Genomic DNA, 282,757 nt, shown 5'->3' with positions numbered 1-282,757 from the left:
GCATTTTAGTTGGCCTCAACATCCCTCCACTGGGGAGGGGAAACATTTAGGCTGTTCCTGTAGAGGACATTTCAGTGGTTACTGCATGTTGCAGGGTGTGACGAATCATTAAGTTCAGGATTGGATGTAGCTACGATAGCAATAGAGAAATAGGTGATGGAGGTGAGGCATTAACACCCGAGTAGTTGGGCCTAGCACATTACTGCGAGCTCAAACCTGTACTGAACCAGGAGATGATATATGTCAGGTCAGTGTGTTGAATGGGGGAAAAATACATTTATATAACACTTCCTCAGTTCTTTACAACCAATGAAGTATTTCCAAAACTGGTCGATGTTGAAGGCAGGGAATGTCTTGTAACTTAGGCACAGCAAGATCCCACAGAGTAATGAAATGAACACCAGATAGCCTCTTTTAGTGAGACATGAGAATGCAGATGCTGTATTCGAGAGCAAAAGAAATATTCCTGGAAGAACTCAGTTGGTCGAGCAGCATCTCTGGAGGCAAAGGATCATTGACATTTCAGGTTGAGACCCATCGAGTACTGATGCAGGGTTTCAACCCGAAATGTGGACTGTCCCCTTACCTTCACAGGCGCTGCTTGACCTGCTGAGTTCCTCCAGCAGTTTGTTTTTTGCAACCTGTTTTGTTTAGGGTAAAATTGCTCCCGACACCAGGAATATTTTCTCCAGATAATTAGGTTTGAGAACATAGATGAGCCCTGCTTTAATATCCCATCCAAAAGTCAGCACTTCTGCTCATGTGGCCTGCTGACTGTACTGCACTGGGTTGTCAGCCTACATTGCAAATGGACATCCAAAATTAGCAATACATTCTAAGAGACGTATTTCTATTTTGAATTTCCTTCATAGGCTTTATTTGGGATAAAGTGTGATTATATACAGGTGAAATATCAATGAGTTCCATTGTCTTCTGTCTACTTTGAATAAAGGGTCTCTGAGGTTATAATATTTACACAAATCAAATATCTTAGTCCTCACACCCTCATTTGTCAAAAATGAGCCAAATTTGGATCAATAGATAATTGTATGATAAGGGGATTGTGACGCATGACTTGCTGGATTCCTGTCAGATGAGGGCAGCAGAATGCTGCAGATAATAGACCTGCTGCTCAAAGCACCAGCGAACTGGGTTCAATCCTGATTTCGGGCGCTCTCTGTGTGGAGTTTGCATGTTCTCCCTGTGATGACAGTTCTCCAGTTTCCTCCCACATCCCAAAGACGTGGGTTGATAGTTTAATTGGTTGCTGTAAGTTGCCCCTGGTGAGTGGTAGAATCTGGGGGGAGTTGCTGAGAATGTGGGGAGCGCAGGTTACAGGGAAAATAGGGGGAGAGGGGGATAAGAATGCCCTGAGAGCTGGTGTGTTCTCGAGGCCATTCAGCCCATCGTTCTATGTCATATGGAATGTGGATCGGGTGGGGTGGGGGTGAGTCAGCTCATTGAGCTGCACACATCCAGAAAAGTGTGTGTGTGTCTGGGGGGGGGGGGGGGGGGGGGAGGGGAAGGAGTGGGAGGTGCTGGTGGTGGGGGGTGGGTGGAGGTTTGCATGCAGTGAATCCAGCCTGTAGGATCCAGGCAAATGAAACATTGAGTTCTTAAGGAGTGATAAAATTCTGATCATCAACCTGAAACATTACTTTTGCTGGAAAAAAAAATCAAATAAAAATCCTGCAGATCCTGGAAACCTAAAATAAAACAGACCACAGGAAAAACTCAGCACGTCTGGTTGCGTAGGTGGGAAGAGAAAGAGAATTAACATTTCAGGTCGGAGAACCTGATCCTTCCCAGTTGTGATGACGGCTGGTGGAATGGGCTCAAGGGTTAAATGGCCCATCCCTTCATTCCTTTGCCACTGGAACGATCTGTATATTTCAATTTTTATGTATAACATAGTGCATTTCAAATATTGCAACACCATGGCTGAATTACACATACCCACTTAAGCAAAATAACAACAGAAGTTGACTTCTCTCTTTTGAAGTGTTCGGAGTCTATTCTGGGTGTCATTTGTGAGCAAAACATTTGTGAGTAAGAGACCCTGACACTTCATCCACCAGAGGGCAGCAATTGCTCAGTTTTGGAGTTGGCTTTCCGATGTACCAGCAGATGTGACTTTCAGTTCCTCATCTTGTCAAACCAAGAACAAATATAGTTTACTTTAAAATGCAATCTACCAACTGTAGGTAGGTGCACTGGATTCCCAGATTTGCTGTCCAGTATATCATGTTCATGTGTGTCCTAATAATCTTCAGGAAGAGATAGAATGCTCTATATGTATATCCTGTACCTTCAGAGACTTATCAACTACTGGCACAGGTATAGTATTGATCAGATGCAAAATAAAGCAATTATCCCAATTATTTCAAGCTTCTGACAACCCTATTCTGCCATCATCTTCCTCCTTGCTAAGTTCCAAAATGTCAACATTTCCAGAAGTATTTCTCCTCAGCCCCATGCCAGATTTCACTTTCTTTCATGGGTGAGGTGAGTAGAACCTACCAGCTGCATTGGCCCCTGTATTAGCCCTCTAGCTTGATCTGATAATGGAAATGCTATGTTTTTAATCATTTTTAAAATGGCAGGTATTGGAATGGGAAAGCAGCTAACTGCAGATCCTGAGAATCTGAAACAAAAACACAATGTGTTCGAAATATTCAGCAGGTCAGGCAGCATCTGTGAGAGAGAAACAGCAGAGATGACCTCTCAACAGGATAAGGGAAAGTTAGAAGTTGGACATGTTCTAAGTTGTAGAGAGGTGGAGGGCACACAGAATGTCTGATAGTGTAGAGGCTGAAAGAAACTGAATGACTCATGGTGGTGCTGGCTGAGAGAGAGAGGTGAAAGCTTCCTAATCCCAGCTGATCTGGAGGAGGTGTAAAGAGAAGTAAATGAATGAGAACATAGGAGCACGAAAACAGAACAATACTATGGGTATGATATTCAAAATGCTTTAGTTGCTGGAAGTAAAAAAAAGGAATGGTAGCTCATATATTACCTGCAGAGAGGGAGAGACATTAATGTTACAGGCTGATGACCTTTCATCAGTGCTGGCAGGTTCTGATACAAACTGGAAAGAATGGCGATCTGAAATTGTTGCATTCAGTGTTGTATTCTGTAATTGGAAGATGAGCTGGTGGTTCTTGATTTAATTCTAGGTTTCATTGGAAGAATATGGGAAGCCGAGGGGATGGAGTGCCAGGGAACTGGAAGCTCAGGGTCACTTGTCGACCGAAGGGAGATGATCTGCGAAACAGTCACCTGATCTGTGTTTGGTTACTCCATTCTAGAGGAAGTCGCTGAATGCAGTACATTAAATTAAAAGAAAGCCAAGTGAATGACTGCGTGTTGGAATGGAGATACTTTGTTGCACTGAAGTTAAAATGCATGGCAGTTGTTTCAAAGGGATGGTGCTTTATTCAGCAATCCACAAAGACCATTTGATTTGAAATTTTGAACCTACCACTGTAACCAAGTTTGCCCACCTGTCCTGATATCCCCTCTATAAGGCTTCCTGACAATTTTTGTTTGATGACACTCCATTGAAGCACATCACAAACACTTTACTGTGTTAAAAGCATAATGAGTTTTTTTGAGATGTTATTGGCTGGCCAGATGAATTGTGTATTCAAGTGTCGCAAAGGTCAAAAACATAAAAATGCCATCACTTCTAACGAACTTTGAATTGTTAAGAAATCGTCATTGATAAGACAACACCTCGCCTTCCATAGAAATGACATAATATAACCTTCAGACCATTTCACGGTCTTCAATTAACTCTCTGCCCAGATGTGGCAGGAGGGACTGTGTAGGGATTCCCTTCCAATGTAATTTCACAGCACAGACTGATTTGAAGAACTTTGAAGTAAAAGTACCAGGAGTTTAGATCTTTTAACCTTTATCTAGAGATTGGGGTGGTGCTCCTGCTACAGCTGCTGCTTCAGTGCTAGAGACCCGGTTCAATTCTGACCTTGGGTGCTCCCTACGTGAAGTTTGCACAATCCCCATGTGACAGTGTAGGATTCCTCTGAGTGTTCTGCTTTCCTCCCACATCGCAAAGTTACCTGTTTTGTTAGGTTAACTGGTTGTTGTAAAATTTCCTCTGCTGTGTAGGTAAGTGGTAGAATCTGGGGCGAGTTGATAAAAACACGGGAAGAATAAGAAATGGAATAAGAAATGGTTGTTGGTCAGTGCGCTGACGGGCCTGTTTCCTGCTGTATATTTCTATGACTATGAGATGAGATTATTTATAACATTATTATTACAAATATTATTTTGCTTACATACTTTATTTTGAGAAATAACCATTTCTGCCCATTTGCAATTTTTGGATTATTTATCGGAAACTTCCGGATAGTTGTATTCCTCTGCACCCCTGCATCAAATTCAGAGAAATTAGGGAGAAACGTTGCACCTTTGACTTGAAGCTGAAGTACTTAAGTTGCTAACAGAGCAAGGCTATTTTGTTGACATCTTAACTTGCTCTCAGTGAATGGTTTCCGCTTTACACCACCTATAACACGTAGTAAGATGTGGGCAGGAAGAGAATCAGACCCGCATGGGGTTTATTTCTAATTATATACTAAGGATGTCCAGCAAAGGTAAAGAACATACTTCTAAGCCATGATAATATATTGGGAACAATTTTTTCCTGATCTCTGTATTCTCAGTTCCAATAGAATCCAACGGCGCCAATGGAAATAAATGTGATATGATCACAATAGAAACAGAGTTGCAAAGTGACCAAGACGGCAAACTGAATATTCTGCAAATCTGACATTTCTGAAGGACAGGCAAAAGGGAAAAGGAGATGTGATGAGATCAGAACAGGAATGAGAAATGGTTTTGGCTGGGATGATCAAGAAATGGAATCAGTTTGATTGGAGATAAGCAACAAGTTAAAAAAAGTCACGAGTGGGCTTGTCTAATGGTAGCTCCAGTGGAGGGCAGTATAAAGCAAGAAATCACGGGGTCTTGAATGAAAGGGATATGAATAATTTTGTGTGCTTTTAATGTTCCAGGACAGACAAATCAAATTGGTAAAGCTGGTTTGGAGATTATTGTCTAGCTGATCTGGTGGTGGGGGGAATATGAAAGGTGACTGGTCTCAACGTCCCTCTTCAACCTTTGTCATTATCATCAACCTCTGAACCTCTGATACCTCTTTTTCTTCCAATGCCTTGAATGGCTATCAACCCTTTTCACCAAAGCTTCGTTCTCTTTAACTACTTTGTCATCTCCAAGCTCTCTCTTCAAAACCTGGACTTGGAAAAACCTGGACTGGAACAAACTTCACCTCAGTTTGTTCACTACTCACTTCAGATAGTTAAGCTGTGTACAATTCAAAGAATCAGAGTGACTTTCCAAAAAGTGGTGATGAGAAGATGGAAGAACTGGCCAAATAATTTAAACTCGGGAGGGATGAGTGAGGACATAACTTGTCAATTCAAGTTTGACACACATGAGAGGACAATGTTTAAAACAAAAGGTTCATTAGTGGCAACGTGGAATTAGGCATTGTCCAACCAAGTACAATATAGGTCTTACAAATCTATTGTACCTGAAATAAAATTACCAACTGTGCAAATAATAAATAAATAATTAGTGCATATTCTCTATCAAGAGGGTAAAAAATAGAAGTTTCTGGATACTTAGATGATCCCAGATATGGAGAAAATGCCTTCTTCCAGAGAAACTCCAGGTAAATCCCAGAAGCACAGTGAGTTAGAGATAGGGAAAGGGAGGACGTTTCGGATGATTTTGCACTGATACAGACTTGCCTCAGAAGGTTTAACGAGCGTGGGAAGAGCAGGGTTGGGATAACCAAAGACAACGGGAGAGGAGCTCCTGCACATATGGTCTGGTCCGTAGTTACGATAGTACTTGTGAGGACAAGGTATGAGACTGGAGAGCTGAATCACTATAATTACCTACACTGTAAAGCAAGAGGCTGTATAAAGGGGATGGTAGTGGTAGATGATAGGAGCAGAAGGGAATTTATTAGTTGCAGAAATATCAATATTATGGATGATCGATTACATCCTTTGCAACCTCAAATAAAGAGATAAGAACAAAGTTCAGATTGAAATAATCCATAAACCATGTGGATGAATTGGTAAAAAAGTTGCAGCAGGAGCGACAAATAAAAGTTTGTTAATGCTGCAAGGTAGGCCGTGTCAGGGAAGAAACTCTGACTTTATTTCCTAAAGAGCACAGAGCATAATAAAGAGATTGAGTGGATTAGAAGTTCAAATACAGCTTAAATGGTGTAATATAGAAGCCATTATAGAAATACAGAGATAAATTAGTCATGTTTGGAAATTAATATTCCAGCGTATCAGATAGAAGGGGTTGGGAAAATCCGCCAGGAGGAAGGTGGCTTTGTATTGATGAGTGTTAGTCAGGAGCACGTACATAATCAAAAGCATGAGAGCCATATGATTAGAATTGAGGATAAGACATAATGCTGCACAGGGGAATGTCTATCGGCCTCCTGATGGTAGTGAGGTGGCAGAATTTATGAATTCAGAAATTAGCAAAGGGATGTAGCAAATATAAAGTAGCTTTAATGAGAGATTTAAAATTTTATGTACACTGGGAAAGCAGAGTAGCTCAAGTCAGGAAAGCAATGAATATGTGCACATTCAAGGCAGTTTTCTGCAGCAACATATCCTGGACATAATTAAAGGACAGACCATGAATAATTAGTGAGAATTTGGTAAGTGTTAATTAACAATGATCAATCATATCATAAAATTTAAATGTTGGGGTTAAGAAGAAGAAACGTCATTGTCTATAAGACATTAGATTTTGTTAAGGATACATTTAACTGGATAAGTCATAGATCAAAGTATATAAAAATGGTTAAAGTACATATTGGGTATATCTACAGATTAACAGTGAAACATATTTATAGAAGAGATATTATCAATGTTTATTTTTATGAAAGATATCATCAATATATATCTCTGGTGTGAAGGAGACAGACCTTTCAAATAAACACCCACAATGACATAAAGTTTAGGTGGTAACATAGTACAAAAGGATGGAGCATAGAAGAGACTAAGGAATACTCTTAATCCTGGAGACTGGGAGAGATGTAACCATGAGAAGAAAACAACAAAGGAAACCTTAATACCTAGAAGGAGCTGCAGAAAGAGAATATAAACACTTGTGAAGGAAATAACTGAAATTAGCTTTGCAATTATATTCAAAAGTGATCAGTAAAGGTTAATGTAATTCCTTTACAAAATACATGGTGGTAGATAGCAAATGAAATATGGAAATGTCATATATTGGAAAATAACTTTGTACCAGTCTTTACAACAGAGAAAGATAAAATAAGAACACAACAGGAGCAGGAGGGGGCCACCTGGCCACTCAAACCTGCCCTGCCATTCAATATGATCATGACTGATCTATGGTGGGATCAATTCCTCTTCTGTGGCAGTTCCCCATAGTTGTCAATACTCTGATCTTTGAAAAAATTATCTTCCTCCACCTTAACTATTTATAATGATCTAGCCCTCTGGAGTAGAGAAATCCAGAGATTCACCACCCACTGCAAAAAGAAATTTCTATGCACCTCTGTTTTAAATGACTGACCCCTTAGCTTGTCACATTGAGTTTATTGTCACATGCACAAGTACACGTATGCACAGGCGCAAAGAAAAACTTAATTGCAGCAGCATCACAGGCACATAGCATTAGAAATATAACATTCAGAAGGAAAACATAAATTAAACATAAATTATACAAAATTATACAGGAAAGAACACAATTAGCACAAGAAAAGTCCATTGTGGTGTAAAGTGATTATAGTGTTGCTATATTGAGGTAGTGATTAGAGGGGTTGTGCAGGTTGGTTCGAGAGCAGAATGGTTGAAGGGAAGTAGCTGTTCTTGAACCTGGTGGTGTGGAACTTCAGGCTTTTGTACCTCCTGCCTGATGGCACCTGTGAGAAGACGGCATGGCCCAGATGGTGGGGATCTTTGGTGATAGATGTTGCCTTCTTGAGACAGCACCTCATAAAGACCATATCCCCTCATTCAACACTCTCCCACTAATAGAAACATCTCAACATTGACTCTGTCCCCTCATTGTCCCCTCAAGATCTTATATTTCTCAATAAGGTCACCCCTCATTCTCCTAAACTCCAAGGAATAGAGTCCCAATCTATTTAGCTCCTCTTGTTGGGAAAATCCTCTCATCCCACGAATTGGCTTGGTAAATCTGTTTTGGACTGCCTGCAATGCTACAATATCCATTTCCTTTAAGTAAAGGGATCACAACTTTGTGCAGTTCTCCGGGTATGTCCTCACCAACACTTCCCACAATTGTAGAAAAGTTCCTTTTTTTAAAAACTGCAAGCCCCTTGTAATAATGTACCTGCTATACCACAGAAGTTAATAAGAACGGAAAGTCACCAAAATTGACATAAGCAAGAAGAGAGTATTGAAAATGGCAGGGAGGACTGAAAAATCGAAAGTATTGATTGTTTCCACACCAGGATGTCAAAGGTTGGTAACTGGAAGAGTATCTCTCTTGATTCAGGAATTGTCCCCTTTTAGATTATAAGATTGTAAATGCATTTCCATTATTTAGGAAAGGTGATATAGAAACCCTAAGATTATAGTCCTATCAGTTCATTAATAGTTGTGGGGAAGTTATTGGAATTTGTAAGTAAAGGCAAAGTAAGCATCTTGATTGGAGAGAGCCAACATGTCTATTGGCTATGTCTATTGAGCATATTCAAAAGTTTTTAGGGTGTACGTAAAGCAGTCGACATAAAATACCCATGGATGTAATTTACATGGATTTTCAGAAAACACTTCAAAGTAGGCTATCAACTAAAACTAAAGTCCATGAAATTGAAGGGAAGTTATTGACCCAGTTGAGAGCGTTGGCGGTCGAAGTGAAGAGGATCAGTTGAGCTTAGACAGGGCTTTGGTGTACTGTTTGAAGTTTTGGTCTCTGTACCAGATGGTTTTGGAATAGATGCAGTTTAGACTCAGTTTCTGGGATAAGAAGGTTTTCATATGACGAACAATTGAAACTGGATCCGTACTCACTGGGTTTAGTAGGATGAAAAGTGCTCTCATTGACACAGGAGAATCTGAGAGGAATTGACAGAGAAAATACTGGGAGGCCATTTCCTCTTAGTGGAGAGAGTAGGTCTAAGGGGCATGGTCTCAGCATAAGGAGTTGGCTGTTTAGGACCATGTGACAAATCATCCAGAGGTCTGTAGATCTTTTGGAATTCTCTGCCTCAGAGGGTTGTGGATATTAAAGGCTGAGACTTTTGAAAACTACGGGGATCAGTGTTGTGCTAAATGGGTGGGAAAGTGGGCAAGGCGTGTAACCTTGAAGGCAGTTAAGACTCAGGGCATATCGCTTCAAGCCAGGTCGAGTTTATTGTCATGTGCACAGGACTGCGAGATACAGGTACAAAGAAAAAACTTGCTTGTACGTAGGAACAGACAACACACAGAATAGAAATTATTCATAAATTATACAAAAATTATACAATATAGCGAAAAAAACTGTGCGAACACGGGACTTTGGTGCAAACAAAAAGCAAATACACAATAGAGGACAAGTCCACGGTAGTGCAAGAGGTGGTCCGGAGTGTTCTACTGCTCAGGTAAGGGTTAGTGTTCTGTAGGTAGGTTCAAGAACCTGATGGTTGCAGAAAAGTAGCTGTTCCTGAACCTAGTGGTGGGGGACTTCAGGCCTTACCTCCTGCCTTACTCCTGCGTCGAGATTTTATGTTCTAATGAGATTAGTTAGGCAGTGAAAAGCGGAGATAATGGTGATGGCCTCAAATTGGAAAGGTGTCCCAGAAGGATCTGGGCTGGGTTTCAATTAATCATCAATATTAATAATTCAGTTAACTCAATAGGGAGGAGTATGGATGAATTGATTGATAGCACAAAACACCGATGATGTAGTAAGTAATGCGAAATTCTGGCAGACAGGGCGAGGCAAACTATTTTTGATTAAAAGTTTTGATCCATTGAAACCTCGGAGCTTTGAGGATCAAACAAGATTTAGGGGTTGCTGATTAAAATGTTGCACGTTGTCGAAAAAAAAACCAGAAGGCCCGTGTCTGTTATCCTTATGCCGAGAGGGCTATCAAACAATGGGGAGGGAGATTTTCTGCAGTTAGTTAATTATTGTATATTGGATTGGGAAATTTGTCCTGCTTATCTGTCTTGAGTTACCGTAGTGCCGAGTTACCAACAGGGGGAGTAGGGGGGTGGGGGGTGGGCGGCAGGTGTGAAGAAAGATCACTGCATGCAAATGAACAGCTCACGTTTCCCTCTATTATTATTACAAAGGTCACAGCAGAGGCAATGAAGTAAAATTGAACTGGTACTTCAAACATCCTAAACTATGGTTTGGATTGCATGAATCCTTTATGCGTTTCTTTCCACAGTATAAAAAATACCCGCGGGAGAATAAAATGCCAAGTGGGCAGGTGCTACAATTCAGGGATCAAAAGAAGATTTTAACTCTTATTTGGAATATTTTGAAAAGTGGTTATATGCAAACGAATTGCAGACGGGAAAAAGCATAGTCCTCGATATTTTGGGCCTTACACACTTTTGACCTCAAAAGTCTGGTAGCACCAAAGAAATTGATGGATTTGTATTACACAGAACAAAGCCTTTCAACCCAATCGAATTCTCATTGCAGAACGTTTCAGATCTCATCGCAGGCAACAAGAGGAAGGAGGAGCTCTTGCTAATGACACCATTGCATTGAGTGTCTGTCACGCTCATGTGATCTTGTTGTGTTCCCAGATGTTACCCACCAAAATCAGTTAGTCCGTGGACACCAAGGGGAAGTTTATCACAAACAACTGGTTCTCGAAACAAGTTGACTTTAAAGTCAGCCTGTGAAATCGCGATGCAAGCAATCATGATGCTACTGACTAATTTCCTGTAGATTTCATCAGGAAAAACGCCGCATGAGTGGGAAAAATTGGTCAATTACAGAATGTATACGGAAGTGCAAAATGCACATGGTGCATAGTATGTGTTTGACACTAAAGAGGACACTGAACCAGAGAAAGAGCCATGTGTGCCGTTACCTGTCTGCTCAACTCCAGGGAACAGAGTTGGAATTTGGACTCATGTTCCAAATAATCGTAGACTTCAAAGTGACTTAACGGAAGATTTCAAATTTACAGAATTTTGTTTGCTTATAAGCTAATTTGTAACCATATTGAAATCCATTTGTAAGCCAACAATAATTTGGTATAATAGGAAAGAGGAGACTTTTTAAAAATGACATAAATTTGATAGTAAGAGAGACTTTTTATTTCTTTCAGCAATAAAAAATCAGCAATTGAAATTATCCTCAGAAAAATGATAAACGCGGGAGCTCAAATTGTGAAAGTTTCTGACATAACGGATAAGCAGAAACCATTTTTTCTTGGGGAAGGACATTGGTTAACCCGAATGTTGTAATAATTGCGAAAAGAATTATGAGGGAGATGAGGATAATATTTATATGCAACGAGTTGTGAATTTGGAATCCACTGCTCAGAAGAATGGTGGACAGAGAATCAGTCGTAAAATTGAAGAGTAAATTGGTAAAATAATAAATTCGTTCATTATTGTCACATGTACCGACATACAGTGAGAAACTTTGTTTTGCGTGCCACCCGTACTGATCATTTCATTACAACAGTGCATTAAGGTACTGCAAGGGAAAACAATAGGAGAATGCAGAGTAAAGTGTTACAGTTACAGAGAAAGTGCAGTGCAGTGAGGGAGTCGGATAGATACTTCGAAAACGTTTCTGGAACATGGGAGAAAGAGCAGGTGTGTCGGACTCCTCGAAAGGTACGCTAGTATAATCATGATTCTGCCAGGGCAGGGGAAATAGAAGCTTAACTTTGCAATACCACAAAAACAGTTTGCGCCGGCACATCAGAGTCAAAATGCTTCATTTTGTGTTGTAAAGTGTCACACTCAATGCTACGAAGTGAATCGGAAGGAAGCAGTGTGCTCACGGGCACTGACCAGAAGGGGTCACTGGAAACTGGAAACCTGACTAAGGTATGAGCTTTGAGAGAGAGGGGGAGAGAGAGAGGGTGGGGGGGGGGAGGGAGGGAGGGAGGGAGGGAGTGGGAGAGAGAGAGAGAGAGAGAGAGAGAGAGAGAGAGAGAGAGAAGGATTTCTTCTTATCCAGTACTGGATCGGACAAACCATCTAAAAGTGCATGGAAGAGATGAGGAGAAGAAAAGCTGTGGTAAATCTGTTATCCGCAGTGTACAAGAGGCAACTAAGGCTATGTTTTTGGATACTGTTGCTGAGAGGCAGCATGCAGATGAGAAATGAGAGGTGCGAGACGGGAACTAAAAGAATGCGAAGAATGAATGTGATCAAGGGAAGACAAGTGATTGTGGTGACTCCTATGCCGTGACTGGACACAGAAAAATGAAACGCGCTGAGTCCAGTTGTGTCCTGAATGATGATGGAGAGACATGAGGCGACGATCATGTTAAATTCTACCAACAGGCTAAGAAAGACAAGAAGGCATAGAGTGCATTTCTCACAAGCACATGGTGACTGAGCAGAGCTATACTGGAGCTGTTGTGTGGACTTGCAAGTGGGCCGATCGGAGCTTGACGGATTCAAAGAAGGATTTCTAGCTGAGGTGGCATGGACTTGTGGGGTTACGTGATTGTGGAGAGGAAAGGGATTTTGATATATGGCATTGCTGGAGGCTGTTCGGCCCATTATGCCTCTCTGAAAGAACTATCCCGTAAATCTCACTCCCATTCATCTTCCCTGTGTAATTACAAATCTCACCATATGTATTTATCCTGCTTCCCCGTTGAAGACTATTATATAATCCGAATTCATCAGTAATTCAGACAGTGGATTTTAGATCATAACAACTTATCGCGTAAAAATAAATACACATTGTCTCTGTTTTTATTTGTTATTTATTCCAAACAAATGCCCTCTGTTCTTGATTTCTGCTACTAGAAATCCAGCTTTTCTTTGCTAGCCCTATCAAAGCCTATCATTTATTAGAAAAGAGGAGGCCCCGGGCAGTCTTAAAGCGCATTAAGGTGGACAGATCCTCGGTGCTTAAACGCGTAACGCTGGACATTGTAGGACAGAGCGTTTGATGGCTCTGGGCTTGTACTCGCTGGAGCTCAGAAGGATGGGTTGGGGGGGGGGGGTGGAATCTCATTGAAACCTACCGAATATTGGAAGGCCTGGATAGAGTGGATGTTTCCAGTAGTGGGAGAGCCTAGGATCTGCGTGCACAGCCTCGAAATATGACGTCCCTTCAGAACAGAGATGAGGAGGAATTTCCTTAGCCAGAGGGTGGTAAATCTGTGGAATTCGTTGCCACAGACGGCTGTGGAGGCCAAGTCATTGGGTATATTTAAAGCGGAGGTTGATAGGTTCATGATTAGTAAGGGCGTCAAACGTTACGGGGAGAAAACGGGCGAATGGGGTTGAGAGGGAAAAATAAATCAGCCATGATAGAATGACGGAGCAGACTCAATGGGCCGAATGGCCTAATTCTGCTCCTATATCTTATGCTCTTATTTTGGGAAGAAATTGCAGGGGCCTTGGCAGAGATATTTTTATCTTCAGTAGCCACGGGTGGAGGGACTGGAAGACTGGAAGGCGGCTAATTTTGTGCCTTTATTCAAGAATGGCTACAAGAACAAGCCAGGGATTTACAGGCCAGTGAGCCTAACATCAAGAGTGGGAAAGGTACTGGAAGGGATTCTAAGAGACAGGATCTACCAGCATTTGGAAGGGCGAGGACAGATTAGGGATAGTCAACATGGCTTTGTAAGTGGGAAATCGTGTTTCACGAATTTGATTGAGTTTGTTTGAAGAGGTGACCGAGGACTGACGAGGTCAGGGCGGTAGGATGGTCTACATGGGCTTTAGCAAGGTTTTTGACAAGGTCCGGATGGTAGGCTGGTCTGGAAGTGCAGATCACATGGAATCCAGGGTGATCTAGTTAATTCGATACAAAATTTGCCTGGTGGAAGGAGGTAAAGTGTTGTAGTGGAGGGTTGTGTTTCAGATTGGAGGTCTGTAACCACTGGTGTGCCACAGGGATCGGTGCTGGGCCCACTGCTGTTTGTCATCTGTATTAATGATTTAAATGACAATGTTGTTAACATGGTTAGTAAGCTTGCAGACGACACCAAAATTGGTGGTGTAGTGGACAGTGACGAGGGTAATCTAAGTTTATTCAGTTGGGTCTCGACTAAATTGTGAAGTAGGCCAGAGAATGGCAAATAGAATTTAACTTGGACAAGCGTGAGGTGCTACACTTTGGTAACTTAAACCAAGGTAAGACACACGGTAATGGTGGGCCCTAGAAAAATGTTGTAGAATAGAGGGACTTAGGGGTACAGGTGCATAGTTCCTTGGAAGTAGAGACAGAGATAGACGGTGGTGAAGAAGACGTTTGGCACACTTGCCTTCATTGGTCGGGCCCTTGAGTACAAAAGTAGGGATGTTATGTTACAGCTGTACAGACATTGGTGAGACGCACTTGGAGTATTTTGTGAAGTTCTGGTTTCCTGGGTATAAGAAGGACGTCATTAAGCTGGAAAGGTGCAGAAAAGATTCTCAAGTAACCTCATTGAAACATTAAAAAACCTGTTGGGCTTTAGAGGGAGATTGAGGAATTGATGTTTACTCTGGTTAATGATTCTAGAACCAAGGTTCAGGGACTCGAAACGTGAGGCCTGCAATTTGGGACAGAAAAAGTTCTTCATTCTGAGTGTGGTAATCTTCAGAATTCTCTACTCGGGACAGCTGTGAGGGCCTCAGTTGTTGAGCATATTCAAAACAGAGATCGATGCGTTCAAGGGTCTTGGAGTTAGTGCAGGAAAATAGCACTGAGTTTAAAGATCTGTCGTGGTCTGAGTGAATGACGGAGCTGCGCGAGGGGCCAATTCCCGCTTCTTATTTTTATAACTTACGCTCTCATGTACTTATGTCAAGTTTCTGCATCCCCATTATAATTCTACCAAACAGTTTACATTGCCTCTCCTCATTCTTCTCACTAAATACTTGACATCACTGGTTTCTGCATCAAACTTCAGCTGCCTCATGTTTGCCCATTTCACCAGCTCTATTATATCCACTGGGAGTCCATTGCCATGCTCCTCCTACATTTCTAATACCCATGTTAACTAAAAATGTTCAAATTATGCCATGTAAAACTGAATCCTTTATATAATGCATGTCAAGAAGAGCAATGGTACTAATATTGCCCTGGGAAACACCGATGAATCTTTATTGTACATCTCAATCTTTTCATTTTATATTTAATATTACTAGTACTCAGTTAGGAACTTACTCTTTGCTACAAAGCTCTCTGAGAAGATACATACAAGTTGCTACTTATACAGGACAGAAACAGATTGCAATTCAACTTTCACACTTACCGGATACAGTCAGTAAGTCTCCAAGAGAGATCATTACTTTAACTCCCTCAGATCAGTAACTAAAAGTGGTTGCAAAACCATGGCAGTTAGAGTACAGGATGGAAGATGTGTGGTTATCTACTTTGATAGTAAAGCAACAGATATGGTGAGTATTGTTTAAATTTGGAGATTGGGAATAATGATGTTCAAATGGACCTGAGTGTCCTTGTACACGTCATTTCTGAATATGCAGGCAGTCTCTGGGTAACGAACAGCTTCATTTCCTACCGACGTCCATAGGTCGATTTTGCCGGTAAGTCGGAAAATGGACAAAAATCACGATATGGTAACCATATCTCTAAAGTCTTGTGATGAATGGCATCATAAAACACTGATAAGAAAGAACAATTACTGAAAGTAGAGAGAGAGAGAGAGAGAGAGGAAACTAGTACTGCCGTTTGTAAGAACGAACGTTTCTACGCACATTGGACCTTCGAATTTAATAATATTATGGGAGTTCGTTCGTATCCATGGGTGTCCAAAAATAGAATATTCGTAACCCGGGGACGGCCTATGAAGGTTACAGCAAGCAATTTGGAAGGCAGATAATATGTTGGTCATTCTGTCTTGAGCATTTGAGTACAGGAGTAAAGATGCCTTAGTATAACCTTATAGGACATTGATGAACCACGGTTGGAGTATTGTGTACATTTTTGGTCTCCTCATCTAACTAAAGGGTATATTTCTGGGGGGGGGGGGAGAGAGAGAGAGAGAGAGAGAGAGAGAGGAGAGAGAGAGAGAGAGAGAGAGAGTGCAGAGAAGATTTTTCAGACTGGCCCCTGCAATGGTGATCTATAATATGAGGAAATATTAAGCAGAGTAGGCCTTTATTCTCTGGAGGTTAGAGGAATGAGCGATGACCTCATGGAGATAGAGACAATTCTGAAATGACTCTGCAGGACGGGTGCAAGGAGTGTGTTTTATCGGCTAAGGAGTCTAAACCTAGGAGTCACTGTTTCAAAATGGGTCATTTAATACTTAAATCGGAAGAAATTTGTTAACTCAGAAGGTGGTGAGCCTTTGGGTGAGACCACAGTGATATTTTAACACAACCCCACTCTCCCGCGCTCATCACAGAGCCTCTTAATGTCTAAAAACTATCGATCTGTGTTTTGAATACACCCAGAAAACGAGCATTCTCGGTCCAAAAAAAACTCCAAGTATCCGCTACCTTCTGGGTGAAGCTAAATTTTCTTAGTCCTGAATTATTTGCCCATTCTTTGGAAGTTGAAAGGGAAAGGAATGATATGAACAGCTCATGGATTCTACGGACATTGATATTGACTATAACTCTATACTTTTAAAAATGGTTATTGAAAAAGATAAGTTTGGGCCAGTAATAAAGGTCTTAAATTGGGGGAAGGTCAATTTCACGACAGTAAGACACGACCTGGCAAATTCAGAATGGAAGCATCTACTTGCCAGCGAGTTTACATGTGCATCATGGGAAGCATTCAAAGGAGAAACAGAGAGAGTTCAGGGCCAATATGTTCCTGTAAGTGTGAAAGCCAAGCGTAACAAATACAGGGAGCCCTGGATGTAGAGAGATATAGAGAGTTGAATAAAGAGAAAAATAAAGAAACACATGGCAGGCATAGGACTGGGGAAGCTTGGCAGGAGTAAAAAGAAGTGTAGGGAGGCGCTTAAAGAGGAAATTAGGAAAGCAAAGATGAATCACGGAATATAACTGGCAGGCAGGATTAAGGTAAACCTGAAGTCATTTTATAAGTAAATTAAGAACAAAAGAACAACCAGAGTCGTGCCTTTAGGTACATTAAGGGTAATCTGTGTGTGGGGCCAGAAGGTATATGTGAGGTCTAAAATTAATACTTGTCATTGGTACTTACAAAACTAACGGACGTTGCAGATGGAGACGTCAGTGAAGGGTAGGTGAAAGTCTAGTGCAGGTCTCCATAATTAAAGAGGAGGTATTTGAAGCCTTAGCGGGCTTAAAGGTGGATAAATCACAGGGACCAGATGAGATTTAGCCCAGGCAGCTATGTGTGTGTGTATGTGGGGGGGGGGGGGGGAGGGTGGGGGTGGGTGCGGGGTGAGGGCAATGATAAGAGGATGCTGGGAACCTGGCTGAGATTTTTAAACATTAGTTGGTCGCAAGTGATGTACCAGAGGAATGGAGGACAGCAAATGTGGTCCCCATTGTCAGGAATGGCAGCAGGGAAACCGTTGGTAATTACAGACTGGTGAGCCTGTCATCAGTAGTAGGGAAGTTATTGGAAAACATTCTGAGGGACAGGATTGATAATCACTTGGAAAGGCAGGGACTAATCAGAGATATTCAGCATGGCTTTGTCAAGGGCAGATCTTATCTGACCAATCTGATTTTTTTTGAAGAGGTAACATAGTGTATTGACGAGGGCAGGGCAGTAGATGTGGTTTCATGGACAACGATACGCCTTTGGCAAGGCCATATATGGGAGACTGGTCGAAAAGATAAGGTCTTAGGGAAAGCTGGCAAATTGAATCTAAAATTGGCTTGGCAATAGGAGACAGAGGGTGATGGTAGTGGGTTGTTTTAGTGATTGGATTCCTGTGAATAGTGGTGTTCCACAGGGATCGGTGCTGGGACCCTTGGTAATATACGTGAATGATTTGGATGTGGTTGTAGAAGGCATGATAGGTATGTTTGCATGTGACGCGAAGATTTATGGAGTTGTTGATAGTGTGTGTGTTTGGTTGGGGATAAATCTTAGGCTGCCGGGTTATATTGATGTGTTGGTGAAATGGGCTGTGAAATGGCAGATGGAGTTTAATGTTGATAAGTGTGAGGCGATGCATTTTGGGAGAACTAATGAGCCTCAGATGTACATCATGTCTCTAGGGAGTACTGAGGAATAGAGGGATTTGGTGCTCAAGTCCAAAGGTCCTTGAATGTGTTAGCGCAGGTAGGTAACTATAAGAAGGATGTGACGGTGCTGGAGAAGGTACAGAGGGGATTCACCAGGATGTTTCCTGGGATGGAACGTTTCAGTTATGAGGAGAGAGTGAAGAGGCTAGGTCCATTTTCCTCGGAGCGGAGGAGATTATCAGGGATATAACATGATGAGAGGTGTAGATATGGTAAATTGCGGGAATACTACTCCCCCCATATCCGAGGATATTGATTTAGGATACGGGGTAGAGGGGATATGAGGGGGACCTTTTAAATCCAGAGAATGATGAGTACCTGGAATGTACTACTTGAGGGAGCAGTGGAAGTAGAATAGCTGACATTTTAGCAGTGTCTGGACCAGCACTTGAATCCTCGAGGCACGGATGGCTACGGACCAAATGCTGGAAGATGAGATTAATATGTATGGGTGTCCAATGGTCCGAATGGACGTGGTGGGTCGAATGGCTTGTTTCCCTGCTGTATTACTCAATCGCTCTATGAATAAATGAGACATGTTGTATCACGTTTATGGGGAATTTTCGCTTGCAGAAAAAATGGGCGAAACGCGGATACATGGAGCCAGAACTGTGCAGTTTTCATCAAACTTCCTAAATTAAACTGGGGTGAGAAATAGGCTGGCTCCCCTGGATTTTCTATCCGAACTTCTGAAGAGTCGGTTGAACGATTTTTATTTCCAATTCATATGAAAGGTAGGTCTGGAAAATCGATCAATGTTGAAGGAAATAATTTGAAAGCAAAATAAAAGCAAGACACTGGAGAAACTCAGGGGGTCAGGCAGCTTTGGTGGAGGGAAATGGACAGTCGACGTTTCGGGTCGAGACCCTTCATCTGGACGGCTACCATTTCCCTTCACAGATGCTGCGTGACTAGCTGAGTTCACCAAGCAGTTTTTTTTGTTCCAGATTCCAGTTTCAGCAGTTTCTTGTGTCTCCGAAGTAATAAAAGTTTTAAGCGATAACGAAAATGTTGTCAGTGTAAACTAGACTGGCAACCGGTGATTTGATTAAAGGACGCCAACAAAATCTCCACCATTGCGCATGAAATGTGATTGTATTCAACAACGTGAAAGTCTAGTACGTTTACGATATCAGATATGTGTACAACGAAAGAAAGAAAAACTAAATTGTTTTAATTGTCCCGACGTTTGCAAGATAGCAGCGGAAAGGAATCCATTGTGAATAATGTATCGCCCTCCCCGATCGAAAATAATAGCGCGCACGGCTGCCTCTGCTTTACACGCAACCTGATCGCTGGATGCTCCGCTTCAGCTGAGACCCGAGAGACTCGTGTGTAACCCCGCAAGTGTACTCTTCATGGGAATTCCACTCGGAGGCGGTCAGGGTGAGGTAGCTGCTCAGGCTGTAGGTGTGGTCGCTGTCGCGGACGGCTCGGGTTGTCTGGACTCCAGTCTCCACCACCTTGCCGTCCGTTCTCCAGGAAACCTCCACCGATCCAGGGAAAAAATTATTCACCAGACAGACCAGAGTCGCCATCTTTCCTTCAGTGATCTGTTTGGACGCCGGCGGGAGAAGGGAGACAGAGGGGCTGGACAATTCTCCGGCTGTAAAGGAATAGAGTTTAAAGTTTGGCGAAGAACTACATAATGCGGGCGTTCGATTAAAACGGAAAGAAATGTGTCAGAGGAAATCCATGGAATTTAACATTAACCCAATGCCCCGGGACCGAGAGTAGAATTTCCTCTAAATCATTTTGGCTGGCATTGTAGCGCGGGATAAGTGGCTGTCTTCCGTCATTTCGTTTAAAATTCCAATTGCAACATAAATAAAAAAATAAAAATCGCATCTCTAACATTCAATTTACGCACAGTATGTTTGATTTGCTCCCATAAAACGGTCGCATGCACTATCTTGGCGTTCCTGTGACAAACGATAAGTAACTAACAGTCTATTGATGAAGATTACGCACTTTGTGAAGCTGACTCTGACATTTCCTTTGGGTATTTTCACAATTACGGCAAATTTTCAACCCTATTTGCAAATTCAGAGATTGACAAGCGGAGCTCTTAATCCAAGCCATCTTTCATCGTCTTCAAAATACGGTATTTTATTCCAATCTCTTTCTGCTTTTCAAATACACCCTTGTCCACCCAACAAATTCAAGTTTTTTGGGAGTATGTCTCTCATTGATTTCAGAGCGCGTTGATCTTGGCTTTGTACCCGTTTTACACCGCTCAGCATTGAGTTAAAAGTAATTTTAAAAAGAATTACCGGTAAAACGTGCTGGTGACTCGTTTGCACCTATTAACATCATTGCATTAACTCCCCGGCGTAAGTTGTGGTACAATGGTAGTCCTCTCACTTATGAACTGGAAATGTATTCGATGAAGCCCCATTCCATGGATGTGAGTACATTATAGACCAATAACTCAACGCAGGATTGCCAGAGTGCCGCAGGGCCAGTGAAGCAAGGACCGGTTTGTACTCTTATGTAAACTAAAGCTGGACATTTACCTTCATATTTCCTGCATCGTGTAACTCTATGCTACACCGCAGGTTGTAGTTACCCAAGTCCTTTAAAAAAAGTGTAACTGGCTGTACGGGGAAAATGTGGGTGAACCATGCAAGCAGTGAAGCTGCGACTTCTTGTAAGATCTGATACAAGAAAATAAAGCATTAACGTTCAAGGAAGAAGGAGGGTGATATTTAATCTTTGCATCTCAGATGGAGTCTCGAAGAGAAAGCTCTAAAATTAACTATTTGCATTGAATATTTCGAATGAAGACCTAGCACATTGAGATCGGAACCGTCGAGTACTTCATCTAAACAGCAATATTTAGGTACAAGGACTATCTTTTAAAACATCAACATAAGCTGTCTGTATATGACAAAACATCAATCCGTCGTACCGGACTTTCAAAACCTGCGTCTACCCAGACGGATTAAAGTTATTTACACAACACCATCAGCTTCGTCCCGGTCCCGAAGATATAGTTGTTGATGGAGCCTACCCACACACCGCAATAGTAGTTCGCCCCATCCTCTGCTTGGACCTGATTGATGGTTAAATATCTGGTGTTGACTGACGAGTTACTTTTACCGGAGAATCGATCTGGAGTACTGAATCCCTTGACTACAGTTTGTGAATCGTGGTGCAGGATATACCGAGGAGGAGCATTCTCAGCCTTTTGCTGATACCAGGATATAGCAGCGTTTCCCAAGTTGACGCCTCTCACAATACAGTCTATTTCGACATTTCCTCCCGAGGCAGTAGAAAGAGAGGGTGGTTGACTTACGGCAACTTGCGCCTTTGATTCTAAGAGGGAAGAGGGGCAACCTTGAAATACTTCAGTCACTATTTAACACAGTACTCTAAATATTAGTCACAGCGCGCTCAACAAGTAGCGTTGACAACTTACTTACCCGAGACTAGGAGCATCACGAGAGTGACAACACAGAGACTCTTACACATTGTGAAGAATGAAATAAATCCAGAATTGCCCTTGGTAAACTAATGAAATGGGTTGACCATCTGTGCCCCAGTCCCCTTATATCATCCCTGTGAACAAGGATTCAAATTTATGCAAATCATTAACCACAGGGCAGAATGCAATTGGAACATCTGAACTGACATGTCACACGCAACCCTCCGTAAGGAATGGTGTTGGTGTTCCAGATATGGGAAGCTATACAATTCAGAGCACGGAGTTCTGAGATACTCTCGACAGGGGTTGTTCTACATTATAAATTAATTGTTCGGGGTTGGCTTTTAATTCATCTGAAAACTAATATAGTACACAGCTAATGGATAAAACAGACGCCCATTCAAAGAGAATCGCATAACGCGAAGTTCAAATAAAGCAATCTTAGATATGGGGTCTCTACTTTGATTTCAACCTCATACTATTAATAACGCTTTATTCTATTTTCGATTGCGATTACGAATATTGTGATCAATCTGAGGGGCTGTGACTAATAATGTAGAACAAGGTGGATTGCCTCGGTGGAATTTAAACCATATTAGATTTGCCTTTTTGTTTTGCGGGATCATTCACACTAACAGAGCAGTTGGGGATTACACTGCCCAATTCCAGTCCATCCTAACCTGTGGATGTCCTAAACAGGTTTTGATTTTATTGCTTACGCTTTTTTTTGGGAAAATGGAACCAATGCTGTTCTAGCGCGCTTATTTAATGCCGAGGTTGAGGCATGGAAACGTAAACGCCGCACTTTCTACGCAATATTATTGAAAATCTGACAATTATTATTCGTGTAATTTAACCCAGGCAAAATATTCTCATGGGGATGGACAGGGTTCGTCGAGGAATTATATTTCACAGTCTCAAAGTTAGTGTTTGGCCTTTCAGGATAGCGATGACGAGAAATATCTCCACTCAGAAGCTAGACAATCTTTGTTATTCTCTGCCTAAGAGGGCTGTGGAGGCTCATCCTCTGAATATATTCAAGACAAGGGTAAATGGACATTTAAGGGGATCAAAGGATATGTGGTTATTGCAGGTAAGTGGCGTTGAAGTCATGGTATTATTGAATGGTCGAGCATGAATGAGGAGCCAAAGATACTACTTTTTCCCCCGCGGTTAAAACGCATATCTCAAATGATGTCGTGGTGTTTACGCTGCTACTCGTTTGAAAGTAGCAGAAGTCAGTGGAGATTTTCGACGAGTACACAGTACTTAAGACAGTCCTGGGCTTGTTTGTTCAAGGACTGACCGACTGACTGCATCTTTCAGAGGCTGGGCGGGAGATGCAGGCAAATGTGAATTGCATGGAAATAAAATCGGGAGAAAAGGAAAACCGGCTGATGATTCCCTCTCACCCTGTAATACTGGAGAGGTGAAAATTCTCCTCAATTAGAACCCATGATTTGACACATCACCTTTGTTTCTCTCTTCACAGATGCTGCCTAACCTGGGAGCATTCACTCCATTTTGTGCTTTTTTCACACCAGATGGAATCAGTCGAAAATCTGGAGACACTCGAATTCTGCAATAAAAAGCAGGAAATTGCTGGAAATACTCAGCAGCTCAGGTAGCATCTGCGGAAAGAGAAACGGCGTTGAAGTTTCAGGTCGAAGACCCTTCGTCCTCCTTTCTGCGGGAGCTACTTTACTGGACAGTAGGGTTCAAACCCTTGACGTTGCATAGCAACCATGAAAACAGCTTTTCGTGGTGATTGACACACTTGATAGTTTTGGCCTTGCATGAATTGCATCCACCTCCATCGGGAAACCAGGACGCGTCTTTCGAACGCCCTTCATCACTTCTTTTGAAAATTCGACTTCTTCCGCCCCCCGAACTCCTACAACGTGACTAAACATAACGTCACTCTTTATAAAAGCAGTTATCAAGTAGGTGGCCTTTGCTGCAGATTATTCCCACGGCAATACTGGTCTCATCCTATCAGAGATATTCCCTCTGTCCTATCAGTCTCTTACCATCCTCTCTGCAACTCAAAACGTTTCTTTGCTCTTTCCCAGTTCTAACAAAGAGTCTTCGGCCTGCAACATTAAACATTAACTCATTTCTCCCGCACAGATGTGGCCTGACCCGCTGAATATTTGCATTTTTACCTGATTTTATTATACAAGCTCCCTCTTCGCCCTTGAACTGTAGTATTATTTCGCCATTTGACATCTTTGGTGAATCTTAACTGGAAGAGGCTTTCTAAATATGTTTTGTTGAACACTTTGCTCAGTGTCGTACCCATACTTATCTTCATGAAACCCTCCAGCCTTTACATTTCGACATAGTTCATTTTCTCCCAAGTCGAAAGTAAAGAACTGGTTGAAAGCTCGTGAGAAAGAAGCAGTTAAACTGAAGGGCAGATGACAATGTGTATAAGATGTGAACAGGAATTATTTCAGGTTCTGGCTTTGCAATTGAGCCGCATGGCAGTATCTTCTCAGTGTTGGGGCGCAGGTTCTTTCAGTGTTTCGTTCATGAGTTGGGATGGCACATTTTACGTTCGGCTTAACCAGCGGGGCGCCCGCTGCACCGCAGCCATGCTCGAATTATGCAGTACGGCAGCTGGTGACGTCCGTCCATGTAAAACTTGTTATGTCAAATTCAGCTGCTCCGGCCTATCCCGCCTCTTGGTCCAGCAAACGAGCGAGTGAACGACACACAGGAAGCCCCAGTTTTTATCAGCGGAAACATCACCGCCTCCGAATAACTTACCGTTCCTTACCAAACCTAATTGTTTTATTTCCTGGCCCATAGCAAAATTGAAAGAGTGTCTGATCGCAAAGCTGATCCGGATCGTTCAAAGGGACAATCGCCCACCAATTAACCAAAACCTATTTGTTTGGAGGGAACGCAAGGGCAAGTGGCCCAGACGGAAGTAGTTCTGGCAGATGCATTCCTGAAATATGCCATCAGCCATGATATTACTCAATGACAGAACATATTCGAGTGGAAAAGACACCCAATTACTTTTTTGTCAGCTTGTCCTATCTCAGCAAGTGTGGCATCAGGACTATCAGAGCGGCGGAAACTAGCAACCGGACCAGGTAGACGTAAAGTTCTGGACCACAGCATCTGATGTTCAGGTTATTAACAGCCAAGGAGTACTATCGTTACAATTAATCGTAGACCATAGAGCCGCATGCGAAAACTGCCATGGTCACAACATAAGTAGGAGGGGGTACCACCGGTTACAGAGACCTTATCGTTATCAGTCTGAGATCGGGACCTCCAGCAAAGTCTTGTCTTTTAAATATTTGTAAATTCAAAAGAAAACGATGATCGGCCGATAAATCCTGACAAAAAACTGACGGGGATTGTTGGTTCATATTGAAAATTCGTTTCAGCGTCACTTGGCTGGGAACCGCTGTTCCGCAGAGTCGGTAATTATGCGTTAGAGCAGACGTGTGGCCCCGCAGAGAGAGAACCAGACAAGAATAATCGAAATAGGAGAGTGCAGCGGTGTTTCCTCGGCACTAACCACTTGTGCGGGTAACATGATCGTGGTCTCTCGCCAGTCAGCTCCGCCGTAACCAAAGAATCGATGTCGTTGCCCGGTGGGGACACTAGGAGGCACAATAGGGCCGAGAACAAGCAGGACAAACATGGTCACTCAATTCAGGCCATCGGCACCCATGATGTTAGTGGGCGTCACCGCGTCAATGAAGGCATAGTTCAGGGATTCTAAATTGCTAACTGCAGAACCAGAAGGGATTGCATGGCTCACGGACAGGACAATGAGGAAGAAAAATACTATTAGTCTTCAGCCTGAACTATTAAATCTGGAAAACGGAGTTCAGAGACTGAGACTTTTCAGATGTCAGCACTGAGATCGGCATACACAGATGTAGCTTCACCCACGCAGACGTGTTTAGACGGTGTTTCCTGTGGTGGTAGAGGTCACAGATGACTTCAGAGCTTTGACATTCCAGGGAACTGCGACTGACGTACCAATTGTCTCCTGGTTTACAGCTCAACTATGCATTCAGGGGACGATGGAGGCTCCCTTGTCACGGAGTATGGAAATCAGCTCCTGCTGTTGTCTTTGCAAATTGCTTCCGTCTGACTGAACCCATGTGACATGAAGGACTTCATTAAGTATCACAACCGGCTGGTAACTAACCTGGATCACAGACCATTACTATGGCTACGTATTAGAGGCTGTGTGTTCTTCAGTGAACAACTAACTTCCCTTTTCTCCAAATTACTTCAACTTACTTGCCACAGTTGGTGAGGCGAAAATCCTTTTGATTGGTTTCTGCACTGCCACTGGCTGGCCCAGCTGATCTAAACATTGTCGATCTCACGTTGGTCTCAGCAGCCACCCCAGAACACACAGAAGTGGACTGGAGAAAGCCATGCTCAAAACCAAGGGCCCACCCTAGACGAAGAAGGGTCCTGAAGACCTCTTAGTGAATCTGGTTTTTCGATACTGATTCAGTGTTGGTCTGAGGTTGGTGCCAACTGTGCTCCACCTTGTCCTGAAAGTAAGACGTATTGTGTTGGTAAATGGCTGCCAAGATTGATTAGTTAGGGGAATGTAGAAGCTGTTAGATGTTGTGGTGAGTGTTGGAGTAGTGGCCGAAGTGATGGTGTGTAACAACGTGAAATAGAAGTCATGGTTGACGAGGATTATTTTTATGCCAGTGATGAACACTGGACATAGCACGGACCGTCAAGGATACCTGTTGTGTGTTTTTTAGAAGGTGGGATCTAGCCCTAAATTTATATCTGCGATTAAAATGATTTATTATACACCTATGGCTTCAATACTTACTAATAATCAAAGATCTCCTTTGTTTAGGCTTTTTCGAGGTACTAGACAAGGTTGCCCGTTAAGCCCTTTATTATTTGATATTGCTTTAGAACCCTTGGCTATTGCACTTCGGGACTCTTCAAATGTATGTGGCATTACTCGCGGACAGATGATTCATAAGATATCTCTCTACGCCGATGACCTGTTACTTTATATTTCTAATCCGGGCGAATCTATCCCCACAGTACTACCACTACGAGATCAGTTTAGTGTTTTTTTCTGGCTATAGATTAAATCTTAATAAGAGCGAACTTTTTCCATTGAATATGCAAACCCCAATTTATAGCCAATTACCTTTTATATTGGTAACTGACTATTTTATGTATTTAGGTGTTAAAATTACCAAGAAAAATAAGGACTTATTTAAAGCTAATCTATTGCCTTTAATTGACCATGTTAAACAATTATTTACTAAGTGGGCTCCACTGTCTTTATCATTGGTAGGCCAAATTGATGCGATTAAGATGAATATTTTACCAAAATTTTTATATTTATTTCAAGCGATTCCAACTTTTGTCCTGAAATCTTTTTTTGACACTATTGATTCTAAAATTCTTTCATATATTTGGCAGAATAAAAGCCCAAAATTAAGTAAGAAATATTTACAAAAATTTAAAAAGGATGGTGGTTTGGCCTTGCCTAACTTTAGATTATACTATTGGGCAATTAATATCAGATATTTAATATTTTGGATGCAAGATTCTGATGTAATTCAATGCCCCAAATGGGTATGCCTTGAGCACCAATCAGTTCTTGAATTTTCATTAGTTTCTATTTTAGGTGCTTCACTCCCTTTTGCACTTACCAAGGTAAGTAAACATACGACTAACCCAATTGTTAAACGTACAATACGAATATGGTTTCAATTTTGTATATTTTTTGGATTGAATAAATTTAATTTGTCAAGTCCCATTCAATCTAATTTTTTCTTTCATCTATCCAGAGCTGACTTAGCTTTTTCCATATGGAAAAGTAAGGGAATAGTATGTTTTCGGGATCTATTCATTGATAACTGTTTTTCATCTTTTGAACAATTGTCTAATAAATATAATTTGCCTAGGTCACACTTTTTTCGATATCTGCAGATTAGAAATTTTTTAAAAACTACTATACCCTCTTTTTCGACACTTTACAAAATTGAAACTATGGAAAAATTTTTAGGTCTTAATCCTTATCAGAAGGGCTTGATAGCAATAATTTATGATTTAATTATGAAAATACGTCTAGAATCATTAGACAAAATTAAGAATGAATGGGAAAGAGAACTCCAGACATCTATACCTATAGAGACTTGGAAGAAAATTCTTCATTTAGTCAATACATCTTCAATGTGTGCCAGACACTCGTTGATACAGCTTAAGGTAGTCCACAGGACCCATATGTACAAATATAAGTTAGCTCGGTTTTAGAACCATATAAATCCTATATGTGATAGATGTAAATCGAATGTGGCTTCTTTGACACATATGTTTTGGTCCTGTTCTCTTCTGGAAAAATATTGGAAAGACATTTTTAACATTATTTCAAACGTATTGAAGATTGATTTACAACCTCACCCTATCACTGCAATTTTTGGATTACCAAGGATAGAGTCTGGCCATTTACCTCCTTCCGCTATCCGTACGATGGCTTTTGTTACATTAATAGCCAAACGATCCATTTTGCTTCAATTGAAGGATCCAATACCCCCTACTACTTTTCAATGGTTTTCTCAAACTATATCATGTTTAAACTTGGAAAAAATTAGGAGTGGTACTGTCGATCCTTCGCTTAAATTTGAAGATATTTGGAGTCCATTTATTCAATATGTTCACATGATGTAGATCTCCTTTCAATAACTTTCCAACTTGGAGGAACGGACTTGACGACATAATATTGCTCTGTTTCTACTGAGAAAGTTTAGCCCAGTTTTTTTTTCTTTTTTTTGTTGTTTGTTTTTTTTTAAGAAGATTTTTTTGTTTAGTTTATATTGTTTATAACTTTTTTATTGATTTGGGTTTTTAAAAAAATTATATAATAAATATTTTTCTTTCCTTTCTTTTATATTATATTCATTTACTAAGCGATCGTTGGATCTACAGATTTTTTAAATAATTTATTGTTCTTCATGATTATCTATGCTATGATTGTTATCCTGATCTCTTTGTATTACATGTATAAATATTGATGCTATATATCAGTCTGTATTAATTTGAAAACTAATAAAAAGATTGAAAAAGAAAAGAAAGAAGATGGGATTTGTTCATGTGCTTATTGAGCATTAGCATGTACGTAATATCAGTAAATGTTTCCCAGGTATGGATCTAAGTAGTGGATGTTTCATCCCTAGCATTGATATCATTAAACCTCTCTTGAGACTGATGCTTCATGAGTGATGTGGATGGATTCCTAAGCCTTTCAGCACAGAGGATCTATTTCCCTTCTCCATTTCATTACATAGGGTACCATGAGGCTCATGAAGAAATCAGGGATCACATTTTATGCTCTGCTTAAACATGGATTGCAACTACCCTAAGAAAGCATTAAAACCTATCCACAGCTGAAACCAATGAACATTCCCCCTATGAAATGCAGCGATGTCTCTAATCACTACCTTCAGATGGTGCGAGCTGCTCTCAAAACTGCACCCTGAGAATATGCCCAAAAATGACAAATCGCATCGTCAGGATCACAGTAATGAGGCGCAGGATGCATACTGGACAAAATCTACACTGCAGAAAATAGTCATGGGTTAATCACTGATTGAGATTCTGGCATATACTTTCTGCCTCAATCCTTTTCCTACATTTTATCTATTAGATGAAGGCAGCTGGGAGCGAGGGACAATCCCCAGCTGCTCTGGAATAAACAGAACTAGTTGATAGTTTTTTTGAGTTAAGAAACTTAAAGGCAACAATAACATAACAAAAAAGGTGGCATGATTATTAAGTTTGCGGATGACACCAAAATTGGCGGTATAGCGGACAGTGAAGAAGGTTGTCCAAGGTTACAACATGATGTAGATTAACTGCGAAAGTAGGCAGATGGAGTTTAATTCAGACAAGTGCGAAGTGATGCACTTTAGGATGTTAAACCAGGTCAAGACTTGCATAGTGAATGGCAGAGCCCAGTGGAGTGCTCTTGAACAGGGAGACCAAGGAGTGCAAGCAAATGGACCCATGATAGTGATGACAGAGTTAGACTGGGGTGGGGTGAAGAAATTGTAAGCCATGCTTGCCTTCATCGGACGGTGCACTGAGCACAAGAGTTGGGACGTCATGTTACAGCCGTAGAGGACGTTGGTGAGACCACACCTAGAATATTTTGTGCACTTCTGTTCGCCTTACTGTAAGAATGATATGATTGAGGAGGAGACGATGCAGAAAGGATTCACAAGTAAGTTGCCAGGACTGGAGCGCTTGAGTAATGAGGAGAAACTGGATAGGCTGGGACTGCCTTCCTTCGTACGAAGGAGGCTGCGGGGTGAACGTAGAGGTTTATAAAATCATGAGGTGCATAAATAAGGTGGATAGTCAGTCTTATTCCCAGGGTAGTGGTGGGGGTGGGGGTGGGGAGGCTAAAACTAGAGGGAATAGGTTTGTGAGAGGGAAAAAGGGGTCTGAAGGGCAAGTCCTTCACACGGAGGGTGGTTGGTATAAGGAACGAGTTGCCTGAGGAATTGGTAGAGGCAGGTTCAATTACAATACTTAAGAGACATTTGGACAGGTTCATGGAAGGGGAAGGTTTAGAGGGATATGTGCCAAATGCAGGCACTTGGAATTAGATCAAGTTGGGTCTAAGGACCTTCTTCCGTGCTCTATAAGTTTATGAATCTACACTGCTGAATCGTGAATCACGCTGCTTAAATAGGATTACTTCTAAAAAGCCATCGGTTTATGAGGACAGTCTGAGCATATTGGTGCTATTTTAATTGGAGATTAGTAGAATAAAAGACGATCCTCTTGAAATGTATTCGGTTCTAAGAGAGATTGACAGTGAAGTTGCCTGGAGGATGTCTTTCCCCCTTGGTGGAATTTCGAACAAAGGGACATCTTCGAATGGGGCTCCTTCATTACAATGAGATGAGGATGAATGCCTTCCCTCTGGGCGTCGTGAATTTCGAATTCTCTGGCCTAGAGAGTTGTTGAGACAGAATCAATGAGTCTGTTCAAGGCCAAGATATACCTCTAGATTATGGCGAGGCAATGTTTAAGCGAAGTGGCTGAAACGTGGAGGTGAAGCAAAGATCAATCATCCATGATCTTATTGGATAGTGGAAAAGGCTCAAAGGACGAGATCCTACTCCTACTGCTGCTTGTGTTATGTTCTTATATTGGCATATTTTCAGTGATTTGGAAAGTCATGTTTGAAATAAAAAGGTAATCTGACACATTTTAGCGTTTCTGTAAGCACGTCAAATGTAATCATTTTGTCCGTTCCTTATTGCACCACAATAAAATGTTGTTCTCACCTAACAACATTCGAACATAAGAAAGAGGCTGGAGTACCGCCATAGGTCCATTCCAGCCCAACCCACTGCATATTCCTGCCTCCAATAAGATCGCGGCTTATTGTGCCTTTTGCTTATTTTCCTGCTGATCCTATATTGATGATCCCCATGGTGTTCTAAAACATACCAGTCTCACCACTGAGTACACTAAGTGACTGGTTATTCTCAGTTCTGTGAGGGAGGAATTTTGAAATTCTCGATACAAAGAGAATCTCCACTTTTCAGTGCTAAATCAGCCGATCTTATCCTGAGACTGTTCTCCCAAATTCTGGATTTAACAGCAAGAGGAAAGGTCTTCCAAAATCCATCTTGTCAAACAAATTGATAATCTTGCATGCTGAAATGAGATCGTCTCTCGTTCTGCTTAACTCCAGTAACGTTACACCAGCCTTCGTAAATGCATGGTAATAGGATTTCACTCCAGGGCGTACTCCAGTAAAATTATCCTGTATTCATTACAAGGCATGCATTTACTTTCTTAGGTAAAGGGAAGCAAACTGCATTCAGTGCACCAAATGTGTTCTCATGAACACCCAATGCAATTTTGGCACGACATTTAATAAAGGCCACTATATTACAATTGGACATTTGTAATTGGATTACAATTACATTCAATTCGGACATGAAATTACATGAGCGAAATTAATATTAAATATTTCCATCTGAGAAATTAAGGAGGGAAGTGCAAAAATTTAGCTCTGGGAGAAGATGTCAAAATATCGACCTATTGACTGTTCAGATAATTATAAATTTCAACATATGACATGATTCAACCCTCTGCAACATTACAATACAGATCCGATCTGCTCTGCAATGTCATCTACTCTAGATTTGGAAGTCTGGAGGCATGGGGGTCTGAACATAATTGTGAATCGTCAACTGATTCGTAAAATCACCAACCTGAATTGATAACTCTGATTTTCTCTCCTCGGAGGCTGTCCGTCACGCAGAGCATTTCCGGTTGCAGGATCCATAGTATTTTGATCCAGAATTTTCAAAACGAGTTATGTCTTATTCAGAAGCGAATGTATGGCAAGAATGTACGGGAAGAATGGGTGAATGGGATTTGGTCCGAGTTAGGGCACAGGCAGCAAAGATTTATATGACCTCAAGTTTGGAAGTGTAGCAGGAGAAAGGGCAGCTTGTGTTGCATTGGGAACGAGTGGGAAAGATCAGAAGTGTGAAACGGGGTCATACCTGCCATGTCGCCCATTTCATTAGTTCCATTATATCCTCTGGGAATCTGTTAAGATAATCCTACTGTGTTTTCAATATCTATGTTAACTAACAATGGTGTGTCAATCAAATAAGGAGAGGCTCAGAACTGGAACCCTTTCATTTCCAGAATTTTGAGGAATCTAACGTACTTCATTGAGATGTACAAAATACAAAATGATGTAAAGAGTGGGTGAAGTAGCGTGCTTCCTCTGGCTAAGGCCACAGTTTCGAACTAAGTGGTGGGACATTTACAACTTAAATGCGGAGGAAATTCTTCGCTCAAGGGGTAGTGAGGTAGACAGCCCGACATTCGTGCGCCGATCCCATATACCGTGATCCTATTAAAATCCAAACATCTATCGATTGGCCTTGAATATACTCAGCAAATGAACCTGCACGAGCCACTTTGCTAAAAAAATCCACATATTGGGTGGCAATATTTCTCTTTATGGTCTCGAATCGTCTGCCTTTAACTTGAGAAGTCTGTTCCTGGACGCCTCAGCAGGGAGCAAAATCATCCCTGCTTCTATCCTCTCAAGAATTTTGAATGATTCAGTGAAATGTTCTCTCACTCTTCTGAACTTCAGAGAGTTTAGATTTCGCCTGCATAATCTCTGCTGATAGTTTGAACCCCTTATCCCAGATGGCAATCAGATGAACCTTATCTGCACTCCTTCTCTAGCAGGTACATCTTTTCTTTGATACGGTTTTAAGACCGTCATATAACATGCCAGATATGTTACCATTACTGTCCTGTATAATTACAGAAGGGCATCTTTACTCTTATGATCATATCCTCTTCTTCATTTCTTCATCCACACGCTTTTGTTACTTTTTTTTTGTAATTTGGGTTCACCGACATCCAGGTCCCCCTGAACACCGACATCGTTCAAGCTCTCATCCTTTGAAACGTGCTCCACCTCTTTATTTTCTTTTGCCAAAATACATGGCCTCGCGTTTACCGCGTAATATTCTAATTCCCACACGCTTTTATTCACAACATTGTATATTCACACGGCACCTCACTGCATCCTCCTCAGAATGAACACAACCAAACAGTTTTATTTTGTCATCACCAACTTGGACATGTTGCACTTGGTCTCCTTTTCCAAATCATTGATATAGATTGTGAACAGTTGGTGTGGTAGCTCCAATCCTATCTGAATAGCCACTAAGTGCCAAACAAAACGATCCCTTAATTCCTATTCCCATGACTGATCCTTAGTCCGTGTTAGTGTATTGTCTCCAATACAGTGTTTTATTTAGTCTTGACGAATCGTCTGTTGTTAGTCTTCTATTTGAAGGCCTTCTGAAAGTCCAAATACAGCACTTCCATTGATTCTACTTTCTGCGTTCTGCTAAAACAGCTTCCAATAAACTCCAACAGAGTTGTGAACGTCAATTCCCATCTACAAATCCACGCCGATTCTGTCCAACCCTATTATTATTTTCCAAGTGCCCTCTTATCGGTTCCTTAATTATAGATTGCTATTTTATTCTCCTGCTGATGTGAAGTTGAATAGCCTGTAGTTCCCAGTGTACTCCCTGCCTCATTTGTTTAAATGGTGAGGATGTAGTCGCTACCTCAGAAACAATAGCAAGCGCTTTAGAATCTAGGGAAGTTTGGAAGATGACATCAACAGCATCCGCCATCTCTATCGACACCTCCTTTAAAATCTTGAGGTGCAAGTCATCAGATCTCTGGGGTTGATTAGCTTTTAATTCTCTTAATTTCTCCAATACAATTTCCCCATCAATGCTAATTTGTTTCAGCTCCTCGTTCACTCCATACCTGCTCTTCACTGGTTCTAGGATTTCGGCGCTTTCTTCTGTGAGGAAGAACAAAACATATGATATAAATTTCCCTGTAATTTCCTTATTCCTAGTATTCTTTCTCCTATGTTACTCTGGAAGGAACCCAGAAAAACTTTGGTTTTTATTCTCCTTCTTACACAATTAAGAAGACTTCAGAAATGTATCCTTTTCCATTGATTACTCTTATATTCTACTTTGCTATTCTTTATAAGTGTTATGCTCCTCCTTATCCGAGTTCTAGTCCTTTTTAAATCACCTTTGGAAACGTTGTAAACGATTGTTTTGACGTGAAGCCATGGGATTAGTATACTTAGGTATTTGATGCTCTGCATGGACATAGTTGGCTGAAGGACTTGCTTTTGAGCTGTATGACGTCATACTTCTCTGACTATTTTTTGTTCGACCACTTCGACTGTTGGACTTCTATGCCTTAAAGGCATGTATATCTGTTTTAAGTATCTATTAATTATTTAAGTTTTAGCCGTACTTGTCACACGATTTAATGTGGTTTCTCAACTACAATTATCAACGCACATTTGAAATTTTAGTTCATTTCACTGATTTAAGATCAAGTAAGTCACTTTAAATCTTTTTATGACATTTTATTGTATTGTGATCACTCTTCCCAAAATGTTGCCTTCATCGCTCGGGGCATTGAGTATTACAGTTCTGGTGGCTCCATTAAAGAATGGATATGGAGGCACTGGAGGGGGGGGGGGCGGGGTGGGGCGGAGGTTGCAGACGAGGTTCTCCAGGTTGCTATGTGGATTAGAGAGTATTGACTTTAAACAGAGGGTGGACAGAATTGGATTGTTTTCTCTGGAGCGGCGAAGGCTGAGGGGAGACCTGATAAACGTTTACAAAATTATCAGAGGCATAGATAGGGTAGATAGTGAGAGTCCTCTTCCCAGGGTAAAATTATCAAATACTACAGGGCTCAGCTTTAAGGTGAGGGGGGGGGGGAATTTAAAGGAGAGTTTTTTTTACACAAAGAGTGGTGGATGCCTGGAACGCGCTGCCAGGGGTAGTGGTAGAAGCAGACACGATAGTGGCGTTTAATAGACAGTTATATTTATTCATGAACATGAAGGAATGAATGGATATGGATCATATACGGGTAAACGGGATTCGTTTCATTCCGCAACATGGTTGGCACAGATATCGTGAGCCGAAAGGCCTGTTCCTGCGATGTGCTGTACTGTTCTATGATTTACGTAACTTTCTAGGTAACTAATAAGTCATTTCTCATTGCACATTACGAAAATGATTATAGATGGCTCCCTCATTGCTCACAAGATGGCGATTTAGTAATACCTTGCTTACGTGACATTTTATTCTGCACCATTGTGAAATTTGTCCGCACAACATAAATGCAGTTTGAAGTCCAGCACGATTATTGTATTACCCTTGTGAAATGCACCTTCAAACCTGTTGATTTTCTGAATTATCATGCTTTCTTTTTATTGAGTTATCCCATCCCTTATAATCAGGCTTACACTATTCCTTGTCCAGTTTGCCTATCGTTCTGAAAGCTAAATATTCTGCAATATTTAAATCTCAAATTGTATTACTTCGGAACCGCGCTTCTGTCACCGTTATTACGTCAGAACTATTATTTCTTATTTTGCCTTGGAATAGGTAATGCATTCATTCACCTGGAGAACCTTCAACAACGTCTTTTATCATATTCTCCTGCTCTGGCTCCCAGTGGATATGATTCTATCCCTTTCCGATAGACTTATTACCCATCTTCACACCATGGCTGTTAGGTTGTACTAATTGTTTACATTTTTGCTCTTAATTAATCGATCTTGTTAGAAATGTTGCATGCATTCAAATAAAGGATCTTGCCCTTTAACCATTTCCCCTCTCCTGACTCTAATTGTCGATATATTCCGATGTTTCTATGCTCTCTCCATTCCTGACTGACTCTGGTTATCGATACTAATTTTGCAACCCTGCAGTGCGACCTTCTCCTTGTTCCTAAACTTCCGCACCAGAACAATAGCAGCAACCCTTTCCATTTTCCAGCCCCACTGTAACTACTTAGGTTACGGCGTTATCCGGAGTCATGGTTGTTTAATCCATCAGGGCAGTGATCACCACTTGATTCAATAAAGCCCAGCCTAATGGAAGAACTTCCTGCGTTGAAACCCATTTCCTCCACATCAATATTTGAGACACAATTCAACTATCTGATCTAACGGGTCCTATATCAATTTGTATATGGCTCAGTTAGTAATGTAGAGATTATTACCTTTGCGGTTCTGTTTCTTTTTAAAGATGGACCTTGCGATCACATCCCCTTAACAGAATTTATCACTCTGTCCTGTCTATGTTGTCGATTCCCACATGGAACAGAACAGCTGAACATTAACCTCCCACTACAAGATCCCCTGCCGAACAAATAGACGCCCTTAATCAACATCACGTTTGGGACTAACGCCCATGGCTGCAGACGACATCTCTTCCCCTAACCCTACTGTTCCTCATGCCTGTAGCTCAGCACTCCTCCAACTTGAATGGCCCCTGTACCATGGTAATGCAGTCAGTTTGCTCATCACTGCTGCAGCCTCTGCTCCCATCCACACACTGCAAAGAACTCATACCTTAGATAATCGCAAGTGTTGGGCCTATTCAGCACAATCTTCTCACCCCTGCACCTACCTCACATGTGGCGACACCTTCCCATCGCTCTTCCCTGCCCATTTGTTCAGTACATAGTCTAATGGTTGTGACCAACATTTGGTACAAAGTACACTCTAACTTTTCTCTTCCTGTATATATCTCAGCATTCGAATCCTCGACTCCAACTCCTCAACTCTGAGCCCACCTTACTTGAGCTAAAATACTTACTGCAGATGTAGTTGCCATGTCAGACAATGGTTTGCATCCGCTCGCACATATTGCAGCCAAAATACCTAACCCGCAGTGCCTGTCTGAAACGTATTCATTTATTTAACGAACTGAATTGGTTTAATTAAATTAAATTATTTAAGTGTAACCTTACAGCGTTGCCAACGTCCATAACTCATTACTGTGCGGAGTCTGTAGACATTGCACTCAGTGGTCACTACACATTGGGCTAAACGAGTCCTTTGGTCAGCAGAATCCACAGACTTAATTTCCCAAGTACATAAGTTCACCACTCTTATATGTTTCGTGAAACGCTTCACATAAAAATAATTAAAGTAATGTTTCTTCTGATTTTTTTTCTGTTATAAGTATGTTCCCAAAACCATTATGATCCTTTTGTGGCACTCGCCAGTCTCCCAGTCACAGTCAAAAATGGCGACGTTACTTCTCATTCCTTCCTCTGGACCTAACCTCGCCTATCGCTTGGTGAACTATTCAACCTTTTAGCATCATCTCTTTCCAATAATCCACGTTGATGGGGCTGCTGAGGACTTGCTCAGATTGCAATGATTTATCTCACCATACAACTACATTGGAAGAGACTGTTCGGCCCATTAAGGTCCACTGGTCTCCAGGCAGCAGTCCCTTTAATCACATCCCCCGTCCCCTTATTTCCCTGCATCCCTGCTACTTATTCTCTCACACACATCCGTTTAGGTTCTGCTTGCCATTAAGAGAAAAATTACAGTAGACAAGTAACCTACCCACAGATGTTTGGGATGTGGGAGGAAAACGATGCGCCCGGAGGAATACGATACAGTGACAAGGAGAACATGAAAACTCCACATAGGCTGCACTGGGGGTCAGGACAGTGCTCCATAACCCCGTAGTTGTGAGGCAGGGCTTAGCTGGAATTGTTTTTAATTGTATGCCGGTACCGTAGAGTTTATTAGCAGCAATGGTTCACACCCGAGGTTCACTCAGTGCCTACCGAGTGAAGTCCCTGTAACGTGTGCACTTTTGTATAAAATGGAAATCGTGGAATATATTTTTTGGGCATATTTTGTACCATGGTTCGGCAAGGAAGGATCGTCCAAACCCGGAGAAACCGGTTCTGGCGCCAGAACAATTCCGTTTCCATCGAATCTCCAAAATAAAACTGGCGTGGAAAATCGAAACCACCGCCAAGGAGTTCGATCCGAACGTATGAACAGTAACTTTCATCAGCGATTTCCATTTAATTTGATACCTATGTCTGGGAAAACGATTGATGTTGAAGTAAATAATTTTAAAGTAGCTTTGGCATTGAAAAAACGAGCAAGGTAAACTAAAAAGTAAAATGGCAATCATTTAGATAAAACACACCCAACTTTGATTAAAGAATATCGACAATTTTACCGCCGTTGTGAATGAAATGTGATTGTATTAATCAATGTGGAAGCCATTTCTATTACATTTAAGATACGAGATACAGTGAAAGGAACAAAAACGAAATCGTTTTAATTGTCCCGACATTTGCAAGATAGCAGTGGAAAGGAATGCATTGTGAATAACGTATTGTCCTCCCCGATCTTAAATAACAGCGCCCACCGGGAAGGCGGCCTCTCCTTTACTCGCAGCCTGATCGCTGGATGCTTCGCTTCAACTGAGACCCGAGAGACTCGTGTGTAACTCCGCAAGTGTACTCTTCATGTGAATTCCACTCGGAGGCGGTCAGGGTGAGGTAACTGCTCAGGCTGTAGGTGTTGCCGCTGTCGCGGACGGTTCGGGTTGTCTGGATTCCAGTCTCCACCACCTTGCCGTCTGTACTCCAGGAAACCTCCACCGATCCAGGGAAAAAATTATTCACCAGACAGACCAGAGTCGCCATCTTTCCTTCAGTGATCTGCTTGGACGCCGGCGGGAGAAGGGAGACCGAGGGGCTGGACAATTCTTGGGCTGTAAAGGAAAAACATTTAAAGGTTGGCGAAGAACTAAATAAAGGTAAATGAAGTATATCAGGCCTCAAACTACAGTTTTGTTGCTGGTTTACCTGTCTTCATTTAGTCACCACAAAACTTGAAAAGTGGCCTACATCAAACGAACAAAGGTAACCAGTACATAAACGATACGTTATGGCAGTCACTGATCTTGGCTGGCATTGTAGCGCGGGATAAGTGGTGCGCGTCCGACGTTTCATTTACAATCCCAATGGCAATGGAAATAAAAATCTATTCTCATACTCAATTTTCTCAGGTTCTGTTTCATTTGCTCCCATAAAATGGTCTCATCTACTATCATGGCAGTTCTGTGGCAAGCCATGAATGTTGATGAAGATTACACACTTTGTGGAGCTGACTCTGACATTTATATGGATATTCACAGAGTTCCGGCCAATTTTCAAACCTCTTGGCAAATTCAGAGAGAACGAAATCTATAATTAAGTTGTATTTCACTATCTTCATAACAAGACATTACTTCACCCCAGTCACATTCTGTTCTCATTCCACAAACAGTGTCTCCCCAACTGATGGTAGTTTTTGTAAGTCATTTTATCGTGGACCTTAGAAAGATGTTGCCTTTGTACCTGTTCTGCTCAGTGTTGACTTAAACGTGATTTCGGAACGAGATGGGTGAACCTGTTGCTGACTCACTTTCGCTAATTTAACAACATCGCAAAAGCCTCCCGATGTAAGTCATGCGTATGCGATGAAACCCCACCACATAGATGTGAGCGCGTTATAGACCAACAACTCAGGGCAGGGTTGAGAGAATGCAGCAGGGTCAATGAACCAAGGACCGGTTTGCACTCTCACGTGGGACCAGCAGTAGGAAGGTTGGTCATTTACCTTCATAGTTGGTGCACCTTGTATCTTTATCCAAGATATGAGGTTTAAATTATCTGGCTCTTTTAAAAAGAGTGTAATTGCCTGCAAAATGCGGGCAAACCTGGAAGCTGCGCCTTTTTGTAAACTCCGATACAAGAATTAAATTACAATTCAAAGGGGAAAGGAAGGAGGAGAATATTTAGTCTTTGCATCTCAGATCGAGGCTCCGTCTAAAAACGAACTATTTGCAATGAGTATTTCAATTGATAAAGACCTAACACAATGAAGTCGGAACCCACCGAGTTCTCCGTCAGAACAGCAGAAGTTAGATACGACTGCCCCATAAAACGTCAAAATGTGTTGTGAAGTTCAACAATCTGGGATACCGGATTTTCAATGTTCATGAATGCGCTGATTGTGGATGTAAGCATAAGAACCTCGCTTTTACCGGCATGAAATAAAGTACTTACTTAATATCGTCAGTTTCGTCCCGGTCCCGAAAACATAGGTAGAGATGGAGCCTACCCACACGGCGCAGTGGTAGTTCGCTTCATCCTCTGCTTGGACCTGGCTGATGGTCAAACATCTGGTGTTGGTTGAAGAGTCACTTTTGCCCGAGAATCGACCTGGAGTACTGGATCCTCTGCTTACAGTTTGAGAATTGTGGTGCAGAATATACCGAGGGGGAGCATCCTCAGACTTCTGCTGGTACCAGTCTATATCAGCATTTCCTAAACTGACGCCTCTCACAGTACAATATATTTCGACATTTCCTCCCGGGGCAGTAGAAACAGACGGCGGTTGGCTTACGGTAACTTGCGCTTTTGTATCTGTGGGGGAAAGGGGAAACTTAAGACACTTCAGCCACTGTCTAATGCTGTGCTCCAAACGTTACTCACAATGCGCCCAACAAGGAAACGTTAACATACTTACCCGAGACTAGAAACACCACCAGAGTGACAACGCCAAGACTATTAAACATTGTGAAGAATGGAATAAACCCAGAATTGCCCATGGTACCCTAAAGAAATGGTCAATTATCTGCGTCCCAGTCCCCTTTTATCAGCCCTGTGAACAAAGGTCCAAATTTATGCAAATCGTTAACCGTTTCGCAGAATGCAATTGGAGCATCTGAACTGATGACACGTGATACTCAACCCTCTGTAAGGAATGACGTCAGTCTTCCAGACACAAGGAACAAAACAATTCAGAGCACGGAGTTCTGAGATACTGTTGACAGGGTTTGTTCTATATTATAGATTTATTATTCATGTTGGCTTTTATTTGCCCTTTGTAAAATAAAACGTCACGTTGCTAATGCATAAAACAGACGGGTACTTGATGAGAATCAAATAAGGTGGAGTTCAGATAAAGCATTCTTAGATGTCGGGTTGCTAATTTTGCATTTGATTTTAACTGTATAATATTAACAACGTTCTGTTCTTTTCCATTTTGAATTGCGATTAAGAATATTGTGATCAAACTGAAATGCTGAGACCAATAGTACGGAACAAGGTGGATTACCTTGCTGGAACCTAAGTGATATTTGATTTGCCTTGTTGTTTTGCGGGATCATTCACACTAACAGAGCATTTGGGGACTGCACTTTCCACTTCCAGTAATTCTTAACTCATGTGCCCAAAGGATACTTCTGATTTAATTTTGATGTTACACCATAAGTTTTGGGAACACCAAACGAATGCTATTCCAGCGCATTAATTTAATGCCGAGGTTGAGGCAATTGATTAAAACCCCTGCCGTTTATATGCAATGTTATTGAAAATGGGATGATTATTATCTATGCAAGTTAACCCAGGCAAAATGCAGATGATTCTCACGGGGACGTACGGGATACGTGTGGGAATTATATTTCACAGTTTCAACATTAGGGCTTAGCCTTTCAGGACAGCGATAAGGAGAAATATCTTCAATTAGAAACTAGACTATCTTTGTAATTATCTACGCAAGGGGGCTGTGGAGGTTCTGTCCCTGAAGATATTCAAGAAAAGGTTAAACGGATGTTCAGGGAATCAAGAGATGTGTGATTATTGCAGAAAAGAGGCGCTGAAGAGAACGACACATCATGATCTTATTGAATGATCGAGCAGGCATGAGAGGTTGAATAGTCTACTTTTTCTTCCGTAGTTAGAACGCTTACCTCAAATGATGTTGCGTGGTTGACGTGTGAAATCAGAGTTTAACACAGATCTGGGCACGATTGTTCGAGGACTGATGGACCGACTGCTACTTTCAAGGACTGGACGGAAGTGGCAGGCATTTATGAAGTGAATGGCATTAAAACCGGGAGAAAAGGAAAACCGGCTTAGGAGTCCCACTCACCCTTTGACACTGGAGCGATTATTTGACTCATCGCCTTTGTTACTCCCTCCACAGATCTGCCTAACCTGCTGAGCATTCATTCAATTGTCTACTTTTTTACACTAGAGAGAATCAATTGAAAATTTTAAATAATCTGGAGCCACTCGAAGTCGAAAATCAAAACAGGAAAATACTGGGAACACTCAGCAGCTCGGGTAGCAGCTGCGGAAGGATAAACGACGTTGAGGTTCCAGGTCGAAGATCCTTCGTCCTCTCTTGCTGGCGCTACTTTACTGTACAGTAGGGCTCACATGTTTGACTTTGCATAGCAATAATAAAACAGCCTCTTGTGGCAATTGACACGCTTGATAGTTCTGCCTTTCCATGTCTTGTATCCTCCTCCTTCGGGAAACCAATGTCCTCCATCTCTTCTTTTGCGGCCTCGACTTCTTTCTCCTCCTGGACTTCTACAATTTGATTAAACGTTTTGTAACGCTTTATGAAAGTAATGATTAAGCAGCTGAATTCCTCTGCAGATGATCTCCTCGGTAATATTGGTCTTATCTTACCTTTGTCCTATCCAACCCCCACCCCCACCCCCTGCAGCTTAAAACTAACTAGTTTGATCTCTTCCCTGTTCCAACAAAGAGTCTTCGACGTGAAACATTAACCCATTTCGCTCTGCAGAGACGCGGCCTGGCCTGCTGAATATTTACATCTTTTCCTGTTTTTATTATAAAAGCTCCTTCTTCGCTTTTGACCTGCAGTATTAATTCGCCATTTGAAACCTTTGATGAATTTTATTTAAGTAGACTTTCCTCATATGTTTTGCTGAACACATTTGGCAGTGTTGCACCCCACAATTATCTTCATTGACCTCTCCAGCATTTCCATTTTGATATAGTTCCTTTTCTCATACGTCGCAAATGAAAAGCTCTTTGAAAGCCCTTTGGACAGAAGCAGTTTACTGAAAGCCAGATGTCAGTAAGTAGAAGATGTGAACGGAAATAATTCCAGGTTTTATTTTTTCAATTAGGCCGCACGTTTCATTCATCTATTGGGATGACACATTTGTCATTCAGCAAGACAGAAATGAATATCACAGCTCCCGCTCCACTGCACGCAGGCTCGAAGTATGAAGTGTGGCAGCTGGTGACGTCAATCCTTGTAAAAGTTGCCATGTCAAATTCAGCTGCTCCAACCAATCCTGCCCTTGGCTCAGCAAATACCGAGGTAACGTCTCTCTGGAAGCCCCAGTTTTTATAAGCGGGAACATTACCGCCTCCCAACGACCAACTGTCACTTACCCAAACCAAGGTTGTTAATATTCTTGATCCATTGGACAAATTGAAAAAGTGTATGTTCGCAAAGCTGACCTGGATCGTTCCAAGGGATAATAGTCCACCAATTAATCAAAACCATGACGGGTTGTTTGTTTAGAAGGAAGGAACGCAAGAGCTGGCGTCTCAGCTGGAATTAGTTCTGACAGGTGCAATCCGGAAATATTATAGATCTATACTGTATATATCTCTTTTATATATATCTATACTACATATAAACTGAATGACTGAACAGGCAGGAGTGGAAAGGACACCCAATAACGATCTCAACAAGAGTGGCATCACGACCACTAGAGCGGCAGAAAGTAGCAACCGTACTAGGTAGGTACAACACCCTTGTGCTCATCACCTGATATTACGGTTATTAACAGGCAAGGAGAACTATCGTTGCAACGATATACAAACGACGAAGCGCATGTAAGATTGCCATGGTCACAAAATAAGTTGGAGAAGGTGCCATCGTTACAGAGCTTACGTCTGTAGCGGTCTCAGAACGTAGGTCTTAAGGAAAGTCCCTCTCCAAAATAAATGTCATTTCAACAGAAAACGATGCTAACATTGTCGATAGATCCTGAAACAAAACCCGCGGTGAGGACGTGCTGGCCCTCTTTCAAAACTCATGTTGGGAGTCAACTGGCCAATCAGAAATGAAAGGACAAAAAAAAAATGCTCAGCGAATACGACAAAATGTGGGCACTTCTTTACTGTTAATTAATTACAAAGTCAAGGCATCACTTTTTATTTATTCCTCTGCAACGTCACAATATATGGCTCAATATTTTATGAAATATCACCTACTCCAGGTTTCCACGTTTCTCTTTGATTTGCCAGATATAGCAGGAAACTATTTCAATATTACTTTCACATATCTGCCTGGTCAAGTCTTGTAAGGATTTTGATTATTTCAATGAGATCACACCTCTTTCTTCTAAGCTCCAGAGAGTTTAGGTACAGCTTACTTAACCTCTCTTCATGGGATGAACTCCTAATCTCAGATGCCAAACGGACGAATCCCCTTTTCATTTCATCGCATGCGTATCCTTCATTGGAGAGGGATTTAAAACCCGTTTACATTATTCCAGGTGCCGTCTTGTTAAGATGCGATATGATTCATTTATTTACCACCATAACCTCTTGCCTTCCCAGCTGCTTGGTGTTCATTCACATTGACTCTCCGTGATTCCTACAGAGATCCTCAATTGCCTTCTGATACTGACATCATAATCTATTGCTTTAAATTTCAATTCGTATGGATGGTTACTTCATGGTCAGCAAGGAAATAGGGGAACGAAGGGCCTGCTTCTGCGTGCAATGAGTCTAAGGCTTTCTTACTATCTTTTACTGGACCACTTCTCCTGTTGGACTTCTGTGCCTTAAGTTGATATTTGTTGTTTGTATCAGTTTTTTTTAAAGCAGACCAACTTGTTTAATGTTATACCTTTTAGTGTGGATTCCTAAACTTCCATTGTCAATTCACACCTCACAATTTCTTCGTACACCGATGTGAAATTGAATAAAGTACCTTAATCGCTTTACCACATTTTATCGTACTTTGAGCATTCTTCCCTTAAGGTCTCTTAATTTCTAAATCATTAATTAATTATTTCTGATTGCACAGTGCTAAGTCTAGTAAAGTCTGTTCTCTCATTGCTCTATTTATATTCTGAGCTAACAGCATCTCACATACAATCAAATAACTTGTACTCTACAGAATTGCTAATTTCATTTGCCCATCCTAAATGTAGATTGAGATCTTGAGTGATTTTTCTTTTACCCTTGTTAAATGTACCCCCGCGACTATTACTACGACTATGGCATTCGTTAGCGACCCAAACGCATTGATTTTCTGAGCTATGATCCTTTCTTTCTGCGTAATCCCATCCTGTATAATCAGGGTTACATCTTAATTTTCCATTTTTCGTATTTCGTCTAAAAATTAAGTATTCTGGAAGATCTCATGCCTAACCTTGGTTATTGTGCAATCACAGGTCTGCCATGGCTGTTAGATCAGACCCATTTTTATGAAGTTATGTCTTGTTATGGATGCTGCATGCAGAAATATCTAATTCCCAGTCTTTGTTACTTTGCAACCAGGTCTCTCTCAGGGCTATTAAATCATAGCAATTTATTTATATTGGTGTCTTAATATGCGCGCTGTATGCATTCACATAACACGTTTTTTAAAACCGGGGTTCCTTGCTCTGGCTCTAATTGGAGATATACTCTTTTAAGTATATGTTTCAATTTCTGATAATTTTAATAACAATCTTACGACCAGGGCAGTTAGATTATACCAATTTATGTACATGCTGCCCTTCATTCATCTGTCTTGTTACAGATGTTGCATGCATTCAGGTAAAGAGTTTTGGCCTTTTACCATTTCTCCTTTTCTGGCTATGTTTCTGTGGTCTGTCCCTGCCTGGTTATCATTACGAATTTTACTACCCTGAACCAGTGCCTAGTTTTCTCTTAACACTTCCGTCAGAATAACACTCATCTTCAACAACCTACCCCCAGCCCCCACCATCACGCCAACTATTTAGTTTATAGCATTATCTAAAGTCCTTGTTACTTAATTCACTGGGACAATGATCGCAACCTGATTCAAGCCCATTCCAATGGAAAGACTCTCTCCTTTCCCAGCATTGATACCAGTGCCCCACGAGATGAAAGTCATTGCTGCCTGTGTGGATTTTGCACGTTCTTCCTGTGAACGCGTGAGTTTCCTTCGGGTATTTCGGTTTCCGACCACACGCCAAAGACACGCTTCACTTGCAGTTTACTTGGGCACCATAAATTGCCCCGAGTGTTCAGGTAAATGGTAGTACCTAGCGAAGCTGATAATAATGTGCGAAGACTGACAATAGGATCAATGTAGGATTAGTGTAAATGGGTGGTGGTTTGTCTCCGTGGACTCGTTGCGCCGAAAGTTTATTTCCGTGCTATACGTATGTCTCTATGACTCCTAAATCCTTTTCAAACAGAGCAGATGCCCTTAACCTTGGCAACAATCATCTGGGGACTTACACTTGCGACCGAAAACAACCGGATCTCCTTACCAAATCCTACTATACCCAACCACATGCCGAACCTGAATGATCCCTGTCCAACGGTTTTGGGGCCAGTTTGCTCATCCTTTCTGCAGACTCATTCACAGAGACTGCAACGACATCATACTCGTTTGACAAATTTAAGTTCTGAGACTCTCCAACGCAGCTTGCTGGACCCCTGTACCTACCTTACAGGTAGGCAAACCTTCCTCTTCCTCTTGCCAGTCCATTTCTGCAGTGCTGTGAGCAACTCTTGGTACAAAATGTCCACGTAACGTTCCGCATGCATCTCTGCATTCGAATGCCCGACTCCAACTCCTCAACCCTGAGGCCACGCTACTTGAACTGAAGATCCTACTGCCCATGTAGCTGCCATGGATCACGGCGGTTTTCGTCAGCTCTCATATGAGGTAGCAACGGTATATTCCCTATCCTACACTGCCTACAATTCCAAAAAAGAGTAAAATACTAGAAAGTAATTAAATAGAACAATGTTCAAGTTAAGATTAGTAGGTCGGTAACCTTGTGAACTGGACTTTAGCTATATAAAATTCATATCGATCTATTCTGTTATCGATTGCCATTGGGAGTATTATGGGTCAAATCGAAGGGCTGGGACGAAGAGTACAGAACCAGATCGATTGTCTAGGTGCAACATAAACTATATTCACATTATCCACTCTAACAGAGCAGATGAGGATCGTATTGTCTGGTTCAATATCTATTCCGAACCGTTTACATGTCAAAACGGTACCAACTCAAAATATATCTTTTGGCTTGCTTTTGATATAACACGATTCTAAAGGAATGCTGGACAAATGCAACTCCAGTCCACCATTTTAGTGCAGGAGTTGAGGCAGTAGACTGAAAACTCGATATTTATTACGCAATATTAATTAAAATATACAGTAAGTACCTGTAGAAATTAAAAGGCAGAACACTTACTTGAAATCACTTCAAATTACGTCAAAAACCGTCCTGCTCATGTGGAATTTGTTGCATTCAGTGGGATTGTAAGTAAGCATTTTAAGGCTGAATCAATTAATTTCAGGCAGGCAAGATGTATCGTTAATGGAAATAATATCAAGAGAAATGTAAAAGCGTCTGCCAATGCGCCGTTGTCCTCATGTGCTGCAGCTGTATAACTAGACGCCCTTTAGTCTGCATGTGAGGGCCACCATTTTTTGTATAATTGCCTGGAAGTGTCGGGATCGGCCATTCAGTACTGAAGTGAGCAGCGTTTCCTTCACCCAGAAGATAGCGAATCTTTGGAATTCTTTACCCAAGAGAACTACAGAGGCCCAGTCGTTGAGAATGTTCCAAATAGATCAACAGACCTTCTTGGACAGTGTGAATTGTTGCTATTAAGCCCAGGGAAGGGGTCAGCTTGCGGTGAGTTTTACGTTGAAATCACGGTCTAAATGTGTTTTGATATGTCAGAAAAGAGAACAACATTTTCAAAGCTACTGTAACGACAACCACGTCTCAAACTCTACAACGTGAGTTGGGGGATATTTACCGGTATTGGTTGTGTAACCGTGTCACATGGCATTGTTTTCCTTTGTGCTAATAGCGACGATTCCATCAGCGTTAAGGCCAAGAGTTGTCAATAGGCATTTATAGTTTGGGGACAAGAGCTGCCGGCAATCCTGATTTCAACTTTACTGTCAAGGTAAAGTGCGCGCGCCCAGTTAATGGCTCAGCGAACAATGCACGAAATGCTTGGTCTCATCAACATTTTCTAGTGATCGCCACACCAAACTTCTCTCCCCGCCACAAACCTGGCTTATTTGAATGCACACATGGATTTGAGACATTAAAGTAGTGGAAATTAAAAACAAATGCAGACGTTGCAAGTCGGAGATAAAACAGAAAATGCGAGACGCGCTCAGCAGATCAGGCAGTATGTGAGAAAAAGAAACAGATTTAATTTTTGAGATCAATTTCTCCTCATCGGACAGGAAAAATTATAAAAAAGATAAAAGGACAAGTGTATATTATGTTAGGGAGAGGGATTGAGGCGATTAAAGCAAAGGGAAGGTCTATGATTGGATGGAGGCCAAGACCTTCCTGGTGAAACAATATTTTAGGAATCATCTGTTTACCGATGAACGAGGGAAATTATAAAGAAAGACAGAGGAAGTAAAAGAACACACTGGATCTGTGAAATGCACAACGCAGCAGTTGCTGGAAAATTAAAGCAAAACAAATTTCTGGAAATACTCAGCACATTAGGCAGCATCTGTGGGGAAAGAAGAATTTAGTTACGGTGGATGACTGGCTAGTTCTAACACAAAGAGGTAAAGCTGGACATCTGAAAGTTTGAGTTCAATATCGTCTCCTGAGAGCTACAACACGCGTAGACAGAAAAGGAGGGACTTTTCCTCGAAATTAGACAGGGCGTTGTATTAAAGTTCCGAGATAAAAGACAAGAGAGGTCAGAGTGAAAGTCGATTGGATAATTAAAGTGAAAAGCAGCAAGAGGTCGTGATGGAAAGGAAAGAGGTCTTCTGCAAGCTGCCAACCAATCTGCGTTGGCAAATGGTCAGCACCAAATGCAAGATATCAAATGCTCGAGAAACGGCACCTCAATCTTCCGCCTGGTTACGTTGCATCTCTTGAGACTCAAAACATACATTTAAAAAAATCAGATAACCAGCCTTTCCAGTTTTATGATGACTGCAATTACTGCAGTGGCATCGTATCATCCGGGCGGCCTAGGCTTTCTCACCATTACAGATATTCTTTTTGTTCTGTCCATCCGCCCTGCCCCTCTCTACAACTCAAAACCACTTTCTCACTTCTCTAGTTCTGACGAAGGACCATTGACATGAAATATTAACTCTTTTTCTCGCTCCACAGAATTCTGTCAGATCAGCTGGACGTTCCCATTAAATGAGTGCCTGTTCCAAGTTTTTACATGTTCGTGCATGAGGTCATCAAATCTGGCAATTAAACCACGACCTTGGTGGTCTTTAAGTTCAAAGGATAATGGTTAAGGGTCAAATGGTTAAAGGCCTAGATGTTGTTGGGCCTCGTGCTTGTGGTAAGAACTCCAATTATTGGGTGGTCGAAATGTTCTTACCTGGAGAAATGTTGCATTTCACCATTTTTAGTATCAAGGAACTGAGGCAACTATGCGAGTAGGTTTTGCAAAGGCGACTGTCAAATTTCGCAAAGATCATTGAACTACGCAATATGAGCAGTCAGCTACCAGATTGCAAGGGTGCCAGGAATCATGGTTTCCCTGGGAAAAAAAAAACAGGTCTGGTACAGAATGAGAGATCGTCAGTTACCAACCCCATCGTTGACCAGACAACTGGAATCTTCAAGCAGAAGTTTAGATGCTGCACCTGTTCGGAGGTCACCTGGTGTAACGGAGTGAGAGGGCGAACACATTTGCAATGACTTACTGCACGTTCCACTATTTGGCAGCCATAAAAAGCTAGATAGTGGTTCAAGGTCAAGCTTAGGAGAAAATAGAGAGGAAAGGTGGAGAGGAAGAGGAAAAAGAACAAGTAGAAGATGGTTCCAGGGTGTGCATGAAAGGCTTACAGATAGGCAGCCTCACTTGGCAGTACAGCTTATTGACATTGAACTGAACAACCATTTATTCCGTAGGTTCGGATTCATGCGGCAGTCCATCATCTGTACTCAACTGCTCCTGCATGAAAACATTGTAAAAGCAGAAAGGGTTTCAAGCACTACTCCACTACTATTCCTTCTATATATCAAAAACAAAACAATGAAACACGGCAAAGCTAATTGTAACAACAAAAAAGCACTTTAAGCGATCTTTCATAATCCAGTGCATCCATGAAGTGAAACTATAAAGACAGCAGTGGACAGACTGGACGGTGGCCAAGAACCAGAAGTTAAGTTGTCCTCCCGGGTACACTGAATAGTCAGTGGGCTGTTTTGGTCTTAAATCAGACTGTAATTTCTCAGCTTCTGCAACCTGATGCCAGCGATATTGATAACCATTGACACGGTACATTTGCCCTCGTTCTCGTAATCATCTACTAGTGTAGACCTGGCTGATTTCACAATGAACCTAGGCCGAGGAAACTTTTCCTACTGACCGAGGATGCCAGGACAGCGAATAAATATGATATCGACAATTTTTTTTAAAGCTGATCTGTTAAACAACATAGAGCACAGGCAAGTAATTTGATACCAATCAACAGTGAACGGCGGAACGGGGTTGATGAGTTGAATGGGCTATTCCTGAGTTATTCTGCTGAGCGAAATTTGCAAGTGAATTGACTCTTTCTTCTCTTTTTACCTTCATTGCGAATTGTTCTGATGTGATCGAAGCATAAATCGGGGCATGGCAAACTCACAACCTCCCCAATAGACCATGCGGTTCAGATTGAGAATATCGTGCTCCATAATTAAGGGAATTGTCTCACAGTTCGATAGAACAACAGACTGACATCGACCCAGGGACGTCCATCAGCAACCACTTCTTACCTGCGAAACAGAATCAATAAGGATGAGGATATACAACTGGCTGACTATGGCCCTCGGAGCTTCCAACATTGACTACATAGTCCATGAGCTGCCAAGGCTTCACGTCAGGCACGAGCAGCAAGGAAATCTGCACATTACACATTCTCTACTAATTTCCTAGCCTCCAGTACTCCATAATTGTGAAGACCACGTGAAGAACTGTGCCCGTATGATGATGAATCAGGGGCTGTTTGAGTGAATTTTCTTTTTATGCCAAAATGAAGATGGATAATATTAGAAATACTCAACAGTCAGGCAGAGTCATTGGAGAGAAACAGACTTCAGAATCAAATCTCTCCCCACTCATTTCGACGTAAGTGGATGAGGTTAATGACAAATTAAACTTGACAATGGAAAATAAGTGTGTCCGAGAATTGAAGGGAAGATCTTTGAAAGGGTGGAAGGCAGAAGACATTAAGTGTCAAAAGATGACTGCATTGAAACAACAGGACAAACAATGAAACGCAAGATGTAACATAAATTACATGATAATTGCCTAAAATTATAGAAGAAAATGCCGTCTAGAAGCAGAATCCTAGCCCCAGTTATCAATTTCACATTAGTAATGTCAGCAACTGAGTGGTTTTGACTGATGACTACACAGTGATCAGTTCCAAAACGCAACAACTCATGCTCTTTCTTACAAAATGGCTCGATGTGGGTAGAGTTTATTAGATGATGCACAACCAGAATACCGTGGGCCCAGAACTGATAAATATTCATGGAAAAATATTCATTACTACAATTTTTTCCAATCCTTATGGTTTTCTTATATCTCAGATAAACCAACTAACTGTGAAGTTATGTCCCATAAATTTGATATGAACATCTAACAAACTGTAATGATGTGAATAAGAGGAATAAAAAGGAAACCGTCGGGTGAACTGCATGTCACTTTTGTGTTCGATCGATTGATTGGCATGCGCCATTCCAACTTAAGGTGAACCAATAAAGTCTAAGTTACTTTAACGAGGGGAATAGACTGAGATGAGTGAAGCCGTTATGCAGAAGATTGCGTAGTTTGGACGCTCGTTGAAGGCTTGTAGTTATACCGGTTTCAAACATTTTTTATTATTTAAAAAAAACCTTGCTTCCAACACCATCTCCGACAAAACATTCCAGAACAAAGTGCCGCGGGAGTTTTCTTTCATTCTGCCCTTTTTTGTCAATTACCTTCAGTCAGTGTCTTCTGGGTGCTAATACTTAGGCCAGAGGGAACATTTCCTTCTAAATAATTCCGTAATAAAACACAACTTCAAGATGTTCAATGTATTTGTCAAATTTACTCTCAAGCGCCCCTCTCTGAGCAAATCAATCCGCTTTTATCTAGTCTCTCCCAGCTAATATGCGTATTTGTTTCTTGATGATATTCTAATTCTGTACATATTCTGTATGCTTGGCAGCCTAGCTAAAGTGTTACGCACAGAAATAACCACAATATTCCAGACACGGCTCAAACAGTACTCCTATTAATGGTTAGCATTCTTTTTGCTTTAGAACTGAATCCCCTACCTCGCAAATCAACTTCTTCAACTGATCAAGCTACCTTCAAAATGTGTAAATATTTCCCCAGCCGTAATTATGTCGCTAGGCTGACGTCGTGTCTCCACATTTTTGTTACACAAATGAAACACTTGCCTTTCATTTGCGTGAAACTTTAATCTTCCATATACGCATCTATTCTCCATTTTAATGCGAATCCTTTCAATTCCATGTACGTTCAAATCGCAAGTGGTGTAAAAAAGTCAAAGCTGAGTAAGTGCTTTGCAATATTGAAAACGGTAATAACTTCAGGATCAATATATTTGATTTCTCACGTTGAACATGTCAGTATTGAAGAAAATATTTTCAGCAAGTCGTATACTTTAGATCTAGCCTCCTACTTTCTCGCCTACGTGTGCCGCGTGGAGACATCTCAAACCAACTGCAACCTTCAAACATATTTGAGTTCTTCATTAAAAGCCAGCTGATTGTAACGTTGCACGTTAGAGATAGCTGAATCTAGTGGATGGGTCCCTACAGTGAAGAATGTCGAAGAGGTTGCAAAGTTAATAGGCTGATTGATTTGCTGATTGAGGCTTACCACATCTGACATGTATAAAAGGAAATATAAAACATTTAGGCAATGAATTGATTAGTACAGTGACATTGTCTATGCTACTATAGATGCCATTTTAAGTTACTTCTCAATAATTCCACGTGTAGCGTGCAACATCTTTGTCGATTTATTATTCAGTGTTGCCATCTCCAGTTGGGAAGTCATGTGAACACAGCTGCTCAATTAGGGGTCGTATCATCAGCGTTAATTTGCATAGATCTGGAGAACATGATCACATGCCCCCATTCGTAGCATTGATAAGGCAGGGAGAGCTGGTCAACAGTATCTTCTGGCTGCAAACCGTGCCCTTTCTGATCCCATCCGAATTCACGATGTTCGGGTGGGTGGGTGTCATCGCAACGCTGATAATTTGCGCAGTCTGTAAGTCTCTAATAAATGCTGTTTGAATATTAGAGCATTTTGTGATGCAGATAATTAATCACATGAAGCCCACCATCTAATACTGGTTTATATTTCTAGGTTCAAACGCGGAGATCACATTAACGCAACAGCGATCCCTGTCCGTTCAGCCAGGAGGAACAATTAAGATCAGCTGCAGCGTGTCTGGCGCTAGTTTGGGAAACACTGACATAGGATGGTATCAGCAGAAACCCGACAGTGCTCCCCGATTTCTCCTCTATCATGATCTAAATCGTGATAGAAAGGGTACTGGGATTCCCGATAGATTCTCTGGAAGGTCGTCAAGCAACGCTGCGTATTTAACAATCAGTAATGTTCAATCCGAGGATGACGCCGATTACTACTGTGGTTGGGAGCAGTCCTCCGAGTTTCACTTCGGCGGAGGCACCAAGCTGACTGTAACTGGTAAGTAGCATTTACTTTATTTTGTGCAGTTGAATTTCTTTATTATTTTATGCATCTAAAATTCATGGAGTCAATTCGGTTATTGGTACAACAATGGCGTACCTGATACGCGAAGTTTATACTCAAAATTCAAACTGTGGTTTATATGAATCACGCAGGCATTCTAGAAATAAGATTTATTTAATGATTAGTTTCAACCTTGAAGCAGAGGTAGTGAACAGCGAGAATAAGTCTCACGTCTCAATAATAGTCAAAACATATAAGTTAGGGATATGTGGAGCTATTAGCAGGGATAGGAATTTTAGAGCAAATATTTAAATTGTGAGTGCTGTTGTCCCATTTTTTGGGGTTTCCTTTATTCCTCAAGGGAAATTAGACCAAACTGTTTAAAGTTGCATCATTTTCGGGGGCATAAAGAGAGAGGATGATTGACACAACGAAATAGAAAGGGACAGTTCGAACAGGGGAGCGATACTGGGATATCGGAGTCTGTATCAATTCCTGTAGGGCGAGGAATTGCAATCCGATAATCAGAAACTTCCCAAATATTCCTAAATAACTCAATATTCAAAACATTAGTTTGGAAACGGTTCCGTTTCGCGCTAGAACTTTGTCTCCTCCTTGCAACAGATTGTAATGTAAGAAAAAACATCAATGAACTTATTACATGGATGGGAAAGAAGCAGAACACTTTCCGAATAATCTCTCGCCGGCACTTGTTCGTTGTTTGCAAACATAAGACTCTGCTAAGATTTATTGTTTGTAGCTTATGTCCAGATATATTTACATTAACATGAGACCAGATGAAATTAGTTTGAAAGCAGTACATACATTTTATCCTTGAGCGCTGATAGAAAAACTGTCACAAAATGGGTTTTAACCAAAACTCGCAAGTCTTCGAACATGTATTTGGATGATAAATACTAAACTGATTCAGTTTCCGCGGAGTTTTCCCTCCCCTCACCATAGATTTCTGCGGGATGGTTGTCACAAACCCTGCAAACTCTGAATAACTTATATGATTCGAATTCTATTTGTACATACAGTAACATTTATCAGAATAGCATGCAAGATAATTTAATCATTTACTTTAAACCAATTTATGTTTGTAACAATCATCCTCCAGTTATCTTGAAACGGCAAGTTAGTTGGTATCGGCTATTATTATTTGGAGACATGGCCGTTGCATGGGGGTTATATTGTTGGCACTTCCTCGCTATGCTTCATATAATCTCAATGTGTTTCTAAAGAGTTGGATGCCGCAATTTTGAGGTTTTTTTCCCCCGTATCTAAACCGTGCTGTTTCTGACCTGAGAGTATATGACAGAGCTGTGTGGAGGGAGATTTATTTTGTATTTGATCCTTGAGGTACTTTTCTGTGAATGTTTCATGGGAAAGGGAAGAAGTTGGTGCACGAGCAAGATACAGAGTGAAGTTCCTTTTACTTTCTTCCATTAAACGCTTGCAGCAGATATCTCACAGATTCGCAAAATGAACCTTTATAATCTCCTTTCAAACGCTCCAAGGATAAGGGCATGATGAGTTAAAAATGGAGCTAATTTCCTTTAGACTATCGCGATAAACACTGACAGGACCGGGACAGCACGGGTTAGCCGCAGAGAAAAGCTTCTTGTTAACTGTCCCGTCAGTGGGTATCAGTCCTCAACAAGTGATAGAAATTCTGCAGTTTGACTACACTAGTAGTTTGGCACTGTACCCTAAACCTAAATATAGAACTTAAGAAAAGTGCTCCCATGATTATTCTCCAGCATCAGAATTGATCCCCTCCTGGGAAATGAGGCTGGGTAAACGGCGGAAGGAGCACTTTGGGGCCAGTCACCATAATTCTAATAGTTTTAAAAAAGGTTATGAAAAGCCATAGGACTGGTCCACAAGTTGAAGTCCTAAATTTGGGCAAGACTAATTTTGATGGCATTTGATAGGAACTCTCTCAGGTTGATTGGAAGAAGCTGTTAACAGGTAAAATGAAGTTTGGCCAGTAGGAAGCTTTTGAACGTGAGCGACAGACAGTTCAGGGCAAACATAGTCCTGCTGGAATGAAGAGAAAGGCATGTAGGATAGGGAAAACTAGATGACGGAGGGATATTGAGCCTCTGGTCCGGTAAAAGGAGGTATATGTCAGCTAGAGACAGCTAGAATCAAACGAAACCATTTAGGAGTATAATGAATGTTGGAGTCCATTTAGTAAAGAAATCAGTAGGGAAAGAGGGGGCATGAGATGTCCTTGGCAAATAAAGTAAAAGAGAATCTTAAGAGATTCTCTAAGTACAGTTATGCGCAAAAGGGCAATTAGGGAGAGAATAGGTCCCCTTAGGGATGTGTGGTCGTCCACGTGTGGAGTCATGGGAGATGGACGAGGACTTAAACAAATACTTGGCGTCTGTATTACGGTGGAGAAGTCACTGAAGGTAGGGGAATCCGGGACGAGAACAGTGATGTCCCGAAACATATTGATATTATGAAAAATGACATGTTAGTGGTTTTGAGGGGCATAAAGGTGTATAAATCCCTGGGGCGTCACCCACTATATCCCAGGACGTGTGGTAACATGGGAAGAAATTGCTGGGGCCCTGGCAGAGACTTTTGTACCTTTGTCAGCCGCAGATGAGGTATTGGAAGACTGGAGAATGGCTGATGGTGTGCCTTTATTTAATAAGAGCTGCAAGAACATGTGAGGGAACTACAGGCCGGTGAGCGTAACGTTACTGCAGGGGAATCTGCGAGAAAGGATCTATCTACATTTGGAAAAGCATAAACGGATTAGGAAAAGTCGTACTTATGTGTGGGAAATCACGTCTCACGAATTTAAATGAGGTTCTTTTGAAGAGGTGACCGAAAGGATTGACGAGGGCACGGCGGTGGTTGACCACATGGAATGGACAGCTTGAGTTATAAAGAAGGACTGGATAGGCTGGGCTTGTTTTTCCTGGAAGCAAGGAGGCTGAGAGGTGACTTTATAGAAGTTTATAAATCCTGACGGGTATAGATACTGATAGATAATGTGAATGGTCAAAGTCTATTTCCCGTGTTCGCGGTGCCTAAAACTAGTGGTCATAGGTTTACGGTGAGAGGGTAAAATAAAGGGGTCCTGAGTGCAGGTTTTTCACGTAGAGGTGGTGGATATATGGAAGGAGTTGTCAAAAGAAGTGGGTAGACGTGGATACAACTATGACGTTTCAGAGATATTTGGACATGTGCAGTACATGGATAGGAAAGGTTCAAAGGGATATGGACCAAGTGCAGGTAAATGGGTCAAACTCAGGAAGACACCTTAGTCGGCAATTGCGAATTGAGCCGAAGAGTTTGTTTCCGTACTGTATAATTCTATAACTTCAATGAATGGCCCGGGCTTATCACGGGGAACTTATTGCCATGGACTGATAAATGCATTTACATATCATTTGCTACATTGGTGGCTCTGAACTCAGGAATGCACAGCAGAGGGCGATTGAGAGCCACACCTGTCCTGCCTTCATCGTATCTCCACTTAAGTTGTTGGGGTAGGGAGGGAACTGAAGGAGGGAGAATGAAGAAGAGTGAATGCGCGTGTATGTGCGCGCGCAAGCGGGTGGGTGTGCGAGTACGCGCACCGAGTTTTCTCAGGTAGCCTGGTCTGTGCGTTGAAACCTATGCAGTACGGCGGTCTCCAGACCTCTTATACATTCATGCATTTGGATCAAGACATCTCTTTGTCATGACCGCGTTGGAGCTGCTGTGCAACGGGTAACCCACGTGAAAACAAATCACGCTCAGACATCTGGGCTTGAAGCGAGTCATCCTCTGCACAGAGAGACGACATAAGAAGCAACAGAAATAGAAGCAATGGACTGCGTGTGAAAATAAGAAACAGGGATCCATCGAGATATCTCCAATTGACAGGGAAATGTTTGGTTATTTGATTCAAAAATGGTATTAATTTCACGTTACGTCACGATGATGTGCTGAAGATAATGGAAGACCGTTTAGGGACGCAGAAGTATTGGAGTTGTACTTGGAATTGCCCAGTCATTTCTGGTACCGCAAAGTCTCAGTAATTGCAATGTACCTACATAATTGATTTTGTGATGTTTTCGAGTTATAAATATTGTCCAGAACACCAAGGTAAGCTCCCCTGCTCCTCTTGAAAATAACGCCCACGGGTCGTTTCCAGTCACTGGACCTGCCTAATGCCAACAAGCATCTCAGGGACCGCATCTCTAACAGCTCAGGACGCATTCAGTACAGTAGTACAGTGTTAGTCCACATTCTTCACTCAAGTCTTCGGTGTGGGACTTGAACCCACGACTTGCCATTTGAGAGGCCGCGGGTCAAGTTACTGAGCATTACATTATTAACATACGATTGATTCACTGATCGGATGTTAGTATGTACATTTCTTTTAATATGTGCAATTATTTTTCATTCCAGTTGGAAATTTGTCCATTCCTTCGGTTTCCCTTCTTGCACCCGCGTCCAAGCAGATTACTGAAGGAAAGATGGCGACTTTGGTGTGTTTAGTCAATAATTTTTCCCCGAGCTCGGTGGAGGTTTCCTGGAGCATGGACGGCAATGTCGTGAAGACTGGTGTCCAGACAACTCGAGCCGTCCTTGACAGCGACCAGACCTACAGCCTGAGCAGTTACCTGACCCTGACCTCCCCCGAGTGGAACTCCCACGAAGCGTACACTTGCGGGGTTACACACGAGTCTCTCGGGTCTCAGCTGAAGCGAAGCATCCAGAGATCAGGCTGCGCGTAAAAGGGAGCCGGCTGGCTATGTGTGCGCTGTTATTTATGAGTTATTCACGATTGCTTTATTTGTATTTGCAAGTGGCTTTCCGAGAGTAGAGCTTTAAATATATTTACATTATGGCAAAAGAATCTTTCACTTTGTGACGCACAATTATTTGTTTAAATGAAATAAAACAATATTCATTTGCCAACCGCTGAATATTTCCTGTGTGAGCAGTTGAGCATAGCCAGAGAGAGAGAGGTCATGTGCAGATTCCTAAATGCATTGGGATTATGATCCCTACCTTTTACGGTCAATCTTTATTCTATTCACTAAGACCGCCAGTCATTCGAGAAGCAGACACGCAGTTAGAAGTTATAAAATTAGATAGAATATGTTGGGTGGTGTTGGAGATGCCGCAGTACAAGAAACTGCAGCTACAGGCGTTCGAGTTTAAAGGCGATTTCTACTGTCACTATTAACAGAACAAACCTGACACGGATGTGTGATTAAATTGTAGGGATATAGAAATAGGGACAATTCGAGCCTGTTCGGCTCCCTGTGATAATGGCTACTCTGTGCTCTACATTCCTATCGCTGCTTTTGCTGACATAAAGCACGGGTGCATTAAAGGTACAAGGCTTTGCTTACACCTGCATTCAGCTTCCCGTGACACTGCCCAGGGAGAGTCAGAAGTGAATGGGAGTACGTTAATGGGAGTAGAAAAATACAGTTAGAATTTATACTCATTGCACATCAGAGAAAGACGTCAAAAATCCAGAGGTGAGATATCTGCTGCTATTTCCATGCGCTTATTACCGGGAATCGGAAGTCAACATAATCCCCGCTGGCAGCCTATAGTTTCCAACAAGTTCTTAAAATTGGATGGGTTAGCAACACGGGCCAGTTTGTGCTGTCCTGGATTCCCCTCCCAGAACTGCTCCCTTTCTACCCGATTCCCGCACTTGCTCAGATTAGATGTGAAGGACCTAGTTTTATGTCCTCGCAACCCAGAGTCCAGCAGCATTGTCTGGATGTCAAGACCTCAGGCGGCGCAGTAGGGAAGCTTCATCCTGAAATGGTCTTGACATCCTTTGACAGCTGGTTACATGACTCTGCTTTTATCATTTTTTAACCATGAAAATGGGAAGAGGTAAAGGGCATTTGGCCCTTCTAACTTCTTCAGCCATTCATCAAGATGTGACTGATATCCTACCTCAACGTCATGTTCCTGCCTTCTGCTTGAATATTCAGAAATCCATCGTTTTCTGCATTGCATGAATTCAATGTCTGAGCCTCCAAAGGGTAGAGAATAACACCAACAACTGGACATTTAGTATATTTGTTTGACAGAGGAGCCAGTAGTGCGGAGCTACCTTCTGTTGGATTATGACTGAACGACGCTGTGTGAGAATCCCACCTAAACGCCCTGATTTCTTCTCACGTCAGTCCTCAACGGCTACCCCTTAATCTTACACTGGAGCCATGGTTGTGGACTACTCAGCTTGGAAAGTATCCTCCCTCCATTCAGCCTGTTAAAATCTGTTAGAATTTTAAATGTCAATGAGATCGCCCCTCATCCTTGTGAATTCTGGAAAAAATCGGGGCCAGGCTATTCAGTCTCTTCTCATTTGGCGAATACACTGTCGCTGGAACCAGTCTAGTAAATATCTGTTGAATCCCCTCTATTGCAAGTGCACCTTCTTAAAGCACATTTCACCAAGGCTTTTAATGTGGCAAGAAGTCACCATTCTTGGATACAAATCCCCTTGTCACAAAGGCCAAAATACCATTTGCATTCATAGTGGCCTGATGCTATAGGATACCCAATTACCTTTAAACGACAACATTACCCATTCTCTCACCATTTAAAGAACTACTCAGATATTGGGATATCGTTAAAATATATTGAAATTAGAGTATATTATCAAAAAATTAAAATAAACGTTTGAAAATAAAATTGTCACTGAAACAGGTAAACACATAAACAATTAAATAAGAAATCAAAATAAACTATAGAACATAGAACGCAGAAAATTACAGCACAGTACAGGCCCTTCGGCCCACGATGTTGTGCCGACATTTTATTCTATTCTATTATCTTTCTAACTCTTCTCTCCGACATAGCCCTCCACTTTTCTATCATTCATGTGGCTATCTAAGAGTCTCTTAAATGTCCCTAACGTATCTGCCGCCAGAACCTCTGCCGGCAGTGCGTTCCACGCACCCGTCACACTTTGTGTAGAAAACTTACCTCTGACATCCCCTAATACCTTTCTCTAATCACCTAAAAATTATGCCCCCTCATGTTAGCCATTTTCACCCTGGGGAAAAAAAGTCTCTGACTGTCCACTCGATCTATGTCTCTTATCATCTTGTACACCTCTGTCATGTCACCTCTCATCCACCTTCTCCCCAAAGAGAAAAGGCCTAAATACAACCTATCCTCATACGGCATGCTCGATAATCCAGGCAGCATCCTGGTAAATCTCCTCTGCACCCTCTCTAAAGCTTCCTTCCATCCTTCCTATAATGAGGCGACCAGAACTGAATACAATACTCCAACTGTGGTCTAACCAGAGTTCTATTGAGCTGCAACATTACCTCACGGCTCTTGAAATCATTACCCCATCTAATGAAGGCCAACACACCATACGCCTTCCTAACAATCCTTTTGACCTGCGCAACAACCTTGAGGGATCTATGGACATGGACCCCAAGGTCCCTCTGTTCCTCCACACCGCTGAGAGTCCTACCACTAACCTTGTATTCTGCCTTCACATTCGATCTTCCGAAATGTACCACTTAACACTTCTCTGGGTTGAACTCCATCTGCCATAATGATCTAGAAAACCATCTTTTATACACACCGTGTTCATGCCCTACAATACTGCTGCTCATTTGGTTTGCCTGGTCTCCATGAAGATTAAAGACCCCTGTGATTGCTGTATTACCCTTGTTAAATGCACTTCTAATTTCCTTCTTTTATTGAGCCCTTCACTACCTCTACCCTTTAGGGGGTCTATTTACAACTCTCAATGTTTTCTGTCCTTTACTTGTTTTTTGTTAGCTCGTCCCACACTTCTTGACTTTCTATACCAATATCCTTCCTCTCCTCTGCCTGTAACTCATTCTTTATTATCAAGGGTGACCCACTTCCTTTCCCATTTTGCCTATCTTTTCTGATCATTAAGTGTCTGGGAATATTTAATTGCCAACCTTGGTTAGTTCCTTGTAATGGCAATTAAATTGTACAAACTTATTTCTGTGTGTGTCACATGTTTAAACAACTTACTGTATCTTTCACTTTCTACAATCATCTTTTCCCTTCACCCTGCAATCAATGGTGTCCCGAATGCTATGGAAGGTTGAACCTGGCCCAAGATACGAGAGGCATTCCCCCGTGTAATGCTGAGTGATGTCCCTTTGGATTCTGCTCCAGGTTCATCGGGCGCAGCACTTCCTGCTTCAGATTAATGACGGGGAACTAGTTCAAGACTGAGCTTCGTGAATGGCGTTTCAAATATGTCTCTGTTGAATGTCCACCTTTCACAACACACGCCCGACCCGGGACTCTCGCTTCTTCAACGTTAGTACTTCTGCAAAGGGCATAACAATCTGCCAACAGGTATAAGTTTAGGCAGCTGTCTGATGATCTGCGGAGACCTCAAAGCAAAATGCTCAATTATTCTGCCCAGCAATTAAAGTAAAATCAGTGGGGAAACACATAAACTAAAATGGCATCCAGATATTTTTGAAGGATCCTTTTTCAAAATTTTAAGAGCCGCAGTCTCCAAAGAATTACAAATTTCATGTTGCTGATAAAGATTTAATCACGACAGAAAATGCTGAGCAGTTCTGACGGCTTTCCGAATAACTGTTAATATTTTATTTCAATGCACCTTCATCAGAAAATGTAGATGTTTTCAATTACAGAGAATAGGGGGGATGGAGAGAAAAAAAAGAAATGCCTGCAATAGGGTGGAGACCGAGAGAGAACAAATAGAACACTACACCAAGAGAAATGTGGTCAATCACAACTTTTCTGTCTGCAGGAGACACTGAGAGAGAGAGGGGACTGTGGCAGCGAGTACTGGCCAGCACAAGAGCTTAGATTAAACAAGGTAAAAGAGACAAATGGAAATTCCGTTGCGGAATTTCCTCAAGGTGACCATATCCCTCATTCTACAAATACAGTCAAGCCAGAAGATCAACCCCGGTTCCTTGTGGAGTGCAGAAGGGCTTGCCCGGAGATGTAAAGGTGCACCTAAGCATAAACACGGAAAATTCTGGAAACACCCAGCAGGTCAGGCAGCATCTGTGGAAGAGGAAGGAGCATTGCTGATACTTGAATTCCGAGATCATTCATCAGAACATTCTGATGGATGTTGTTGGACCTGAAACGTAAACTCTGTTTCTCCTTCCACAGATGCTCCTTGAGTTGTGGTGTCTACAACACTTTCTGTTTTTACTTTGGATTTCTAGTATCTGACGTTTAATTTTAATTTTCGTACAGCCAAATATGACGGGCTAACCTAGCGAAACTGGAACACAAGACTCCATGTGTGAAATAAAGCAAAAAACACCATGCGGAAGAAAAAAAACGTATTGTTTGTTGTCTTTACTAATTTAATTTCTTGTCTTTTGTGAATATTGGATATCTGTAGTCGTGGGTGTACGTGGGATTGTGGGGTTAGCGAGGGTAGTTAGGGGACATAATAATTTTTTATCCATGATGATGTGAGGAGGCCCTCTGGAACAGTTGATCTGTTCCTGACTGTGATTTTCCTGTGCTCTGATGCAACCATTCCGCCGGTTTGCTGAAGGTCAATAGTCCACCTTGATCTGTGACGAAGCAGAGAGGAGTTCTTGTGCCACCCTCTTCCACCCAGCTGATCGCTGACCATGGGACTGTGCTGGTGGACTCATGGACTTTGAACTGAAAACAGAAAACAGAGAAGAAAATGCCGCCAAACAAGAACTTTCACGCCATCTGTCAGTAATAATAAATATGATTCTAATAATCACCAGCAACCCAGACAGCGTTTATGGAGAAAACTACCGTGTTGATATTTCAGATCATTGACCCTTCATCTGAATTAACCCCAGCTTAGAAACAGCGAGGTCCAGTGCACAGATGACCGTAGAACCTGGCGTAGCATAGATACCGTGTTGAAACCCTTGAATTTCTTTTTATCAGCCGCATGGTGCTTCATCATATCGATAAGGTCGCTGAGTGTACAGTGCAATATTATCAAAAGGATGGAGACGAATTAGGTTCTTCCATTTTCTCAGAGCCTTTCTGGTTTATTCTCCTCCATTGTAATAATTTCGGCTTGAAAATTCAATTCATTTATTCTATATGTTCCCTGGTTAGTTATAAAAGATGGATTTCTTTTCATTTTCTGATAGTCTCATTGAGATTTTCGTAGCCAAAAATTGGATCGTTTTCTCACACACTCTGTTTTGGATCTGCATTCACGTTCTTGCTCCAACGTTTCTATCATAAACCCTGTTCTATGTGCTTGTGGTCAGACATTGATCATGAACTTCCGACTTACTGTCTGTTTCGACCCCCTCTCATGGAATGTGCTTTTCTGGTTGATCGTTCGCTTCTGGGAAATATTTGTTTCACAACTATTTAGTAGCTATGATTTATATTTGAATTTAAATTTTCGAAATCAACATTGCAAGAATAGAAACAGCACACACCATCATCCTGGTAATCGCACGATCCATAAGAATGGAGTTGAATAATTAGGGCATTCAATCACCAGCAGTTACACGATTTACGTAAATCTGATTCATTTTGGTTTCGTGAAGAATTTAAAATTCATCTGTCAGGTGTTTGCTTAATTCACAGTTATATTCAAATACTGCTAATCAACAACGAGGTACATCATTTTACTTGTGTTGTGGCATTGTGACAGTCACTCCACTGGTGACATTATTGTAAGCCGGAAATTACAGGCACTCCAGTTCTCATAAACCCAAACTTTACTGCCCGCCCTTGCAAAGCGCCACGCACTTTAAGCTCCGTCTCAAACTAGTCATCGTGAATTTACTGTCTCTTTCTAAACCCATCCCCGTGTTTTTGGAGACTGCATTTGAATCTTTGCAGAGAATTTTCAACTCTAGCTGCAGCACTGAAATAACCATTATTAGCGTCTGAAATGACATTATATGTGGTCATGACCGTGGATCATAATTACTTGCTGTCAATAAATTTTATCAATGGACAAGTCCTCTCCTCTACTGCTCAAATGCATGGAAGGTCTTCGTCTGACTACTTTTTGACATATATGATAATAGTAATAACATCTCAGCAATATCTACCACCACATTTCTTTGGAAGCTCTCAAGGAACTGAGTCCTTCCATTCCTTGCCCAAGTGCTGCACTTTACATTATAATCGAAAGACATAAATTTGTGTACAAAAGAGCAGTACTGATGTTGAATTAGCTCTGCATTGTTCCACACCTTTCCGGATCAAGGAATGGATGAGCCAACACTTTCTCCTTTAGGACTCAGAAGACCAGTTAGTGCACTTCAAAATCTATACACCACAAAATGATTCCATATCTCTCCGTCTTCAAGTTGAACTGAGAGCCTGCAGTTTCAGCCATCTCTCTGAACTGTAACAGAGTGTCCATTCAGACCTTTCTACATCACAATGACCACTACATATACATTCATAAACTCACCTTTCATCTCCCTCACAAGTCCGAGAAATGCTCATCTCTGTTTTTGTTACTTACAGGCCTCAATTATGAATGTTCTTGTTGACTGCAAATCCGTCACCACCAGAAACCTCAGCTAGATTAGAAATTCATCATCAAATGCCTCATTTAAATCCACATACATGTGCTGAAATCCCTTTCGGAATGGCTGTATCTCCAAATATGCTCAAAATGTCATGAACAATTCCCTATAGACTGTGCGTTGTGGCATCAAATCTTATGTCTGCAATTCATAAGTCAAACCTCTTCATTCAGTTCTTTTTTTATTGACAATCTTCAAAACCAGTGTCTGACGAAGAATGTAATTATCCTTCCCAATAATATGCAATTTTCTGACCATTACATCAGCATCACGCATACTAATTTAAGAGTTAAAGTCTACACCCACACTGTGTGGGATTATGTAAGCTTTATTCATTTGCTTTCCACAATTTTAACACGTATTAAAGCCGATAGCTTGACATTGACAGAACCACTAATATTTTAATCAAGATGAATGAAGAAAGTATTTGTCATACTCAACTCCTGTATCGTCATGAGCTACAGCGCCATGCGATTGATAGAACCATAGAACCGTAACAGCACAAAACAGGCCCTTCGGCCCACCATGTTGTGCCGTCCATCAAACCACCCTCACACTATCTAACCCTTTCCTCCCGCATATCCCTCTATCTCACATTCCTCCATATGCCTATTCAACAAACTCTTGAACCTGTCCAATGTATCTGCCTCCACCACCACCCCAGGCAGGGAATTCCATGCACCTACCACTCTCTGGGTGAAAAACCTCCCCCTGACATCTCCCCTGAACCTACCACCCATAACCTTAAAGCCATGCCCTCTTGTCTTGAGCATGGGTGCCCTGGGAAGGAGGCGCTGACTGTCTACTCTATCTATTCCTCTCAATATTTTATATACCTCTATCATGTCTCCTCTCATCCTCCTCCTTTCCAGTGAATAAAGCCCTAGCACCTTAAGCCTCTCCTCATATTCCACACGCTCTAATCCAGGCAGCATCCTGGTAAATCTCCTCTGCACCCTCTCCAAAGCCTCCACATCCTTCCTATAATGCGGAGACCAGAACTGAACACAATACTCTAAGTGCGGTCTAACTAGAGTTTTGTAAAGCTACATCATCACTTCGCGGCTCTTCAACTGAATCCCACGACTTGTGAAGGCTAACATCCCATAGGCCTTCTTAACTGCTCTATCCACCTGTGAAGCAACTTTCAGTGAACTGTGACTATGAACCCCCAGATCCCTCTGCTCCTCTACACTGCCAAGTACCTTGCCATTTACCTTGTACTCTGCCCTGGAGTTTGTCCTTCCAAAGTGTACCACCTTACACTTCTCTGGATTGAACTCCATCTGCCACTTGTCAGCCCAGTTCTGCATCCTATCAATAACCCTCTGCAAGCTTCGACAGCCCTCCACACTATCCACAACACCGCCGATCTTAGTGTCATCCGCAAACTTACTAACCCAGCCTTCCACCCCCTCATCTAAGTCATCTATAAATATCACAAAAAGTAGAGGTCCCAGAACAGATCCCTGCGGGACACCACTAGTCACTGCCCTCCAATCCGAGGGCACTCCCTCCACCACAACCCTCTGCTTTCTACAGGCAAGCCAATTCCTAATCCACACAGCCAAGCTTCCCTGGATCCCTTGGACTCTGACCTTCTGAAGAAGCCTACCATGAGCAACCTTATCAAACGCCTTGCTAAAATCCATATAGACCACATCCATCGCACTACCCTCGTCAATCTTCCTCGTCACCTCCTCAAAGAACTCTATCAGGTTTGTGAGGCAAGATCTTCCCTTCACAAAGCAATGCTGGCTGTCCCTAATCAGTCCATGATTCTCTAGGTGTTCATAGAGCCTATCCCTTAGAATCCTTTTCTAACAGCTTATCCACCACAGACGTGGGACTCACCTGTCTGTAATTCCCTGGACTATCCCTACTACCTTTTTTGAACAAGGGTACAACATTCGCCACCCTCCAATCCTCTGGCACCATCCTCGTGGACAACGAGGACTCAAAGATCCTTACCAGCTGTTCAACAATCTCCTCCCTCGCCTCTCTAAGCAGCCTGGGGAATATCCCGTCAGGCCCCGGAGATTTATCTGTCTTGATATTATTTAACAACTTCAACATATCCTCTCTCTTGATGTCTACAACCTAGAGAACATTACCCTTACCAGCACTCCTTTCCGCATCATCAAGACCCCTCTCCTTGGTGAATACCGAAGAGAAGACTTCATTGAGAACTTCTCCCACTTCCGCCGCCTCCAGGCACGTTCTCACACCTTTTTTAATCGGACCTACCTTTACCCTAGCCATCCTCCTACCCTTCACATACGTACGTAAAGGAGGCCTTGGGATTTTCCTTAACCCTACTAGCCAACGCCTTTTGATTTCCCCTTCCAGCTCTCCTCAGTCCTTTCTTAAATTCCTTCCTCGCTACTCTATATTACTCACAGGCCCTGTCTGAACCTTGCTGCTTATACCTTATGTATGCTGCCTTCTTCTCCCTAACTAGTCGTTCAACTTCTCTCGTCACCCACGGTTCCTTCACACTGCCATTCCTTGTCTGCCTCACCGGGACATATTTATCCCTAACATCCTGCATAAGATCCCTGAACATCGACTACATCTCCATAGTACTTTTCCCTTCAAAAAGAGCATCCCAATCTACACTCCCAAGTTCTCTCCTTATAGCCTCATAGTTCACCCTTGCCCAATTAAATATCTTCTTGTCCTCTCTGCACCTGTCCCTGTCCATGACAATTTTAAAGGTTATGGAGCAATGGTCACTGTCCCCCAAATGCTCACCCTCCAATAGATCCTTCACCTGTCCCGGTTCATTTCCTAAAACTAGATCTAACATGGCATTCCCTCTAGTCGGCCTGTCGACATACTGCATCAGGAATCCCTCCTGGACACATTTAACAAATTCCGTCCCATCTAAACCCTTGGCACTAAGCAGGTTCCAGTCTATATTTGGGAAGTTGAAGTCTCCCATGATAACAACCCTGTTATTTTTGCTTGTCTCCAAACACTGCCTGCCAATCTGCTCCTCTATATCTCTACTGCTACCAGGGGGCCTATAGAATACTGCTAGTAGAGTAACTGCTCCTTTCTTGTTCCTTACTCCCACCCATATGGACTCTAGAGATGATCCTTCTGCAACATCCATCCTTTCCGCAGCCGTAACAGTGTCCCTGACCAGTATCGCCACCCTCCTCCTCTTCTCCCCCCTTCCCTATCCCTCTTAAAACACTGAAAATCACGAATATTCGATATCCACTCCTGCCCTGACGTCAGCCACGGTAGATGGACTGAAGTGTGTAATGTAGATGGACTGAAGTGTGTTTACTTAAATGCAAGAAAGGTCAGGAATAAGGGGGATGAACTGAGGGCTTGGATAAGTATGGGGGACTATGATATTGTGGCTATTACCGAGACTTGGCTGATGTCAGGGCAGCAGTGGATATTGAATATTCGTGGTTTTCGGTGTCTTAAGAGGGATAGGGAAGGGGAGCAAAGAGGAGGAGGGGTGGCGATACTTTTACAGCCTGTATTCTGCTTCTCCTTCCCCAAAGACCCTCTACCTGTTTGATCTAACTTTTACCCATCCCCTTCTTCCTCTGACTTACTCCTCCGGTTCCCTTCCCCCTCACAAACTAGTTTAAACCCTCCCGAACCACCCTAGCAAAGCTAGCCGCAAGGATATTGGTCCCCTTCTGGTTCGGGTGTAACCCGTCCTCTCTGTACAGGTCCCACCTTCCCGAGAAGAGATCCCAATGATCCAGAAATCTAAAACCCTCACTCCTGCACCAACTTCTCAGCCACGCATTTATCTGCCACCTCCTCCTGTTCCTGCCTTCACTATCGCGTGGCACCGGCCGCAATCCCGAGATTGCTACCCTTGAGGTCCTGTTCCTCAGTCTTCTGCCTAGCTCCCTGAACTCGCTCTTCAGGACCTCATCCCCTTCCTACCTATGTCGTTGATGCCAACATGGACCACAACTTCTGGCTGATCTCCCTCACGATCAAGAATCCTGTGGACGCGATCAGTGACATCCCGGACCCTGGCACCTGGGAGGCAACATACCATCCGGGATTCGTGCTCACTGCCACAGAACCTCCTATATGTTTCCCTGACCATCGAGTCCCCTATCAATAACGCATGTCTTTTTCCCACCCTTCCTTTCTGAGCAGCAGTACCAGTCCCAGTGCAAGAGACCTGGTTACTGCAGCTAGGCCCCTGCCGGTCATCCCCCTCGACATCCTCCAAGGCGGAAAACCTGTTACTGAGAGGAGCAGCCTCCGGGGTTCCCTGCTCCGTCTGCCTGCCTACCTTCTTCCTCCTCTTCCCTCCCCTGACAGTCACCATTCTATCTGCATCCTGAACCTCAGATGTACCTGCTCTAAGGGTGGTGACTGCCTCCTGATGGACTGTGTCTACATGATTGTCTCCCTCCCTTCTGCTGCGCAGTGTTTGTAGCTGCGACTCCAGCTCATCAACTCTGAGCCGAAGTTCCTCTAGCCTCAAGCACTTACTGCAGATGTGGCCCTCTTGGGTGTTAAATTATAAGTAAAAAATCATATGGAACCGGGTTTATCGTAGCTAAAGTATTGTTGAATGTATACGTGGTGGGCCACGAATTGCAGGGCTGCAGACATAATGTTGGCAACTGTCATGAGGCTGGGTAGTTCTTTCTTGACAGGCACAGTCATGATGGATTAAGACGATAAGGCCATAAGATATAGGAGCAGAATTAGGCCATTCGACCCACCGAGTCTGCTCCGCCATTGAATCATGGCTGACTTTTTTCCAACCCTATTCTCCCGCTTTCTCTCCATACCCCTTAACCCCTTTACCAATCAAGAACCTATCAATCTCTGCCTTAAATATACGCGATGAGTTGGCATCCACAGCCCTCTGTGGCAATTATTTCCAAAGATTCACCACCCTCTTGCTGAAGAAAGTCGTTATTATCTCAGCTTTAAAGAGATATCCCTTTATTTTGAGGCTGTGTCCTTGGATCCTGGACTCTTCCACTATTGAAAACAATCCTCTCCAATGTCCAGTCCGGCCAGGAATTTCAGTATTCAGTAGGTTTCAATGAGATCTCCCGTCATCCTTCTGAACTCCATCGAGTATTGGCCCAGAAATATCAAACGCTCCTCATAGGTTAAGCACTTCATTCCTGGGATTGAATGGCCCTTCATTTTGTGTGCTAATTTTTCTATGATTCAATGGAACATCAATTCTTTCTCTGAATCTATAATTCTGGTGATCACAACTTAGCCATTTTTGGCCAATTTAAACACCTCTAAGGTCATGTGCAAGAAATGTCCCACTGGCTATTTATACATTAAGGGAAATTAGATGGAGCAAAAAAAACAACCAAACTGTTGGAGCAACTCAGCGGGTCGCCACAATTACTAGAAGCAGAAAAGAAATGACACAAATTAATTGGTACTCCGTTGTTCCATTGTTTTACTTTATGATTCCCGTGTGCCACCTAGATTCTGTTTATAACTGTACAACCATTCATGTTGTAGATAACTATACACATTTTTGGACGCTTGTAAACGCTAGCAGCTAGAGTTCCAATTTGTCCTCAGGTGGTTATGAACAGCTGATGTATTTCACTGGAACTGAAAATGATATGGCTTCGTAACCACAGTTAATTTTTCACTCTTCTGGGGCAGAAAATATCAATGTCCCTTCAGTTTAAACTCTGGAGATGAAATTGAGATTAATTAAAATGACTATTACCATGTTATACTTTTGACCAAGTTTAGGTTGGGAACACAAGAAGGAATAAGAATAAGAGTAGGTTGACCAGGTCTACACGAGGACTCCGGTCTCCCGCCACCTTCCCAAATCCCTTGAATCACTTAAAGGTCTTTCAATCGCAATCTACTTGAGCATCGACAAAGTAAAGAGACCAAAGATTAAAGTTGCATCGACAGAAGAACATTCTCGTTTTCAGTCCTAAATACCCAAACCCTTTGTCTGAACACCGCAACCTTCAGCTCTCCACACACAAACCAGGGGAAACAGTCTCGGCATCTATGCTGCCAAGCGCACAAAGAATTTTATATACATCAGTGATATCCCCTCCCATTATTCGAAACGCCATAGACTATAGGCCCGATATGTTCATTGATATGAGTGTAGATTTATTCTGAAAAAAAATTAAACCATCTAAGGTGTGCAGGCCTCCCCCGCCCCCTCCCCCCATTAGGCGAGGAAACCAAACCTAATTGTGGTATCGCCCTATATAACGGCAACAAGACTTCAACAGATCGCCCGCACCCATCAGTCAACCATCCTCCAATGAATGTTTCCACATGAGCGCGCCATTGTGTGTCTGTGTGTGCCCTTGTGCGCGCGTACATGTGGGTGCGTGAACGATCTCATCGGAACACCAGTTTTTAAATAACAACACGCACACTTTCTTGCTGTTTTTTTCCCCATAAAGTCAAAAGACATAAAGGCAGATTTAAATTATACATTTGATTTATTGTGCTTTAGAAATAAAAGTCATGTAAATGTATTGCACTTCAGATTGGATCATTAATTTTATTCGATAGTTGTATTCGAAATCATTAGCAGTAAGCAAGAATCAAGAATGCAATCTTCAGACCAGTGTCTTTTGATGAACATTTGGCGATGCATTTAACAGAGACTAATTAACATTGGAGTTTCAATCAATAATGATACGGTTTAATGGAATTAAGTTTGAAACTGGCAAAACATAAATGACTAATTTTGACTGCAAATGCCAATCTTCAAAAAAGAATAATTTTTAATCAAATTTTTCAAAATGAAGAAAAAGACGGAAAATAACTTTCTCATATTGATTAAGTAGACTTTCAGTATTTTAGTTACAGCTGGATCTCGCGATGTTCGTCTGAAACGGGTTTGCCTGAGTCTCGTGTTTCACCACACAGGAGTAAAGCTCGTGTGAGTTCCAGACTGAGGCTGGCAGAGTCAGGTAGCTGCTCGCACTGAACGTGTTGTCCGTCTCCTGCTGGATCCGGCTGGTCTCAACTCCATTCTTCCTCGCACTGCCGTCCACAGTCCACTCAATGTCCACAGCGCCCGGATTAAACCCGCTGACCAAACACACCAGGGTGGCAGTACCCTTTCCCGTGATTTCTTCCGCTGAAGGACGGAGGACGGAGACAGCAGGTGGCCGAGGATCTGTTTAAAATAAGGCCACAGTTTAGTAGGGGTTGAGGATATTTGTTTTGGCCTTGCGTTTTGGTTTTGGTTAAAACGTATTCTTTGTTCAAAATGCATTTGGTATCACATGGATCCATTCATTTTAATGAATAAATATTTATTTTCCCTCTACCTGTTTCAATCTGTTAAATTGGGCACATGAAATATTTTCCAACTGAAATACACGATGAATAATTGGTGGTTATGACATTGGGGCACAAAATGTGCAGTGGCGTAAAACGAATTATTTCAGCAGCGTTTTTCACCGATCTCCAAAGTATTGTATCCATTGGCTTCAGTTTAAGTAACATTCCTGAGTATTACCTAATTGTCAATTATGGTTTTCATTGGCGCCTAAACCTCCCTTGCCCTTTCTTCAACCTTCGATACCTTCCCATAATTCAACTGTCAGCTATCAAGACCAGAGACCTCAATGTAATTAATACTTTGCTTAAAAAGGATACGTGTATTTGATGCGTCTTAGCCATTTGCTTACAGAGCTTGTTTAGTGGCGAAATTAAATTTAAAGATTGTCTGCATTTTAAATCGTTTTTGGAAAGTTTAACATTGATATTGAGAGGTTTCCGCTTTGTTTTCAAAATCTTATTCTGCCTCTTGAAGCAAACAGTTCAGATCAGATCTATGGAGTGGGACAGTGAATATTTCTCCTTTCACTCCCTGCCGAGAAAACCAGTTTCTTACAATGTTTACGACCTTAGTGGCAAATATATTGTAGTTGGAGGGAATAAAACTATTTATCTGATATGGTTCAGACAATGGTTCAACGCATAGTTTACTTGCACAATTCATGTCATTCGTCGTGGAAAGTTGAAATATTCGCTGCCTTGCGATTCCATTTTCCCTACGCTGCAAAATGCAACGAAGCTTTAATTTTGCAGGTAACCCACAGGCATCACAATTTAAAATTACAAAAGAATTTCAATGTCACAATTAGCAGAAAAAGACAGTGCGTAATGTTTGCGCACATTGACGTTCAGAAGTAGGAGAGAAATAATTAAGCAAACAGTTGAAAACATAAAAACTGAAGCATTTGCTCATAATAATTGGGGGCGACTCTTCCAAGCGCGTTATGGTTTGCAACTGGCGAAAGTTTGCTTCAGAATATATTCAGGTTCAAATTTGATTCTGATACAGCAAAGCTCTCAAGGAATCCTATGACACCCTTTCGCGGTTCTTTAAAAACATTAAACTGTTCAAAATGGTATTTAAACTTTTTAAAACTATAAATACGGCAATGTTAAAGCTCGCAGTTGTTCTTCTGAGGGACATCTCAAGAGGTTCACTATAATTGATCGGCTAATTGATCCTTTCGTTTTGTCATTCTTTCTGTTTCTCCAGGTACCTACAGAAATTCCCATTAACTACCATGTGTATCACCATCCACGACACAGGCGGCAAATATTGTAAGAAGCTCTGCTATGCCGTTATTTTAGGGAAAATGTGAGGACACACAAAATATCTTAATATCAAACATCACGTCAGGGAAAATGAAATGAAATCTCATGAATTGTTACGGAAGTTCCAATTTTGTGCTCATGATTAATAAAGGTTTTTTAAAATTCATATAAAACAGCTCAGCGCGACGGACAATAACCAGTTAATTTTGCAGCTTTAGATAGCTTACAGGTTATTGGATTGCAACCTATAGTATTGAAGAATTTGCTTTTTTCATATATACATGTTCATGATTTTAAGAAAACTACCCAGAATCCAGTGACTGATGGCTGTCAGCTATCTTCTGGTTTGCGATGGGCATTAACACAAAGTGGTGTTATCATCGCAGATGCATCTACCAACAGAATCATGGATGCAATCAAAAGCGGGAATTCAAGTTATACTCATCGCATACAGATCGGACTAATTCTTATTCTGGTATGGGAAAAGTTAATTCATCGTCTGAAAAGTCAGGACAAATAAAGAAAAACACATGTTGGACAAGCATTTTGCGCTTCGGTGACGTTATGTCAACTAATTTGTCAAAGGAGGCTCGATGGTGGTTGGGCGTTTGGAAAATATCAGTTTTAAAAAACATTTGTTTAGAACCAACCATTAAACGACACAAAACTAATTATTGTGCACGGAAGTAACAAGGAGCCACAGCGCATTGGATTGAAGGTATTTTACTTACTGCCAATACCCAGTTTCGTTCCTTTGCCGAATATGTAAACGTTACTGCTCCACATGGCACAGTAATAGTCCGCAGCGTCCTCCGACTGGACGTTCGATATTGTGAATGTTGCAGTGTTGCCTGACACTGAGCCGGAGAAACGGTCTGGAACTCCAGTGCCTCTGGAAGGGGTACTGCCGGAATAATGGTAGAATAGATACCGAGGCGCTTTTCCGGAAATCTGCTGGTACCAGTAAACATTGCTACTTCCTAAACTGCCACCAGACATGGTGCAGGGTATTTGTACGTTCTGTCCCGGAGACGTGGACTTCGAAGGCGGCTGATTCAGTGTAACTTCCGCGTTTATATCTGGAAACATTCAGGGGGAAGAAACAAAGCACAGAGATTAATGTTAGAGTACTCATAGAAGTGCGAGAAAAACATTGAAGAGTATTCGAGATTAAATCTAATATCGGTGGAAAATACTCACAAATTGCAAAAAGCACCAATGCACTGACAATACGGACCCAGTAAGACATTGTGGTTAATTGAGTGGAACTCACACAGGGCGCCAGGTGAAGTGGCTGCTCAACGTTCTCTCTTGCTTGCTTATGAATCGTGTGACGACGAGTCACTGCGTCTTCCTTATTTATGCAAATCAGTCAAATCAGAATGCACCTTGACACCAATCAGAAGTTGCCAAATTCTACCTGTGTCAAATTATTTCCAAGCCCTTCGGCAGATATGGATTTAGTTTCGAGTTTTGTATTTCTGCACACTTTAATTTATATTTTCATGTACAGGGCTTGTTCCTTATCTCTTTAATTGCATATTTTATTTAAAACTCGTGAAGATTCGCACCTTCCACCATCAGTGAAGATTGTGTATCTGATGAGCAACGGGTGAAGAAATAATTCACTGCAAATTATTTATTAATTTGTAAGTTCAGGAGTAAATTCCAACCATTTTGTCTGTATATTTTACAAAATCACTGTCAAAACTGATGTAATGGATTTGCAGTAATTTTGGAAAGCACGCTTACTGGCAGCACCTAAATCATTCACGTTATTCGTGAAATCGTGAAGGAAATTTGAGAAACGTGTTTTATCGACCAGCTTATAGCGTGCTATAAGCAATTAAAAGTGAATCAAAATAACTTAGCGGGTGCCGAGAATGTCTTGCTATAAACTCTGCCAAACTTAATTCAATAAATGGATTTATATTTACATGTAACCACTCATGCCTTACACTTGACATTCTATCTATCTATATATACATACATACACACACACACACACATATATATACATATATATATCTACACACACACACACACATATACATATATATATCTACACACACACACACACACACACACACACACACACACACACACACACACACACACACACTTAATATATTGCACTAATCACTCTATGAGGTTGGCGTTCTTTTGCTTTACGGATTGCCTCTACAAGATATTATAAACATGTGAACCAGTAGTAAATCCTATCAATAAGAAAATACGGCAAAAACGTTCGTATAATTTCAAAATATTACTCTTGTAACTCTTATGCTTTCGCTGGCATTTTTTCAAAGGAGAATAGTCTCTTCCGCCGATGCGCCTGGCAGTTAAAACCCGCACTTCAAAATCGTTCTCATATCGATGTCGGTAAACAGGCCAAGAAGAGGCACCTGCGCCTCAAGCTCTTTTTTCCCGAAATTCTTCTTCTCCCCAGTACTTCTGAAATGTTTTCAGTGTTGGAATACAGTAAACAAACCAGTAACATTTTGGTATCATTGTGTTCCATTTAACGCACATTAAAATTGCAGCTGAAATGATTACATAGCAATAAATTTTAAGGAGCTACCATCACATCTGTGCGCTCCCAATTACCAATGGACAATGCCATTGCTCAGTTCTCCGCTGATCTCCTCACATATAGGCTTTTCCAACATAAACTGGGCAAATTAGAGAATTGTCTCTGCTTGCTTGGTTGAATGCAGCTTCTACAACAATCAAGTAGTTCGACTAAATTCAGGACAAAGTAGTCCACTTGATTGACACTCGTCCCATTCTAAATATTCACTCCCTCCAAGTAATAATACACTGTGACTACAGTGTCTGCCATACACAAAATGCATAGCAATTGCTTGCCTAGAATATTCGCACAACACCTCCATGATCAAGCAGGATAAGGGAAGAAGGTGCATGGTGAGGACCACTGTATTCAAGTTGCCATACTAGTCACAGACTACGTTGAATGGGAATTATATTGTCATATTTTGCGACTGCTGGCCTAAGTCTTGGAAATCCTTCTCCAATAACACCATGGAGTTCATATCGTCAGAATACTGCTTTGATTCAAGAAGGAAGCTCACCAGCGCATTCTGAAGGATAATTGGAGATGAGTGAGAAATAGTGACCTTGCTCGCGATTCTGATTAAAATTTGACGCATTGATGGACGCTGTGATTCATTTTAGTTGGAAGAATTCGAAAAGGCAACAGAGTGAATGGTAAATTTTAATACGTCGCAGGAACAAAGAGCTTTATGAAAGTAGATACACTGGCTTTGAAGGAGGTTAAATAAATCTTTCGGTTGTAGAAGTAGAAACAGAAGATAGAAACGCAGAAATGTTATCCCAGATCTAGTAATCTAGTAACACGCCGCAGAATATTGCCTTTGCTATAGCTTTAGTTTAGATCTAAATGTTAAAATTATTAAGGTTATGAACAGAGAGAGAGAGAGAGAGAGAGAGAGAGAGAGAGAGAGAGAGAGAGAGAGAGAGAGAGAGAGAGCGAGAGAGAGAGAGAGAGCAGACCGGCAGATGGAACGAGTCAAAAGGTGACATTTTAAAGTGATGCGTTGAAGAGAGCGGGGGTGAGACTTACAAGGAGTGTGACAGTGAGGGAGATTAGGTTAAGAAATCAATGAAGCTGCGTAGATAACTCAGATATTTGCATCAGGTGAGAATAGAACTTGCTGATACTTTTTTTTTCAAATTAACAACTTAATGGAAGTGAAATATGAAATGAATCTGAAAATTCTGTAAAATAAATATGATTATGTATTTAAATATGTTTTTATAGTGTTGTAGCAGGGCAAACGACGTATTGCAGCAAAAGATTAAGAACAAAGGGAATTCAATGCGTCCCAAGCAATCGTGCTTCTCTGACGTTAGTAGTTTTGCTTCCAACGTGCTGAGTTGAATCAAACTGTACACATTTGGATACACCAGATAAGAGGAGAGTCATCAGGACAGCCTGACCGAGAAGCAATCAGTCCCCGTAGGTTATGTAGTAGTGCAATTTCAGATAAAGATCAAAGGACAGAAGGACGTGATCTTTAATATGCGGAATCCTCAGTCGTTAACCTATCCAGTACTGACGAAAAGTTCCCCTGCCCCCATCACAGGAGAAAAGGCTGAAGGAATGATTGATGATCTGACAAAGACACGGCGATAAAAAGTCTTTTGAAGGTCGTTTTATATATTTATTTTGTTTTAGGATGGGGACACCAGGAGCAAAGCCCGCATGATTTCCCCACCCACACCGCTTTTAAGAAAGTAGTGGTGAGATACCTTCTCGAATCGCTGCAACCCCAAACCCATCAAGACACCGTTCCAGGATTGAGATGTCCGAATGGTATATGATTGGTAGGTGCTATAAACCTTCCCTATGTCGGCAGGGATGTAACCCACCGAAGGTACCCATACTCTGAACTACGTTTAGAATCCAAATGATAAAGAGTCATGGAGTCATACGACACAGAAAAATCCTGTCGGCCCATCGTGTCTATCTGAACCATTAGCCATCTATATTAATCCCATTTACTAGCTCTTGGTTCGTAACCTATAATGATATGACAATTCAATTGTTTTTCCAGTTGATTCAGATGTTGTGAGAGTATCTGCATCCACTATCTTCTTGGGCAGTGTGTTCCAGATTGCAACCGCCCTCTGGGTGAGAAAAGTTTTCCCTAGATCCCCTCTGAACCTGTCACTAATAATCTTAAATCAGGAATCCTCTCGCTTCAGACACTTCTGCGATTAGGAAACGTATCTAACCTATGTCCCTCTTAATTTTGTATTCTTCACATGTCCGCCCACAGCCTCATCTGCTCCAAGGCAAACAACACCAGCCTATACATTCTCTGCTCATAACTGAAACATTCCATCCTTAGTCCTATTTTGGAGAGTCTCCTGTGCAACTTCTCCAGTGCAGGCACGTCCTTTCTCGAGTGTGGTGACCAGACCCGCACAGAAAATTCCAGATGTGGCCTAACGAATGTTTTGTAATATTGGGTTTCCCCTTTTCATGCCATTAACAAACTTACAAGTAGTAACTCCGACATACACATCTAATTCATTAATTTCATATAAAAATCAGCAAGGGTCGCAGCACCTATCCCCATGTTGCACAGCTGTCCATAGATTTCCAACCACAAAAGCAATCTTCGACCATCATCCTCTATCTCGTATTACCAAACCGACTTTTGATCCAATTTATCAACTTGCCTTGGGACCATGATCTCTAACCTTTTCCACTAGCTTTTCAAGGGGGACCTCTTCAAACGCCTGACTGAAGTCCGTGCAACCACCATTGACCTTCATTCATATATATTACCTGTTCAAATAATACTCTGTTAGTCAGACAGAATCTCCCATCAACAAATCCGTGCTGACTATCAGTGAATATCACTGCCTTTCCAAGTGTAGATTAATCCTGCCCTTCTGATTTTAAAAAAAACATTTCCCAACTACCCACGTTCAATAAACTGACCCACAATTATTGGCTTTTACCAGCAGCCCTTCCTGATACAGGTACATCATTTGATGTATTCCAGTCACCTCGCACCTTCTCTGTCATCACCGAGGATTTGAATATATCCACGTGGACCCCATCAATCTCACCCCTTGCCTCCCCTAGCAGCTTGGGACTGATCTCGTTAGACCTTGGAGATTTACCCACCTTTATGCCTGATAAAACATCAAATACCTTTTCCTTTTTAATCTTAATATGCTCTAAACCTTCACGAACCCAACTGAAAACTGCAATGTCTTTCTCCGAAGCGAATACAGATGAAACCGTTTATTTAAGACCTTACTCACGTCCCCTGTCTCCACGCTCAGCTCTCCCCTTTGGTCTCTGACGGAAGCCACTTTCTTCCTAGTTACTTTAGTACTCTGAATATAAATGTAAAACGCCTTGGGAGTTTCCTTAACCTTTCTTGCCAGTGATATTTTGTGGCCCCCTTTGCCCTCCGAATTTCTTTGCTATGAACCCCCTACACTCTCTATACTACTAAGTGGCCTCATTTGTTTTCAGTGTTCTATAACTAAAGATGCTTCAACTTTTGTTTATTAAACCCTCGATATCCCTCGTCTCCATGGGTTCTCTGGACCTCATCGTTCACCCTTTCCGGAAAGTGTTGAGCCTGAACTCTCACTCATTCATTTGCAGAAGACTAACAGCTTCCCAATGTAGATTTCCCTCGAGTAGCTGCTCACAGTCTACGTTTGCCATGTCCTGAAAAATGATATTGAAATCGGCCTTCCTCCAATTCAATCACTTACTTCCCAGAATATCGTTATCCCTTTCTATGCTTACTTTGAGGCTTACCAAGTCATGCTCAATCCCCAAAGTGTTCTCCTATTGACACTTCATCCACTTGTCCAGCTTCATTCATTAGGATTGGGTCTAGCACTGGCACAAAAAGCATTGTTAGGTGCACTTTTATCTACCACGTCTGTTCCCGTCACACCAAGGTGATCCCAATTGATATTGGTGAAGTATTGTGTCGAGGTAGTATTTATTTGGATCCTCAATATTAAGCTGAAAAAAGGTCATGGTGGGATATTTGGAAATATACCTAGCAACCTGGCGGATAATGTCTACAGTTTATTCAGATCATGCTGCATTCAGACATGGATTGCTTCACTTGAAAATCGTGCAATCATTGCTGATCACTCCATAGAATATATATTGCCTTAATTTGCGAATGGCTTCACCAGATTGGAAACCAATAAATCTAACTTTCTTATTGAAAAAGCAATGAGAAGGTAGGAAAATATGGTTCATCTCGTTTAACATTTGTCACGGAGAAAATGTTAGAAGCTATTTTAAAGGGATTTTAGCATATTCATTCCAGGTTATCAGGCAAAGTCAACATGGCTTTGTGAAAGGTGTATCATGTTTAACTGATATATTGGACTTCCTTGAAGAATTAACATGAACTGTGAGAGAAAGGAAGGTGCGCCGGGTATGTACTAAGTTTTCCAAAGACATCTGACAAGGTGCCACATCAAGGACTACTGCAGAAAATAAAATCTCACGACGTTGGAGATAATATATTGCCGTGGTTCGTAGTCTGACTGACTACGGGGAAACAGGGTAGGCCTAAATGGGTCTGTTTCTGGATGGTGAGGCACACCACCGATGTGTCGCAGATGTGGGTGCTGGAGCCTCAACTTTTTCGCAATCCATATAAATGAGTTGAGTAAAGGCACCAATCGTATGGTTCTATGACTAAACGGAATGAGTCCAGAAAGTGATACGCATGGCCTAAGCGAGTGGACAAAGATCTGGCAAACAAGGTATAATGTGGGAAAATACAAAAATGGCAGGGAAAAAATATAAGAGGGAAGACTTTTTCTAAGTAGTGAAAGGTTGTGTAGCTCTGTTTCTCTCCGAGCGCTCTGGGCGTCCCAGTAGATTATTTACAAAAGGCTAGGATACATATACTGTAGTAAATAGAAAAGTTAACTAATGGTTTTCTTTATAACTAGGGTAATTGAATACAACTGTAACAATTTTATGTTTCAGTTTTGTTGGGTATTAATGAAACGACATCTGGAATATGTAGTTGGAATATATGATGGACCACATTCCTGGTCCAAACTCATATGTTTGCTTATTCCTGGTCATAACTTACAGTATAAGGTTGTTTGTATGTATGTTTCTCTTCTTTTGACCTTATGATAGTAGAGGAAGATTGCTTCGGTGGAGAAGTGTACCGAGGAACGGATGAAGTGATGTCATGGATTTAAGATGATTAACCTCCAGCAAGCTAAACTATCTTCTTACTTGTACATTATGATTCTGCAATTGGAGTGTTTTCTCTTGAGATTCTTTTCTTGCCGGAATTTATTGATGCTGCAGTTGGTCAAACACTCCCTTGATGTCAAGGAAAGCACTTTGAAATTCAACTCTTTGGTGCAGGTTTGGACGAAGGATGTGATGAGGTCAGGAACCAAGCTGATATTGTAAATGGGTATTGGGGAACAGGGTATTGATGATGAAGTATTTCCTAATTTTCTTCCATTACTTCGTTGATGAATGAGAATAGACGGATTGGGCAATAAATGGCTAGGATAGACATGACCTACATTTTGAGGGCAGGAAATACCTTTGCAATTTTCCACTTTGCCCAGCAGATACTAATGTTGTAATTGTCCTGGAACAACTTGGTTAAAGTCACAACAAGCTCTAGACCTGCTCTTCAGCGCGACTGCCAAGATATTTTCTGGTCCCCTAAACTTTGCTGTATCTGCGCTCTCAGCAATTTCTTTATACCACATCATATCGCTTTAAATCAAATTGGGTGAAGACTGCCTTTATAATGGCTCCAATCTTCAAAAGAAGCTGAGATGAATCATCCGCTCTGCATATGCTGTGAACATTTCTGCCTGTCTGTAACACTTACAAGCCTCATCACAATTCATTTCCTCCTCTTACATGTTGCAGAGTCTACCATCATTCATGACTATATATGCCGGAATTTCAATACATTTACCCGACACATTTGCTCTGTAATTGGTCAGTTCTCTTTACTCTTTGATTTTTCTCTTTAGTTCGCTTCTAGATCTGTGTTGCAGATACAACACATTTACAAATATGCTTTGCTCAGCTTCCGGCATGGCCTTCTGTACCCTTAAATGAAGCATAATTTATCCTCTGGTTTGATTGTATTTGTAGAGTGAGGTATATACCGGACGATGAGATTACAGACTGAGATTGGGTGCTGATGGCGATGGTCGACAGTGCCTCATGGATGCCCTATTTTGCGCTAACAGATCTGTAATGCATAGTTCCCATTTTAGACAAATAATTTGCTAAACAACGAAATGGACGGTGTTCTTAGTGATATGAGAGAACCTTGTTTTCAGAAGGACTGTATGTTGGACACTTATACTAATATTGTCATGGGCATATGAATCTGCATTGAGTAGGTTGGGGGAGCTGAGGTCAAACACATTGATCCCTAATGTTGGTTTACTCACTCCTTACAGAATACCCAATATAGAAGTTTGTCCTTCAGGGTCGATATTGGCTTGATGGCTTCGCAGGGACTGGAAATATTGTTTCGAAACAGCAACGAGGCCAATAAATATCTGAACTTGACTAAACGCATTGCCAGTTCTTATGATTGATTGATGCCGTCTTGAGAAGTGCTCTCCGATACAAGCAGGTGTGCACGTTTTGTTAACAGTGCAAGAAAGACGAGGTATAAATTTAGACTGCTGTATGATGAACAAGGCCACCTGAAAACATAAAATAAGACATGCTGATAAGAAATTTAGTTGTGATATAACTGTGGTAGTGGGAATAACATTCGCCGTTTTACTAATGTTGGAAGTCAATAGGTCGTAAGTTATTGCTCAGGATCATCAGGGGATACGGTGGAATAGTTTTAATCAGATTCTCTAGTCACGTGAAAACCGTAAAGTGGCATGTTGAAACATTCTGCACACAGATGTCTTGTTAAGGATTAGGTTACTATTTGGTGAATGTCCCTTTAAGACATAGTACAGTTGTGTGTGTGTGTGTGTGTGTGTGTGTGTGTGTGTGTGTGTGTGTGTGTGTGTGTGTGTGTGTGTGTGGGGCGTTATTAGGACAACAATAGGAGATAACGACGTGCTGAATTTTGTTTCAGTCAGAAAGAGAGAGAGGAGAAAGAGAGACACTGCCTGCTGGTCTCTGTATCGATGGATGAAAAACAATAACTGTGTCTATCACTACAATCCACGTATGGATTTGTGGAGTAATCCGGTGGAGTCCACTTTGTCGTTAACCTGTAGAAGGGAACAGGTATTTCTGTGGATGGCCACGCCTCGAATGCCTTTCGGGGTGGCAGATACTTTAGAACAAAGCAGTGGAAATCATCAGTGACAGAGGCGTCGTATGGGTTCCATCGTGGAACATTTGGATTTCGTAATTTCTCTGTGTTCTATCTCTACATTTTCTCTTCAGTCAACAGTTTTGCAAAAGCCTTTGCTCACGTTTCACCTTATGGCTTGCTGAACTGAACTTTGAGAACTATTCCTGGACTAGGAGTTTGGGAAATTGCTACGTACACACTTCGGGTTCTTAAGGATTAATGTTTAATATCTAACATTTTTATTTTTAACATTCTAAAACTTCTATTTTTTTCTTTTCTTATTATCATAAGTAGTTATTAATAAAATAGTTTCTAACACTTATACATGACTCGGTGTGTTTCTTTTGTTGCTGGTACGTAACAGTATTCTCTTTATGTTCCAGAGAATGATGCTTAGCAATATATCAATATTCACGTTAAAATGGGTAATAATAGAATTTAGCATAGCTGGCGACTGCTCAATAAGTTTACTTTCAATGATCAACAAAGAATTTGGAGATTTCATTGACTGTACTATCAAGTAACACTAACTCAACTATCCCTTGCTCGCAATTCACCCGAAGCATTAAGGTGGGAATGTAGTACAGCCTTGATTGAAACATAACCCAGAGTTTTGAATTACAGAGGAGAGGTGAGAGTTTATTCTTTATTATCAAGGCAAAACTTGACCAAGAGCAGCATCAAAGAAAGGCTGAAAGGAATTAAGGGGAAACACCCCACTGGTTGGTTATAATAACTCACGCAAGAAAAGACATTTATGGTTGGAGGATATCAACCACCCTAGATCCACACCATTGCCTCAGGTGTTCATTGAACAGTATCCTGGGCTCCAACATGTTGGGCCTCTTCACCAATGACCATTCCTTCATCACAAGATTAATATGGATGTTTATCCTGATTGTACAACGTTTAATTCCATTTTCATCTCTTCAGATAATGAAGCCGTCCTTGCCTACAAATCATTGCCAACATTTTGGCTTGGTCTGGTAAGTAGTAAGTAACTATCATGCTTCAGGTGTATCCGGCAATAACAATCACAATAGGAGATAGTCTAACAAAATGCCTCGATATTTCATGGCAATATCGTCGACGAATCTCCTACCGTCAATATACCAGAGGTGTCCAATGACCAGAAAGTTAGTTCAGCCAAGCGCATAGATGATGCGATGACAAATGCAAGTAGGATGTTTATTATCCTGCGGAAAGTATGTCTCTTCCTGACATCCAAAGAGTTACCACTCTGTCAACAGTTCAAGAATGTCATTAAAAAGCTATATTTTCTTGGTTTTATCACTACGGGGGGGGGGGGGGGGAATGTGGGAGAGAGTGGTGGTGGGGGGCAGGGGAGCGGGATATGGTCTGGTACCATTACCTCTGCTGCATTTCCTGCTCTCAGCAATTTCTAGATACCATGTCATATCAAATTGAACCTACTTGGCTGAAGACTAGCTTAATAAATAATCATGTTCTCAGGAGGAAGCTGAGATGGATCATCCAGTCTGCATATCCCCCTGAAAGTTTTGTGAATATTTCAGCCTGTCGATCGCACTTGCATGCCGAGCTCCCTCTTGACCGATTTCTTCCCTTCAGCTGTTTAATTATCCATCATTATTCATGACTATACATGGCAGAATTTCAGAATTTTTATCTGACACTGCGTCTTTGTCATCTGTCGCCTCTGTTTATTGTGTGCTTTTGCTGTTTAGTTCACGGCATTGCATCTTCACCAGATTTAATGTGTGCTTGGCAGTGTTCCCATCACAGCTTTCCGTACTTTTCATTAATCCAGGATTGATCCTCCTGTTTGGTTGCACTACTAATGAAAGGGATATGCCAGGCCACGAGATTATAGGTTGAGAATTGGTGATGATGATGATGGTTCACAGTTCCCCATGCATGCTCAGTTTTAGGCTGTCAGATCGGTTCTGAATCTTTTGGCTTGAACAGCACGTGGCTCCATTCTATCAAGTTAGAGACCAGTCCGCATATGTTTGTGAATAGGATCTTGTAATATTGACCGGGCTGAACTAGCTGTTTTTTTTTACTTTAATTGTTATTGTCGTGGTAGCCAGCACGATGTAATGTGTCATTAGTGTGAGGACAACATGTTGCCTTCAGAAATACTGTGTATTTGTCACATCCACCAATATTGTCATGGATATGTGAATATACAGGGAATATGTTGGTCAGGCAGAGGTCCAATATATTTATCCCTCATGATGGTTTACCTATTAATTACAATCTGGAAGTTGTCCTTCACGACTCAGTCGGCTTGGTCTTTACTGGTGCTAGCAAGCTTATCGTGGTGATGAATATCGAACTTCCCTAACCATGAAACATTCTGTGGCTTTGCTACCTTCATGTTTTCATCCAACGGTTTTTCAACATGGAAAGGCATTGAATAAGAAGCTGAGGGAGAACGATAGCTGATAATCATGGAAAGTTTCCTGGCCTCTGCTTGGACTGACATCATGAAACTTCGTGGGGTCCACTGAGCTATCTCCTCCTGCCTGCGCACTACTCTACTGGCCCCTTTGGTGCGGCTGCCCTGCCGGATTGTGTTGGAGGGAGTTTGGAACGTATTCTGCAAGATATAGTTCTCCGAGTGCGATTAGGTCAGGTTTTTGGCTTGAACGGTATGTAGCCGAGTTCTATCGAGTTACACACCAGTCCTTACAAGATTGTGAAGCGGAACTTGCAACATTGACCGGGCTTGGAAGTAGCTGTTTTATTTTACTGTGGTTGTTATTGTACAGCAGAGGGCAGTTAAGAGTCAACCCCGTTACGATAGGGCTGGGGTCACTTCTCCGTCAATTGGGTAAAGTGGCAGAGTTTATCCCATAAAGGGTATCAATGAACCAGATGTTCTTCATGACAACTTGATGGATATGTGATTATCATCCTTTAGACTAGATTTTTACTTTTTAAAATTCCCAAATCATGACCGAATTTCTTTTCTGCAACTGGACGCATCTCTGACTCTTGGGAGGCTTCTGCCTTACTGATCTGCTCAAATAACCATTGCAGCATTATTTATCCTCCAGTGGACTTGTGTATGTGGCTGTGTTCGTGCAGGTGTGGGGCAGGGAACAAAAGAAGGTATGGAAATATTTGGGAGAGTACAAGAAACTGTTCTTGCAACTGTAACCAGAAATCCCAAAGATTATATTGACTGCCCGGCACCAAGTTCAGAGATATTCGTTTGAGGCAAGCACGTCAGTAAATAAAGTGAAATCAAAAATTTGAAGTAAAATTAAGGTGTTCTTTCTAAAGGCATTCATAATATCTTAGATCAACCAATGTTGCAAGTAGAGCTAGATTTTATTTATCCAGTTTTTTAAATATAAAGATGTAGTTGTGAAAGTAACCAAAGCTGTGAATTAACTATTACTGTACTTGGTACTTTACATTTAGAAAGGGCAGGCAAAATGGTGAAAGCCACAGTAATAAAAAGTATAGGACAGCCGTGAGGCGTGATCTTGGCCTGGGAGTATGGGAAATCGGAGCAGCAGGATGGAGACCAGGTATAACAAGGAACATAAAGGACTTAGGAGGTGGTGGTTGGTGGGGGAGGGGGGAAGGGGGGAAGGATTTTGTTGTCCTCCTGACCGCATTAAAGAGAGTATTAATCAAATAAGCAGAAGAGTCTTCAGATAAATATTAGATCAATTGGCGGAAAGCTTTATAAAAAGTATCTGCGGTGGGCCTTTTCTTTATATAGGTTGGAAAATCAAATCGGCAAAAGTAGTTTGGAGGATACAACAGAAAAAATGTTATTTATCATTTTTATACAGATGCAGTTGTAGTAGTGACAAGCACAGGAATAACTAGTAGTCTTGTAGCATGGGATCCACTAATCAGTTCAAAAGAAACAGATTCAGTCAAAAAATGGCCAATGGATGTTGGTCTTGTCAGCAATACGTAGATCACCAAAACAGGCGGACATGAGTGCCAAGTCAGCGTTTAAAGATCAACGCAAATTGAGGCTGATGGTGATCCGATTTCCTTTTATGAAGTTACAGGATTTTGACTCAGTGACACGGTAGAAGGAGGCATATTGTTGTGGTAAGATAGTGTTTGCCTTGATGGCCATGACTTGCCACAGCAACACTTAATAAGCAGAAATTGCTGCAGCTTGACTGGAGTCGAGAGCTGGTGAAGTTGGAATTTGCCCTTGCCCCCACCCCCCCCCCCCGATCTACATTTTGACTGAATGCGGGCAATGATATAAGCCCCATAGAGTAGACTGCAAAGCATGAATGTGTCGGACAATCTCCTCAATGCATTGCACTAAACATTCGGATTTTATAACAGTGATAGTTTATTTGAATCATAAGAGACTGAAAATCCGTGTTTCATGTGCAGTTTGAGATCCCTGTATGAACCGTCAGATTCAGGTAGAAGTAATCTACCTCCCTCACCCTATCCCCCTTATCACAGAAAAAATATCACAGTCTCTGCAAAGGTGCATGTTAATTCTGCTCTTCATCCAAGGAAAAAGGGTCCAGTTCTCCACGGCTTGAGCTGGTGAGCTTTACTTGCAGAGTCGGGAGTTGGAGCGAGATTTGGAGCGAGAAGCTTGTAAGGAGCTGAGTCTCTGTGACTGAGCTGGTGAGTTTCACTTGCAGAGTCGGGAGTTGGAGCCAGACGCTTGAAAAGAGGTAAGTCTCTGTGCCCGAGCTGGCGAATTTCAACTTGCAAGAGTCTAAACGAGACACATTTGCAAATTGATACCTGCTCATTGGCTTATCAACAGCAGCAAATAAAGGTAAGGCAAGTATAAGCGGAGCGGCCATTTTGGGAGCGGCTATTGTGTGAGTGGCCAGTGTTGGAGTGGGGAGCTGAGGCTTTGGTTCAAGAGGCTTCTGCGAGAAGAGGCGAAGGTAAGTATCTTTCTTACTTTCTTTGACTTAGTGTTCCCTGTAGTGCAGTGTAGTGAGAGTGGTTCCAGGGTCAGTGAGGTGTTCAGCTTGTGAGATGTGGGAGTTCTGGGAGACATCCAGTCTTCCTGATAACTACATCTGCACGAGGTGCGTACAGCTGCAGCTCCTAACAGACCGTGTTAGGGAACTGGAGCTGCAGCTGGATGACCTTCGGTTCCTACACGATACCGAGGAGTACATAGACAAGAGCTACAGGGAGGCAGTCACTTCGAGGCTGCAGGAGGCAGGTAGCTGGGTGACTGTCAGGAGAAGGACGGAGAATAGGCAGACAGTGCAGAGTACCTCTGTAGCCGTTCCCCTCAATGACAGGTATACCGCTTTGGATACTGCTTGGGGGGGGGGGGGACGCCCTACCAGAGGAAAGCCGCAGTGACCAGCTCTCTGGCACTGAGCCTGGTTGTGTGGTGCAGAAGGGAATTGGGGAGAAGAGGAGAGCTGTAGTGATAGGGGATTCCATAGTAAGGCGGGGGCAGACAGGAGATTCTATGGACGTGAAAGAGACTCCCGGATGGTATGTTGCCTCCTTGGTGCCAGGGTCAGGACATCTCGGATCGGGTCCACAGCATTCTGAAGGGGGAGGGTGAACAGCCAGAGGTCGTGGTACATATTGGTACCAATGACATCGGTAGGAAAAAGGATGAGGTCCTGAAGAGGGAATTTAGGGAGTTAGGTAGGAAGCTGAAAAGCAGGACCTCAAGGGCAGTAATCTCTGGAACGGTGCCAGCACCACGTACCAGTGAGGTTAAGAATAGAATGATTTGGCAGATGAATGCGTGGCTGAGAAATTGGTGCAGGGGGAAGAGTTTCAAATTTGTTGATCATTGAAATCTCTTCTGGGGAAGGTATGACCTGTACAAAAGGGACGGGTTACACCTGAACTGTAGGGGGACCAGTATTCCTGCGGGCAGGTTTGCTAGAACTGTTGGAGAGGGTTTAAACTAGTTTGGCAGGGGGATGGGAATCAGAGTGATAGGTCAGAGCTTGGTTCATTTACTGTACAAGTAGATGCAGAGTGTAGAAAGACTGTGAGGTAGGATAAGCAGTTGAAAGGGCAAGATTGCAGTCAGTTTAATGAGCTGAAATGTGTCTACTTTAATTCGAGAAGTATCAGGAACAAGGCTGATGAACTCAGAGTGTGGGTAAGTTCGTGGAACTATGGCGTGGTTGCTATTACAGAGACTTGGCTCTCGTAAGAGTAGGAATGGCTGCTGGATATTCCAGAGTTTAGATGTTTCAAAAGGGACAGGGGCGGAGCTCAAAGAAGTGGGGGAGTGGCTTTGTTGATCAGGGACAGTGTCACAGCTCTAGAAAGGGAGGATGTCCTGGAGAAATCGTCCACTGAGTCAGTGTGGGTGGAAGTCAGAAACAGAAAGGGAGCTATCACTCTATTGGGAGTATTTTACAGACCCCCCAATAGCAGCAGAGGTGCTGAGGGGCAGATCGGGAGGCAGATTTTGGAGAGGTGCAAAAATAACAGGGTTGTTGTCATGGGCGTCATTGTCAACTTCCCTAATATTGATTGGCATCTCCTTAGTGTGAAGGGGATAGATGGGACGGAGCATATTCGTGTGTACTGCGAGGATTCCTGACACAGTATGTGGACAGGCCGACTAGAGGAGAGACCATCCTGGACCTGATACTAGTCAATGAGCCTGATCAGGTTTCCGACCTCTCGGTGGGAGAGCATTTTAGAGAACTCCTTGACATTTACCAAAGTCTTGGAGAAGGATAGGAGCAGATAATATGGGTAAGTATTTAACTGGGGGATGGGGAATTATGATGCTATTAGGAAGGAATTTGGGAGCGTAAATTGGGAACAGATGTTCTTCGGGAAGTGCTCAGCGGAAATGTGGGGGTTATTTAGGGAATACTTTTATGGGGCCCTGGGTAAGTTTGTCCCATTGAGGAAGGGTAAGGATGGTAGAGTGAAGGAACCGTCGTCGACACGAGATGTAGAATATCCTGTCAAGTGGAAGAAAGAAGCTTACCTAAGGTTTAGAAAGCATGGATCAGACATGGCTCTTAAGAGTTGCAAGGTAGCCAGGAGGGAATGTAAGAATGAACTGAGGAGAGCTAGAAGGGGGCATGAGAAGTCCTTGGCGAGTTGGATCAAGGAAAACCCCAAGCGTTCTACACGTATGTGAAGAATAGGAATATGACTAGAGTGAGGGTAGGCCTCATCAGGGATAAACGAGGCAACATGAGCCTGGAGTTGCAAGAGGCAGGGGCGGTCCTTAGTGAATACTTTCCTTCGGTATTCACCATAGAGAGAGACCTTGACTTTTGTGAGGATGGCGTACGACAGACTGATATGCTAGGACATGTCTATGTGAGGAAAGAAAATGTGTTGGAACTTTTGAAAAACATTAGGATCGATAAGTCACCGGGGCCGTACGGGATATATCCAAGGTTATTACGGGAAGTTAGGGAAGAGAATACTGCGCCTTTGGTGACGATATTTTCATCCTCACTGGCCACAGGAGTAGTGCCGGATGATTGGAGGGTGGTAAATGTTGTTCCGTTGTTTGTGAAAGGAAGTAGGGATAACCCTGAGATTTACAGACCAGTGAGTCTTACTTCAGTGGTGGGCAAATTACTGGAGAAGATTCTTAGAGACAGGATTTATGGGCACTTAGAGAAGCATAGGCTGATTAGGAACAGTGAGCATGGCTTTGTGAGGCACAGGTCGTGCCTCACGAGCCTGAGTGAATTCTTTGAGGATGTGCAAAACACATTGATGAAGGTCGAGCAGTGGATGTGGTGTACATGGATTTTAGTAAGGCGTTTGATAAGGTTCCTCATGGAAGTCTTATTCAGAAAGTCAGGAGGCATGGGATCCAGGGGAACTTGGCTGTGTGGATTCAGAATTGGCTCGCCCATAGAAGACAGAGGGTAGTGGTAGATGCAGCGTTATTCTGCCTGGAGGTCTGTGACCAGCGGTGTTCTGCAGCGATCTGTTCTGGGACCCCAGCTCTTTGTTATTTTTATAAATGACGGATGAGAATGTGGAAAGGTGAGTTAGTAAGTTTACTGATGATACAAAGGTTGGTGTTGTTGTGGATAGTGCAGAAGGTTGCTGTAGGTTACAACAGGATGTTCATAGAATGCAGATCTGGGCTGAGAAGTGGCAGATAGAGTTCAACCCGGATAAGTGTGAAGTGATACACTTTGGGATATCGAATTCGAAGGCAGAATACAAGGTTAATGGCAGGACTCTTAGCAGTGTGGAGGAACGGAGGGGACTTGGTGCCCATGTCCATAGATCGCTCAAGATTCCCACACATGTCGATAGGATTGTTAAGAAGGCATATGGATTGTTGGCCTTCATTGGTCGGGGTATTAATTTCAAGAGCCGCGAGGTGATGTTTCAGTTCCATAGAACTCTGTTCAGACCACACTTGGAGTATTGTGTTCAGTTCTGGTCGCCTCATTACAGAAAGGATATGGAAGCTTCAGAGAGGGTGCAGAGGAGATTTACCAGGATGTTGCCTGGATTGGAGTGCATGTCTTATATGTTGATCGAGCTAGGGCGTTTCTCTTTGGAGAGAAGGAGGATGAGAGGTGACTTGATAGAGGTGTACAAGATGATAAGAGGCATAGATCGAGTGGACAGCCAGAGACTTTTTCTCAGGGAGACAATGGCTAACACGAGGGGACATAATTTTAAGGTGATTGGAGGAAGGTATATGTCAGGTGTAAGTTTTTTACACAGAGAGTGGTGGGTGCATGGAACGCACTGTCGGCAGAGGTTGTAGGGGCAGATACATTAGGGACATTTAAGAGACTCTGAGATGGACACATGAATGACAGAAAACTAGGGGGCTATTTGGGAGGGAAGGGGTAGACAGATCATAGAGCAGGATAAAATGTTGGCACAACATTGTGGGCCGAAGGGCCTGTACTGTGCTGTAGTATTCTATGTTCTGTGTTCAATCCATCACGACGGTGTTTTTTTTTTGGCAACCTGGGATTCCTGTTTGGAGCCTTTGATGCCATATCTAATTCATTTATCTCTCCTACATCATGGAGAAGTATGAAAATGGAAAATCTTCATAGTGAATGCAAAGAACCCCGAGCGTTGTAGCCGTATCCCTCGGCACTTCCAATCACTCTCGTGCTCTTCTGTTCTAATGTTGTGTGGAATATATCATTCGCACCTGGAGTACCATGCCGGCTTACAAATTGCGAGACGATATTAATGTTTGGGCCACCGAATGACCTAAAGGTAAAGCAATTAAAGACCACTTTGAGCTTGATTCCTACAGGAAGGCTGGTCATAGTAAATTGGGGGTCTATTGGGGAAGGGTGTATTGTTCCATATAGCGACTGGAATGACAAGCTGCATGGAGAAGTTTACTGTCCAGATACATTTCCTCTCCTCCATGCGGCGAGTCAGTCCCTCTTCCTGACTATTTATGAATGAGTCCTCCTGGGAAGAACACTTCAAATTCACCTACTTTAACTACTAGAGGTGCACTCTAAGCCAAAGATCTTGATGATAAAGGAATCCTTTGCACAGATTTCCACACATGGGAACTTCTGAAGTGATCTGAGATACCTCAATCCGCGGCCTAATCGGCAGATCACTTCGAAGATAATGGTTTTCAGTCCTTCTTATCGATTACACGACCCCGGGTGGAATGTGTGGAGTTTCCATGTATGTAGAGTGTAATGCCTTCGTAACTGGCTTAAGTGAGCATTGCTACGATGCCTTAGCCCTGGCGAATGTTTATATAGGGAACTATGTAACTCAAACGAGCATTGGCTAATTGTTACGCTTTCTGGAACTCTGATGTGTGAAAACTGACTGCCGGATTTGCTATTGTGCAAGGTGACTACATTTCAAAATTACTTTGGTGACCAGACACTATCATAGGATCTCGGGTGGGCGGGTTTATCTGGAAAAAAAGCTCTATAAATGAAATCCTTTCTTTATTTGAAACCCAGATTTTTCATAAGTGGAAAATTTGTTGCACCAATTTCCAATCATTATTTCACCATCGCCATCGCCATACCCTGAACTGCCATGTTTCACTTTACAAAAATCATTCATAAAATGAGATGCCCCTTGGTATATCTGATATTTTACTCCTCTCCATGGCAGAGATATTTAGTAAAAGTATATATTTCTCCTATAAGATTCGACAATTACAGATGTGATTCCATTATATGCATGTCCTTTTTAACATAGTGCTAGAAATTCATAGCATCCTCGATTCTGCCAGCTAATGGTGAACTTCACCCCACTCCACCCTTCTCAGCCCCAACATATGAGACCCCTGGACTGTGAAAATAATAGGTAGTTCGAGAGATGTTAATCTCTGTGCAACTTAAAGTTGGCAAGCAAGGTATCGTTAATTTAAGGTGCGCGGAGTAACTTTATCGCCAGGTAGAGTGGAGGCGATCGCTCAGTTCAATGATCAATCGAGCTTGTGACCACAGTGCAAAAAATAATTTTGATCTTGTGCACACAAGTTGTACGTCGCTTTCCTCCGTTCACTGTGCTTACTGAGTTTTTGAGAAATTATGCTGTTCCTGGTGTACCTTCTGTGATGCCTACCTCTGTTATTTAAATTAAACCAGTTCACTGGGTCAATTGACACTTTCCTGGCAAATTCATCGAGAGTTTTGTTTTGCTGAGTCGAGGCTCATTGGTAATTGTCAATGAACAACCTGATAATTTTAAAATGACAACTAGCAGGTAACTGAAACTCAGTTCAAAACTTTATTTGGGGTTTGTTTGGCAATGTGTGGTGCGCGTGAATCTCTAATATAGTGGAAGAGTGTACAGGAGAGAAGAATGTTTGCAGTTCTACTTCCTGTTGAGTCCACGTGTCTGGTGCATGGTACACTCGGTGTTTCACCTGCCTCGATGCAAAAGATGTTGTCATGGCAACTATCAAACCGGTTTTGCGCAATCATTGACATCGCCAAATGCTTCCGCTGCATTTCCCTGGTGCCTACAGAGCCGAGCTGTACAATATGACAAATAGCTGAGGCTCACTACAGTTATAGGATTATGATACGTGATCGAAATTGGGAGGAAGTCAGTTGCACAGAGAAAAGTGGGGTGGGAGCATCAACACTTCTCATATTCCCGGTCAGTTTCTTTTTCCATCGGAAAGAAAAGGAAATGGCATTGCATTTGAGATTAATTTATTGACTCTATTGGACGAATACAAAAAGTACTGAGGATACAATAGCCACATCTTGGTCTTAGTTACATTATTGGATGCACCAAACTAATCATAATTAAACTGGATTCTTCAGTCAATACTGACATTCTGTCGACATAACAGCTTTTAAAGTGAACACATTGTAAAAAATGAAGCTTCAACTGCAAAGGCTACTTGTAATTAACACTCCGAAGAATAAAAGAAACGAATCATCGAAAACAAACTTTCTCAGCTTAGCTGATAAATTTGCGACATCAAATACAGCCGGATCTCACGATGTTTGCCCGAACCGGGTTTGCTTGAGTCTCGTGTTTAACCACACAGGAGTAAAACTCATGTGAGCTCCAGTCGGAGGCTTGCAGAGTCAGGTAACTGCTCGTACTGAACGTGTTGTCCGTCTCCTGCTGGACCCGGCTGGTCACAACGCCATCCCTTCTCGCGCTGCCGTCCACAGTCCACTCAATATCCACAGCGCCCGGATTAAACCCGTTCACCAAACACACCAAGGTGGCGGTGCCTTTCACCTTGACTTCGTCCGCTGAAGGCGGCAGAACCGATATGGCTGGAGGCCGAGGATCTGTTTAAAAAACGGTCGCAGTTAAGTAAGGGTTGAAGAACTGCTTCCGCATTGCACTAACAAATTCAATGTAGTAATCAGAACGCCTTTACTTCAACTCGTTTCAGAATAATTAATCCACACTAGCTGTTCGGCCATACAAGAATTTGCATTGACGATGTTGGGATAAATCCAAAAATATAACACTGAAAACTTGCTTTTGCCAATTCACATAGTTCACGAACAGGAGAGGTTGACGTGATTTGTGTATCGCATGATTATTAGGATATGATTGCTCTCGGTTTCCCTAGCTCTAGCACGCAGAAAACTTGGACGCAACACTGGACTTCTTTACTTACTATGATGCAAGTTGAAATTCGTCCCATTAGATCGTACCAGCTCGCAGCAGACAATTCCATCAGTTCAATTCCGACCCTACAATATTTCCCTGTAGTCTATTCTCTCCTATGACTACCAACATTCCCTTGTTTTCTTCATCACTTACCTACAGTAAGGGGTAATTCAGAGTCTCCAATTAACCTGCCAGCACATCTTTGGGATATGGGAGGAAATCGAGGCAATGACGGGAAAAACGTACAAACACCACACAGACAGTACCCGAGGTCGGGACCCAATCCTGTCTCGGGTCCTTGGAGCCATGAGGCAGCAGCTCTGCACCGTTACCCCGAGGATCTGAGCAGAAGGTTACATCACTTTCAATTACCTATATTAGATTTAACCTCATCCGCCTTTTGGACATGTTGTTCCACGCTTTTAATAGCCAACCGATCTGACAATTTTGGAATTCAACTGAAAAATATTCATCTTTCAAAATGTGAAGAAGGAAATAGTTCATTTTGAAATATATCAAACGGAATAACAACTGTTTTAATTCGAGGTGGTGCTGAACTTCTGTTAACCACGCAATTTATTTTTGTATTTCCCTACCTTATTGTATCAACTGCCCCCCACCCACGATTCCTTTATCAACATATTTCACCAGTGTCACTATCTTCCATGCAAGTTAACTGTGAGAACGCTTTCATTTCACATCGTACCCCGTCTGCATGGCAAATAACATATTACCAAAAATTTTCAAATATCGCTTTAAATAGACAGCGATCGTAAGTGGACATGGATTGCGATGAAAGATGGGAAAACATCGGTCACAAAATTCGGGAACACTAAAGTTCAAGAAGAACAGAGCGGTATATTCATGTAGATATATAAAACTATGAATGGTAAGATGCATAGAATCACGACTGCAGGGGACTGCAAACCTTCTGTTGCTGCCTTTAGTATTCGAAAGCTATCAGATCTTGTTGCTGGCCGAAGTTATCTTCGAAAGGACATTGAAGCTAAAGTTGGTTCTGATGCTTCAAATTAGTAACGTAATGCGGTAGAATCGTTTCATAATTTATTAAAGCGATTAGATTGTTCAGAGTAAACTTCAGCTGCTGAACAAAATAACATTCAACGGATTAGCCTGTCGTAAAGAATAAAATCCTGTTTGAAAAGCGAGTGAAAAAAAACGCAAATACTGGAACCTGAAATAAAAAACTGAAAATCGTGGGATTACCTAACAGTTTAGACAGCGTCTGTAGATAGAGAAAAAAAGTCTGTAACAGGCCATCTCTGAAGTGTCGTGGACCTGAACTGGTAACCTTATTTCAAACTCTGCAGATGCTAAGTATTAATTATGTGAAAACGACCACTTGGTTGAAGGGTTATCCTCAGTCGCTCCGTTTCTTCATCCATTCGATTTCTCTCGGTTCCAAAGACTCCTGTTGGGTTGATTGCTATGCTACAATGGTTCATCAGAAGCAGACAGTTTTCATGCCAATTGGGTTTTTGAATTGTACGACCACGGGATCTACTAATCTGCGGGGCGGCAGGGATTGGGGGACGGGGTGGTGGCTGTTACAGCCGAAGCGTGATAATTGCTTCAAGGATCAGCGTGTATCACGTGACTGGATTTAACGTGCCGCTGCAGAACATCATCACATTTAGATTAGGGCCAATGACCCCCGTAAATAGCTAAATTAATTCTAATTTTTCGACAAGAAATGGAAATGAGACCCTAAAGGGTGTAAAAGGCTTTACTGTGTTCTGGAGAAATACAAGAACACTGAAAATGAACTCGCCTCAAAGTGAGACATGCATGATGCATGACCTGAGGATATCTCCGAATAGCCTCTGGAATCGATTTTGAGTATCGCTGTAAATTCTGCAACACGACATAACACAGTTCTAACCAAACGAACAAAAGGGTAATTCAAATGTAGCTACATGTTGTCTGGGTGTTAATTTTATTTCTAGAAATTGATTGGTATTTCACAAAAGCTCGCAGGAAACTGTGAGCTTTCAATTCCAATTGCTCTGTTGAACCGTTCGAACAGGAGGGCCAATAGCGTACGCAGGAAGTGAGTTGACGGTAGGGCTGGTTTTGGCGATGAGGATTAGAGCAGGAGCACTTGATTGTGATCAAGTAATTAAGGATGTGTGTGCTCAGCTGATTTAAAGTTCGCTCAAATAATTGTTTTCACCATGTTTTAGAAGACCACACAATGACTTAGAAAGAACATATTTTACTTACTGCCAACAGCCACCCTCGTTCCTTTTCCGAATATTAAACCGTTTTTCCACATGGCGCAGTAATAGTCCGCAGCATCCTCTGGTTGAACGTTGGATATTGTGAAAGTTCCCGTGTTGCCTGACACCGAGCCGGAGAACCTTTCTGAAACTCCCGGACCTCGTCCAGGGCTGCTCTTGCTGGACCAATAATAGACTAAAAGCCGAGGAGTATTTCCAGGAATCTGCTGATACCAGTAAACGTTGTCATTCCCCAAACTGGCGCCAGCCATGGTACAACTTAATTGTAAGTTCTGCCCCGGAGTGATGGACCTCGAAAGCGGCTGAGTTACTGTGACTTCTGCGCTTAAATCTGGAAAAATAGGCAGCATACTGAGAATAATTATCTGTAATGGAAACGACCCACCGAATCGTACTTGAGAAGAAATCTAATATCGATTCAAGTAAAATACTCACAAGTCACGAAAAAAAGGAGCGCACTGGCTACACGGATCCAATAAGACATTGCAAATGACCGACTGGAGTTCAGGCAGGGCAGCAGTGTCCGGGTGAAGTGGCTTCTGAACTTGTTTCAAACTCGCTTATGAATTGTGTGACGAGGTGTCACTTTATTAATGCAAATTATAATGCTCCTTGGGGCCAATCAGAAGTTCCTCGTTTCTCCCTGTTGCCCCATTCGAGCCAGGATTGGTTTCGAGTTCGGTATTTCTGATTACTTCGATGTATTCTTAAACTTGAAAAGAAATAAGAAACAAGAACAAAAGCCGCTTTATTTTACATCCTTTTACACTCATTTTCACAGTGCTCAAATGCCAGCTAAGTTTTCGATGAGTTTATTCGGAAACTATTTAGTCGATAGCAGAAAAAGCAGATTTTATGACTATGATGATTCGTACATTGCACGAGCCATCATTGCTGATTGCTTATCTGATATTTAGAATTGTAGTGTTAACCAGCACAGAAACAGACCCCGCGAGTCATCATGTCCATGTCGACCAAATGCTCACAATATTAATCCGATTTTCCTGCATTTGGCCTATTGCTTCCCATGCTGACTTCATAAAAGCATCAGGCTCATGGGACAGTTCACTGCAAATTACTTTTGAACTCATGCTTAGGAAGACAATTGCAGCGATGTACATTGTCTGTTTTGAGTGTGGTGTTGGAATGCGCAGCAAACCTTTGTCCAATATACGCGAGCAGCGCTGGTGCTTGGAAAAAGTTCATATATCTTGCCATTGCATTTGACTTCAGTGAAGACGAAAGTGAGCTTAACCGACGCCGGCGTGGTAACGTATATTTTAGACGACGGAATAAAATCAAAATATTCCACTGTTAGTCGGGATATTGGAATAAAGCCTGGTACTCTGCTTTAAACAGTTCATCGCATCCGTATATAGTATCGTTGTTTTGTACGACCAGCATGAAGTTATTGATATATGAGGTACTAATATTTCATGTAATTTGCACATATTGAATATATAGCACTAGCAGAACATTCAAAAATAGCCCTGACTCAATGACCAGAAATATACCATGCAAACGCATCTGCGTGCTGTGCTCAGATTCCGAACTTATAAGGCAATAATTTCCTACTTTTTGATTAACTATCAGTATAAGAGTTCCGGCAGTATTATTCAGAAATTCTTCGGATTTCCTACATGTGGCTGCTACGTCCTGTTGCCAGGTTTTAAATTGTGTATGCGTGAGGCATCTATCACACCCAGGAATAACAAATCACAAAGTAAAACGGTGCTACTTTTTCAAGGATGTTAATATAATTTCAAACCTTCGTACCATTTGGAAGCACTATAAAAGCAAGGATGCAATGCTGAGGCTTTAGAGGGCGTTGGTCGTTGGTCATACCACATTTGGAGTATTGTGAGAAGTTTTAGCCACCATATCCGAGTAAGGATATGCTGGCATTGGATAGGGTCCAGAGGAGGTTCACAAGAATGATCCGGAAATGAAAGGGTTAACGTATGAGGAACGTTTGATAGCTCTGGGCCTGTACTCGCTGGGATCTCATTGAAACCTACCGAATATTGAAAGGTCATGATACAGTGGGCGGGGAGAGGATGCTTCCAGTAGTGGGAGAGTCTAGGACCAGAGGGCACAGCCTCAGAACAGGACGTAACTTTACAGCAGAAATGAGGAGGAATTTCTTCAGTCAGAGAGTGGCGAATGTACATTAACGGTTAGGAGAGATCACAAGGCTTCAACCTCACAGCAGCCTCTCTCACTCTGCCTTGCACTCCTGCTGGAATGGGCATTATTGGTGGGATCTCCACACGTGGTGACCTTTGCAATTAGCTGACTCCGGAGAGCTTCATTCACAGGCTCATTGGTTTGAAGTGCAACCTGTTTTTAATCATGAATTGTGTGATCCATGTTGGGATATGGAATGGTGATAACGTGGAGGATATTTTAGGGTCATCACTGAGGAGTGGTATTATTACTTGGTCGTTTTTTCTGCTGGCCAATATTGATCCGTCAAACAAAATCACTAAGGCACATATTGCCATGATGTTTTCACTTTATTGAACCAAGAATTGCATACATGTGCTGCTAGGTTTGTTTCAATCTCAATATGTTGATGGGAGAGCATTTCAAATTTCTAAAATGATCCGATGCTTTGTGGAAATCCATTTTATTTTATTTGAACTCTGTCTTTCAGGATAACTGCAAAAGTTATTTAGCACTGACTCTAATATTATGGAAATAAAGTTTAACACCACAAGGCACCGGCTCTGATCATTTTATTACAAGAGTACAGCCAAATATGAGTAGGCCACTTCGCCGCTCTACATTACCTCCTCCCATGCAATATGCTCATGGCAGAGCTATGTTGGCGTTAACTCCATTTCGCTGCAAGCTCTCCGTAACTGGCAATTCCAAAATTTTGCAAATGATAATCCATATCCACCTTCGATATAACTAATGATCTTTCCTTCCCGAACCTCTGGGGCTTAGAATAGCAGAGATTTGCTGTCCTATGAGTGAAGGTATTTGATACGCACCTCAGTTTTACATGACCAGCCCTTCTTTTGCAATATGCTTCCTTGTTAGTGACTCTCCCACCACTGGAAACAGCTCAACATCTACTCTGATAAACCCGCTTGGGATCTTACGTGTTTGAATAAGGTTATTCTCAGTCTTCTGTACTCCAAAGAATACAAGCAATATTAATTATCCTCTTTGACAGGAACACCCTCTCATTTCTGGAGTCAGCTTGGCGAATCTGTTCGGACAGCTTCCAGTGCTACTATATCCTTTCATTTTGATATGGAGACTAAAACTGTGCACACAATCCCATGTGTGGCCTCAGCTTGATGCAGAGTTTCGATCTGAATTGTCTATCTTTCCTTTCCCTCATAGATGTTGCCAACCCATTGGATTCTTCCAAACGTTTGTTTTTGCTTTGCTCCAGATTCCGGCATCTGCCGTCGTTTTGTAGCCATGTCATCTTTGCTTTTTTCCAATCTTCTGGTGCACCTTATGAAATGAGCATGTTATTAACATTTTCAGCTGTATTCCGATAAGTCACGTGAACAACAGCTTACATAGTGCATGGTAGACAACTTGGAACAATAATTTTCAAGTATTATTTGCCAACCCCTCTCATCAAGTGACTCAGATTTTCTGAATTTGCATGCCTTCTTTATAGATCATTCACAGATATAAATAGATCATTATATTTCATTCACAAATATAGATATAGATAACTTCTGTAGCCACACCGCCCTCTTTCTGAGTTATCTAATATACCATGCATTAAACTTCCACGAACATTTTCAGAAGCTACCAGGATTACTCATTTGCAAAGATACCCTCTGTCCTTCTTGAAACAAAAATTGCAAACGTCTCAAACACTCATCGGCTGTTGACCACAGTCTCCTTTCGCCCAGCATCCCTTCCTGCGTCGCTTTGGAAGACCCTGCCCTGTTAACAATTTGATAACACAATTATTGTAAACCTACATGGTAATGATACTCACATCAATAAATAATTTCTGTGAATTTTAGGCTGCAGCTTGTTTCAGAATACTGATTGTCAGCTAATTCCCCATCCAATCAAGTTTGAGGGTGAGAAGTCCAAAGATTTGCAACCACCTGCATGAAGAATTTCTTCTCAGGGCGATGTTAATTGGGCACGTACTTCATCCCGAGGCGGTGCGGCTGTGTTCCAGAAACTGCAGCTAGAGAAATCGGACTTCTGCATTTTAACCTGTCTATCCGCTTCATACTACGATTTATTTCCAATGAAATCCCCTCTCTTTTCTCTAAACGCATGTAAATGAATGTTAGTCAATTTCTTTTCGCGAAAGGAGTCTCAGAAAGATGAATAAATTGAATTTATCTCCCATGCACTGAAGGCCATTTTCTAAAAGCTTACTTTGCCGTCTTGTATACTTCTCAGATTGGATAGGGACAAATTGGGGTCCCTAATTGTATTGTGGTGGGTCGTGGCTGTCACGTGACAACTCTGCGCTACCTGGCCAGATGACAGCACTACCCCTACCTGGCCGGAAGACACACCATTGTCAATCAAGGTTTGGCTCCATCCCACCCATCAGTGCATACCTGAACATTGACCACTTTAAGCACCTTTGTACATGGCCTCGGGCCATTACCCTTTTTGAACTACTTGGGATGGAGCCCCCAGCCCTACAGAAGCATAAAGAGTGCCACATGTGCTTGGTTCTCTCCCTTTGCTCGATCCGAGGAACCGTGGAACGACGCTGGAGAAACCTTTGGTGAGGCGTGCACTTCAACAGGGTTTGGGGCGTCCTAAGTTAGTATTCCCGGTAGCTCAGAGCTGTGCCGGCACTGAGTCAAGGGGTGCCGGGTGGTGTATTGTTTTTCCTTGATTGTCTGTACCCAGCTCGTTGTGTGGGCGTGTATGAATTTTAACACTTGTTGCGATTTTTCCACACTCGTTATCACCGGTGCGCGTGTGTGTGTGTTGCCCCCGTTAACTTTTCCCCGCGTTTGTCTTTATAAATAAATCATTACCTCTTTCAGAAAGTGCCACAAACATTCTCAATGCCTTCTGTTCCATGTAGTGTGAATATAGATCAAAGTGTCTTACCGTTTGCAAGAAGCGACTGAGATGTCGATTTAAGAATAATTTATTTAAGAAGGTACCACAAACATTCTTAATCACTTCTGTTCCGTGTAATGTGAATGTAAATCAAACGGTGAAGATCGAAACAAAGTTGTGAAACCACAGTAGTTAATAAGTAAAGAATGCAACTGACTTGGAAAACTAAGGAGACCATTTATTTCAGTAATGTGGAATGTACGATATGATAAATGAATACATCGCACTTGTCTTCTGTAAAGAAAAGGTGGGTTTACTTCCACTCAAAGTGGAAACGATTTCTGATACAAATCAATACATATTTTGAGTAAAGTAAAAAAGAAGATAGTCCTGGCGCTCATCACCAACTCCTCGAGCTCCTATGACATGTATCGCGACGGATGGCAGGAACTTCCCAAATATTACATCCTAGTCAACTAAAGTTAATAATAAGAAGAACATTAATGCAGTCTGTTAAGACAGGCAAAGGAGAGGTGGGAGCGATTGTTGAGAGTAGTTTTCGGGCAAAAATGGGGAATAGATAAAGTCTTGAAGAATAAAACTTCTTAAATGACAACGAATACCAATACCAGCATGAACGTGTTCGCCAGAAATTGTCTCTGAATTAGGTTTCTTTAGCAGTCAGCGTGATTGGTCACACATCCATCACCCTAAGCATTTATACTTTTCACCACGGATGCACCGCGGCTACGATGTTTACCATCGACAAAATGCACTAAAATTGCTCAACGTCCTTCTCTGAACGTAGACACACCAACATGACAGACAAGGGCACCGGATGTAAATTCGCACCATCACAGGCAGGTCCTGCAAATTAGACACTATCCTGCCTTGTGGATATCTCGCCGCTGTTTCACTGTTGTTCGCTCTAAACCCTGCAATGTCCAATTCAGAGAGAATATTCGTACCCGAAACATTGAAGTAGTTCAAAGAGGAATTTTGAAGGACAACAAACACCGCTTTCCCTGCGATTCACTCAGCCCACAGATGTATAATGGTGAAGAAGTGCACATGATGAAGTCCGGGCGAGCAGATGGTACTGCTGAGCTCGTGTTTCATCTTTCCATTCGAGGATAGTAGACATGGTGTCCACGTAAAACACTGAACTTACAGATCTCTATCAGTATTTTTTCTCTACCTGGCACAGATACAAAGCCTACAAGTGGCCTGTTGTTTGGACATGTAAAAAGAACGAGGGGGGCATTTAGACAGACTGACTGAATGGGCAGATGCACGGTAATTAAATTTTAATGTGTAAAATTTTGAAGTGACTTGTCTCTGTCAGGGCCCCAGGCTTTTTTCCTTGTTTTCTGCTACTTCCCAGGATACAACTGGTCAGGCCTCGGGGATTTTCCCAGCTTTATTCGACACAAGACCGCCAGCACCTCCTCCTTCGTCAAGTCAATGTGTTTCGGGACATCTCTATTCTCTTCCCTGATCTCGCTAACTTCCATGACTTTCTTCACGGTAAACACAGAGACAATGTATTCATTTGAGCCCTCGCCCACCTCCCGTGGGTCTACCCACTGATCTTTAAGGGGGCGTATTCTCTCCCTGTTATCCTTTTTACTCATAATAGGCTTATCGAATCTTTTAGGAATCTGCTTTACTTTATCTGCAAAGAATCTCTCATATCCCCTTTTCGCTTTCCTAGTTTACTTCTGAAATGTACTCCTGCATCTCTTGTACTCCTCAAAGCATTCATTTCATCTCAATTTCCCCTACCAGACATATGACTACTTCATATTCCGAATCATAGACAATCTCCCTCATCATCCAGGTTTGACCAACCCTGCCGGACTTGTCTTTCACTCTAAAAGGAAAAAATTGCCCCTGAACTCTGCCTCTCTAGCTTTTAATAGCAATCCACTTGCCAGATGTCCCCTTACCTGCTCACTCTCACGATTATTTGACCTATCTTCTTATTCCTACCCTCACACTTGCGTGGCACCAGCAGTAATTCAGCAATAACAATCTTTGAGGTGTTTTCACACCTTCTACATAATTCCCTAAATTCACTCTGCAGGACCTCAACGGTTATAATATCTTGTACCAATGTCTTTAGCACCAGTGTGTGCCACGACCTCAGCGGTTCCGGTAGCATCTATGGAGGGAAATAAACAGTCGTCGTTTCGATCGAAACTCTTCATCTGGACTGCTCTTTAGATTAACTTTTTAATCAGTGTCGTGGGCCTCGACGTGCAGCTGCTGAGGCAGCGGTCGATCCAGCGGCGCCCACCGCGCTGAGATGAATTGTCTCGACTCTAAATGTTGACGGTCCATTCCCCCAGTTAATGTTGCTTGACCCACTGACTCCCTCGAGAGTTTTTTGTGATGCTGCAGATTCAGGCATCTGGAGACTCTTGTGTCTCCAGTCTGTTCAGCGACAACTGTCTGACGCCATCCCCAATGAGAATGTACTTTAACGGTTGGAGAGATCCTTGAAGCTGGCACTTGGGAGGCAACAATCATTCTGGTATCTCACCCGCAGCCATATTATCTCCTGTCTGACCACTAAATGTTGGGTCTCCTTTCCCTACAGCTCACATTGATTCCAGGTTGCTGTGCATCAGAGCCAGTCTTTGTGCCACAGATCTTGCTGTTGCAGGTGTCCTGAAAGACAACCCCCAACAGTATCCAAAAATATACATTTTTCTGAGGAGAATGGCCATAGGGGAATGCGGTTTCCCCTGTCCATCCTCTCTGCCGTTCCCTGTGTCCTCTCGACAAAACCACTCTAAACCACTAAGTCTACAGAGGAAAGGAAAAGATCTCAACACGTGTTACAATACCACTGCTCAGAATCTGCGCCGAAGTTTCTCGACACAAAGCCTGCTGGATTGGGCATTATTGGTGGGATCTCCACACATGGTAACCTTTGCAATTAGCTGACACCGGAGATCTTCATTAACAGGCTCATCGGTTTGAAGTGCCACCTGTTTTTATCATGAACTGTGTGACCCATGTTGAGATATGGAATGGTGATAACATGGAGAGTATTTAGGGTCATCACTGGGCTGTGGTATTATTACTTGGTCGCTTTTTGTACTGGCCAATATTTTTACATCAAACAAAATCACTAAGGCACTTATTACCATGATGTTATCTCTTTATGGAACCAAGCATTGCATACGCGTGCTGCCAGGTTTGTTTCAATATCAGTATGTTGATGGGAGAGCATTTAAATTTATTGAAAATCATCCACTGCGCTGAAGAGATCCATTTTATTTTATTTGAACTCTGTCTTTCAGGGTAGATGGAAGAGTTACTATGAGACACTAATATTATGGAAATAAAGTTTAACACCACAAGGCACAAGTTGATAATTTTATAACAAGAATATAGGAAAATAGGCGAAGGCCACTCTGCCGCTCAGCCTTAATCCCTCCCATGGGGTAGGTGCATGGCGGATTTCTGTTGGCGTTAACTCCATTTCGGTGCAATTCTCCGTAACCGTTAATTTCAAGATTTTCCAAATGTTTATCCATATCCTTCTCAAATATAACTAATGATCTTTCCTTCACGAACGTCTGGGGCTCAGAATTGCAGAGATTTACTGTCCTATGAGAGAAGTTATTTCATAGGCAACTCAGTTTTACATGACCAGACTTTCTTTTGCAATATGTGCATCTCACATCAAGTGCCTCAGATTTTCTGAATTGCCATGCCTTCTTTATAGATCATTCACCTATATAGATAGATCATTATATATCATTCACATATATAGATATAGATAGCTTTTGACGCCACACTGCCCTCCTTCAGAGTTATCTGATATAACATGCATTATATTTCCACTAACAGTTTCAGAAACTACCAGGATTAATCCTTTGCAAAAATACCCTCTACCCTTCTTGAAACGAAAATTGCAAACGTCTCATACAGTCCTCAGCCGTGAACTACAGTCACCTTCCGCCCAACATCCCTGCTTCCGTCGCTTTGGAAAACCTCTCCCAGTTAACAATTAGGTAATGCAAATGTTGTAAAGCTACATGGTAAGTACACTCGCATCAATAAATAATTTCTGTGAAGTTTTAGGTTGCAGCTAGTTTCAGAATGTTGATTGTCAGCTAATGCCCCATTCAATCACATTTGAGTGTGAGAAGTCTAAAGATTGGCAACCACCTGCATAAATAACTTATGCTCATAGCGAGGTTAATTGGGCATCTACTTTATCCCGAGGAGGTTCTGCTGAGTTTCAGAATTTCCAGCTAGAGAAATCGGACTTTTGCATTCTTCTCTGTTTATCATTTTCAGACTACAATTTCTTTCCAATGAAATGCCCTTTTCTTTCTCTGAACGCAACTAAATAAATGTTACTCAACTTCTTTTCATGAAAGACGTTTCAGAAAGATGAAAAATTTAGTTTATCTCCCATGCACTGAAGGCCATTTCCTAAAAGCTTACCTTGCCTTCTTGTATACTTCCCATATTGGAAAGGGGCAAACTGGGGTCCGTAAATGTATTCTGGAGCGTCGTGGCTGTCACGTGACAACACCGCCCCTACCTGGTCGGATGACAGCAACGCACCCACCTGGTCGGAAGACACACCACAGTCAATCAATATTTTGCTCCATCCCACCCATCAGTGCACACCTGAACATTGGCTCCTTTAAGCACTTTTGTACATGGCTTCGGGCCATTGGCCTTCTTGAACGACTTGGGCTGGACCCAGCCCTCCAGCACTGTAAAAAGAGCCACATGTGCCTGGTTCGCTCTCTTTGTTTCTCCGAGGAACCGTGGAACGACGCCAGAGAGTCCCTTGGTTAGGTGTGTTCTTCAACAGGTCTAGGGCGTACTAAATTAGTATTCTCCGTAGCGTAGAGCCGTGCCTGCACGGAGTTAATGGGTGGCGGGTAACGTATTGTTTTTCCTTGACTTTCTGTATCCAGTTCGTTCTGTGTGCGTGTATGTATTTTACACTTGTTGTGAGGTTAATCAGAAATTGTCTTAGAATTAGTTTTATTTAGCAGTTAGCGTGATTGGTCAGCCATCCAACCCTCGAAGCATTCATTCTTTTCACCACTGATGCCCCGCTACTGCAATGTGTTGTATCGACAAAATGCACTGAAATTGCTCGCATGAGCTACGCTGAACCTGGGCACGCCTTCATGACAGACAAGGGCTCCAGATGCGCACCATCGCAAGCAGGATCCTGCAAATTAGAGACTATGCTACCTTGTAAACAATTCGCTGTGGTCTCACTGTTGCTTGGTCAAAACCCTGCAATGTTCAATTCTGAGAGAATATCAGTCCCCGAATGATTGCAGTAGTTCAAAGCTGTTCATACCACCTTTTGAGGGCAATTTTAATCGATAATAAACACCGTTTTCCCAGTGATACACTGATCCCGCAAGTGAATCAAGGTGAAGAAGTGCATGTGGTGAAGTGAGGGCGATCAGATGGCACTGCCGAACTACTGTTTATGTGTCGCATGCGAGGAAACTGAGCCTGATGGCCCCATTAAACTGGTTTCACATCAAATGACTCCACTGAACTTCCTGATCTCTCTCAGTATTTTAAGTTTATACGGCAAAAATGCGAAGCCTAACCACACTGATCTTTAAGGGGACGTATTCTCTCCCGAGTTACCCTTTCACTCTTAATGTACTTACGGAATATTTTTAAGATTCTCCTTTATCTTATTTGCAAATAATCTCTCATGTCTCCATTTTGCCTTCCTGATATCCTTCTGAAGAGTAATTTTGGGGCCCTCATACTCCACAGGGCATTCATTTCATCTCAGTTTCCTATACCAGATATATACTATGTCTCACTCTTTGTCCTAAACACAGGCTGAATATCCCTCGACAGGCAGGGTTCTCCAATCCAGCCAGCGTTGCTCTTCACTCTGACAGGAACAATTTGGCACTGAACAGTCTCTATGTCGCTCTTTATAGCCTCTCACCTGCCAGATTTAACTTTACTTGCTCTCATTCACAATTGTTTGCCCTATCCGTCTATTACAACCCTCACACTTGTGAGGCACCAGGAGTATTCCAGAGATTACAATCCTTGAGGTGTGTTTTCAACTTCTACTTAATTCCCTATTTTCATTTTTTTGGACGTCAAGGGTCCTACTATCTTGTATCAATATCATTAGTACCAAGGTGTACAACGACCTCAGCGGATTAGCGACCGCCAGTGGAGGGAAATGGACAGCCACCCATCTCCTGCCAATGGCTGAATGGCTTCTTTAAGAGTCCCAGAAGAGTTTGAATCCAGGGATAGATACGTTCGAAGGTACATTCAATGCGTGACCTATCTAAGACCAATGTAGAGTGCACCAATCGATTCACGAAGTTTTTGTTTTCGCACAAGAGCCATCAGCCTGATCAAACAACTAACGGTTGGAGAGTCTTTCTGAAGTTTTAAAGTCTTCCGAAATACGCTGGCATAATAATCACGATCCTAATCAAAGCCCAGTCCAGTAAGACAGTGTCAACTCATCAATCTTATTCCCAATCTAAATGCACTTCACAAACATTTCCCTCCATGTACCCATGCTTGCTGAACAATAGGGCCTCCCCTTCCCACTCTCACACTATCCTCTTCGCAGCAAAATCAAAATCCATGAACACATCTTGAAAACTGTGGATCACTTTCCATGCCTCCTCTCAACCAATGCAGACCTCATGAAGAAAATCCTCAAGCAGTGCTTTTGTAGAGCCATGCGCAGACTGAGGAAAATGATGCCTGTTGATCAATATCTCGAACCTAGCACTGCATTCAAGTTGAACAGCAGCAATCGCCTCCTTCTTGAATGTTTTGGAGACAAGGTCACTCCAGAGCCAGTTTTATCGCAACTTCAGTCATTCAATTGCACTGAACGTGTAGGCTGAGAGGATGAATTCAAAACCCTTGGCCGCTTTTAAAACATAAGGGACGACGGGCCTTACCCCAAACACCTGGAGAGAAAGTTCCTGCCTCTGCTGAAAAACACCACCCCAATCCTTTACATTGTGGTCCTCTCCTCCTCTCAACAAAAATCAGAACTCATGAACACACCTTTAAAATTGTGGATCACTTTCCCTCTCTTTAGAGCTGCCTCTGCACAAAGGTAAAATTTGATGACGAAATACCACAAGCAGAGGTTCACGAGAGCCATGCGCAAACTCTGTAAAATGATGCTCGAAGTTCATCATGCGTAACGACCTCTGTTGGGAGGTGTGTGCATGTGTGTGTTTGAGTCATCGCTGGCAGGTGTGACGCGAATATAGGTGGTCGTATTCTCCATAAATCCAAGATCAAACTGATGAGGAAGGAACTATCGAAAAGAAGATTCATTCAAAGGTTAGTGACCAGAGTATGCAAATGCAAATTAAATCCGTTGAGGGATCAAGATGGCAGTCATACAGGAGATTTAGTTTTTATCGTTATCCATTTCATGGATAAAGATGAAATAGAAAATAATGTCGCTGTGCCAGGACTCCGTTGCTGTGAGAAAGAACAATTTTGTTGACTGACTTGTGCTTGAATAAAAACATTTTCTTGTCTCGAAGATGTGTCTGTCTTGGGAGTGACATGAAGCAAAACAATTAATCCGCCCTGGAACTGATTGTGTAGAAGGTCCAAGGAGGGAACTTCCCCTGGGAGGAGCTTCAGAACTCGGTCTGAAATCAAAATTCAGAACCTCAATCGTATCTGCGTCCCTCTCAAAATAATATTTCGAAAGGGCAGAAAAAGTGTAAAGTCATATAATTGTAAAAGCCTCGAAATGGGCAAAAAATAAATCTCATCCGTTAAATACAGCAGTACCTATCATGAGGAATGAATAAAGGTGAGATAAGGAATATGCATTTTGGAAATGTTTTCACAACATAACCAAATAGATGAGCAGTTATTGAAGAACCGGAATTCTAGTACCGGAGCAGATACGAATCATTAGAGGAATTAGGAAAACTAAAAGGCAACAGCTCCACTGGATCGTTTATTCCCGACTCTTCCCCACGCCAATCAATAAAAGAAGCAAATATAACACTGCTACTCGAGCAATGAGCGAGAGAAACTATATGGAATAATGTCATTTCACCTTTTATCAGCTGTTGGGAAATTGCTGGAATATCCTACCAATGACATGATAATAGGTTGCTCAGAAAATCATGGCTTATTCAGACTGAATAGAGAAGGGTATTTTATTGCGACCGATAATTATGTGTTGTTATTCTTGCCTTCCAATCAGTGCATGGATGACTTATCGGATACATTTCTGAGAGAAGGACATTGGTATATGAAGGTCATTGTGTTAGGCTGCTCCATATATTTACTGGGACTTCATAAGCAAGAGAGGAGAATTCTCTGCAAAATAAAAAAAGATACAAATCCTGAGAGGGATTGACAGGGAGGATGGAATTTGAGGGTGTTATAACAGAGTATGGGGATGGGCATTTAGGGATAAGATGAAGAGGAATCTATTTCTTGACAAGGTTGTAAATCAGAGGGATGCTCTTTTCTAACAAACTGTGAATACGCAGTTAATGGAAGAGTTCACATCTGATCGTCGGATACGAATGAATATTTGGACAGTCGGGGTATCAACAGAGATGGTGAGCACTGGCAGGACTCACATCATTGCTCTCTGCTCCAGCACAAAATGTCATTCCAGCCATTGAATAACAAAGGCAGAAATTGTGAAGAAATTGGGTGAAATAAAGGCAGATGAAGGGTACTTGGAATTGTTACTATAAACTGAAAGGCTGCTTTGATTGAGGGATTTAAAGTCTAGAAGCTTTTTAATTGAACAAACAAGTCCCGGTGACAGAATTCTCGGTAGTTAAGTGCATCAGTCTGTAAGGAATTGTGAAAAGAACCAGTGATCACATGGAGAAATAATTTTTTGCGGCGACTTATTCGAATCTGGAGGGCACTGCACCGAATCTGGTGGACGAGAATTTAAGGGTCGTGTTGTCATGTGAATTGAAAATAATTACCAGCCAGTCAGTATAGAGATGGGAATAAATGACGAGCGCCTTCTGACTGTTGACAGGGATTAACTCTCATCCTCACTTTCACTGTATCTCTCTGTCTCAGTTTCTCTCTCTCTCTCTCTCTCTCTCACACACACACACACACACTGTCCCTCTGCCTCTGCCCTTCTCTTATCATTGTCTCTCTCTCTCTCTCTCTCTCTATCTCTCTGTATATGTACGTGTATTTTAAGCTGCCCTGCACTCGCCAAATTTTTCTTGACTAAACACCCTTTTTGATTGAAGGTTTTATTGTTGCTTAACGGTGTATGATACCGCTGTGAGACAACTCCACGCCAAAAACAACATGTTTATTAAAAACGGACAATTGGAAAAAACAGTGTAAGGTTTATAATTATTTAAAAACAACCTGCATCATCGTTTAGTGTGAATATGATGGTCTTGCCGGATAAAGGATGGAAATGAGGTGCTTAGTGCTCAGAATGCAAAGTGCAGTTGGGAACAGCCTATCCGTCTGCAGAATCTAGTTATTCTGCTGGAAATTAAAGGAGCTTCCGGACAAATTTCAGTTCCGTACCTCCAACTCAATTACCAAAATACAAGTAATTAACAAACACTTTATTCTCGGCAGGTGTTGGGGCACTGAGCGCTGATGGGGAATTTCTGATGAAAAGTCATAAACCTGAAACATCATGTTTTGAATTAACAGACGATGCCCGATGTGTCAAATATTAATAGCATTTTCATTTAATACTTGGGATTCCACTTGGTAGTAAGACCAAGCTGCCATGCACGGTTCGCACAGGTATTTAGCTGGATGGACGCAGTCCATATTGAGAGGGGCAATATCGGAGCAGTGCTGCACACGGACTGACATCAACAACTGCCTTTGCTGCATTCCTCCGGTTCTGGAGAGCGCATTGTACAGTTGTCGAAGGGAAGAGGCTCACCACTGCTGTACGGTTGTGATTCCTGATCGAAACTGAGAGAAAAACAAGCATCGGGAGCTCAGAACTAGGGGAAAAGATAAGCATGTTTTAGTGGTCATCGTTTGAGTCAAAAATAAAACAAAGTGAAACAGCATTGCAGTTGTGATCCGTTCGTTCATTTTATTCAAGGGCTATAAAGAATACCTGGGTAAAAACAGCAATATCCGTGTCATTGGTTAATGTTATTGAACGCACAAAAGCAAGATTAATTCATCTTGATGCTTCAATCAACATCTACAATATTTCAACAGAACTGTATTTAAAGACAAAACGTCATAATATTCAAAGTGTTCACTTCAAATTGCATTTCTTTACTTAAACTTGGAAGTCCAGTATATTTCGACCATTTTGCTACATGAAAGAACTGAATAGTGATTACCAAACTTTCTCGGCTCAGCTCACAACCTTCCGAGATCAGATACATCTGGATCTCTCGATGTTTGCCTTAAATGGGTTCGCCTGACTCTCGTGCTTAACCACACAGGAGTAAAGTTCGTGTCTTTTCCAGTCCAGGGCTGGGAGAGTCAGGTAACTGCTCGTACTGAAGGTGTTGTCCGTTCCTGCTGGATCGGGCTGGTCTCAACGCCATTGCTTCTCGCACTGCCGTCCACGGTCCACTGAATATCACAGCGCCCGGATTAAACCCATTCACCAAACACACCAGGGTGGCGGGTTCGCTTTTGCCGTAACTTCATCCGCTGAAGGCGGCAGAACGGTCACGACAGGTGCCCGTGGACCTGTTTAAAAGAGGTCACGGCTAAATCAGAGCATTTCGTGTCGCTGAGATATCATATTTCTTCAAACTGTAATTAGCCCCCGCTCATAGCAAGATTAACAAATAATTTATTATTTTCTGTCAGGCAAACCGATGAATAGTCGGTTGAATAATCCCCGTGAAAATGATTGAGATAGATCCTGACCGCGGCGTTTTTTATATGTTCCCCACTTTTACTTCCGTTTGCTTTTGTTCAAATAAAAATTAGCAGATATAAACGATTCACGGACACGAGATTTTTATAAAGGGATTGAAACGTAATTTACTCTGTGCACAAACTTCAAGAGAAATCGATGTTATTTTAAATAGTACAGGAATGTAAGGATAAGAGTCTTGTGGACGCCATAGTCAGTGATTCACAGATGTCCCTCTGAGGCAAGAATGAATGTAAAGTATATTTATATTTGAAATGTCATCCGCCCTCCTCGAAATGCCGCACTGCGCATTAAAAGAAGTAACTAATTTCTGGCGTAAAACTGCGAAACCTGCTCTTTCATTATCTGGGGAGAAAAGTTGTCGCTGTTAAACATATCAGCTGGAAACACGACGATGTTAAACTTCGCCGGGGCTGAAAGCCCGTTATCAAGCAATTCACCTTCAAATTTGGACATTATTATCATTTTTTGAAAATGTCGCTGCAGCCATGGAAACATCCGCAACATATTTCACAAACCACATTCCTTGTAAAGAGAGTTCAAGGATCTTTAATTATGCATCATTCCTCAACTGCATGATTACTTCAAAATTGCTAAGAATTTTCATTAGACGCTCAGGGAATGGAATTAAATACTAAAGAGTTTCATCACAATCTTGAGTGCATCATATTTCATCAAGAGCTTGCGAAATAATTAAGTCAATATGTGAAGAGAAAACACCATTAAGCATGGAATCAAAGCCGTGGGATTTCAATTCTGACATCGAATCTTTAATGCTCGAACGGCTCAGAACATAATTGCTTTGAAATGGCTTTCAGTTAGAAATATGGTTCTGGTGTGCTGAAGCAATGCTGCGAAATCTTTCACTGATTCAGTGAAAATTTGAATTTGAAACTGTTGCTTCAATATCAAAGACAAATTGCTTCTTCTATCACGGCACCGCAGAGTAGGATATCAATGGGTAAAAAGGTGCTCGGATGTAGCAATAGTCAGAAGTGGGTTCAGTCATTCGTTTAGATTCACTGAGCGCCGTATGTTTTGTGGCGAAAATGACTGTTGCTATGTAAAACCTCACCAGAAACCATTAGATCCCAATTGCAGTGATTTCACTGAACTATGACCAAGTGAGCCAGAATCTTGTGCAGGGGGCGCGTTTACAGCAGGAGAATATGATTTGCATCTAAATACATTTAGAATTGCCCAAAAAAATATCAACTGGCTTGATGTTAATTAAACAATTATTTTCGTTAAATTAGAAAGAATCCACAGCAGCGTTATGTTTACTTTGTCGTGTAAGTTAGGGGTAATTTATGTTAATTTAAGTTGATAATAACTTGTGTTTGTAATGTACTGTACTGCTGTTGAAAACAAAACTATTTTTCATGACATTTATATGCTGTGAATGTATCCTAATGGCAAGAAACTTCAACTAGAATTTGTACTTGACTTAGGATTAAGATATTTTACTTACTTCCAATTCCCAGCCTCGTTCCTTGGCCAAAGAACAGTGCACTGCTAACCCACACAGCACAGTAATATTCCGCAGTGTCCTCCGATTGAACGTTAGGTATTGTGAATGTCGATGTCATGCCTGACACTGATACGGAGAAACGGTCTGTGATTCCCGGACCTTTGTAAATGCTGCCAGAATAATAGTACAAGAGAAGCCGAGGAGTGTTTCCAGGAATCTGTTGGTACCAGGACACGTAGCTGATGCCTGAACTGGAGCCAGACAGGGTACAGGTCAGTTGCGCGTTCTGTCCTGGGGAGACGGACTTCGAAGGCGGCTGATTTACTCTAATTTCCGCGTTTAAACCTGAAAAAGACCAATATGAGAAACTACTGAAAAAGAACATTGAGATAGTTGAAGTGCGGGAGAAAAGCTCCATTTAATGGTGCTCGGCTGTAATTCTAATATCCGGGAGAGTAAAATACTCACAAAGTGCGCAAAACACCAATATGCCGACGACACGGATCCAGTAAGACATTTTAACTAACTGTTAAAAACCAGAACCGGCACGTTGAGTGTTTCCAGATGAAATGGCGACTCGACTTTCTCACTGGCTCCCTTTATGAACCTTGTAACGAGATATCACCGCCTGTTCCTTATCTATGCAAATCAGTCGAACCAGATACTCATCGAAGCCAATCAGAAGTTGCCAGATTCTTCCTGTGTCAAAATGTACTGGGACTGTGAAGCATCAGGGTCTTATTTTGGATCTTTGTATTTCTAATTAGATTTGTGTTTTCTTAAATATATAAGGAAATAACTATCATTGTATCCGTAGCCATTTCATTAAAAACGTTAATCGACTTCTGTGTGGTCTCGCAATACATATGTATCAAAGAGATTTTCCGTGAGTTTCGAATATTAAATTTGGTAACTGTTTCGTGTCTATTGAAAAACAGAGAAGAAGATTCCACCTCGACGCACCACCTAAACAGTTCTTCCAAAACGTGACATGATGGCAGTCACCGTCCTCTGCGCTGACTTTTCTTTCAATATCACCTTTAATCGGGATATATTCGCACTGTTCGAATTTAGAAATCAGATGTGTATCATAGAATTTAGAAAGGATTAGATGGGATAAAGTATCATTTCAAACAACATTGGATTTGCTGGTTCGGGAGATAATGTTGAGTACCTTGTGTATACCTTGCTTGGGAGTGTTGGCTAATGTCTGTGTACAACATGAATGTGCAGCAGCCCTTTGCCCAAAGTACGACAGCAGCACTTGGACATGGATAACAGTGTTACTGTATTTGACTTCAATGAAGTTGAAAATGTGGAGATGCATTTAATATCAGTTGATAATAGGCGCCCAATTACAATTGGGACAAGACTTTTAAGACAATTTACTAAAATTTTAGCTAAAAGATTAACAGATTCGATAGTTGTAAATCGTCGTCATAAGGGATTTGTCACCGCCACCCCCATATGCAGTACAAACATCGCTTTATTCGGTAATTGAATGAACGTGTCCTATTGCTTTGGGTCAATCCTGTTAAGACTATTTACTAATATTCTAGCTGAAGGACTAACAGATTCTGTAGTTTGAAATCGTCAGGTACCCCCGCCTATAATTAGAAAATATAATCATTTTTAAAAAAATTACGTGACGGGGTGATTGACCTGAGTTTCCAGTTTGCTGGGATCGATTCGGATAAGATCATTGATGAATACCAAAGTTTAGTCTTTCTCAGCACCACCTACATTATTGACGAGGAACGAAATCAGTGCTATTGTTTTCACTTTAATGAGGTTGAAAATGGGGAGATACGTATAATATCAGCATATTATTGGCGGCCAAGAACGACTGAGTCGACCCTGTTAAGATTATTTTCTTAAATTCCATCCGAAAGATTAACAGGTGCGGTAGTTTTAAATCGTAGTCAGAAGAAATTTGTCACGACCATCCCCGGTGGCCGTGATAAATAATGCGTACTATTGATGTGCAATTTTATTTACACTTGATTTGATTTTATATATTTATAATCGCCGATGTCGTGCATCATCATGAAAGACCAGCGTTTGTGAAATCGCCCTCCGATCGATGACGGTAAGCGCTCTGTCTTGCCTGCGTATCGCCATCAGATTTCCGACGATTTTCTCCTTCCATTTTATAAACTGTAAAAGTTCCTAAGGTTACATTTGGAAAATACTCAGGATTCTTGTTTATCGGGACTTAGAATTTGTGTGTGCGCGCGAAACGCGTTTCCGACATCCAGAGAGAACAGGAGAAGATCACAGAGTAAAATGGCGCTGCTTCTGTAACAACAGCAACGGGCAAGATTGCAGCAAATGATTTATGTCAGTCCAGACATTGATAGCAATTCGAGGCAGTAATTTCTAAAGTGGAAATAATGACGAGTGGAAATTATACCGAAAAGGTAAAACCCGATATAGAATTAAACTAATTTAAGTTGATTAGAACTTGAGACTACATATGTTTTATCGTTTGCGAGTACAGACTGACATGTAGACTTAAGAACAACCTATTTAAGAAAGTGCCACAAACATTCTTAATGTCTTCTGTTCCATGTAATGTGAATGTAGATAAAACGGTGAAGATCGAAACAAAGATGTGAAACCACAGTAGTCAATAAGTAAAGAATGCAACTGAGTGTGAAGACAAAGGAGATCATTTATTTCAGTAAAGTGGAATGTATGACATGATAAATGAACACCTCGCATTTGTCTTCAGTAAAGAAGAGGTGGCTTTACTTCCAATCAAAGTGGAAAAGATTTCTGATACAAATCAATGCATATTTTGAGCAAAGTAAGAAAGAATGTAGTACTGGCCCTCATCACCAACTTCCAGAGCTCCTATGACATTGTATTGCGATGGATGGCAGGAATTCCCCAAATATTACATCGTATTCAACTAAAGTTAAGAAGAATAACGGTATTAATGCAGTCTGGTAAGGCAGGCAAAGGAGAGACAGGTGGAAGTGGTGAGATTGATTTTGGGGCAAAAAAGGGGAACAAAATCTTGAAGAATAAAACTTCATAAATGACAACTAGCATAAACGTGTTCACCAGAAATTGTCTTTGAATTAGGTTTATTTAGCAGTCAGCGTGATTAGTCGCCTATCCATCACTCGAAGCATTCATGCATTTCACCACAGATACACCGCGACTATGATGTGTACCATCGACAAAATGTACTGAAATTGCTCGCACAACCTTCTCTGAAGGAAGACACACCACCATAATGGACACGGGCACCGAGTGTAAATTCGTACCATCACAGGGAGGATCCTGCAAGTTAGAGACACTACTGCCCTGTAAATATATATCCGTTGTTTCACTGCTGCTCGCTCTAAACCCTGCAATGTCCAATTCAGAGGGAATATTCGTACCGAGTCATTGCAGTAATTCAAGGAGGAATTTTAAAGGACAATAAACACCAATTTCCCAGGGATTCGCTCATGCCAAAAATGAAAAAAGGAGAAGAAGAGCACATGATGAAGTGAGGTCGAGCAGATGTTACTGCTGAGCTCGTATTTCATTCCTCTCATTCGAGGATAGTGGATATGGTGTCCCCGTAAAAAACTCTGAACTTCCAGATCTCTATCAGTATTTTAACTCTGCCTGGCGCAAATACAAAGTCTCCAAGTGGCCTGTTGTTTGGACATGTAGAAGGAACGAGGGGGACATTTAGACAGACTGACTGAAATGGGCAGATTCGTGGTAATTAAATTTGAATGTGTAAAATTTTGAAGTGACTTGTCTCCGCCAGGGCCCCAGGATTTTTTCCTTGTTTTCCACTACTTCCCAGGATATAACTGGTCAGGCCTCGGGGATTTTCCCAGCTTTATGGCACACAATACCGCCAACACCCCCTTCTTCGTCAACTCAATATGTTTCAGAACGTTGCTATTCTCTTCCCTGATCTCGCTAACCTCCATGACTTTCTCCACGGTAAACGCAGAGAAAAAGTATTCATTTGAGCCCTCGCCCACCTCCCGTGGCTCCATACACTGATCTTTAAGGGGTCGCATACTTTCCCTATTATCCTTTCACTTATAATATACATCTAATCCTTTAGGAATCTACTTTACCCTATCTGCAAAGAATCTCTCATATCCACTTATAGCTTTCCTAGTTTACTTCTGAAATGTACTCCTGCATCTCTTGTACTCCTCAAAGCATTCACTTCATCTCAATTTCCCCTACCAGACATATGCCTCCTTTTTCCTAATCAAAGACTTAATGTCCGTCATCATCCAGGTTTGACCAACCCTGCCGGACTTGTCTTTCACTCTAACATGAAAAATCAGCCCCTGAACTCTGCCTATTTAGCTTTTAATAGCAATCCACTTGCCAGAAGTCCCCTTACCTGCTCACTCTCACGATTATTTGCCCTATCCTCTTACTCCTACCCTCACATTTGCGTGGCACCAGGAGTAATTCAGCTAAAACAATCTTTGAGGTGTTTTTCCACCTTCTACATAATTCCCTAAATTCACTCTGCAGGACCTCAACTGTTATTATATCTTGTACCAATGTCATTAGCACCAGTGTGTCCCACGACCTCAGCGGTTCCGGCAGCATCTATGGAGGGAAATAAAGTCGTCGTTCCGACCGAAACTCTTCATCTGGAATGCTCTTTAGATTAACTTTTTAATCGGTGTCGTGGGCCTCGACGTGCAGCTGCTGAGGCTGCGGTCGATCCAGCGGCGCCCACCGCGCTGAAATGAATTCTCTCGACTCTAAATGTTGACTGTACATTCACCCAGTAGATGATGCCTGACCCACTGATTTCCTCCAGCGTTTTTTGTGATGCTGCAGATTCAGGCATCTGGAGACTCTTGTGTCTCCAGTCTGTTCAACGACATCTGTCTGACGCCATCCCCAGTGAGAATGTAGTTTAACGGTTGGGAGAGATCCTTGAGGCTGGCACTTGGGAGGCAACAATCATTCTGGTATCTCACCCGCAGCCATATTATCTCCTGTCTGACCACTTAATGTTGGGTCTCCTTTCCCTGCAGCTCACATTGATTCCAGGTTGCTGTGCATCAGAGCCAGTCTTTGAGCCACAGATCGTGCTGTTGCAGGTTACCTGAAAGAGAACTCCCAACAGTATCCAAAAATATACTTTTTTCTGAGGAGAATGGCCATAGGGGATTGCGGTACCCCTGTCCACCCCTCTGTCGTTCCATATGTCCTTTCGACAAAACCACTCTAAACCACTAAGTCTACAGAGGAAAGGAAAAGATCTCAACACGTCTTACCATACCACTGTTCAGAATCTGCGCCGAAGTTTTTCGAGACAAAGCCTGCTGGATTGGGCATTATTGGTGGGATCTCCACACGTGGTAACCTTTGCAATTAGTTGATCCAGGAGAGCCTCATTTACAGGCTCATCGGTTTGAGTGCCACCTGTTTTCATCATGAATTGTGTGACCCATGTTGAGATATGGAATGGTAATAACATGGAGAGTACTTTAGGGTCATCACTGAGCCGTGGTATTATGACTTGGTCCCTTTTTGTACTGGCCAATACTTTTGCATCAAACAAAATCACTAAGGCACATACTACCATGATGTTATCTCTTTATAGAACCAAGCATTGCATACACGAGCTGCCAGATTTGTTTCAATATCAGTATGTTGATGGGAGATCATTTCAAATTATCGAAAATGATCCACTGTGCTGTAGAGATCCATTTTATTTCATTTGAACTCTGTCTTTCAGGGTAGATGGAAGAGTTACGATGAGACACTAATATTATGGAAATAAAGTTTAACACCATAAGGCACAAGCTGTGATAATTTTATTACAAGAATATAGGAAAACAGGCGTAGGCCACTCTGCCGCTTAACCTTACTCTTTCCCATGGATTATGTGCATGGCTGATTTCAGTTGGCGTTAACTCCATTTGGGTGCAAGTTCTCCGTACCTCTTATTTCCAAGTTTTTCCAAATATTTATCAATATCCTTCTTAAGTATAACTAATGATCTTTCCTTCACGAACGTTTGGGTCTCTGTCCTATGAGAGAAGATATTTCAGAGGCAACTCAGTTTTATATGACCAGACGTTCTTTTGCAATATGTGCATCTCACATCAAGTGCCTCAGATTTTCTGAATTGCCATGCCTTCTTTATAGATCATTCACCTGTATAAATAGATCATTATATATCATTCACATATCTGGATATAGCTACCTTCTGCCGCCAAACCGCCCTTTTTCTGAGTTATGTAATATAACATGCATTATATTTCCACTAACATTTTCAGAAACTACCAGGATTAATCCTTTGCAAATCTACCCTCTACCCTTCTTGAAACGAAAGTTGAAAACGTCTCATACACTCCTCAGCTGTGAACCACAGTCACCTTCTGCCCAACATCCCTTCCTCTGTCGCTTTGGAAAACCCCGTCCAGTCAACAATTACGTAATGTAATTGTTGTGAAGCTACATGGTAATTACACTCACATCAATAAGTCATTTTTGTGAATTTTTAGGTTGCAGCTAGTTTCAGAATGCTGATTGTCAGCTAATTCCCCATTCAATCACGTTTGAATGTGAGAAGTCTAAAGATTTGCAACCAACTGCATGAAGAATTTCTTCTCATAGCGAGGTTAATTGGCATCTACTTTATCCCGAGGCGGTGCTGCTGAGTTCCAGAATCTCCAGCTGGAGAAATTCTTCTCTGTCTATCCTTTTCAGACTACAAATTATTTCCAATGAAATCCCCTTTCCTTTCACTAAAGGCGTAAATGAATGTTAATCAATTTCTTTTCATGAAAGACGTCTCAGAAAGATGAATAAATTTAGTCTATCTCCCATGCACTGAAGACCATTTTCTAAAAGCTTACCTTGCCTTCTTGCAGAATTCCCATATTGGATAGAGGCAAACTGGGGTCCGTAAATGTATTCTGGATGGTCGTGACTGTCACGTGACAACACCGCCCCTACCAGGTCGGATGACAGCAATGCACCTACCTGGTCGGAAGACGCACCACTGTCAATGAATATTTTGCTTCACCCCACCCATCAGTGCACACTTGAACATTGGCTCCTTTAAGCACTTTTGCACATGGCCTCGGGCCATTGAACTTTTTGAACTACCTGGGCTGGATCCAGCCCTCCAGTACTGTAAAGAGAGCCACATGTGCCTGGTTCGCTCTCTTTGCTTCTCCGAGGAACCGTGGAACGACGCTGGAGAGTCCCTTGGTAAGGGGTGCTCTTCAACAGGTCTAGGGCGTACTAAATTAGTATTCTCAGTAGCGTAGAGCCGTGCCTGCACGGAGCTAATGGGTGGCGGGTAACGTATTGTTTTTCCTTGACTTTCTGTATCCAGTTCGTTCTGTGTGCGTGTATGTATTTTACACTTGTTGTGAGCTTAATCAGAAATTGACTTTGAGTTAGTTTTAATTACCAGTCAGTGTGATTGGTCAGCCATCCACCCCGCGAAGCATTCATTCTTTTCACCACTGATGCCCCGCTACTGCAATGTGTAGCATCGACAAAATGCACTGAAATTGCTCGCATGAGCTACGCTGAACCTGGGAACGCCTTCATGACAGACAAGGGCTCCAGTTTCGCACCATCGCAAGCAGGATCCTGCAAATTAGACACTATGCTACCTTGTAAACAACTCACTGTTGTCTGACTGCTGTTCGGGCAAAACCCTGCAATGTTCACTTCTGAGAGAATATCAGTCCCCGAATGATTTCAGTAGTTCAAAGCTGTTCAAACCACCTTTTGAGGTCAATTTTAATCGATAATAAACACCGTTTTCCCAGCGATACACTGATCCCGCAAATGAATCAAGGTGAAGAAGAGCATGTGGTGGTGAGGGCGATCAGATTGCACCGCCGAACTGCTGTTTCATGATTCTCTTTCGAGGATACTGAGCCTGATGTCCCCATAAAACTGGTTTCACATCAAATTGCTCCACTGAACTTCCAGATCCTGAACTTCCGTGTATTTTAGGTTTACACGGCAAAAATGCGAAGGCTGACCACACTGATCTTTAAGGGGACGTATTCTCTCTCGAGTTACCCTTTCACTCTTAATGTACTTATGGAATATTTTAGGATTCTGCTTTACCTTATTTGAAAATAATCTCTCATGTCCCCTTTTTGCCTTCCTGATATGCTCCTGAAGAGTAATTTTGGAGCCCTCATACTCCACAAGGCATTCATTTCATCTCAGTTTCCCATACCAGATATATTGTATGTCTCACTCTTTGTCCTAAACTCAAGCTGAATATCCCTCGTCAAACAGGGTTCTCCAATCCAGCCAGCGTTGCTCTTCACTCTTATAGGAACAATTTGGCACTGAACAGTCTCTATGTCGCTCTTTATAGCCTCTCACTTGCCAGATTTAACTTTACTTGCTCTCATTCCCAATTGTTTGCCCTATACTTCTATTCCAACCCTCACACTTGTGAGGCACCAGGAGTATTCCAGAGATTACAATCCTTGAGGTGTGTTTTCAACTTCTGCCTAATTCCCTATTTTCATTTTGTTGGACCTCAAGGGTTTTACTATCTTGTATCAATATAATTAGTACCAAGGTGTACAGCGACCTCAGCGGATTAGCGACCGCCAGTGGAGGGAAATGGACAGCCACCCATCTCCTGCCAATGCTGAATGGCTTAATAGTTTGAATCCAGGGATAGATACGTTAGACGGTATATTCAATGCGTGACCTATCTAAGACCAACGTAGAGTGCACCAATCTATTCACGAAGCTTTTGGTTTTGCACAAGAGCCATCAGCCTGATAAAACAACTAACATTATGGAGAATCTTTCTGAAGTTTAGAGTTCTCCCGAAATACGCTGGCATAATAACCACGATCCTAATCAAAACCCAGTCCAGTAAGACAGTCTCAACACATCAATCTTATTCTCAATCTAAATGCACTTCACAAACCTTTCCCTCCATGTACCCGTGCCTGCTGAACCATAGGGCCTCCTCTTCCAACTCTCACGCTATCTTCTTCGCAGCAAAATCAAAATCCATGAACACATCTTGAAAACTGTGGATCACCTTCCATGCCTCCTCTCAACCAATGCAGACTTCATGAAGAAAATCCTCAAGCAGTGCTTTTGTAGAGCCATGCGCAGACTGAGGAAAATGATGCCTGTTGATCAATATCTCGAACCTAGCACTGCATTCAAGTTGAACAGCAGCAATCGCCTTCTTCTTGAATGTTTCCGAGACAAGGTCACTCCAGAGCCAGGTTTATCTCAACTTCAGTCATTCAATTTCACTGAACGTGTATGTTCAGAGGATGAATTCAAGATCCTTGCTCGCTTTTATAACATAAGGGACGATGGTCCTTACTGCAAACACGTGGAGAGATTGTTCCTGCCTCTGCTGAGAAACACCACCCCAAACCTTTACACTGTGGTAACCTCCTCCTCTCAACAAAAATCAGCACTCATGAACATACCTTTAAAGTTGTGGATCACTTTCCCTCTCTTTAGCGCTGCCTCTGCACAAAGGCAAAATTCGATGATGAAACACCACAAGCAGTGGTTTACGAGAGCCATGCGCAAATTGGGTTAACTGATGCTCGAATGTCATCATGCGTAACGCTCTCTGTTGGGAGGTGTGTGAATGTGTGTGTTCGAGTTATCGCTGGCAGGTGTGACGCAAATATTGGTGGTCGTATTCTCCGTAAATCCAGGATCAAACTGATGAGGAAGAAACTGACGAAAAGAAGATTCATTCAAAGGTTAGTGACCAGAGTATGCAAATTTAAATTAAATCCTTTCAAGGATTAGAAAATTAGGAAAACTAAAAGACAACAACTCCACTGGATCGTTTATTCCCTACTCTGCCCAACGCCAACCAATAAAAGGAGCAAATCGAACAATGCTACTCTAGAAATGAGCGAGAGAGACTATATGGAATAATAAGTCATTTCACCTTTTATCGGCTGTTGGGCAATTGCTGGAATATCCTACCAATGACATGATAATAGGTTGCTCAGAAAATCGTGGCTTATTCACACTGAATCGAGAAGGGTATTTTATTGCGACTGATAATTATGTGTTGTTATTCTTGCCTTCCAATCAGTGCATGGATGACATCGGATAAATTTCTGAGAGAAGGACATTGGTATATGAAGGTCATTGTGTTAGGCTGGTCCATATTTACTGGGACTTCATAAGCAAGAGAGGAGAATTCTCTGCAAAAGAAAAAAAACATACATATCCTGAGAAGGATTGACAGGGAAGGTGGAATTTGGGGATGTTGTGACAGGGTATGGGATGGGCATTTAGGGATGAGATGAGGAAGGATCTATTTCGTGACAAGGTTGTAAATCAGAGGGATTCTCTTTTCCGAGAAACTGTGAATACACAGTTAATGGAGGAGGTCACATCCGATCGTCGGATACGAATGAATATTTGGATAGGCGGGGTATCAACAGAGATGGTGAGCACTGGCAGGACTCACATCATTGCTCTCTGCTCCTGCATAAAATGTCATTCCAGCCACTGAATAACAAAGGCAGAAATTGTGAAGAAATTGGATCAAATAAAGGCAGATAAAGGGTACTTGGAATTGTTCCTATGAGCTGAAAGGGGGATTTGATTGAGCGGTTTAAATTCTAGAAGGTTTTCAATTGAATAAACTAGTCCCGGTGACAGAATTCTCGCTAGTTAAGTGCATCAGTCTTAAAGGAATTGTGAAAAGAACCAGTGATCACATGGAGAAATAATTTTTTGCGGCGACTTATTCGAATCTGCAGGGCACTGTACCGGATCTGGTGGACGAGATTTCAGGGGTCGGTTTGTCAGGTGAATTGAAGATAATTACCAGCGACTCAGTATAGAGATAGAAATAAATGACGAGAGACTTGTGACAGTTGACAGGGATGAACTCACACCCTCACTTTCACTGTCTCTCTCTGTCTCAGTTTCTCTCTCTCTCTCTCTCTCTCTCTCTCACACACAAACACACTATGTCCCTCTGCCTCTGCCCTTCTCTTATCCTTGTCTCTCTCTCTCTCTGTCTGTATATGTACGTGTATTTTAAGCTGTCCTGCACTCGCCAAATTTTTCTTGACTAAACACCCTATTTTATTGAAGGTTTTATTGTTGCTCAGTGGTGTACGATACTGCTGTGAGACAACTCCACGCCAAAAACAACATGTTTATTAAAAACGGACAATTGGAAAAAACAGTGTAAGGTTTATAATTATTTAAAAACAACCTCCATCATTGTTTAGTGTGAATACGATGGTCTTGCGGGATAAAGGATGGAAATGAGAGGCTCAGTGCTGAGAATGTAAAGCGCAGTTGGGAACAGCCTATCCGTCTGCAGAATCTAGTTCTTCTGCAGGAAATTAAAGGAGCTTCCGGGCAAATTTCAGGTCCAGACATTTCTTTATTAACGCAACAGTGCACGTTCCGCACCTCCTACTCAATTACCAAAATACAAGTAATTAACAAACATTTTAATCTTGGCAGGTGTTGAAGCACTGAGCGCTGATGGGGAATTTCTGTTGAAAAGTTATCAACATGAAACATCAACTCATGTTTTGAATTCACAGACGCTGCCCGATGTGTCAAATATTAATAGCATTTTCATTTAATTCTTGGTATTCTTCTTGGTGCTAAGACCAAGATTCCATACACGGTTCACACGGGTATTTAGCTGGATGGACGCAGTCCATATTGAGAGGGGCAATATCGGAGCAGTGCTGCATACGGACTGATATTAACAACGGCCTTTGCTGCATTCCTCCGGTTCCGGAGAGCGCAAAAAAAAAAGGTCACGGTTAAATCAGAGCAATTCCTGTCGCTGAGATAACATAGTTCTTCAAATGTAAGTAGAACCACCTGATATACCGAGATTAACAAATAATTTATTATTTTCTGTCAGGGAATCCGGATGAATAATCGGTTGAATAATCTCCGTGAAAATTAGTGAAATTGATCCTGACTGCGGAGATTTTTTATATGTTCCCCACTTTTACTTCCGTTTGCTTTTGTTCAAATAAAAATTAGCAGATATAAACGATTCACGGACACGAGATTTTTATAAAAGGATTGAAACGTAATTTGCTCTGTGCACAGACTTCAAGAGAAATCGATGTTATTTAAATAGTACAGGAATGTAAGGATAGGAGTCTTGTGGATGCCATAGTCAGTGATTCACAGATGTCCCTTTGAGGCAAGAATGAATGTAAAGCTTAATTTATATTTGAAATCTTCATCCGCCTCCTCGAAATGCCGCATTGCGCATTAAAAAAAATAATTTCTGGCGTAAAACTGCGAAACCTGCTCTTTCATTACCTGGGGAGAAAAGTTGTCACTGTTAAACATATAAGCTGGAAACACGACGATGTTAAACTTCACCAGTGCTGAAAGCCCGTTACTCAAGCAATTCACTTTCAAATTTGGACATCATTATCATTTTTTGAAAATGTCGCTGCAGCCATGGAAACATCCACAACATATTTCACAAACCACATTCCTTGTAAAGAGAGTTCAAGGAGCTTTAATTATACACCATTCCTCAACTGCATGATTACAAAATTGCGAAGAATTTTCATTAGATGCTTAGGGAATGGAATTAAATACTAGAGATTTTCATCGCAATCTTGAGTGCATTATATTTCATCAAGAGCTTGCGAAATAATTAAGTCAATATATGAAGAACAAACACCATTAAGCATGGAATCAAAGCCGTGGGATTTCAATTCTGACATCGAATCTCTAATGCTCGAACGGCTCAGACCTTGTTCCAGGAACATAATTGCTTAGAAATGGCTTTCAGTTAGAAATATGGTTCTGGTGTGCTGAAGCAATGCTGCAAAATCTTTCACTGATTCAGTGAAAATTTGAATTTGGAACTGTTGCTTCAATATCAAAGACAAATTGCTTCGTCTATCACGGCACCGCAGAGTAGGATATCAATGGGTAAAAAGGTGCACGGATGTAGCTACAGTCTGAAGTGGGTTCGGTCGTGCGTTTAGGCTAACTGAGCGCCGTATGTTTTGTGGCGAAAATGACTGCTACTCTGCAAAATCTCACCAGAAACCATTATCCCCCAATTGCAGTGATTTCACTGAACTCTGACCAAGTGAGCCAGAAGCGTGTGCAGGAGGCGTGTTTATAGCAGGAGCACATGATTTGCATCTAAATACATTTAGAATTGCCCAACAAAATATCAAATGGCTTGATGTTAATTAAACAATTATTTTCGTTAAATTAGAAAGAATCCACAGCAAGTTATGTTTACTTTGTCGTGTAAATTATGGATAATTTATGTTAATTTAAGTTGATAATAGCTTGTGTTTGTAATGTACTGTACTGCTGTTGAAAAAAAACTTTTTCATGACATTTATATCCTGTGAATGTATCCTAATCGCAACTACAACTAGAATTGGTACTTGATTTAGGATTAAGATATTTTACTTACTTCCAATTCCCAGCCTCGTTCCTTGTCCGAAGAACAGTGCATTGCTTACCCTCACAGAACAGTAATAGTCCGCAGCGTCCTCTGATTGAACGTTGGGTATTGTGTATGTCGATGTCATGCCTGACACTGACAGGGAGAAACGGTCTGGGATTCCCGGACCTCTGTAAGTGCTACCGCTATTGTAGTGCATTAGAAGCCGGGGAGTATTTCCAGGAATCTGTTGGTACCAGGACATGTAGCTGATGCCTGAACTGGAGCCAGACAGGGTACAGGTCAGTTGCGCGTTCTGTCCTGGGGAGACGGACTTCGAAGGCGGCTGATTTACTCTAATTTCCGCGTTTAAACCTGAAAAAGACCAATATGAGAAACGAATGAAGAAGAACATTGAGATAGTTAACGTGCCGGAGAAAAGCTGCACTGAATGGTGCTCGGCTGTAATTCTAATATCCGAAAGAGTAAAATACTCACAAAGTGCGCAAAATACCAATATGCCGACGACACGGATCCAGAAAGACATTTTAACTAACTGTTAAAAACCAGAACCGGCACGTTGAGAGTTTCCAGATGAAGTGGCGTCTAAACTTTCTCACTAGCTCCCTTTATGAATCGTGTAACGAGGTATCACCGCCTCTTCCTTATCTATGCTATTCAGTCGAACCAGATACTCATCGAAGCCAATCAGATGTTGCAAGATTCTTCATGTATAAAAATGTACGTCTACTGTGAAGCATCAGAGTCTTATTTTGGACCTTTCTATTTCAAATTAGATTTGTGTTTTCTTAAACATATTGGGAAATAACAATCATTGCATCCGTAGCCGTTCCATTAAAACACGTCAGTCGACTTCAGTATTGTCTCTCAATACATATGTATCAAGGAGGTTTTGTGTTGATTTCCAATATTAAATTTGGTAACTGTTTATTGACAACTGAAAAACAAAGATTGCATCTCGTCGCAACACCTAAACAGTTCTTCCGTGAACTTAATATGAAGGAAGTCACCATCCTCTGCGCTCTCTTATCTTCCAGTATCTCTTTTTTTCAGGATATATTCGCACTGTTCGAATTCAGAAATCCCACAGACCTTCGTTGTAGATGTGTATCATAGACCTGAGAAGCAATTAGAGGGGATAAAGTATCACTTCAAATTACATTGGATGTGCCGGTTGGTGAAATAATGTTGAGTACCCTGTGTATATCTCGCTGGGTATGGCTGTCTAATGTTCGTGTACAAAATGAATGTGGAGTAACCCTTTGGCCAAAGAAAAACAGCAGCACTCGGACTTGGAAAACAGTGTCACTGCATTTGATCTTAATGAATTGGAAAATGGGGAGATGTGTTTAATATCAGTGGATAATTGGCACCCAATTACTATTGGGACAATCCTTGTCAGAATATTTACAAACATATTAGCTATAAGATTAACAGATTCGGGAGTTTGAAATCGTCAGGTACCCCTGCCTATAATCAGAAAATAGAATAGTTTTTAAAAAATCACGTGACAGGGTGATTGATCTGAGTTTCCAGGGTGCTGTGATCGACTTGGATGAGATTATTGATAAATACCACAGGTTGGTCTGTCTCAACACCGCCTGCATTATTGACAGGGCAGGAAAGCAGTGCCATTGTATTTGACTTTAATGAAGTTGAAAATAGGGAGATACGTATAACATCAGCAGATAATTGGCGCTCAATTGCTATTGAATCGAATTTGTTAAGATTATTATCAAAAATTCCAGCTAAAAGATTAACAGATAAGGTAGTTTTAAATCGTCGTCAGAAGAAATTTGTCGCCACCACCCCCGCTGGCCGTGATAAATCATGCGTATTATTCATGTACAATTTTATTTACACTTGATACAATTTTGTACATTCATAATCGCTGATGGTGTGCATCGTCATGAAAGACCAGCGTTTGTAATATCCGAACGATGACGGTAAGCGCTGTGTCTTGCCTGCGCATCGCCATCAGATTTCCGGCGAATTTCTCCTTCCATTTTAAAAACTTTAAAAGTTTCAAAGGTTAGAAGTAGAAATGCTGACGGATTCTTGTTTATCGAAGCAATATCCTGTTATCGGGTCTTAGAATTTGTGTGTGTGCGCGAGAGGCATTTCTACCATCCAGAGCGAACAGGCGGAGATCACAGAGTGAAATGGCGCTGCTTCTGTAACGAGAGCAACGGGCAAGATTGCAGCAAATGGTTTATGCCAGTCTCGACATTGGTAGCAATTGGAGGCAGTAATTTCTAAAGTGGAAATAATGAAGAGTGGAAACTATACTGAAATGATAAAACCCGATAAAGAATTAAACTAATTTAATTTGATTGGAAGATTGAGACGTCAGATGTTTTATCTTTTGAGAGAAGCGACTGAGATGTACACTTAAGAATAATCTATTTCAGAAAGTGCCACAAACATTCTAAATGCCTTCCGTTCCATGTAATGTGAATATAGATCAAAGCGTCTTATTGTTTGCGAGAAGCGACTGAGATGTCGATTTAAGAATAATTTATTTAAAAAGGTGCGACAAACATTCCTAATGTCTTCTGTTCCATGTAATGTGCATGTAGATCAAACGGTGAAGATCGAAAAAAAGTTGTGAAACCACAGTAGTTAATAAGTAGAGAATGAAACTGACTCAGAATACTAAGGAGACCATTTATTTCAGTAATGTGGAATGTAGGATATGATAAACAAATAACTCGCATTTGTCTTCTGTAAAGGAGAGGTGGGTTTACTTCCACTCAAAGTGGAAACATTTTCTGATACAAATCAATGCATATTTTGAGTAAAGTAAAAAAGATATTACTACTCGCCCTCATCACCAACCTCCAGAACACCTTTGACATTGTATTGCGAAGGATGGCAGGGACTTTCTAAATATTATATCCTATTCAACTAAGGTTAATAAGAATAAGAGTATTAATGCAGTCTGGTAAGGCAGGCAAAGGAGAGATGGAGCGAGTGCAGAGAGTGGATTTTGGGCTGTTACGGACTAAGTGAAAGTCCCTTTAAGATAGAGAGTGTGTGTGTGGGGCGTCCTTACGTCAGTAGAAGATAAAGGACGTAATGACGTTGTTGAAGAAGTCAGAAGAAGGAGAGAGAGAGAGAAGGGAGGGAGACACCAGCCTGCTAGTTTTCTCTATCGATGGATGAGAAACAATAACTGTGTCTGCCACTGAAATCCATGTATGGAAGTTGGCAGTAATCCGGTGGCGTTCACTTGGTTGCTGACCTGTAGAAGGAAACAGGTATTTGTGTGTGGACGACCACGATTCGGATGCTTTTCGGGGTGAGGGAGTCACTACCGAGTAAACACTGAAGTGTCGTTTGGGTTCCATCGTGGAACATTTGGATTTCGTATTTACTCTCTCTATGTTTCACTACATCTACGTCTTATCTTAAGACAACGGTGGTTGTTGAAGAAGTCCTTGCTCATGTTTCACCTTATGGCTTGCGGAACTGAACTTTAAGAACCATTCCTGAACTGGGAGTTTTGGACTTTGTCACACACACACACACACACACACACGAAGATTTTAGTTTTGGGGTTAACGTTCATTTTTGAATTCTAACATACTAACATTTTTACTTTTATTTTTCATATTATCATAAGTAGTGATTAATAAAATAGTTTTTAACACTGAATCATGCTCAGTGTGTTTCTTTTGTTGCTGGTTCGTGACAGGGCAAAAATGGGGAATAAATAATGTCTTGAAGAATAAAACTTCATAAATGACAACCTGCATGAATGTGTTCAACAGAAATATTCTTTGAATTAGGTTTATTTAGAAGTCAGCGTGATTGGTTCGCACACCCATCACTCTAAGCATTCATACTTTTCAGCACAGATGCACGGCGACTACGATGTTTACCATCGACAAGATGCACTGAAATTGCTCCTACTTTTTTTTTGTTTTCCACAACTTTCCAGGATACCATCGTCTCTTCAATGATCTCGCTAACTTGCATGACTTTCTCCACAGTAAACATAGAGAAAAAGTATTCATTTGAGACCTCGCCCACCTCCCGTGGCTCCACACACAGACGATCACACGATGTCTAAGATGGCGTATTCTCTTCCCAGTTGCCGCTTCACTCGTAATATGCTCATTGAATCTTTTAGGTTTCTGCTTTACCTTATCTGCCAAGAATGTCTCATATATCCTTTTAGCTTTCCTGGTGTCCTTCCGAAGTGTACTCCTACATCTCGTGTACTCCTCAAAGCACTCACTTCATCTCAAGTTCACCTACCAGACATATGCCTCCCTTTTTTTCCTGACCATAGACTTAATATCCCTCATCATCCAGGTTTGACCATCTCTGCCGGCCTTGTCTTTCACTCTAACAGGAACATGTTGGCCCTGAAATCTGCCTATCCAGTTTTTAATGGCCATCCACTTGGCAGATGTTTCCTTACCTGCTCACTCTCACAATTACTTGCCCTATCTTCTTATTCCTACCCTCACGCTTGCGTGGCAGCAGAAGTAATTTGGAGATTCCAATATTTCAGGTGTTTTATGGAAATAAAGTTTAACACCACGAGGCACAGGCTGTGATCATTTGATTGCAAGGATATAGGAAAATAGGCGTAGGCCACCCTGCCGCGCAACCTTGCCTACTCCATGCAATATGTTCATGGCTGATATATGTTGGCCTCTACTCCATTTCGGTGCAAGCTCTCCGTTACGGTTAATTCCAAGATTTTTCAACTGTTTTTCCATATCGTCCTTAGATATAACTAATGATCTTTCCTTCCCGAACTTCTGGGGCTTATAATAGCAGAGATTTACTGTCCTTTGTGAGAAGATACTTCCTATGCACTTCAGTTTTACATGACCAGCCCGTCTTTTGCAATATGTCCCTTGTTCGTGACTCTCCCAGCACTGGAAACAGCTCAACATCTACCCTGTTAAACCTGCTTGGGATCTTATGTGTTTTAACAAGTTTATCCTCATTCTTCTGTTCTCCAACGAATACAAGCAATATTAATTATCCCCTCTTGAGAGGAAAACCCTCTCATCTCTGGAGTTAGCTGGGCGAATTTGTTTGGACAACCTCCAATGCTATTATATCTTCTCATTTTGATATGGAGATTAAAACTGTGTACACTATTCCATGTGTGGCGGAGCTTGATGCAGGGTTTCGATCTGAAATGTCGATCATTCCTTTCCCTCCAAAGATGCTGCCAACCAATTGAATTCTTCCAGACGTTTGTTTTTGCTTTGCTCCAGATTCCGGCATTTGTTGCCCGTTTTGCATCCATGTCGTGTTTGCCTTTTTCCAATCTTCAGGTGCACCTCCTGAATTTAGCAAGTTATTGACATATTCAGCTGTATTTTGATAAGTCACGTGAATAACAACTTTACATAAGACATGTTAGACAACTTGGAGCAATAACTTTCAAGTACTATTTGCTAACCCCTCGCAACAAGTGACTCATAATTTCTGAATTGTCCTGCCTCCTTTATAGATCATTCACCAATATCAATAATCATTATATATCATTCACATATATAGATATAGATACCTTCTGTCGCCACACTGCCCTCTTTCTGAGTTACCTAATATACCAAGCATTATATTTCCACTAACATTTTCAGAGACTACCAGGATTACTCCTTTGCAAGATGACATCTACCCTTCTTCAAACGAAAATTGCAAACATCTCATACACTCCTCAGCTATCGACCACAGTCACCTTCCGCCCAACATCCCTTCCTCCGTCGCTTGGAAACCCCGCCCAGTTAACAATTAGGTAATGCAAATATTGTAAAGCGGCATGGGTAATTACACTCACCATCAATAAATAATTTCTGTGAATTTTAGGTTGCAGCTAGTTTCAGAATGCTGATTGTCAGCTAATTCCCCATTCAATCAAGACCAAGGGTGAGAAGTCTAAAGATTTGCAACCACTTGCATAAATAATTTCAGCCTATAGCGAGGTTAATTGGGCACCTACTTTATCCCGAGGCGGTGCGAGTTCCAGATTCTGCAGCTAGAGAAATTGGACTTCTGCATTTTAGCCTGTCTATCCCTTTCAGACGAAAATTCATTTCCAATGAAATTCCCTTTCGTTTCTCTCAACGCATGTAAATAAATGTTACTCAATTTCTCTTCGTGAAAGAAGTGTCAGAAAGATGAATAAATTTACTTTATATCCCATGCACTGACGGCCATTTCCTGAAAGCTATTCTCGCCTTCTTGTATACCTTTAGATTGGACAGGGGCAAACTGGCGTTGGTAATTGTATTGTGGTGGGTAGTGGCTGTCACGTGACGATATCGCCGCTGCGTGGTCGGATGACAGCATTGCCCCTACCTGGTCGGAAGACACACCACTGTAAATCTAAGGTTTGGCTCCACCCCACCCATCAGTGCAATCTGACCATTGTCCGCTTTAAGCACCTTTGTACTTGGACTCGGGCGATTGGCCGTTTTGAACTACTTGGGCTGGAACCCCCAACCCTCCAGCACAGTAAAAGTGCCATATGTGCCTGGTTCCCTCTCTTTGTTTTGCTCCGAGGAACCGTGGAAAGACGCTGGAGAGAGCGTTGGTAAGGCATGAACTTCAATGGGGCTTGGGCATTCTAAGTTAGTAAACCCGGTAGCGCAGAGCCGTGCCTACACTGAGTCAAGGGGTGGCGGGTAGGTCATTCTTTTTCCCTGATTGTCTGTACCCAGTTCCTGTTGTGGGCGTGTATTCATTTTACCCTTGTTGCGATTTTTCCACGCTCGCTATCACCGGTGTGCGTGTGGGTGTTGCCCCCGTTACCTTTTCCCCGCGTTTGTCTTTGCAAATAAATCATTTATCTCTAAGACTGTGTTCAGAGTCATTGTCCTTCGAGACCTCGAATCTGTTTCACAACGGTAATACAATGCATTTCTCTGTTCAAGATAGGTATTGTGTCCATGGAGTTTTTCCGATCCTTGATTGTACCATGAATGTACAATTTCATCTCTTGACAGTAGCCTGAAATTCGGAAATGTGTAAGCAGTGAGGAAGATAGTCCTCTCAACCAAGGCAGACATCATGACGAAAATTCTCACGCAGTGCTTTTGTAGATCCATGTGCATTCTCAGGGAAATTATGCCCGAAGGTTATTATCTCGAACATTGCACTACATTCAAGTTCAAAAACGTCAATCGCCACATTCTTGAATGATTACGAGACGAGGGCACTGTACGTTCTCGCAATACGTATGTACCAAAGAGATTTTCTGTGAGCTTCTCATAGTAACTTCGGTAACAGTTTAGTCACCATTGAAAAGCGAAGAACAACATTCCACCTCGACAGTCCACCGAAACAGTTCTTCCTTGAACGTAACATGATGGTAGTCATCGACCACTGAGCTGCCCTTCCTTCCAGTGTCACCTTTAATCTGGATATATTCACAAAGTTTCGGAAGATAGTTGTGACTGCCTTGTGTCGAAAAGGCTTGGCAGAGCTGTCTGCTTTCAGTGTACTACAGGAATGCGCAGCAGCCCTCTGACCAAATAATGGCAGCAGCACTCGCACTTGGAATACAGTGTCACTGTATTTGACTTTAATGAATTTGAAATAGGGAGATGCGTGAAAGATTAGAGGATAATTGGCACCCAATTACTATTTGGTCAATGATGTTAAGACTATTAACATGAATAAATTCGGTGGTTTTAAGTCATCATCAGAAGGGATTTGTCACGGCCACCCAGATGCAAAATATTATTTGCACTTGATACAAGTTTATATATTTATATTCGTCAGTGGCGTGCATCATCATGAAAGACCAGCGTTTGTAAAATCGCTCTCTGATCAATGCCGGTAATTCCTGTCTCCTGCCTGAGCATCGTCATCAGATTTCAGCGAATATCTCTCCCATTTGATGAACTATAAAGTTCCAAAATAACATTTGGAAATGAAACAGTGTTCTTGTTTATCGAAGTTATGTCCTGTTATTGGGACTTTAAATTTGTGTGTGTGCGCGAGCGGCATTTCTATCATCGAGAGAGAACAGGCGAAGATCACAGAGTAAAATGGTACTGCTTCTGTTACAGGAGTAACGGCAAAGATTGCAGCAAAAGGTTTATGCCCGTCCGGACATTGATAGAAATTGGAGGTATCAATTTTACCGTTGAAATAATGAATAGTGGGATTAATGTCGAATTGGTAAATCCGGCAAAAGTATTGAACGCATTAACGTTGAGATGACAGATGCCTTATTATTTGCGTGAAGCGACCGAGACGTGGACATCATTATGATTATGACTCACCAAGCTCCGTAGCTCCTATTGACATTGTATTACGACTGGACAGCAGAAACTGCTGAAATAGTGTATCCCATTTAACAACAGTGAATAAGAATAAGAGTATTAATGCCGTATGGTGAGGCAGGTAAAGGAGAGATGGGAGCGAGTGGTGAGAGTGGCTTCAGAGAAAAATTTTAAAGCCTTGAAGAATTTCGCTTCATAAATGACAAGAAATATGAGGTGTGTTACGGATTAGGTTGTTATTTGGTGAATGCCCTTCGAGACATAGTACAGTGGTGTGTGTGTGTGTGTGTGTGTGTGCGTGTGCGTGCGTGCGGTGTGTGTGTGTGTTGTGTGTGTGGTGTGTGTGTGTGTGTTGTGGCGTCATTCCGACAACAACAGGAGATAACGACGTGCTAACGTTTGGTCAGTCAGAAAAGAGAGAGAGGAAGAGAGAGACACTGCCTGCTGGTCTCTCTATCGATGGATGAAAACCACTAACTGTGTCTATCACATACAATCCACGTATGGATTTTCAGAATAATCCAGCGGAGTCCACTTTCCCGTTAACCGGTAGAAGGAAACAGGTATTTGTGTGGACGGCCACGTCTCGAATGCCTTTCGAGGTGGCAGATTACTACAGAACAAAGCAGAGGAGATCATCAGTGACTGAGGTGTCGTATGGCTTCCATCGTGGAACATTTGGATTTCGTAATTTCTCTCTATTCTCTCTCTACATTTTCTCTTCAGTCCAACGGTGGTGTTTTGCAAAAGCCTTTGCTCATGTTTCCTTATGGCTTGCTGAATTGAACTTTGAGAACTATTCCTGGACTTGGAGTTTGGGAATTTGCCACACACACATTTGGAGTTTAGGTTTTGGGGTTAATATTTATTATCTAACATTTTTATTTTTCTTCTTATTATAAGAAGTTATTAATAAATACTTTCTAACACTTTTACATGACTCAGTGTGTTTCTTTTTTTGCTGGTAGGTAACAGGTGTTAATCAGAAACTGTCTTTGAATTAGTTTTATTTAGCTGTCAACGTTAATGTTCAGCCATCCATCCCCTGTAAGCATTCATACTTTTCACCACTGATGCCCGGTGACTGCAATGTGTAGTATCGACAAAAATGCACTGAAATTGCTCGCAGCAAACTACGCTTGAACGTGGGCACACCATAAGTATGGACAAAGGCTCCATATTCGTACCATTGCAAAGCAGGATCCTGCAAGTTAGACACTATCCTACCTTGTAAACAACTCGCTGTTGTCTCACACTGCCACTCAGTCAAAACCCTGCAAATCTGGGAGAATATCAGTCCCCGAATGATTGCAGTGTTTCAAATCTGTTCATACCACCTTTTGAAGGCATTTTAATGGAGAATAAACACCGTTTCCCAGCGATACACTGATCCCACTAAATGAATCAAGGTGAAGAGGTGCATCTGGTGGCGATCAGATGGCACTGCCGAACTGCTGTTTCATGATTCTCATTCGAAGAAACTGAGCCTGATGTCCCCATTAAGCTGGTTCTACATTAAATGTCTCCACTGAACTTCCAGATCGCTATCGGTATTTTAGGTTTACATGGCAAAAAAAAACGAAGCCTGACCACACTGATCTTTAAGGGGACGTATTCTCATCCCGAGTTACCCTTTCACTCTTAATGTACCTCATGGAATATTTTAAGATTCTCCTTTACCTTATTTGCAAAGAGTCTGTCATGTCCCCTTTCAGCTTTCCTGATTTCCTTGTGGTGTACTCCTGCATCCATAGGACTCCAAAATGCATTCATTATATCTCAGTTTCCCATACCAAGATATATTGTCCTGTCTCCCTCTTTGTTCTGAACACAGGCTGAATATCCTTGTCCAATCAGGGTCCCCAATCTTGCCCACGTTGCTCTTCACTCTGACAGGAATAAATTGACGCTGAACTCTCCCTTTGTCGCTTTTATAACCTCCCACTTTCTAGATGTCACTTTACTCGCCACAGTCACTATTGTTTGCCCTATCCTTCTATTCCTACCCTCATACTTGTGATGCACCAGGAGTAGTCCAGAGATTACAGTCCTTGAGGTATGTTTTCACCTTCAGCCTTATTCCCTATATTCACTCTGTTGGACGTCAAGGATCGTACTATCTTCTATCAATGTCATTAGTACCAAGGTGTACGACATCCTCAGCGGGTTAAAGAACACCAATGGAAGTAAATGGACAGTCACCCATCTCCTGCCAATGCCGAAGAGCTACGTTTAGAGTCCCAAAATAGTTTGCACCCAGGGTTGGATACGTTCGACAGTATATTCAATGCGTGACCTGTCTAAGGCCAATGTACAGTGCACCAATCTATTCACGAAGCTTTTCTTTTGGAAAAGAAGCCATCAGCCTGATCAAGCAAAGAAAATTATGGCGAAACTCTCTGAAGTTTAGAAGTCTTCCGAAATCCGCTCGCATAATAACCACAATCCCAATCAAAGCCGAGTCAAGTAAGACTCTCAACACACATCAAGTTCTTCTCAAACTAACTTCACTTCACAAACATTGTCCCTCCATGTACCCGTGTCTGCTGAACAATAGCGCGCCCTCTTCCCACTCTCAACGCTATCCTCTTCGCAGGAAAATCAAACTCCAGCAACACGTCTTGAAAATTGTGCATCACGTTCCTTGCCTCCTCTCAACCAATGCAAACTTCATACGAAGTACTCAAGCAGTGCTTTTGTAGAGCCATACGCAGACTGAGGAAGATGATGCCTATTGGTCAATATCTCTAACCTGGCTCTGCATTCAAGTCAACCTCAGCAATCGCCTCATGCTTGAATGTTTCCGAGACAAAGGGCACTCCAGAGCCAGGTTTATCGCAACTTCAGTCATTCAATTGCAATGAACGTGTATGTTGAGAGGATGAATTCCAAATCCTTGTTGGCTTTTGCCACTGAAACGTAAGGGACGATGGTCCTTACTTCAGACACCTGGAGAGAAATTTCCTGCCTCTGCTGAAAAGCACCACCCATTGTGGTCCTCCCCTCCTCTCAAACAAAAAATCAGAACCCATTAACACACCGTGAAAATTCTGGATCACTTTCCCTCTCATTGGAGCTAACCTCTGCCCGAAGGCAAAATTAGATGATGGAAGACCACAAGCAGTGGTTACGAGAGCCATGCGCAAACTGGGTAAGGGGAAGCTCCAAGGTCATCATGGGTAACAAGCTCTGTTGGGAGGTGTGAGCGTGTTGCGTCAGTTAGCGACGACAGAATGTGACGCGACAGGTGGTCATATCCTCCGCCAAATCCAAGAGCAAAACTGCTGAGGGTGGAAAAATAAGGAAAAAAAAGATTCATTCAAAGGTTAGTGATCAGAGTATGCAAATGCAAATTAAATCCGTTCGGGATCAAGGTTGCAGTCATACAGGAGGTTTAGTTTTTATCGTTATCCATTGCATGGATAAAGATGAACAGAAAATAATGTGACTGTGCAGGACACCGTAGCTGTAAGGAAAATCAATTCAGCCTTTGTTAACTGAGTAGTGCCAGAATAATAGCATTTCTTGTCTCTGAAGAAATATTTGTCTTGGGAGTTACATGAAGCAAAATAATTAATCCGCCCAGAAAACTGATCGTATAGAAAGACCAAGGAGTGAACTTCCCCTGAGAGGAGCTTCAGAACTCGGTTTGAAATTAAAATTCAGAACGTCAATGGTATATGCGTCCCTCTCAAAATGATATTTCGAAAGGGCAGAAAAAGTGAAAAGGCATATAATTGTAAAAGTCTCTAAATGGGCAAAAACAAAATCTCATGCATTAAATACAGAGGTACCTGTAATGAGGAATTAATAAAGGTGAGATAATGAATATGCATTTTGGAAATGTTTTCACAACATAACCAACCAGATGAGTAGTCAGTGAATGCGGAATTCTAGTAACGCAGCTGATACGAATCATTAAAGGAATTAGAGAAACTAAGAGACAACACCTCCACTTGGATGGTTAATTCCCTACCCTGCCACAAAACGCCAATCAAAAGAAAAGTAGCAAATATAACACTTCTACTCAACCAATGAGCGACCGAGACTATATGGAACTATAAGGCAATTCACCTTTTATCAGCTGTTGGGAAATTGCTGGAATATCCTACTAATGACATGATCAGAGGTTGCTCAGAAAATCGTGGCATATTCACACTGAATCGAGAAGGGTGTTCTGTTGCGACTGATAATTATGTGTAGATATTCTTGCCTTCCAATCAGTGCACAGATGATTATTAGAAACAATTTCTGAGAGAAGGGCAATGGTAGATGAAAGGTCATTCTGTTAGTCTGCTCCATATTTACAGGACCTTTAAAAGAAAGAGAGGAGAGTTCTGTGCAAAAAGAAAAATAAATCATATCCTGAGAGAGAAGATGGGAATTTGGGGATGTTATAACAGGGTATGGGGATGGCCATTTAGGGATGAGATGAGGAGGGATCTATTCGATGACAAGGTTGTAAGTCACAGGGAATCTCTTTACCAAGTAACTGTGAATACGCAGATAATGGAGGAGTTCACATCTGATCGTCGGATACGGATGAAAATTTGACAGTCGGGGAATTAACAGACATGGTGAGCACTGGGAGGACTCACGTCATTTCCTCTCTGCTCCCGCAAAAAATGTAATACCACCACGGCATAACAAAAACAGAAATTGTTAAAAAAATTCGGTGAAATAAAGTCCAGCTAAAGGGTACTTGGAATTGTTCATTTGAACTGAAAGGCTGATTTGAGGCGTTCAAAGTCAAGAAGGTTTGAAATTGAATAAACTAGTCCTGGTGACAGAATTCTCAGTAGTTAAGTGCATCAGTCTTACAGGAATTGTCAAAATAACCAATGATCACATGGAGAAAATATATTTTTTTGCGGCGACTTATTCGAATCTGCAGGGCACTGCTCGGAATTTGGTGGGCGAGGATTTAAGGGTGGGTTTGGCACGTGAATTGAAAATAATTACCATCCAATCAGTATGGAGATGAGAATAAATGACGAGCTCCTTCTGACAGTTGACAGGGATTAACTCTCTCCTCACTATCTCTGTCTCTCTCTGTCTCCATCCTCTCTCTCTCAATGTCCCTCTGCCTCTGCCCTTCTCTTATCCCTGTCCTCTCTCCTGTGTCTTTATGTACGTGTATTTTAAGCTGCCCTGCACTTACCATATTTTTCTTGAGGGCAACATCCTGTTTGGTAGAAGGTTTTATTTGTTGCTCAATGGTGTGTGATACCGCTGTAAGACAACTCTTCACCAACAACTATATCTTTATTTAAAGCGGACAATTGGAAGAAATAAAGTGTAAGGTTTATAAATGACTGAAAAAACACATCCATCATTGTTCAGTGTGAATATGATGGTCTTGCAGATAAAGGGATGGAAATGTAGTGCTTAGCGCTGGGAATGTGAAGTGCAGAATCCTAGGTTTTTCTGCTGGAAATTAAAGGAGATTATGGGCAAATTTTCAGGTCAGGACATTTCTTAACCTCGTTATTAATGTAACAGTGCACGTTCTGCAACTCCATTTCAATTACAAGCAATTAAGTAATTAAGAAACACTTTAAATCTCGGTAGGTGTTAGGGCAATGACGCTGATGGGAATTCTGACGAAAAATCATCAACCTGAAACATCAACTCATGTTCTCGCTGCACAGACGCTGCGCGTGTGTCCAAATAGTTACAGAATTTTCATTTAATACTTGGGATTCCACTTGGTAATAATACACGGTTCACACGGATATTAGGCTGGATCGAACGCAGTCCCTATTGACAGGGGCACTGTCGGAGCAGTGTTGCACACGGACTGACATCAACAACTGCCTTTGCTGCATTCCTCCGGTTCTGGAGAGCGCATTGTACAGTTGGTTCGAGGGGCAGAGGCTCACCACTGCTGTACGTTGTGATTCGTGATCGAAGCTGAGAGAAAAACCAGCATCGGGAGCTCAGAACTAGGGGGAAAGAATAGCATTTTTTAGTGATCATCGATTGAGTCAAAAAATAAAACAAAGGGAAACAGCATTGCAGTTGTGGTCCGTTCGTTCATTTTATTCAAGGGCTATAAAGAATACCTGGGTTATAACAGCAATATCCGTGTCACTGGTGAACGTTATTGAATGCACAAAAGCAGGATTAATTCACCTTGATGCTTCAATCAACAGCTACAAACTTTCAGCAGAACTGCATTGAAAGACAAAACGTCATAATATTCAAATTGTACACTTCATATTGCATTTCTTTATTAAAGCTTGGACATCCAGTACATTTCTACCTTGTTGCTACATGGAAAAACTGAATAGTGATCATAAAACTTTCTCAGCTCAGCTCACAACCTTCCGAGATCACATACATCTGGATCTCTCGATGTTTGCCTTGAATGGGTTCGCCTGACTCTCGGTGCTTAACCACACAGGAGTAAAGTTCGTGTGTTTTCCAGTCCAGGGCTGGGAGAGTCCAGGTAGCTGCTCGTACTGAAGGTGTTGTCCGTTTTCCTGCTGGAGCGGGCTGGTCCTCAACGCCATTGCTTCTCGCACTGCCGTCCCACGGTCCACTCAATATTCACAGCGCCCGGATTAAACCCATTCACCAAACACACCAGTGTGGCGGTGCCTTTTGCCGTAACTTCATCCGCTGAAAGGCGGCAGAACGGTCACGACAGGTGCCTGTGGACCTGTTTAAAAGAAAGTCACGGTTAAATCAGAGGAATTTCTGTCGCTGAGATAACACATTTGTTGAAAATGTAATTAGTATCGCACTGATCTAGTCAGATTAACAATAATTTGTTATTTTCCTATCAAGCAATTTCAATCACTACATCCACAGAGTTTAAAAAATGAAATCCAGATGAATAGCCGGCTGAATAATCTCTCTGAATGTCAGTGAGATAGATCCTAACTGCGCAGTTGTTAAAATATGTTCACCCACTTCTACTTCCGTTGCCTTTTGTTCAAATAAAAATCAGCAGATATAAACGATTCACGGTCGCGAATTTTTATAAAGTGATTGAAACTGATTTTGCTCTGTGCGCACTCTTCACGAAACATCGACGTTATTTAAGTACCGCGGGAATATAAGGATATGTGTCTGCTGGACGCCAGAGTGCGGATTCTCAGATGTCCCTCTGAGGCAAGGATGAATGTAAAGCTTAATTTATATTTGAAATGTTTATCTGCCTCCTGGAAATGCTGCACTGCGCATTAAAAAAGTAACTAATTTCTGGCGTAAAACTGCGAAACCTGCTCTTTTATTATCTAGGGAGAAAAGTTGTCACTGTTAAACATATAAACTGGAAACCCGAGGATGTTAAACTTCACCGGTGCTGAAAGCCGGTAATTCAAGCAACTTTCTTTCAAATCTGGACATTATAATCATTTTTGAATATGTCGCAGCAGCCATGGAAACTTCCGCAGCATATTTCACAAACTACATTCCTTGTAGACAGAGTTCAGGAGCTTTAATTATGCATCATTCCTCAACTGCATTATTACTTCAAAATTGCTAAGAATTTCCATTATACGCATAGGGAATGAAATTAAATACTGGAGAGTTTCATCACAATCTTGAGTGCAGTATACTTCATCAAATGCGTGCGAAATAATTCAGTGAATATGTGAAGAGCAAACACCATTAAACATGGAATAAAAGCCGTGGGATTTCAATTCTGACATTGAATCTTTAATGTTAGAACGGCTCAGACCTTGTTCCCGGACCAAGACTGCTGCGAAATGGCTTTGAGGTAGTAATATGGTTCTGGTGTGCTGAAGCAATGCTGCGGAATCTTTCAGTGGTTCGTGGAATGTATTAAGCAGTTCAAATTGAATTTGAAACCGTTTGTTTCAATATCAAAGACAAATTGCTTCGTCGTATCACGGCACCGCAGAGAAGGAAACAATGGGTAAAAAGGTGTTCGGATGCGGCTGTAGTCCGAAGTGGGTTCGCTCATTCGTTTAGATTCACTAAACGCCGTTTGTTTTATTGTGAACATGACTGCTGTGCTGTAAAATCTCAGCAGAAAGCATTAGCTCCCAATTCCATTTATTTCACTGAACTATGACCAAGTGAGCTAGGATCGTGTGCAGGAGCACATGATTTGGCATCTAACTACATTTACAATTGCGAAATAAAATATGATTTGGCTAGATGTTAATTAAACAATTATTTTCGTTAAATTAAAAAGAATCGACAGCAGCGTTATGTTTACATTGTGGTGTAAGTGAGGGATAATTTATGTTAATTTAAGTTGATAATAACTCGTATTTGTAATGTACTGTTCTGCTTTGAAATAACTAATTATAATGACATTCATATCCCGTGAATGGATCCTAATGGCAACAAAATTCAACTTGAACTTGTACTTGATTTAGGATTAAGATATTTTACTTACTTCCAATACCCAGCCTCGTTCCTTGGCCGAAGTATACACCGCTTGCCCACACAGCACAGTAATAGTCCGCAGCGTCCTCCGATTGAACGTTAGGTATTGTGAATGTCGAGGTCATGCCTGACACTGACAGGGAGAAAACGGTCTGGGATTCCCGGACCTTTGTAAACGGTGCTGGAGTAATAATATAGTAGAAGCCGGGGAGTGTTTCCAGGAATCTGTTGGTACCAGGACACGTAGCTGATACCTGAACTGGAGCCAGACAGGGTACAGGTCAATTGTACGTTCTGTCCTGGGGAGACGGACTTCGAAGGCGGCTGATTTACTCTAATTTCCGCGTTTAAAACCTGAAAAAGACCAATATGAGAAACGAATGAAGAGGACATTGAGATCGTTGAAGTGGCGGAGAAAAGCTCCATTCAATGGTGCTCGGCTGTAATTCTAATACGCAGGAAAGTAAAATACTCACAAAGTGCGCAAAACACCAATGTGCCGACGACACGGATCCAGTAAGACATTTTAAATAACTGGTAAAAACCAGAACCTGCACGTCGAGAGTTTCCAGATGAAGTGGCGTCTAAACTTTGTCACTGGCTCCCTTTATGAATCGTGTAGCGAGGTATCACCGCCTGTTCCTCATCTATGCAAATCAGTGAAAGCAGATACTCATCGAAGCCAATCAGAAGTTGCCAGATTGTTCCTGTATCAAAATGTACCGCTACTGTGAAGCATAAGGATCTTATTTTGGATCTTTGTATTTTTAATTAGATTTGTGTTTTCCTTAAAAATTTAGGGAAATAACAATCATTGTTTCCGTACCCGTCCATTTAAAGCGTCTATCGTCTTTTGTATGGCATGGCAATACATATGCATGAAAGAGATTTTCTATGAGTTTCGAATATTAAATTTGGTAACTGTTTAGTGTCTATTGAAAAACCGTGAAGAATATTCTATCTGGACGCACCACCTAAACAATTCTTCCGTGAACTTTACATGAAAGGAGTCACCGTCCACTGCGCTCTTTTATTTCAGTATCACCTTTAATCTGGATATATTTTCCCTGTTCGAATTCAGAAATCCCACAGACCACCGTTGTAGATGTGTATCATGGACCTCAGAAACGATTAGAGGGGATAAACTATCACTTCAAATGACATAGTATTTGCCGGTTCGGAAGATAATGTTGAGTAGCTTGTGTATATCTCGCTTGGCAGAGTTGTCCAATATTAGTGTACAACATGAACGTGCAGCAGCCCTTTGCCCAAAGAACTAAAGCAGCATTCGGACTTGGAAAACAGTGTCACTGTATTTGACTTCAATCAAGTTGAAAATGGGGAGATGTTTTTAATATCAGTGGATAATTGGCACCCAATTGCTGTTGGGACAATCCTGTTAATACGATTTACGGGAAATTTTAGCTAAAAGATTGACAGATTCGGTAGTTTTAAATCGTCGTCAGAAGGGATTTGTCACGGCCAGCCCGGGAAAGCAGTGAAAACATCGCTGTGTTCGGTAATTTAATGAAATGGGCAAATTACTATTGGGTCAATCCTGTTAAGACTATTTACTAATATTCGAGGTAAAGGACTAACAGATTCGGAAGTTTGAAATCGTCAGGTACCCTTGCCTGTAATTAGAAAATAAAATGATTTTTAAAAATCATGTGACTGGGTGATTGATCTGAGTTTCTAGTTTGCTTTGATCGATTTCGATGAGATTATTGATAAATACCAAAGGCTGGTCTGTCTCAACACAATCTGTAGTATTGACGAGGGACGAAAGCAGTGCTATTGTACTTGACTTCAATGACGTTGAAAATGGGGTGATACGTATAATAATAGCAGATAATTGGCGCCCAATTACGATGAAGTCGATCCTCTTAAATCATTTACTAAAATTCCAGCTTAAATATTAACAGATACAGTAGTTTTAAATCGTCGTCAGAAGAAATTTGTCACCACCAACCCCGGTGGCCTTGATAAATCATGCGTTTAATTGATGTACAATTTATTTACATTTCATATAATTTTATATATTTATAATCGCCGATGGCGTGCATCATCATGAAAGACCAGCGTTTGTAAAATCACCCTCCGATCGATGACGGTAAGTGCTGCGTCTTGCTTGCGCATCTCCATCAGATTTCCGGCGAATTTCTCCTTCCATTTTACAAACCATTAAAGTTGCAAAGGTTGCATTTGGAAAATGCTTAGGATTCTTGTTTATCGAAGCAATATCCTGCTGTCGGGACTGAGAATTTGTGAGTGCGCGCGAGAGGCATTTCTACCGTCCAGATATAACAGGTGGAGATCGCAGGGTGAAATGGCGCTGCTTATGTAACAAGAGCAACGGGCAAGTTTGCAGCACATGGTTTATTCCAGCCCAGACATTGATAGCAATTGGAGGAAATAATTTCTAAAGTGGAAATCATGAACAGTGGAAATTATATCGAAATGGTCAAACCGGAAAAAGAATTAAAATAATTTAAATTGATTGGAAAGTTGAGACTACAGATGTTTTATCCATTTTGCGAGAAGCGACTGAGATGTAGACAAGAATAATCTATTTAAGAAAGTGTCACAAACATTCGAAATGCCTTCTGTTCCATGTAATGTGATGTAGATCAAACGGTGAAGATCGAAATGAAGTTGTGAAACCACAGTAGTTAGTAAGTAAAGAATGCAACTGATTGTGAAGACAAATGTCATTTATTTCAGTAATGTGGAATGTATGATATGATAAATGAATACCTCCCATTTGCCTTCTGTGAAGGTGGGTTTACTTCCACTCAAAGTGGAAAATATTTCTGATACAAATCAATGTATATTTTGAGTAAAGCAAGAAAGAAGATAGTACTGGCCCTCATCACCAACCTCCAGAGCTCCGATGACATTGTATTGCGACGGATGGTAGGAAGTTCCCAAGTATTACATCCTATTCAACTAAAGTTAATAAGAATAACGGTATTAATGCAGTATGGTAAGGCAGGCAAAGAAGAGATGGGAGCGAGTGTTGAGTGTGGTTTTATGGCACAAATGGGGATTAAATAAAATCTTCAAGAATGAAACTTCATAATTGACAACTAATATGCACGTGTTCACCAGAAATTGTCTTTGAATTAGGTTTATTTAGCAGTCAGCGTGATTAGTCACCCATCCATCAGTCTGAGCATTCATACTTTTCACCACGGATGCACCGCGACTACAATGTGTACCATCGACCAAATGCACTGAATTTGCTCCCAGAGCCTTCTCTGAACGAAGGCACGCCACCATGACGGACAAAGGCACCATCACAGACAGGATCCTACAATTTAGACACTATCCGGCCTTGTAAATATCCCACCGCTGTTTCACTGCTGCTCGGTCTAATCCCTGAAATGTTCAATTATGAGAGAATATTCGGATCCGAATGATTACAGTTGTTCAAAGAGCAATTATAAAGGACAAGAAACACCGCTTTCCCAGCGATTCACTCATCCCACAAATGAATAAAAGTGCAGAAGTGCACATGATGAAGTGAGGGCGAGCAGGAGGTACTGCTGAGCTCGTGTTTCGTCTTTCGCATTCGAGAATTCATGGTGTCCCCATAAAACAGCGTTGGCTCCACTGAACTTCCAGGCCTCTATCAGTGTTTAAACTCTTCCTGGCACAAATACAAAGCCTCCAAGTGGCCTGTTGTTTGGACGCGTAGGGAGAACAAGGAACAAGGGGACATTTAGACAGACTGACTGACTGGGCAGATTCGTCGTAATTAAATTTTAATGTGTAAGATTTTGAAGTGACTTGTCTCTGCCAGGGACCCACGAGTTTTTCCTTGTTTTCCACAACGTTCCAGGATACAGGCGGTGAGGGCTCGGGGATTTTTCCAGCTTTCTGCGTCAGAAGACCACCAACAGCTCCTCCTTCGTAACGTTAGAATGTTCCAGGACATCGCTGCTTTTCTCTGATCTAACTAACTTCCACGACTTTCTCCACAGCTCACATGGATTCTAGGGTCCAGTGTATCGTAGCTAGTCTTTGTGCCACAGATCTTGCTGTTTCAGGTGTCCTCCACTGAAAGACAACCCCCCAACAATATCCAAAAAATATACTTGTTACTGAGGAAAATGGTGACAGGGGAATGCGGCAACCCCTGTTCATCCCCTCTACCTTTCCTTGTGGCCACATATCTGATGCCGGTTGTTTCGGTTTGACCAACTTACTAAGACTCCTGTTAATGAATCACTTCGCTCCCGAGTGCGTCCAACTCCAGCTGAAGCTGCTCGAGCTGCAGGTGAACACGTTTCCTGCAGGTATAGTCACCAAAGACACAAGAAGTCTCCCTGACCTCCCACGTTCTTCAAGACGAGCGTGTGTCATCTTGAAAAAAAAAACACTCTGAACTACTCAGTCTGCAGAGGAAAGGAAAGACCTCAACATGACTTACCATACCACTATTCAGACTGTGCGCCGAAGTTTCTCGAGACAAAGCCTGCTGGATTAGGCATCATTAGTGGGATCTCCACACGTGGTAACCTTTGCAATTAGTTGATCCCGGAGAGCTTCATTTACAGGCTCATCGGTTTGAAGTGCCATCTGTTTTTATCATGAATTGTGTGACCCATGTTGGGATATGGAATGGTGATAACATGGAGAGTACTTTAGGGTCATCACTGAGCCGTGGTATTATTACTTGGTCGCTTTTTGTACTGGCCAATAGTTATACATGAAACAAAACCACTAAGGCACATATTGCCACGACGTTCTCTCTGTAGAGAACTAGGAATTGCATACATGTGCCGCCAGTTTTGTTCAATATCAATATTTTTATGGGAGAGCTTTTCAAACTATCGAAAATCATGCACTGCTCTGTGGAAATCCACTTTATTTTATTTGAACTCTGTCTTTCAGCATAAATAGAAGATTATTTTAACCCTGAGACTAATATGATGGAAATAATGTTTAACACCACGAGGCACCAGTTGTGGTCAGTTCATTCCAAGAATATAGGAAAATAGTAGGCCACTCTGCCGCTCAACCTTGCTCCCTCCCATGCAATATTTTCATGGCTGATTTATGTTGGCGTTAACTCCATTTCGGTGCAAGATCTCTGTAACCGTTAATTCCAAGATTTTGCAAATGTTTATCCATATCCTCCTGAAATAATGAGCTTTCCTTGCGAACCTCTAGGACTTAGAATTGCAGAGATTCACTGTTGTATGAGAGAAGATATTTGCTACGCTCCTCAGTTTTAAATGACCAGCCCTTCTTTTGCAATATGCTTTCTTGTTCGTGACTCTCCCATCACTGGAAACAGCTCAACATCTACCCTGTTCAACCCGCTTGGGATCTTATGTGTTTGAATAAGGTTATACTCAGTCTTCTGTACTCCAAAGAATACAAACAATATTAATTATCCTCTCTTGACAGCAAAACCCTCTCATCTCTGGAGTTAGCTTGGCGAATCTGTTTGGACAACCTGCATTGCTATTATATCCTTTCTTTTAGGTATGGAGATTAAAACAGTGCACAAAATTCCATGTGTGGCATCAGCTTGATGCAGGGTTTCGATCTGAAATGTCGATCGTTCCTTTCCCTCCTTAGATGTTCTCAACCCATTGAATTATTCCAGACCTTTGTTTTTGCTTTGTTCCAGGTTTCGGCATCTGCCGTCTGTTTTGTATCCATGACATTTTGGCTATTTTTCAATCTTCTTGTGCACTTCATGAATTTAGCATGAACATAGAACGTAGAACATAGAAGAGTAAAATACAATACAGGCCATTCGGACCAAAATGTGGTGACGACTTTTAAACCTCACCTAAGACAACCTAACCCCTTCCTCCCACATCTCCCTCTAATTTAAATTCTTCCGTATGCTTACCTAGTAATATTTTGAATTTGATCAACGTACCTGCCTCCACCACCGCCCCAAACACTCTCTGGGTAAAAGATCTTCCTCTGATATCTCCCTTGAATTTCGCACCAATTACTTTAAAGTCATGCCCTCGTGTATTGAGCTTTGTGCCCTGGCAAGGAGGAGCTGGCTGTCCACTCTATCTATTCCACTTAATATTTTGTACACCTCTGTCATGACTCCTCTCATCCTCCTTCTCTCTAAAGGGTAAAGCCCTCGCTCCCTTCGTCTCTGCTCATCATGCATGCACTATAAACCAGGCATCATACTGGTAAATCTCCTCTGCACCTTTTCCAATGCTTCCACATACTTCCTATAATGAGGCGACCAGAACTGGACACAGTACTCTATGTGTGGTCTAACCAGAGTTTTATAGAGCTGCATCATTACCTCACGGCTCTTAAACTCGATCCCTCGGCTTATGAAACCTAACACCCCATAAGCTTTCTTAAATAACCTATCCACCTGTGAGGCAACTTTCAGGGATCTGTGGATATGGACACCCAGGTCCCTCTGCTCCTTCACACTACGAAGAATCCTGCCACTTACTTTGTACTCTACCTTGTTTATCCTTCCAAAGTGTACAACCTCACACTTCTCCGGATTGAACTCCATCTGCCACTTCTCAGCCCAGCTCTGCAACCTATCAATGTCCCTCTGCAATCTTCGACAATCCACTACACTATCCACACCACCACCAACCTTTGTGTCGTCTGCATAGTTGCCAACCAACCCTTCTACCCCCTCATCCAAGTCATTAATAGAAACCACGAAATGAACAGGTCCCAGGACCCATCCTTGTGGGACTCCGCTAGTCACTGCCCTCCAATCTGAATGCACTCACTCCACCACACTACTCTGCTTTCCACAAGCAAGCCAAGTTGAATCCACATGACCAAGCTTCCCTGGATCCCATGCCCTCTGACCTTCTGAAGAAGCCTACCATATGGGAGTTTGTCAAATGTCTTACTAAGATCCACGTAGACCACATCTACTGCACTCCTCTCATCAAGATGTCTGCACACCTCCTCAAAGAATGCTTTCAGGCTTGTGAGACATGATCTGTCCTTCACAAAGCCATGCAGGCTGTCCTTGATCAGACCATGGTTATCTAAATGCCCATAGATCCTATATCTAAGAATCCTTTCGAACCGCTTGCCCACCACAGACGTAAGGCTAACTGGTCTATAATACACTAGACGATCCCTATTACCTTCTTGCCACCCTCCAATCCTCCCGTACCATTCCCGTGTTCAACGAGGACAAAGATCCTAGCCAAAGGCTCATAAATCTCCTCCCTCGTCTCGCGAAGCAGACTGGGGAATATTCCGACAAGCCCCGGGGAGTTATCTGTCCAAACATTTTCTAACAGTTCCAACACATCCTCTCTCTTGATATCAACATGCTCTAGAACATGAACCACGCCAACACTATCCTCAGCGTCATGAAGGCCCCTCTCCTTGGTGAATACTGAAGAGAAGTATTCATTGAGGACCTCACCCTCCAGGCACATCTTCCTACCTTTATCCCAAATCTGTCCTACGTTTACTCCGGTCATCCTTCTGCTCTTCACATAAGTGAAAATGCCTTGGGGTTTTCCTTAACCATACTCGCCAAGGCCTTTTCTTGTCCCCTTCTTGCTCTACTCAGCCCCTTCTTAAGTTCCTTCCCTGCTAACCGATACTCTTGACAGACCTATCTGATCCTTGCTGCTTAAACCTTATGTATGCTGCCTTCTTCCTGCTGACTGGATGTTCCAGTTCTCTTGTCAACTATGGTTCCTTCACCCTGCCATTATTTCTCTGCCTCACCGAGACAAATGTATCTCTAACATCCTGCAAGAGATTCCTGAAGAACGATCACATCTTCATAGTACATTTCCTCTCAAAATTGTCATCGCAATTCACACCCGCAAGCTCTAGCCTTATAGTTTCATAATTAGACTTTCCATAATTAAATATTTTCCTGTCCTCTTTGCTCCTATCCTTGTCCATGACAATGCTAAGTGTCAGGGAGCGGTGGTCACATATTATTGGCATTTTAACTGTATCTTGAAAAGTGACGTGATCAACACCTTACGTAGGGCATGGCAGAGGAAATGGAACAATTTTCAAGTATTATTTGCCAACCCCTCACTTCAAGTGACTCAGATTTTTCGAATTGCGATGCCTTATTTATACACCTATATTATTCATTCACCTATATAAATAGCTCATTATTTCTCATTCACATATATGGATATAGATACCTTCTGTCGCCACACCGCCCTCTTTCTGTGTTATCTAATATACCATGCATTGTATGGTATATTAGGTAACACAATAGTCCTTTCAACCAAGGCAGATTTCGTGACGAAAATTCTCACGCAGTGTTTTTGTAGAGCCATTCGCAGTCTGAGGAAAATGATGCCCGAAAGTCAATATCTCGAACATTGCACTGCATTCAAGTTCAACTGCAGCAATCGCCACATTCTTGCATGTTTTTGAGACGAGGGCACTGTATGATCTCGCAATACTTGTGTACCAAAGAGATTTTCTATGAGCTTCTCTCATTATATCCGGTAACAGTTTAGTCACCATTGAAAAACGAAGAAGAGCATTCCACCTCGACGGTCCACCGAAACAGTTATTCCATGAGCGTAATATGACGGCAGTCACCGTACTCTGCGCTGCCCTTCCTTCCAGTGTTACCTTTAATCTGGATATATTCACAATGTTCGAATTCAGATATCCCACAGAAAACCGCTGCAGTTCTGTGTCAGAGACCTCAGAAAGGATTGGAGGGGATAAACTATCACAACAAATTTTATTCCATTTTCGTTTCGGAAGATAATTGTTTCTGCCTTATGTGTATATGGATTGGCAGATCCGTCTGCTTTCAGTGTACTACAGGAATGCGCAGTAACCCTCTGACCAGATAATGACAGAAGCACTCGCACTTGGAAAACAGTTTCACTGAATTTCACTTTAATGAATTTGAAAATGGGCAGATGCATAAAAGATCAGAGCATAATTGGCACCCAATTCTATTAACAAGAATAGATTCGGTGGCTTTAGGTCGTTGTCAGAAGGGATTTGTCACGGCCACCGCGATGGAAAATATTATTTGCATTGATATAATTATATTTATATAGATGTGTATGTGTGTGTGTGTGTGTGTGTGTGTGTGTGTGTGTGTGTGTGTGTGTGTGTGTATTTCGTTGATGGCGTGCATCATGAAAGACCAACGTTTGTAAAATAGCCCACCGATCGATCCCGTTAACCAATGTCGCTTGACTGCACATCGTCGTTAGATTTCAGAGAATATCTCCTTCCATTTGGTAAACTAGAGAAGTTCCAAAGTTTGGAACATTTGGAAAATGCTCAGGATTCCTGTTTATCGAGGCTATGTCCTGTTATTGGGACTTAGAATTTGTGTGTGCGTGCGAGAGGCATTTCTGCCACCCAGAGAGGATAGTCGAAGATCACAGAGTAAAATGGTGCTGCTTCTGCTGCAGGAGCAACGGGCAAGATTGCAGCAAAAGGTTTATGCCAATCCGGACACTGATCGAAATTGAAGGCATTAATTTTACCGTTGAATTAATGAATAGTGGAAATAATTTCGAATTGATAAATCCGGAAAAAGAACTGAACAAATTAACGTTTGGACGGTAGATTCATGATGATTTGCCTGAAGTAACTGAGACGTGGACTTCCTAATTGTTATGATCCCCAACCTCCATAGCTCCTATGACATTGTATTGCGACTGGACGTCAGGAACTTCCGAAAAAGTATATCCTGTTCATCAATACTGAATAATGTTGAGTATTAATGCCGTATGGTGAGGAAAGTAAAGGAGAGATGGGAGCGAGTGGTGGGAGTGGTTTCAGGGAAAAAACGCGGAAAAGTTTTCTTGAAGAATTTCACTTCATAAATGACAAGAGAAGTTGTCGTGTTAATCAGAAATTGTCTTTGAATTAGTTTTACTTAGCTGTCAGCGTGATTGGTCAGCCATCCAACTCTCTAAACATTCATACGTTGCACCACTGATGCCCCGCAACTGTAATTATCAACAAAATGCTCTGAAATTGCTCGTATGAGCTACTCTGAACGTGGGCACACCTCCATGGCGGACATGGGCTCCAGATTCGCAGTATTAGAATTTTGATCCTGCAAGTCAGATACTGTCCTACCTTGTAAACAACTCGTTGTTGTCTCACTGCTGCTCGGTCAAAACCCTACAATGTTCAATTCTGAGAGAATATCAATCCCCGAATGATTGCAGTAGTTCGATGTTCACTGTCACCTTCTGAGGGCAACTGAATAAACTCACCTTTTTCTGCATTTGCAAATTAGAGAATTTCTCAGATCTCAAGAACATGCTTTTCCCATAAGTCCTGATAAGAATTTACTAGATGTAATTTTTAATTTGATGCCTTATTATGATAGTTCAATGTCCAAAATTTATGGTAGGTTATCAGGAAAGAATAAGGTTCCTTTAGACAAAATTACAAATACTTGGTAACACGATCTGCAGATTTCAATTTCTGAGGAAATTTGGAATCAAATTTTGGAATAATCTTGGAATCATATATCATATATATGGCAGAATGAAAACCCAGGGTTAAGTAAGAAGTATTTACAGAAATTTTAAAGAAGGATATCGGTATGGCTTTGCCTGACTTTAGATTTCACTATTGGGCAATTAATATTCGATATTTAATTTTTTGGACCCAAGAATTAGATGCAATTCAATGACCACGATGGCTGTATCTCGAGCGTAAGTCAGTGCTAGGGTTTTCATTGTCTTCTATTTTAGGGGCCTCGCTCCCCTTTGCACTTACGAAATTGAATAAACAAATGATTAATCCAATAACTAAACACACAGTACGAATATGGTTTCAATTTCGAAAATTTTTTGGATTGAATGAATTTATCTTGTCAAGTCCTATTCTATTCAATTTTTACTTTCAAACATCTAGAATTGATCTAGCTTTTCTTTTATGGAAAACGAAAGGAATAACATGCTTTCATGATCTATCCGTTGAGAACTGTTGCCTGTCCTTTGAACAGCTGTCTAATAAATACAATTTGCCCAGATCACATATTGTTTTAGATATTTAAAGATTAGAAACATTTTAATTGTTACTTCATCTACTTTTCTGAGACCACATCAAATTGAAACTGAAGAATAAAAACTAGCTTTTAACCCTTATGATAAGGGCTTGATAGTAATAATTTATGATCTGCTCATGAAAATACATTTAGAGATATCTGATAAAATTAAGAATGATTGGGAAAGAGAACTTCAGATACTTTTACATATAGAGACATGGATGAAAATTCTCCAATTAGTTAATACCTCTTCAATGTGTGCTAGACACTCTTTGATACAGTTTAAGGTGGTTCATAGGACCCATATGTCACAGGATAAGTTAGCTCGTTTTTATAACCATATAAATCCTATCTGTGATAGATGTGATTCTGAGGAGGCTTCCCTGACACATGTGTTCTGGTCCTGTGTTATTTTGAAAAAAAATTGGAAAGATATTTGAGATATTATTTCTGTGGTATTGAGTATCGATTTAGAACTTCATCCTATTACTCCAATTTTTGGGTTACCGATGATGGATTGTGGCCATTTATCTGCCTCATCTTGTCGTATGATTGCATTTGTTACATTAATACCCAGGAGATCCATTCTATTTAAATGGAAAGATCCTAAACCCCCTACTAGATTCCAATGGTTTTCCCAAACTATAACATGTTTAAACTTAGAAAAAATTAGGAGGTGTACTATTGAGCCTTCAGTTAAATTTGAAGAAATTTGCAGCCTATTTATTCAGCATTTTCACATTGTTTAAGCTGACCTTTTCCGAATCCTTTTCAATAACGTACTATTCGAATATAGAGGAGCGAAGTTAATGACATAATAATGCTGTTAACCGATGAAATACGACAGCCCATCGTTTGTTCAGTTTTTGATTAGTTTTTGTTTATTGTTACTACCTGGTTTGCTATTGTTCCTTTTTTTTGGTTTGGGTTTTTTCATATAATCAAATTTCTTTTGTAATCTTTTTGATGTTTACTTATTCAAGAGATTGGGAGGTTCAGATTACACATTTTACTCTTTGTGTCTGCACACGTTAACTGTTATTATTGCAGCCCGATCTCTTTGTATCATGTCTACAATTACTACTGTTATGTTTATTAATTTGGAAATTAATAAAAAGATTGGAAAAGAAAGAAAAGGTAAATATGTGTAGATATTCTTGCCTTCCAATCAGTGCATATATGATTTATTGGATACATTTCTGAGAGAAGGGCACTAGTAGGTGAAGGTCATTGTGTTAGGCTGCTCCATATTCATGGGACTTTATAAGAATGAGATGAGAGTTCTCTGCAAAAGAAAAAAAAGATACATATCCTGAGAGGGATTGATAGGGAAGATGGAATTTGGGGATGTTATATCACGATATGCGGATGGCCAGTTAGGGATGAGATGAGGAGGAATCTACTCGTTGACAAGATTATAAATCAGAGGGATTTTCTTTTCCAAGAAAACGTAAAAACGCAGGTAATGGAGGAGTTCACATCTGATCGTCGGATACGGATGAGTATTTGGACAGTCGTTGAATCAACAGACATTGTGAGAACTGTGAGGACTCACAACATTGCTCTCTGCTCCTCCACAAAATGTCATTTCACGCACTGCATAACAAAGCCAGAAATTGTGAAGAAATTGGGTGAAATAAAGGCAGCTCAAGAGAACTTGGAATTGTTCCTTTGAGCTGAAAGGCTGATTTGATTGAGGGGTTCAAAGTCAAGAAGGTTTTAAAATGAACACACTAGCCCCGGTGACAGAATTCTCGGTAGTTAAGTGTATCAGTCTTACAGGAATTGTCAAAAGAGCCAGTGATCACATGGAGAAATAATTTTTTGCAGCGACTTATTCGAATCTGCAGGGGTCTGCTCGGAATCTGGTGGACGAGCATTTAAGGGCAGGTTTGCCACGTGAATTGAAAATAATTACCATCCACTCAGCATGGAGATGGGAATAAATGACGAGCGACTTCGGACGGTTGTCAGGGATTAACTCTCTCCCCTACCATCTCTGTCGCTCTCTGTCTTCGTCTCTCTCTCTCTCTCTTTCTCTCTCTCTTTCTCTCTCTCTCTCTCTCTGTCGCTCTCTCTCTCTCTCTCTCATTCTGTGTTCCTCTGCCTCTGCGCTTCGCTTATCCCTGTAGCTCCCTCTCTCTTTTTATGTACGGGTATTTCAAGCTGCCCTGCACTCACCACATTTTTCTTCAGGAAACACCCTGTTTAATTGAACGGTTTATAGTTTTCCAACGGTGTATGATATCGCTGTGAGATAACTCCACGCCAATAACCAAATGTTTATTTAAAGCGGACAATTGGAAGAAACAAAGTGCAACGTTTAAAATTATTTAAACAGAACCCCCATCATTGTTGAGTGTCAATACGATGGTCTTGCGGGATAAAGGAGGGACCTGAGGTGCTTAGTGCTGGGAAAGTAAAGTGCAGTTGGGACCAGACTATCCGTCTGCAGAATCTAGTATTTCTGCTGGAAATTAAAGGAGATTCCGGGTAAATTTCAGGTCAGGACATTTCTTAACTTCTTTATTAATGCAACAGTGCACGTTCGGCACCTCCAACCCAATTACCAAAATACAAGTAATTAACAAACACTTTAATCTCGGCAGGTGTTGGGGTAATGAGTCTTGATGGGGAAGTTCTGACGAAAAGTCATCAACCTGAATCATAAACTCATGCTCTCATTTGACAGACTCTGCCCGATGTGCCAATACAGTATTTACACCATTTTCATTTAATACTTGGGATTCCACTTGGTACTAAGACCAAGCTGCCATACCCGGTTCACACGGGTATTTAGCTGGATGGCCGCAGTCCGTATTGACAGGGGCAATATCGGAGCAGTGCTGCACACGGACTGACATCAACAACGGCCTTTGCTGCATTCCTCCGGTTCCGGAGAACGCATTGTACAGTTGTCGAAGGGCAGAGGCTCAGCACTGCTGTAAGCTTGTGATTCCTGATCGAAACTGAGAGAAAAACCAGCATCGGGAGCTCAGAACTAGGGGCAAAGAAAACTATTTTTTAATTGGTCATTGTTTGAGTCAAAAATAAAACAAAGGGAAACAACATTGCAGTTGTGATCCGTTCGTTTCTTTTATTCAACGGCTATAAAGAATAACAGCAATATCCGTGTCAATGGTTAAAGTTATTGAACGCACAAAAGCAAGATTAATTCATCTTGATGCTTCAATCAACATCTACAATCTTTCAACAGAACTGCATTTAAAGAGAAGAGGTCATATTATTCGAAGTGTTCACTTCAAATTGCATTTCTTTATTAAAACATGGAAGTCCAGTATATTTCTACCTTGTTGCTACATGAAAGAACTGAATAGTGATCATCAAACTTTCTCGCCTCATCTCAGAAGCTTCTGACATCAGACACATCTGGATCTCTCGATGTTTTCCTTAAATGGGTTCGCCTGACTCTCGTGCTTAACCACACAGGAGTAAAGTTCATGTGTTTTCCACTCCACGGCTGGAAGAGTCAGGTAGCTGCTCGTACTGAAGGTGTTGTCCGTTTCCTGCTGGATCGGGCTGGTCTCAACGCCATTGCTTCTCGCACTGCCGTCCACGGTCCACTCAATGTTCACAGCTCCCGGATTAAACCCGTTCACCAAACACACCAGTGTGGCGGTGCCTTTTGCCGTAACTTCATCCGCCGAAGGCGGCAGAACGGTCACGACCGGTGCCCGTGGCTCTGTTTAAAAAAGGTCACGGTTAGTGCTGCACTGATCTATTCAGACTAACAAATATTTTATTATTTTCTGTCAAGCAATTTCAAGCCACCACATCCACAGTGTCTAAAAATCAAATCCGGATGAGTAGCCGGCTGAATCATCTCCGTCAACGTTAGTGAGATAGATGCTGACTGCAGCGTTTTTTATTTGTTCCCTTACTTATACTTCCGTTGCCTTTGTTCAATATAAATCAGCAGATATAAACGATTCACGGTCAAGTGATTTTTATAAATGGACTGAAACTTATTTTGCTCTGTGCACACTTCTCACGAGAAATCGACGTTATCAAAATATCGCAGGAATATAAGGATAGGATTCTTCTGGACGCCACAGTCACGGATTCACAGATGTCCTTCTGAGGCAAGGTTGAATGTAAAGCTTAATTTATATTTGAAATATTTGTCCGCCTCCTCGAAATGCTGCACCGCGCATGAAAAGAAGTAAGTAAATTCTGTCCTAAAACTGCGAAACCCGTTCGTTCATTATCTGGCTAGAAAAGTTGTCACTGTTAAACATATCAGCTGGAAACACGACGAAGTTAAACTTCACCGGTGCTAAAAGCCCGTTACTCAAGCAATTCACTTGCAAATAGGGACATTATTATCATTTTTTGCAATGCAAATTTTTGCTGTGCCAACTTCCACAACATATTTCACAAACCACTTGCCTTGTAAAGAGAGTTCAGGGAGTTTAAATTATACATCATTCCTCAACTGCATGATTACTTCAAAATTGCTGAGTATTTTCATTATTCGCACAGTGAATGGAATTTAATACTGTAGAGTTTCATCAAAATCTTGAGTGTATTATATTTCATCACGTGCGTGCGAAATAATTAAATCAATATGTGAAAATCAAACACCATTATGCATGGAATCAAAGCCGTGGGATTTCAATACTGACATCGAAACTTTAATGTTCGAACGGCTCAGACCTTGTTCCCAGACCATGATTGCTTTGAAATGGCTTTGAGGTAGAATTGTGGTCCTGGTGTGATAAAGCAATGCTGCAAAATCATTCAGTGATGCATGGAATGTATTAAGCAGTTCAAAATGAATTTAAATCTGTTGTTTCAATATAAAAGACAATTTGCTTCGTCGCATCACGGCAACGCAGAACAGGAAATCAATGGGTATAAAGGTGCTCGGATGTAGCTATAGCCCGAAGTGGCTTCACTCATTCGTTTAGATTCACTGAACGCCGTATGCTTTATTGAGAAAATGACTGCTGTTCTTTAGAAGCCCACCAGAAAGCTTTAGCCCCCAATTCCAGTTATTTCGCCGAACCATGACCAAGTGATCCAGGATCGTGTGCAGGGGGCGCGTTTATAACAGGAGCACATAATTTGCATCTAAATACATTTAGAATTACCAAATAAAATACGAACTGGCTTGATGTTAATTAAGCAATTATTTTCGTTAAATTAAAAAGAATCCACCGTAGAGTTATTTTTATTTTTCGTGTAAGTTAGTGATAATTTATCTTAATTTAAGTTGTTAATAACTCGTGTTTGTAATGTCCTGTTCTGCTGTTGAAAAAAAAGCTATTTTTCATGACATTTATATCCTGTTAATGTATCCTAATGGCAACAAACTTGAACTTGTACTTGAATTAGGATTATGATATTTTACTTACTTCCAATACTCAGTCTCGTTCCTTGGCCGAAGAACGTTGCACTGCTTACCCACACAGCACAGTAATAGTCCGCAGCGTCCTCCGATTGAACGTTGGGTATTGTGAATGTCGATGTCATGCCTGACACTGAGACGGAGAAACGGTCTGGGATTCCCGGACCTTTGTAAACGCTGGCAGCATGATAGTACAATAGAAGCCGAGGAGTGTTTCCAGGAATCTGTTGGTTCCAGGACACGTAGCTGATGCCTGAACTGCAGCCAGACAGGGTACAGGTCAGTTGTGCGTTCTGTCCTGGGGAGACGGACTTCGAAGGCGGCTGATTTACTCTAACTTCCGCGTTTAAACCTGAAAAAGACCAAGATCAGAAACGAATGAGGCATAACATTGAGATAGTTGATGCGCCGGAGAAAAGCTCCATTTAATGGTGCTCGGCTGTAATTCTAATATCCGGGAGAGTAAAATACTCACAAAGTGCGCAAAACGCCAATGTGCCGACGACACGGATCCAGTAAGACATTTTAACTAACTGTTGGACACCAGAACCGGCACGTTGACTGTTTCCAGATGAAGTGACGTCTAAACTTTCTCACTGGCTCCTTTTATGAATCGTCCAACGAGCGATCACCGCCAGTTCCTTACCTATGCAAATCAGTCGAACCACATACTCATCGAAGCCAATCAGAAGTTGCCAGATTCTTCCTGTGTCAAAATGTCCCGCAACTGTGAAGCATGAGGGTCTTATTTTGGATATCTGTATTTCTAATTAGATTTGTGTTTTCTTAAGCATATAAGGAAATAACAATCATTGTATCCGTAGCCATTCCTTTAAAAACGTTAATCGACTTCTGTGTGGTCTCGCAATCCACATGTATCAAAGAGATTTTCTGTGAGTTTCGAATATTAAATTTGATAACTGTTTAGTGTATATAGAAAACAAAGAGAAGAATATTCCATATCGACGCACCACCTAAACAGTTCTTCCGTGAACTTAACATGAAGGATGGCACCTTCCTCTGCGCTGACTTTTCTTTCAATATCTCCTTTAATCGGTATATATTCGCTCAGTTCGAATTCAGAAATCAGATGTGTATTATAGAATTCAGAATGTATTAGAGGGTATAAAGTATCATTTCAAATAATATTGGATTTGCCGGTTCGGGAGATAATGTTGAGTACCTTGTGTATACCTCGCTTGGGAGAGCTGTCTAAAGTTAGTGTAAAAGATGAATGTGCAGCTGCCCTTTGTCCAAAGAAAGATAGCAGCAGTCAGACTTGGAGAGCAGTGTTACTGTGAATGACTTCAATGAAGTTGAAAATGCGGAAATGCTTTTAATATCAGTAGATAATAGGCGCCCTATTACTATTGGGCCACTCCTTTTAAAACAACTTACTAAAATTTTAGCTAAAAGATTAACAGATTCGGTAGTGTTAAAGCGTCGTCAGAAGGGATTTGTCACTGCCACCCCCGGATGCAATGCAAACGTCGCTTTATTCGGTAATTGAATGAAAGGGGCCAATAACTTTGGGTGAATCCTGTTAAGACTATTTACTAATATTCTAGCTGAAGGACTAACAGATTCGGTATTTTGAAATCGTCAGGTACCCCTGCTTATAATTAGAAAATATAATGATTTTTAAAAATTACGTGACGGGGTGATTGATCTGAGTTTCCAGTTTGCTGGGATCGATTTGGATGAGATCATTGATGAATACCAAAGATTAGCATGTCTCAGCACCACCTGTATTATTGACGAGGGACAAAAACAGTGCAATTGCATTTGACTTTAATGAAGTTAAAAATGAGGTGATTCGTATAATATCAGCAGATAATTGGCGGTCAATAACGACTGAGTCGATCCTGTTAAGATTATTTACTTAAATTCCATCCGAAAGATTAACAGATACGGTAGTTTTAAATTGTAGACCGAAGAAATTTGTCGCGACCACCCCGGTGGCCGTGATAAATAATGTGTACTATTGATGTACAATTTTATTTACAATTGATATAATTTTATATATTTATAATCGCCGATGTCGTGCATCATCATGAAAGACCAGCGTTTGTCAGATCCCCCTCTGATCGATCACGGTAAGTGCTGCATCTTGCCTGCGTATCGCCATCAGATTTCCGGCGAATTTCTCCCTCCATTTTATAAACTGTAAAAGTTCCAAAGGTTACATTTGGAAAATGCTAGGATTCTTGTTTATCGGGACTTAGAATGTGTGTGTGCGCGCGAAAGGCGTTTCCAGCATCCTGAGAGAACAGGCGAAGATCACAGAGTAAAATGGTGCTGCTTCTGTAACAAGAGCAACGGGCAAGATTGCAGCAAATGGATTATGCCAGTCCCGGCATTGGTAGCAATTAAAGGCATTAATTTCTAATGTGGAAATAATGAACAGTGGAAATTATACCGAAATGATAAAACCGAATAAAGAATTAAACTAATTTAAGTTGATTGAAACATTGAGACTACATATTTTTTATCGTTTGCGAGTACAGACTGACATGTAGACTTACGAATAATCTATTTAGGTAAAGTGCCACAAACATTCTAAATGCTTCTGTTCCATGTAATGTGAATATGGATCAAAGTGCTTTATCCTTTGCGAGAAGCGACTGAGATGTAGACTTAAGAATAATCTATTTAAGAAAGTGCAACAAACATTCTTAATGCCTTCTGTTCCATGTAATGTGAATGTAGATCAAACCGTGAAGATCGAAACAAAGTTGTGAAACCACAGTCGTCAATAAGTAAAGAATGCAACTGATTGTGAAGACAAAGGAGATCATTTATTTCAGTAAAGTGGAACATATGACATGATAAATGAATACCTCGCATTTGTCTTCTGTGAAGAAGAGGTAGTTTTACTTCCAATCAAAGTGGAAAAGATTTCTGATACAAATCAATGCATATTTTAAGCAAAGTAAGAAAGAAGATAATACTGGCCCTCATCACCATCCTCCAGAGCTCCGATGACATTGTATTGCGACGGATGGCAGGAAGTTCCCAAATATTACAACCTATTTAACTGAAGTTAATAAGAATAACGGTATTAATGGAGTCTGGTAAGGCAGGCAAAGGAGAGATGGGAGGAAGTGGTGAGAGTGATTTTGGGGCAAAAAAGGGGAACAAAGTCTTGAAGAAAAAAACTTTATAAATGACAACTAGCATGAACGTGTTCATGAGAAATTGTCTTTGAATTAGGTTTATTTAGCAGTCAGCGTCATTAGTCACACATCCATCACTCTAAGCATTCATACATTTCACCACAGATACACAGCGACTATGATGTGTACCATCGAACAAATGTACTGAAAATGCTCGCACAACCTTATTTCAACGAAGACACGCCACCATGACGGACAGGGGCTCGGAGTGTAAATTCGTACCATCACAGGCAGGATCCTGCAACTTAGACACACTACTGCCCTGTAAATATGTCGCAGTTGTTTCACTGCTGCTCGCTCTAAACCCTGCAATTTTCAATTCTGAGAGAATATTCGTAACGAATCATTGCAGTAGTTCAAGGAGGAATTTTAAAGAACAATAAACACCGCTTTCAAAACGATTCACTCATCCCACAAATGAAAAAAAGGCGAAGAAGAGCACATGATGAAGTGAGGGCGAGCAGATGTTACTGCTGAGCTCGTAATTCATTCCTTGTATTCGAGGATAGTGAATATGGTGTCCCAATAAAACAGCGCTGGCACCAAAGAACTTCCAGATCTCCATCAGTATTTTATCTCTACCTGGCACACATACAAAGCCTCCAAGTGGCCTGTTGTTTGGACATGTAGAAAGAACGTGGGGGGCATTTAGACAGACTCACTGAATGGGCAGATTCGTGGTAATTAAATTTTAATGTGTAAAATTTTGAAGTGACTTGTCTCCGCCAGGGCCCCGGGATTTTTTCCTTTTTTTCCACTACTTCCCAGGATACAACTGGTCAGGCCTCGGGGATTTTCCCAGCTTTATGCGACACAAGACCGCCAACACCTCCTCCTTCGTCAACTCAATATGTTTTAGGACAGCGCTATTCTCTTCCCTGATCTCGCTAACCTCCATGACTTTCTCCACGGTAAACACAGAGAAAATGTATTCATTTGAGCCCTCGCCCACCTCCCGTGGCTCCACACACTGATCTTAAGGGGGCGCATTCTCTCCCTGTTACCTTTCACTTATAACATACTTACCGAATCTTTTAGGAATCTGCTTTACCTTATCTACAAAGAATCTCTCATATCCCCTTTCAGCTTTCCTAGTTTACTTCTGAAATGTACTCCTGCATCTCTTGTACTCCTTAAATCATTCACTTCATCTCAATTTCCCCTACCAGACATATGCCTCCTTTTTCCTTATCATAGACAATGTCCCTCATCATCCAGGTTTGACCAACCCTGCCGGACCTGTATTTCACGCTAACAGGAAACATTTGCCCCTGAACTCTGCCTATCTAGCTTTTAATAGCCAACAATTTGCTAGATGTCCGCTTACCTGCTCACTCTCACGATTATTTGCTCTATCCTCTTATTCCCACCGTCACACTTGAGTGGCACCAGGAGTAATTCAGCAATAACAATCTTTGAGGTGTTTTTACACCTTCTAGATAATTCCCTAAATTCACTCTGCAGCACCTCAACGGTTAAAATATCTTGTACCAATGTCATTAGCACCAGTGTGTACCACGACCTCAGAGGTTCCGGCAGCATCTATGGAGGGAAGTAAACAGTCGTCGTTTCGATCGAAACTCTTCGTCTGGACTGCTCTTTAGAATAACTTTTTAATCGGTGTCGTGGACCTCGACGTGCAGCGGCTGAGGCAGCGGTATATCCAGCGGCACCCATGGCGTTGAGATGAATTGTCTCGACTTTAAATGTTGACTGTCCATTCCACCAGTAGATACTGCCTGACCCACTGACTTCCTCCAGCGTTTTTTGTGCTTCTGCAGATTCGGGCATCTGGAAACTCTTGTGTCTCCAGTCTGTTCAGCGACATCTGTCTGACGCCATCCCCAATGAGAATGTACTTTAACGGTTGGGAGAGATCCTTGAAGCTGGCACTTGGGAGGCAACAATCATCCTGGTATCTCACCCGCAGCCATATTATCTCCTGTCTGACCACTAAATGTCGGGTCTCCTTTCCCTACAGCTCACATTGATTCCAGGTTGCTGGGCATCAGAGCCAGTCTTTGTGCCACAGATCTTGCTGTTGCAGGTGTCCTGAAAGACAACCCCCAACAGTATCCAAAATTATACTTTTTTTCTGAGGAGGATGGCCATAGGGGAATGCGGTTTCCCCTGTGCATCCCCTCTGTCGTTCCATCTGTCCTCTCGACAAAACCACTCTGGACCATTAAGTCTGCAGAAGAAAGGAAAATATCTCAACACGTGTTACCATACCACTGTTCAGAATCTGCGCCGAGGTTTCTCGAGACAAAGCCTGCTGGATTGGGCATTATTGGTGGGATCTCCACACGTGGCATCCTTTGCAAATTAGCTGACCCCGGAGAGCTTCATTAACAGGCTCATAGGTTTGAAGTGCCACCTGTTTTCATCAAGAATTGTGTGACCCATATTGAGATATGGAATGGTGATAACATGGAGAATACTTTAGGGTCGTCACTGAGCCGTGGTATTATTACTTGGTCGCTTTTTGTACTGGCCAATACTTATACATCAAACAAAATCACTAAGGCACATATTACCATGATGTTATCTCTTTCTAGAACCAAGCAATGCATACACCTGCTGCACTGTTTGTTTTAATATCAGTATGTTGATGGGAGAGCATTTCAAATTATCCAAAATCATCCACTGTGCTGTAGAGATCCATTTTATTTTATTTGAACTCTGTCTTTCAGGGTAGATGGAAGAGTTACTATAGGCACTAATATTATGAAAATAAAGTTTAACACCACAAGGCACAAGCTGTGATAATTTTATTACAAGAATATACGAAAACAGGCGTAGGCCACTCTGCTGCTCAACCTTAGTCCCTCCCATGGAATATGTGCATGGCGGATTTCTGTTGGCGTTATCTCCATTTCGGTGGAAGTTCTCAGTAACTGTTAATTCCAAGATTTTCCAAATGTTTATCCATATCCTTCTTAAATATAGCTAATGATCTTTCCTTCACGAACGTCTGGGGCTCAGAATTGCAGAGATTCACTGTCCTGTGAGAGAAGATATTTCAGAGGCAACTCAGTTTTACATGACCAGACTTTCTTTTGCAATATGTGTCTCTCACATCAAGTGTCTCAGAGTGTCTGAATTGCCACGACTTCATTATAGATCATTCACCTATATAAATAGATCATTATATGTCATTCACATATATGGATATATATACCTTTTGTCGCCACACTGCCCTCTTTCTGAGTGATCTAATATAACATGCATTATATTTCCACTAACATTTTCAGAAACATTTTCAGATTAATCCTTTGCAAAGATACCCTTTACCCACCGTGAAATGAAAATTGCAGTCGTCTCATACACTGCTCAGCTGTCAACCAGAGTCACCTTCCGCCCAACATTTCCTTCCTCCGTCGCTTTGGAAAAACCCGCCCAGTTAACAATTAGGAAATGCAAATATTGTAAAGCTACATAGTAATTACACTCACATCAATAAATAATTCTGCGAATTTTAGGTTGCAGCTAGTTTCAGAATGCTTATTGTCAGCTAATTCCCCATTCAATCAAATTTGAGGGTGATAAGTCTAAAGATTTGCAACCACCAGCATGAACAATTTCTTCTCATACGAGGTTAATTGGCCACCTACTTTATCCCGAGCTGTTGCTGCTGAGTTCCAGAATCTCCAGCTGAAGAAATCGGACTTTTGCATTCTTCTCTATCTATCCCTTCCCGACTACAATTTATTTCCAATTAAATCCCCTTTCATTTCTCTAAACGCAAGTAAATAAATGTTACTCAATTTTGTTTCGAGAAAGACGTCTCAGAAAGATGAATGAATTTAGTGTATCTCACATGCACTGAAGGCCATTTTCTAAAAGCTTACCTTGGTTTCTTGCATACTTCTCAGACTGGATAGGGGCAAACTGGGGTCGGTAACACAATGCATTTCCCCCTGCAAGATAACCATTCTGTCCATCGAGTTTTCCGATATTTTATTGTATCATCAATGTACACAATTTCATCTCTTGCCGGTAGCCTGAAATTTGGAAATGTGTAAGCAGTGAGAAGAATAATCCTCTCAACCAAGGCAGATTTCATCACGAAAATTCTGAAGCAGTGCTTTTGTAGAGCCATGTATAGTCTGAGCAAAATGATGCCCGAAAGTCAATCTCGCGAACCTTGCACTTCATTCAAGTTGAACAACAGCAATCTCCACATTATTGAATACTTCCGAGACGTGGGCACTGTATGTTCTCGCAATACGTGTGTACCAAAGAGATTTTCTGTGAGCTTCTCATTTTAAATTCGGTAACAGTTTAGTCACCATTGAAAAACGAAGAAGAATATACCACCTCGACGGTCCACCAAAACAGTTCTTCCGTGAACATAACATGACGGCAGTCACCGTACTCTGCGCTGTCAATCTTCCAGTGTCACCTTTAATCTGGATATACTCGCAATGTTCGAATTCAGAAATCCCACAGACAACTGTTGCAAATGTGTGTCAGAGACTTCAGAAAGGATTGGAGGGGATAAAGAATCACTGCAAGTTATATTCGGTTTGCGTTTCGGAAGATAATTTTGACTGCCTTGTGTGTATATGGCTTGGCAGAGCTGTCTGCTTTCACTGTCCTGCAGGGATGTGCAGCAGCCCTCTGCTCAAAGAATGGCAGCATCACCCGCACTTGGAAAACAGTGTCACTGTACTTGACTTGAATGAATTTGAAAATGGGGAGATGGGTAAAAGATCAGATGATAATTGGCACACAATTACTATTGTGTCAATCTTGTTATGACTATTAACATGAATAAACTTGGTGGTTTTAAGTCGTCGTCGGAAGAGATTTTTCAAGGCCACATCGAAGCATAATATTATTTGCATTTGATATAATTTTATATGTATATTTCGTCGGTGGCGTGCAACATCCTGGAAGAGCAACGTTTGTAAAATCGTCCTCTGATCGATGTCGGTAACCCTAAGGCATCGCCGTCAGATTTTAGCCAATATCTCCTTCCATTTAATAAACTATAAAAGTTCCAAAATAAGATTTGGAAAATGCTCACGATTCTTGTTTATCGAAGCTATGTCCTGTTATTGGGACTTAGAATTTGTGTTTGAGCGCGACAGGCGTTCCTACCATCCAGAGAGGACAGTCGAAGATCACAGAGTGAGATGGTGCTGCTTCTGTTACAGGTGCAACGGGCAAGATTGCAGCAAAAGGTTAATGCCAGTCCGGACATTGATAGACATTGGAGGCATTAATTTTACCGTTGAAGTAACGAATAGTGGAAATAATGTCGAATTGGTCAATCCGCAAAAAAATTGAACAAATTAACGTTTAGACGACAAGTTGCCTTATTATTTACGTGAAACGCCTGAGACATGGACTTCATTGTGATTATGATCACCAACCTCCAGAGCTCCTATGTCATTGTATTGCGACAGGAATTTCCGAAAGAGTATATCCTGTTCATCAATACTGAATAATAAGAAGAGTATGAATGCCGTATGGTGAGGCAGGTGAAGGAGAGATGGGAGCGAGTGGTGAGAGTGGTTTCAGGGAAAAATCGCGGAGAAGTTAAGTCTTGAATTTCACTTCATAAATGTCAAGAAAATTTGATGTGTTAATCAGAAATTGTCTTTGACTTAGTTTTATTTAGCAGGCAGTGTGTTTGGTCAGCCATTCAACTCTCGAAAAATTAATACGTTGTCCCACTACTGCAATTATCAACAAAATGCTCTGAAATTGCCCACATGAGCTATTCTGAACGTGGGCACACCTCCATGACGGACATGGGCTCCAGCTGCGCACCATTACAAGCACGATCCTGCAAGTTAGACACTATCCTACGTTGTAAACAACCCGCTGTTGTCTCACTGCTGCTCGGTCAAAAGACTGCAATGTTCAATTCTGAGAGAATATCAATCGCCGAATGATTGCAGTAGTTCAAAGCTCTTCACTGCCACCTTCTGAGCGCATTTTTATTGGAGAATAAACACCGTTTATTCTCCAATACTGTGAAAAAAACTCACCTTTTTCTATGTTTGCAAATTAGAGAATTTATCCGATCTCAAGTACATACTTTTCCCATGTCCTGATAAGAATTTACCAGATGTAACTTTTAATTTCAAGCCTTTTTATGATGGTTCAATATCCAAGATTTATGGTAGGTTATCAGGAACGAATAAGGTTCCTTTCGACAAAATTAAAAATGCTTGGGAACATGATCTGCAGGTTTCAATTTCTGAGGAAACTTGGAATCATATTTCTAAACTAGTTAATACTTATTCATGATGTGCGCTTCACCCCCTTCCTCAATATAAAGTAGGCAACAGAGCTCACCTGTCCAACCACAAGTTATTGCGCTTCAATTCAGATATATCTCCTTGTTGTGATAAACGCAATAATAGAGAAACTTCTTTAATTCATATCTTCTAGGCATGTCCCAGTATGAAAAAATACTGGATAGAGGTATTTCAAACTTTTTCTGTGCTTCTTAAAATAAATTTTAAGCCAAATTGTTTAACTGTATTATTTGGGATTGTTGGAAAAAAAGATATAATTCTGGAGACAACCGACACACATCAGACGCCTTTATTTCTCTTATGCCGAGAAGGCGTTTGAGAGAGTTGAATGGGAATATTTATTTAACATGTTTGAGAAATTTAATTTTAGCCAAAATTTTATTTCTGGAATTAAATTGATATATCATACACTTTTGGCTTCTGTACTGCCCAATAATCAGAGATCCCCCTTTTTTAGGCTTTTTCGAGACACTACACGCAGCTTCCCTTTAAGTCCTTTACTATTTGATATTTCCTTGGAACACTTGGCAATTCCTCTTCGTGACTCTTCCAACATATCTGGCATTATTCGTGGAGATGGGACGCATAAGGTATCATTATATGCAGATGACCTGTTACCTTATATGTCTAACCCTGAGAAATCCATTCCTGTGTAGCTTCTCACCGCATTGGCATCAAACCGGCTCCCGACATCGCGACGTCGTCGCAGGCCCCGATCCAAGATGGCGCAGGCCCTCCTTCTTCCCCAGCATTGGGTTGGGAAAGCCCGCGCACGGGAAGGTCAGGTGACATGCCCGTGACGTCAGCGCGGGAACTGTAGCGCGGGAATTGCTCAGGTATTAAAGGCGCATCGCACCCCAGTCGGCTTTACACCTTCAAATTTCGAAACCAGCGACTCTGTGTCTTGATTTGGTAGCGCGTAGCTAACCGCTACACTGGTGACTCCGACAGGCCCAAACGTTTTTGGACCCACGATGTCTGCACAGCAAGAGGTACAGGCAGTAGCCCTTAAACTGCCAACCTTCTGGACCCTCCAGCCCAGTGTCTGGTTTGACCAGACTGAGGCCCAGTTCCAGGTTCGCCAGATCACCAGGGATGACACCAAGTACTACTACGTGGTGGGCGCCCTCGACGAAGACACCGCCACCCAGGTCGAGGATTTCATCCAGGCACACCTGGAGGAGGAGAAATATGATAAGTTCAAGACTCTCCTCCTTGAGACCTTCAGTCTGCCCGACAGGAGCGAGCCTCCCGCCTCCTCCCCCTCGATGGGCTGGGTGAAAGGCCCCCCTCCGCGCTCATGAATGAAATGTTGGCCCTGGCAAACGGGCATAAGCCCTACCTGGTGTTTGAGCAGATCTTCCTGGAGCAGTTACCCGCCGACATCCACCTGCTCCTGGCAGATGCCGACTTCAGCGAATCCTGGAAGGTGGCAACCCCAGCGGATGTCCTTTGGTGGATGAAGATGGAGAGCGGGACGTCCATCGAGCGTGTCACCATGCCATGTAACCAGCAGCCTAGCAAGCCAGACCAGACCATCGAACACCCCCCACCCATCACCAGGTCTTAGGCACCGACAGACCAATGGTGCTTCTACCACCGGCTGTGGGGTGCTGACGCCCGCAGATGCTGGCCACCATGCCGGTTTCCGGGAACTGCCAGGGCAAGCCACCGCTGATGGCTATGACAGCTGGCCACCTGGAGAGCCTCTTGCATGTGCGGGACAGGTATTCTGGATGTCGGTTCGTAGTGGACACCGGAGCTGAAGTCAGCATTGTGCCTCCCAACAACGGTGAGACTCGCAACTTTACACCAGGACCCACCCTCAGAGCAGCCAACGGCAGCGCCATTTGGACCTTTGATACCCGGTTGGTACATCTCCAGTTCAGCTCCTACAAATTTACTTCGAGGTTCATCCTGGCCGCTGTCGCGCAACGACTCTGTGGGGCTGACTTCCTTCGAGCCAACAGTCTGCTGGTTCACCTGCGGGGTAAGCGTTTGGTACATGCCAGGACGTTCCAAACGCTCTCGTTGGTGAGGCCAAGCTGCCGGCCCCACACCTCGACTCCATCATCGACCAACGAGTTTTCCAGGGTCCTGGCAGTGTTCCCCTCCATATTAATGCCCCAGTTCTCCACCACCTTGCCCAAGCATGGCGTCCAGCATCACATCCACACCCAGGGCCCTCCCCTCCACGCCCGCCCCCGGCGGATACCCTCAGACAAGCTCCACCTCGCGAAGGAGGAATTCAGAAAAAAGGACGAGCTGCAGATCATCTTCAGGTCGGACAGCCCATGGGCCTCTCCTCTAGACATGGTCCCCAAGGCAGCTGGAGGCTGGCGGCCCTGTGGCGATTACCGACGCCTCAATGACATCACTACCGCAGGCCTGTACCCCATGCTGGACATTCAGGACTTTGCTGCCAACCTGCATGGGTGGTCCATTATTTCCATGGTTGACCTCATCCGCGGGTATCAAAAGATCCCGGTGCATTCTGCCCACATTCCGAAGACAGCGCTGATCACATCTATCGGCCTCTTTGAATTCGTCCGGATGTCCTTTGGTGTCAAGAACGCTGCTCAGTCCTTCCAACGACTCATGGATGCAGTCAGGCGCGACCTTGACTTCACCTTCATATACCTCGACGACATCTTGATCGCCAGCAACAGCCGCCAGGAACATTTCACGCATCTCCGCCAACTGGCCTGGTGGAATTCCGCTTGACCGTCAACCCAGCCAAATGCCAATTCAGGCTGGAGACAATCGATTTCCTGGGTCAGCAGATCGACAAACACGGCGCTTCGCCCCTGCCTGCGAAGGTCAACGCCATCTGCCATTTCGCCAGACCCACCTCCATCAAGGGCCTGCAGGAATTCCTCGGTATGGTAAACTTTTATCACTGGTTCATACCATCCGCGGCCCGCATCATGCACCTGTTGTTTGCTCTCCTGTCGGGCGGAAGCAAGGACATTGTCTGGTTGGAAGAGGCTCACACCGCGTTCATCAAAACCAAGCAGGCCTTGGTGGATGCGGTCATGTTGGTGCATCCTCGCATGGATGTCCCGACTGCCCTCACGGTCGAAGCCTCCAGCACAGCGGTCGGAGGCGTTCTAGAGCAGCTTATCAAAGGGCATTGGCAACCGCTGGCGTTCTTCAGCAGGCACCTTCGACCACCAGAGCTCAAATATAGCGCTCTCAACCGTGAGTTGTTGGCGTTGTACCTGGCCATCAGACACTTCCGTTACTTCTTGGAGGGCAGGCCGTTTATGGCTTTCACCGACCACAAGCCATTGACCTTTGCCTGCCTTCCACAAGGTGTCCGACCCCTGGTCAGCACGGCAACAGCGGCACTTGTCGTACATCTTGGAGTTCACGACTGATGTCCGCCATCTGTCGGGGAAAGAGAACGTGGTCGCGGATGCACTGTCACGGCCCACCATCCAGAGGGTGGATTTCAGCGCCTTAGCGGAGGCACAGTGAATGGACATGGAGATGCCCAGCTATCGCACCACAGTCTCGGGCCTGCAACTGCAAGACCTACTGGTAGGCACCAGTGAGCACACCATACTCTGCGATATCTCCACAGGTAGACCCCGCCACATTGTGCCAGCTGCCTGACGCAGACAGGTGTTTGATGCCATGCACGGCTTTGCACACCCATCCATCCAGACTACTGTCCGGATGGTGTCAGACAAATTTGTCTGGCATGGCCTGCGTGAACATGTTTCCAAATGGGCGCGGTCCTGCACTCAATGCCAGACGATGAAATTACAGCAGCATGTCAAGGCCCGCTTGCAGGATTTTCAGCCTACCCGTCGGAGGTTCGACCATATCCATGTCGACCTGGTCGGCCCCATCCCAGTCTCCCGAGGAGCATGGTACCTCCTCAAGATTGTTGACCGTTTTACCCTCTGGCCTGAAGCCATTCCCCTTGAGATACCTCCGCCCAGTCCTGCGCACGGGCCCTTTTGTCAACTTGGGTGGCCCGTTACGGTGTCCTGGCACATATCACTTCAGACAGGGGAGCTCAATTCACCTCTGGGCTATGGTCTTCCGTCACCAACTTGTGGGGTTCCCGGATCCACCTCACCACCACCTATCACCCGCAATGCAATGGGCTGGTGGAGAGGTTCCATCGCCACCTGAAGTCGGCGCTCATGGCCCACCTTAAGGAGCCCAACTGGGTAGAGGAACTCCCCTGGGTCCTGCTGGAGATATGCACCGCACCAAAACAGGACCTGCATGCCTCATCTGTGGAGATGGTCTATGGAACAACCTTAGTCATCCCGGGCGAGTTCCTACCAGCCCCTCGGGGGCCAGAGGAAGGACCTACCATGTCTCTCGACCGGCTGCGTCATCAGCTTGGAAGCCTGGTCCCAATTACCACCTCGCGGCACGGACAGGTCCCAGCGCATTTGCCAACTTCCCTCCAAGACTGTAAGCTTGTCTTCATCAGGAGGGGCGTGCACCGATCACCGCTGCAACGGCTGAACGAAGGGCCATCCGGGTCGTCAGGAACAATGGATCTACGTTCATGCTGGACATTGGGGGGCATGAGGAGGTGTTTACGGTTGACCATCTGAAGCCGGCTCATTTAGACTCGGACCAGCCCGTGGTGGTACAGCGAGCGCGGCGCAGGGGCAGGCCAGCCAAGTCAGAGTTTCTTTAATTCTGCTTTTCGCGACAGTATGGCCGGTTCTGGCGGAGGGTTATGTAGCGACTCACCGCACCGGCATCGACCCGGCTCCCGACATCGCGACGTGGTGGGAGACCCCGATCCAAGATGGCGCGGTACCCTCCTTCTTCCCCAGCATTGGGTTGGGAAAGCCCGCGCGCGGGAAGGTTAGGTGACGCGCGTCACGTCAGCGCGGGAACTATAGAGCGGGAATTGCTCAGCTATTAAAGGCGCACCTCGCTCCGGTCGGCTTTGGACCTTCGATTTCGAAAACAGCGACTCTGTGTCTTGATTTGGTAGTGTGGAGCTAGCCGCTACACCTGCAGTGTTATTATTGCTTGCTCAGTTGAGAGCATTTTTTCTGGCGATAAATTAAATCATAATAAGAGTGAGCTTTTCAAATCAAATATACAAGTTCCAATCTATAGACAATCACCATTCAGATTAGTGTCTGATTACTTATTTGGGGGTTAAAATTACTAAGAAATATAAGGACTTACTTTAAGTTAATTTTACCCTTAATTGATCGTGTTAAACAATTGCTTACTAAATGGTCCCCATTGTTCCTACCATTGATTGGTCGAATCAATGCTGTTAAAATGACTATTTTACCTAAATTCCTGTATCTGTTTTAGGTGATTCCAAACATTATCGCTAAATCCTTTTTTGATATTATTGATTCTAAAATTCTTTGGTAGATGGGTTTTCATTGGCTTCTCTTTTAGCGGCCTCGCTCCCCTTTGCACTTACTAAATTGAATAAACAAATGATTAATCAAATAACTAAACACACAGTACGAATATGGTTCAATTTCGTAAAATTTTTGGATTGAATAAATTTATTTTATCAAGTCCTATTCTATTAATTGTTTTACTTCAACCATCCAGAATTGATCTAGTTTGTCTTTTATGGAAAACGAAAGGGAATTACATGCTTTCGTGATCTATTCGTTAATTACTGTTTCTTGTCCTTTGAACAGTGGTCTAATAAATACAATTTGCCCAGATCACATTTTATAGATATTTACAGCTTAGAAACTTTTTAAATTCTTACTTTACCTACTTCTCCGATACCACATCAAATTGAAACTACAGAAAAAATAATACCTTTTAACCCTTATCACAACGGCTTGATAGCAATTTTTTACGATCTGATTATGAAAATACATTTAGGGATATCTGATTAAATTAAGAATGAATGGGAAAGAGAACTTCAGATACTTTTACCTATAGAGACAGGGAAGAAAATTCTCCAATTAGTTAAGACCTCTTCAATGTGTGCGAGACACTCTGATACAGTTTATGGTTGTTCATAGGACCCATATTCCTAAGGAGAAGTTAGCTTGTTTGTATAACCATATGAAACCTATCTGTGATAGATGTATTTCTGAGGAGGCTTCCCTGACACATACGTTCTGCTCCTGCCCTCTTTTGGAAAAATATTGGAAAGACGTTTTTGATATTATTTCAGTAGTATTGATTTTCGATTTACAACCTCATCCCATTACAGCAATTTTTGTGTTACCAATGATGAATTGTGGCCATTTATCTGCCCCAGCCTTTCGTATGATTGCATTTGTAACGTTGATAGCCAAGGGAACCATTCTATTTAAAAGGAAAGATCCTAAACCCGCTACTAGATTCCAATGGTTTTCCCAAACTATAGCATGTATAAACTTAGAAAATATTAGGAGTGGTACTATTGAGCCTTCGGTTAAAATTGAAGAAACTTGGAGCCTATTTATTCAGCATTTTCATATGATGTAAGCTGACCATTTCCGAATATTTTCCAATAACTTTCTATTCGAATACAGAGGACCGGAGTAAATGACATAATAATACTTTTAACCGATGAAATATGACAGCCCAGCTTTTGTTCAGTTTTTGGTTAGATTTTGTTTATTATTACTACTTGGTTTGCTATTGTTCTTTATTTTTGTTTGGACTTTTTTCATATAATCACATTTCTTTTTAAATCTTTCCCTTGTTTAGATATTCAAGAGATTGGGTGGTTCAGATTATACATCTTAGTCTTTGTGTCTGTGTACCTTGACTGTGATTATTGCAATCCCGATACCTTTGTATCATGTGCATAATTACTACTGTTATGTTTATTAATTTGGAAATTTATAAAAATATTGGAAAAGCAAGAAAAGTTAATTATGTGCAGATATTATTGCCTTCCAATCAGTGCATATATGATTTATTGGATAAATCTCTGAGAGAAGGACACTGGTAGATGAAGGACATTGATTTAAGCTGCTCCAAAGTCACTGGGACTTTATAAGAATGAGAGGAGAGTTCTCTGCAAAAGGAAAAAGAAAGGTACATATCCTGAAAGGGATTGACGGGGAAGATGGAATTTAGGGATGTTATATCTGTATATCGGGATGGCCATTTAGGGATGAGATGAGGAGGAACCTCTTCGATGACAAGGTTATAAATCAGAGGGATTCTCTTTTCCAACAAAATGTGAATACGCAGATAATGGAGGAGTTCAAACCTGATCGTCCGATGTGGACGAATATTTGGACAATCGGGGAATCAATGGACATGGTGTGCACCGGGATGACTTACATCATTGCTCCCTGATCCTCCACAAAATGTCATTCCTCCCACTGCATAACAAAGGCAGATATTGTGAAGAAATTGAGTGAAATAAAGTCACTCAAGAGGACTTGGAAGTGTTCTTTTGAGCTGAAAGTCTGATTTGATTGAGGTGTTCACAGTCAAGAAGATTTTAATTGAACAAACTAGTCCCGGTGACGGAATCGCCGGTATTTAAGTGTATCAGACTTAAAGGTATTATCAAAAGAACCAGTGATCACATGGAGAAATACTTATGGCCGCGAATTCTTCAAATCTGCAGGGCACTGCTTGGAATCTGGTGGCGAGCATTTCAGGGTAGGGTTGCCACTTGAATTGAAAATAATTAACATCCATTCAGCGTGGAGATGTGAAGCAATGACGAGCGAATTCTGACGGTTGACAGGGATTAACTCTCTACCTCACAATCTGTCTCTCTCTGTCTCCGTCTCTCTCTCTCTCTCCCTCTCTCTCTCTCGTTCTCTGTTACTCTCTCCATCTCGCCTTCTCTCTCTCATTCTCTGTCCCTCTGCCTCTGCCCTTCTCTTATCCCTGTCGCTCTCTCCCTCTCTCTCTTTCTCTCTCTCTCTGTCTCTCTGTTTTTATGTATATGTATTTTAATATGCCCTGCACTCACCACATTTCCCTGAGGAAAATCCCTGTTTGATTCAACAGTTTATTGTTGCCCAATGCTGTATGATTTCGCTATGAGAGAACACCACCCCAATATCCGCAAGTTTACGTAAAGCCGAGAATTGCAAGAAACAAAGTGTAAGGTTTATAATTATTTTAAAGCAACCCCATCATTGTTGAGTGTGAATATGATGGTCTTGCGGGATAAAGGATGGGCATGAAGTGCTAAGTGCTGGGAATGTAAAGTGCAGTTGGGTACAGACGATCCGTCTGCAGAGTCTAATTTTTCTGCTGGAATATAATGGAGATTCCGGGTAAATTTCAGGTCCGGACATTTCTTATCGTCTTTATCAATGCAACATTGCACCGACCGAATCTCCAGCCGAATTACCAAACTACAAATAATTAACAAACTCGTTAATCACGGCAGGCGTTGGGGAACTGAGCGCTGATGGGGACGTTCTGATGAAGTCGTTAACCTGAAATATAACCTCAAGTTTTCTCTTCGCAGACGCTGCCCGATGTGCCAAATACTGTAATTACTGCATTTTCCTTTAATATTGGGATTCCACGGTAATAATACCAAGCTGCCATGCCCGGTTCACACGGGTATTTAGCTGGATGGACGCAGTCCATATTGACAGGGGCTATATCGGAGCAGTGTTACACACAGACTGACATCAACAACTGCCTTTGCTGCATTCCTCTGATTCCGGAGAACGCATCGTACGGTTGTCGCCGGGCAGAGGCTCAGCAACGCTGTAAGTTTGTGATTCCTGATCGAAACTGAGAGGAAAACCAGCATCGGGAGCTCAGAACTAAGGGCAAAGATAACTATTTTTTACTGGTCATCGTTTGAGTAAAAAATAAAACAAAGGGAAACAACATTGCAGTTGTGATCCGTTCGTTTACTTTATTCAACGGCTATGAAGAATACTTGGGTTATAACAGCAATATCCGTGTCACTGGTTAACGTTATTCAATGCACAAAAGCAATATTAAGTCACCTTGATGCTTCAATCAACATCTACAATCTTTCTGCAGAACTGCATTTAAAGAGAAAACGTCATAATATTCAAAGTATTCTCTTCAAATTGCATTTTTTTAATTAAAACTCGGAAGTCCAGTATATTTCTAACTTGTTGCTACATGAAAGAACTGAATAGTGATCATCAAACTTTTTCGGTCTCAGCTCACAAACTTCCGACATCAGATACATCTGGATCTCTCGATGTTTGCCTTAAATGGGTTCGCTTGACTTTCGTGCTGAACCACACAGGAGTAAAGTTCGTGTGTTTTCCACTCCAGGGCTGGAACAGTCAGGTAGCTGCTCGTACTGAAGGTGTTGTCCGTTTCCTGCTGGATCGGGCTGGTCTCAACGCCACTGCTTCTCGCACTGCCGTCCACGGTCCACTCAATGTTCACAGCGCCCGGATTAAACCCGTTCACCAAACACACCAGGGTGGCGGTGCCCTTTGCCGTAACTTCATCCGCTGCAGGCGGCAGAACAGTCAGGACAGGTGACCGTGGACCTGTTTAAAAGAAGTCACGGTTAAATCAGAGGAATTTCTGTCGCTGAGATAACATATTTGTTGAAAATGTAATTAGTATCGCACTGATCTATTCAGATTAACAAATAATTTGTTATTTTCTATTAAGCCATTTAAAATTATCACATCCACGGAATCTAAAAATCAAATCCGGATGAATAGTCGGCTAAATAATCTCCGTGAACGTTAATGAGATAGATTCTTACTGCGAAGTTTATTTTGTATGTTCCCCCACTCTTACTTCGGTTTGTTTTTGTTCAAATAAAAATCAAAAGATATAAGCGATTCACGGTCGTGAGATTTTTAGAAGTAGATTCAAAATTATTTTGGTCTGTGCACACACTTCACGGGAATTCGACGTTACTTAAGTACCGCAGTAATATAAGCATAGGAGTCTAATGGACGCCGTAGTCACCGATTCACAGATGTCCCTCTGCGGCAAGGATGAATCTAAAGCTTAATTTATACTTGAAATGTTTATCTGCCTCCTCGAAATGCCGCACTGCGCATTAAAAGAATTAACTAAATCCTGGAGTAAAACTGGGAAACGCGCTCTTTCATTATTTGGGGAGAAAAGTTGTCACTGTTAAACATATCAGCTGGAAAGACGACGATGTTAAACTTCACCGGTGCTGAAAGCCCGTTACTCAAGCAAATCACTTTCAAATATCGACATTATTATCGTTTTTGGAATTTGTCGCTGCAGCTATGGAAACTTCAACAACATATTTCACAATTACTTTCCATGTAAAGAGAGTTCAAGGAGGTTTAATGATACATCATTCATCAACTGCGTGATTAATTCAAATTTGCTAAGAATTTTCATTCTAAGCACAGGGAATGGAATTAAATACTGGCTGGTTCCATCACAATCTTGAGTGCATTCACAGGATATAAATTTCATGAAATGTCAGAACTTGTTCCCGGACGATGATTGCTTTGAAATGGCTTTGATGTAGAAATGTGATTCTGCTGTGCTAAAGCAGTACTGCAAAATCTTGCAGTGATATATGGAATGTATTCAGCAGTTCAAATTGAATTTGAAACTGTTGTTTCAATATCAAAGACAAATTGTTTCGTCTTATCACGGCACCGCAGAGCAGGAAATCAAAGGGTAAGAAGGTGCATGGATGTGGCGATATTCCGGTGGGTTCGCTCATTCGTTCAGATTCCCTCAGCGCCGTATGTTATTATGAAAAAATGACTGTTGTTCTGTCAAAGCTCACCAGAAAGCATTAGCTCCCAATTCTAGTTATTTCACTGAACTATGACCAAGTGAGCCAGGATCGTGTGCAGGGGCTGCGTTTACAGCAGCAGCACATGATTTGAATCTAAATACACTTAGAATTGCAAATAAAATATGAACTGCGTTGATGTTAATTAAATAATTATTTTCCGTAAATTAACAAGAATCTTCAGCAGTGTGATGTTTACTTTCTCTTGTAAGTTAGGGATAAATTATGTTAATTTAAGTTAATAATAACTCGTGTTTGTAATGTGCTGTTCTACTGTTGAAAAAAAAGTATTTTTCATGACTTTTATATCCTGTGAATCTATACTAATGGCAACAAACTTCAACTTGAACTTATACTTAACTTAGGATGAAGACATATTACTTACTTCCAATACTCAGTCTCGTTCCTTTGCCGAAGAACACTGCATTGCTAACCTCCACAGCACAGTAATAGTCCGCAGCGTCCTCCGATTGAACGTTGGGTATTGTGAATGTCGATGTCATGCCTGATACTGAGAGGGAGAAACGGTCTGGGATTCCCGGACCTTTGGCAGTGCTGCCGCTATAATAGTACATTAGAAGCCGGGGAGTGTTTCCAGGAATCTGTTGGTACCAGGACATGTAGCTGATGCCTGAACTGGAGCCAGACAGGGTACAGGTCAATTGCACGTTTTGTCCTGGGGAGGCGGACTTCGAAGGCGGCTGATTTACCCTAACTTCCGCGTTTAAACCTGAAAATGAGACAGCAATGAAGAAGAACATTGAGATAGTTGAAGTACTTGAGAGAAGCTCCATTCAATGATGCTCGGCTGTAATTCTAATATCTGGGAAAGTAAAATACTCACAAAGTGCGCAAAACACCAATGTGCCGACGACACGGATCCAGTAAGACATTTTAACTAACTGTTGGACTCCAGAACCGGCACGTTGACTGTTTCCGGATGAAGTGGCGTCTAAACTTTCTCACTGGCTCCTTTTATGAATCGTGAAACGAGCGATCACCGCCTGTTCCTTATCGATGCAAATCAGTCGAACCAGATACTCATCAAAGCCAATCAGAAGTTGCCAGATTCTTCCTGTATTAAAATGCACCGCTGCTGAGAAGCATGAGGGTCTTATTTTGGATCTTTGTATATATAATTAGATTTGTGTTTTCTTAAACGTAGAACAATCATTGTATCCGTTGCCGTTCCATGAAAAACGTCAGTCGACTTCTGTGTGGTCTCGCAATACATATCTATGAAAGAGATTTTCTGTGAGTTTCGAATATGAAATTTGGTAACTGTTTAGTGTCTATTAAAAAAAAGCAGAATATTCCCTCTAGACGCAGCACCTAAACAGTTCTTCCGTGAACTTAACATGAAGGCAGTCACTCTCCTCTGCGCTGACTTTTCATTCAATATCACCTTTCATCGGGATATATTCGCACTGTTCGAATTCAGAAATCCCACAAACCACCGCTGTGGATGTGTATCATAGACCTTAGAAAGTACTAGGGGGGATAGAGTTTCATTTCAAATTACATTAAATTTGACGGTTCGCGAGATAATGTTGACTACTTTGTGTATACCTCGCTTGGGAGAGCTTTCTAATGTTCGTGTACAACATGAATGTGCAGCAGCCCTTTGCCCAAAGAACGACAGCAGCAGTCGGACTTGCAAAAGTATCACTGTATTTGAGTTCAACGAAGCCGACTATAGGGAAATGCGTTTAATATCAGTAGATAAGAGGCGCCCAATTACTAATGGGACAATCCTTTTAAGACAATTTACTAAAACTTTAGCCAAAAGGTGAACAGATTTGGTAGTTTTAAATCGTCGTCAGAAGGGATTTGTCAGGGCCACCCCCGGATACAATGAAAACATCGCTTCATTCGGTAATTGAATGAAAGGGGCCAATTACTATTGGGTTAATCCAGTTCAGACTATTTACTCATATTCTAGCTAAAAGACTAACAGATTCGCTATTTTGAAATCGTCATATACTCCTGCCTAGAATTAGAAATTAAAATGATTTTTTTAACATTCACGTGATAGGGTGATTGGTCTGAGTTACCACTTTGCTGGATCGATTCGGATCAGATTATTGATGAATACCAAATTTTAGTCTGTCTCAACAACACCTGTATTATTGACGAGGGACGAAAACAGCGCTATTGTATTTGACTTTAATGAAGATAAAAATGGGGACATACGTATAATATCAGCAGATAATTGGCACCCAATTACTATTCAGTCGATCCTGTTAAGATTATTTATTTAAATTCTAGCTGAATGATTAACAGATACGGTCGGTTTCAATCGCCGTCAGAAGAAATTTGTCGCGACCACCCCATGTGGTCCTGATAAATCATGCGTACTATTGATGTACAATTTTATTTACACGATCTAATTTTATATATTTATAATCGCCGATGGCTTGCATCATCACGAAAGACCAACGTTTGTAAAATCGCCCTCTGTTCGCTGACGGTATCTGTTCTGTTTTGCATGCGTATCGCCATCAGATTTCCGGCGAAATTCTCATTCCATTTTATAAACTGTAAAAGTTCCAAAGTTAACAATTGGAAAATGCTAGGATTGTTGTTTATCGGGACTTAGAATTTGTGTGTGCGCTCGAAAGCCATTTCTAACATCCAGACCGAACAGGCGAAGATCACGGAGTGAAATGGCGCTGCTTCTATAACAAGAGCAACAGGCAAGATTGCAGCAAATGGTTTATGCCAGTCCCGACATTGATAGCAACTGGAGGCATTAATTTCTAAAATGGAAATAATAAACAGTGGAAATTATGCCGAAATGGTAAAACAGGATAAAGAATTAAAGTAATTTAAGTTGATGGGAATATTGAGACTACATATGTTTTATCGTTTGAGAGAAGGGGCTGAGATGTACAGTTAAGAATAATCTAATTAAGAAAGTGCCACAAACATTCTAAATGCTTCTGTTCCATGTAATGTGAATGCAGATCAAAGTGTTTTATCGTTTCCGAGAAGCGACTGAGGTGTCGACTTAAGAAAGATCTATTTGAGAAAGTGCCACATTCCTAGTGCCTTCTGTTCCATGTAACGTGAATGTAGATGAAACGGTGAAGATTGAAACAAGTTGTGAAACCCGGCACTTTTCAATTCTGAGAGAATATTCGTACCCGAAACATTGCAGTAGTTCAAAGAGGAATTTTAAAGGACAACAAACACCGCTTTCCCAGCGATTCACTCACCCACAGATGTATAAAAGTGAGGAAGTGCACATGATGAAGTCCGGGCGAGCAGGTGGTACTGCTGAGCTCGTGTTTCATCTTTCGCATTCGAGGATGGTCGACATGGTGTCCGCATAAAACAGATTTGGCTCCACTGAACTTCCAGATGTCTATCAGTATTTTATGTCTACACGGCACAAGTACAAAGCCTCCGAGTGGCCTGAAGTTTAGACATGTGGAAAGACCGAGGGCGACATTTAGACAGACTGACTGAATAGGCAGATTCGAGGTAACTATATTTTAATGTGTAAAGCTTTGAAGTGACTTATCTCTGCCAGGGTCCCAGGATGTTTTCCGCAACGTCCCGGGATAAAATAGGTCAGACCTCGCGGATTTAACCGGTTTTATGCGCCACTACACCGCCAACACCTTTTCCTTACTATAGTCAATATGTTTCCGGACATCGCTGTTCTCTTCCCTGATCTCGCTAACTTCCATAACTTCCTCCACGGTAAACACCGAAAAAAAGTAATCATTTGAGAGCTCGCCCACCTCCCGTGGCTCCACACACAGACAACCACACTGATATTTAAGGCGGCGTATTCTCTTCCCTGTTATCCTTTCACAGGTAATATACTTATCGAAACTTTTAGGATTCTGCTTTATCCTATCTGCCAAGAATCACTCATATCCCCTCTTAGCTTTCCCAATTTCCTTCTGAAGTATACTCCTGCATCTATTGTACTTCCGAAACCACTCACTTCGTCTCACTTGCCGCTACCAGGCATATGCGTCCCCCTTTTTCCTAACCATAGACTTAATATCCCTCATCATCCAGGTTTGAACAATCCTGCCGGCCTTGTCTTTTACTCTACAGGAAAATGTTGGGCCTGAACTCCACCTACCCCGCTTTTGATACCCATCCACTTGCCAGGTTCCTTTACCTGCTCACTCTCACAATTATTTTCCCTATCCTCTCACCCCGACCCTCACACCTGCACTGCACCAGCAGTAATTTATAGATTACAATCTTTGAGGTGTTTCTACACCTTTACATAATTCCCTAAATTCACCCTGCAGGACCTCAACGTTTATATTATCTTGTACGAATGTCATTGGCACCAATATGCACCACGACCTCCGCTGTTCCAGCAGCATCTATGCAGGGAAATGGACAGTCGTCGTTTCGATCGCAACTCTTCATCTGGACTGCTCTTCAAGAATAACTTTTTAATCGGTGTCGTCGGCCTCGACATGCAGCGGCGGAGTCAGCAGTGGGATCCAGCGGCGCCCACAGCGTTGTGATGAATTGTCTCGACTCCAAATGTCGGCTGTCCATTTCTCTCAATAGAAGCTGCCCGACCCACTGACTTCCTCCAGCGTTTTATGTGATGCTGCAGGCTCAGGCATTCGGAGACTCTTGTGTCTCAAGTCTGTACAACGACCCCTGTCTGACACCATCCCCTATGACAATGTACTATAACGATTTGGAGAGATCCTTGACCTTGACACTTGGGAGGCAACTATCAACCTGGTATCTCAGTCGCAGCCACATAATCTCCTGACTGACCACTTAATGTTTAGCCTCCTTTCCCTACAGCCCACCTTGATTCCAGGTTGCTGTGCATCAGAGACAGTCTTTGTGCCACAGATCTTGCTGTTTCAGGTGTCCTCCTCTGAAAGACAACCCCCCAACAGTATCCAAAAAATATACTTGTTGCTTCGGATAATAGCAACAGGGGAATGCGTCAACCCCTGTCCATCCCCTCTGCCTTTCCTTGTGTCCACCCACATACCTGATGCCGGTTCTTTCGGTATGACACTTACTAAGACTCCTGTTAATGAATCACTTCACTCCCGAGTGTGTTCAACTGCAGCTGAAGTCGCTCGTGCTGCAGGTGAACATATTCCTGCAGGTATAGTCACCAAAGACACAAGAAGTCTCCCTGATCTTCAACGTTCTGCAAGACGAGCATGTGTCCTCTCGACAAAACAACTCTAAGCCACTAAGTCCACAGAAGAAAGGGAAAGATCTCAACACGTCTTAACATACCACTGTTCCGAATCTGCGCTGACGTTTCTCCAGACAAAGCCAACTGGATCGGGCATTTTTGGTGGGATCTACACACCTGGTAAACGTTGCAATTAGGTGAACCGGGAGAGCATCATTAACAGGCTCATAGGTTTGAAGTGCCACCTGTTTTTTTTATCATGAATTGTGTGACCCATGATGCGATACGGAATGGTGATAACATGGACAGTACATTAGGGTCATCACTGAGCCTTGGTATTATTACTTGGTCGCTTTTTATACTGGTCAATATTTATACTTCGAAATCACTAAGGCACATATTGCCGTGATGTTATCTACTTATATTGTTATTGTTATTGGTTTATTACTGTCACTTGTACCGAGGTACAGTGAAAAGCTTGTCTTACATACCGATCGTGCAGGTCAATTCATTACACCCTGCAGTTACATTGAGTTAGTACAAAGTGCATTGATGTAGAACAGGTTAAAACAGTAACAGTAGAGATTAAAGTGTCACAGCTGCAGAGAAAGTGCAGTGCAATAATGTGCAAGGTCACAACAAGGTAGATCGTGAGGTCATAGTCCATCTCATTGTATGAAGAAACAGTTTAATAGTCTTATCACAGTGGAGTAGAAGCTGTCCTTATGTCTGGTGGTATGTGGCTTCAGGCACCTGTATCTTCTACCCGATGGAAGAGGAGAGAAGACAGAATGACCCGGTTGGGTGCGGTCTTTGATTATGCTGGCTGCTTCACCAAGACAACCAGGGGTAAAGACAGAGTCCAAGGAGGGGAGACTGGTGTCGGTGATGCGATGAGCTGTGTCCACAACTATCTGCAGTTTCTTGCGGTCCTGGGAGGTGCAGTTGCCGTCCCGAGCCCTGGTATATCCGGATAGGATGCTTTCTATGGTGCATCGGTAAAAGGTGGTGAGAGTCAAAGGGGACAAACCGAATTTCGTTAGCCTCCTGAGGAAGTGGAGGCGCTGGAGAGCTTTCTTGGCAGTGGTTTCAACGTCAATTGACCAGGACAGGCTGTTGGTGATGTTCACTCCCAGGAACTTGAAACCTTCAGTCCTCTCGAACTCAGTACCATAGACGTAGGCTGCTGCATGTACACCGCCCCCTTTCCTGAAGCCAATGACCAGCTCTTTTGTTTTGAACCAGGCATTGCATGCATGTGCTGCCAGTTTTGTTCCAATATCAATATGTTCATGGGAGAGCATTGCAAATCATCGAAAATCACCCACTGCTCTGTGGAAATACATTTTTTTTATTTGAACTTTGTTTTTCAGGATAAATAGAAGCGTTATTTAAACCTGACACGACTATTATGGAAATAAAGCTTAACACAAAAGGCACCATCTGTGATCATTTTAAAAGAAGAATATAGGAAAATACGAGTAGGCCACTCTGCCTCTCAAGCTTGTTCCTTCCCATGCAATATGTTCATGGCTGATTTATGTTGGCGTTAACACCATTTCGGTGCAAGTTCTCCATCACCGTTAATTCCAAAATTTTTCAAATGTTTATCCATATCCTCCTTAAATATAACTACTGAGCTTTCCTTCCTGAACCTCTCAGGCTTAGAATTGCAGAGATTTACTGTTCTATGAGAGAAGATATTTCATACGCACCTCAGTTTTACATGGCCAGTAATTCTTTTGCAATATGCTTTCTTGATCGTGATTCTCCCACCACTGGAAACAGCTGAACACCTACCCTGTCAAATCCGCTTGGAATCTTAAGTGTTTGAATAAGGTTATCATCAGTCTTCTATACTGCAAAAAATACCAACAATATTAATTATCCTCTCTTGACAGGAAACCCTCTCATCTCTGGAGTTAGCTTGGCGAATCTGTTTGGAGAACATGCATTGCTACTATATCCTTTCTTTTTGGTATGGAGACTAAAACTGTGCAAAAAAATTCCATGTGTGGCCTTCGCTTGATGCAGTGTTTCGATTTGAAATGTCGATCTTTCTTTTCCATACATAGATGTTGTGAACCCATTGAATTCTTCCAGACGTTTGTTTTTGTTTTGTTCTCGGTTGCGGCATCTGCCGTCTGTTTTGTATCCATGTCATGTTGGCTATTTTCCAATCTTCTGGTGCACTTCATGAATTTAGCATGAACATAGAACGTAGAACACATAACAGTACAGTACAATACAGGCCATTCGGCCCACAATCTTGTGCGGACGTTTAAATCTCGCCTAGGACAATCAAACCCCTTCCTCCCAATTTTCCCTCCATTTTAAATTGCTCCATAGGCTTATCTGGTAATCGTTTGAATTTGACCAACGTACCTGCCTCATCCACAGCCCCAGAGAGTGCATTCCATGTCCCAACCGCTCTGTGGGTAAAAAGACCTTCCTCTGATATCTATCTACATTAAATTTCTCACCCATTACTTTAAAGCCATGTCCTCTTGTATTGAGCATTTGTGCCCTGGGAGAGAGTCGCTGGCTGTCCACTCTAACTATTACACATAATATTTTGTACACCTCTGTCATGTCTCCTCTCATCCTCCTTCTCTCCAAAGAGTAAAGGAGGATGAGAGGACACATGAGCTCTCCCGAGCTCCCTTCGTCTCTCCTCATACTGCATACTCTCTAAACCAGGAAGCTCACTGGTATATCTCCTCTGAACCCTTTCCAATGCTTCAACATCCTTCCTATAATGTGGCGACCAGAACTGGACACAGTACTGCATGTGTGGTCCAACCAGACTTTTATAGAGTTGCATCATTACTTCGCGGCTAGTAAACTTGATCCCTCCACTTATGAAAGCTAATACCCCATCAGATTTCTTAACTACCCTATCCAACTGTGAGGCAACTTTCAGGGATCTGTGGATATGGACACCCAAACCCCTCTGCTCCTCCACACTACCAATAATCCTGCTATTTACTTTGTACTCTGCCTTGGAGTTTGTCCTTCCATAGTGTACCACCTCACACTTCTCCGGATGAAACTCCATCTGCCACTTCTAAGCCCAAATCTGGAACCTATCAATATCCCTCTGCAATCTTCGACAAACTTCGGCACTATTCACAACACCACCAACCTTTGTGTCGTCTTAAAACTTGCCAACCCACCCTTCTACCCCGTCATCCACGTCATTAATATAAATCACGAAAAACAGAGGTCCCAGAACCGATCATTGTGGGACACCAGTAGTCACAGCCCTCCAATCTGAATGCACTCCCTCCACCACAACCCTCTGTTTTCCACGAGCAAGGAAAGTCTGAATCCACATGGCCAAGCTTCCCTGGATCCCATACCCACTCATCTTTTGAAGAAGCCTACCATGTGGGACCTTGCCAAATGCCTTAATAAAATCCACGCAGACCACATCTACTGCACTCCCCTCATCAATATGTCTGAATACCTCCTCAAAGAAAACTTTCAGGCTTGTGACACATGATCTGCCCTTCACAAAGCCATGCATACTGTCTCTGACCAGACCATGATTCTCTAAATGCCCGTAGATCCTATCGCTAAGAATCCTTTCTAACAGACGTAAGCATCACTGATCTATAATTCCCGGGACTATCATTACGATCTTTTTTGAATAAGGGGACAACGTTTGCCTCCAATCCTCCAGTAACGTTCCCGTGGACAACGAGGACTCAAAGATCTTAGACAGCTGTTCAGCAATCTCCTCCCGCGCCTCGTGGAGCAGCCTGGGGAATATTCCGTCAGGGCCTGGGGACCTATCTGTCCTAATATTTTCTAACAACTCCAACACATCCTCTCTCTTGATATCAACATGATCTCGAACATTAACCTAACCAACATTGTCCTCAGCGTCATCAAGGGCCCTGTCCTTGGTGAATACTGAAGAGAAGTATTGATTGAGGACCTCACCCACTTCCGCAGCTTCCAGACACATCTTCCCACCTTTATCCCAAATCGGTCCGAACTTTACTCTGGTCATCCTTCTGATCTTCACATAGGTGAAAATGCCTTGGGGTTTTCCTGAACCCTACTCGCCAAGGGCTCGTCATGTCCCCATCTTGCTCTCCTCAGCCCCTTCGTAATTTCCTTCCTTGCTACCCTATATTCCTCGAGAGACCTAACTGATCCTTGCTGCCTAAACCTGATGTATGCTGCCTTCTTCGTCCGAACCATATGTTCCAGCTCTCTGCTAAACCATGTTTCCTTCACCCTGCCATTCTTTCTCTGCCTCGCCAGGACAAATTTATCCCTAACATCCTACAAGAAATCCCTCAACAACGATCACATCTTCATAGTATATTTCCCTTCAAAAATGTGATCCCGATTGACACTCGCAAGTTCTAGCTTTATAGTCCCAAATTTGCCCTTCCACAATTAATATTTGCCTGTCCTCTTTGCTCCTATCCATGTCCATGACAATGCTAACAGTCAGGGAGCGGTGGTCACATGTTATTGACATTTTCATCTGTATCTTGATAAGTGACGTGATCGACACCTTACGTAGGGCATGGTAGACAACCTGGATCAATAATTTTCAAGTATTATTTGCCAACCCCTCACTTCAAGTGACTCAGATTTTCTGAATTGCCATGCCTTCTTTATACAGTAGATCATTAACCTATATAAATAGATCATTATATATCATTCACATATATGGATATAGCTGCCTTCTGTCTCCCCACCGCCCTCTTTCTGTGTTGTCTAATATACCATGCATTGTACTTTCACTAACATTTTTAGAAACGACCAGGATTAATCCTTTGAAAAGATACCCTCTACCCTTCTTGAAACGGAAATTGCAGACGTCTCATACACTCCTCAGCTGTCAACCACAGTCACCTTCCGCCCAACATCCCTTCCTCCGTCGCTTTGGAAAAACCCGCCCAGTTAACAATTAGGTAATGCAAATATTGTAAAGCTACGTAGTACTTACACTCACATCAATAAATAATTCTGCGAATTTTAGGTTGCAGCTAGTTTCAGAATGGTTATTGTCAGCAAATTCCCCATTCAATCAAATTTGAGGGTGATAAGTCTAAAGATTTGCAACCACCAGCTTGAACAATTTCTTCTCATGCGAGGTTAATTGGCCACCTACTTTATCCCGAGCTGTTGCTGCTGAGTTCCAGAATCTCCAGCTGGAGAAATCGGACTTTTGAATTCTTCTCTATCTATCCCTTCCCGACTACAATTTATTTCCAATTGAATCCCCTTTCATTTCTCTAAACTTAAGCAAATAAATGTTACTCAATTACGTTTCGAGAAAGACGTCTCAGAAAGATGAATGAATTTAGTGTATCTCACATTTCTAAATGTGAGATACACTAAATTGCCAATTTCTAAAAGTTTACCTTGGCTTCTTGCATACTTCTCAGACTGGATAGGGGCAAACTGGAGTCGGTAACACAAAGATTTTCCCCCTGCAAGATAACCATTCTGTCCATCGAGTTTTCCGATATTTTATTGTATCATGAATGTACACAGTTTCATCTCTTGCCGGTAGCCTGAAATTTGGAAATGTGTAAATAGTGAGAAGAATAATCCTCTCAACCAAGGCAGATTTCATGACGAAAATTCTGAAGCAGTGCTTTTGTATAGCCATGTATAGTCTGGGCAAAATGATGCCCGAAAGTCAATCTCTCGAACCTTGCACTTCATTCAAGTTGAACAACAGCAATATCCACATTCTTTAATGCTTCCGAGACGTGGGCACTGTATGTTCTCGCAATACGTGTGTACCAAAGAGATTTTCTGTGAATTTCCCATTTTAAATTCGGTAACAGTTTAGTCACCATTGAAAAACGAAGATGAATATACCACCTCGACGGTCCACCAAAACAGTTATTCCGTGAACATAGCATGACGGCAGTCACCGTACTCTGCGCTGCCCAATCTTCCAGTGTCACCTTTAATCTGGATATATTCGCAATGGTCGAATTCAGAAATACTACAGACAACCGTTGCAAATGTGTGTCAGAGACTTCAGAAAGGATTGGAGGGGATAAAGAATCACTGCAAGTTATATTCGATTTGCGTTTCGGAAGATAATTTTGACTGCCTTGTGGGTATATGGCTTGGCAGAGCTGTCGGCTTTCACTGTCCTGCAGGGATGCGCAGCAGCCCTCTGATCAAATAATGGCAGCAACACCCGCACTTGGAAACCAGTGTCACTGTACTTGACTTTAATGAATTTGAAAATGGGGAGATGGGTAAAAGATCAGATGATAATTGGCACACAATTACTATTGGGTCAACCTTGTTAAGACTATTAACATGAATAAACTTGGTGGTTTAAAGTCGTCGTCAGAAGGGATTTTTCAAGGCCACATCGAAGCATAATATTATTTGCGTTTGATATAATTTTATACGTATATTTCGTCGGTGGCGTGCAACATCGGGGAAGAGCAACGTTTGTAAAATCGTCCTCTGATCGATGTCGGTAATCGTTGACTCCTGCCTGCGCTTCGCCGTCAGATTTTAGCCAATATCTCCTTCCATTTAATAAACTATAAAAGTTCCAAAATAAGATTTGGAAAATGCTCACGATTCTTGTTTATCGAAGCTATGTCCTGTTATTGGGACTTAGAATTTGTATGTGTGCGGAGAGGCAATCCTACCATCCAGAGAGGACAGTCGAAGATCACAGAGTTAAATGGTGCTGCTTCTGTTACAGGTGCAACGGGCAAGATTGCAGCAATAGGTTAATGCCAGTCCGGACATTGATGGAAATTGGAGGCATTAATTTTACCGTTGAAGTAATGAATACTGGAAATAATTTCGAATTGGTCAATCCGAAAAAAGAATTGAAAAAATTAACGTTTAGACGATAGATGCCTTATTATTTATGTGAAGCGCCCGATACATGGACTTCATTATGATATGATCACCAACCTCCAGAGCTCCTCTGTCGTTGTATTGCGACTGGACGTCAGGAACTTCCGAAAGAGTATATCCTGTTCATCAATACTGAATAATAAAAGAGTACGAATGCCGTATGCTGAGGCTCGGTGAAGGAGAGATGGGAGCGCGTGGTGAGAGTGGTTTCAGGGAAAAAAGCGGCAAAGTTAAGTCTTGAATTTTACTTCAAAAATGACAAGAAAATTTGACGTGTTAATCAGAAATTATCTTTGACTTAGTTTTATTTAGCAGGCAGCATGACTGGTCAGCCATTCAAGTATCAATACTGTGAGAAGAAACTCACTTTTTTCTATGTTTGCAAATTAGAGAATTTCTCCGATCTCAAGTACATACATTTCCCATGTCCTGATAAGAATTTACCAGATGTAAATTTTAATTTCAAGCCTTTTTATGTTGGTTCAATATCCAGGATTTATGATAGGTTATCAGGAACGAATAGGTTCCTTTCGACAAATTTAAAAATGCTTGGGAACACGATCTGCAGATTTCAATTTCTGAGGAAACTAGGAATCATATTTTTAAACTGGTTAATACTTCTTCATGATGTGCGCTTCACCCCCTTCTTCAATTTAAAGTAGGCAACAGAGCTCACCTGTCCAAAGACAAGTTATTGCGTTTCAATTCAGATATATCTCCTTGTTGTGATAAATGCAATCATGGAGAGACATCTTTAATTCATATCTTCTAGGCATGTCCCAGTATGAAAAAATACTGGATAGAGGTATTTCAAACTTTTCCTGTGCTTCTTAAAATAAATTTTAAGCCAAACCGTTTAACTGCATTATTTAGGATTGTTGGAAATAAAGATATAATTCTGGAGACAACCGACACATATCAGACGCCTTTATTTCTCTTATGCCGAGAAGGCGTTTGATAGAGTTGAATAGGAATATTTTTTTAACATGTTTGAGAAATTTAATTTTAGCCAAAATTTTATATCTGCAATTAAATTGATATATCATACACTTTTGGCTTCTGTACTGACCAATAATCAGAGATCCCTGTTTTTTAGGCGTTTTCGAGGCACCACACGCAGCTGCCCTTTCAGTCCTTTACTATTTGATATTTCCTTGGAACCCTTGGCAATTCCTCTTTGTGACTCTTCCAACGTATCTGGCATTATTCGTGGAGATGGGACGCATAAGGTATCATTATATGCAAATGACCTGTTACCTTATATCTCTAACCTTGAGAAATCCATTCCTGTGTAGTGACTCACTGCACGGGCTTCGAACCGGCTCCCGACATGGCGACGTCGTCGGATGCCCCGATCCAAGATGGCGCAGGCCCTCCTTCTTCCCCAGCATTGGGTTGGGAAAGTCCGCGCACGGGAAGGTCAGGTGACATGGCGTGACGTCAGCGGGGGAACTGTAGCGCGGGATTTGCTCAGCTATTAAAGGCGCACCGCACCCCAGTCGGCTTTAGACCTTCGATTTCGAAACCAGCGACTCTGTGTCATGACTTGGTAGTGTGTAGCTAACCGCTACACTGGTGACCCCGACAGGCCCAAACATTTTTGGACCCACGATGTCTGCACAGCAAGAGGTACAGGCAGTAGCCCTTAAACTGCCAACCTTCTGGACCCTCCGGCCCAGTGTCTGGTTTGACCAGACCGAGGCCCAGTTCCAGTTTCGCCAGATCACCATGGACAAAACCAAGTAATACTATATGGTGGGCGCCCTCAACGAAGACACCACCGCCCAGGTCGAGGATTTCATCCAGGCGCCCCCGGAGGAGGAGAAATACGATAAGTTCAAGACTCTCCTTCTCGAGACCTTCAGCCTTACCTGACGTGAGCGAGCCAACCGCCTCCTCCCCCTCAATGGGTTGGGCAACAGGCCACCCTCCATGCTCATGAATGAGATGTTGTCCCTGGCAGATGGGCATAAGCCCTACTTGCTGAGCAGGTCTTCCTGGAGCAGTTACCCGCTGACATCCACCTGCGGCTGGTGGATGCCGATTTCAGCGAACCCAGAAGGTGGCTGCCCAAGCGGATGTCCTTTGGCGGATGAAGATGGAGAGTGGGGCGTCCATCGAGCGCGTCGCCATGCCACATACCCAGCAGCCCAGCAAGCCAGACCTGGCAATCGAAAGCCCCCCACCCGCCACCAGGTCTGATGCTGCGACCGACCAATGGTGTTTGTACTACCGGCGGTGGGGTGCTGACGCCCGCAGATGCCGGCCACCATGTCGGTGTCCTGGAAACGCCAGCGCCAGCTGCCACTGATGGCTATGGTGGCTGGCCACCTCGATTGCCTCTTGCATGTGTGGGACAGGCGTTCCGGATGTCGGTTCCTGGTGGACACCGGAGCTGAAGTCAGCGTCGTTCCTCCCAACGGCCGACGACTCGCAACTTTACGCCAGGACACACCCTCAGTGCCGCCAACATATAGCGCCATTTGGACCTTTGGCATCCAGTTGGTACACCTCCGGTTCAGCAGCTGCGACTTTACTTGGAGGTTCATCCTGGCTGCAGTCGCGCAACCACTCCTTGGGGCTGACTTCCTTTGAGCGAACAGTCTGCTGGTTCACCTGCGGGGTAAGCGTTTGGTACATGTCAGGACCTTCCAAACGTTCTCGTTGGTGAGGCCAAGCTGCCGGCCCCACACCTCGACTCCCGTCCCCACATCGACCAAGGAGTTTTTCAGGGTCCTGGCAGAGTTCCTGTCCGTATTAACGCCCCAGTTCTCCACCACCTTGTCCAAGTATGGCGTCCAGCACCACATCCCCACCCAGGGCCCTCACCACGCCCGCGCCCGACGGCTACCCCCAGACAAGCTCCGCCTCGCAAAGGACGAATTCAGAAAACTGGAGGAAAAATGGGCCTCTCCTCTACACATGGTCCCCAAGGCAGCCAGAGGCTGACAGCCCTGTTGCGATTACCGACGCCTCAATGACATCACTACCCCAGCCAGTACCCCGTGCTGCACATTCAGGACTTTGCTGCCAACCTACATGGGTGGTCCATTTTTTTCAAGGTCAACCTCATCCGCGGGTATCAACAGATCCCAGTGCAATCCGCCGACAATCTGAAGACGGCGCTGATCACAACTTTTGGCCTCTTTGAATTTGTCCGGATGCCCTTTGGTCTCAAGAATGCTGCTCAGTCCTTCCAACGACTCATGGACGCAGTCGGGTGCGAAATTGACTTCGTGTTCATATACTTCGATGACATCTTGATCTCCCGCAACAGCTGCCAGGAACATTTCACGCATCTCCGCCACTCTTTTCTCGCCTGAGGGATTTCGGCCTGACCGTCAACCCAGCCAAATGCCAATTCGGGCTGGAGTCAATCGATATCCTGGGTCATCAGATCGACAAACACGGCGCCTCGCCCCGCCTGCGAAGGTGGATGCCATCTGCCATTACGCCAGACCCACCTCCATCAAGGGCCTGCAAGAATTCCTCGGTATGGTCAACATTTATCATTGGTTCATACCATCCGCTGCCCGAATCATGCGCTCATTGTTTGCTCTCCTGTCGGGCGGAAGAATGGACATTGTCTGGTTGGAAGAGGCTCACACCGCGTTGTTCGAAACCAAGCAGGCCCTGGCAGAGGCGGTCATGTTGTTGCATCCTCGCACGGATGTCCCGACTGCCCTCCTGGTCGACGCCTCCAGCACAGCAGTCAGAGGCATGCTGGAACAGCTTATCCAAGAGCGTTGGCAACTGCTGGCATTCTTCAGCGGGCACCTTCGACCACCAGAGCTCAAATATATCGCCTTCGACCGCGAGCTGTTGGTGTTGTACCTGGCCAACAGACACTTCTGTTACTTCTTGGATGGCAGGCGGTTTACGGCTTTCACCGACCACAAGCCATTGACCTTCACCTTCCACAAGGTCTCCGACCCCTGGTCAGTGCGGCAACAGCGGCACTTGTCGTACATCTCGGAGTTCACCACTGACGTCCGCCATCTGTCAGAGAAAGAAAACGTGGTCGCAGATTCACTGTCATGGCCCACCATCCAAGTTTTATACCTGGGGGTGGATTTCGGTGCCTTAGCAGAGGCACAGCGAATGGACACGGAGATGACCAGCTATCGCACTTCAGTCTTGGGCCTGCAACTGCAAGACCTACTGGTAGGCACCGGTGATTGCACCATACTCTGCAATATCTCCAGAGGTAGACCTCACCCCATCGTGCCAGCTGCCTGGCGCAGACCGGAGTTTGATGCCATCCATGGCTTTGCACACCCATCCATCCGGACTACTGTCCAGATGGTGTCAGACAATTTCATCTGGCATGGCCTGCGTGAACAGGTTTCCGAATGGGTCCCATCCTGCACTCACCTCCAGACCTCGAAAGTACAGCAGCACGTCAAGGCCCCCTTGTAGGATTTTCAGCCTACCCGTTGGAGGTTCGACTATATCCATGTTGACTTGGTTGGCCCCCACCCAGTCTCCAGAGGAGCACGGTACCTCCTCATGATTGTCGACCATTTTACCCGCTGGCCTGAAGCCATTCCCCTTCCAGATACCTCCGCCCAGTCCTGCGCACGGGACCATTTGTCAACTTGGGTGGCCTATTTCGGTGTCCCGGCACATATCACTTCCGACAGGGGAACTCAATTCACCTCTGGCCTGTGGTCTGCCGTCGCCGACTTGTGGGGTTCCCGGATCCACCTCACCACCGCCTATCACCCGCAATCCAATGGGCTGGTGGAGAGGTTCCATCGTCACCTGAAGTCGGCACTCATGGCCTGCCTTAAGGAGCCCAACTGGATAGATGAACTCCCCTGGGTCATGCTGGGGATACGCACCACGCCAAAAGAGGAACTTCATGCCTCATCCACGGTGATGGTCTACGCAACGCCCTTAGTCATCCCGGGCCAGCTCCTACCAGCACCTAGGGGGCCAGAGGAAGGACCTACCACAGTGCTCGACCGGCTGCGTGAGCAGCTTGGAAGCCTGGTTCCAATTCCCACTTCGTGACACGGACAGGTCCCGGCCCGTAGGCCAACTTCCCTCCAAGACTGTAAGTTTGTCTTCGTTAGGAGGGGAGCGCATCGCTCACCACTGCAACGGCCGTACAAAGGGGCCATTCCAGGTCATCAGGAACAATGGATCTACATTCGTGCTGGACATTGGGGGGAGTGACGAGGTGTTTACGGTTGACTGGCTGAAGCCGGCTCATTTAGACTCGGTTCAGCCCGTGGTGGTACAGTGAGCGCGGCGCAGAGGCAGGCCACCCAAGTGATAGTTTCTTTAATTCTGGTTTTCGCGACGGTATTGCCGGTTCTGGGAGGGGGAGGTTATGTAGCGACTCACCGCACAGGCATCGAAACCGCTTCTGACATCGCGACGTCATTGGATGCCCCAATCCAAGATGGCGCGGGGCCCTCCTTCTTCCCCAGCATTGGGTTGGGAAAGCCCGCGCGCGGGAAGGTCAGGTGACATGCGCGTGACGTCACCGCGCAAAATGTAGCGCGGGAATTGCTCAGCTATTAAAGGCGCACTGCTCCTTGGTCGGCTTTAGACCTTCGATTTCGAAACCAGCGACTGGTTTTGATTTGGTAGTGTGTAACTAGCCGCTGTACCTGCAGTATTATCATTACTTTCTCAGTTCAGGGTTTTGTTTTTGGTGATAAATTAAATCTAAATGAGAGTGAGCTTTTCCCGTCAAATGTGCAAGTTCCAATCTATAGCAAATCACCATTCAGATTAGCGTCTGATTATTTTACTTATTTGGGGGTTAGAATTACTAAGAAATATACGGACTTATTTTAAGTTAACTTTTTACCCTTAATTGATCATGTTAAACAATTGCTTACTAAATGGTCCCCATTGCTCCTACCATCGATTGGTCGAATCAATACAGTTAAGAAGACTATTTTACCTAAATTCCTGTATCTATTTCAGGCGATTCCAAACTTTATGGCTAAATCCTTTTTTGATATTATTGATTCTAAAATTCTTTCATAGATGTGGCAGAATAAAAAAAAAGGTTAAGTAAGAGAAATTAAAAAGAAATAATGGCGGTATGAATTTGCCCGGCATTAGATTTTACTATGGGGCAATAAATATTCAACACTTAATTTTTTGGACACAAGATTTGGATGCAATTCAATGTCCACAATGGGTGTATCTCGAGTGTGAGTCAGTGCAAGAGATTTCATTGGCTTCTCTTTTAGCGGCCTCGCTCCCCTTTGCACTTACTAAATCGAATAAACAATTGATTAATCCAATAACTAAACTCACAGTACGAACATGGTTCAATTTCTTAAATTTTTGGGATGAATAAATTTATCTATCAAGTCCTATTCTATTCAATTTTTACTTTCAACCATCTAGAATTAATCTAGCTTGTCTTTTATGGAAAGCGAAAGGGAATTACATGCTTTCGTGATCTATTCGTTGATTACTGTTTCTTGTCCTTTGAACAGTGGTCTAATAAATACAGTTTGCCCAAATCACATTTTTTAGATATTTACAGCTTAGAAACTTTTTAATGGTTACTTTACCTACTTCTCCGATACCACATCAAATTGAAACTACGGAAAACAATAGCTTTTAACCCTTATCACAACGGCTTGATAGCAATATTTTACGATCTGATTATGAAAATACATTTAGGGATATCTGATTAAATTAAGAATGAATGGGAAAGAGAACTTCGGATACTTTTATCTATAGAGACAGGGAAGAAAATTCTCCAATCAGTTAAGACCTCTTCAATGTGTGCGAGACACTCTGATACAGTTTATGGTGGTTCATAGGACCCATATGCCTAAGGAGAAGTTAGCTCTTTTTTATAACCATATGAATCCTATCTGTGATAGATGTATTTCTGAGGAGGCTTCCCTGACACATATGTTCTGCTCCTGCCCTCCTTTGGAAAAATATTGGAAAGACATTTTTGATATTATTTCAATAGTATTCAGTTTCGATTTACAGCCTCATCCTATTACAGCAATTTTTGTGTTGCCAATGATGAATTGTGGCCATTTATCTGCCTCAGCTTGTCGTATGATTGCATTTGTTACGTTAATAGCCAGGAGATCCATTCTATTTAAAAGGAAAGATCCTAGACCCCCTACTACATTCCAATGGTTTTCCCAAACTATAACATGTTTCAACTTAGAAAATATTAGGAATGGTACTATTGACCCTTCGGTTAAATTTGAAGAAACTTGGAGCCTATTTATTCAGCATTTTCATATGATATGAGCTGACCTTTCCGAATCTTTTTCAATAGCTTTCTATTCGAATATGGAGGAGCGGAGTTAATGACATAATAATACTTTTAACCGACGAAGTATGACAGCCCAGCTTTTGTTCAGTTTTTGGTTAGTTTTTGTTTATTATTACTACTTGGTTTCCTATTGTTCTTGTTTTTTGGTTTGAGCTTTTTTCATATAATGAAATTTCTTTTTCAATCTTTTCCTTGTTTAGATATTCAAGAGACTGGGAGGTTCAGATTATACATTTTACTCTTTGTGTCTGTGTAACTTGACTGTTATTATTGTAATCCCGATCCCTTTGTATCATGTGTATAATTACTACTGTTATGTTTATTAATTTGGAAATTTATAAAAATATTGGAAAAGAAAGAAAAGATAATTATGTGCAGATATTATTGCCTTCCCACCAGTGCATATATGATTTATTGGATAAATGTCTGAGAGAAGGGCACTGGTAGATGAAGGTCATTGAGTTAAGCTGCTCCAGAGTCACTGGGACTTTATAAGAATGAGAGGAGAGTTCTCTGCAAAAGGAAAAAAAAGATACATATCCTGAGAGGGATTGACTGGGAAGATGGAATTTAGGGATGTTATGTCAGGATATGGGGATGGCCATTTAGGGATGAGATGAGGAGGAGCCTATTCGATGACAAGATTATAAATCAGAAGGATTCTCTTTTCCAAGAAAATGTGAATACGCAGATAATGGAGGAGTTCAAATCTGATCGTCCGATGTGGATGGATATTTGGACAATCGGGGAATCAACAGACATGGTGTGTACTGGGATGACTTATATCATTGCTCTCTGCTCTTCCACAAAATGTCTTTCCTCCCACTGCAAAAAATAAAGGCAGATATTGTGAAGAGATTGGGTGAAATAAAGGCACTCAAGAGGACTTGGAATTGTTCCTTTGAGCTGAAAGTCTGATTTGATTGAGGGGTTCAAAGCCAAGAAGGTTTTAATTGAACAAACTAGTCGCGGTGACGGAATCGCGGTATTTGAGTGTATCAGAGTTAAAAGTATTATCAGAAGAACCAGTGAACACATGGAGAAATACTTTTGGCCGCGAATTATTCAAATCTGCAGGGCACTGCTCGGAATCTGGTGGACGAGCATTTCAGGGTCGGTTTGCCACGTGAATTGAATATAATTAACATACATTCAGCGTGGAGATGGGAAGCAATGACGAGCGACTTCTGATTGTTGACAGGGATTAACTCTCTTCCTCACAATCATGTTTCTCTCTGTCTCCCTCTCTCTCTCTCTTTCTCTGTTACTCTCTCTCTATCTCGCGCTCTCTCTCTCACTCTCTGTCCCTCTGCCTCTGCCCTTCTCTTATCCCTCTCTCTCTCTCTCTCTCTCTCTCTCTCTCTCTCTCTCTCTCTCTCTCTCACTGTTTTTATGTATATGTGTTTTAAGATGCCCTGCACTCACCACATTTTCCTGAGGAAAATCCCTGTTTGATTCAACGGTTTATTGTTGCCCAATGCTGTATGATTTCGCTCTGAGAGCACGCCAATATCCACATGTTTATGTAAAGCGGACAATTGGAAGAAACAAAGTGTAAGGTTTATAATTATTTTAAAACAACCCCATCATTGTTGAGTGTGAATATGATGGTCTTGCGGGATAAAGAATGGGGATGAAGTGCTAAGTGCTGGGAATATAAAGTGCAGTTGGGAACAGACAATTCGTCTGCAGAATCTAGTTTTTCTGCTGGAAACTAAAGGAGATTCCGGGTAAATTTCAGGTCCGGACATTTCGTATCTTCTTTATTAATGCAACATTGAACCGTCCGAACCTTCAGCCGAATTACCAAACTGCAAGTAATTAACAAACTCTTTAATCACGGCAGGCGTTGAGGAACTGAGCGCTGATGGGGATGTTCTGTTGAAAGTCATCAACCTGAAACATAACCTCAAGTTCTCTCTTCACATACGCTGCCCGATCTGCCAAATACAGTAATTACTGCATTTTCCTTTAATATTGGGATTCCACTTGGCACTAAGACCAAGCTGCCATGCCCGGTTCACACGGGTATTTAGCTGGATGGACGCAGTCCGTATTGACAGGGGCAATATCGGAACAGTGTTGCACACAGACTGACATCAACAACTGCCTTTGCTGCAGTCCTCTAGTTCCGGAGAACGCATTGTACAGTTGTCGCGGGGCAGAGGCTACCCACAGCTGTAAGATTGTGATTCCTGATCGACACTGAGAGAAAAACCAGCATCGGGAGCTCAGAACTAGGGGCAAAGATAACTATTTTTTACTGGTCATCGTTTGAGTAAAAAATAAAACAAAGGGTAACAACATTGCAGTTGTGATCCTTTCGTTTATTTTATTCAACGGCTATGAAGAATACTTGGGTTATAACAGCAATATCCGTGTCACTGGTTAACGTTATTGAATGCACAAACGCAATATTAAGTCATCTTGATGCTTTAATCAACATCTACAATCTTTCTGCAGAACTGCATTTAAAGAGATAACGTCATAATATTCAAAGTATTCACTTCAAATTGCATTTTTTTAATTCAAACTCGGAAGTCCAGTATATTTCTACCTTGTTGCTACACGAAAGAACTGAATAGTGATCATCAAACATTTTCGGTCTCAGCTCACAAACGTCCGACATCAGATACAGCTGGATCTCTGGATGTTCGCCTTAAATGGGTTCGCTTGACTTTCGTGCTGAACCACACAGGAGTAAAGTTTGTGTGTTTTCCACTCCAGGGCTGGAACAGTCAGGTAGCTGCTCGTACTGAAGGTGTTGTCCGTTTCCTGCTGGATCGGGCTGGTCTCAACGCCACTGCTTCTCGCACTGCCGTCCACGGTCCACTCAATGTTCACAGAGCCCGGATTAAACCCGTTCACCAAACACACCAGGGTGGCGGTGCCCTTTGCCGTAACTTCATCCGCTGAAGGCGGCAGAACAGTCAGGACAGGTGCCCGTGGACCTGTTTAAAAGAAGTCACGGTTGAATCAGAGGAATTTCTGTCGCTGAGATAACGTATTTGTTTGAAATGTAATTAGTATCGCACTGATCTATTCAGATTAACATATAATTTGTTATTTTCTACCAAGCCAATTAAAAGCATCAATTCCACAGAATTTAAAAATCAAATACGGATGAATAGTCGGCTAAATAATCTCCGTGAACGTTAATGAGAAAGATCCTAACTGCGAAGTTTATTTTGTATGTTCACCCACTCTTACTTCGGTTTGTTTTTGTTCAAATAAAAATCAACAGATATAAGCGATTCACGGTCGTGAGATTTTTAGAAATAGATTCAAACTTATTTTGGTCTGTGCACACACTTCACGGGAATTCGACGTTATTTAAGTACCGCAGCAATATAAGGATAGGAGTCTAATGGACGCCGTAGTCACCGATTCACAGATGTCCCTCTGAGACAAGCATGAATCTAAAGCTTAATTTATATTTGAAATGCTTATCCGCCTCCTCGAAAGGCCACACCGCGCATTAAAACAAATAACTAAATTCTGGAGTAAAACTGCGAAACGTGCTCTTTCATTATTTGGGGAGAAAGGTTGTCACTGCCAAACGTATCAGCTGGAAAGACAACGATGTTAAACTTCACCGGTGCTGAAAACCCGTTACTCAAGCAAATCACTTTCAAATCTCGACATTATTATCATTTTTGGAATTTGTCCCTGCAGCTATGGAAACTTCCGCAACATATTTCACAAATCACATTCCATGTAAAGAGATTTGAAGGAGTTTTAATGATACATCATTCATCAACTGCGTGAATACTTCAAATTTGTTAAGAATTTTCATTATACGCACAGGGAATGGAATTAAATACTGGCTGGTTCCATCACAATCTTGAGTGCATTCACAGGATATAAATATCATGAAATGTCAGACCTTTGTCCCGGACGATGATTGCTTTGATGGCTTTGAGGTAGAAATGTGATCCTGGTGTGCTAAAGCAGTACTGCAAAATCTTGCAGTGATTTATGGAATGTATTCAGCAGTTCAAATTGAATTGGAACCTATTGTTTCAATATCAAAGACAAATTGCTTCGTCGTATCACGGCACCGCAGAGCAGGAAATCAATGGGTAAAAAGGTGCTTGAATGTGGTTTTATTACAATGTGGCTTCTCTCATTCGTTCAGATTCCGTGAGCGCCGTATGTTATGAGAAATGACTGCTGTTCTGTCAAAGCTCACCAGAAAGCATTAGCTCCCAATTCCAGTTATTTCACTGAAATATGACCACGTGAGCCAGGATCGTGTGCAGGGGCCGCGTTTACAGCAGCAGCACATGATTTGCATCTAAGTACATTTAGAATTGCCAAATAAAATATGAACTGGGTTGATGTTAATTAAATAATTATTTTAAGTGAATTAACCAGAAACTTCAGCAGCGTGATGTTTACTTTCTCTTGTAAGTTAGGGATAATTTATGTTAATTTAAATTGATAATAACGAGTGCTTGTAATGTGCTGTTCTACTGTTGAAAAAAAACTATTTTTCATGACTTTTACATCCTGTGAATGTATACTAATGGCAAGAAAAATCTACTTGAACTTGTACTGAACTTAGGATGAAGATATTTTACTCACTTCCAATACCCATTCTCGTTCCTTGGCCGAAGAACCATGCACTGCTTACCCACACAGCACAGTAATAGTCCGCAGCGTCCTCCGATTGAACGTTGGGTATTGTCAATGTTGATGTCATGCCTGATACTGAGAGGGAGAAACGGTCTGTGATTCCCGGACCTTTGTAAATGCTGCCGTCATAATAGTACATTAGAAGCCGGGGAGTGTTTCCAGGAATCTGTTGGTACCAGGACATGTCGCTGATGCCTGAACTGGAGCCAGACAGTGTACAGGTCAATTGCACGTTTTGTCCTGGGGACACGGACTTCGAAGGCGGCTGATTTACTTTAACTTCCGCGTTTAAACCTGAAAATGAGACAGCAATGAAGAAGAACATTGAGATAGTTGAAGTACTTGAGAAAAGCTCCATTCAATGATGCTCGGCTGTAATTCTAATATCTGGAAAAGTAAAATACTCACAAAGTGCGTAAAACACCAATGTGCCGACGACACGGATCCAGTAAGACATTTTGACTAACTGTTGGACACCAGAACCGGCACGTTGACTATTTCCGGATGAAGTGGCGTCTAAACTTTCTCACTGGCTCCTTTTATGAATCGTGAAACGAGCGATCACCGCCTGTTCCTTATCGATGCAAATCAGTCGAACCACATACTCATCAAAGCCAATCAGAAGTTGCCAGATTCTTCCTGTATTAAAATGCACCGCTGCTGAGAAGCATGAGGGTCTTATTTTGGATCTTTGTATATATAATTAGATTTGTGTTTTCTTAAACATATAACAATCATTGTATCCGTAGTCGTTCCATGAAAAACGTCAGTCGACGTCTGTGTGGTCTCACAATACATATCTATGAAAGAGATTTTCTGTGACTTTCTAATATGAAATTTGGTAATCTATTAAAAAAAACAGAATATTCCCTCTGGACGCAGCACTTAAACAGTTCTTCCGTGAACTTAACATGGAGGCAGTCACTGTCCTCTGCGCTGTCTTTTCATTCAATATCACCTTTAATCGGGATATATTCGCACTGTTCGAATTCAGAAATCCCACAAACCACCGCTGTGGATGTGTATCATAGACCTCAGAAAGGACTAGGGGGGATAGAGTTTCATTTCAAATTACATTAAATTTGACGGTTCGGGAGATAATGTTGACTACTTTGTGTATAGCTCGCTTAGGAGAGCTGTCTAATGTTCGTTTACAACATGAATGTGCAGCAGCCCTTTGCCCAAAGACCGACAGCAGCAGTCGGACTTGGAAAACAGTGTCACTGTATTTGAGTTCAACGAAGCCGACTATAGGGAAATGCGTTTAATATCAGTAGATAAGAGGCGCCCAGTTACTAATGGGACAATCCTTTTAAGACAATTTACTAAAACTTTAGCTAAAAGGTGAACAGATTCGGTAGTTTTAAATCGTCGTCAGAAGGGATTTGTCAGGGCCACCCCCAGATACAATGAAAACATCACTTCATTCGGTAATTGCATGAAAGGGGCCAATTACTATTGGGTTAATCCAGTTCAGACTATTTACTCACATTCTAGCTAAAAGACTAACAGATTCGGTATTTTGAAATCGTCAGGTAACCCTGCCTAGAATTAGAAATTAAAATGATTTTTTTTAACATTCACGTGGCAGGGTGTTTGGTCTGAGTTACCAGTTTGCTGGATCGATTCGGATCAGATTATTGATGAATACCAAATTTTACTCTGTCTCAACACCACCTGTATTATTGACGAGGGATGAAAACAGCGCTATTGTATTTAACTTTAATGAAGATAAAAATGGGGACATACGTACATTATCAGCAGATAATTGGCGCCCAATTACTATTCAGTCGATCCTGTTAAGATTATTTACTTAAATGCTAGCTGAATAATTAACAGACACGGTAGGTTTCAATCGCCGTCAGAAGAAATTTGTCGCGACCACCCCATGTGGTCCTGGTAAATCATGCGTACTATTGATGTACAATTTTATTTACACGATCTAATTTTATATATTTATAATCGCCGATGGCTTGCATCATCACGAAAGACCAACGTTTGTAAAATCGCCCTCTGTTCGATGACGGTGTCTGTTCTGTTTTGCATGCGTATCGCCATCAGATTTCCGGCGAATTTCTCATTCCAATTTATCAACTGTAAAAGTTCCAAAGTTAACATTTGGAAAATGCTAGGATTCTTGTTTATCGGGACTTAGAATTAGTGTGCGCGCTCGAAAGGCATTTCTAACATCCAGACCGAACAGGCGAAGATCACGGAGTGAAATGGCGCTGCTTCTGTAACAAGAGCAACAGGCAAGATTGCAGCAAATGGTTTATGCCAGTCCCGACATTGATAGCAATTGGAGGCGTTAATTTCTAAAGTGGAAATAATGAACAGTGGAAATTATGCCGAAATGGTAAAACAGGATAAAGAATTAAAGTAATTTAAGTTGATGGGAATATTGAGACTACATATGTCTTATCGTTTGAGAGAAGAGGCTGAGATGTACACTTAAGAATAATCTAATTAAGAAAGTGCCACAAACATTCTAAATGCTTCTGTTCCATGTAATGTGAATGCAGATCAAAGTGTTTTATCGTTTGCGAGAAGCGACTGAGGTGTCGACTTAAGAAAGATCTATTTGAGAAAGTGCCACATTCCTAGTGCCTTCTGTTCCATGTAACGTGAATGTAGATGAAACGGTGAAGATTGAAACAAGTTGTGAAACCCGGCACTTTTCAATTCTGAGAGAATATTCGTACCCGAAACATTGCAGAAGTTCAAAGAGGAATTTTAAAGGACAACAAACACCGCTTTCCCAGCGATTCACTCAGCCCACATATGTATAAAAGTGAAGAAGTGCACATGATGAAGTCCGGGCGAGCAGATGGTACTGCTGAGCTCGTGCTTCATCTTTCGCATTCGAGGATGGTCGACATGGTGTCCGCATAAAACAGATTTGGCTCCACTGACTTCCAGATGTCTATCAGTATTTTATGTCTACACGGCACAAGTACAAAGCCTCCGAGTGGCCTGAAGTTTAGACATGTGGAAAGACCGAGGGCGACATTTAGACAGACTGACTGAATGGGCAGATTCGAGGTAATTATATTTTAATGTGTAAAGCTTTGAAGTGAATTATCTCTGCCAGGGTCCCAGGATGTTTTCCGCAACGTCCCGGGATAAAACCGGTCAGACCTCGGGGATTTAACCGGTTTTATGCGCCACAACACCGCCAACACCTTTTCCTTCCTAAAGTCAATATGTTTCCGGACATCGCTGTTCTCTTCCCTGATCTCGCTAACTTCCATAACTTCCTCCACGGTAAACACCGAGAAAAAGTATTCATTTGAGACCTCGCCCACCTCCCGTGGCTCCACACACAGACAACCACACTGATCTTTAAGGCGGCGTATTCTGTCCCCAGTTATCCTTTCAGTCTTAATTTACTTATCTAAACTTTTAGGATTCTGCTTTATCCTATCTGCCAAGAATCTCTCATATCCCCTCTTAGCTTTCCCAGTTTCCTTCTGAAGTGTACTCCTGCATCTATTGTACTTCTGAAACCACTCACTTCATCTCACTTGCCGCTACCAGGCATATGCATCCCCCTTTTTCCTAACCATAGACTTAATATCCCTCATCATCCAGGTTTGAACAACCCTGCCGGCCTTGTCTTTTACTCTACAGGGAAATGTTGGGCCTGAACTCCACCTATCCAGCTTTTAATACCCATCCACTTGCCAGGTTCCTTTACCTGCTCACTCTCACAATTATTTGCCCTATCCTCTCACCCCGCCCCAAGCACCTGCACTGCACCAGCAGTAATTCAGAGATTACAATTTTTGAGGTGTTTTTTTTGCACCTTCTACATAATTACCTAAATTCACTCTGCAGGACCTCAAGGGTTGTACTATCTTGTACCAATGTTATCAGCACCAATAAGTACCACGACCTCCGCTGTTCCAGCAGCATCTATGCAGGGAAACGGACAGTCTTCGTTTCGATCGCAACTCTTCATCTGCACTGCTCTTCAAGAATAACTTTTGAATCGGTGTCGTCGGCCTCGACATGCAGCGGCGGAGGCAGCGGTGGGATCCAGCGGCGCACACAGAGTTGAGATGAATTGTCTCGACTCCAAATGTCGGCTGTCCATTTCTCTCAATAGAAGCTGCCCGACCCACTGACTTCCTCCAGCGTTTTATGTGATGCTGCAGATTCAGGCATCCGGAGATTCTTCTGTCTCCAGTCTGTACAACGACCTCTGTCCGACACCATACTCTATGGCAATCTATTATAACGGTTTGGAGAGATCATTGACCCAGAAACTTGGGAGGCAACTATCATCCTGGTATCTCACCCGCAGCCACATAATCTCCTGACTGACCACTTAATGTTTAGCCTCCTTTCCCTACAGCCCACCTTGATTCCAGGTTGCTGAGCATCAGAGTCCGTCTTTGTGCCACAGATCTTGCTGTTGCAGGTGTCCTCCTCTGAACGACAACCCCCCAACTGTATCCAAAAATATACCTGTTGCTTCTCAGAATACCAACAGGGGAATGCGTCAACCCCTGTCCATCCCCTCTACCTTTCCTCGTGTCCACCTACATACCTGATTCCGGTTCTTCCGGTATGACCAACTTACTAAGACTCCTGTTAATGAATCACTTCACTCCCGAGTGTGTCCAACTGCAGCTCAAGTCGTTCGTGCTGCAGGTGAACACATTCCTGCAGGTATAGTCACGAAAGACACAGGAAGTCTCCCTGATTTCCCACGTTCTGCAAGACAAGCATGTGTCCTCTCGACAAAACCACTCCAAGCCACTAAGTCCACAGAGGAAGGGGCAAGATCTCACCACGTCTTAACATAGGACTGTTCCGAATCTGCGCTGACGTTTCTCCAGACAAAGCGTGCTGGATTGGGCATTTTTGGTGGATTTCCACACGTGGTAAACTTTGCAATTAGCTGAACCGGGAGAGCTTCATTAACAGGCTCATCGGTTTGAAGTGCCACCTTTCTTTTCTCATGAATTGTGTGACCCATGATGCGATACGGAATGGTGATAACATGGAGAGTACATTAGGGTCATCACTGAGCTGTGCTGTTATTACTTGGTCGCTTTTTATACTGGCCAATATTTATACGTCGAAATCACCAAGGCACATATTGCCGTGATGTTATCTCCTTATATTGTTGATGTTATTATTTTATTACTGTCACTTGTACCGAGCTACAGTGAAAAGCTTGTCTTACATACCGATCGTACAGGTCAATTCATTACACCCTGCAGTTACATTGAGTTAGTACAAAGTGCATTGATGTAGAACAGGTAAAAACAGTAACAGTAGAGATTAAAGTGTCACAGCTACAGAGAAAGTGCAGTGCAATAAGGTGCAAGGTCACAACAAGATAGATCGTGAGGTCATAGTCCTTCTCATTGTATGAAGAAACAGTTCAATAGTCTTATCACAGTGGAGTAGAAGCTGTCCTTATGTCTGGTGGTATGTGGCTTCAGGCATCTGTATCTTCTACCCGATGGAAGAGGAGAGAAGATAGAATGTCCCGGGTGGGTGCGGTCTTTGATTATGCTGGTTGCTTCACCAAGACAACGAGGGGTAAAGACAGAGTACAAGGATGGCAGACTGGTGTCGGTGATGCGCTGGGCTGTGTCCACAACTATCTGCAGTTTCTTGCGGTCCTGCAAGGTGCAGTTGCCGTCCCGAGCCCTGGTATATCCGGATAGGATGCTTTCTATGGTGCATCGGTAAAAGTTGGTGAGAGTCAAAGGGGAAAAACCCAATTTCTTTATCCTTCTGAGGAAGTAGAGGGGCTGGTGAGCTTTCTTTGACAGTGGTTTCAACGTGGTTTGACCAGGACAGGCTGTTGGTGATGTTCACTCCCAGGAACTTGAAGCCTTCGATCCTCCGACCTCAGCACCATAGACGTAGGCTGCTGCATGTACACCGCCCCCTTTCCTGAAGTCAATGACCAGCTCTTTTGTTTTGAACCAGGCATTGCATGCATGTGCTGCCAGTCTTCTTCCAATATCAATATGTTCATTGGAGAGCATTGCAAATCATCGAAAATCACCCACTGCTCTGTGGAAATATATTTCATTTTATTTGAACTTTGTCTTTCAGGAAAAATTGAAGCGTTATTTAACCCTGACACTAATATTATGGAAATAAAGTTTAACACACAAGGGACCAGCTGTGATCATTTTATTAGAAGAATATAGGAAAATAGGAGTAGGCCACTCTGGCTCTCAACCTTGTTCCTTCCCATGCAATATGTTCATGGCTGACGTATGTTGGCGTTAACGCCATTTCGGTGCAAGTTCTCCGTCACCGTTAATTCCAAAATTTTTCAAACGTTTATCCATATCCCCCTTAAATATCACTACTGAGCTTTCCTTCCTGAACCTCTCGGGCTTGAATTGCAGAGATTTACTGTTCTGTGAAAGAAGATATTTCATACGCACCTCAGTTTTACATGGCAACCACTGGAAACAGCTGAACACCTACCCTGTCAAATCCACTTGGAATCTTAGGTGTTTGAATAAGGTTATCCTCAGTCTTCTATACTGCAAAAAATACCAACAATATTAATTATCCTCTCTTGACAGCAAACCCTCTCATCTCTCGAGTTAGCTTGGCGAATCTGTTTGGACAACATACATTGCTATTATATCCTTTCTTTTTGCCATGGAGACTAAAACTGTGTAACAAAATTCCATGTGTGACTTCACCTTGATGCAGGGTTTCGATTTGAAATGTCGATCTTTCCTTTCCCTCCATAGATGTTGTGAGCCCATTGAATTCTTCCAGACGTTTGTTTTTGTTTTGTTCTCGGTTGCGGCTTCTGCCGTCTGTTTTGTATCCATGTCATGTTGTCTATTTTCCAATCTTCTGGTGCCCTTCATGAATTTAGCATGACCATAGAACGTAGAACACATAACAGTACAGTACAATACAGGCCATTCGGCCCACAATCTTGTGCGGACGTTTAAACCTCGCCTAGGACAACCTAACCCCTTCCTCCCACATTTCCCTCCATTTTAAATTCCTCCATATGCTTATCTGGTAATCTTTTGAATTTGACCACCGTGCCTGCCTCAACCACAGCCCCAGAGAGTGCCTTCCATGTCCCAACCACTCTGTGGGTAAAAAGACCTTCCTCTGATATCTCTCTCCATTAAAGTTCCCACCCACTACTTTAAAGCCATGCCCTCTTGTATTGAGCATTTGTGCCCTGGGAGAGAGGCGCTGGCTGTCCACTCTAACTATTACACATAATATTTTGTACACCTCTGTCATGTCTCCTCTCATCCTCCTTCTCTCCAAAGAGTATAGGAGGATGTGAGGAGACATGAGCTCTCCGGAGATCCCTTCGTCTCTCCTCATACTGCATACTCTCTAAACCAGGCAGCACACTGGTATATCTCCTCTGAACCCTTTCCAATGCTTCAACATCCTTCCTATAATGAGGCGACCAGAACTGGACACAGTACTCCATATGTGGTCCAACCAGACTTTTATAGAGTTGCATCATTACTTCGCGGCTAATAAACTCGATCCCTCCACTTATGAAAGCTAATACCCCATCAGATTTCTTAAATACCGTATCCAACTGTGAGGCAACTTTCAGGGATCTGTGGATATGGACACCCAAATCCCTCTGCTCCTACACACTACCAATAATCCTGCCATTTACTTTGTACTCTGCCTTGGAGTTCGTCCTTCCAAGATGTACCACCTCACACTTCTCCGGATTGAACTCCATCTGCCACTTCTCAGCCCAAATCTGGAACCTATCAATATCCCTCTGAAACCTTCGACAAACTTCTGCACTATTCACAACACCACCAACCTTTGTGTCGTCTTAAAACTTGCCAACCCACCCTTCTACCCTGTCATCCAAGTCATTAATAAAAATCACGAAAAACAGAGGCCCCAGAACCGATCGTTGTGGGACACCAGTAGTCACAGCCCTCCAATCTGAATGCACTCCCTCCACCACAACCCTCTGTTTTCCACAAGCAAGGAAAGTCTGAATCCACATGGCCAAGCTTCCCTAGATCCCATTCCCACTAATCGTCTGAAGAAGCCTACCATGTGGGACCTTGCCAAATGCCTTAATAAAATCCACGTAGCCCACATCTACTACACTCCCCTCATCAAGATGTCTGAACACCTCCTCAAAGGACACTTCCAGGCTTGTGACACATGATCTGCCCTTCACAAAGCCATGCATACTGTCTCTGACCAGACCATGATTCTCTAAATGCCCGTAGATCCTATCGCTAAGAATCCTTTCTAACAGACGTAAGGATCACTGGTCTATAATTCCCTGGACTATCATTACGACCATTTTTGAATAAGGGGACAACATTTGCCTCCAATCCTCTGGTACCATTCCCGTGGACAACGAGGACTCAAAGATCCTAGACAGCTGTTCAGCAATCTCCTCCTTCACCTCGCGGAGCAGCCTGGGGAATATTCCGTCAGGCCCTGGGGACTTATCTGTCCTAATATTTTCGAACAACTCCAACACATCCTCTCTCTTGATATCAACATGATCTCGAACATTAACCTTACCAACATTCTCCTCAGCGTCATCAAGGGCCCTGTCCTTGGTGAATACTGAAGAGAAGTATTCATTGAGGACCTCACCCACTTCCGCAGCTTCAGGATACATCTTCCCACCATTATCCCAAATCGGTCCTAACTTTACTCTGGTCATCCTTATGATCTTCACATAGGTGAAAATGCCTTGGGGTTTTCCTGAACCCTACTTGCCAAGGGCTTTTCATGTCCCCTTCTTGCTTTCCTCAGCCTCTTTGTAATTTCCTTCCTTGTTACCCTATATTCCTCGAGAGAACTAACTGATCCTTGCTGCCTAAACCTTATGTATGCTGCCTTCTTCCTCCGAACCAGATGTTCCAGCTCTCTTCTAAACCACGGTTCCTTCACCCTGCCATTCTTTCTCTGCATCACCAGGACAAATTTATCCCTAACATCCTGCAAGAAATCCCTCAACAACGACCACATCTTCATAGTATATTTCCCTTCAGAAATGTGATCCCAATTGACACTCGCAAGTTCTAGTCCCATAATTTGCCCTTCCACAATTAAATATTTTCCTGTCCTTTTTGCTCCCATCCATGTCCATGACAATGCTAAATGTCAGGGAGCGGTGGTCACACGTTATTGACATTTTCATCTGTATCTTGATAAGTGACGTGATCAACACCTTACATATGGCATGGTAGACAACTTGACACAATTATTTTCAAGTATAATTTGCCAACCCCTCACTTCAAGTGACTCAGATTTTCTGAATTGCCATGCCTTCTTTATACAGTAGATCATTAACCTATATAAATAGATCATTATATATCATTCACATATATGGATATAGCTGCCTTCTGTCTCCCCACCGCCCTCTTTCTGTGTTGTCTAATGTACCATGCATTGTACTTTCACTAACATTTTCAGAAACTACCAGGATTAATCCTTTGAAAAGATACCCTCTACCCTTCTTGAAACGGAAATTGCAGACGTCTCATACACTCCTCAGCTGTCAACCACAGTCACCTTCCGCCCAACATCCCTTCCTCCTTCGCTTTGGAAAACCGGCCCAGTTAACAATTAGGTAATGCAAATATTGTAAAGCTACATAGTAATTACACTCACATCAATAAATAATTCTGCGAATTTTAGGTTGCAGCTAGTTTCAGAATGCTTATTGTCAGCTAATTCCCCATTCAATCAAATTTGAGGGTTATAAGTCTAAAGATTTGCAACCACCAGCATGAACAATTTGTTCTCATACGAGGTTAATTGGCCACCTGCTTTATCCCGAGCTGTTGCTGCTGAGTTCCAGAATCTCCAGCTGGAGAAATCGGACTTTTGAATTCTTCTCTATCTATCCCTTCCCGACTACAATTCATTTCCAATTAAATCCCCTTTCATTTCTCTAAACGCAAGTACATGGATGTTACTCAATTTCTTTTCGAGAAAGACGTCTCAGAAAGATGAATAAATTTAGTGTATATCACAAGCACTGAAGGCCATTTTATAAAAGCTTACCTTGACTTCCTGCACACCTCTCAGAGTGGATAGGAGCAAACTGGGGTCGGTAACACAATGCATTTTCCCTGCAAGATAACCATTCTGTCCATCGGGGTTTCCGATATTTTATTGTATCATGAATGTACAAGGCGCATTTTCATCTCTTGCCGGTAGCTTGAAATTTGTAAATGTGTAAGCAGTGAGAAGAATCGTCCTCTAAACCAAGGCAGATTTCATGACGAAGATCCTGAAGAAATGCTATTGTAGAGCCATGTATAGTCTGAGAAAAATGATGCCCGAAATTCAATATCTCGAACCTTGTACTGCAATCAAGCTGAACAACAGCAATCTCCACATTCTTGAATGTTTCCGAGACGTGGGCACTGTATGTTCTCGCAATACGTATGTACCAAAGAGATTTTCTGTGAGTTTCGAATTTTAAATTCGGTAACAGTTTAGTCACCATTGAAAAACGAAGAAGAATATACCACCTCGACGGTCCACCAGTACAGTTCTTCCGTGAACATAACATGACGGCAGTCACGGTACTCTGCGCTGCCCTCTCTTACAGTGCCACCTTTAATCTGGATATATTCGCAATGTTCGAATTCAGAAATACTACAAACAACCATTGCAAATGTGTGTCAGAGACTTCAGAAAGGATTGGAGGGGATAAAGAATCACTTCAAGTTATATTCGGTTTGCGTTTCGGAAGATAATTTTGACTGCCTTGTATTTATATGGCTTGGCAGAGCTGTCTGCTCTCACTGTCCTGCAGGGATGCGTAGCAGCCCTCTGATGAAATAATGGCAGCATCACCCGCACTTGGAAAATAGTGTCACTGTACTTGACTTGAATGAATTAGAAAATGGGGAGATGGGTAAAAGATCAGATGATAATTGGCACACAATTACTATTGGGTCAATCTTGTTAAGACTATTGACATGAATAAACTTGGTGGTTTTAAGTCGTCGTCAGAAGGGATTTTTCAAGGCCACATCGAAGCATAATATTATTTGCATTTGATATAATTTTATATGTATATTTCGTCGGTGGAGTGCAACATCGGGGAAGAGCAACGTTTGTAAAATCGTCCTCTGATCGATGTCGGTAATCGTTGACTCTTGCCTGCGCATCGCCGTCAGATTTTAGCCAATATCTCCTTCCATTTAATAAACTATAAAAGTTACAAAATAACATTTGGAAAATGCTCACGCTTCTTGTTTATCCAAGCTATGTCCTGTTATTGGGACTTAGAATTTGTGTGTGCGCGCGAGAGGCATTCCTACCATCCAGAGAGGACAGTCGAAGATCACAGAGTTAGATGGTGCTGCTTCTGTTACAGGTGCAACGGGCAAGATTGCAGCAAAAGGTTAATGCCAGTCCGGACATTGATAGACATTGGAGGCATTAATTTTACCGTTGAAGTAAGGAATAGTGGAAATAATGTCGAATTGGTCAATCCGCAAAAATAATTGAAGAATTTAACGTTTAGACGACAGATGCCTTATTATTTACGTGAAGCGCCTGAGACATGGACTTCATTATGATTATGATCACCAACCTCCAGAGCTCCTATGTCATTGTATTGCGACTGGACGTCAGGAACTTCCGAAAGATTATATCCTGTTCATCAATACTGAATAATAAGAAGAGTATGAATGCCGTATGGTGAGGCAGGTAAAGGAGAGGTGGGAGCGAGTGGTGTGAGTGGTTTCAGGGAAAAAACGCGGAAAAGTTAAGTCTTGAATTTCACTTCAAAAATGACAAGAAAATTTGACGTGTTAATCGAAATTATCTATGACTTACTTTTATTTAGCAGGCAGCATAATTGGTCAGCCATTCAACTCTCTAAACATTCATACGTTGCACCACTAATGTCCCGCTACTGCAATTATCAACAGAATGCTCTGAAATTGCTCGAGTGAGCTACTCTGAACGCGGGCACACCTCCATGACGGACATGGGCTCCAGTTGCGCACCATGACAAGCACGATCCTGCAAGTTCGGTACTATCCTACCTTGGAAACAACCCGCTGTTGTCTCACTGATGCTCGGTCAAAAGCCTGCAATGTAAAATTCTGAGAGAATATCAATCCCCGAATGATTGCAGTATTTCAAGGCTGTCAACTGCCACCTTCTGAGCGCATTTTTATTGGAGAATAAACTCACCTTTTTCTATGTTTGCAAATTAGAGAATTTCTCCGATCTCAAGTACATACTTTTCCCATGTCCTAATAAGAATTTACCAGATGTAATTTTTAATTTCATTCCTTTTTATGATGGTTCAATATCCAAGATTTATGGTAGGTTATCTGGAACGAATAGGTTTCTTTCGACAAAATTAAAAATGCTTGGGAACACGATCTGCAGATTTCAATTTCTGAGCAAACTTGGAATCATCTTTTTAAACTGGTTAATACTTCTTCATGATGTGCGCTTCACCCCCTTCTTCAATATAAAGTAGGCAACAGAGCTCACCTGTCCAAAGACAAGTTATTGCGCTTCAATTCAGATATAGCTCCTTGTTGTGATAAACGCTATAATGGAGAGACTTCTTTAATTCATATCTTCCAGGCATGTCCCAGTATGAAAAAAATACTGGATAGAGGTATCTCAAACTTTTTCTGTGCTTCTTAAAATAAATTTTAAGCCAAATCGTCTAACTGCATTATTTGGGATTGTTGGAAAGAAATATATAATGCTGGAGACAATCGACACACATCAGACGCCTTTATTTCTCTTATGCCGAGAAGGCCTTTGATAGAGTTGAATGGGAATATTTATTGAACATGTTTGAGAAATGTAATTTTAGCCAAAATTTTATATCTGGAATTAAATTGATATATCATACACTTTTGGCTTCTGTACTGACTAATAATCAGAGATCCCCCTTTGTTAGGCTTTTTCGAGGCACTACACGCAGCTGCCCTTTAAGTCCTTTACTATTTGATATTTCCTTGGAACCCTTGGCAATTCCTCTTCGTGACTATTCCAACATATATGGCATTATTCGTGGAGATGGGACGCATAAGGTATCATTATATGCAGATGACCTGTTACCTTATATCTCTAACCCTGAGAAATCCATTCCTGTGTAGTGACTCACCGCACCGGCATTGAACGGGCTTCCGACATCGCGACGTCGTCGCAGGCCCCGATCCAAGATGGCGCAGGCCCTCCTTTTCCCCAGCATTGGGTTGGGAAATCCCGCGCACGGGAAGGTCAGGTGACATGCGCGTGACATTAGCGCGGGAACTGTAGAGCGGGAATTGCTCAGCTATTAAAGGCGCACCTGACTCCAGTCGGCTTTAGACCTTCGACTTTGAAACCAGCGTCTCTGTGTCTTGACTTGGTAGTGTGTAGCCAACCACTACACTGGTGACCCCGACAGGCCCAAACGTTTTTGGACCCACGATGTCTGCACAGCAAGAGGTACAGGCAGTAGCCCTAAAACTGCCAACCTTCAGGACACTCCGGCCCAGTGTCTGGTTTGACCAGACTGAGGCCCAGTTCCAGGTTCACCAGATCACCAGGGACAACACCGTACTACTACGTGGTGGGTGCCCTCGACGAGGACACCGCCGCCCAGGTCGAGGATTTCATCGAGGCCCCCCCCCCCCAGAGGAGGAGAAATACGATAAGTTCAAGACTCCTCCTCGAGATCTTCGGCCTTTTCCAACGTGAGCGAGCCTCCCACCTCCTCCCCCTCAATGGGTTGGGTGACAGGCCATCCTCCACTCTCATGAATGAGATGTTGGCCCTGGCAGATGGGCATAAGCCCTGCCTGCTGAACAGATCTTCCTGGAGCAGTTACCCGCCGACCTCCACCTGCTGCTGGTGGATGCCGATTTCAGCGAACCTCGGAAGCTGGCTGCCCGAGCGGATGTCCTTTGGCGGACAAAGATGGAGAGTGGGGCGTTGTCGAGCACGTCGCCACACCACGTACCCAGCAGCCCAGCAAGCCAGACCCGGCAATCGAAAGCCCGCCACCTGCCACCAGGTCTGATGCAGCGACCGACCAATGGTGTTTGTACCACCGGTGGTGGGGTGCTGACAACCCCAGATGCCGGACACCATGCTGGTTTCCTGGAAACGCCAGGGCCAGCCGCCGCTGATGGCTATGGTGGCTGGCCACCTGGATAACCTCTTGCATGTGTGGGACAGGCGTTCTGGACGTCGGTTCCTAGTGGACACCGGAGCTGAAGTCAGCGTCGTTCCTCCCAACGGCCGCGAGCCTCGCAACTTTACGCCAGGACTGGCCCTCAGAGCTGCCAACGGCGGCGCCTTCGGACCTTTGGCACCCGGTTGGAACACCTACGGTTCAGCACCTGCGACTTTACTTGGAGGTTCATCCTGGCCACCGTCACGCAGCCACTCCTTGGGGCTGACTTCCTTCGAGCTAACAGTCTGCTGGTTGACCTGCGGGGTAAGCGTTTGGTGACCTTCCAAACGTTCTCGTGGGCCTCAAAGCTGCTGGCCCCACATCTCGGCTCCCGTCACCACATCGACTAACGAGTTTTCCAGAGTCCTGGCAGAGTTACCGTCCATATTAACGCCCCAGTTCTCCACCACCTTGCCCAAGCATGGCGTCCAGCACCACATCCCCACCCAGGGCCCTCCCCTCCACTCATGCGCCCGACGGCTACCCCCAGAAAAGCTCCACCTCGCAAAGGAGGAATTCAGAAAAATGGAGGAGCTGGGGATCATCCGCAGGTCGGCAGCCCATGGGCCTCTCCTCTACACATGGTCCCCAAGGCAGCCGGAGGCTGGCGGCCCTGTGGCGATTACCGACCCATCAACAACATCAATACCCCGGCCAGTACACCATGCCGCACATTCAGGATTTTGCTGCCAACCTTCATGGGCGGTCCATTTTTTTCAAGGTCGATCTCATCCACGGGTATCACCAGATCCTGGTGCATTCTGCCGACATTCCAAAGATGGCGCTGATCACACCTTTCGGCTTCTTTGAATTCTTCCGGATGCCCTCTGGTCTCAAGAACGCTGCTCAGTCCTTCCAACGACTCATGGACGCAGTCGGGCGCGAAATTGACTTCGCCTTCATATACTTCGATGACATCCTGATCGCCAGCAACAGCCGCCAGGAATATTTCACGCATCTCCGCCAACTCTTTTCTCACCTGAGGGATTTCGGCCTGACCGTCAACCCAGCCAAATGCCAATGCGGGCTGGAGACAATCGATTTCCTGGGTCATCAGATCGACAAACACGACTCCTCACCCCTTCCTGCTAAGGTCAATGCCATCTGCCATTACGCCAGACCCACCTCCATCAAGGGACTGCAAGAATTCCTCGGTATGGTCATCTTTTATCATTGGTTCATACCATCCGCTGCCCGAATCATGCGCCCGTTGTTTGCTCTCCTGTCGGGCGGAAGCAAGGACATTGTCTGGTCAGAAGAGGCTCACACTGCGTTGTTCGAAACCAAGCAGGCCTTGGCAGATGCGGTCATGTTGTTGCATCCTCCCACGGACTTCCCGACTGCCCTCATGGTCGACGCCTCCAGCACAGCAGTCGGAGGCGTGCTAGAACAGCTTATCGAAGGGTGTTGGCAACCACTGGCGTTCTTCAGCAGGCACCTTTGACCACCAGAGCTCAAGTATAGCGCCTTCGACCGCGAGCTGTTGGCGTTGTACCTGGCCATCATACACTTCCGTTACTTCTTGGAGGGCAGGCCGTTGACAGCTTTCACTGACCACAAGCCATTGACTTTCACCTTCCACAAGGTCTCCGACCCCTGGTCAGCGCGGCAACAGCGGCACTTGTCGTACATCTCGCTGTTCACCACTGACATCCGCCATCTGCTGGGGAAAGAGAACATGGTCGAGGATGCACTGTCACGGCCACCATCCAAGTTTTATACCTGGGGGTGGATTTCGGCGCCTTAGCAGAGGCACAGCGAATGGACACGGAGATGCCCAGCTATCGCACCGCAGTCTCGGGCCTGCAACTGCAAGACCTACTGGTAGGCACCGGTGAGCGCACCATACTCTGAGATATCTCCAGAGGTAGACCAGCCCCATCGTGCCAGCTGCCTGGTGCAGACGTGTGTTTGATGCCATCCATGGCCTTGCACACCCATCCATCCGGACTACTGTCCAGATGGTGTCAGACAATTTCATCTGGCATGGCCTGCGTAAACAGGTTTCCGAATGGGCCCGGTCCTGCATTCACTGCCAGACCTCGAAAGTACAGCAGCACGTCAAGGCCCCATTGTAGGATTTTCAGCCTACCTGTCGGAGGTTTGACCATAGCCATATCGACTTGGTCGGCCCCCTCCCAGTCTCCCGAGCAGCACAGTACCTCCTCACTATTGTCGACCGTTCTACCTGCTGGCCTGAAGCCATTCGCCTCGGAGATACCTCCGCCCAGTCCTGCGCACGGGACCTTTTGTCACCTTGGGTGGCCCGTTTCGGTGTCCCAACACATATTACTTCTGACAGAACCGCTCAATTCACATCTGGCCTGTGGTCTGCCGTCGCCGACTTGTGGGGTTCCCGGATCCACCTCACCACCGCCTATCACCGTAATCCAATGGGCTGGTGGAGAGTTCCATCGCCACCTGAAGTCGGCACTCATGACCCGCCTTAAGGGGCCCAACTGGGTAGATGAACTCCCTTGGGTCCTGCTGGGGATACGCACCACGCCAAAAGAGGACCTTCATGCCTCATCCGCGGTGATGGTCTACGCAATGCCCATAGTCATCCTGGGCGAGTTCCTACCAGCACCTTGGCAGCCAGAGGAAGGACCTACCGCAGCGATGGACCAGCTGCGTGAGCGGCTTGGAAGCCTGGTTCCAATTCCCACCTCATGACACAGACAGGTCCCGGCCCATTTGCCAACTTCCCTCCAAGACTGTAAGTTTGTCTTGGTCAGGAGGGGTGCGCATTGATCACCACTGCAACGGCCATAGGAAGGGCCATTCTGGGTCGTCAGGAACAATGGATCTATGTTCGTGCTGGACATTTGGGGGAGTGAGGAGGTGTTTATGGTTCACTGGCTGAAGCCGGCTCATTTAGACTCGGTTCAGCCCGTGGTGATACAGCGAGCGCGGCGCATGGGCAGGCCACCCAAGTCATGGTTTCTTTAATTCTGGTTTTAGCGACGGTATTGCCGGTTCTGGGAGGGGGAGGTTCTGTAGCGACTCACCGCACCGGCATCGAAACGGCTTCCGACAACGCGACGTCATCGGAGGCCCCAATCCAAGATGGCGCGGGGCCATCCTTCTTCCCCAGCATTGGGTTGGGAAAGCCCGCGGAAAATGTAGCGCGGGATTTGCTCGGCTATTAAAGGCGCACCGCTCCCCTGTCGGCTTTAGACCTTCAATTTCGAAACCAGCGACTCTGTGTCTTGATTTGGTAGTGTGTAACTAGCCGCTGCACCTGCAGTATTATCATTGCTTTCTCAGTTCAGGGGGTTTTTTTGGTGATAAATTAAATCTTAATAAGAGTGAGCTTTTCCCATCAAATGTGCAAGTTCCAACCTATAGCAAATCACCATTCAGATTAGTGTCTGATTATTTTACTTATTTGGGGGTTAAAATTACTAAGAAATATACGGACTTATTTTAAGTTAACTTTTTACCCTTAATTGATCAAGTTAAACAATTGCTTACTAAATTGTCCCCATTGCTCCTACCATTGATTGGTCGAATCAATACTGTTAAGATGACTATTTTACCTAAATTCCTGTATCTATTTCAGGCGATTCCAAACTTTATGGCTAAATCCTTTTTTGATATTATTGATTCTAAAATTCTTTCGTAGATGTGGCAGAATAAAAACCCAAGGTTAAGTAAGAAATAATTATAGAAATTAAAAAGAAATGATGGCGGTATGACTTTGCCTGGCATTAGAAATTACTACAGGGCAATTAATATTCGATACTTAATTTTTTGGACACAAGATTTGGATGCTATTCAATGTCCACAGTGGGTGTATCTCGAGTGTGAGTCAGTGCAAGAGTTTTCATTGGCTTCTCTTTTAGCGGCCTCGCTCCCCTTTGCACATACTAAATTGAATAAACAAATGATTAATCCAATAACTAAACACACAGTACGAATATGGTTCAATTTCTTAAATTTTTTGGATTGAATAGATTTATCTTATCAAGTCCTATCTATTAATTGCTTTATTTCAATGATCTACAATTGATCTAGTTTGTCTTTTATGGAAAACGAAAGGGAATTACATGCTTTCGTGATCTATTCGTTGATTACTGTTTCTTGTCCTTTGAACAGTGGTCTAATAAATACAATTTGCCCAAATCACATTTTTTAGATATTTACAGCTTAGAAACTTTTTAATTGTTACTTTACCTACTTCTCCGATACCACATCAAAGTGAAACTACGGAAAAAAATAGCTTTTAACCCTTATCACAACGGCTTGATAGCAATATTTTACGATCTGATTATGAAAATTCATTAGGGATATCTGATTAAATTAAGAATGAATAGGAAAGAGAACTTCAGATACTTTTATCTATAGAGACAGGGAAGAAAATTCTCCAATTAGTTAAGACCTCTTCAATGTGTGCGAGACACTCTGATACAGTTTATGGTGGTTCATAGGACCCATATGCCTAAGGAGAAGTTATCTCGTTTGTATAGCCATATGAATCCTATCTGTGATAAATGTATTTCTGAGAAGCTTTCCTGACACATAAGTTCTGGTCCTGCCCTCTTTTGGTAAAATATTGGAAAGACGTTTTTGATATTATTTCAGTAGTATTCAGTTTCGATTCAAAACCTTATCCTATTACAGCAATTTTTGTGTTACCAATGATGAATTGTGGCTATTTATCTGCCTCAGCTTGTCGTATGATTGCATTTGTTACGTTAATAGCCAGGAGATCCATTCTATTTAAAAGGAAAGATCCTAAACCCCCTACTACGTTCCAATGGTTTTCCCAAACTATAACATGTTTCAACTTGCAAAGTATTAGGAGTGGTACTATTGAGCCTTCGGTTAAATTTGAAGAAACTTGGAGCCTATTTATTCAACATTTTCATATGATATGAGCTGACCTTTCCGAATCTTTTTCAATAGCTTTCTATTCGAATATGGAGGAGCGGAGTTAATGACATAATAATACTTTTAACCGACGAAGTATGACAGCCCAGCTTTTGTTCAGTTTTTGGTTAGTTTTTGTTTATTATTACTACTTGGTTTCCTATTGTTCTTTTTTGGTTTGGGCTTTTTTCATATAATCAAATTTCTTTATCAATCTTTTCCTTGTTTAGATATTCAAGAGACTGGGAGGTTCAGATTTTACATTTTACTCTTTGTGTCTGTGTAACTTGACTGTTATTATTGTAATCCCGATCCCTTTGTATGATGTGCATAATTACTACTGTTATGTTTATTAATTTGGAAATTTAGAAAAATATTGGAAAAGAAGGAAAGATAATTATGTGCAGATATTATTGCCTTCCCACCAGTGCATATATGATTTATTGGATAAATTTCTGAGAGAAGGGCACTGGTAGATGAAGGTCATTGAGTTAAGCTGCTCCAGAGTCACTGGCACTTTATAAGAATGAGAGGAGAGTTCTCTGCAAAAGGAAAAAGAAAGATACATATCCTAAGAGGGATTGACGGGGAAGATGGAATTTAGGGATGTTATATCAGGATACGGGGATGGCCATTTAGGGATGAGATGAGGAGGAACCTATTCGATGACAAGGTTATAAATCAGAGGGATTCTCTTTTCCAAGAAAATGTGAATACGCAGATAATGGAGGAGTTCAAATCTGGTCGTCCGATGTGGATGAATATTTGGACAATCGAGGAATCAACAGACATGGTGTGTACTGGGATGACTTATATCATTGCTCTCTGCTCTTCCACAAAATGTCATTCCCCCCACTGCATAACAAAGGCAGATATTGTGAAGAGATTGGGTGAAGTAAAGGCACTCAAGGGGACTTGGAATTGTTCCTTTAAGCTGAAAGTCTGATTTGATTGAGGGGTTCAAAGTCAAGAAGGTTTTAATTGAACAAACTAGTCCCGGTGACAGTATCGCCGGTATTTAAGTGTATCAGACTTAAAGGTATTATCAAAAGAACCAGTGATCACATGGAGAAATACTTTTTGCCGCGAATTATTCAAATCTGCAGGGCACTGCTCGGAATCTGGTGGACGAGCAGTTCAGGGTCGGTTTGACACGTGAATTGAATATAATTAACATACATTCAGCGTGGAGATGGGAAGCAATGACGAGCGACTTCTGACTGTTGACAGGGATTAACTCTCTTCCTCACAATCATGTTTCTCCCTGTCTCCGTCTCTCTCTGTCTCCGTCTCTCTTTCTCTCTCTCTCTCTCTCTTTTTCTCTGTTACTCTCTCTCTATCTCGCGCTCTCTCTCACTCTGTCCCTCTGCCTCTGCCCTTCTCTTATCCCTGTCGCTCTCTCTCTCTCTCTCTCTCTCTCTCTCTCTCTCTCGCTCTCACTGCTTTTATGTACATGTGTTTTAAAATGCCCTGCACTCACCACATTGTCCTGAGGAAAATCCCTGTTTGATTCAACGGTTTATTGTTGCCCAATGCTGTATGATTTCGCTGTGAGAGAACTTCACGCCAATATCCACATGTTTATGTAAAGCGGACAATTGGAAGAAGCAAAGTGTAAGGTTTATAATTATTTTAAAACAACCCCATCATTGTTGAGTGTGAATATGATGGTCTTGTGGGATAAAGGATGGGCATGAAGTGCTATGTTCTGGGAATATAAAGTGCAGATCCGTCTGCAGAATCTAGTTTTTTCTGCTGGAAACTAAAGGGGATTCCGGGTAAGTTTCAGGTCCGGACATTTCTTATCTTCTTTATTAATGCAACATTGAACCGTCCGAACCTTCAGCCGAATTACCAAACTACAAGTAATTAACAAACTCTTTAATCACGGCAGGCGTTGAGGAACTGAGCGCTGATGGGGATGTTCTGATGAAAGTCATCAACCTGGAACATAACCTCAAGTTCTCTCTTCACATACGCTGCCCGATCTGCCAAATACAGTAATTACTGCATTTTCCTTTAATATTGGGATTCCACTTGGCACTAAGACCAAGCTGCCATGCCCGGTTCACACGGGTATTTAGCTGGATGGACGCAGTCCATATTGACAGGGGCAATATCGGAACAGTGTTGCACACAGACTGACATCAACAACTGCCTTTGCTGCTTTCGTCTGGTTCCGGAGAACGCATTGTACAGTTGTCGCGGGGCAGAGGCTACCCACAGCTGTAAGCTTGTGATTCCTGATCGACACTGAGAGAAAAACCAGCATCGGGAGCTCAGAACTAGGGGCAAAGATAACTATTTTTTACTGGTCATCGTTTGAGGAAAACAAATAAAACAAAGGGAAACAACATTGCAGTTGTGATCCTTTCGTTTATTTTATTCAACGGCTATGAAGAATACTTGGGTTATAACAGCAATATCCGTGTCACTGGTTAACGTTATTGAATGCACAAACGCAATATTAAGTCATCTTGATGCTTTAATCAACATCTACAATCTTTCTGCAGAACTGCATGTAAAGAGAAAACGTCATAATATTCAAAGTATTCACTTCAAATTGCATTTTTTTAATTCAAACTCGGAAGTCCAGTATATTTCTACCTTGTTGCTACACGAAAGAACTGAATAGTGATCATCAAACTTTTTCGGTCTCAGCTCACAAACTTCCGACATCAGATACAGCTGGATCTCTGGATGTTCGCCTTAAATGGGTTCGCTTGACTTTCGTGCTGAACCACACAGGAGTAAAGTTCGTGTGTTTTCCACTCCAGGGCTGGAACAGTCAGGTAGCTGCTCGTACTGAAGGTGTTGTCCGTTTCCTGCTGGATCGGGCTGGTCTCAACGCCACTGCTTCTCGCACTGCCGTCCACGGTCCACTCAATGTTCACAGCGCCCGGATTAAACCCGTTCACCAAACACACCAGGGTGGCGGTGCCCTTTGCCGTAACTTCATCCGCTGAAGGCGGCAGAACAGTCAGGACAGGTGCCCGCGGACCTGTTTAAAAGATGTCACGGTTAAATCAGAGGAATTTCTGTCGCTGAGATAACATATTTGTTTGAAATGTAATTAGTATCGCACTGATCTATTCAGATTAACAAATAATTTTTTATTTTCTATCAAGCCAATTAAAAGCATCAGTTCCACAGAATTTAAAAATCAAATCCGGATGAATAGTCGGCTAAATAATCTCCGTGAACGTTAATGAGAAAGATCCTAACTGCGATGTTTATTTTGTATGTTCACCCACTCTTACTTCGGTTTGTTTTTGTTCAAATAAAAATCAACAGATATAAGCGATTCACGGTCGTGAGATTTTTAGAAATAGATTCAAACTTATTTTGGTCTGTGCACACACTTCACGGGAATTCGACGTTATTTAAGTACCGCAGCAATATAAGGATAGGAGTCTAATGGACGCCGTCGTCACCGATTCACAGATGTCCCTCTGAGACAAGCATGAATCTAAAGCTTAATTTATATTTGAAATGCTTATCCGCCTCCTCGAAATGCCACACTGCGCATTAAAAGAAGTAACTAATTTCTGGAGTAAAACTGCGAAACATGCTCTTTCATTATTTGGGGAGAAAAGATGTCACTGTTAAACATATCAGCTGGAAAGACCTTGATGTTAAACTTCACCGGTGCTGAAAGCCCGTTATTCAAGCAAATCACTTTCAAATCTCGACATTATTATCATTTTTGGAATTTGTCGCTGCAGTTATGGAATCTTCCGCAACATATTTCACAAACCACATTCCATGTCAGGAGAGTTCAAGGAGCTTTAATTATACATCATTCCACAACTGCGTGATTCCTTCAAATTTGTTAAGAATTTTCATTATACGCACAGGGAATGGAATTAAATACTGGCAGGTTCCATCACAATCTTGAGTGCATTCACAGGATATAAATATCATGAAATGTCAGACCTTGTTCCCGGACCATGATTGCTTTGAAATGGCTTTGAGGTAGAAATGTGGTTCTGGTGTGCTAATGCAGTGCTGCAAAATCTTGCAGTGGTTTATGGAATGTATTCAGCAGTTCAAATTGAATTGGAAACTGTTGTTTCAATATCAAAGACAAATTCCTTCGCCGTATCACAGCACCGCAGAGCAGGAAATCAATGGGTAAAAAGGTGCTTGGATGGGGCCATATTCCGAAGTGGGTTGGCTCATTCGTTCAGATTCCCTGAGCGCCGTATGTTATTATGAGAAAATGACTGCTGTTCTGTCAAAGCTCACCAGAAAGCATTAGCTCCCAATTCCAGTTATTTCACTGAACTATGACCAAGTGAGCCAGGATCGTGTGCAGGGGCCGCGTGTACAGCAGCAGCACATAATTTGCATCTAAATACATTTAGAATTGCAAATAAAATATGAACTGGGTTGATGTTAATTAAATAATCATTTTCCGTAAATTAACAAGAATCTTCAGCAGCGTGATGTTTACTTTCTCTTGTAAGTTAGGGATAATTTATATTAATTTAAGTTGATAATAACTCGTGTTTGTAATGTGCTGTTCTACTGTTGAAAAAAACTATTTTTCATGACTTTTATATCCTGTGAATGTATATTAATTGCAACGAACTTCAATTTGAACTTGTATTTAACTTAGGATGAAGCTATTTTACTTACTTCCAATACCCAGCCTCGTTCCTTTGCCGAAGAAGACTGCACTGCTTACCCACACAGCACAGTAATAGTCCGCAGCGTCCTCCGATTGAACGTTGGGTATTGTGAATGTCGATGTCATGCCTGATACTGAGAGGGAGAAACGGTCTGGGATTCCCGGACCTTTGGCAGTGCTGCCGCTATAATAGTACATTAGAAGCCGGGGAGTGTTTCCAGGAATCTGTTGGTACCAGGACATGTAGCTGATGCCTGAACTGGAGCCAGACAGGGTACAGGTCAATTGCACGTTTTGTCCTGGGGAGGCGGACTTCGAAGGCGGCTGATTTACTCTAACTTCCGCGTTTAAACCTGAAAAAGATCAATATGAGACAGGAATGAAGAAGAACATTGAGATAGTTGAAGTCCCGGAGAAAAGCTCCATTTAATTGTTCTTGGGAATGTAAAATACTCACAAAGTGCGCAAAACACCAATGTGCCGACGACACGGATCCAGTCAGACATTTTAACTAACTGTTGGACACCAGAACCGGCACGTTGACTGTTTCCAGATGAAGTGGCGGCTAAACTTTCTCACTGGCTCCTTTTATGAATCGTGCAACGAGCGATCACCGCCTGTTCCTTCTCTATGCAAATCAGTCGAACCAGATACTCATCAAAGCCAATCAGAAGTTGCCAGATTCTTCCTGTATTAAAATGCACCGCTGCTGAGAAGCATGAGGGTCTTATTTTGGATCTTTGTATATATAATTAGATTTGTGTTTTCTGAAACATATAACAATCATTGTATCCGTTGCCGTTCTATGAAAACATCAGTCGACGTCTGTGTGGTCTCGCAATACATATCTATGAAAGAGATTTTCTGTGAGTTTCGAATATGAAATTTGGTAACTGTTTAGTGTCTATTACAAAAAACAGAATATTCCTTCTGGACGCAGCACCTAAACAGTTCTTCCCTGAACTTAACATGAAGGCAGTCACTCTCCTCTGCGCTGTCTTTTCATTCAATATCACCTTAAATCGGGATATATTCGCACTGTTCGAATTCAGAAATCCCACAAACCACCGCTGTGGATGTGTATCATAGACCTCAGAAAGTACTAGGGGGGGATAAAGTTTCATTTCAAATCGCATTAAATTTGACGGTTCGGGAGATAATGTTGACTACTTTGTGTATACCTCGCTTGGGAGAGCTGTCTAATGTTCGTGTACAACATGAATGTGCAGCAGCCCTTTGCCCAAAGAACGACAGCAGCAGTCGGATTTGGAAAACAGTGTCACTGTATTTAAGTTCAACGAAGCCGACTATAGGGAAATGCATTTAATATCAGTAGATAAGAGGCGCCCAATTACTAATGGGACAATCCTTTCAAGACAATTTACTAAAACTTTAGCTAAAAGGTGAACAGATTTGGTAGTTTTAAATCGTCGTCAGAAGGGATTTGTCAGGGCCACCCCCGGATACAATGAAAACATAGCTTCATTCGGTAATTGAATGAAAGGGGCCAATTACTATTGGGTTAATCCAGGTCAGAATATTTACTCACATTCTAGCTAAACGACTAACAGATTCGGTATTTTGAAATCGTCAGGTACCCCTGCCTAGAATTAGAAATTAAAATGATTTTTTTAAATCACGTGACAGGGTGTTTGGTCTGAGTTACCAGTTTGCTGGATCGATTCGGATCAGATTATTGATGAATACCAAATTTTAGTCTGTCTCAACACCACCTGTATTATTGACGAGGGATGAAAACAGCGCTATTGTATTTGACTTTAATGAAGATAAAAATGGGGACATACGTATAATATCAGCAGATAAGTGGCGCCCAATTACTATTGAGTCGATCCTGTTAAGATTAGTTACTTAAATTCCATCTGAATGATCTGAATGGTAGGTTTCAATCGCCGTTAGAAGAAATTTGTCGCGACCACCCCCTGTGGCCGTGGTAAATCATGGGTACTATTGATGTATAATTTTATTTACACGATCTAATTTCATATATTTATAATCGCCGATGGATTGCATCATCAGTAAAGACCAACGTTTGTAAAATCGCCCTCCGTTCAATGACGGTATCTGTTTTGTCTTGCATGGGTATCGTCATCAGGTTTCCGGCGAACTTCTCCTTCCATTTTATAAACTGTAAAAGTTCCAAAGTTTACATCTGGAAAATGCTAGGATTCTTGTTTATCGGGACTTAGAATTTGTGTGTTCGCTCGACAGGGGTTTCTAACATCCAGACCGAACAGGCGAAGATCACGGAGTGAAATGGCGCTGCTTCTGTAACAAGAGCAACAGGCAAGATTGCAGCAAATGGTTTATGCCAGTCCCGACATTGATATCAATTGGAGGCTTTAATTTCTGAAGTGGAAATAATGAACAGTGGAAATTACGCTGAAATGGTAAAACAGGATAAAGAATTAAAGCAATTTAAGTTGTTGGGAACATTGAGACTACATATGTTTTATCGTTTGCGAGAAGAGGCTGAGATGTACACTTAGGAATAATCTAATTAAGAAAGTGCCACAAACATTCTAAATGCTTCTGTTCCATGTAATGTGAGTACAGATCAAAGTGCTTTATCGTTTGCGAGAAGCGACTGAGGTGTCGACTTAAGGATGATCTATTTGAGAAAGTGCCACATTCTTAGTACCTTCTGTTCCATGTAACGTGAATGTAGATGAAACGGTGAAGATTGAAACAAGTTGTGAAACCCGGCACTTTTCAATTCTGAGAGAATATTCGTAGCCGAAACATTGCAGTAGTTCAAAGAGGAATTTTAAAGGACAACAAACACCGCTTTCCCAGCGATTCACTCAGCCCACAAATGTATAAAGGTGAAGAAATGCACATGATGAAGTCCGGGCGAGCAGATGCTGCTGCTGAGATCCTGCTTCATCTTTCGCATTCGAGGATGGTCGACATGGTGTCCACATAAAACAGAATTTGCTCCACTGAACTTCCAGATCTCTATCAGTATTTTAAGTCTACACGGCACAATACAAAGCCTCCGAGTGGCCTGCAGGTTGGACATGTGGAAAGACCGAGGGGGACATTTAAACAGGTTGAATGAATGGGCAGATTCGAGGTAATTAAATTTTAATGTGTAAAATATTGAAGTGACTTGTCTTTGCCAGGGCCTCAGGATTTTTTCCTTGTTTTCCACAATGTCACGGGATAAAATTGGTCAGACCTCGGAGATTTAATCAGTTTTATGCGCCACAAGACCGCCAACACCTCTTCTTTCGTAAAGTCAATATGTTTCTGGACATCGCAGTTCTCTTCCCTGATCTCGCTAATTTCCATGAATTACTCCACGGTAAGCACCTAGAAAAAGTGATCATTTGAGAGCTCGCCCACCTCCCGTGGCTCCACACACAGACAACCACACTGATCTTTAAGGGGGCGTATTCTCTCCCCAGTTATCCTTTCACAGGTAATATACTTATCGAAACTTTTAGGATTCTGCTTTATCCTATCTGCCAAGAATCTCTCATATCCTCTCTTAGCTTTCCCAGTTTCCTTCTGAAGTGTACTCCTGCATCTATTGTACTTCCTAAACCACTCACTTCATCTCAATTTCCGCTACAAGGCATATGCATCCCTCTTTTTCCTAATCATAGACTATATATGCTTCATCATCCAGGTTTGAACAACACTGCCGGCCTTGTCTTTCAGTCTACAGGAAAATGTTGGGCCTGAACTCCGCCTATCCAGCTTTTAATAACCATCCACTTGCCAGATGTTCCTTTACCTGCTCACTCTCACAATTATTGCCCTATCCTCTCACCCCTACCCTCACACCTGCACTGTACCAGCAGTAATTCAGAGATTACAATCTTTCACGTGTTTTTACACCTTCTACATAATTCGTTAAATTCACTCTGCAGGACCTCAAGGGTTATACTATCTTGTAGGAATGTCATTAGCACCAATATCTACCACGACCTCCGCTGCTCCAGCAACATCTATGCAGGGAAATGGACAGTCGTCGTTTCGATCGCAACTCTTCATCTGGACTGCTCTTCAAGAATAAATTTTTAATCGGTGTCGTCGGCCTCGACATGCAACGCGGAGACAGCGGTGGGGTCCAGCGGCGCACACAGCGTTGAGATGAATTGTCTCGACTCCAAATGTCGGCTCTGCATTTCTCTCAATTGAAGCTGCCCGACCCACTGACTTCCTCCAGCGTTTTATGTGATGCTGCAGATTCAGGCAAGCGGAGACGCTTGTGTCTCCAGTCTGTACAACGACCTCTCTCTGACACCATACCCTATGACAATCTACTGTAATGGTTTGGAGAGATCCTTGACCCTGACACTTGGGAGGCAACTATCATCCTGGTATCTCACCTGCAGCCACATATTCTCCTGACTGACCACATAATGTTTGGTCTCCTTTCCCTACAGTTCACCTTGATTCCAGGTTGCTGTGCATCAGACTCCGTCTTTGTGCCACAGATCTTGCTGTTGCACGTGTCCTCCTCTGAAAGACAACCCCCCAACAGTATCCAAAAAATATACTTGTTGCTTCGGATAATAGCAACAGGGGAATGCGTCAACCCCTGTCCATCCCCTCTACCTTTCCTTGTGTCCACCCACATACCTGATGCCGGTTCTTTCGGTATGACCAACTTACTAAGACTCCTGTTAATGAATCACTTCACTCCCGAGTGTGTCCAACTGCAGCTCAAGTCGCTCGTGCTGCAGGTGAACACATTCCTGCAGGTATAGTCACCAAAGACACAAGAAGTCTCCCTGATCTTCAACGTTCTGCAAGACGAGCATGTGTCCTCTCGACAAAACCACTCTAAGTCACTAAGTCCACAGTGGAAAGGGAAAGATCTCACCACGTCTTAACATACCACTGTTCCGAATCTGCGCTGACGTTTCTCCAGACAAAGCCTGCTGGATTGGGCATTTTTTGTGGGATTTCCACACGTGGTAAACTTTGCAATTAGCTGAACCCGGAGAACTTCATTAACAGTCTCATCAGTTTGAAGTGCCACCTGATTTTTTATCATGAATTGTGTGACCCATGATACGATACGGAATGGTGATAACATGGAGACTACATTAGGGTTATCACTGAGCCGTGGTATTATTACTTGGTCGCTTTTTATACTGGCGAATATTTATACGTCGAAATCAATAAGGCACCTATTGCCGTGATGTTATCTACTTATATTGGTGTTGGTATTGGTTTATTATTGTCACTTGTACCGAGGTACAGTGAAAAGCGTGTCTTACATACAGATCGTACAGGTCAATTCATTACACCCTGCAGTTACATTGATTTAGTACAAAGTGCATTGATGTAGAACAGGTAAAAACAGTAACAGTAGAGAGTAAAGTGTCACAGCTACAGAGAAAGTGCAGTGCAATAAGGTCACAACAAGGTAGATCGTGAGGTCATAGTCCATCTTATTGTATGAAGAAACAGTTCAATGGTCTTATCACAGTGGAGTAGAAGCTGTCCTTATGTCTGGTGGTATGTGGCTTCAGGCACCTGTATCTTCTACCCGATGGAAGAGGAGAGAAGAGAGAATGTCCCGGTTGGGTGGGGTCTTTGATTATGCTGGCTGCTTCACCAAGATAACGAGAGGTAAAGACAGAGACAAAGGAGGGTGGGGGGCTGGTGTCCGTGTTGCGCTGGGCTGGGTCCGCAACACTCTGCAGTTTCTTGCGGTCCTGCAAGGTGCAGTTGCCGTCCCAGGCCCTGGTATATCCGGATAGGATGCTTCCTATGGTGCATCGGTAAAAGTTGGTGAGATTTAAAGGGGGCAAACCGAATTTCTTTAGCCTTTTGAGGGGTTAGAGGTGCTGGTGAGCTTTCTTAGTCGTGGTTTCAACGTGATTTGACCAGGACAGGCTGTTGGTGATGTTCACTCCCAGTAACTTGAAATTCTTAATCCCCTCGACCTCAGCACCATTGATGTACACAGGTGCATGTACACCGCCTCCTTTCCTGAAGTCAATGAACAGATCTTTTGTTTTGAACCATGCATTGTATGCATGTGCTGCCAGTTTTGTTCCAATATCAATATGTTCATGGGAGAGCATTTCAAATGATCGGAAATCACCCACTGCTCTGTGGAAATCCATTTTATTTTATTTGAGTTCTGTCTTTCAGGATAAGTAGAAGATTTATATAACCCTGACACTAATATTATGGAAATAAAGTTTAACACCACAAGGCACCAGGCGTCATCATTTTTTTAACAGAATAGGGAGTAGGCCACTCTGCCTCTCCACCTTGCTCCTTCCTATGCAATATGTTCATGGCTGATTTATGTTGGCGTTAACCCCATTTCGGTGCAAGTTCTCCGTCACCGTTAATTCCAAATTTTTTCAAATGTTTATCTATATCCTCCTTTACTATAACTAATGAGCTTTCCTTCCTGAAACTCTGGGGCTTAGAATTGCAGAGATTTACTGTTCTGTGAAAGAAGATATTTCATACGCACCTCAGTTTTACATGGCCAGCTCTTCTGCAATATGCTTTCTTGTTCGTGACTCTCCCACCACTGGAAACAACTCAACACCTACCCTGTCAAATCCGCTTGGAATCTTAAGTGTTTGAATAAGGTTATCCTCAGTCTTCTATACTGCAAAAAATACCAACAATATTAATTATCCTCTCTTGACAGGAAACCCTCTCATCTCTCGAGTTAGCTTGACGAATCTGTTTGACAACATGCATTGCTACTATATCCTCTCTTTTTGGTATGGAGACTAAAACTGTGTAACGAAATTCCATGTGTGGCCTCAGCTTGATGCAGGGTTTCGATTTGAAATGTCGATCTTTCCTTTCCCTCCATAGATGTTGTGAACCCATTGCATTCTTCCAGACGTTTGTTTTTGCTTTGTTCTCGGTTGCGGCATCTGCCGTCTGTTTTGTATCCATGTCATGTTGTCTATTTTCCAGTCTTCTGGTGCACTTCATGAATTTAGCATGAACATAGAACGTAGAACAAGGAACAGTACAATACAAGCTATTCGGCCCAAAATGTGGTGCCGACTTTTAAACCACCACAGACAACCTAACCCCTTCCTCCCACATTTCCTTCTATTTTAAATTCCTCCATCTGATTACCTAGTAATCTTTTGAATTTGACCAACGTACCTGCCTCAACCACCGCCCCAGAGAGTGAATTCCATCTCCCAACCACTCGCTGGAAAAAAAGCCTTCCTATAATAGCTCCCTTGAATTTCCCACCCATTACTTTAAAGCCATGCCCTCTTGTATTGAGCATTTGTGCCATGGGAAAGAGGCGCTACCTGTCCACTCTATTACACTTAATATTTTGTACACCTTTGTCATGTCTCCTTTCATCCTCCTTCTCTCCAAACAGTAAAGCCTGAGCTCCCTTCGTCTCTCCTCATCATACATGCACTCTAAACCAGGCAGCATACTGGTAAAACTCCTCTGAACCCTTTCCAACGCTTCCATATCCTTTCTATAAAGAGGAGGCCAGTACGGGACACAATACTCCATGTGTGGTTCAACCAGAGTTTAATACAGCTGCATCATTACTTCGTGGCTCTTACACTCAATCCCTCGATTTATAAATGCTAACACCCCATCAGATTTCTTAACTAACCTAACACCTGTGAGGCAACTTTCAGGGATCTGTGGATATGGACACCCAATTCCTTCTGCTCCTCCACACTACCAATAAACCTGTCATTTACATTGTACTCTGCCTTGGAGTTTGTCCTTCCAACGTGTCCCACCTCACACTTCTCCGGATTGAATTCCATCTGCCACTTCTCAGCCGAGCTCTGGAACCTTCAACATCCCTCTGCAATCGTCGACAAACTTCTGCCTATTCACTACACCACCAACCTTTGTGTCGTATGAAAACTTGCCAACCAACCCTTCTACCCCGTCATCCAAGTCATTAATAAAAATCACGAAAAACAGAGGTCCCAGAACCGATCGTTGTGGGACACCAGTAGTCAAAGCCCTCCAATCTGAATGCACTCCCTCCACCAAACCCCTCTGCTTTCCACAGGCAAGACAAGTCTGAATCCACATGGCCAAGCTTCCCTGGATCCCATGCCCTCTGACCCTCTGTAGAAGCCTACCATGTGGGACCTTGACAAATGCCTTAATAAAATCCACGTAGACCACATCTACTGCACTCCCCTCATCAATATGCCTGCACACCTCCTAAAAGAACACTTTCAGGCTTTTGAGACATGATCTGCTGTTCACAAAGTAATGCAGGCTGTCCCTGATCGGACCACGATTCTCTAAATGCCAGTGGATCCTATCTCTAAGAATACATTCTAACAGTTTGCCCACCAGAGACGTAAGGATCACTGGTCTATAATTCCCTGGACTATCCCTACTACCTTTACTGAATAAGGGGACAACATTTGCCTCCAATCCTCCGGTACCATTCCCGTGGACAACGAGGACTCATAGATCCTAGACAGCAGTTCAGAAATCTCCTCCCTCGCCTCGCAGAGCAGCCTGGGGAATATTCCGTCATGTCCCGGGGACTTATATGTCCTAATACTTTCTAACAGCTCCAACACATCCTCTCTCCTTATATCAACATGTTTTAGAACATGACCCTTACCAACACTGTCCTCAGCGTCATCAAAGCCCCTGTCTTTGGTGAATACTGAAGAGAAGTATTCATTGAGGACCTCACCCACTTCCGCAGCTTCCAGACACATCTTCCCACCTTTATCCCAAATCGGTCCTACCTTTGCTCTGGTCATCCTTCTGATCTTCACATCAGTTAAACTGCCTTGAGCTTTTCCTGATCCCTACTCGCCAAGGCCTTTTCATGTCCCCTTCTTGCTCTCCTCAGCCCCTTCGAAATTTCCTTCGTTGCTACCCTATATTCCTCGAGACACCTATTTGATCCTTGCTGCATAAACCTTATGTATGCTGCCTTCTTCCTCCTAATTAGATGTTCCAGCTCTCTTATCAACCATCGTTCCTTCACCCTGCCATCCTTTCTCTGCCTCCCTAACATCGTACAAGAAATCCCTCAACAACGACCACATCTTCATAGTATATTTCCCTTCAAAAATGTGATCCCAATTGACTCAGGCAAGTTCTAGCCTTATAGTCCCATAATTTGCCCTTCCCCAATTAAATATTCTTCCTGTCCTCTTTGCTCCTATACATGTCCATGACAATGCTAAATGTCAGGGAGCGGCGGTCACATATTATTGACATTTTCATCTGTATCTTGATAAGTGACGTGATCAACACCTTACATAGGGCATGGCAGACAACTTGGAACAACAATTTTCAAGTATTATTTGCCAACCCCTCACTTCAAGTGGCTCGGATTATCTGAATTGCCTTGCCTTCTTAAGACAGTAGATCATTAACCTATATAAATGGATCATTATATATCATTCATATATATGGATATAAATACCTTTTCTCTCTACACTGCCCTCTATCTGAGTTATCAAATATACCATGCATTGTACTTCCACTAACAATTTCAGAAACTACCAGGATTACTCCTTTGCAAAGATACCCTCTACCCTTCTTAAAACGAACATTGCAAACGTCTCATACACTCCTCATCTGTGAACCACAGTCACCTTCCGCCTAACATCCCTTCCTCCGTCGCTTTCGAAAATCCCTCCCAGTTAACAATTAGGTGATGCAAATATTGTAAAGCTACATGGCAATTACACTCACAGCAATAAATAATTTCTGTGAATTTTAGGTTGCAGCTAGTTTTAGAATGCTGATTATCAGCTCGTTCGCCATTCAATCAAGTTTGAGTGTGAGAATTATACAGATTTGCAACCACCTGCATGAAGAATTTCTTCTCATGCGAGGTTAATTGGGCACCTACTTTCTCCCGAGCCGGTGCTGCTGAGTTCCAGAATCTCCAGCTGGAGAAATCGGTCTTTTGCATTCTTCTCTATCTATCCCTTCCAGACTACAATTTATTTCCAATTAACCCCCCTTTCATTTCTCTAAATGCAAGTAAATGAATGTTACTCAATTTCTTTTCGAGACAAAAGTCTCAGAAAGATGCATAAATTTAGTGTATCTCACATGCACTAAAGGCCATTTTCTAATAGCTTTCCTTGCCTTCTTGTATGCTCCCCAGACTGTATAGGGGCAAACTGGGGTTGGTAACACAATGCATTTCCCCCTGCAAGATAACCATTCTGTTCATCGAGTTTTCCGATATTTTCTTCTATCATGAATGTACAAGGCGCAATTTCATCTCTTGCCACTAGCCTGAAATTTGGAAATGTGTAAGCAGTGAGAAGAATAATCCTCTCAACCAAGGCAGATTTCATGACGAAAATTCTGAAGCAATGCTTTTGTAGAGCCATGCACAGTCTGAGGAAAATGATGCCCGAAAGGCAATATCTCGAACCTTGCACTGCATTCGAGTTGAACAGCAGCAATCTCCACATTCTTGAATGTTTCGGAGACGTGGGTACTGTATGTTCTCGCAATACGTGTGTACCAAAGAGATTTTTAATTGAGCTTCTCATATTAAATCCGGTAACAGTTTAGTCACCATTGAAAAACGAAGAAGAATATACCACCTCGACCGTCCACCGAAACAGTTCTTCCGTGAACATAACATGACGGCAGTCGCGGTACTCTGCGCTGCCCAATACTCCAGTGTCACCTTTAATCTGGATATATTCGCAAAGTTCGAATTCAGAAATCCCACAGAACACCGTTGCAGATGTGTGTCATAGAATTCAGAAATGACTGGAGGGGATAAAGTATCAGTGCAAGTTATATTCGATTTGCGTTTCGGAAGATAATTTTGACTGCTTTTTGCGTATATGGCTTGGCAGAGCTGTTGGCTTTCACTCTCCTGCAGGGACGCGCAACAGCCCTCTGATCAAATAATGGCAGCATCACCCGCACTTGGAAAACAGTGTCATTGTACTTGACTTTAATGAATTTGAAAATGGGGAGATGGGTAACAGATCCGATGATAATTGGCACCCAATTACTATTGGGTCAATCATGTTTAGGTTATTAACATTAATAGATTTGATGGGTTTAAGTTGTAGTCAAAAAGGATTTTTCAAGGCCACACCGAAGCAAAATATTATTTGCACTTGATATAATTTTATATGTATATTTCGTCGGTGGCGTGCCTCATCGTGGAAGAGCCACGTTTGTAAAATCGTCCTCTGATCGATGCCGGTAATCGTTGACTCTTTCCTGCGCATCGCCGTCAGATTTTAGCCAATATCTCCTTCCATTTGATAAACTATAAAAGTTCCAAAATAACATTTGGAAAATGCTCAGGATTCTTGTTTATCGAAACTATGTCCTGTTATTGAGACTTGGAATTTGTGTGTGCGCGCGAGAGGAATTTCTGGTATCCAGAGAGGACAGTCGAAGATCACAGAGTAAAATGGTGCTGCTTCTGTTACGGTCAAGATTGCAGCACAAGATTAATTCCATTTTGGACATAGATAGAATTTGGAGGCATTAATTTTACCGTTGAAGTAATGAATGGTGGAGTTAATGTTGAATTGGTCAATCCGCAAAAAGAATTGAACAAATTAACGTTTAGACGACAGATGCCTTATTCTTTGCGTGAAGCGACTGAGACGTGGACTTCCTTATGATTATGATCACCAACCTCCAGAGCTCCTATGACATTGTATTGCGACTGGACGCCAGGAACTTCCGAAAGAGTGTATCCTGTTCAACTATAGTGAATAAGAATAAGAGTATTAATGCCGCATGGTGAGGCAGGTTAAGGAGAGATGGGAGCGAGTGGCGAGAGTGGTTTCAGGGGAAAACGGCGGAGAAGTTGTCTTGACGAATTTCACCATAAATGACAAGAAAATTTGATGTGTGAATCAGAAATTGTCTTTGAATTAGTTTTATGTAACAGTCAGCGTGATTGGTCAGCCATCCAACCCTCTAAACATTCATACTTTGCACCACTGATGTCCCGCTACTGCGTTATCAACAAAATAATCTGAAATTACTCGCATGAGCTACTCCGAACATGGGCACACCTCCCTGACGGACATGGGCTCCAGATTCGCACCATTACAAGCACGATCCTACGTTAGACACTATCCTACCTTGTAAACAACTCGCTGTTGTCTCGCTGCTGCTCGGTCAATACCCTGCAATGTTCAATTCTGAAAGAATATCAGTCCCCGAATAATTGCAGTAATTCAAAGCTGTTCACTGCCACCGTCTGAGCGCATTTTTATTGGAGAATAAACTCACCTTTTTCTATATTTGCAAATTAGAGAATTTCTCCGATCTCAAGTACATACTTTTCCTATAAGTCCTGATAAGAATTTACCAGATGTAATTTTTAATTTGCAGCCTTTTTATGATGGTTCAATATCCAAGATTTATGGTAGGTTATCAGGAGCGAATATGGTTACTTTCGGCAAAATTAAAAATGCTTGGGAACACGATCTGCAGATTTCAATTTCTGAGGAAACTTGTAATAATATTTTTAAACTGGTTAATACTTCTTCATGATGTGCGCTTCACCCCCTTCTTCGATTTAAAGTAGGCAACAGAGCTCACCTGTCCAAAGATAAGTTATTGCGTTTCAATTCAGATATATCTCCTTGATGTGATACATGCAATAATGGAGAGACTTATTTAAATCATATGTTCTAGGCATGTCTCAGCATGAAAAAATACTGGATAGAGGTATTTCAAACTTTTTCTGTGCTTCTTAAATTTTAAGACAAATCGTTTAACTGCATTATTTGGGATTGTTGGAGAAAAACACATAATTCTGGAGACACCCGACTTACACATGTTGGCCTTTATTTCTCTTATGCCGAGAAGGCGTTTGATAGAGCTGAATGCGAATATTTCTTTAACATGCTTGGGAAATTTAATTTTAGCCAAAATTTTAAATCGAAATAAAATTTCGACACGCAGCTGCCCTTTAAGTCCTTTACTATTTGTTATTGTCTTGGAACCCTTGACAATTCCTCATCGTGACTCTTCCAACATATCTGGTATTATTCGTGGAAATGGGACGCATAAGGTATCATTATATGCAGATGACCTGTTACTTTATATCTCTAACACTGAGAAATCCGTTCCTGCAGTGTTATCATTGCTTGCTCAGTTTAATGTTGTTTATGGCTATAAATTAAATCTTCATAAGAGTGAGCTTTTCCCGTCAAATATGCAAGCTCCAATCTATAGGCAATCACCATTCAGATTAGTGACTGATTATTTTACTTATTTGGGAGTGAAAATTACCAAGAAATATAAGGACGTATTTTAAGTTAACTTTTTACCCTTAATTGATCATGTTAAACAATTGCTTACTAAGTGGTCCCCATTGTCCCTACCATTGATTGGTCGAATAAATGCTGTTAAGATGACTACTTTACCTAAATTTCCATATCTATTTCAGGCGATTCCAAACTTTATCTCTAAATCCTTTTTTGATATTATTGATTCTAAAATTCTTTCATAGATGTGGCAGAATAAAAACGCAAGGTTAAGTAAGAAATAATTAGAGAAATTAAAAAAAGGATGGCGGTATGACTTTGCCTGACTATATTTTAATATTAATATTCGATATTTAATTCTTTGGACACAAGATTTAGATGCAATTCAATGTCCACGACTGGTGTATCTCGAGCGTGAGTCAGTGCAAGGGTTTTCATTGGCTTCTCTTTTAGAGGCGTCGCTCCCCTTTGCACTTACTAAATTGAATAAACATATGGTTAATCCAATAACTAAACACACAATACGAATATGGTTTCAATTTCGTAAATTTTTTGGATTGAATTAACTTATCTTATCAAGTCCTATTCTATTAATTGTTTTATTTCAACCATCTAGAATTGATCTAGTTTGTCTTTTATGGAAAACGAAGGGAATTACATGCTTTCGTGATCTATTCGTTGCTAACTGTTTCTTGTCCTTTGAATAGTGGTCTAATAAATACAATTTGTCCAGATCACATTGTTTAGATATTTACAGATTAGAAACTTTTTAAATGTTACTTTACCTACTTTTCCGATACCACATCAAATTGAAACTACAGGAAAAAAATAGCTTTTCACTCTTATCACAAGGGCTTGATCGCAATATTTTATGATCTGATTATGAAAATACGTTTAGGAATATCTGATAAACTTAAGAATGAATGGGAAAGAGAACTTCAGATACTTTTGCCTATAGAGACATGGGAGAAAATTCTCCAATCAGCTAATACCTCTTCAATGTGTGCTAGACACTCTTTGATACAGTTTAAGGTGGTTCATAGGACCGATATGTCAGAGGAGACGTTAGCTCGTTTGTATAAGCATATGAATCCTATCTGTGATAGATGTAATTCTGAGGTGGCTTCCCTGACACATATCTTCTGGTCCTGCGCTCTTTTGGAAAAATATTGGAAAGATATTTCTGATATTATTTCTGTGGTACTGAGTATTGATTTACAACCTCATCCTATTACTGCAATTTTTGTGATGCCAATGATGGATTGTGGCCATTTATCTTCCTCAGTTTGTCGTATGATTGCATTTGTTACATTAATAGCCAGGAGATCCATTCTATTTAAATGGAAAGATCTTAAACCCCCTACTACATTCCATTGGTTTTCCCAAACTATAACATGTTTAAACTTAGAAAATATTAGGAATGGTACTATTGAGCCTTCAGTTAAATTTGAAGGAACTTGGAGCCTGTTTATTCAGCATTTTCTTATGATGTAAGCTGGCCTTTTCCGAATCCTTTTCAATGATTTTCTATTCGAATAAAGAGCAGCTGAGTTAATGACATAATAATAATCTTAAACGATAAAATACGACAGCCCAGCTTTTCTTCCGTTTTTGGTTAGTTTTTGTTTATTCTTACTACTTGGTCTGCTATTGTTCTATTTTTGGTTTGGGTTTTTGTTCATATAATCAAATTTCTTTCTAAATCTTTTTCATGTTTAGATATTCATGAGATTGGGAGGTTCAGATTGCACATTTTACTCTTCGTGTCTGTGTACCTTGACTGTTATTATTGCAATCCGGATCCATTTGTATCATGTGTATAATTACTACTGCTATGTTCATTACTTTGGAAATTTATAAAAAAATATTGGAAAAGAAAGAAAAGATAATTATGTGCAGATATTATTGCCTTCCAATCAGTGCATATATGATTTATTGGATACATTTCTGAGAGAAGAGAACTGGTAGATGAAGGTCATTGAGTAAGGCTGCTCCATAGTCACTGGGACTCTATAAGAATGAGAGGAGAGTTCTCTGCAAAATAAAAAAAGATACATAACCTGAGAGGGATTGACTGGGAAGATGGAATTTAGGGATGTTATATCAGGATACGGGGATGGCCATTTAGGGATGAGATGAGGAGGAACCTATTCGATGACAAGGTTATAAATCAGAGGAATTCTCTTTTCCAAGAAAATGTGAATACGCAGATAATGGAGGAGTTCAAATCTGCTCGTCGGGTGCAGATGAATATTTGGACAGTCGGAGAATCAACAGACATGGTGAGCACTGGGAGGACTCACATCATTGCTCTCTGCTCCTCCACAAAATGACATTCCACCCACTGCATAACAAAGGCAGAAATTGTGAAGAAATTGGGTGAAATAAATGCGGCTCAAGGGGAATTGGAATTGTTCTTTCAGCTGAAAGTCTGATATGATTGAGGGGTTCAAAGTCAAGAAGGTTTTCAATTGAACAAACTAGTCCCGGTGGCAGAATTCTCGGTAGATGAGTGTTTGAATCAGTTACGGACTCAGTGAAAGTCCCTTTAAGATAGAGAGTGTGTGTGTATGTGTGTGTGTGGGGCGTGCTTACGTCAATAGAAGATAAAGGACGTAATGACGTTGTTGAAGAAGTTAGAAGAAGAAAAAGGAGAGAGAGAGAGAAGGGAGAGAGACACCAGCCTGCTTGTTTTCTCTATCGATGGATGAGAAACAATAACTGTGTTTGCCATAGAAATCCATGTATGGAAGTTGGAAGTAATCCGGTGGAGTTCACTTTGTTGCTGACCTGTAGAGGGAAACAGGTATTTGTGTGTGGACGACCACGGTTCGGATGCTTTTCGGGGTGAGGAAGTCACTACCGAGTAAACACTGGAGTGTCGTTTGGATTCCATCGTGGAACATTTGGATTTTTTATGTACTCTCTCTATGTTTTTCTACATCTACATCTTATCTTCAGACAACGGTGGTTGTTGAAGAAGCCCTTCCTCATGTTTCACCTTATGGCTTGCGGAACTGAACTTTAAGAACCATTCCGGAACTGGGAGTTTTGGACTTTGTCACACACACACACGACGAGTTTAGTTTTGGGGTTAACGTTCAAGGTTTAACATTTTTGAATTCTGACATACTAACATTTTTACTTTTATTTTACGTATTATCATAAGTAGTGATTAATAAATTAGTTTTTAACACTGAATCGTGCTCAGTGTGTTTCTTTTGCTACTGGTTTGTGACAAAATTTGGGGAGCGTCCGGGATAGTTCCCAAGGTTAACGAGATTCGTCCGGGATCCAACCCAAAGGTTAACGAGTGTCACCTGGGATCGTTCCCTAGATTGACGAGATTTGTTCGGGATTCAATCCAAAGATTTTTGAGGGAGGTCTGATAAATTCTTTTTAATTGGCTTGTGTGTGTGGAAACCAGCAGCAATGGATATTAAGGCATTTTTGGAGTCACCAACCCAAAAGGGATTGGAGGTGGCGAAAAAGGATGATTTGATAAAGATTGCTACAAGGCTAAACCTTACAGAAGTAAAGCAGTCTATGAGAAAGGCAGATATTCAGAGACTGATAGCTGGCCATTATGTGGAAAAGAAGGTGTTTGAGAAGGAAGTGTTAAAACAGTTTCCTGGCAGTGAAATAGCAATTTCTGAGGCACAGGTGCAGCTGGCAAAGATAGAGGCTGAACGAGAGCAAACCCAGTTAAAGATAGAGGCCGAACGAGAGCAAAAGAGATTAGAGGCCAAACAAGAGGAAAATAGATTAGTGGCCGAACAAAAGAAATTAGAGGCCGAACAAAAGATAACTCAGATGAAGATAGAGGCTGATCTAGCAATGAAGCAGATGGAATTGAAGAGGATGGAGCTGGATAGTGAGGAAAAGGAGAAAAAGATTTTGTCACAAACCAGCAACAAAAGAAACACACTGAGCATGATTCAGTGTTAAAAACTAATTTATTAATCACTACTTATGATAATACATAAAATAAAAGTAAAAGTGTTAGTATGTTAGAATTCAAAAATGTTAAACCTTGAACGTTAACCCCAAAACTAAACTCGTCGTGTGTGTGTGTGACAAAGTCCAAAACTCCCAGTTCCGGAATGGTTCTTAAAGTTCAGTTCCGCAAGCCATAAGGTGAAACATGAGGAAGGGCTTCTTCAACAACCACCGTTGTCTGAAGATAAGATGTAGATGTAGAAAAACATAGAGAGAGTACATAAAAAATCCAAATGTTCCACGATGGAATCCAAACGACACTCCAGTGTTTACTCGGTAGTGACTTCCTCACCCCGAAAAGCATCCGAACCGTGGTCGTCCACACACAAATACCTGTTTCCCTCTACAGGTCAGCAACAAAGTGAACTCCACCGGATTACTTCCAACTTCCATACATGGATTTCTATGGCAAACACAGTTATTGTTTCTCATCCATCGATAGAGAAAACAAGCAGGCTGGTGTCTCTCTCCCTTCTCTCTCTCTCTCCTTTTTCTTCTTCTAACTTCTTCAACAACGTCATTACGTCCTTTATCTTCTATTGACGTAAGCACGCCCCACACACACACATACACACACACTCTCTATCTTAAAGGGATTTTCACTGAGTCCGTAATAAATCTTAAAAGAATTGTCAAAAGAACCAGTGAACACATGGAGAAATAATTTTTATAAGGTTTATAATTATTTATAATTGTTTAGTGTGAATATGATGGTCTTGCGGGATTAAGGATGGACATGAAGTGCTTCGTGCTGGGAATGTAAAGTGCAGTTGGGAACACACCAGCCGTCTGCAGAATATATTTTTTCTCCTGGAAATTAAAGGAGCTTCCGGGTAAATTTCAGGTCCGGACATTTCTTATCTTCTTTATTAAATGTAACAGTGGACGATCCGAACCTCCAACCCAATTACCAAAATACAAGTAATTAACAAACACTTTAATCTCGGCAGTTGTTGGGACACTGAGCGCTGATGGGATTTTCTGACGAAAAGTCATCCACCTGAAACATGAACTCATGTTCTCACTTCACAGACGCTGCCCGATGTGACAAATATTTACAGCATTTTCATTTAATACTTGGGATTCCACTTGGTACTAAGACCAAGCTGCCATGCCCGGTTCACACCGGTATTTAGCTGGATGGCCGCAGTCCATATTGACAGGGTCAATATCGGAGCAGTGCTGCACATAGACTGACGTCAACAACTGCGTTTGCTGCATTCCTCCGGTTCTGGAGAGCGCATTGTACAGTTGTCGCGGGGCAGAAGCTCACCACTGCTGCACGGTTGTGATTCCCGTTAGAAACTGAGAGAAAAACCAGCATCGGGAGCTCAGAACTAGGGGAAAGACAAGCATATTTTAGTGGTCATCGTTTGAGTCAAAAGTAAAACAAAGGGAAACAGCATTGCAGTTGTGGTCTGTTCGTTTATTTTATTCAACGGCTATAAAGAATATTTGGGTGATAACAGAAATATCCGTGTCACTGATTAACGTTATTGAATGCACAAGAGCATGATTAACTCATCTTGATGCTTCAACCGACATCTATAATCTTTCAGCAGAACTGCACTGAAAGACAAAACGTCATAATATTCAAAGTATTCATTTCAAATTGCATTTCTTTATTAAAACTTGGAAGTCCAGTATATTTCTACCTTGTTGCTACATGAAAGAACTGAATAGTGATCATCAAACTTTCTCGGTCTCAGCTCACAGCATTCCGAGATCAGATACATCTGGATCTCTCGATGTTTGCCTTAAATGGGTTCGCCTGACTCTCGTGCTTAACCACACAGGAGTAAATTTCGTGTGTTTTCCAGTCCAGTGGTGGGATAGTCAGGTAGCTGCTCGTACTGAAGGTATTGTCCGTTTCCTGCTGGATCGGGCTGGTCTCAACGCCATTGCTTCTCGCACTGCCGTCCACAGTCCACTCAATGTTTAAAGCGCCCGGATTAAACCCATTCACCAAACACACCAGGGTGGCGGTGCCTTTTGCCGTAACTTCATCCGCTGAAGGCGGCAGAACGGTCACGACAGGTGCCGTGGGTCTGTTTAAAAGAGATCACGGTTAAATCAGAGGAATTTCTGTCCCTCAGATAACATATTTGTTCAAAATGTAATTAGTACCGCACTGATCTTTTCAGATTAACAGATAATTTATTATTTCTATCAAGCAATTTCAAACCATTACATCTGCAGAGTCTAAAAATCAAATCCGGATGAATAACTGCCTGAATAATTTCCGTGAACGTTAGTAAGATAGATCCTAACTGCGCAGTTTTTTCTGTATGTTCCCCCACTTCCGTTGCCTCCCGTTCAAATAAAAATCAACAGATATAAACGATTCACGGTCACGAGATTTTTATAAAGGGATTGAAACTTGTTTTGCTCTGGGCACACTGTTCACCGAGATATCGACGTCATTTAAGAACCGCAGGAATATAAGGATAGGAGACTTCTGGAGTCCATAGTCACTGATTCACAGATGTCCCTCTGAGGCAAGGAGAAATGTAAAGCTTAATTTATACTTGAAATGTTTATCCCCCTCCTCGAAATGCTGCACTGCGCATTAAAAGTGTAATTAATTTCTGCAGTAAAATTGCGAAACCTGCACTTTCATTATTTGGGGCGAAAAGTTGTCACTGTTAAATATATCAGCTGGAAACAAGATGTTAAACTTATCCGGTGCTGAAGGCCAGTTACTCAAGCAATTTACTTTCAGATCTGGAAGTTATTATCATTTTCTGAACATGTCGCTGCAGCTGTGGTAACTTCGGTAACAGACAGTATTTCATAAACCACATTCCATTTAAAGAGAGTTCAAGGAGCTTTTATTGTACATCATTCCACAACTGCATGATTACTTCAAAATTACTTAGAATTTTCATTATACGCACAGGGAATGACATTAAATACTGGAGAGTTTCATCACAATCTTAATGCATTATATTTCATTAAATGTGTGCGAAATAATTAAGTCAATCCTTGAAGAGCAAACGCCATTAAACAGAATCAAAGCCGTGAGATTTCAATTCTGACATCGAATCTTTAATGGTCGAAAGGCTCAGCCCTTGTTCCCGCACCATGACTGCTTTAAAATGGCTTTGAGGTAGAAATGTGGTTCTGGTGTGCTAAAGCCATGCTGCGGAAACTTTCAGTGATTCATTGAATGTATTAAGCAATTCAAATTGAATTTGAAACTGTTGTTTCAATTTCAAAGACAAATTGCTTCGTCGTATCGCGGCACCGCAGAGCAGGAAATCAATGGGTAAGAAGGTGCTCGGATGTAGCTATAGTCCGAAGTGAGTTCGCTCATTCGTTTCGATTCCCTGAGCGCCGTACGTTTTATTGAGAAAATGACTGTTGTTCTGTAAAAGCTCGCCAGCAAACTTTGGCTCCGAATTCCAGTGTTTTTACTGAATTGTGACCAAGTGAACCAGGATCGCGTGAAGGGGGCGCGTTTACAGCAGGAGCACATGATTTGCATATAAATACATTTAGAATTGCCAAATAAAATATGAACTGGCTTGACGTTAATCAAACAATTATTTTCACTAAATTAACAAATATCCACAGCAGCGTTATATTTATTTTGTCGTGTAAGTTAGGGATAATTTATATTAATTTGAATTGATAATAACTCGAGTTTGTAATGTCCTGTTCTGCTGTTGATTATTGCTATTTTTCATGACATTTGTATCCTTTGAAATTAACCTTATGACAAAGTACTTCAACTTGAACTTGTACTTGATTTAAGATTAAGATATTGTACTTACTTCAAATACCCAGCTTCGTTCTTTGGCCAAAGAATAAACCGCTTACACACACAGCACAGTAATAGTCCGCAGCGTCCTCCGATTGAACGTTGGGTATTGTGAATATCGAGGCCATGCCTGACACTAACAGGGAGAAACGGTCCGGGATTCCCGGACCTTTGTAAATGCTGCCGGAATAATAGGACATTAGCAGCCGAAGAGTGTTTCCAGGAATCTGTTGGTCCCAGGATACGTAGCTGATGCCTGAACTGGAGCCAGACAGGGTACAGGTCAATTGCACGTTCTGTCCTGGAGAGACGGACTTCGAAGGCGTTTGACTTACTGTAACTTCCGAGTTTAAACCTGAAAAAGACCAATATTAGAAACAAATTAAGAAGAACACTGAGATAGTCGAAATGCCGGAGAAAAGTTGCATTTAGTGGTGCTCGGCTGTAATTTTAATATCTGGGGAAGTAAAATACTCACAAAGTGCACAAAACAGCAATATGCCGACGACGTGTATCCAGTAAGGCATTTTAACTAACTGGTAAAAACCAGAACTGGCACGTTGAGAGTTTGCAGCTGAAGTGGCGTCTAAACTTTCTCACCGGCTCCCGTTATGAATCGCGTAATGAGGTATCGCCGCCTGTTTCTTATCTATGCAGATCAGTCGAGCCAGGTACTCATCGAAGCCAATCAGAAGTTGCCAGATTCTTCCTCTATCAAAATGTACCGCTACTGTGAAGCATGCCGGTATTATTCTGGATCTTTGTATTTCTAATTAGATATGTGTTTTCTTCAAGATATAGGGAAATGACAATCATTGTATTCGTAGCCGTCCCATTAAAAACTTCAATCGACTTCGGTATGGTCTCGCAATACGTATGTATCAAAGAGATTTTCTGTGAGTTTCCAATATTAAATTCTGTAACTTTTCAGTCACCATTGAAAAACAAAGAAGAATATTCCACCTCGCCTTTCTTCCGTGAACATAACATGGCGGCAATCACCGTGGTCTGCGGTGTCTTTTCTTCCAGTATCATCTTTAATCTGGATATATTCGCACTGTTCGAATTCATAAATCCCACAGACTACCGTTGTAGCTGTGTGTCAGAGACTTTAGAAAGGATTAGAGGGGATAACGTATCTTTTCAGATTAGATTGGATTTGCCGTTCCGGGAGAAAACGTTGAAGACCTTGTATGTACAGTTTGCGGGAGCTGTCTAATTTTAGTATACAACATGAATGTGCAGCAGCCCTTTGCCCAAAGAACGTCAGCAGCACTCGCACTTGGAAAACAGTGTCACTGCATTTGACTTTAATGAAATTGAATATGTGGATATGCGTTCAATATCAGAAGATAATTGGAACACAATTACCATTGGTTCAATCCCGTTAAGACTATTCACTAACATTCTTGTCAAAAGCATAACAGATACGGTAGTTTTATAATCGTCTTCAGAAGGGATTTGTCACGACCACCCACGGATGCAATGAAAACATCGCTATATTCGGTAACTTAATGAAAAGGGCCAATTACTATTGGGTCAATCCTGTTGAGACGATGTACTAAAATTCTAGATAAAAGATTAACAGATTCGGTAGTTTTAAATCGTCAGATACCCCTGCCTATAATTAGAAATTAGAAGGATGTTAAAAAATCTGAGTTTCCAGTTTGCTGCGATCCATGTGGATGAGATTATTGATAAATATCACAGATTGGTCTGTCTCAACGCCAGCTGTATCTTTGACGAGGGACGAAAACGGTGCTATTGTATTTGACTTTAATGAAGTTGTAAATTGGGAGATACGTATAAAATCAGTAGAGAATTGACGCCCAATTACTGTTGAGTCGATCTTATTAAGATTATTTACTAAAATTCCAGACAAAAGATTAACAGATACGGTAGTTATAAATCGTCCTCAGAAGGAATTTGTCACGACCTCCCCCAGTGGCCGTGATAAATAATGCGTACCATTGAAGTATAATTTTATTTACACTTGATATCATTTTAATTATTTATAGTCATCGGTGGCGTGCATCATCATGAAAGACCAGCGTTTACAAAACGGCCCTCCGATCACTGGTCTTTCATGATGCCGGTAATCGCTGCGCCTTGCCTGCGCATCATCTTCAGATTTCCGGCGAATTTCTTCTTCCATTTTATAAACCGTAAAAGTTCCAAAAGTTACATTTGGAAAATGCTCAGGACTCTTGTTTATCGAAGCAATGTCCTGTTATCGGGACTTAGAATTTGTGTGTGAGCGCGAGAGGCATTCCTACCGTCCAGAGAGAACAGGCGAAGATCACAGAGTAAAATGGCGCTTCTTCTGCAACAAGAGCAACAGGCAAGATTGCAGCAACAGGTTTATGCCAGTCATTGATAGCAATTGGAGGCTTTAATTTTATCGTGGAAATATGGAATGGTGGAAATAATACCGAAAAAAGAATAACGCTAATTTAATTTATTCGAACGGTGATACTACAGGTGTTTTATCGTTTGCCAGAAGCGACTACGATGTAGACTTAAGAATAGTCTATTTAACAAAATGCCACAAACATTCTAAATGCCTTCTGTTCCATGTGATGTGAATATGGATCAAACGGTGAAGTCGAACCAAATTTGTGAAACCACGGTAGTTAATAAGTTAAGAATGCAACTGATCGGGAAGACATAAGAGATCATTTATCTCAGTAATGTGGAATGTCTGACATGATAAAAGAGTACATCGTATTTGTCTTCTGTAAAGAACAGGTGGGTTTACTTCCACTCAGTGGAATTTCTGATACAAATCAATGCATACTTTATGTAAAGTAAGAAAGAAGGTAGTACTGGCCCTCATCACAAACCTCCAGAGCTCCTATGACATAGTATTGTGACGGATGGCAGGAATTTCCCAAATATTACATCCTATTGAACTAAAGTTAATAAGAATAAGTGTATTAATGCAGTCTGGTAAGGCAGGCAAAGGAGAGGTGGGAGCGAGTGTTGAGAGTGGTTTTAACGCAAGAATGGGGAAAAAACAAAGTCTTGAAGAATATCACTTTATAGATGACGACTGGCATTTATGTGTTAAGCAGAAATTGTCTTCTAAGTAGGTTTGTTCAACATTCAGCATGATTGGTAAGCCATCCACCACTCTAAGCATTCATACTTTTCACCAGGGATGCACTGCGACTACGATGTGTACCATCGACAAAATGCACTGAAATTGCTCGCAGAAGCTGCTCTGAACGAAGGCACGCCAACATGACGGACAAGGGCACCGACTGTAAATTCGCTCCATCACATGCAGGATCCTGCAAGTTAGACACTATCCTTCCTTGTAAGTATCTCATCGTTGTTTCACTGCTGCTCGGTCTAAACCCTGCAATGTTCAAATCTGAGAGAATAATTTTACCCGAATGATTGCAGTAGTTCAAAGCTGTTCACTGCCAACTTCTCAAGGGAAAATTTTAAAGGACAGCGGTGCACTCACCCCACAGATAAATAAAGGTGAAGATCTGCACATGATGAAGTGAGGACGAGCAGATGGTACTGCGGAGCTAGTGTTTCATCATTCGCATTCGAGGAACGTGGACATGGCGTCCCCGTATAAAAAGCGTTGGCTCCACTGAACTTCCAGATCTCTCTCAGTATTTTAATTCTACCCGGCACAAATACAAGTGGTCTGAAGTTTGGACATGTATAAACAACAACGGGAACATATGACCTTCTCCCCGTTAAACACAGAGAAAAAGTATTTATTGAAGACCTCTCCCACCTGCCATGCCTCCATACACAGAAGACTATACTGATCTTTAAGGGGGATCATTCTTTCCTAATTACCCTTTCACTCGTAATATACTTACCGAATCTTTCAGGATTCTGCTTTACACTTGCTGCCAAGAATCCTTTTAGCTTTCCTGGTTTCCTTCTTAAATGTACTACTGCATCCCTCGTACTCCTCAAGGCATTCAATTCTTCTCAGTTTCCTTTACCAAACACATGTCTCCCTCTATTTCCCTAATAGACTTAATATCCCTCAGCATCCAGTTTTGACCAATCCTGCCAGCCTTGTCTTTCACTCTAACAGGAACATGTTGGCCCTGAACTCTCCCTATGTAGCTTTTAATAGCCTTCCACTTGCCAGATGTCCCTTTACATGCTCACTCTCACAATTATTTGCCCTATCCTCGTATACCTACCCTCACACTTGCGTGGTACCAGGAGAAATTCCGAAGTTACAATCCTTGAGGTGTTTTGTTTTTCATCTTCTGCCTAATTTCTTAAATTCACTCTGCAGGACCTCAACGGTTAAATTACCTTGTACCAATGTCATTAGCACAAATGTGTACCACGACCTCAGGGATTCCGGCAGCATCTATGGAGGGAAATCGACTGTCGTCGTTTCAATCGAAACTCTTCATCTGGACTGCTCTTCAAGAATAAATTTTTAACCGGTGTCGTGGGCCTCGACCTGCAGCGGCTGAGGCAGCGGTGGGATCCAGCGGCGTCCACCGCGTTGAGATGAAGTGTCTCTACTCCAAATATCGACTGCCCATTTCCCTTATAGATGCTGCCTGATGCACTGACTTCCTCCAGGGTTTTATGTGATGCTGCAGATTCAGGCATCTGGAGACTCTTGTGTCTGCTGTCTGTACAACGACCTCTGTCTGACACCATCCCCTGTGAGAATGTACTTTGACAGTTTGGAGAGATCCTTGATCCTGGCACTTGGGAGGCATTAATCCTACTGGTATCTCACTCGCAGCCACGTAATCTCCTGTCTGATAATTTAATATTGCGTCTCCTTTGCCTACAGCTCTCATTGACTCCAGGCTGCTACGCATCAAAGCCAGTCTTTGTGCCACAGATCTAACTGTTGCAGGTGCCCTCCTCTGAAAGACCACCCCCAAAGCGATCCACAAAATATACTTGTTTCTGAGGGGAATGACCACAGCAGAATGCGACACCCCCTGTCCATCCACTCAACCTTTCCTTGTGGCATCAGCACTTACACGGGAAACACAACGCTTCAACCTCGCAACAGCCTCTCTCACTCCTCATTGCAGTCCTGCTGGAATGGGCATTATTGGTGGGATCTCCACATGTGGGAATCTTTGCAATTAGTTGACTCCAGACAGCTACATTAACAGGTACATCGGTCTGAAGTGCCACCTATTTTTATCATGAAATGTGTGACCCTTGTTGAGATATGGAGTGGTGATAACATAGAGAGTACCTTAGGGGCATCACTGAGACGTGGTATTATTACTTGGTCGCTTTTTGTCCGGGACAATACTTATGCATCAAACAAAATCACTAAGGCACATATTCCCATGATGTTATCTCTTTACAGAACCAAGCATTGCATAACTGTGCTGCCGGGTTTGATTCAATATCAATATGTTGATAGGAGAGCATTTTAAATGATCGAAAATCATCCACTGCTCTGTGGAGATCCATTTTATTTTATTTGAACTCCGGCTTTCAGGATAAATGTAAGAGTTATTTAACCCTGACACTAATATTATGCAAATAAAATTTAACACCACAACGCACCAGCTGTGATCATGAAATTACAAGAATATAGGAAGATAGGAGAAGGAGGAGGCCACGTTGCCGCTAACCGTACTCCTTCCCATGCAATATGATCATGGCTGATTTATACTGGCGTTAACTTCACTTCGGTGCAAGTTCTCCTTAACCGTTAATTCCAAGTTTTTTCAAATATTTATCCATATCCTCCTTAAATATAACTAATGCTCTTTACTTCACAAACCTCTGGAGCTTAGAATTTCAGAGATTTACTGTCCGATGAGAGAAGATATTTCCTATGCACCTCAGTTTTACATGACCATCCCTTCTTTTGGAATATGCTCCCTTGTTCGTGACTCTCCCAGCACTGAAAACGGCTCAACGTCTACCCTGTTAAACCCGCGTGGGATCTTATGTGTTTGAATAAGATTATCCTCATTCTTCTGTATTCTAAAGAATACAAACAATATTCATTAACCCCTCTTGATAGGAAAACCCTCTCATCTCTGGAGTTACTTTGGTGAATCAGTTTTTACAGCCTCCAATGCTGCCTTATCCTTTCTTTTGGTATGGAGACTAATACTGTACACAAACTGAGTGGCCTCAGCTTGATGCAGGAGTTCCATTTGAAATGTCGGTCGTACTTTTCCCTCCATAGATGCTGTCAACCCATTGAATTCTTCCAGCCGTTTGTTTTTTGCTCCAGATTCCGGCACTTTCAGTCTATTTTGTATCCATGTCATGTTGGCTATTTTCCATTCTTCTGGTGCACTTCCTGAATTTAGAATGTCGTTGATACTTTCAGCTGCATCTTGATAATTGACGTGGACAACGCCTTACATAGTGCGTGGCAGACTTGGAACAATAGTTTTCAAGTATTATTTCCCAACCCCTCACATCAAGTGACTCAGATTTCCTGAATTTCCATGCCTTCTTTATAGATAATTCAGCTATATAAATAGATAATTATATATCATTCACATATATAGATATTGATACCTTCTGTCGCCACACCGCCCTCTTTCTGAGTTCTCCAATATACCATGCATTGTTTTTCCACTAACATTTTCAGTAACTGCCAGGATTACTTCTTTGCAAAGATACCCTCTGCCCTTCTTAAAACGAAAATTTGAAACGTCTCATACACTCCTCAGCTATCAACCACAGTCACCCTCCACCCAACATCCCTTCCTCAGTCGCTTTGGAGAACGCCTCCCTGTTAACAATTAAGTAATCCAAATTTCGTAAAGCTACATGGTAATTACACTCATATAAATAAATAATTCCTGTGAATTTTAGGTTGCAGCTAGTTTCAGAATTCTGATGGTCAGCTAATTGCCCATTCAATCAAGTTTGAGGGTGAGAAGTCTAAAGATTTGAAACCATCTGCATAAAGAATACGAGGTTAATTCAGCACCTCCTTTATCCCGAGGCGGTTCTGCTGAGTTCCAGAATCTCCAGCTGGAGAAATCGGACTTTTGCATTCTTCCCTGTCTAACCCTTTCAGACTACAATTTTTTTTCCAATGAAATCCCCTTTCATTTTCTCTAAACGCAAGTAAGTGTATGTTACTCAATTTTTTTTCTTGAAAGAAGTCTCAGAAAGATGAATAAATTTCATTTATCTCCCATGCACTGAGGCCATTTTCTAAAAGCTTACCTTGCCTTCTTCAATACTTCCTAAATTGGATGGGAAAACTGAGATCGGTAATACAATGTACTTCTCTCTGCAAGATAGGTATTGTGTCCATCGAGTTTTCCGATATTTGTTTATATCGTGGATGTACAAGGCGCAATTTCACCCCTTGCTAGTAGACTGAAATTTGGAAATGTAAAAGCAGTGAGGAAAATATTATTTCCTCTGTAAACCTATGAAAAGGCTTGCAGCAATTAAATCTTAATGCAGTAATTGTTGTAATTCATTTTGTAAGGATTCTGAAATACATAGTGAATTTTTAACGCGTATACCTGCACTGCGCTTTCTCTGTGTCTGTAACACTTCATTCTGCATTCTATTTTCTTTTTTACAACCTCGTGACGAAAGACTCAAAATGAGAAAAGGTGTTCCCACTGCCCGACCTGAACTACGGCAAAATTAGAAGGTGTGAACAGATTGTTGATGTCTCCGCAAGAAAGCATCGAGGCTGATTTGACGAGAATGACCATGAAATCCAAGAACAATGAGAGTTCTTGGATGTAAGTGCAGTCATGCGCAAATGTGAATAAAACAGATCTTCAGGTATCAGCCTACCATCCTTCGCTGCTTGAAAAGAATGTATGATGTCCAGTAACTGCCAAGAAGCAAGACCTACGTGGACTCTTCAATGCTATGAAGCCCGTCACAGGACTAAATTTCCAAGAACAAATCTTGCTTATGCAGCATGGCTCATCTATAACGGAGAGGCACCAAGTGCCCACTGGAAGGAAAATTGGAAATATCTCAAAGAAGGTTATGCGTTTGACGGGCGCATCATTGATTCCATTCCAATGTCCAATAGTTCATAAACTGCAAAGCCTGTAGAGTGGAAAAAATCCTTGTTGACTCACAAAAAACTTACCGAACAAGTATTCGGACGCGAATTCATGACCTTATCTCCTGACCTAAGAACAGGAGAGCATTGCAGGTGATCTCAGAAGAGAAGCAAACGGTGTTTATCACCAGTTCTTAGGAACTGTTGTGCTCTGTTCATCCAACAGTTGCCCTCTAAGTAAGGGGTTTCTTGTTATATTTCGGCCTTCAGGTATATATAACTCTGTTTTATTTTACGAATCAGGGCCACCATCTAAAAGGAAATCAAGACTAATTGTCGTAACCATAGAGTGGCTTCCTGTTGTATGTCACAGGAAAAGTAATTGCAAAGAATCCTCTCAAGCATCCCCTACCAATGGCTGAAGAGCTTCTGTCGTCAAGAATGTCTCAACAAATCAACCATCTCTTCAATCTTAATGCACCTCAGAAACAACACGCTTCCGCTGAAGTGGAGATCACTATAAGACAAACAGGAGATCTTTTAACCTCTGTTGTCTCCGCTCCAGAGCCAAAGTTATCCCTATCTCAGTTATTTGGTTCAAAGTGCATGTACATGCTCAGCTCCATATCATTGGCTTTTGCACTGAAGCGTCTTCGACGATGGTGCTTACGTTAAACATCTTAGAGACAATCGCCTTCCAGGTACCTGTCTCCGCTGAACAATACTGCCTCCCCTTCCCAGCCTCACTCTATCCGCCTGGTAACAAAAACTAAAATCCATGAACACGCCTTGAAAATTGTGGATCATTTTCCATGCCTCCTCTCAACCAAGACAGGCTTCTGAAAATTCTCAAGCAGTGCTTTTGTAGAGCCGTGCACAGACCGAGGAAAATGTTGCCCGAAGGCCACTACCTCGAACTTTGTACTACATTCAAGTCCAACAGCAGCAATCGCCACATTCTTGTATGTTTCCGAGACGAGAGCACTCCAGAACCAGGTTTATCCCAACCTAGACATTTAATTGCACTGAACGTGTACGTTGAGAGCATGTTCAAAATCCTTGATGGCTTTTGCACTGAAACGGAAGGGATGATGGGTTTTCAACCAAACACCTGGAGGGCAAGTCCATGTTCCTACGTCTGCTGAAAAACGCCACCCAACCCTTTATATCGTAGCCCTTTCCTCCTCTCGACAAAAATTAGAACTCATGAAAACACCTTGAAAATTGAGGATCACTTTCCATATCTCAGGAGCTTCCTCTGCACAAAGATAAAACTTGATATTGAAATACCACAAGCTGTGCTTTTGGAGAGCCATGTGCAAACTGGGTAAAATGATACGCGGAGGTCATCATGCTTAACCAGCTCTGCTGGGAAGTGTGTGCAGGTGTGTATGAGTTGGCGGTGGCAGGTGTGACACGATCGGTGCTCATATCCTCCGCAGATCCATAATCAAACTGCTGAGAAAAGAACTGAAGAAAAAAAGAATCGTTCTGTAGCGGTTGATACCGCGGAATAAAACAAGACTCTACTCTGAGGATTGCCAAACAGAACTGGTTTATTTTCCCGCCTTGCGCGGGCCCTTTAAGGGAGAATGTTCCCGCCCAAAACAACCGGTAATGACGTAAGTCCTACGTCATCAGGACTTTGCCGCGCGCGGGTTCTCCCCGTCGCTCGGAAAGACGAGGCCCGCCGCCATCTTGGGCCTCGTCGCTCCGACGCCGCGCGACCCGACTGCCGAGCCGGTTCGCCCGACTAGACGGTGAGTCGCCACAGTTCAAAGGTTACTGACGAGAGTATGTAAATGCAAATTACATGAGTTTGGAGATCTAGGTTGCAGTGATACAGGAAGTTCAGTATTTAACAATGTCCATTGCAACCTCTGTGACATGGCCAAAGTCGAAATAGAAAATAATGTGTCTGTACCAGGACAACATAGCTTTCTGTTCCATGTCGCTGCGACTAACAGCTAAGCCTCTGTTGACTGAATAATACTGGAATAAAAGCATTTTGTTGTCTCTGAAGAAGTATATGCAGTGTGAGTGACATGAAATAAAATATTTAATCCATTGACCAGGTTGTAAATCATTGGGATTCTCTTTTCCAAGAGACAGTGAATACGTGGTTAATTGGGATATTCACATCTCATCGTTAGATACAGATGGATATTTGTACACTAGGGGAATCAGGAGACATGGAGAGCACTGGGATGACTCAAATCTTTGCTGTTTGCTCGTCCACAAAACGAAATTCCACACATGCAATAACAAAGAAAGACATTGGGAAGGAATTGTGTAAAATAAAAGCAACGAAAGAGTAATTGGAATTGTTCTTTTGTGCAGCGGGACAAAAAGGAGGATTTGATTGAGGTATTCAAAGTCAAGAAGACTTTCAATTGAGCAAACATTCCATCAGAGACAGAATGGCCGGTATTTAACGGTTACAGTCATACAGGGATTGTCAAAAGAACCAACGAAGAAAGGCAGTTGTACGGCGATTTATTCGAATCTGAAAAGCACTGCCTGAAATCTGGTGGGCGAAGATTTAAGCTTACGTTTGTGACGTGAATTGAAAATAATTGTCAGTAGTTCAGAATAAAGACAGGAGTATATGAATGGCTACTTCTGCCAGTTAACAGGCCTTAACACTCTCTCTCTCTCTCTCTCTCTTCTTCTCTCTTTCTCTCTCTCTCTCTCTCTCTCTCTCTCTCTCTCTCTATCTATCTATCTATCTATCTATCTATCTATCTATCTATCTATCTATCTATCTATCTCTCCCACCCTCTCTCTCTCTCTCCGTACGTCCCTCTCTCTGTCATTCAGTCTCTCTCTGTCCCTCGTTCTCTCTGTTTCTATGCACGTGTTTTATTAACTTGACCCGGACTCCCCACACTTTTTTTCTGGAGGGAACGTTCTGTTTTATTGTAAGTTTTATTGTTGCCCAATGGTTGTATAATACTGCTGTAATACAATTCCACGCCAATAATCACAATATTTATTTGAAGTGGACAATTAGAAAAAGAAAGTATAATGTTTATAACTAGTTTAAAGAACCCTCGTCATCGTTTGGTGTCATTGTGATGTTCCAGCAGGATAAAGGATGGAAGTGAGATGCTGAGTGTTGGGAACATAAAGTGGAAGTGAGAACAGGCTATCCGTCTGCAGAATCTTGCTATTCTGTGGGAAATTAAAGGAGCTTTAGGCAAATGTCAAGTACGGATATTTCTTATCGGCTTATTAATGCAATGGTGCACGATACGAACCTCCAACACAATTCCCAATGTAGAAGTAATTAACAAACACGTTGATATCGGAAGGTGTTGGCGGAGGGGCGCGGATAAGGAAGTTCGGATGAAAAGTCATCAACCTGAAACATTAACTCATTTTCTCACTTCACAGACGGCGCCGGACATAAAGAACATTTTCAGCATTTTCAGTTGAAATTTGGGATTCCCCTTGGTACGAAGACCAAGATGCCATGCATCGTTCACACGGGTGTTTAGCTGGATGGACGCAGACCACATTGACAGGGCAAATATCAGAGCAGTTCTACACACTGACTGACGTCATAAACTGCCTGTACTGCATTCCTCCAGTTCCGGGGGGCGCATTGTACAATTTGGCGAGGGGCAGAGGCTCAATGTTGCTGTACGATTCCGATTCTTGATCGAAGTTCAGAGAAAATCAGTGTTGTACCTCAAAACAAGGGGGAAACACAACCCTTTTAAGGTAGTCATCAAAAATAAAACAAAGGGAAACAGCATTGCATTTGACATCCGTTCGTTCATTTTATTCAGCGGATATAAAGAATACCTTGGTGACAACAACAATATTCGTGTCACTGGTTAAAGTTATTGAATACACAAAAGCAACATTAATTCATCTTGAGGCTTCAATCTGCACCTACAATCTTTCAACAGAACTGCATTTAAAGTAAAAAGGGCAAAATGTTCAAAGTTTTCACTTCAAATAGCATTTCTTTATTAAAACTCCGAAGTACAATATATTTCTAACTTGAAACCACGTGAAAGGACTGAATAGTGAAAGCAAACTTTGTCGGCTCAGTTCACAAGTTTTCGACATCAGATACAGCTGGATCTCGCGATGTTTGCCTTAACTGGGTTTGCGTGACTCTCGTGCTTAACCACACAGGAGTAAAGTTCGTGTCTTTTCCAGTCCAGGGCTGGGAGAGTCAGTTAACTGCTCGTACTGAAGGTGTTGTCTGTTTCCTTCTGTATCGGACCGGTCTCAACGCCATTCCTTCTCGCACTGCCGTCCACGGTCCACTCAATGTTCATAGAGCCTGGATTAAACTCGTTCACTAAACACACCAGTGTGGCGGTGCCCTTTGCCTTCATTTCATCCGCTGAAGGCGGCAGAAGGGTCACGACAGGTGCCCGAGGATCTGTTCAAAAAGAAATCACGGTTAAATCAGAGGAACTTCTGTCGTTGAGATAACAATTGGTATTGCACTGGTCCATTCAGTTCCACAAATAAATTGTTTTCCTATCAAGGAATTTCAAACTATGACATCTACAGAGTCTAAAAGGAATACGGATGAACAGCCGGGTGATTTATCTCCGTTAACGTTACCGGGATAGATCCTGCTTGTGTAGTTTTACAAAAATGGATACGTTTTTATTTGTTCCACCCCTATCTACCCCCCCCCCCCACTCTTACTTCCGTTGCTTTAATTTTAAATAAAATTCAGTAGATATAAACGATCCACTGTTTACTGAAAGCGGAGACCGATCTTACTTAAGTACCGCGGTACCATCAGGATGGAATCTTTCAGACGCCTTAGTCACCGATTAAAAGATGTCGCCCTCTGCTAAGGATAAATTTCAAGCTTAATTTATGTTTGACATGCTTTTTCCTCCTTCTCGAAGTGCTGCTCTGCTCATTTAAAAAAAGTAACAAATTTCTGGTGTAAAACTGCGAAAACCGCTCTTTCATTATTTGAGGAGAAAAGTTGTCACTGTTAAACATATCAACCGGAATCACCATGATGTTGAATTTCACCGGTGCTAAACCCCCGTTACGCATGCAATTTACTTTCAGAACTGGATATTATTATCGTCTTTCGAAAATGTCGCTACAGACCATGCAAACTTCTGCAACCTGTTTCACTAATCACATTCCATGCAACGAACGGAAAAGGATGCTTTAATTATATACCATTCCTCAAATGCATGATGATATCATAATTACTAAGATAAGTCACGAGACGCATTGGGAAGTACACGATCATCATGAGACGGGGAATGAGACTAAGTACTACAGATTTCCATCGCAATCTTGAGTACGTTAACTTTTATCAGGGACGGGCGAAATAATAATTAAATAATGTGAAGAGCCAAAACTGTTAAGCATGGAATCACAGCTGTGGGGTTTCAATTGTAATATCGAATCGTTAAAGTTCGAACAGCTCAGACATTAGTCTTGGACCATGGCTGATTTGAAATGGCTTTGAAGTATAAATGTCGCTATGGTGAATTCAATATCTTCTTTAAATATCAAACAAAACGATGCTGAATAAATTACTCCGTCGCATCGTGGCACGGCAGATTAGGAACTCAATGCGTAAAAGGGAGCTCCAATGTAGCTTTCCTCCCAGATTCACTTAGATTCAGTGAACATCTAATGTTTCACTTGAGAAAATGATTGATGTTCTGTAAAAGCTCACGAGCGACTATTAGCTGCTGATTGCAGTTATTTTACTGAACGAGGACAAAGTGAGCCAGAACCGTATGCAGTGGGCGCGTTTACAGCAGGAGCACGCCATTTGCACGTAACTGCATTTAGAATAACCATGTAAAATATTAACTGGCTTGATGTTAACTCAAACAATTAGTTTCATTAAATTAACAAGAACCCGCAACAGCGTTATGTTTACTTTGTCGTGTAAGTTTGGTATAATTTATGTTAATTTAAGCTTATAATCACTCATGCTTGTAACGTTCTGTGCAACTGTTGCAAAAAGTTAATTTCCATGGCATTCACATCTTGCTTATGACAATAAACCTGAACTTGAACTTGGTTTAGTCTGAAGATATTTTACTTACTTCCAACAGCCAGCCTCGTTCCTTGGCCGAATTATACACCGCTTACCAACACAGCGCAGTAATAGTCTGCAGGGTCCTCTGATTGAACGTTAGGTATTGTGAATGTCGAAGTCGTGCCTGACACTGAGAGGGGGAAACGGTCTAGAATTACCGGACCATTGACTACGGTACCGGCATAATAGTATATTAGAAGTCGGGGAGTTTTTCCAGGAATCTGCCGACACCAGGACGCATAGCTGTTGCCTGAACTGGAGCCAGACAGGGTACATGTTAATTGCACGTTCTGTCCCAGGGAGGCGGACTTCGAAGGCGGCTGATTTACTTGAAGTTCCGCGTTTAAACCTGAAAAAGACCAATATCAGAAAAGAAATATGGTTGAAGTGTTGGAGAATAGCCCCATTTTATGGGGCTCCGCTGTGAATCCAATGTCTGGAGAAGTAACTTACTCACAAACTGCGCAAAACACAAATACACTGACGACACTGATCCAGTAAGATATTTTAACTATTAAAAACAAGCTCCGGCACGTTGACAGTTTCCAGGTGAAGTGGCGTCTAAACTTTCTCTCCTGCTCCCTTTGTCAATCGTGTGACGAGGTATCACTAGCTATACCTTTTTTATGCAAATCAGTCGAAGCAGATTCTCGTCGAAGCCAGTTAGATGTTGCCAGATTCTTCCTGTGTCAAATTATTCTGCTGCTGTGAAGCATACGGGTCTTATTTTGGAACTTTATGATTCTAAATAGCTTGGTTTTTTCTTATGCACGGAGGGAAATAAAAATAATTGGATCAGTAGCCGTTTCCTTTAAGAATACGTCGAATTCTGTATGGTTTCTGTATGCTCTTGCAGCACAGAAAGTACCAGAGATTTTCTGCGAGTTTCCAATTATATTCGGTAAATGTTTAGTCAACAATGAAAAAGGAAGGAAAATATTCCACCTCAACGGTCCACATAAAATGTTCTTCCGTGAATATAACAACGTGTCAGTCACCCTCCTCTGCGCTGATAGAAAAGCAGACAAACGTGTGAAAGGATTAGACACCGCAGAGGGAGATGTCGCTTTTACTGTGTTGGGGCATTACTTGGTAGATCCAACGTGAACATTTCAGACCGGAAGAAAGATATTCGCCCGAGGGAAAACGTTTTCCAGTATCACATTAAATCTGGATATATTCGCAATGTTGGAATTCATAAGTTCCAAACCACCGTTCTAACTGCACGTTAGAGATTCCGGAAAACATCTGTGGAGATAAAACATCGCTGCGGATTATATTTGCTTTGTGGTTTCGGGAGACAAGGTTGACTACCTTGCCTGTATGTTTCTCGGCAGTGGTATCTGCTTTTAATGTACAACAGCAATGCGCCGAAGACCTATGTCCAAAGAACGACGGCAGCACCAGCATTTACCATCCTATTGTATTTGACTTCAATGAAGTCGAAAATGGGGAGATACAATTAATCAACGCGTTGATCTATAATGATGAGTCCTCTTGCTATATAGTTTTACCCACACTTGATATAACTATTTATTTATATCAGCATCTGTCGGTGGTGTGCATCATCATTAATGACCACCGTCTGTGAAATCACCCTCCGAACAATGTCTTTAATTGCCATATCTGCGCATCTGTGCATCGTCTTCGGATATCCGGCGAATTTGTCCGTCCAGTTCCAAAAGTAACATTTGGAAAATGCTCAGGATTCCTGTTTATTGAAGCTCTGTCCTGTCATCGAGATTGAGAATTTGTTTTCCCGCGCGAGGGGCATTTTTCCGATCCAGGCGAAAATCACAGAGTAAATCGGCGGTGTTTCTGTAACAAGAGCAACGGCCAATATTGCAGGAAAACGTTAATATTAGTTCAGACACATCTGAATTGGAGGCATTATTTTACGATTTATGTTGTTAGTGATAGAAAGGAAGCAGATATGTGAATGGACTGGAAACTGTAAAGTGAGACGTCGCTTTTGCTGTGTTAGGGTATTACACGGCACATCCAGCATGAACACGTCAGACTGGAAGAAAGATATTCGTTGGAAGAAATTCTTCTGGACCCATATGACAGTGAACAAACATTATATCGAAATGGTAAATCCGGAGATGGTAAACAAGGATTCATGACACAGGCCGAATATAGGAGAGGCCATACTGGACCTGGTACTGGGCAATGAGCCTGATCAGGTTTCAGATCTCTCGGTGGGAGAGCACTTTAGAGACAATGACGATAACTCCTTGACCTTTACCATAGCCTTCACAAGATCACAAGACAAGGGAGCAGAAGCAGGCCATTCGGCCCATCGAGTCTGCTCCAAGGAAAAGTGAAAAAAGAAATGAGAAATGGGGAATTGGGGGGGGGGGAACAAAACAAAAAAAACTTATTCTAATCCCAATTTCCGGCCTTATCCCCATATCCCTTGATACCCTGACTATTTAGATATCTATCTATCTCCTCCTTGAACGCCCCCACTGATCTGGCCTCCACTGCTGTACGTGGCAAGGAGTTCCATAAATTCACTACCATCTGGCTAAAGAAATTTCTCCTCATCTCTGCTTTGAAACTGTACCCTCTAATTCTAAGATTGTGCCGTCTGATCCTGGACTCACCCACCAAGGGAAACAGCCTAGCCACATCTACTCTGTCCTTTCCTATCAACATTTTGATGTCGCTATGAGGTCCCCTCTCATTCTTCTGTACTCCAGTGAGTACAGTCCAATAGCCGACAAACGCTCATCATAAGTAAGCCCTTTCATTCCTGGAATCATCCTCGTAAATCTCCTCTGAACCCTTTCCAACGTCAGCACATCCTTCCTAAGATGTGGGGCCCAAAACGGTGCACAATATTCCAAATGAGGCCTCACTAGTGCCCCGTAGAGCATCATCAACACTTCCTTACTTTTATACACTATACCTCTCGAAATGAATGCCAACATAGCATTCGCTTTCTTTACCACCGATACGACCTGGTGGTTAACCTTTAAGGTATCCTGCACGAGTACCCCCAAGTCCCTTTGTACTTCTGTACTTTGAATTTTCTCTCCTTCTAGATAATAATCTGCCCGCTTATTTCTGCTTCCAAAGTGTACAACTGCACATTTCTCAACATTGAATCTCATCTGCCATTTCCTTGCCCATTCTCTGTCTAGGTCTCTCTGCAACCTTCCTATCTCCTCAATACTCCCTACTTCTCCACCTATCTTGGCGTCATCCGCAAACTTAGCCACGAAACCATTTATTCCATCATCCAAATCGTTAATGTACAAGGTAAAAAGGAACGGCCCCAACACTGAACGCTGCGGCACACTACTAGTAACCGGTAGCCAACCAGAACTAGATCCTTTTATTTCCACTATTTGCTTCCTGCCAACCAGCCAATGCTCCACCCATTCTGTTATCCTACCCTTAATTCCGTGACCTCTCATCTTGTTAATCAGTCTCTTGTGAGGCACCTTATCGAAGGCCTTTTAAAAGTCTAAATACACAATATCTACCGCCTCTCCCTTATGCACCCTACCTATGATTTCTTCAATAAACTCCAATAGGTTGGTCAGGCAGGATCTTCCCTTCACAAAACCATGTTTGCTAGGACCTATCTTACCTTGTGCCTCTAGGTATTCCGTAACCCCATCCTTGAGGATAGATTCCAATAACTTGCCCACCACTGACGTCAAACTAATAGGTCTGTAATTTCCTTTATGCCTTGGAGAAGGATAGGAGCATACGATGTGGGAAAGTATTTATTTGGGGTAGGGGGAATTATGATGCTATTAGGTAAGAACTTGGGAGCGTAAAGAAGGAACAGATGTTCCTGGGGAAGTGCACAATGGAAATGTGGAGGTTGTTTCGGGAGTACTTGCATGGGGTTCAGGATAGGTTTGTCCTGTTGAGGCAGGTTAAGGATGGCAGAATGAAGGAACCATGGTTGACAAGAGACATAGAATATCTTGTCAAGAGGAAAAAAGAAGCTTACATAATGTTTAGAAAGCAAGGACCAGGCAAGGCAGCCAGAAGGCAGCTTAAGAATGGACTTAGGGGGAGCTAGAAGGGGGCATGAAAAGGCCTTGGAGAGTAGGATTAAGGAAAGCCCCAAGTCGTTATACACGTATGTGAAGATTTTGAGGATGACTGAGGGTAGGACCGATCAGGGATAAAAGAGGAAACATGTGCCTGGAGTTGCAAGAGGTAGGGGAGGTCCTTAATTAATACTTTGCTTCAGTATTCACCAGAGAGTGAGACCTTGGCGTTTGTGACGATGGACTACAAGAGGCTGATACACTAGAGCATGTCGACGTGAAGAAAGAGGATGTGCTGGAACCTTTGAAAAACATTAGGATAGATATGCCACCAGGCCCGGACAGGATATATCCAAGGTTATTACGGGAAGCGGAGGGAAGAGATTGATGTGCTTTTGGCAATGATCTTTGCATCCTCACTGGCCACAGGAGTTGTGCCAAATGATTGGAGTGTGGGAATGTTGTTCCTTTGCTCAAGGGAAAGGGCGTAGGGCTAACCCTGGAAATTACACGCCAGCGAGTCTTACTTCAGTGGTGGGCAAATCACTGGAGAAGATTCTTATAGACAGGATTTATGGGCATTTAGAGAAGCATAGGCTGATTAGGGACAGTCTGCATGGCTTTCTGATGGCCAGGTAGTGTGTCTCACGAGCCTGATTGAATTCTTTGAGGATGTAACAAAGCACATTAGAACATAGAATATAGAAAGACTACAGCACAATTCGGGCCTTTCAGCCCACAAAGCTGTGCCGAACATGTCCCCAAGCTAGAAATTACTAGGCTTACCCATAGCTGTCTATTTTTCTCAGCTCCATGTACCTATCCAACAGTCTCTTAAAAGACCCTATCGTATCCGCCTCCACCACGGTTGCCGGCAGTCCATTCCACGCACTCACCACTCTCTGAGTAAACAACTTACCCCGACATCTCCTCTATACCCACTCCCCGGCACCTTAAACTATGTCCTCTTGTGGCCACCATTTCAGCCCTGGGGAAAAGCCTCTGACTATCTACCCGATCAATACCTCTCATCATCTTATATACCTCTATCAGGTCCCCCCTCATCTCTCCAAGGAGAAGAGTTCCCTCAACCTGTTTTCGTAAGGCATGCTCTGCATTCCAGGCAGCATCCTTGTAAATCTCCTCTGCACCCTTTCTATGGCTTCCACATCCTTCCTGTAGTGAGACGACCAGAACTGAGCACAGTACTCCAAGTGGGGTCTGACCATGGACCTATAGAGCTGCAACAATACCTCTCGGCTCCTAAATTCAATTCCCCGATTGATAAACCATATGCCTTCTTAACCACAGAGTCAACCTGAGCAGTCGGTTTGAGCGTCCTATGGAGTCGGACCCCAAGATCCCTCTGATCCTCCACACTGCCAAGAGTCCTACCATTAATTTTATATTCTGCCATCATATTTGACCTACCAAAATGAACCACTTCACACTTATCTGCGTTGAACTGCAACTGCCACTTCTCAGCCAAACTTTGCATCCTAACTATGTCCCTCTGTAACCTCTGACAGCCCTGCAAACTTTCCACAACACTCACAACCTTTGTGTCCTCCGCAAACTTACTAACCTACCCCTCCATTTCCCCATCCAGGTTGTTTATAAAAATCACAAAGAGCAACGGTCCCAGCACAGATCCCTGAGGTACACCACTGGTCACCGACCTCCACGCAGGATACTACCCTTCAACAACCACTTTTTGCCTTCTGTAGGCCAGCCAGTTCTGGATCCACTCTGCAATTTCCCCTTGGATCCCATGCCTCCTTACTTTCCTTACTCCTTACATTGATGAAGGTAGAGCAGTGGATGTGGTGTACATGGATTTTAGTAAGGCGTTTAATAAGGGTCGTCATGGAAGAGTCATTCAGAGAGTCAGGAAGCATGGGATCCAGGAAAACCTGGCCGTGTGGATTCATAATTGGCTCGCCTAAGAAGGAAGGTAGTTGTAGATGGAGCGTATTCTGCCTGTAGTTTGGTCGCCAGTAGCGTTCCGCAGGGACATTTTCTGGGACCCTTGCTCCTTGTGACTTTTATAAATTGCTTGGATGAGGATGTAGAAGGGTGGGTTAGTAAGTTTTCAGATGACACTAAGGTTGCTGGTGTTGTGGATAATGTAGAAGGATGCTGTAGGTTACAACAGGACATTGATAGGACCAGACCTAGGTTGAGAGGTGGTAGATGGAGTTCAACACAGAAAAGTTTGAAGTGATACACTTTGGAAGATAGAATTTGAAGGCAGAATGCAAGGTTAATGGCAGAATTCTCAGCGGTGTGGTGGAACAGAGGGATCTTGGGATTACGTCCATAGATCCCTCAAGGTCGCCACGCAGGTTGAAAGGGTTGATAAGACGCTGTATGGTGTGTTAGCCTTCATTAGTCAGGGTACTAAGTTCAAGAACCGCGAGGTATATTGCATCTCTATAAAACTCTGGTTAGACCATACTTGGAGTATTGTGTTCAGTTCTGGTCTCCTCATTATAGGAAGGATGTGGAAACTTTAGAAAAGGTGCAGAGGAAATTTACCAGGCTTATTCCTGGATTGGACAGCATGACTTATGAGGATAGGTTGATCGATCAAGGGGTTTTCTCTTCGGATGAAAGGAGGATGAAGAGTGACTTGATAGAGGCGTACAAAATGATAAGAGCCATAGATCAGTCAGAGACTTTTTCCCAGGGCTAAAATGGCTAACACGAGGGTGCATAATTTTAAGGTGATTGAAGGAAGGTATAGAGGAATGTCAGAGATAAGTTTTTTACACATAGAGTGGTGGGTGCGTGAAAGGAGGCAAACACATTAGGGACATCTAAGAGACTATTAGACAGGCACATGAATGATAGAAAAATGGGGGGGGGGTATGTGGGAGAGAAGGGTTAGATAGATCTTGTCGGCAAAACATCTTGGGCCGAAAGTCCCGTACTGTGCTGTAATTTTCTATGCTATAAGTTCTTTGTGGAAATATTGAAAATGTCTCATACACTCCTCAGCTATCAACCACAGTTACCATCAGCCCACCAGCCCTTTCTCTGTCGTTTTTGCAAACCCCGCCTTGTGAAAAATTAGGGCATCCAAATATAGTAAATCGACACGGCATTTCCGCTTACATCAATAAATGAGTTCTGTGAATTTAAGGTCTATTGTAGTTGAAGAATGGTGATGATTACCTAATTCCCCATTCAAGCAAGATTGAGTGTGAGAATTCTAAAGACTTGCAAACACCTGAAGAAAGAATGGTCTCCTCAGCGCAAGGTTAATTGGACACCTACTTTATCCCGAAACGATGCTGCCGAGTTCCAGAATGTCCATCTGGAGTAAACGGACTTTTACATTCCACGCTGTCTATCCCTTTCAGACCACAGCGTTTTTCAATGATATTTGCTCTCATATCTCTGAGAACAAATAAACGCATTTTACTCAATTTCTTTTTGTGGAAGAAATCTCGCAGAGCAGGAATAACTTTAATTATCAACCATGCACTGAAGGCCAATTTCGTATCCAATTTCTGAAAGCTTACCGTGCCTTCTTATTGAAATGATCTGTCAGGATGGCTCGCAAACAAAGTATTTTCACTGTATTTCGGTAGACGTGACAATAATAAACCAGCAGCAATAATTACAGGATCAGAAAGCTCCAAATGGAATAGTTGGCATTGAAATAGCTTTTGAGAAGCTATTTAAAAAAAGAAATTTACATTCGCTTCAGAAACATAATAATACAGAGAAAAGATTATGCGAAGCTTCTCTGATACGTTGGTTAGGCTCCAGTTCGTGGATAATTAATCAATTTCGGCAAATAGGTGACCGAATGGATTTTGTAGCGATTCGAAGTAAAAGTTTATTTTACGGAAGTATAAGGTTCATGGACAGAGGAGTGACAGCAGTGGCATAGAAAAATTGAGAGAGAGAGAGAGAGAAAGAGAGGGAAAGAAAGAATCAAGGAGGGACAAAGTTTACGCAAAGATTTAATGCAACGAGGCAATCCCGAGTTGGGAACGGGAGATTAAAGCAATGAGTGAGAAAGAAAGTGCAAGGTGCTGCAGTTTGGGAAGGTCATTCATTATGGAGTCATAGAGGCATTCATCACAGAAACAGGCTCTTCAGCCCCACTGGTCCATGCCGGCCAAGATTCCCATCTGAACAAGTCCCATTTGCCCGCGTTTGGCCATATCCATCTAAACCTTTCCATGTACCTGTCCAAGTATCTTTTAAATGTTTTTAACATACCTGCCTGAAACACTTCCTCTGGCAGCTCATTCCATATAATGACCACTCTCTGGGTGAAAGAATTGCCCCACAGGTTCCTGTTAAATCTCTGCCCTCTCACCTTCACGCTCTTGTTCTTCATTCCCTAACCCTGGGAAAGGACTGTGAGCATTCAATCTATATATGCCCCTCATAAGATTATATTTTGCCGTCAGATCACCCTTCATTCTCCTGTGTTCCAACGAAAAAAGTCCCATCCTGCTCAACCTCACTCCATAACTTAGTCCATCGAGTCCTGGAAACACTCTCGTTAATCACCTCTGCATTCTTTCCAGCTTAAAGCCATCTTACCTGTAGTCGGGCGACAAACATAAACACAATATTCGAAATGCGGCCTCACCAACCTTGTGTACAACTGCAACATAACATCCCAACTTCTATACTCAGTGCCATGACTGATTAAGGCCAGAGTGCTAAAAGCCTTCACCATCCTGTCAACCTGCGATGCCACGTTCAGGGAACCATGAACTTGTAATCTTAGGTCCCTCTGTTCTAAAACACTCCCTAGGGCCCGACCATTGACTGTGAAAGGCCTACCCTCACTGGCCTTCCCAAAATGCAGCACCTGGCACTTATCCATATGCCATTGCTCGCCCCACTGACCCAACTGATCAAGATATCTCTGTTAATCCTGACAAATATCTTCACTGTCAACGACACCACATATCTTAGTGTCATCTGCAAACGTACTAAGTATGCCTTGTACATTCTCATCCATATAGACAACAAATAACAATGGGCCTAGTACTGATCCCTGGAGAACACCACTAGTCACCGGCCTCGGTTCAAAAACGAACCCTCTGCTTCCTGCAAACTAGCCAATTGTACATTAAATTAGCTAGCTCCCCTGGATCCCATGTAATCTAACTTTCCACAGCAGCCTACCATGCAGAACCTAATCAAAGGCCTTGCTGAAGTTCATGTAGACCACATCTATCGTCCTGCCTTCATTGACCTTCTTGCTTACTTCTCTAAACAAAAACCTGAATCAAATCTGTGGGACATGATCTCCCATGCACAAAGCCGTGCTGACTATCAATAATCAACTCGTCTTTCCAAATACGTGATATACCTTATCCCCCAGAATCCCCTCTAAACTTACTTAAAGCAGATGCTAGACTTACTGGTCTATAGTTTCCAGGTTTGTCTTTGCACTCCTTCTGAAACAAAGCCACAACATTAGCCACCATCCAGTCTTCCAATGCTTCACCCGTCGCTAACCGTGATGCATATGTATCAGCCAGAGAATATAAATGTGAATCAAATAACTTTGGGGCCGAGGTTGCAGTGATGCGGGAGATTCAGTCTTTCATATAGTCCATTGGAAACCCGTTTGTATGGATGAAGACTAAATAGAAAATAATGTAGCTGTGGCGGGACAACATAGCTTTCTGTTTTATGTAGCAGTGAGGACATCAAAGCCTGTGTCGACTGAGTAGTGCCAGAATTAAGGGCACTTTCTTGTCTCTGGATTTGAGATAGAAGCGACATGAAACAAAAATGTTAGTCCGCTTATGAACTGATAACAAAGAAAGATAGGAGAGAGCTTCCCTGAGAGACGTTGGGATCTCCGTTTGAAATTAACATTCAGAAACTCAGTGGCACTAATCTCTGTGTTGGTATCTAGGCCACGCGCAAATTCGCCTTGGCACAGAGTCGAATGTGTAGTTCAAGTTATGGCGCGGGACACCGGGTTTCAGCAATAGTGTTGCGGAATATAGATATATTTCATTGGTCTAATCTCCACTTGTACCATGATGGGACCATTATTCTTGCTAATTGATAAAATGCGGCTGGCAGTAGGGATTAGACAAATAACGACAGTAGGATTTCAAGTAAGGAGAAAAATATATTTTTTACTACGAGAGGTCAAGCACATCGGAAGAAGTATAAATTTAGGTGTCAGCAATGTCATGAATTTAAACGTGACGTTGCACCAGTATGTCTGCAGAAAACTGTGATAAAATATTAGATAATTAATTGACACCAGTCGAGATAAATTAATTGAGTCTTTAATATGTGTAGTGATGCAGCCGCCAAAAGGATACTTAGAAAGGACAGTAAAAGTGAACTGGGATTGTCCTGATAAGAAAGGGATAAAGAGGCTTGAGTAAAGTATGATCTTGACCCAGAGGGAAAGGAAATGAGAGCAAAATGGCTGAATATGAGAGATAACAATGGACAAAGTATTGGTTGGAATAGTTTTCAGCGGTTCTCCCAGCACTACTGAACGGAATATTAATCAAGGAATAAGTAGACTTTGTAGAAAGGGTAACAATGATGAGGGAGGATTTAATATCCAAAGAATAAAGACAAATCTAATCGATAAAGATTTGTTTGGAGGATAGTTTCTTATCAAAGATTGTGGCGACACAATGGCGCTGCAATGAAAGACGGTGCCGAGCAGCTCCAGAGACGCGGTTATATTGCTGCCCTCGGGTGCGATCTTGTGATGTACGTACGTTCTCCCTGCGATACCGTTGACTTCCTCTGAGTGGTCCATTTTCCTCCCACGTTCAAAAAACGTGCTGATTAGTAGGTTAACTGGCCACTGTAAATTGCTGCAAGTCTGAAGGCGACGGGAAGAATCTGGTGGATGTCGATGAGAATAAAGTAAAAAAAAGAGTCCAATAGCTGGTTATAAGTAGGTATCTGGTGGACAGCACTTACTTGGAGGGGCAAAGCGCATATTTCCGCGCTATACATTTCTATGAATCCATTCATGTCTGACTCTCACCGGAAGCAGTACGTCAACGAACCACTCAGTGAGGAGACGACCTGTGCACAATAAAACATGTTAATTTCTAATCCTCTAATGTGGCTTCCAGTGGGGAAATCATTTTCTAATCTCTTTTAACGAAAAAGATTTCAGTCCGAACGTGTGTAAATCCAATTACAAAAGAATGAATGGCAAATTAGTTAAGGTAGGTCGTGGAATTAGATTTGACGTTGCCATTCGATAGACAATGGCGATAGACTAAAGAAATATTTTATACTTCTGAAAGCATGTCGACCCCACAGAGAAATTAAAGCTCCGTGGCAAATCTAATCTATTCATGGCTGTCTAATATTAGACTAACAGACGAACCACACACTGTAGCTAAGCAGTAAGCAGGAGTAACAATCATACATTAGGAAGCAGCAATACATGACTAAAAATACTGACAACGACGAGGAAGTTGCAATATTCTATGTCACAAGGGATATCACAGCAATGATGGTCAAAGCTTCTGGATTGACACAAATAAATATCATCCCGATTACAGACGTATAAATATGGAGAAATAAAAGACGATGAGATAAGGAATTAACATTTGGTACCTATTTCTCACAGAAGGAAGTAACCAAATTAGCAGTTAGTGAAGAATCGATATTTTTCATTTTTAGACAGAATTGAGAAGGGTTTATCTGAGGAAAATTATGTCTGGCAAGTCGAAGAGACATTTTCAGCATGTAACTCATTGGCGCATAGAAAGGGATAAAGGATATCGTTTATCAGTATTTTCAAAGATATATGATAAGTTGTTCACAAAAAAGCTGTTACTAAAGATAGGACTGATCATGCTGTGGATAAAACATCAGCCTGGCCTGACTAACAGAATAGAAGGGCAGACTATTACGAGTGCTGCGCCCTCAGATTTATACAGTATAGATTAATGACTTTTTTGTTAAAACAATTTATAACGAAACTAAGTTTGTTGATTAAGAAAAACCACGTTAGAAAATTAGTCCTGGAGAGGACAAATTCTTCAGATAAAAATCGTCATTAATTAGGTGATTAAAAATATCACAGAATGGTTGTAAAGTCGAAAATATGAAGCTGTTCATTTTGGCAGGAAGAATGGAAAAGCACAACAAGCTTATGAATGGCAAGAAAATTAATAGCAATGTATACCAGGATATTGATGTGCTAATTCAGGAAACACCTACAGTGAACATAAATTTACATCAAGCAACTTGGAAGTTACACATTATATTCGACTTCTTGAAAACATATTCCAGCATATTCCGAACTACTATCGGGAAGTCTTGTTACAGCTGTGTGGAACTCTCTTGAGACTGCTGCAGTACTGGGTGCTGTTTTAAATACTATACTTTGGTGTAGGTATTCTTATATTGGAGTCCGTGTATTATTGATTTATTAGCTACATTTCTGTGAGAAACCAAATGCTAACTGAATGTCATTGAATTAGGCTGCTCGATATCCACTTGGAGTTTGGAAGAAAGAGAAGAGGGCTCTCTGTAAAAAAAATGCATATTGTGAGAGGGTTTGACAGAAAAGCTGGAATTTGGGGATGTAATATCAGGGGAGGGGCTGTCCATTTATGGGTGATAGAAAAGGGAACTTCTTCCGTGAGAAGGTTGTAAATCATTTGAGTATCCAGATATTGGAGCAATTCACATCTGATCGTCTGATACTGATGGACATTCGCTCACTTGGGGAATCAAGCGACATGGCGAGCACTGGAATGACTCAAATCTTTGCTGTCTGCTCCTTCACAAAAAGAAATTTTACCCACGGCACAAACAAAGGCAGAGATTGTGAAGAAATTGGGTAGAACAAAGACAGCTAAAGAGTAATTGAAGTTGTTCCTTTAAGCAGGGGGACGAAAAGGGTGATCTGATTGAGGATTTCAAAATTAAGAAGGATTTTAATTGAGCAAACTAGTGCCTGAGACAGGACGCTCGGTATTTAAAAGTGCCAGGCTTACAGGAATTGTCAAAAGAACCAAGACAGTTTGCAGCGATTTATTCGCATCTGCAAACACTGCTTGAAATTTGGTGGACGAGGACTTATGCGTAGGTTTGGCACGTAAATTCATAATAATTGTCAGCCACTCAGAATAAACCAGGAATTAATGAAAAGTTACTCCTGACAGTTGACAGGAAATCCTGACTGATTGTCTCCTTATTCTTTTCTCCCTCCCTCCCTCTCTCTTTCGCTTTCCCTTGCTCTCCCCCCCCCCCCCCCATCTCTCCCTCCCTGGAGGAAGCACCCTCTTTTATTCAAAGTTGAATTGTTGTCCAATGGTTGTGTGACACGGCTATGAGACAATTCCAAGCCCCATCCCATCTCACTGGTGGATGTGCTAATGCTGCTAACCACAATGTTTATTTCAAACGGACAATTAGAAGAAACAAAGTGTAAACGACGGAGACGGGGTGTTTAGAGCTGGGGATGTAAAGTGGGACTATCAATCTTCAGAATGTTGCCACTCTGTTGAAAATTAAAGGAGCTTACGGTAAATTTCAGGTCCGGACACCTCTTAACATCCTTCTTAATGCAATAGTGCACGTTTCGAACCTACAATCCTGTTAACAATTTACAAGTAATTAACAAACCCTTTAATGTCTGAAGGTGTCGGGTGAGGGGCGCGGATAGAGAAGTTCTTATGAAAAGTCATCAACCTGAAACGCCATTTCATTTTCTCGCTTCATAGACGCCGCCGGACATGCCGAATATTTCCAGCATTTTGATCTTTCATTTGGGATTCTCCTTGGTATTAAGACCAAGCTGCAATGCATCGTTCACACGGGTCTTCAGCTGGATGGACGCAGTCCATGTTGACAGTGCCAATATCAGAGCAGTGTTGCACACGGATTGAGATCAACAACTGCATTTGCTACAGTCCTCCGGCTTCGGAGAGAGCAATCTACAGTTGTCGGGGGCCAGAGGCTCACTACTGCTGTACTATTGTGATTTTTGGTCCAAATTGACAGAAAATCACTGTCTGTAGCTCAAAACTAGGGGAAAATACAACCCTTTTAGGTCATTATCGTTTCAGTCAAAAATAAAACAAAGGGAAGCAGCATTGTATTTGTGACCCGTCCGTTCATTTTATTCAACGGCTGTTAAGAATACCTGGGTTCTAACAGCAATATCCGTGTCACTGGTTAACGTTATTGAATGCACAAAAGCAAGATTAATTCATCTTTATGCGTCAATCAACATCTACAATCTTTCAACAGAACTGCATTTAAAGTGAAAAGATCATAATATTCAAACTGTCCACTTCAAATTGCATTTTTTATGAAAACTCCGAAGTACAGTATTGTTTCCACATGGAAGAACTGAATAGTGATCAACAAACTTTGCCAAATCAGCTCATAAATTTCCGACATCAGATACAGCTGGATCTCTCGATGTTTGCCTTAAATGGGTTTTCCTGACTCTCGTGTTTAACCACACAGGAGTAAAGTTCGTGTGTTTTCCAGTCTAGGGCTGGGACAGTCAGGTAACTGCTCGCACTGAACGTATTGTCCTTTTCCTGCTGAATCGGGCTGGTCACAACGCCATCCCTTCTCACACCACCGTCAACAGTCCACTCAATGTCCACAGCGCCCGGCATAAACCCGTTCACTAAACACACCAGTGTGGCGGTGCCTTTTGCCGCAACTTCATCCGCTGAAGGCGGCAGAACGGTCACGACAGGTGCCCTGGGGTCTAGTTAAAAAGAGGTCAGGGTTTGATTGGGTTAATTTTATTTAATTTTTATATCCGCCTACTTTTACTTCCGTTGCCTTCTACTTAAATAAATATTAGCAGATATGAACGATTCGTGATCGCGAGAGTTATATTAACGAATTGAAACTTATTTTGTTGTGCGCACAAAATTACGAGAGATCGAGGTTACTTAATACCGCAGCAGTATAAGGACAGGAGTCTTCTCGGCTACTTGGTCACAGATTCACAGTTGTTGCTCTGAGGCAGGGATAAATTCGAAGCTTATATTTGAAATATATTCCGTTTTCTCCAAATACCGCTTTGCGCATCTAATAAAAAATCTAACAATTTTCCGGAGTTAAATTGCGAACCCTGCTGTTTTCACTTTTTCAGGAGGGAAGTTGACACTGTTAAACATATAAACAGGAATCACAGATACCCAAGCAACTTACATGAAGATTTGGACATCTATTATTATATCTTGAAAATGTCGCTGCAACCCGTGGAAACGTCTGCAACTTATTTCACTGAACACGTTATATGTAAAGTAGTTTCTTGTGAGCTTTAATTCTACATTATTCCTCTACTAGAAGATGATTTAAGTATTACTGAAAATTGTCACTACAGGCATGAGGAAATATGCGATCATCATTAGACGGGAATGAGATTAAGTATTGGAGAGTGCTGTCACATTCTTGAGTACGTTTAAGTTCTTCAAGTGCGGGCGAAAGAATTAGGTAGATCTGTGTCGTTCAAAAATCATTAAGTATGGAATCACAGCTGTGGGATGTCAATTCTAACATCGAAAATTTAACGTTCGAAAGGCGCAGAGCTTGTTCCCGGACCATGATTGCTTTGAAACAGCTCTGAGGTAGAAATGTGGCTTTGGTGTGCGAAAGCAATGCTAGCTATCAGTGACTCAATGGATGTTTAAAATGAATTTGAAACTCTTGTTGCAATATCTTACTGTGTCGTGCTGTGATGCAACGCCAGACAAATTACTCGGCACGGTACAGTAAGAACTCCATACGTAAAAAGGAGCTTCTGATGTAGCTATAGCCCTAAGTGCGTTCGCTCATTCCTGTGACTTTTCTGAGCGCCGTACGTTTTATTTTAGAAAATGATTGTTATTTTGTAAAAGCTCAAGAGAAACTACTCGCTCCCAATTCCAGTTATATCGCTAACCTGTGACCAAGTGAGTCAGGACCATGAGTAGGGGACTCGTTTGCATCAGCAGCAGCTAAATACATTTAGAACAACCATGTATCATGTGAACTGGATTGATGGTAACTCAATCAATTATTTTCACGAGCAAGAAGAACTCACAGCAGCGTTACTTTTAATTTGGCATGCAAGTCATGTATAGTTCACGTTAATTTAAATTTACGTTAACTTGTCTTTGTCATGTTTGCAATGCTCTGTGCTTCTGTTGCGAAAAGTTAATTTTCAAGGCATTTATATCGCCTGTATGTGTGCCTAAGATAATAAACTTCAAAGTGAACTTGAACTTGGCTTAAGATGAAGATATTTTACTTACTTCCAATACCCAGCCTCGTTCCTTGGCCGAAGAACAGTGCACTGCTTACCCACACAGTACAGTAATAGTCCGCAGCGTCCTCCAATTGAACATTAGGTATTGAGAATGTCGAGGTCATGCCTGATACTGAGAGGGAGAAACGGTCTGTAATTCCCGGACCTTTGTAAACGGTGTTGGAATAATAGTATAGTAGAAGTCTGGGAGCTTTCCCAAGAATCTGTTGGAACCAGGACACGTCGGTGATGCCTGAACCGGAACCAGACAGGGTACAGGTCAATTGCGCGTTCTGTCCCGGGGAGGCGGACACAGAAGGCGGCTGACTTACTTGAATTTCCGCGTTTATACCTACAAAAAAGATCTGTATTAGAAACAAGTAATGAAGCACATTGAGATAGTTGACGTGTCAGAGAAAATCCTATTTAACGGTGCTCGAGTGTAAATGTAATATTCGGGAAAGTAAAGTACTCACGAACTGCGTAAAACACTAATGCACTGACGAAACGGATCCACTTAGACATTTTAAATAACTGTTAAAAACGAGCTCTGGCGCATTGACAGTTTCAAGGGGAAGTGGCGTCTAAACTTTCTCCGCGGCTCCCTTTATTCATCGTGTGACGGTATGTCACCGCCGGTTCTTTATTTATGCAAATCAGTCGAACCAGATGCTCGTCGAAGCCAATCAAAGGTTGCCAGATTCTTCCTGTGTCAAAATAGTCCGCAACTATCAAGCATTTGGAAATTTATATGTCGAAATAGCTTGATGATTTCTTAAAAATACAGGGAAATAAAATAATTTGCTCCGTAGCCGTTTCTTTTCTCAGAAAATTCCATCGATTTCTACATTATCTCGTAGTTCGTATATATCAGAGACTTTCCTTGTGTTCCAATATGATATTCGGTAACTGTTTAGTCAACAATGAAAACGGAAGAAAAATATTCTATCTCAACCGTCCACCTAATAAGTTCTTCTGTGAATATAATCTGACGTCAGTCACCGGCCTCTGCATTGATAGAAAGCCAGGCAAACGTGTGAATGGACTTGACAGTGCAGAGTGGGATGTAGGTTTTACTGTGTTGGGGCATTACTTGGTAGATCCAGTGTGAACATTGCAGGTCGGAAGAAATACATTCACCCGAGGAAAGTCTTTTTTTCCAGTATCACCTTAAGTCTGGATATATTTGCAGTGTTAGAATTCCTAAATCCCAGACCACCGTTACAAATGTGTGTCAGAGGCGTCGGAAAGCATCGGAGGAGATAAAACATCGCAACAGATTGTATTGGATTTGTCGTTTCGGGAGACAATTTTGACTACATTTCTGTATATCGCTGGCAGTGCTGTCTGCTTTCAAGGTCCTACAGGAATGCTCAGCAGACCTTTGTCCAAAGACGTGCAGCAGCACCCGCACTTGGGAAACAGTGCTATTGTATTCGACTTCAATGAAGTCGAAAATGTGGAGATACGTTTAATCAACCCCTTGAAATATAATGATGCATGCTAAAACTTTTATTTGCACTTGATATCATTTTCTTTACTTCTAACACAATAATCCAATGGTGTGCATCATCATTAACGACAAGCGACTGTAAAATCACCCTCCGATAGATGA

The 282,757-nt window shown here is 42.2% G+C and overlaps 8 protein-coding genes, 2 pseudogenes and 1 gene segment (V, D, J or C); 1 reads left to right on the top strand and 10 right to left on the bottom strand.

Moving 5' to 3' along the window:
* Positions 1–19,472: 19,472 nt before the first annotated feature.
* On the bottom strand, positions 19,473–21,882 carry LOC127579440 (immunoglobulin lambda constant 6-like). The segment is given in 3 exon segments: positions 19,473–19,980; positions 21,477–21,692; positions 21,800–21,882. Coding segments are annotated over 3 exon segments (594 nt in total).
* A 16,573-nt stretch (positions 21,883–38,455) lies between these two features.
* LOC127579654 (immunoglobulin lambda-1 light chain-like) lies at positions 38,456–40,902 on the bottom strand. Its single transcript, XM_052032583.1, has 3 exons — positions 40,793–40,902; positions 40,330–40,689; positions 38,456–38,990 (listed from the first exon to the last, which is right to left on the bottom strand). Exons 1-3 carry the CDS (start codon positions 40,872–40,874, stop codon positions 38,662–38,664), a joined length of 771 nt encoding a protein of 256 aa, XP_051888543.1. The 5' UTR covers positions 40,875–40,902; the 3' UTR covers positions 38,456–38,661.
* A 12,568-nt stretch (positions 40,903–53,470) lies between these two features.
* On the top strand, positions 53,471–58,930 carry LOC127579655 (immunoglobulin lambda-1 light chain-like). Its single transcript, XM_052032584.1, has 3 exons — positions 53,471–53,559; positions 53,659–54,003; positions 58,432–58,930. Exons 1-3 carry the CDS (start codon positions 53,511–53,513, stop codon positions 58,758–58,760), a joined length of 723 nt encoding a protein of 240 aa, XP_051888544.1. The 5' UTR covers positions 53,471–53,510; the 3' UTR covers positions 58,761–58,930.
* Positions 58,931–72,007: 13,077 nt separating this feature from the next.
* On the bottom strand, positions 72,008–75,454 carry LOC127579656 (immunoglobulin lambda-1 light chain-like). Its single transcript, XM_052032585.1, has 3 exons — positions 75,339–75,454; positions 74,870–75,217; positions 72,008–72,699 (listed from the first exon to the last, which is right to left on the bottom strand). Exons 1-3 carry the CDS (start codon positions 75,385–75,387, stop codon positions 72,377–72,379), a joined length of 720 nt encoding a protein of 239 aa, XP_051888545.1. The 5' UTR covers positions 75,388–75,454; the 3' UTR covers positions 72,008–72,376.
* A 19,929-nt stretch (positions 75,455–95,383) lies between these two features.
* LOC127579266 (immunoglobulin lambda-1 light chain-like) lies at positions 95,384–98,835 on the bottom strand. Its single transcript, XM_052031927.1, has 3 exons — positions 98,734–98,835; positions 98,282–98,629; positions 95,384–95,706 (listed from the first exon to the last, which is right to left on the bottom strand). The coding sequence occupies exons 1-3, from the start codon at positions 98,780–98,782 to the stop codon at positions 95,384–95,386; spliced, it is 720 nt and encodes a 239-aa protein (XP_051887887.1). The 5' UTR covers positions 98,783–98,835.
* Positions 98,836–113,390: 14,555 nt separating this feature from the next.
* On the bottom strand, positions 113,391–183,190 carry LOC127579174 (immunoglobulin lambda-1 light chain-like). The gene is given in 6 exon segments (XM_052031784.1): positions 113,391–113,853; positions 113,856–113,921; positions 113,924–113,966; positions 113,969–114,033; positions 115,698–116,042; positions 183,089–183,190. Coding segments are annotated over 6 exon segments (711 nt in total). The 5' UTR covers positions 183,138–183,190; the 3' UTR covers positions 113,391–113,710.
* On the bottom strand, positions 143,394–206,744 carry LOC127579172 (immunoglobulin lambda-1 light chain-like). Its single transcript, XM_052031780.1, has 4 exons — positions 206,589–206,744; positions 206,130–206,474; positions 204,283–204,493; positions 143,394–143,826 (listed from the first exon to the last, which is right to left on the bottom strand). The coding sequence occupies exons 1-4, from the start codon at positions 206,635–206,637 to the stop codon at positions 143,688–143,690; spliced, it is 744 nt and encodes a 247-aa protein (XP_051887740.1). The 5' UTR covers positions 206,638–206,744; the 3' UTR covers positions 143,394–143,687.
* On the bottom strand, positions 159,816–230,482 carry LOC127579173 (immunoglobulin lambda-1 light chain-like). 3 transcript variants are annotated; one of them, XM_052031783.1, is made up of 3 exons: positions 230,322–230,450; positions 162,123–162,467; positions 159,816–160,447 (listed from the first exon to the last, which is right to left on the bottom strand). In XM_052031783.1, the coding sequence occupies exons 1-3, from the start codon at positions 230,368–230,370 to the stop codon at positions 160,125–160,127; spliced, it is 717 nt and encodes a 238-aa protein (XP_051887743.1). In that variant the 5' UTR covers positions 230,371–230,450; the 3' UTR covers positions 159,816–160,124. The 3 variants fall into 3 exon arrangements, with proteins under 3 accessions (XP_051887743.1, XP_051887742.1, XP_051887741.1); XM_052031782.1 differs by lacking the exon at positions 230,322–230,450 and adding an exon at positions 162,591–162,718; XM_052031781.1 differs by lacking the exons at positions 159,816–160,447; positions 162,123–162,467 and adding exons at positions 227,588–228,232; positions 229,873–230,217 and having other exon boundaries at positions 230,322–230,482.
* An 18,318-nt stretch (positions 230,483–248,800) lies between these two features.
* Positions 248,801–252,992, bottom strand: LOC127579604 (immunoglobulin lambda-1 light chain-like; annotated as a pseudogene).
* A 9,908-nt stretch (positions 252,993–262,900) lies between these two features.
* LOC127579603 (immunoglobulin lambda-1 light chain-like) lies at positions 262,901–277,623 on the bottom strand (annotated as a pseudogene).
* A 1,363-nt stretch (positions 277,624–278,986) lies between these two features.
* Positions 278,987–281,738, bottom strand: LOC127579176 (immunoglobulin lambda-1 light chain-like). The gene is made up of 3 exons (XM_052031785.1): positions 281,619–281,738; positions 281,150–281,494; positions 278,987–279,612 (listed from the first exon to the last, which is right to left on the bottom strand). Exons 1-3 carry the CDS (start codon positions 281,665–281,667, stop codon positions 279,290–279,292), a joined length of 717 nt encoding a protein of 238 aa, XP_051887745.1. The 5' UTR covers positions 281,668–281,738; the 3' UTR covers positions 278,987–279,289.
* Positions 281,739–282,757: the final 1,019 nt, after the last annotated feature.

The sequence above is a fragment of the Pristis pectinata genome, chromosome 17, assembly GCF_009764475.1.
Source record: "Pristis pectinata isolate sPriPec2 chromosome 17, sPriPec2.1.pri, whole genome shotgun sequence".
In the NCBI taxonomy this organism is placed as follows: Eukaryota; Metazoa; Chordata; class Chondrichthyes; order Rhinopristiformes; family Pristidae; genus Pristis; species Pristis pectinata.
The sequence above is the reverse complement of the archived record's forward strand: the minus strand, read 5'-3'. Positions and strand labels throughout refer to the sequence as shown.

Coding starts and splice junctions, on each gene's coding strand:
- LOC127579656 (XM_052032585.1), bottom strand. CDS start 75,387: ATGTCTTACTGGGTCCGTATTGTCAGTGCATTGGTGCTTTTTGCAATT. Junction 75,218..75,338: donor ATTGGTGCTTTTTGCAATTT/GTGAGTATTTTC, acceptor GAATGTTTCCAG/ATATAAACGCGGAAGTTACA. Junction 72,700..74,869: donor AACGAAACTGGGTATTGGCA/GTAAGTAAAATA, acceptor TATTTTAAACAG/ATCCTCGGCCACCTGCTGTC.
- LOC127579176 (XM_052031785.1), bottom strand. CDS start 281,667: ATGTCTAAGTGGATCCGTTTCGTCAGTGCATTAGTGTTTTACGCAGTT. Junction 281,495..281,618: donor ATTAGTGTTTTACGCAGTTC/GTGAGTACTTTA, acceptor TCTTTTTTGTAG/GTATAAACGCGGAAATTCAA. Junction 279,613..281,149: donor AACGAGGCTGGGTATTGGAA/GTAAGTAAAATA, acceptor CTTTTTAACTAG/ACCCCAGGGCACCTGTCGTG.
- LOC127579655 (XM_052032584.1), top strand. CDS start 53,511: ATGTTCGGGTGGGTGGGTGTCATCGCAACGCTGATAATTTGCGCAGTC. Junction 53,560..53,658: donor GCTGATAATTTGCGCAGTCT/GTAAGTCTCTAA, acceptor TTATATTTCTAG/GTTCAAACGCGGAGATCACA. Junction 54,004..58,431: donor CACCAAGCTGACTGTAACTG/GTAAGTAGCATT, acceptor TTTTCATTCCAG/TTGGAAATTTGTCCATTCCT.
- LOC127579173 (XM_052031781.1), bottom strand. CDS start 230,370: ATGTCTGACTGGATCCGTGTCGTCGGCACATTGGTGTTTTGCGCACTT. Junction 230,218..230,321: donor ATTGGTGTTTTGCGCACTTT/GTGAGTATTTTA, acceptor GATCTTTTTCAG/GTTTAAACGCGGAAGTTAGA. Junction 228,233..229,872: donor AACGAGGCTGGGTATTGGAA/GTAAGTAAAATA, acceptor TCTTTTAAACAG/GTCCGCGGGCACCTGTCCTG.
- LOC127579266 (XM_052031927.1), bottom strand. CDS start 98,782: ATGTCTTATTGGATCCGTGTAGCCAGTGCGCTCCTTTTTTTCGTGACT. Junction 98,630..98,733: donor GCTCCTTTTTTTCGTGACTT/GTGAGTATTTTA, acceptor CTATTTTTCCAG/ATTTAAGCGCAGAAGTCACA. Junction 95,707..98,281: donor AACGAGGGTGGCTGTTGGCA/GTAAGTAAAATA, acceptor TTTTTTAAACAG/ATCCTCGGCCTCCAGCCATA.
- LOC127579654 (XM_052032583.1), bottom strand. CDS start 40,874: ATGGGCAATTCTGGGTTTATTCCATTCTTCACAATGTTTAATAGTCTT. Junction 40,690..40,792: donor GGTGGTGTTTCTAGTCTCGG/GTAAGTATGTTA, acceptor TTTCCCCCACAG/ATACAAAAGCGCAAGTTACC. Junction 38,991..40,329: donor GACGAAACTGACGATATTAA/GTAAGTACTTTA, acceptor TTTCCTTTACAG/CCCAAGAATTGTCCAGCCCC.
- LOC127579172 (XM_052031780.1), bottom strand. CDS start 206,637: ATGTCTTACTGGATCCGTGTCGTCGGCACATTGGTGTTTTACGCACTT. Junction 204,494..206,129: donor AACGAGAATGGGTATTGGAA/GTGAGTAAAATA, acceptor TCTTTTAAACAG/GTCCACGGGCACCTGTCCTG. Junction 143,827..204,282: donor TTCAGTACGAGCAGCTACCT/GACTGTTCCAGC, acceptor AGCAGCTACCTG/GACTCTCCCAGCCCTGGACT.